Source organism: Neopsephotus bourkii, unplaced genomic scaffold, assembly GCF_033783945.1.
Source record: "Neopsephotus bourkii isolate Nb327-2 ecotype Australia unplaced genomic scaffold, CSIRO-AGI_Nbou_v1 NB_1638, whole genome shotgun sequence".
In the NCBI taxonomy this organism is placed as follows: domain Eukaryota; kingdom Metazoa; phylum Chordata; class Aves; order Psittaciformes; family Psittacidae; genus Neopsephotus; species Neopsephotus bourkii.
This window is the reverse complement of record NW_026902113.1, coordinates 4,605,060-4,893,417: the sequence shown is the minus strand read 5'-3', so window position 1 is coordinate 4,893,417 and position 288,358 is coordinate 4,605,060. Positions and strand designations below refer to the sequence as shown.

The 288,358-nt window shown below is 39.8% G+C and overlaps 1 protein-coding gene across 1 annotated transcript; it reads left to right on the top strand.

Annotated features, from left to right (window-relative positions):
- The first annotated feature begins 59,136 nt into the window (after positions 1-59,136).
- Positions 59,137-202,533, top strand: GUCY1A2 (guanylate cyclase 1 soluble subunit alpha 2). The gene is made up of 8 exons (XM_061374456.1): positions 59,137-59,622; positions 74,069-74,130; positions 78,622-78,743; positions 93,004-93,722; positions 140,031-140,516; positions 158,058-158,201; positions 192,086-192,240; positions 201,602-202,533. The coding sequence occupies exons 1-8, from the start codon at positions 59,350-59,352 to the stop codon at positions 201,807-201,809; spliced, it is 2,169 nt and encodes a 722-aa protein (XP_061230440.1). The 5' UTR covers positions 59,137-59,349; the 3' UTR covers positions 201,810-202,533.
- The last annotated feature ends 85,825 nt before the right edge of the window (positions 202,534-288,358 follow it).

Here is a 288,358-nt window from a genome sequence, read left to right as displayed (position 1 = left end):
GTTAAATTTTAAGGCTACACTGGGGAAGAATTATTCACATCATCACAAAAACTGACCTTTTATGCTTCCCTCTTGTGCCATGCGTAACCTAGCTTCATACTGGTGTGTGAATAGAAACATTCCAGAGCTGTTCCAAGTAATGTTCAGAAAACAGAATACTGCCTCCTCATCACGTACTCTCTTGTGTATTTATCACCAACTTAATAATCAAATAGGTATGTTTTTTGCTATCTGAATACTGATGGAATACCTCCATCTGGGCTTCCTTTGGTGGTCCACTTTTCAAACATGGCTCATATACAGAAAAGGTGGGTCTGTCATTTAGAACCTTGACCTGAACAGGTCTCAGGTATTTATTTCAATCGGGGTGGAGTAATCAAAACTTTCAACTGAAGTAAAAATGTAAAAGCACCACCGACATATGCTGGAACTGATGTGGCTGAATCTGCACACAGCTGGAAAGTGTGAGTAGCTACATCTGCATGACTTCAAGAAAGTCACTGTGTGTCCCTGACACATCTGGGAGTCAGTAACACATTGCCAAAGAACTGACAGACACTTCTTTGAGATTACAATGGGGCCAGTGGCAAGACCAAGCAGGAATTATCCCTGCATCTATTGATAACGTGGCAATTTGGGGGCTGGAGTATGAGTAGGCTTGGGGAAGGCAAAGAGGAGTTTTCCACCCATCCATGCACATGTGGCACAGCTGCCAGGGAGGCCAACACAAGCAGCAGGTCTGTAACTTTTCAGAAGTGATATTTAAAAGCCGATTCTATTGAATAAGACTGAATCAGATTCAGAGCAAACCCTGAGCTGCCCCAGTGAAACAAGCTTTGAGACTGCTTCTAGAAAGCTGATCTTTGAAATCTTAGCTTTTATAGCTGCACTGCTCCTGCTGCATGAGGAAAATAAAGATTCCATTCATCACAGGTGTGTTCTGAAGCTTAAGTTACTAGATTTTGTGAGGCACAGAGGATGCTTTAGCTAGAAATGATTATTAACGCTTTACATGATGGAGATGTGCACCATGCAGCTCATGCTCAATCTGTCACAGTTATCTTTGCTAGTCCTTCAAGCCAACCCTAATTAACTAGCATGTTTGCCAGTGAGGAAACAACTCAAAACATCTATTTTAGAATTTTCTGAGTATAATTATTTGGAAACGTTGTAATAGAATGTAAGCAGGAGAAAATATTAAGCTATGGGTCATGGAAATTAAAACAGCAGGGCTTTGGAGAGGTAATTCACGAAGGACTGAATTCTGGCTTGCATCCTCCTCCACAACACTGAGCCTGTGGGCAAGCCCCTATCCTACTGGACTACATATCTACAGTATTGTGATTAAATCCTAACTTTTTTCTGAGAAGTTGTTGCATAGTTTGTACCTGCCTGGTTGTACCATGGTTTGTACCTGTACCTGTACCTCTTTCTCTGCAGAAATGGAGCCTACCCAAGGTAGTCTGGGCTCTAGTAAGCGGTGTTAGAAACTTGCCCTGGCAGGAAGTGGGGGTATAAAGTACCTCTCTGTCTCAGTGGAACCTGGGGAGCACGAATGAGCTGTCTGGAAGTTCAGACCAGATGTTTAAGACCCACCCATGCTTCTCCTGAACAGATAATGTGTAACCTTTCTTAGAGACTTTTGCTTGTGGTGCATATTTCCTGTGATTTCTATATTCTGGCAGAACAAAACTCGGTAAACCTCAGTCACTGCACAGCACATCACAACACAGACTGACTCTGTGCAGCTTGCTAAGGTGGCTTCTGCAACAGTTCAGCTAGCTGGATGATGTTAGGCTGCACTAACAACTGGGCCTCTCCAGCACAAAATAACCATTTCTGTTTGATCCCTCAAAAGCAGTTCAATGGCAGTAATGGAGCAGTGGCAGTTTGGTGCATTATTTGAAGAATGTAAACTACCACAATGGACATCAGTGGCCCCATCAGTGGCTGCTTAGAAAACAAGTGAAAGTGCTGCCAGAAAACTTGCATGATCTTATTAACTTCATCTGTGGAAAGGAATGTTTCTGAAGGTACATGACAGTATGAGAAGTTCGGCCACTGCAGGAGTCTTTTCAGGATCAGACCCTGGCCTGAGATATCTCCTTTGTATTCCTGCTGTTCTCTTTTCTCAGGGGGAGAAAACAGCTGTTTTGTGAATAACTTAGTGCATTGACAAAAACCATATGTGTCTGGCTTTGTTGAAACCCAGAAAGAGTCGCTCATGCCCTAAAGGACAATGTCTCTCAATGCTACCAAAAGTATTTTAAGCCATTGCACTTTTTCAAATAGTAGTAGTAGATTAAAAAATTAATCCCGCAATCTGATGCTGTATCTGGATTGCCTTTCAATCCTTGCTCCAGTGCTGTTTTCATATCAGTGAACTTTTTGTGGTGAGATAACCAAAAGTAATTTAGAAAGCAACTTTCCTTCTCAGCTTTTGCCAATATTGTGGTTATCAAATAAGACCCGCTCTGCTATTTCTAGTTTACTGCTATAGCATCCGCAGCGTCACTGGGAGTGCTGTCAATGGGAAAACATGACATAAATTCTAAAAGTTTATTTGAACTTTTTTTTTTTTTCTGAAAAGACAAAAATAAATGATGACTGCTGCCTGCTACAGAGTTTGTGCTTCACTGCAACAGCAGCTTCTGTGTGCTTCCTGGGAAGAGCAGTGTTGAGGGGACAAAGCGCTTCTTAATTTCAAAGGAGACTTTCATCTCAGGAATAGCAGTAACTAAGTGAAGAAAATACCACTTCTATTTCTAGGTGTTTGCAAACAAACAGCTGGGAACACCTCAGTGTTTTATGAAAAAAACCCATAACTGTGTATCTTCTCCAGGTGTCACACTGCAGTCAGTGAAGTTACACATGTATAAAATAGGGGGTAAGTGAGAAAGACATAAACTTATGAAATCATTACTGTATGATCTACCTGACAAAAAACGTCCTTTCAAGTCTAGCCAAATGACTGCAACTTTCCAAGTGAGATTGTCACGCCTATGCTATGGTGTTAAGTAGTTACCCAGCAGTACCTGCTGAGTCTCACTTCTATTAATTAGAGGTGTAAGAAATCCAGTGGTGTCCTCCCAGACTTTAAAACCCAGCTGGAAGTTTATCAATGAGTTCTCTTGGAGGTGGCTCACCTTGAATGAGATACAGTGTCACACTCTTGCTTGTTAAACAGGCTTTTATATAAGTGTTACGGTTTCCATAGAAACATAACTAAATCTTTCCTCCAGCATAATCCCAAAAGCTTTCACAGACCTGGAAAATACGTGGTGCATAATCAAATCATTTTTTATGCTGACAAAAAGAATGCCACAGTTGTCACCCAGACAAGTTTCTCACGTGGGGCAAAACAAGTTTAAATCTGACATCACAGAATTGCCTTGCAGCATTCAAATATTTTCCGGAATCCTATTTCCCTGTGGGCTGGTTTTAGTTGGGATAGAGTTAATTTTCTGTATTTTAAATCTTATGTAGCAAGGCAGTTTGACTGAACCTTGAGATCCTGAGCCATTTGTCATAAAGTCTTCCCATCCTCCTTATACTTCTGTATGTTTTTCATTGAGTCCCTGCAAAGTAGTTAACTAATTTGTCACGAGAAGGTTTCAGCTGCAGAGTTCATACCCAATAGAGTTTTCACAGATCATCTGCAAATATGTAAGGCCAATAAATGGGGAAGTTGATGTTGTCTGCAGAAGCATGTAGTAACCGTGTCATTGCTAGTCTGGGGGGTTATGGTATTTCCACTTTTGAGCAGGAACACTGCTTTGGCTGGGTGCTCAGGCCTGGTAGATGTCAATGACAAGAAGACATGAGCATCTTTTTATTTGAAAACAGACTTCTTTTATTAAGTGCAGTGAGAAGAGCATTTAACTCAGACAGGATTAGCCTGTACTTTTTAGAATGTCCATGAGGAGCCTAACTATGAGACTGTTTCCATTACTGCTATCTCCCTAGAGCAGTGCCTAGGGAAGACTAATTGTTTTTTATAGAATTATAGAGTCAGCTAGGTTGTAAAAGACCTCCAAGATCATTAAGTACAACCATTACCCCAGGAAAGTCAAGACCACCACGAACCATGTCACTGAGGGCTTCATCATGTTGGCAATTCTTGATATAATAAGTACAGTTAGTTTTGTGTAAGGTATAATGGAAGCCACATGAGGTAGTTGCTGTTTCACAGGAGCTGCACTTCAGGTGGGCACTAGGGTTCCATTGCTGGCTGGGTGTGCCATGCAAGGAGGATGTGGGGTCTTTCAAGAAAGGACGCTTTGGATTGCAATGAGAAACAGGGTGTGAACATGGCACTCACCTAATAAAACCTACTCTCCTCAGTCAATGGAAAGATCATAGAATCATAGAATATTTTGGGTTGGAAAGGACCTTAAGATCATCTAGTTTCAACACCCCTGCCATGGGCAAAGACACCTCACTCTAAACCATGTCACCCAGGGCTCTGTTCAACCTGGCCTTGAACACCATCAGTGATGGAGCATTCACAACTTCTTTGGGCAACCCATTCCAGTGCCTCATCACCCTCACAGTAAAGAACTTCTTCCTTATATCCAATCTAAACTTTCCCTGTTTAAGTGTTAACCCATTACCCCTTGTCCTATCACTATAGTCCCTAATGAAGAGTTCATCCCCAGCATCCCTATATGCCCCCTTCAGATACTGGAAGGCTGCTATGAGGTCTCCACGCAGCCTTCTCTTCTCCAGGCTGAACAGCCCCAACTTTTTCACCCTATGATCATACAGGAGGTGCTCCAGGCCTCTGATCATCCTCATGGCCCTCCTCTGGACTTGTTCCAACAGTTCCATGTCCTTTTTATGTTGAGGACGCCAGAACTGTACACAATACTCCAAGTGAGGTCTCACGAGAGCAGAGTAAAGGGGCAGGATCACCTCCTTTGACCTGCTGGTCACACTCCTTTTGATGCAGCCCAGGATACGGTTGGCTTTCTGGGATGCAAGCGCATACTGAAGCCAGCTCATGTTCATTTTCTCCTGGACCAACACCCCGAAGTCCTTCTCCACAGGGCTGCTCTGAATCTCTTCTCTGCCCAACCTGTAGCTGTGCCTGGGATTGCTCCTACCTCGGTGTAGGACCTTGCACTTGTCATGGTTAAACTTCATGGGGTTGGCATCAGCCCACCTCACAAGCGTGTCAAGGTCCCTCTGGATGGCATTCCTTCCCTCCAGCGTATCAACCGAACCACACAGCTTGGTGTAATCGGCAAACTAGCTGAGGGCGCACTCAATCCCACTGTCCATGTCAGCGATGAAGATGTTGAACAAGACTGGTCCTAACACCAATCCCTGAGGGACACCACTCGTTACTGGTCTCCAGCTGGACATTGAGCCATTGACAACAACTCTTTGTGTGTGGACATCCAGCCAGTTCTTTATTCACCAAGTGGTCCATCCATCAAATTGATGTCTCTGCAATTTAGATACAAAAGGTGACTTGTCTGTTTATAGTGAGACCTCACAATGGTCTTCAAGTGCCATGAAAATCTTAGAGTGCAAATAACCCTTTATCATGATGACTGAACTGTTACCTGCCATCAGAAAACTTGCTCTTCTGCTTATTTGTACTTATGAAAAGCAAAACCCCTTGTATTTTACCTCAACTTTACCTTGTTTAGCTTTCTTCTACTACTTGTTGTCTCGAGGCTCTGGCTAACTCTTGCTTCTGAGACTATGTATATCCTTTTCTATGTATATTGTTACCTTGTAGGTATACACAGTCTGTTATTATTGTTCCTTTTATTGCCAATAGCAATTTAACTCCTTCAAGTAGCTCTGATTTATTACTCTGGATGTAAAGCCATAAGAACTATGTGGAACTGATTTCTCTTGACTTTGAGTTGTAAAAATAGTTACAATATTTTAAACATTACTTTAAGCAACCCTAAAATTCAAAAATTCTGTAATACCTATCAGTTGCCAATACCTATCAATACCAATCCAGAGGAGCTGGAAGTATGATCTTGTGAATTCAGAATATTTTCCCAATCTGAATGAACTGGCTCATAAAAGCTGAGCCTGGAAGTAAGCATTTCCTTCTGGAAAGATGGAGAGGGTCCTTTTGAGCACCCAGCCCAGTGGTTCTTAGAAAACACAGGGAAGGGAAGGAGCTAAGACTAGTAGGTTGTTTTACACTGAAATGCCTAAAATACCTTTACCTTCAGTCTTATTTCTTAAAATGAGCATTTCTTATTCTGAATGAGGAACCATAGAATCATAGAATGGTTTGGGTTGGAAAGGACCTTAAGATCATCTATTTCCCTTGCTATAGGCAGGGTTGCCTCACACTAGACCATGTCACCCAAGGCTCTGTTGAACCTGGCCTTGTACACTGCCAGGAACGGAGCATTTATCACCTGCTTGGGCAACCTGTTCCAGTGCCTCACCACCCTCATAGTAAATAATTTTTCCCTTATATCTATCCTGAACGTCCCCTGTTTAAGTTTGAATAATCTGTAGTTAATAATTACAAAGCTTCTGGATTACTTGTAAGGCTAAAGGAGGAAACATTTGGATGTCACTGCAACTGATATGCTCTGGCAAAATAAAGTGATGCTGCAGACAGTAACTGTGGGATGTCACCCCCATGTCAGCAGCCATCATCTCAAGAAAACATGTCCCAGACATGAAACAGCTCAAGAGCTTCACTATTTTAATCCCCATTATCTAACCCAGAATTCACATGCATAACCAAAGGAGTTTGTGTTCTCTGTGAATATCTTGTTGAGGCAGGAGGAAGGAGATGGTCATGCATGCAGACTACAAGTTGTAAATCTATCTGATTGGTATAATCTGTTTATGTGTCACACATGACATTCAGGTGCAATAAAATCATAGATTTCTGTTAAAGAGAGAGAGACAAATGTCTATTGTGGTTGTAAAGACATAGAAAGTGTTACCTAACTCTCAGGCTGCCTATCAAAATCATCTAACAACTCTGAGGGGTATGGCTGACCCATCTCATTGGTTTCATGTTCATTACATGAAAGTATTGTTTTAAAGGTCAGCCTGAGAATTCAATACCAGCAATTAATTACCTTAATGCCAGTCACGCTACTCGATAGGGACGAAGGGGAGCAGGAGTGAAGAACAAAGGGAATTAGGTCTGGGCAATAATACAGAGTTTTGCCATTAGAACTGGCTTTTGACGGCAGGCAGTAGGCATTTTTGCCTACCAGTGCCAGAAGCTGAAAACTGCCATTAATGTATTTAAGCCAATTAGCTTAGTGATGCTAGCCCTCTGTCAGACAGACTCCCTTCCTTGTCCCCACCCCATGCCTGCCTGGGTGCAGAAATCACTCTCTGTCAAAGACAACCCTTAGGTGCTGTCTTCCAAGCATGTGATAGTCAGAAGTTCTGCAAACTGACATGTGGGCATGCCTAGAGCACCCACACAGTTCTGCCTCCATTGTATTTCTGTTGGTGAAAGGTAGGCATATGAATGTTTCCAAGCACCTGAGTCAAAGTCATTAGCCTTGATCACATAACAAGTCAAAGCAGAAACTGACGTACTCCAAGGTCCATGCTGGTATTATTACATCAAAGTATTCCATTACCTTGCAACCTATGGCAGCTTTCCAGCATATTTTTTTTATGTAAAATTCCCATTGATGTCTTGGCAAAGAACAAAAAGAATCTGCTTCCTTTTCTCTGTGGTCAACAGAGTGAAGAGTTAGGCTCCTTAGAAACCAAGTCATTCATTAATTAATTGCAGAGGAAACAGTGGAAAAAAATATAGCCACATAAATCTCCATAGCAAGAAGAAAGAAATGTGTTTTCCATATTTAATACAGCTGTAGGTGAGCTATCAATCACTCTTTTCCTTGATATAATAAATACGAATACATTACCTGCCTCCAGTTGAAGGAATAACCATGAAAGGAAAATAGGCAAACACCAACAGACACCATCAAGTATCTGGCCTGTGTTTAAAATTCTCTTTATACAAAAATAAAATGAAGTTGCAAAATAAGAATTAAAATTGCCTCAGTCCTACTGACAGGACAAAGAAGTTCACAAGGGTGAAGTACTCATAGAAAAACATTGTCCCATAATGTGTGTGATGAGTCAACCTCCACTGCACAATGGCAGCTTGAAGCCTGTTGAGATCATGTTCAGAGCATTTAATTTATGTGGCTATTCAAAATGTCAATGACAATTAGAAATCCTGACATTACATCAGAATTTGACAAATATCTCACCCAGACAAAGCAGTATTTTGGCACGGGCACTGAACTGGCATACATATGCCAAAGCTGCTGCTTTGTGCTAGAAGTGGAGCAGGTCCTAGTTGAGCTTGGGTCTGATTTAGCCCAACTAGCTGTAGACATATCAAAATATCCCAGCAGTCAATATTCCTTCTTGGCACAGGCTGGAGAGCCAAGTGTCTGCCCAGCTTTGGAGGCAGGCGGAGGGGAAACATGTCTGAGGTGTCTTGAGCTTCTCAAGTGATTTTTGTCACTTCTGGTGAGCTTCCTGCTGCTGTGGCTTTGCTCCTAGTAGCACTGGGCTTCCCTAATATGAAGCTAACCTGGCTCCAACTTCATAAGTTACAGGTATCTTGAAGAAACCATTATAGATGCTCCCACTGTGAGAAACCATCATGATCTCTAATAGCCTAGAGTCAATACAGGAAACCATGGACCAGTGATGGGAGTGAGTTCATTTGTTTGATGGTATCCAGCAAATTGGTGGAAGAAATTGCGGCCTAAAAGCTGAATCCTTCGGAAGGCAAACCAGGCAACTATAATTTAAACTCCCTTGTTACCCATGTTTTTTCCCAAGGAGAGCCTAAGTTCTTTTCACATCGGTATTTGTAACATGCAATCTGCATTATAATTGTCCTTTGAGGGACTAAGCTTCAAGAGATGAATAAAGAACAGTAGTACAATGATGTAATTTATATAGTATATTACATAATAGTACATAGTACATCATACAGTATGATGCACAATATATATATATCTCACATAGAAACATAACAAGTGTCCTGTTTCCATTAGCCCTGGAAGCTGTGTCCTTGATTTCAACACTGGGAGTGATCCTGCAGGAGCAGGAGCAAACTGATATTGATAAAGACAGTCAGGCTCTGTGCTGCTCCTAGAGACATGCAACAGGCTGGTGAGACTGCGCTGCCTGCCAGCATCCTCTCTGAACACAGCTAAGTGCCGGCCACAGCCAGGGACTGTGACTGCTTTGTGAGATGTCTGATAAAAAGTATGTCTCAGGGGCACGGCCTTATGAACCTTTACCTCAGTTTCTGCTACACAGCATTAAATAAGAGGAGCCACTGTCGTGTGGAATACATATTCAAATTAAACAAGGAACAGAACAAGAACAGAAAGTTCAGCAGAAATAAAGTGCTTCTCTAGCATCACTGCAAGAACATGCCACCTCCTCGGATGTGAAAGAAAGGAAGGAAAAAGCATCAACAAACTTCATGTGCAGCACTTAAATCCTTGCTGAAGACCAGAGGCATGCAGGCTGAGATGCCAATGCCACTGACTCCTGAGTTTTTGAGCTACCTCCTGAGAAAAAGCTATTAATCAGAGTAAGCTGTAGTTTAGATCTCATCCTTCAGCTGACCTAAATGGCCAAAGCTGACTGACACTTATCTCATCTGGAGGTGAGGCACTGCCACCAGCTCTCCCATCACAGGACTTTCAAGATCTGGTGAGAGGTGCTGGTCAGGACCTTCAGAAGTGAAAAGGGAAATTCTTGATCCACCTTAGAAAGGAAAATTACTGTCCCAACTGCAGAGATTGAAATAGCAGTACTTTCCAGCTTCCTTAAAACCCCCTAGACACTGGGGCGCACATATCAAGTACTTCCAGAGTGCTAAGGATGTGTTCTTTCCTTCTCTTTAGCAATGACAAGCACAAAGAAACCCAGTCTCTATGTATATTAAAGGAAAAGGGCCTCTAGAAGTTAAACATCTTGTGAAAGGCATGTTCAGAGCTCTATACAGGCAGCCTATATGACTATTTACCATGTTGTGGCTTGAAGTGAATATTGCTTTTATGACCAACTTTTGATTTGTCATCAAGTGCCTTTCTCTAACTACCTGTGAGACAAGTGCTAGCTTTGGATTAAAGCTTAGTTTGGGGAAGATTTGAAGCTTGGATACTTTCTCTGGACATCTATTCAGCAGACCCCTCGAGTTCTTTCTGTCAATCACCATCAGGGCACCAAGTCCTGTGCCAAACTCAGCAGAGCTTTTCTATAACATTTTTCTCCTGTAGATGCTGAAAATCACCTCCAGGTGATCTACAAAAGAAACACTGCTAACTGTATTCCCAGTCCTTTTAAGCACTCACAGAAAAGGAATCATTTGCCCATAGCTGGAGTTTGAGATATGCTATCCGTTGGCCCACTCACCCTGTACCCTCTTTACTATCCCTCAGAGCCCTGAGTCACAAGACGATTGCTGTGTGCCATTAGTCACCATATGGAGCACAGGGGCTGTAAGATACATGTGTATTCACCAAGGTACTGCAAAGGCAAAAAGTCTCCAAACTTTCTGCATGCAATTGCAGGAAAGAAGAATGTCTTGCTGGGAAGGAGGAAAAAACCTCCTGAAAATCAACCTTATCTGCAGGCGCATCTTTGTGATGTGTTGATTCTGCCAGGTTGCTGCCTCCACCCCACGCACTGGTATTTTGAAGACAGGAGCATTGGATCCCTTATGCTGGCAGCTGTGATTCATTTGTCAGCAGTGACTCTGACTGCCGGAGCACAGTTGTGACCTATGAGCTGCCTTGTCAATGTGTGAAGTCTGGCTGTTTAAATTGACAGGAGAGAAGCAGCAAGTATCTTCCAGCAACTTCCCAGCCCACAGTGAGACTCCTCTCTATTTTCCTTCCAGCTGGGGATAGGGGATCCTGAAAGAGGATGTACAAATGCTGTGAACAAACAGAGCATGCTTCAAAATCCCTGCCTTGTCTTGAATCAGTTTGCTTTGGTTTATCTGAGAGCATGAAGCACAAAACCGGCACTGACGATTTACATGGCACATAACCCTTGCAAGCAGCGATCCTGCCAGGCTCACTAGTTCAACAATACCAAAGAAGAATTGTAACAATTTCTTCTGAATATTGGCTACAAGCATGATTTATATGACTGGTAGCTGCAGGGTTATTTCCATGTGTCTATATTTAGAGGATTGTTAAATTCTGTCCCATCCAAAAGCCAGTCTTAGTATGTGCGAGCATCTCTTCTCAGGAAATATGCTCCCTTAGGTGCTATTTCTTTTGTATTTTAGTTGGGTTTATCATATTAGGTGAAAACAAACAACAGCTTTTTATTTCTCTTTGTGTATCCACATGCCCTTTACATGGTGTCTGAGTGATGCAGGAGTCTGGGCTGTGCTGTCCCCACCCCACTAAGAAGCTCCAGCGCTACTAATGTACAGTCACAACAAGAAGACATAATAAAATAGAACATATGGAGGACGGAGCTGTGTGCCCAGGGTGAAACATGAAAGCAAACAGGGTATTAACTGATGAAAACATCAGTTCAATTCAGCAGCTCTTCTGATTAGTGGTGACATGCTGCAGATCGTTGTCACTGCCTGGCTACCAACACAGAGCTCCTTTGCAGAAGGGTGATGGTGTGAAATAAGCCTGTAAGATATGACTGGAGCAAAAAAGTTGAAGGAATGGAAATTGTATGGAAATGCCTGATTCGGACATGATCGGGCCTGATTGGCACTAAGCAAGGATTTTATAGACTATGGTCTATGCCTATCTCTTCAAAATGCACTGTGGCTTACCTCTCATCTGCATGCAGAGTGCTCTGCTCTGTGATGCACTTCACAGCCCTTTCTCCCTTTAATGAAGACCCAGCTTCCCTTCTGGTCATTCTAGCTGAAAACGCTACCAAGGGAGAGCTGCGTTGACACTCGATATGTGTTGTCAGTCTTCACTGAATGTACAACCATGCCCGTGCCCCTCTTGCTCTTCCAGCAAACTCTGACTGCTGCACCTTGCTGCTGCCCTGCAAGGAGACTCCTCTCTTGCCCCACTGCCATGTCATCCACCTGCAGGGCTGTCACTCTTCACCTTTGCTCTTTTGTGCAACCTGCTCTATTCAGACCTCCCTGTACACTGAGGCCAACAGGAAAAGCCCTGCTATCGATCAGACATCAAGGCCCCATATCAGAGATGAATATGTGGAGCAATCAAAATATTCTATGATGCTCTGCCTGTATTTTACATCTCTGCTTCTCAGTCATGGGTATTTTACTAGCCATTACCCTGTCCACAGATTGAAATAGCATGTACTTACATGTGGACTCTAACAGCTCAATGTTTAATTTCTCCTATTAAGCAAATGTCATCATCTTGTTTTAAGCTAAGTTTAGCTCAAAAAAAAAAAGTTAACTGCATGTACATAGCAAACTCTTATATAGTATTTCGGGGATCTGTAATATCCTGTCTGCAGCATGGAGGTTAAACAGTGTTCATGGAGAATATGTGCATTAAATGGATGAAGTACCAACTTACTGGCAGGCTGCAAGGAACAGCAGGGAATGGGGCATGGTCACGGTGTGGGCTGTGCCTGGTGGGATGCTCCGTGGATCCGTGCTGCACCCAGTATGCCACAATGTTTTTGCCAGTGTTCTCAAAGCAAGTCTAAAACCTCTCGTAATAGAAAAGTTGCAGATGATGCTGGTGCAATATCAGGCACAGCTAAGAGCTGTGCAGCCATTCAGAGAAATCTGGAGAGTGATTTACCTTGTCCTGTGCAGGACTGGCCTTTCGAGGCTGGCCAAAAGTACAGCCAGCCCACATGGCTGAGGTAGCTGTGGATGCTTGGAGCATCTTGGGAAGGACTGGGGAGTATTCGCTGTGTGGGGAGTCCTGTCTGCCTCCTGGATGGTGAAGTGTGCAGAAAGGCAGTGTCATGTAGATGATGCTGAGCAGGCGGATGACTTGGGCTCTTCACACAAGGTCCCACTGAGAAAAAACCTTTGCTGAGATGCAATGGGAGCAGAGAGGATCTGCAGGCAACCAGCATTTAACTATTAGGGTTGTCCATGAAGAAAAGAAGGGAGATGAGTGGTGCATTCGAGTACTGGTCAGCTGATCAGGGCCAAGGTTTTCACACCAAACCCACAGGAAAGGGGACTGTGCCCTAGAACGAAGGAACTTGAGAAGAGGTTATGGTGAGCATGGATGCAGGGTCAGCCCTATCTGACACTGAGAAAAAAGGCATTTTCTGTGAGCCTGAAGAAGGGGCTTAACAAGTAAGACTGGGTCGATGATTTTCTCTCCGTATGCATGGCATTGGGAGACCACACTGAGGACCTGGGAATGGTTCAGGGAAAGAATTCAGGTGATTAGAAGCATCTGAGCCAGGCTCTCCTTCTTTCCTTTGAGTCACTGGATGTGCTTTTGGGGAGTGACACATTGCATCCTAATGTGGGCTTTATAAAAGTAGAAAGGCTGCTGAAGACACAGAAAAGACCCACAAAAAGGGCATAATATTTAGAGTAAACACTGAAATTGATGAGCTTCAAAGGTTTTGGTATGTTCATACTACTGGAAATAAAAATGAAACATCATAGGGTCATAGAATGGTTAGGGTTGGAAAGGACCTTAAGATCATCTGGTTCCAACCCCCCTGCCATGGGCAGAGACAACTCCCATGATATGAGATTGCTTAAGGCCCTCTCCAAACTGGCATTCATCATCTGATAATGACCTGGAGGAAGAAAATATCCTGAAAAGACAGGAAGAAAATGTCAGTTAGCGAATGGTTCATTAAGCTCAGGGCAGAGGAAGGCATAATGAGACCCAGTGGCTGGATGCAGAAGATGGAAAATCTGAGTGAATCAAAATGAGGTGCTAATATGAACTTGGCATGGGTAGCTGTTGGAGTAGGCAGTCAGGGAAGAGGCAGGCTCCCCGCAACAGGACACTTCTGTCTGGTCAAGCAGAGATTGTTAGGCTTAAGGATGAAGAATATCATGTAGTAGCTGTGACACCTGTGGAGAGGTGAAGGAACCTGCTGTTCCCTAAGGGGCTTAAACTCTCTGAGTCAGTGACCAAAAGGATTAGGATCTCATTTTGTCTTGCAGCAGTGATTGATTGTTTTTTGAAACTCTCTAATTTAGACATATGAATCAAGAGAGGGACATTAAAAAAGGCTGGAAAGATACACTGCCTGTCACTGCACTGAGCTGGACCCCTACAGGAGTTACAGAAATGCAAATTCTAGTCATTAAGTTAAATGAGCCCTACTGAGGTGTCAATAGACAGACGGGTCTGGCTTTTCAGCAGGGAAACTTGCTGTCAGAGCTGCCATTTTCCAGTAAAAATCACCATCGTGTGCCTTTTACAAAGACTCACCCACCAAATACCTGCTCGTATCAAGAAATGGTTTGAGCGGCAGATGAAGAAAATAGGGCAGACTGATCAGAGGTAAACAGCTATTCTCTGGGACATGAATACAAAATGTTTTTAGCATGCAGCTGATGCAAATGATGTTGGCATTCTGTAGAGTAAAGCTAAGTTTTCTGCTTATTTTATAGAGAAAATCAACCAAGGATTTTGGGTGACCCAAGCCACAAGGTCAGAAAATAAACTGCCAGTGTTGTCTATTGGTATGGATGCCAAGAAGCACTCTGCTCATCAGTTACACAGAGAGTGAATGATTTCACATGATAATGCCCTCTCTCCATCAGTGTCCTACGAACGGAGTCACAACAGCATCTTGCAGTCTTGCTTGGATGCTTTCAATTGTGTAAGAATCATGGGAGAAATCTGCACTAAATCCTCACTCTTGGCATGTGGAAGTGTTTTTTAACAAAGACCCCAAACTACCTTTTAGTACAGCAGGCAGTGGTGATGCAGGATTTTGGTATTGAATCTTATTTCCAAGTGGGTTTGTGTCAATTTGAAAGAATGTTTTAAGACAGAACAGTTCTGCAGTAATTACAGCTACAGCAGCTTAATTTACAAACTCCTGTAATATCTGTTGACACATGCTAATAGTGGTATTTAATCATGTTTCTGATATAAGAGTTCTACTGCTTTGGTACACTTGGTGCCTTTCACTGCTAATTTTATCCTAACCACCCTTCCTTTTTCAAAGATTCAATGGAAAAGTTTCCCTGAGCCTTGACTGTCTGGAAATGCACCATCATTCTCTTGGGAGAGTGAAATGTTAGTCTCAAAAGCTTTCTATTTTCCAATGACTTTGTGCTTTGGGAAATGCTGAATAAATTTATTGTAGGAAATGCTTTGAGAAGGGAAGGGAAGCTGAAGGGAAGCGGAGGGGAAGGGAAGCTGAAGGGAAGCCAATTGAATTGACAACACTCAGGAACTAAGACTGCTCGTGAAATACTGAGCCATGGCTACTCAAAGTCCCTGTCCACATTGATCCGGAAGGGAACTGGTCATTCTTAGGTATCCTTGAGAATCCAGGCTTGAAAGTCTAATTTGGGAAGCAAAAAAATTAGAACTCAGACTTCCTTTTGCATCGCAGTTTTCCCAGGGGAGAACCATCAGATGCAGTTTTGAAAGTAACAAAGGGCAGGCAGATCTCCATAAGTTAACCACATCTGTTACTGATGCTGTAGTTATCCAGCACATTCTTCAAAGTGTCTATCAATTCCCCCCTAAATAGATCAAATTAAAATCTCTACAACTTCAGCCCTAATATGTTGATTTTAATAAACCAATTACCATCATCACATACAGCTGCTGTCCCTCCTGCAAGCAACAATCCTTTTACCAAGAGGAGTAATTAGGCAAAGTATACATGTCCTTGCTGCCTATGATGAAAATATTAGCTAGCCCAGAGCATGCACAGAGCAGTGCTGTGTCCATGGATGATACTGGGGCTCACATTGGTGAGCCTGATGTTCAGGTGGATTTGGCTCCCCAGGATGCACAGGGAGTCCCAGGCCCAGGAGAGAGGCAGGAGCAGGGATGAATGAGTGGATGTGCGGCACAGCACTGGGGTTCCTGATGCTTCCTGAGCCTGCTCCAGGCAAACCTGGCCCTAGTGCAGTGTTGAGGGTGAGCCTGGTGCAGATCTAAGTCCATACAGCTCTTGCTCCTGCACACATTGTCAGATGCAGGAGTCAGGGGTCAGGTCCCTACCCACACCCTTGGGCTGGAGCAGGGGTAGTGAAACCTTGCTGAGACTAATAGAACAATAAAGAAGAAATCATGTACCTCAGAAATTAACTGTATGGTCTGAAATAATTTGAATACAATTGAATTGCACTTGGAGCTTTCCCTCATATCCCTCACAAACCAGCTGTTAAATACTTTTTATGGGAACCTTTGGAAGACTTGATGGTATAAACCATTAAATCCAAATATTATAATGTATTTCCCCCCATGCCCAATATAAGCACCTTATTAATCACGGTGCACCCACTGTAAGCCATTTCTACCCTACTGTTTTTGTTCACTCCTCTAAATTATTGCAATCCATCTATTGCTTAAAGTTGCTGTAATGGATTGTAAGAAGTCCTCTGTGCAGCATGCTGAGTGAGTGATCAGAAGAATTGGATTTTTTCCTGCCTTTTCAACATTTTCATGCATTATCTTTCGTGACTCATGTGCTTCATTTTTTTCCAGGTGTGCTTCAGGGGAAAATGAAAATAACCCACCTCCAGCATATGCTCAGCCTCTCAGGAGAAACTGCAAGTTTTTGTTATTACTCTAAACAAGATTTTCTACTGTGGAAGATCCACTTAGGGCTGTTCCTGTTCCCTGTATCCTCTGGGCAGGAAATCTCTTCTCAGAGTATTAATGGCTTGCTATTTTTTCCCTATGGAAAAACAACAAACAAACAAACAAACAAACAAACAAAGGACCATCATCAACAATGATGTTCATAAACTAAGTTCAATTACCAGAGGAAATACATTGATTTTCATGTGAAAATTTCTCTATATATTAATATATAAATATATAGAATTCCATTCCTGTCAGCATAGCCATTTGCAGATCTGCATTAAGCAATGAATTTCAATGCCAGTGATGTAAAGGTGTCAGTCAGCATCTCTATTGCTTCTGGGTCTGATGGTAATAGATTGGCTAAGAAATCTGGACACGTTCATTTTGCCAAGGGATTGTGTGCTGCTGGAGGTAATGCACATCGGATAACATGTCACACTCTGAGAAGTGCAGAGGCGTCAAGCCAAATTCTGGGCTGTTTATATTCTCCTTTACCAATCAGGATGTCAGGATGGGGACTGAATACATAAATACTGGAATAGGATTTGTCGCATGACAGAAGCTCTTGGAGAAAAGAAATAGGTTAGACATTTTGCCTTATTCTGTCCCAGAGAAAACTGATTTTCTGTGTTCACAGATTAAATGAAATAACTATGTTTGGATGTGGAATAGTAGATTTCAGGAAAAATGTGCTTCAAACATCACATGCTGAGGGTTGTAAGGAGGAAAGCACTAAACAGCAGCCTGCTGTGTTTTGTGCTGCACAGGTTCTTGAATGTTCATAACAGCCCTGTGAAACTCTGCAAGTGTTTTAGGAACAACTGTCTCCAATTAGCTCTAGCTCTGGGCTCCCATTTGAAAGCTGGTTTCAGGTCAGTGGTAACTTGCCTGAACAAGGAGCGAGGAGAAAAAAAATCTCTGCTGGTGAATAGGTGAGAGCCAGAGACATCACTGTGATTTCATTGCAGCTGTGAAGGCACAAATGGAACAGAGGGAGGACTGGTGGGATGTGATTTGGGGTTTACCTGTGGACAGCATGAGTAGCAGTGAGAAGATGCACCAGCTTTACCTTTCAATCTTTTTGCCCATCATGATTTGACTAATATACTTTATTTAAATACTTTAAATATATTTTGCATTCATTTCTCAAATAACCAGAAGACATATGGTGCTAATGAGAACTAGGGAAGGTTTGTTTTTTTAATGAACAAGAACAGCTGGAAAGCAGAACGTAAAATTAAAAATGGAGGGAAAAACTGAGCCCAGGGGGATAGATGCAGTTATAAATCACAGCAGAATTCCTCAGCTCTCTCCTCTGATGAGAAGAATCAGGTGGAGCGGGACACCGGTGACCTTGAACCAAGTACGTGACAGCCTGTTGCATGAGGTGAAAAACAAATGACTGTCTGGTACAGTCGACCTTGTAAATGCAGTCCACGGCAGAAGAGATGCTCTGCCCTGTCCCCACGCAGGCAGCCTCACTGGCAGCCACCAATCCAGCTGCCCAAACCTCCCTCACCTCACTGTCCTTCAGTCGGGAGGGAAGCCTGAGACACCCACGTGGGTGCAATCTGCGGGGGGGCAGGTGAGCCTGGACCAGCAGCAACACATTGAAAACGAATGCATTCAGAAAGGGGAGAAAGCTGCTCCAGTACCTCCAGGAGTAAATTTGCCATTTCTGAGCGGTGCTGCATTGCTGCGAGGGTTTGTGGCAGATGCTCACAGCTTTCTTTGAATGAAAAACACTTTATTTTCTGCTATTTAAGCATGTCATCCTAACCAACACAGAATTCTAAGGGAGCATTCCTAGGGTTCACTGACTGAGAGGCTGGAAAAACAGCCGTTTTCCTAACACAAGCTCCCATTCTGCCCAGTAACACAAAGGTTTTGCTGAACTACAATGCTATTTTTTAAATCAAGCCTGTTTTTCCTAATCACTTGAGGCAAGCCAGAGCCCAGCTAACAATGTAAGTGCTAACTTAGCTTCACCATGAAATACATACTTTTCAAAACTGCTGTGAAGCAATCTGCCCCTTCCATTCAACAGAACCTGTTTGCAGTGCATTAAAGCCTGTTCCTGCTAGTAACCTCCTGCTCATAATTACTGTCAGCCTGCAGCTGGAGTACCCCATACACCTTCTTAGACAGCATCCAAGTCAGGACTGAGGTTGCTATGGGCATTACGCATCTTGTGATTCAGGGACCCCCAGGTTTTCAGGGGTCCTGAGCACCTTCAGCTGCATTGGCTCCGTGGCTGTGGTTGTCCCTGTGCTCTCTGCCAGGAAAACATTTTATTCATAGATGCAGCTAAATGTTAAGGCAAGTCAGTTTGTCTTGTGGTCTCTGCACGTCTGACCATAAAAGATAGAAGTTATCTGGCCTAGTTTTAGATATTTATATGTGAGTCAGTCCGTAGGTTTCTCCTACAGTCCAAGGGCAGAAAAAGGATGTGTAACTTGTTTCTTCCTGATACAGACATGGTACTTGTTAGTAGCTTTAGAAACCTTTCCCTACTGTGGCCTATGACAAAGGACAATCCTACCCTCTGTATGCTTATTGGAGTACCCTTTAATTCCAGTTACTGTGGGGCAGAAATACAATTGCAGTCCCACTTCTCTGCCCCCATTGGCAGGCTAAGGACATCATGGGGCTCTCAGAAGAGAGTGTTGGTCCTTTAGGCACTATGAATGGAGGAAAGAAGAGGCACGGCCTTGTGATCCTTTATGTGGCTCCAGTTTGCATCCACTGAGACCCACTTTATGATGTAAACCAAAGTGCAGGAAAAGGGGCAACTGCAGCGTGTGTTCTTGGTTGGAAATGAAACACTGGTGTGGACACACGTTAAGAGCATTTAATGAGCTGCAGCATGAGCACTACCCATTGCTGGTTTCTATGGCACTATTGATCTCACAGTTATGCTGAGAGATAATGATGATTTACACAACACAAAAGCAGCCTCTTTTCCAAAAAGCGTCTTCTTTGGCAAATTCCCAATCCCTCTAACTTTGTCCATTTCATCTGTTAACTTCCAAACAGATGCTGCAATAACGTGACCTCTCTGAGCAGGAGTCTGTGCCATGTCTTTTTCTCCTCCAACAGTGGAGGCATCTTTCACTCCTCTGAGTTTTACTGAAGGTTGCTTTTTGTTATTAATGAGTAAAATGCACATTGTTATAGCTACCAGGGCAGCAGACCAGTAATTGTAGCAAAGGATTATGATTTCTTTACAAGGTGAGATCATAAAAATCTGGCTATATGGGAGAAAGCCCTTGTTTGAACATAGTATTTTCACCGGCATCAGAGAGAATCCTCATAGCTGAATGACAGTAATTGACTTTTCAGTGAAATATAAAAAAATCTTTCTAGATGAGCTGGATGAATAATGGGAGTGCTCAAGCCCTCTAAGGACACTCTTTGCTGTCTTGCGGGATTGGGCTCCTTTTGCATCTGGAAAAAATGAAAAGATCACAGTGGGCGATGATTGCTGCTGCTCATAGTGGCAAAGAATGAGTGCAGCGGTGTTGGGTTTTGCCCCCTGCATGGTAACAACCTTTCTAGGAACAAAGAGATGCTGTGTTCCATGGAATTTAATGGAAAAGGCAGGGGGTGTGAAACTTCCAGGCATAGCTGAAGATACTGGGTTCAGAAGGAAACTATTCTAAATCTATTCGCTTCTTATGTCAACCTGGAAAGGCTTTGATGGACGTAAGCATCAAGCAGACTGCGGTAGCCCAGCTCTGTGCCTAGAAAGTGCTCTCCTGCTGTGTGCTCAGCACCAGCAGTCTGCTCAGGAAAACACTGCTTGTGCTGTGAGATTCCCACTAGCCCATTGTGGGGGATGCAGATTTTGAAGATCTGGCTAAAGCAGCTCTATCTTATTCATTTCCCAATGATGCTTATAGTGATGTTTTTTGCTACATACTGTGCCAAGAGAAAAAGGTCTCTTGGTGTGCCTGAATGTTGCACAGTGTACCACAACATGGTGCTTCCCCTGCCTCTCCCAAAACCCCCATCTATCTCTCAGCAGAGACAAAGACGCTGAAGTAAAAGGAGTGTTTACAGTGATGTTATTCAAATGAGCAACATACAAATAAAATCATATTTAAGATTGCCTTTGCTTCTCAATAAATTTCTCCAGGCAAAATTACCCACAATGGTACTTAAGCCTCCTTTGGGGGTCCATAGCTGTTGGCAGTGTTTTCTTTCCTGCTTGCTACATTTCAAGGAGAAAAAGTGTTCCTTACTGTACTATCATAGCCCACAAACCTGCCAAGGCTCAGATGTGAGATACCTGTCATAAGAAAAATCAGGAGGAGGAAGAAACCTGAAAAATGGCAAAAAAACCCAAAGCCGCGTAAAGGGAGATATTTGCAATTATACAAGGTTCATCCCTCCGATTTAAATGTTTCCATAACTTGTTACAAAATTCTGCATTTGAATCAAGAATAAAATTTCACTGTATTGAACAGTTGCTGGATAATGTGTTTGTGAGGAACAAAAATATTCTAGGACCAAAAATCAATACTCAGAGTGGATTGAAAAGCTCAAGCTATGGGTGAGCATATGGAGGCTGCTATGAAGAACATAGCACTTTGAAATTCACCCAGATCAGTAGAAATGGAAACTAATTTTCGACTAACACCTTTTCTGAGGTCATTATTTAGAACCTTTAAGTTATGTTTAGAACCTTTTAAGTTAATATGACCTCTCTTTCTAATTTCAAGAGGACAAATGCTTCTATTTTCTATTTAGAGGGTGTTTGTCACTGGGGCAAAAAGCAGTCTTAGCTATTAGACTGGAAAAAAAGCACCCTAGCCACAGAAATAGAAAAAGTTCCTCCAAGGTAGCACAATTGCTCAGCCATGCATTGTAGAACAGCATCAAGTGTAGTCAAACTTACATGAGCTTATGTGAGTACAGGGTTTGGTCTGCTTTGTCTGAGGGTCAAAGACATGAATGAGAGGTGCCAGGTGTCACAAAGCACCATCAGGAGAGAGTTTGTCTGGTTTGCTTTTGTATCGACTTCGTTGTGCAGGATGCAGAAAAGGTTTTCAGTCTCACTACCTGGGTGAAGGGCAGCACAGCCATCAAATAGAGGTAACCAATTTGGTTTATTATAGGATAGGAAGGCAGGAGAATAATATTGACAAAAGAGGTTTTAAGGAAATGAAATTATTCCAGAAAAGCTTTGCTTTTCCTAATTAAAAACCCAAGGGCTGCTGAGCAGGGACTTACTTCAGTCACACTCATTGCTCCAGAGCAGTCAGTGGTCAAACTCTGCAAAGACAAAAAACCCATCACTAAACTCACACTGTGGATTTGATGACAGTTGCAGTCTGTCAGCCACTGATAGTTTCAGCTTATGCTGGAGCCAGGGGACTTTAACTAAGTCCATCTGGGAGCTGATAAGTAGTGAGCAGGTCTGTCTTTGCATCCTTTTTGTCCTGCTGCAGCATGATTAATTTACCCCCTAAATAACATATTCTGCTCAGAACATCAGATGGAAAGTGTTGGTTGGGAGCAAATCCTTAGACCTGCAGCTCATCTGTGCTATTGCCCGGGCAAGTCAGAAGTGCCAGAAACAGCAGAATTCCAGCTGTGACTCAGATGGTGATGCTTTAGAAGGAAACCCACTGCAGGAGGGCTGGCCAGCTGTCAGCCCCTATGACCTGCAGGACACTGGGAATGGGAAGAGTGAAAGGTCCCTCTCTGAGCTGTTCAGCTGCAACAGGAAGATGTCCATGCCAGGTACAGCTGAGCTCACAGGCAGTGGGTAAGGTCACTGGTACATCCTGGTCTGACATGAGTGACCATGCCATTAGCTGTTGTGAGGCACATCTACTGCAGAGCACATAAAACACATGAGATTGTTTGTACAAGACCTCGCCAGTGTGTTTTCCTTCTCTGTGGAGGCTCAAGTTGGTACTTTCATATTCAATGAGAGATTTCTGCATATTGGATCACTTGGTTTCTCTCTGTGTAGATGAGTACAAACATAGTAAACTCTCTTTGCATGTCCCATTCAGGAGAATACCATAACCAGATATTTCCAGGATCTGTAAAGATTTAGAGATAGTGGTTGCTATTTCTCTTTGCCTGCTGAGAAGCTGCTTACATTTCCATAGGGCTCTCATTGCCTCGAGCTTAACCTAACCATGAGAGCAGGCAGCCTGTTCTGTAGCTGTTGGTTGAGCCTTTTCCTAAGTCTTTCTCATTTACTTTTGCACAGAGGAGCTTCAAATCTCTTTAAGCTCAGTTTACCTGCAACAGATGAGAAGTGGCCCGTACCCCTTGTGCTTTACTGGCTGAGATGAAGTCCTGCACACACAATGAAATCCAATGGTCTGTGCTGCCCGAGAGACCTCCCCAGCTGACTGACAGCTCTCCCATCCTCCTCGTGCGCTCCCAGCTGGAGGTTACACTGCAGCAACCACAGCAGAATCCCCTAGCATAGCACAACCTGCACAGGAGGAGGCTAATACCAGGTGGCTGCATTAGTTCCCTGAGCACACAGGAAAAATACCTCCCTTTCTTTGCAAGCTGACTGTATGTGCCGTAGATTTTATCCATCATATTCTTGTCTGTATTATCTGCATTAAGCTAGTACAGCGTGGGATGAAAATGTGCCCCTGAGACTAAGCATGTACGTAACTTTAACTACCAGCTGCCAACACGGATGCAAAGTTATCTTTTCAAACTACGTTTTAAACCCTGTGGATAGTGACATTAAGTAGCTATCTTGTATGCAATGCAGGCATTACATTTGTGTTAGTGTGTTGACACATCATTATATTTCTCAACAAGGCAAATTAGAGTAATGATATGAAGTTTTGTCTTGAGAGCCTGAGGATTTTTTATGGTTCTGGAAACCAGCATAAAGACAGACTGTAAAATGGGGTGTAAATATTATAATGACGAGCTATTTCTTCCTGCTTACTGTGAAGCAACAGACGTCACTGCTAGAAGCCAGCATATCCCATATGGATTGCTTGAATTATATTTTAGTGACTGCTGCATGTATTGATTGTTGTTAGTTTGTAAGAACCGAAGAAAATGTTACAAATACTCAAAGGAAAACATATATTTCTTACACGGCAGCCATGGCTAACCATTTCCCTCCAAAGTGGGCTCCTTTGTGCTGCTTTTGCTGGGAAGACACCCATGTGGGATACTGCTTTTCTATCGTTTGTTTTCTTTTTTCTGCCACCAGTTTTGATGTCACTGTTCACACGTGCAATAATAAATCTTGGAACACTTGTTTCAGGGTCTAGCTGCTGCATAGTACCCTGTGCCTGTAAGGATGGATTCCCGTGTCCTTCAGATTGCTTTGGCAGTGTGTTGTTGCCAGAGTCATTGTGGTACAGCCCCAAGAGGCAGTGGTATCATTTTCTCTGTGATATCACAGCCTTTATCAAGAAAGTGGCTAGGATCGACAAGGACTGCAGCTGCCACACCGCTACCCTTTTCAGGCACCAATTCTCCCTGCTAGTGCTGTTGTCAGCACACCTTTTCTGATTAGCCAGCAGGTATCCTCACTGACCATAACACATCCCACAGAAAGGACATTTCCACATGAAAGCTGAATAAGCAAATGTAGATCTTAATATTCCCTGTGCAAACACCTGCTTGGTTTTCCTCCTTGTTTTCAAAGAGGTATATTCAAACACAGAAATAATCAGGGCTGGGCCTCCTGAGCTCTCCTCGTTCACTGTGTCATGAACATTTGTAGTTTCAGTGTTTATGTTTAAGCTTCCAGGGTGATAGACACTGGCCTCTGCTTGGACTGCACCTCACATCCCACTCAGGGGAAGGGCATCCCTGCACTCTGATTTTCATACCAACAAAGCCTGACTTCAACAGCAGGGCACAATGCTGTGTGCTGTTTGCTGTGTGCTGTTTGCTCACAAAGGAAGCCAGTGGGGGTTATCTTCTTAGGTACATTTAATAACATATGCACTTAACAGTTGTTGCTGTTCAATAAATACTACTGATGAGTATGACCTTCTGCATACTGCAGGACATATCACCCTGATTTGCACCCAGCAGTTTGCATTTGATCACAGTAAGATTTAACATTTTGCCACAAATAATGTTAAAAAAAAACCATCTTCATGTGAAACTACAAAGGGGGAGAGAACCGTTTTCCTGGGTCATTTGTTCTGTTGGTTAGCCACCTTTGCTCTGATAATTGTACGCCTTATTTCTCATTGAAATGCATCTGAAATCAGTATCTAGCTGCTGCAACACATTCTTTTCTGTGCAAGATGAAGATATGTAGTACTGAAGATCCCTGCAGTTAGGTCACCCTCAAGCCTCCTCTTTGATACAGGAACCACACTGAGTGCTCTAAGCTTTGTGAAGTATTCTCCCTAGCCCTCAAGTTATTTTAATTAATATTTTTTTTTAAATGTCTTATTATTTGTCAGATCCTTGAGTTGAGCAAATAATTCCAGTAGTAATTTCTTCAAACAGGAGTGATATGAGCTGCCAGCTGCTGCCTGCTTCTCTGTGCTGCTGCTGCCGCCATCCCCAGCAAGACCACCCTGCTCTCAAGCTTGTGCTCTTTGACTCCTCATTCCTTGTGTTTCAGAAACTGTGAAGCTGCATCTCTTGCTGCTAGATACAGAGCTTGATGCTTGACTGTTCCCAACATTAAATTTGGTATTCCACTTGCTGATAGTTTAATGTGAAACCAGGTAAGCATCTCAAGAATAAGATCTTGAAATCCAGGTTTCTCTCTGTATCCTATTCCCTCTTCAATGCACTGCAAGGGCTCCTCATTGTTAATTTACCTTTAGATTCTTCAAATCTGTCCAGGCAATCAAGAGGGTTGAAAAAATCATCAAGAGGAATGGAAAAGTGATGTGGCAGCCCTGATGTCATCCCAGGGTTTGGGTACTCTGTTGGCAAGAGAGCTCGCATTTGTGTCTCCCCCTCCCTCGGTAATTGCTCTGACCACCAGTCTTTTCTATCACCTTCAGCTTAAAACCAGGGAATGAGGCAGTCCTGTATCCAGCAGAAAGGTGACAACTGGGGAGCAGAAGTCTGTTTTGGAGGGTGCATCTCAGGCTCCCTTAGGCACCCCAGTAGAGAGGCAACAGAGTTAAATTTATTTCAGACTAGACCATAGCCCTTGCAAAAGAGACAAGGAGTATTGTAGGTGCTTTCCTCTCTTCCTTATTCCCTGCTGAGGAGTTTCAAGAGGTCAGTCCAGGTTTGTATCCCTGAGCCAGGTGGCCAGAGGTTCTTTAAGCCTTCTCATGCAGCTGAAATCAAGATCCCCAGTTTAACACCAAGTTCCTCCTGTAAAACAGATCTGGCAGTGTTTCCCCACCCAGAGGAATGTTGTAAAGGATTTGAGATGTGCGAACAGCATGCCAGCTATGCTTCTTAAACAGCATTTGCTTTGTATGTAGAGACCCTTTCAGCAACAATATTAAATTTTACTTAACCCCTCCAAAAATAGTAAGTATATTCTCACTTAATACAATTATTAGTGATAATAAATCCTTAATTAATGGTAATTATAATTGCCAACCTAACACTAAATTCTTCTCTTGTGTTCAACTGTGTAACTCTGGGGAGTAAAATGGTAGTTTAGAACTGTGAATGAACAAAATTTGTCCCATGGTTATTTAATCTTGGGTTTGAAATGTCTTTTTTGATCTTTTATTAGGTCATTTCTTTGAGAGACAGGCAACTGCTCCAGAGATGAAAATAGAAGAACACAAGTGAACAAATGGTCAATGGCACGCAGGATTCAACTGTTCTTGCATGAAAGTATTGTGTCTATTGTGCACACTGGCATGTCTCATAAACACCTTTGGATAGAACTGCTAAGGCAGATCACAGCAAAGCCTGACAGCTGAACCATTTGTGTTGTGTGCTTTTTGCTTAAAAATCTGGAACTGTAGAATTAGATTGCCTAACGCAACAGCTCTGAAGTTTAAGGATGCTGGACTGTGTTTTAGGAAAAATGAAACAAAGAGAATGCAGAGCAGATTTTTAGATTATACAACGTAAATGCAGCAGGTTTCAGCTGTGGATGTGAATTTTTTCTCCTAATGACCAGCTACTAAAAGACTTTCAACAGGAAGAACTTTCCTTTGAGTGCCAGCCTACATTTGATTTGTTTGCCCTTACAGTTCTATGAAAATTACTTTTTAATCTAGACAGTTAAGATCAATACATGAAACACTCATTCCCTGTCTCTCTTTGAAAAGTGTTTTCTAGTACTGTGCACATTTCTGACTCACCCAAGGTCTTCTCAATGAAAAGTTAAAAGGAGTCTGTATTGAATTAATTAGAAGCATCCTGTGATGTGTACCCTAGAACTGTGGTGTACACTGGGGATGGTTATCAAAACCAGGTGAATATGGTAGGTGAGTGTGTGTCTGTTGTAAATGAGATCACTTGTAAGGATTTGACTGGCCTGAATGAAGAAGTTATTTTATTTCAGGCACTGCAGGTTTTGTACAAGAAACCTTTCAGGTTCTTTCCATCACAGTTAAATGAAGTGTGTTGTCTGTACAGCTGTATTATCCTCTTTGGAAACTGCAAAAAAATAAATATTCGTGAGCACTTCCTTTACCTTTCAAGCAGTAAAATTGGACATTTAATGACCTGTAGAAAATAGCCCATGACAAGAAAACAGCCACTGACACCTGAAGTTTCTATGAACTCTTCTAACAGTAAAGCAGAACAGAAGGTTACAGGTTTTATTTTGCATGTCTTATAATTCCAGAATGTTTATCTCACCATTTATGGGCTATCTGGCTCTTCAGAACTAAATAAAAGTCAAAGTTATTCCAAGTAAAAAGATATTGCCTTCAGCATCCCTTTTCTTTCTCCAGTAAAAACCTTTAGTGAAAAATTCTCATTTGCAGCAGAAGACAATATTTTTGTTTACTACTTGTCATCCAGAAGAGAAATGCTTCAGCCTGTTCCTGCAGAAAGCCGGAAGAGTATATAAGGGTCACTGGATGGATATCAGTATTTCTGCCATGTTAGTTAGACCTGCCTTGGAGGAACTTTGACCTGACCTACTGTGGAAGTTCTTGTATTTTTATTTAATATAAAGCTGCATTGAACAGAACAATAACTGTGGGGGGTTTTATTGTAGTTCTGCAGATTATGTCCAAGCTGTTATGTCTTTATACCCTTCCATGAAATAGAAATAAGAAGTTGCAGAATCATACCTTGAAAGAACATATCTGCATATGTCCTTTGTATATTGTATGAAAATAAGAAAATCTATTTTTGAACAAGAATATTTACTTTTTGTATCCATTAGTCATTATTAATTGCTCTCCTCCCCTTGTGTCATGCAGAGAGCACAGCTGGCATCACCTGCCCTATATGGTCAGCCAGAGTCCAAAAATCCACTGGGACGCATTACAGATGATCAGCCAGTTAAAAATTACTCAGGAGTAATGGATTATAGGGATTGCTTTGCAAAACTGCTAACTGAGATAAGGGCTAGATTCATTAGGAACATTTACTTATTGGTGTTGAAAAATCAGCTGGGTTTTTTGCATTTTAAAATCATTGTGCCCGGGGAAATCTTCCTCAGCTGCTGCATTTGGGTCACAGCAGACTGGATCCATATTTTTAGTTTTTCCTCATTTTATTGGACTGTGGCTCACCTGCTCCTTTTGGCTTCTCTGCCCAGACTACGCTTTTTGCCTTTCTCCTTCTCATGAGATGAGGGTTTGCAGCCCAGCAGCCCCAGACACCTGTATGGAAGCCATCTCTTCAGATTGCCAGAAGTTTAAATGTACTTTTTTTCCCAAGAGATTGCACCATGAGCAGTCTGAATTTACAGTTTTCTCTCCAGGGACAGCTGCATAAGAACAAACTATGCCCAAGCTTTGTAAGCTCTTTCAAACAAACAGCCCCACGTTTAACTCAAAGTTGTGCAGATTGAGACTGAGTTGTGAAACACCTGTACACAATTCAATGCCCCATTTCCCTCCTTGTTCACGAGTCCTCTAGGAAAGACAATGCATTTCTGCACATGGTTTATTCTTCAAGTCACACATGTGTCTTTTGTAGCCCATCTCCTCCCTCCTGAGCTTCCACAGTGAAAATGACCTAATTTCTTCAGAAGTGGACCCCTCAGCTCTTCTCTCCTGCTCGAGCTTCCTTGGTGACTTGAAGCTCCTCTCAGTTACCATTTGCTGCAGACTCCTTTAATTTCTCTGTCAAGTGACCAGCTCCCTAACAGAACAGTCAGTGAGTACTTAGTGAAAAGCCAACCCTTAGCAAATTGTACCCTGAGCTATAGCCTGTTCATTTGTCTAAGGAAATGCCCCTTAAATGGGCAGTCTCCAAAGTTCACTGGCCCTTCCCTGCTGGTCCTAGCTAAATGCCAGCACTTCTCCTGCATTTGCCTCTGTGTGAAGTGCCCCATGGAGACCACACAGCATCCCCTGAAAATCCAACAATGTAATATGACAAAAATTAAGGAAATTCTTCAGTTTTGGTAACCTTAGTGCTGTGTGTGTAGACTCTTCATGTGCTTCAGGCAGCTGATTGAGACAGAGTCCTTTGAGAATGGTTGGAGCATCGGTTTCTTTAATGCTTGGTCTTTCTAAGGAGAACAGCAGCAGTTTTCAATTTTCAATCTCTGTGACAGTTCTCAGTCAAATCAGTGTGAATATGTTTTGACTTCTCCTAAATCTGCCTTTACTTCTCGAGTGGACACATGCCAAGAGCAGCTCAGGCTGCGTTTGATACAACATCTTTTTCTGTTTATTTACCTGTAACAGGGCCAGCTGTTCTAACATCCTTGATTTGCACATGACTGCCAACCATTACTCTGCAAAAGGAAATGTCTGGCCAAATGACACTCTTGCACCTTCCCACTGGAGAGCTTGGTTATAAAATATCTACTTGCATAGTATATACCAGGTTAATGTGTCTGAATTTGCTTAAAAATCCTGACAAAATAACAGTTTCTTTTACTAAACAGGCATAATTCTTCCATGGTTCAGCCCCATTCTTAGGCAAGCAGCTAAATAAATAAATAAATAAATTAGGAAAATGCGTGGAAAAGCGAGCAGCATGGGAATAGGTGACATTCCCCGGCAATCTTAGCTTTTTCATACCACACAGACTTTCTTGCCTTTTTTTCCCAAGTCAACTGCCGGAACTATTTCAGACAGATGCCCCAGTAACCTTTGATATTCCCTATAGATCTTTCCTGTCATAGCGAAACCAAAATCAATACTCAAAGAAATCAGAAAACTTCTTCTCTGCAAAAGCTTCTTTCTTGATCTTCTCCAAGGGAATAGAGTATAAGTATCTATTCCAGATATAACAAAGAGCAGCGACTGTGACTTGAAGATACCAGAAAAAAGAAACTTATTTTCTGTACCACCTAATTTTTTTTCTATATCTGTATATTTATAAATCTTCTTTTGTTAGTATCTGCACAATGTAAAAAGTGAATGAAAGGGCTATAATCCGTATCTCATTCTTGTCATATTCAGCTCTGAGAAAAATGTGAGAGATTATGGTTCACCCAATAAGAAATGAGCAAGAGGCTTGGACTCCCTTGGATGTCTGCCAGTGGCTACCAGCTGATTCACTTTGGAAAATTCATTTGTATAAACAAGTCCCTTCTTTCAGCAAGTATTTGAGACTACTGATACCCACAAAGTCAGGACCTCATCCATGCACCTCTTCCGAAGGATGGTCTCTTGTGTGGCACTGTAGCCAATGCTGTGTGGAAGCATTTGTTCATAGTGCCACCTACAGAATCAACACTTCTACTTGATGATAAGTCAAGTCAGGTGCTGGAAAAGGGGTGAGTTCAAGTTTAGCTTTATTTGCTCTTTACTTTCACACTGCACACCACATCCTGGAGTTAGTTCTCATTGTGTGTTGGAGAAGTACCAGGTACCTGTCTCAAGGACATTTGCCAACTTCTAGCGTCAAGAATCTACAAAGCCCTAGGAAAATTAATTGAGTGTCAAAAAGATGATTAATTAAAACCAAATGTGGGTGGAGTCATGGCACGCAAGCATTTGAGAGTCCCTGTTCTATCAAATGTTAGATTTGGGGAACATTTTAAGGTGATTATGGAAGCTCTAGCAATGAATGAAGCGGGGTATGATTTCTTTCCCCCTAGAGAACAGTATTGAGTAGGAAATTATTTAAAACAGGCAAAATAGAGTACATGCTATCAGTCTGACTGTCAGTCTGTTCAGTTTGGGGAATCTTACTGGTCCCTAAGGAAAGAGAAATCACAGTCCTTGACTCACACTGTGCTGGTAAAGGGTGGTGTGTTTGAATTACTGGGAGCTTGTGTTGCATTGGGTACATAGCAGAGAGAAGGATAAGCTCTCTTAATTAGTATCACACTTTCTGGAGTAGGTACTGGTACAAGCTGGGTTGAAAATTTCCAAAATAGAAAACAAGGAACAGGGAGATATAACTTTCTTACCCCCTCTGCGAGTAGCTGCAAGCTACATTTCTACTGGATTAACAATTCTAGCACCTTTTACATGTGATCTTTGTAATAATAAAGGCTGAGATCAGTTCCTTTGGGTTGAACTGCTTGGCTTAATATATGACATAAGTGTAAAATCAGAACAGAGTTAGGAAAGGTTAAATTAAAAATACCCTCTTATTGCTATAAAACATGGTGAAGTTGTATATCTTCTCTCATGTTTGGCCTTTTACTTTTTGATGCTCTTTAAATTTATAGTAGCATACGGACAGAAGATGATAAATGGGACACAGATATTGAAAAATTGAAATGTTGCTTGTCAGGCTGCATAATATGAGCAGCCATTCAGATGGTGGAAGTGATTCCACAATTATATGTACTTTCTGATACTTCTAGCTCTACACTTTTTCTTTCATGCCTCTTTCTGAGATACTGTCGAGCCATGATACTTGCTGTACATTTATATCTATTTCTGTTGAAGGAAAACATCTGACTGCCTGGTAGTAAGGTCTGTGGAGTCTGCTTTTGACTCAGCATGAAAACATGATCTTTCATCCAGCAGAGTGGCACCTTTCTTTTAATGGAGCTTTCTTTAAGAAAAAGCACTGCAAAAAGAGTTTCAAAAGAGCCTTTTCATACTAAAAGTGTGTTCTAAAGTACATAAATGGTCTCAGTTTTGTCTTGCCTAACAGTGTGGCATTATACTGTCTGAAATGTCACCCAAATACTTTACATGTTTGAAACTTATCAGTCATCTTGTTCTCATTACTACAGGCAAACTCTCATTACTACAGGCAAATACTCTTAAGCAGTGTATTTTCTTCCTGATGGTATATGGGATAGATCAGAGAGAAGCTGCTTAAGTATCCTGTTTTGATTTTGGATTATAACTTTTTCTTGGCTTCTTAGCATGTAATCTGACAATTGTAAAGAAAGAGAGATCTAAATGTTGTATTTTTCTTGGCAACCCGTATAATAGATGGAATTCATCTATCAGAGGTTCACTTCTACAGGACAGGAGTCTGCAACTAAGTCTGAGGTATAGATTGACTTTACTGTCAAGGGAGAAGAATGGCCACCAATTTTGTACAGTTTAAGTGTGACTGAGCACAATAGATGTCTAGCACCATTGGAAATACCCTAAGCAAACCTTCTTGGCCTCCACTTGACAGTTCAGCAGGATGTGTGCTCCACAGGACCTACAATACATGTGCCAGCCTATCCTGAGACATCTGCAATGGTAGTAGGCATCTATGTTTAGGCCTTTATCTTATTTGATTATAGGGAGAGCATGATGTTTAGAAACAGATGTCTTGTGTGAGGGAAGTCTTTAGTGTGACCATCTTGACTTCTGTAAGAAGTCCAAACACATGGACCTTCTCTCTTATCATTTCAGTGACTGTTTAAAATGCCAGTCCTTTCTCCTGATTATCTCTATTTGCTAGACTTGGTAAGCCTTGATACTGAAATCTCCCAGTCATTTCATTGAGTTGGAGCCTGTTGTATAAAGTGTGCTGAGGGGAAATATGAGCTGTGTTGGGTTGTAGACAGGTAGCAAAGTGGAACAGCTTATCAAAGTGATATGGAAAGGTAGTTGGAAGAGCCGCGGAAGCCAACTTTATTCCTATCAAAAAGTGGTAGAGACCGAACTGCTATGGGCTAGAGGAGAGTAAGTCAAGCCAAGTGCCTAAGTAAACTTGAATCTAAACATGAGTATAGCAATGGCACAGGCATAGAAGTGATATAGAAAATCCTTAGCTTGACTTCCCTAAGACTCTTGGTTTATCAAGATTTTCAGGCCATGTTTCAGATCATAGATCATAGAATAGTTAGGGTTGGAAAGGACCTTAAGATCATCTAGTTCCAACCCCGCTGCCATGGGCAGTTACACCTCAGACTAAACCATGCCACCCAAGGCTCTGTCCAGCCTGGCCTTGAACACAACCAGGGATGGAGCATTCACAACTTCCCTGGGCAACCCATTCCAGCGCCTCACCACCCTTACAGTAAAGAACTTCCTCCTTATATCCAATCAAAACTTCCCCTGTTTAAATTATAACCCATTACTCCTTGTCCTATCACTACAGACCCTAATGAAGAATCTATCATGTCTATGAAGATCATCAGAATTACATCCTATATAAAATTCAGCAGCAATCACTATTTCTTTCTGGATCTATGAATAGCTTTCACTTAAGCCATTACTTTATGCATAGATCTATTGCTCATGGTGGGGGAGGCAGAAAGGATATGCCTGAGAGGGATCCAATCTGCGTTTTCCCCTTTACAGGTGATTGCTCCAACTACCAGACTACAAGCTCAGTTACGAAAATTACTTTCCATTGTTCCCTGCAGATGTGTACCTCTCTATAGGAGAGCACTGAACCTTAATTGGATCAAAATCTTAGAGTATGAAAATAAGGATGATTTTATTGCTAAATAGTTGCATCATTAACACAGAGAGAAGTCTTGAGTTGTTTTTTATTGCACTAAAGCATGTTTGAGCAATTTACCCAGTAACTGGGTATTTGTTACTATTTACACATAACTGGGTAAATGTATAATTACGTAATATAAACTAAAAATTCCCTGGTGCAAAGATCAACGCTCACATCCGTCCAGTCTTAGATTAAATATTATGAAGTCTTGGAGTCATGGATATAACATATAGAAATGAAATTTAAACATACATCATGTAAGAACAGAGTGCCCTGATAAGACAGGATGGCCATGGCTTTGAGTGAGGAAACCTGAGCTCAAGACTCCTTTGTGTTTGAGCCAGAACACAGGTGCAGTGTAGGTCACCCACATCCTTAAGAAATGTTTTCGATGTCAGAACTGGGAGTGGATTTTTCTCATGTGTCCTGGTGAAGGTGTTCCAATTCACGTCAGTGCTTTAGTGTTTCTGGGGCCAGAGAACAAGCCGGAATATCCAACTCACTAAACTTCATAGATAGGGCACTCAGATAGTGGGAAAGGGAATAATAACTTGTGTTCACCCTGTGTTCTAAGGCATCTATCTATGTACAATTTAGAACATCCTGTAACATCTGTGGTTGAAGATCCCATAACATCTGTCTTCAGAACGCTGATTCTCACTGCAGCTGTTTCTTACAATTCATGAAGGAAGAATTCCGGTGTTAATCTCAGCCAACAAAAAAGAATTGGATCAGTTATGTGTGGAATTTACATAATTATATGCCAAACTTCCCATGTATTCTAAATTCCAAAGGTCCTGAAATGTGAGGGTGTTTTTGAAAGGGATTATAAAAGGAATTTTGCCACCCACCTCCAATTTCTCACTTCCCCTCCCCCCCCCCCAAAGGTATTAAATCTCAAATAGTGTTCAGTTACTTACACGCTCCTGGAAATCTGAAATGTTTAATTTAAAAAATGCCATTTCCCAAATATAGACATTTTCAAAACATTTTCCCTCTTTTGCAGCAAAAAAATGCATGCAGAGGGAGGGGAATGTGAAGAAAATTCCACCCAACCCTCAGTTTGCACATAATTCTATGTTGATGAAACCACAAAACTGCAGTTTTGCTAAGTAGTCTACTTACAGCTCTCCTCCTTTCCACCCCTCCCCCCAAAGAAAAGAATTGCACAAGTTTATAATGTTAGAAGATTATAATCAGAAATGACAAAATAATGACATGACTTGAATTTAGTGCTGAACAGGTTACTCTTACTTGTCTTCTAGCTTTCTTTTGTGAGTTTATTTACAAAGAGCTTGTCTTTGCCAAGACAGAGTTGACCAATGGTTCTTTAGATCCCATAAGAGCAGCCCCAGCAGTTAAGCTAATGGAGAATTTTCATTATCTCTCTTTCAAAATACCATTGTGAGGAGCACTGGGGAAATGACTATTAATCATTTGTCAGTAGCAGCAGCAACAGATTATTTTTTTTTCCCAGGCATTTAACCATATGAGGACAAGAACACCAAAGTACAAAACATCACCTGGATAGACTGCTCAGTCTTTTCTATTGTTTCTCACACAAATGTGTTTTATGTTACTGCTCTGACAGAGTGGAATTTGCTTTGTGCATTCATTGGTTGTGTCTGTGCCTATGAGGAAGGTGGGTTAGGAGTGAGGAGTGAGGAGTGTCAATGCTGGAATGAGTATGGTGCCTGGGGAACATTAGTCTTACCAGCAGAAGGGGTCGCATGACCTCTGCTTTACAGGGGAAGGCAGGAGGAGACAAGAAAGATGTCTGGAGGACAATATGAATTAATTGCTTGGGACACCTTTGGCCTAAGCAGAGGAACAAGTACCCTCCAAAGAAAAGGATGAAAAAGAGGCAATTTTGATATCAGAGGAACGCAGTGATAAAGCCTGATGTTAACGTGTTAACTCTTAGTAAATGCAATAGAAGCTGTGTGGAAAGCAACCATTCCTCACTATCCCTCATAGTAAGGAATTGCTTCCTAACATCTAATCTAAATCTACCCTCTTTCAGTTTAAAGCCATTCCCCCTTGCCCTGTCACCACATGCCTTTGTAAAAGGTTCCTCTCCAGATTTCTTGTAGGCCCCATTTAGATATTGGAGGAAGCTCTTTATTGTGAGGGTGCTGAGGCACTGGCACAGGTTGCCCAGAGAAGCTGTGACTGCCCCATCCCTGGCAGTGTTCAAGGCCAGGTTGGATGGGGCTTGAAGCAACCTGCTCTAGTGGAAGGTGTCCATGGCAGGGAAGGGTGGAATTTAATGATCTTTAAGGTCCTTTCCAACTGAAACCATTCTATGATTCTGTGGTTTTCTACATGTAGGTTAGCAACTGATTTTACTAGCAGCCCTTCTCTTATTTCACAGGGATGCTCTTCTGCTCATGTTCCCTCGAGGGCCTGCAGAGCTCTAGGCATCTGTGTAGAATATTTCTGAGTGGGATGCAACACCTCTCATGTTTCCTGAGCAGCAGCACTGTGACACAGTTAGAAAAAATATTGCTCTAAGGAAAGCTAAGAGGTCATCTTCTCCAGCCTCCATCCCCAATGCATGTCTAGCTGTTCCTAAACGCCGACTGGCTGCTGGGCTTCCAACCTACCCTTAAAAATCTTTCCTGATGGGAGACCCTGGAATCTCTGTAGACAGCCTATTCCATTGCACAACTTGAGTTAGGTATTTCTTGCCTTGCTTGAGCAACAGGGTCTATCCGTCTGCCCCACATACAGTGGAACAGCCCTCCGTGCAGTCACCCAGCCCTGGATCTCCAGCCATAGCTCCCTGACAAGCCATTGCTTTGTGACACAGGAATGTAAGTAAGTCTTTTAAAATGACACTTAAAAGTGTTCTAATCTTCCTCTCTGAACAAATGAGTATTCCAAATGAATTGCTTAGCTGTCGTGATCACTGTCACCTCATTCAAGCACAGGTGAAGGGATAACTAAGGAAAGTGTAAGGCAAGAATTTATGCAGGTTAGAACATATTTTTACCCTAATGTATTCATGAACTCGATGTGATTTCCAGCCTGTGAGTATCTGCTCACATTGGGTCACACTGACACTGTTATTAACCGTGGTGCTGTTGTTTCTGCATTTGCATGGGAACAATCTGCAGGTACAAGAACACTCCCATGGGCTGAACTACCCTTGTTGCAGACCTGACTAATGCAGGGCTTGTTGGTGATTACAGAGTGTTAACCTTTTTCCTTTTCTCAGCTGCTTATTGTTCTTAAGCTTGATTGTTATAGCAAACCATTCACTTACCCTAAATTGCCAGTATACCCATTTATATGCAGACATCATAAATCACATTTTACAGTATTTTATTAGTCAAAATATGATTAATTAGGTTTGCGTTCTTTTATGTCTCAGTAATTTAAATACTTATGAACTAAAATCTAAATAATTATAGGCTTCTCAGCATACTTTTAAGAAAGATCTATCAAGTATAAGCTTGAATTTTCAATGGCTCATTTTGCACGCTGGAAAGAAGGAAACAAAAGATATTAAAAATATTTTGTACTGGAAGTTTAGAATTAAAAAGAGAGACCTAGAATTCTGATTGCTAATTAAGTTTCACATTTAACACAAATAAAACATGCAGGGTTGTAAGAAAGTTTGACAAAAAGTCTACAGAGATTTGTACTTTTTATGCTATAATTATATTGGTATTTTTATATTATAGTTATTATCTTGCCAATAACCATGACAAGAAACCACTATTAAATCCTCTGAAGTTGATAGCAGTTGCATATGTACGTCTGTGTGTGTGTGTGTAAAAATGTGAAGCGTTGTGAAAATATTGAACCAATTTCTGATTTCGTATGGTCCCAAATCCTGCAACCACGCAAGTGTAGCTCCTGCAGCACAAGTTTCACCTTGTCTCTGTGAACAACTCAGTAGAGGTCAACTTAAGAACTTCACTCAAGTTATGCATGACTACTCCCAGTTTGCAGGACTTCCACTGAAGTCATCTGCCAAGAGCAGGCAGGCTAATTATTAGTTTCAAATCCAAAGTCTGATACAGATACTGCATGCAGTACTGTAAGGATGTTGGCTTGGCTTACAGCCCTCCACTCACCAACGGCAAGCCATGTGTCTCCTGAGAGATTCTACAGAATTGCTCTTGGCTGCAGGAAAAGAACAAGAGAGAATGAGGCTGGCAGAGCAGTCTAATGCTGCTTATCGTTCCTTGCTTGCTTCACCCTACAGGTGAAGTGTGGGGACTGCAGAAACAGCCTTGTCATAACCTAGCTGGTTCCCACAGGGGTTTTCCAAGGTTAATTATATTCAGCTGAGGTGATAACTGAGTCTGGTGTATCCTGTGCGTTTCTCTTCAACATTCTCCATCATTCTTGTTATTGCTGATTTTTATTAGTGCAGAAATTTTTAATTTACTAAAGAGAATAAATCTGATTCTGGCACAAGGCATGTCACCATTTCTTAGAATGGACTAACAGCAATTCTTAACAAATACACTTGTATTTTCCTACAAAGACCATTTTCCTATTCACGTTTAGATGGCAGTATTAAAGTTCTTACTAGGAGCATCATCATGAATTTACAAAGATGCAATGACATGACTTAGGAATGAGGAATACTTTAACTGCATTAGTTGGATAGTGTTGATCAATTATTTGAACTGAAGTTAAAGGCTAATGGGAGTCAGGAGATTAATTTGGAAATGGTCTATGTATTCTATTTCCATGAACCTTTATGCTTCCAAAGTGTGAATAAACATAGACTAATCGAGAGGGAAGACAACTCTTTATGATGTTGTATTAGCATTCTGCTTTCAGAATGAGGCTCCCATAGGGTAGTGTATGCAAACCTGGTGGGATTTAGTTGAAGAGTTTGTGCATTCAGGTCAAATCATGTTTCATTTGTGGAAGATCTTCCACAGTAGCAAGCTTCATTTACTAAAATTGCAGGAGGGACTCCCACTTTGCCAAGCCGCTCTATCAATCTCTGATGAAGAAGCCAGCCAAGCTCTGCTGGCCTTTCTGGACCTCAGGAGAGTAGGGAAGGCCTGTAGTGAGGAGCCAATCAGAGCTGAAGGAACAAAATAGCTATTGAACTGCTGCTGTTGAATTTAAACTATAACTTATTGGCAGCTGAGTCTCTATAAGTAATGCACAAAGAAAGTAAGACAATATAGTGTAGAACAGTAATATTTCAGTTCTTTCAGTAACGAGGGTCTGCCCATTACAGCCTGCACTTACTTTTATTCCCACTTTGCAAACAAAATCAAAGAAATCAGAGAATAGTTAGGGTTGGAAAGGACCCCAAGATCATCAAGTTCCAACCCCCCTGCCATGGGCAGGGACACCTTGCTCTAAACCATATCACCCAAGGCTCTGTCCAATCTGGCCTTGAACACTGCCAGGGATGGAGCATTCACAACTTCCCTGGGCAACCCGTTCCAGTGCCTCACCACCCTAAGAGGAAAGAATTTCCTCCTTATATCCAATCTAAACTTCCCCTGTTTAAGTTTTAACCCATTACCCCTTGTCCTACCACTACAGTCCCTAATGAAGAGTCCCTCCCCAGCATCCCTATAGGCCTCCTTCAGATGCTGGAAGGCTGCTATCTCTTCTCCAGCCTGAAGCCTTCTCTTCTCCAGCCTGAACAGCCCCAACTTTCTCAGCCGATCTTCATATGGGAGGTGCTCCAGTCCCCTGATCATCCTCGTGGCCCTCCTCTGGACTTGTTCCAACAGTTCCATGTCCTTTTTATGTTGAGGACACCAGAACTGCACACAATACTCCAAGTGAGGTCTCACAAGAGCAGAGTAGAGGAGCAGGATCACCTCCTTTGACCTGCTGGTCACACTCCTTTTGATGTAGCCCAGGATGGTTGGCTTTCTGGGCTGTTGGTGTGGTTGTTTTTTGGGGGTTTGGTTGTTTTTTGTTGGGTGGTGGGTGGTGGTTGGGGGGTTGTGTGTTTGGGTGTTGGGGTTGGTTTTGTGTTGTGTTTTTTGGTGTTTGTGGTTTTTGGATTGTGATTCCGTTCCTTAAACATAGACAATTTAGACAACTTCAGGTATCAGAAACACCCATATGATGCTGTCAGGTTCACCTTACCCTTGTAACAAGGAGTAGTGCACAGATAACTTTGACTCAAAAAAAGCAGGTCTTGTCTGGTTGTTGGGTAAGGCTTTGCACCAGCTCTGGCCCTACTGCTGCTTATAATTATAGGCATAGGACATGCCAGCCTGCCTAAGAATGAAAGTCATCCTTTACCCCCAGAGCATTTAGTTGTCCTGACACAGGACAGGAGCTCCAGGGGTTTTGTGTAGCCCTCATGAGCACAAAAGCTATATTTTTGCACAAAGCCCATTTCCATGAACTCACGCATAATGTTCAAAGTTTGTTCTACCATGCTGTCTTCATGCATGCCTCTTACAAGTCTCCATATATTCCTAGCATGTGGCCATTCCCGGCTCTTACATCAGCATTACAAGTAACTTTGTGCCTGTAAGGGACTCATCTAAACATGCTGATCAGATATAATACATTTAAAGTATCAGCACAACTTGACCAGAAGGTTGACTAAAGCCCTGAAGGGTGATAGAGAAGGCAGCATTTTGGCATAGACTGTGTATTACAGTTAGCCACAGAATCTAAAAAAGTAATAGTGTGAGCAGAAGGACAGAGGAAGGCTAACTTATAAATTGGTGGTGACTAGTAATTCATGAGCCCTAGAGCTCCCATTGCCTTGGTCAGGGCACCAGGAAAGTCTCCCTCCTCTGCCAAACTGCTTTTATCATGACATCTTTGTGCCCTTTCCATTTCCTGTCTGTCAAAAGATAGCCACTGCATTCAGAGGTTATTGGGAGACATAGGGAGGTTCACACTCTCACGCAGGCAGTGCAATAGTATATGACATACCTTACTTGAAAATCAGGCTAACAAAGTGCTATTGCTGTAACAAGCAAAGCTCTCAGATGGGTTTCCAGAGGTAAGATTCTAGTCGATGACTGCTTCTTCCTTACTGCTTGAATGATTTTGGCAGCATGGTCTGTTTCCCAAGTTGAGAGATGGCTGGGCAGCTCATTGCTCTCAATGTGTTTTGCTATGGACTGCTACCTGCCTTCTATTAAGATTTACTTGGAAGGAGAGACTAGCCCCCACATCACCTCTGCTCACTCTTCCATCTATTTCAAACACAGCTCAGGGCATGAACTCTTGAGGTGTTGGGACTTTTGGTCTCAGGAAGCCCAGACAAAATTCTCTCTTGGCCAAGTAATGTGCTCGGAAACAATTTTCCTGTTTTTGCAGAAGTAGCAAACAGCAAATCAGGGTGTAAGACATTTTTCAGTCATATATAACTAGCAGCTGGTAGATATTTTCACTTGGAAATCCACAGGATCTGCCTTCTAGTCTGATTTAATTAATCCTCTTGAAGATCCATAATCCGTGTGGGCAGGTAACATTCTATTGCACCACCAGTATGGACTGTGCTTTCTTCACTCTCTCTAAGCACCTCCTGTCCCAAGACTTGTTTTATAAAATGCTGTTGCAGGCTGAATTAACTGCAGAGCAGTTTCCTCACTGGTACCAGAGCTCATGTCAGCCACAGCCCTGTATTCTTTTGTGAGGCTTCTCCTTCAGCAGAGGAAGTGTCCCCCTTACAATCCATGTTTTGTTGATGTGTCAGCACAAAAGTCAGATACCAACAGATGTTTGGGTACTTAAAACACCTAGAGACAAGAGAAAGGTGCCATTCTAGAGGCTAGTCCATGGCTGTGGCTCCATAAAAAAGAGGGGAGTGCTGGGGTTTGGGTGCCTGGTGCCATTCTGACACTCACAAAAGACATTTTCCATCTGTCTTCTGGAGGGATCTTTGACAAAGCCATTAGCAGAAGAAGGGCGCTGGCATTACTTTGTTTTGCTGAGGTTGTCAGTACTTTTGGTGACGTGGGGGCTTTCCATCCTCCCTGCAGCCTGTGGCAGGCAGAGCCCTCTTTCCTCCCTGGCACCAGACTCTCTGCTCTGGTAAGCAGCAGAGAAGAGCCTGGGGTGATGACAAGAGGGTAGGGGAGCGACAGCAGGATTTTGGGCAGGAAGCAGCAGCGTCTCACTGCAGGGGGAGTCTGAGGTGGGAAGAGAGGGCAGGTGTGAGAGGAACAGCAAATGATCACAGAGGAGCCTGGGGGGATCTGACTGTTAAGAGGAGGGAAAAGCAAACAGCTGGAAGGTAAAACCAAGGTGGAGAGAACATTTCATGTTTTTGCTCAGGGAAGAATTCCCCCAGCACAAACTGGAACAAGTGCAATGAGGAGCATCTCATGCTCGGTGGCCAGCAGGGCTGAGCCAGCCTGCGGCAGGGCAGTGACCCCCAGCTGGCTGGCCCCATTTGGTCTCATACACTGTCAAACGGTATTTTAATGTTCAGAGCAAGCCAGTGGATAGTTAAAGGTTACCTGGGGGCTTTTCACACTCAGCTGTATGCACCACATGGTGAAGAGCTCTGCCTTCACCTGGCATACCCTTTCTCAGAAAACGTGGCATCAGCCTAAATGCATGGTTGTGAGCTGCAGGATGTCTCCTTCAATATTAACATCTCCCTCAATATTGTACGTTTGCCCTTAGATCATTGCCAGGGTAGTTTGCTGGTTGCTGGTGGTGGCCGGTTGGCTGTGTTTTAGTAAATCCATGACAAAAAAACAGATACAGGTGAAAGCTGCCATGCAAAAAGCAGCCAAGCACAAAAGGGGGAAAAGCCGCATCTCCTCCCAGCGGCAAGGAGCTTCACTGTTACTCATTGCACTGCTGATGGGCTCACAGCTCTCTGCTGACTTTTAACTGCTGCCAGCGAAAGCCAGATCAATCTGTTTTAGGTGTTTGTTTCATTGTTGGTATTCTGTGCTCTGTCAGTTACAAAGGCAGGGGACGCTCACCCAGGGACAAACAGATGATGGCAATTTATGGGGTGCCAGATGGGGCTGTGTGAGGCAGTACAGAATGGAACTGCCTAACTAGAAAGGCAAATATCACAGTATCCACATTTTCCATGCAATTGCAGTCTGTCAGATCTCTGTCAGCCGCAGATATCCACAAGCATGACATCACTTGCATTTTGGAGCACTTCTCTGCCCAAAGAGGTAGCAAATACATGAGCATTTCTTGAAGACCAGCATGTGTTATCTGCCTGACTAAGGCATGGGGGAAAACGCAGCAGGTTTTGGGTACATGTGAAGAATACCTCCTATTTCCTCACGGAAACCTCAGCTGACTAGGACAAATTAAATTTCTGCCTCTGTTTCAGGACTTTATGAAGTTAAAAATAACCATTTTTACAACATCTACAAACTTCACCAAAACATTTTTAGTTTTTTGCACCATAATCCTACAGTGTAAAAGTCAATCTGATTTCCTTCTAACATAGATGTAATAGGTTTAGTTTGCTCTTAACACTGGTATTGTACAAGAGCAAGCCTACTGTTATAGAGGGACTGCCCCCATTGACACTTGTGGAAAGGTGAAACATCTATGCACAAGGGGTTGGAGTTAATGGGCTGCTGTCATCTAAATCCTGCAAAAGTCATATCCTTTTAGTATGTCCCAGTGCTGAAGACATAACCTGCCTGGTAAGGACCAGTTCTCAAGATCTTCCACCACTATGACTGCATGGCATGACCATTCTGTGCATGACCTCACTGCATCTTACACAAGAAGCTCTCCAACCCAGGAAGACGACAGAACATGTGGTGGCTCCAATACAACCATAGAAGCAGGTCTGGTCCTAGCACATTTGAGTTGTAGCTGGGAATTCCATTAAGTGGGAAACGTATTTATTAATATGGATATTCTGCCATTTGCCCTGGTTGTCCTTGAAGGAACTTGCACTGTGCCCTATGATGCTGGAATGACGGTCTAAACAAACCCTGAGTACCTTTCTGTCTTTCTCGTGTCAGTGACTCATTTGGAAAATGGCATTATAATTCATTAGTTACTTTAATAAGATCTGAAGTTTAGGCTTCTTGGTTTGGTTTTAACTAGCCTGTGATACTCACAGCTCTATCTGAAGCTCTAAGATTGATCTTGGAACCTTAAATGGAAAGACATGATACACAGGTGCAGAATATTTACTTATTCTAATTCCTTTTTCATACACACTGCAGAAAACTCAGGTTTTAAACCTGTTACTGGATTATGGGAGGAGAAAAGAAAACCTGTGGCTCCCTCCCTGTCATGTCCCTCCCCTCTTTGCTTCTCTGTGGCTCTTCAGTTATAACACAAAATCACTCCATTGCTCAGCCTTCATGCTCCCAACACTCCTGTGATGAGATTCATTTTGCAAACAGGCTTATCATCTCTGTCATTGCTTTATTTTCCCCAGCTCAGTTTATATACATGGAGTCTGATCCAGAAGACCTTTCAAATCCATGGGAATCTTTGCTTTGGATGCATGTATGATTGAGCTTTTATATGAGGTGACCCAGAATATAATGAATTTAGAGCAGAAAAGATTTTGTGTCATGTGCTTACGTCATCCTAAGTGTAATTGTACAATAAAATACCAAGGAAATAAAGCCTTTTTGGGACTTTACCTGGCACGATGGTGGGAATTACAATAGATATCCTAAAAGAAAATTATAGGAAAACCCCCCAGGAAATTATATTTCCCCTTTCCAGTTCACTTGAAACTCTGAAATTAAAAGTATTGCTGTCTATCAGAAGCTGTATTTTCACTTCTGATTCTTCCCTGACACTGGTTTGGAAACTAAGACCTCTCTTTCCTACTGAGGAATAGTATTCCTGTTTCCTAGGGATTCTTACTCTCTTTTTCTGCTCCTCCTGCCACGCATTTCCATCCATTTAATTTTACACAGTTTATCATGTAGCCAAATACTCCCATAGTCACCTGTTGTCCTCTTGCTCACAAACCCTGTCTTGTTTTGTCTGCAAGTATTCCCTTGTTCCCACTAACATGAAGGCTGTTGAAGAACTGTGACTTGCTTCTTTGGCTGTTTCTTTTTCTGCAGCTCCCCCATGTGCGGGGAAGTAGCTGGCAGGAAGGTTAATGTGAGCCAAGGAAAATGGCTGTTGCCCGACACAGCACCTCCTCTCAGCTGCTTGCATCTACCTGCACTGAAGAAAGGGAAAGAGGCATGCTTTTTTCCCTCTTTTTGCCTGCTGGTCCTTTGCTTGTATCCTTACTTGATATTACCTGATATATGCTCTGTCACTAGGATGAAACAGTAAATGGCTCTTTGTCAGCTTAGGGGAAAACTTAGCAAGAGCATCGCCACATCAGAGAGCATTGTGGGGACACCTGGGAGAAGAGTAGGAGGATGGGACACCTTTGCCAGGCTGTGGTGGAGGTCACAGGTCTGGGGGCTATCCCAGCCTCAGCTGGCTGTCCCCAGTATCCCCAGTGCATGCATCACAGTGGGAGTCTGGCCAAGCACAGCTCCTGGTAATTCTCCATCCTCATTCCCACCTGCCCTGGGCAGGTGCCAGGAGCAGCAGCACCAACATGATGTGGATGTCTCAGGCTCCCTGGAAGCTCCTTTTTGCTGCAAGAAGGAACTTGTGCTGTGTCCTATCAGAGCACATGAAATCAGCAGAAGACAGCAGAAAAGCTTCTGGCAACTGGCTGTGGCATGCTGACCTTTCCAAAACAACCTGTGTGGACACCAGGCTGCAAGGCTGAATGGTAATATTTTGCTTCAGAGATTCTGATTGCCACCATATGTTATCTAATGACAAAGCAGCTTCAAAACTGTTATTGATCTGCTTCAAATGATGTGCAGTATTGTCCTTACCAAGTGGCAGTAGTTGGACACAACTTCCCCTTTCCCAGTAATTGCTAGAACAGCAGAAAACAGCAGGGCTATTGTTATTGTTAATGTACTTAATGGGAGTAGGAGCACCCCAGCAGCCTTCCCTTTCATATTGCTCATCAGTCTCTCTGTTTGAGTGTCACTGTCAAAATGCAGCATCTACCAATGGTCAAATGTTTGGTTTTCTTACAAAATGTCAGTATTTCCATCCACAGAGAGATTTTAAATATGTGTGCCCCAAATCTTATCCTCTCTTAATACCGACCATAATATTTCCCTGTGTGTTTGTAGTGCTTACATTATGCTAACCATATGTGAACTACGGAGGCTTGGCTACTTATATTTGCATTGATCTAAAACATCTTCTCAGGCATTATGCTATTTTTTAGATTCTAATTTAGTATCTGACTGCAGTAAATATAATTTTTTATTACCTAATAAATATTCTTAATGCTATTTATTTGGTGGAGGGCATGAGTCTGTGACCTGCAATAAAAATCCACAAAGGAACTTCCACTGTCCTGAGAAGGCTGCATGTAAAGATAAAGATCTTGTCTTTGCATAGTGGTTGTAGGTAGGATCATTTCATCCAGTTACAGCCATCTCTGGTATATGCATATACAATGAAAGGAGTCACCCTAGGTCTCTTTTCGAGTTGATCAAGAGATGTAAGTATTTTCAAGAAGTGATTCACTTGACCTATTTGTAGCCATCTATTTCAGGATTACATGATCCCCTTCCCCCAGAAGTGCCTATTTCTGTGCGTTCACTATAAAGAGCAGGGAAGCTACCAGCGGAAGGGTAAATGCCTACATTGAAGGCTTTTGCTTTTGGCCAAATGAGTCAGTGGATGTTTAGATGTTTACCTGTTACTGGCTCAGACCATTACATTATAGTGTGTGGGTCTGGGACACAAGGATGCTCACATCAAGGACTGCTGTTCTTGCGCATTTCATCTCTGCCTTTCATCTCTTCATTTTCTGTTTCTCTTTTCTCTTTCCCATAGGTGTATGCCTCTTCCTTTTCTCTGCAGCAATTTCTAGTATTCTTTTATTTACTGAAATTTTGTTCAACGAAATAATTAATACAAGTCCTTAAAATATTACTGAGACTTTAAAGGCAGTATGCCAGTAGGAGTAATGGAAAGTGGGGGAGTTCATAACTCTTGTAACTCCAGTGTTGGCTAGGCCTGAAGGTTATCTTCACAGCCAGGAGAGATGGAAATATGCATTGTAAAATAAAAGCTTAACCTGTTCAGAACCTGAATGAGTCCTGTACATTACACTAAATGTGATGTATGTTCACATAAATGTATCCCAGGGAAGAGCTGCTTGGTGTGTTTGCTCAATAAAGTCAATATTGTCAATTGTAGAACATCACATTTTACTCCAGTGTTTTTACAGTTGCTATAGTCTGGGTATCTTCATTTCCCTGATGACTGATGAGGTTACATCCTGGCTTTGCCAAAACACATAGGAGTTGACTCTGGACCTAGATTTTAGTTGCTCCCCGCTTAGAGGGACATATGCTTTTAAATGTTATGAGTATGGGTCACATTATGTCTTGTGTTGTCCTTTTCCTGTCTACTGAGGGCTCTAGTCTATGTACTAAATATGACAGGGCAAAGGAGACAGCAGAGGGAAGAGTATTTAGTGGAAATGTATTTCATAGATGTGAGTGTGGCAGGGTGTGCCACAGCTGGGCCTCGCCCTCCCCCAGCCAACACAGGTCACAGTATCACAGTATCACAGTATGTTAGAGATTGGAAGGGACCTCAAAAGATCATCTAGTCCAATCCCCCTGCCGGAGCAGGAACACCTAAATAAGGTTACACAGGAACGTGTCCAGGCGGGTTTTGAATGTCTCCAGAGAAGGAGACTCCACAACCTCCCTGGGCAGCCTGTTCCAGTGTTCCGTCACCCTCACTGAGAAGGTTTCTTCTCAAGTTTAAGTGGAACCTCTTGTGTTCCAGTTTGTACCCATTTCCCCTTGTCCTATCATTGTTTGCCACTGAGAAGAGCCTGGCTCCATCCTCGTGACACTCCCCCTTTATATATTTATATACACTAATAAGGTCACCCCTCAGTCTCCTCCAAACTATAGAGACCCAGCTCCCTCAGTCTTTCCTCATAAGGGAGATGCTCCACTCCCTTAATCATCTTAGTTGCCCTGCGCTGGACTCTCTCCAGCAGGTCCCTGTCCTTCTTAAACTGAGGGGCCCAGAACTGGACACAATATTCCAGATGAGGTCTCACCAGGGCAGAGTAGAGGGGAAGGAGGACCTCTCTCGACCTACTAACCACCCCCCTTCTAATACACCCCAGGATGCCATTGGCCTTCTTGGCCACAAGGGCACAGTGTCAGCTCATGGTCACCCTGTCGTCCACCAGGACCCCCAGGTCCCTCTCCCCTACACTGCTCTCTAACAGGTCGTTCCCCAACCTATACTGGAACCTGGGGTTGTTCCTGCCCAGATGCAGGACTCTACACTTTCCCTTGTTATATTTCATCAAGTTATTCCCCGCCCAACTCTCCAGCCTGTCCAGGTCTCTCTGGATGGCAGCACAGCCTTCTGGCGTGTCGGCCACTCCTCCCAGCTTAGTGTCATCAGCAAACTTGCTGATAGTACACTCAATTCCCTCATCTAAATCGTTGATGAATATATTAAATAATAGTGGTCCCAGTACCGACCCTTGAGGCACTCCACTAGATACAGGCCTCCAACTAGACTCCGCCCCATAGACTACAAAGAGATTGGTCAAGCATGACTTCCCCTTGGTGAAGCCATGTTGACTGCCCCTCATAACCCTCTTATCCTTGATATGCCTTAAGATGGCACCAAGGATAAGGTGTTCCATCACTTTCCCAGGAATGGAGGTGAGGCTGACCGGTCTGTCCTCCTTCTTGCCCTTCCCATTTTACTTATATAGTTTTCAATCTCTTCTCAGAAAGAAGGGTGAGGTCTGAAAAGAAGATGTCTTTCTCTGTTGAAATCAGTAATATTATCATTATTGGATCATATACAGACATGAAGGCTGTGGGTTTCACACTGATGTGCAGCCCTCCTAGGAGAGCCATACTATGTACAGGGTTTGAAATCTTCTGAGAGCCACAAAGTGCAGAATAGCTGATGAGCAGGAATGGGGAGGGATCCTGATGTTTTCCCTACCTCCCCTAGAGCTGCAGTGGTATCTCTCCTTTCTCTCCGCTGCACCAAGCCTGGCAGTGTGAACCATAGAGCAGGACATCTGAGGCTGCAGCACCTGTAAGGGCGCTGGGTGGGTAGCTGGAAGGTGCTGGGTGCTGTGGTAGTCATGGGTGGGTCTGCATCCCAGGAGGATAAAGCAGGAACACCCCTACCTCTCCTGAGACCTGGCTCCAAACTGTATCCCCAGCCCTGGGCTGTGATGCTGAGCTGAGCAGTGGTGCTCCCTGATACTGCAGGAGTGGGATCTCCTTTATCCACCAACTTTACTTCTCCAGGACTGAAGATGAATATTGCTGCCTCTGACTTTTCCTTGCAAGAATTGTGGCCTGTTGCTCTTCTCATTTCCACCAAGATTATGAAAACCTCCATAGCATTAAAATGTTTATCACCTCATCTTTTAAAATCCTGTTTCTTTCATGTTAATGGTTCAGCTGTTCCCAGTAGAGCCTGGCTTTCCTTCTTTTAGTCATCTTTATTTTCTTACCCAGAAAAAACACACTCCAACCTCATAAATTCCAGTCCTCTAAAATAATGAAATTCTATTATTAGTGTTGTCTTCAATATAGATTCTTATGCATGCACTATGCACATTGCTCTCCCATCAACAGCCTTAAAATAATCCAAAAGATTTCAGAAGAAGAAATGAAGAACACAAATCTTGTGGCCCTTTCTAAGTCAACTTCTCATTTTAAGTGAAAGAAATTAAGGAGAATCTAAGAGTTGCAATGCTCGTCGAAGTTTACTGTGTTCTAGTTCTTTCCCAGAATTTGCTAGCAAAGTTAAGTTTTATACTGGTAGATTTCTTGATGTGGAATTACAAACAGCTACTCATCTTCTGGTTGGGCCCATAAAAGATGATGGGCTGTTTACAGGAAGTAGGGATTTCCTTGGTGTAGCTTCTTGTTTCATGTAAAGTCAGAATCTGGCATCTTCCAATAAAATACAGAAGACATGAGAAGTTCACTCAAGACTGGCAAGTTTTAATTGGCAGAACTTTCTCCTTTGATAAGTTTTATATCTATAGTTACCTCTCCATTTCTAACATGACCCTTGTAACATTAAATCTATCTCTCTGCTTTGTCTCTAACACCTGTATTTATATTCCACCAAAGCTGAAACTATTCAGTACAGAGACCCCTCACAAGACCCTACACATTATTTGAAACCCAATTAACCTGAAAATTTATATATATCTCAAGTGTTCAAATGATGATGAAATTGCTTTGCTTGATAATAATAGGTACGATTGCCTTACTAATAGGAGAATAATAGCTTTTGCTTTTATTTTATATATCTGTACACTTATACAGGTCTGCTTGAATAGAAATGTTATTGTTTCCGATAGTTAATGACCTATATGTTGATTTTCTTTTTATAAATAAGGGAGAGCAGAACAGAACAGGAAAGGATGGACAGGGAGGAAGCTACCGTAGACAGTAGCACAGTGCTTCTGTTATATATTTCTGGATTTCTTTTAAAAAGTTGTTTATTTAGGCACTTGTGGGTTATACTAGTTTTAGAACAACTCAGATTCTTGATTTTCACATAATTTGAAATAAAATCAGTGTTTCTTATTTGTGTCTCTCTAATTTGTCTGAATATGGTTTCACATATTTCTCTTTCATTTTCAAATCTTGTATGCATTAAGCCATTTTAACTTTATTGTGGTAAGGAAAATTACTCTGCTTTACGATGAACTGCATAGGTGAACTCTGTAATGCCATGAACTCCTTCCTACTTTTCACCTGCAAAGAGTTCAAGGTGCTTCTCAGAATCTGGGGATGTATGGTAGTAGGGATGTTTTCAGTGTTAACCTGTTTCTTTCTGCTGGAATGCATTTTCACGCATTTGATTTGTATCCAACCAACAAACAAATTCTTTTTTAACATTTTTGACACCTTGTTCATTTTTAATCATGTAAAGCATTAAACTATTGTGAGTGGATGGAAAGTATGACATTATTTGAAGATGACCCACTTGAATGAAGGGAAAATAGTTTGAGTTGATAGAGCAGGCATGCATTTCAATTCATGGTAAAAGCAGGGCATGGTATTTTGCAGGAACTTTGTACTGTGCATGGGTTACTACTAAAAGTAGTTCAACTGTATGAGCACTTTCACCTCTTTGAAATCAAATTATCATTGCTTTACAGAACGTATTTTTCACTTCTGTGGTTTAGCTTTTGCTAAATGAAGAATTAAGTGAAAAACTCACTTTATAAAATTCTTTACTAGTGACCTGAACTGCAATGTTCACTTCCTTTGCAAACCAGGCTTCACCAATGCAGTAACAGCTTAGATCTACCTTGTCTTTGAAGAGAAACATTACCAAAGTATGGTTTACCTACCAGCTTGTGTTAAATACCATTCTCTTAAGGCTTAGTTCTATTGTTTCAGGCTCTTAATGGTACTTTCCTGTAAAAATACTTTGCATATCTGTTTTATTTATCTAGAGACCAGTTTTCAAAACATAATTCCTTTAACAGCAAATGTTTTTGGTATCTAGAATTCATTTTTGCGTTGCTACAGCAGTTGAATTCCTACTACAGCAGTATGTACCTTTCCTGTGGATTTTCTTGTAAAGGATTTTGAGACTGATTCACCCAGGGCCTGAATCACAGAAGTCCTGAGGAATTCCTGTAAGGTGACAAGCTTCTCAGCCAGTAATAGTAGGGACAAAGCCTACTGGATTTGGCCCATAGTGCTTTTAAGTCCACCATGAAAATGCAGTTGTTTGTTCAAGCTTATTCACTTACAGACATTTGTTCTGTAGTTGCCTGCAAATAGCCTTGAGAAGTTTGGAATGAAACATGCCACAAAAGTGAAATATTAATGTTACAGCAAACACACTGCAGCCCCCTCCAGATACGTGTTTCCCTCACAGTAACCTGCCTTTGCTGGACATGAAAGTGCACCTGAGTATTTCAAAAAGAAAAGGATTGTGCTTTTTCTCCTTATATATTCATTTTTTTTGTATGTTGTCTCCTCCCACTCTCCTTCAACAGAACTTTGTACACAGGGGCCAACTCAAATTCTGAAGCTGAAATTACATACATGTATTTATATTTGTTTGTTTGTTTCTAGTTGCATTACCATTATAAAATATACTTATTTAAACACTACCAGTGCAAGCTTTCCCATTAGCATTCATGCTACTCTCTGCACAGATATATTCCTCTGGGAACCAATGATCTGTTTTGCAAAGAACACAAGAAACCTTGGAATGTGAAACAGTAGTAATAAGTAACATCAGCAAGAGTGACAGTGCTCTCAGTAGCACAAGTGCTCATATTTGAAATTTGTATTCCTTCACCAAAACAAAATGACAAGAACCAAGTGACAGAAAAAATTTTCCTTTATTTGCCTATAGCCTTGTAATAAGGAGCCAAGAGAAAGTAAAGAATGAGGTAAAAAGAGCAGTGAAGTTTTCAAGGACTAAAGACGCAATAGAAGAATGGAAGAAACAGAAAAGTGGGTTCTGAACTGATGCTAAAAATTAAAGTCACAATTTTTTGCAACTCTTGTAAAAATTTCTCTAGAATATTAGAATTCTTTTTACACAAGTAGCCACAACATCAGTGAGTTAAATAGCTGAACATCGGGGGAGGTTCCCGAACACTACTAAATACTTAAAACTGCTATGCGTTATTAAGCAGAGACAGACTGAAGTTCACTTGAAGGTATAACTAGTGAAAGGGGCCAGGAGAGTCATACTAGCATTGTAGGAGCTATGTACATTTTCCTGCTTTCAGAAATTGGTTTTGCAACAAGATCATTTGCCATCTTTGGGTGAAATAGAGTAGTTTTTATTACAATTGATTTTATCTAGAAGCTCGATAGAATCTTTCATTTGGACAGCATTTTGGCTGACTCTGTGTTCTATGAATAATATCCTGTAGGTAGATATTGTAGATATTTTTTATCTGCTCAAGTACTATCTTAATGGTTTCTTATTATCTTCATCCACAGGTATGAGCATGTTCTCTCTCTCTCTTGTTTCTGATACTATATATAAGTAAAACCTCTTTATTCCTTTTAGTGCTTCATGGGAGCAAGTCATTGTAGACAATTTATTAACCAGTTCATCCATTATGGGATGCAAAGAAGCTTCTAAAAGAAAGTGTTCTCACTCATTATATGATATGAGGTCTCACTTTTAAACAAGTCTGGGTAAACTACTGTGGGATTTCCTGTCATTAAGAATAAAAAAAAATAAAAAGGTAATCAGAGAAGATGTCAGTGTGAGTTAATCTTAGGACAGTTGGCAAAAGTACATTAATGACAATGATTTAAATTCTGAAGTTTTTAAATTGGAAAACATTGGGTAGAAGGTGTCAATTTGTGAAGAGATGAACTGTCGTAAAAGTATATTTGTGGAAAAGACCAGCTTGCTCAGATAACGCTGAAGAAGATGCAGTACTACATCTACTACTACTACTACACACACTAGTTCGGCCTCCTTTGGTAGAACCTGCTATCACACTCCCAGATAGGTCCTGAATGAGCTGGTTGAAAAACCCTCCTCATACAATCTCTGCTGCAGGCTGGTCATCTCCCAGATGCTGTGCTGCACTGCTTGCCTTGCAAACTACTCTTCCATAAGGTCAGGTGCAAACCTGGTAAAAACCTGGTCAGTACTTCATGACTACCCTAGTTTTCCCCAGACTTATCTGCTAACTCCTTTTTTTTAGGTGCTGCTCTATGATTTCCCGGCCCATTCCCAGCCTAGTGAACACCACAAGGCTGCCTAGAAACCATTGTACACTATGTGAGAGACCACCAAGTAGAATTTTTACAAGCAAGCCAGAACACAGGGACATGAGGAGCATCCTGCCTCATGGGCATCAGATCTGCTTTCTCTTGGGGCAAGAGGCAGTCCTAGAAGCCATTTCAGAGATATAAGGGTCCTGGTTTAACTCAGCCTCCTGTGCAGGACATAAGATGCTCTTAAAGTCCTTGCCATCTTGGATTCTCGTGATGTATAAAAAGTGCAGGGAGCTCCTACAGGAGTCTAGAGAAAACAGAGAATGCTTGAAAGAATATTTACTTGAATCTGTATGTAGCTACCAGTGTATTTTCTTCGGATTAACCTTATTGGTGACATCAATATCCTTGCAGAAACTGCTCATAGACAGGACGTCTATCTAGGATATATATGGTTGCTAGAGTGAAAACAAAGTAGCTTCTGTAGAGAACTGTTCTTCTATAAACAGTGGCTTGACTGAGTTGTGAAGAGTGCTGTGGTGTGGTAGATCTAGATCATATAGGATGCCCATCAGCATCTTTTTGTTTTGGTTTTAAATGGATTTGGGTGAGGTTTCTAAGTAGCTGAGGAAGACCTCATGGGATCTTTTGAGGTCCCTTCCAATCTCTAACATACTGTGATACTGTGATACTGTGACCTCTGTTACCTGAGGCCTCCATCACCTGCTGCCCTCAGTGTAAAATACTCAGGACACAGAACAAATGCTCATCAAGAAAAGGTTCAATTTACCTCACCCAGTGCTGAATTCAGTAAATCTGCCTCTCTGTACAAGTGCAATGGAAACAAGAAGGTTTGAGTGTGGTGCTATATTATTTCCTTTTACAGTTTAATTTTTAAATCTGAGTGTTTAGCCAGCTGTGTGTTCTTTCTAGACAATTAATTGAAGCTGTGTGCAGTCAGAAGTTCTCGTGAGATTTGCAGTCTCAAACTGGCCTAATCATCTGAGTCAAAGCACTGGTATTTGGGCATTTTTTATTTATTCTTTTTTTCATTCCCTCAGCAAAGCTTCCTCCACCTTTGTTTGTTTGTTTGTTTGTGAAATAGTGATGTCAATGCAACATATCTCCTTCCACAGCCTTGACATCTCATTTCAATTGTTCTTTGAGAAGCTGATACAGTGAAATCCCTGGAATTATGAATGGATCTGATGCTGGCCATTCATGTTTTAAGCCAATTGATTCTGAATAAAGCTGTCTTGAACTTATATTAGGCAACAAGGAATTCTTGATGCTGCTATTGATCTGCTATGTAATGTGAGACTCGTGGTATCAGTCACCACTGCTTTGCTTTTCTCATCCACAAGAACCAAACTTTAAAAGTGTGCTGAGGGTTGCAAATTAAGGAGATTTTTTGAGCATTAAGACCCAGATTCTGCTGCCTTCATTAAGTAATATCTTGCAGTGCAAAATAGATTCATTACTCCTCCAGTAATACACCGTGCAACGTGATGGACTCAAACATAACCTGATTACTGGCACATCAACGCCGGGCAATGTGAATCTACTGCATCTTGCACATAAACTTTATGTCTGAGCAGATGAAACACAAAATTGATCTGCTCCTTAAGCCAATCATAATTCAACAAAACATTAATGACAAATGGCAGAATGCCCCAGCCATCCTTCCAGACAATACTCCAGATGGAAGTCATTGGATAAAGAACAGGAATGTTTGGCAGAATGAGAAAAAAGAATAAATTTGCTACACTTCACTCTTTTTGCCTGACTGCAATAAAGTAATTGTAATAGAATGTTGTCACAGGATAATGGTCTCCTGCTGCTTTAGAAAAGCTTTGCAAAACAGATGTTTACTTTCTCTGTGGGAGACATTGATCCCGGGACAACAATCTTTTCTATTAAAGGAAAATTAAGTACTTATAGGTTCAGCAGTACTATAAAAAGATAATTATAAAAAGCCATGCCATGTAATAGGTGAAATAATATCAAATATATATGTGATGTATGAGATATATGCAACTAATTCCTAAGAGGGATTAATTCAAATAGTTTCTTCTAGCAGCTCTGAGACTAACATTTTCTCAACACATGCAGACAGGGCAATGCAGTGCACTATGATGAAGTTGTTTTTGTTATTTTAATCTTCCAAGGCTCTATGAACTGCAGAGAAACAGCATTTGTAAATAAAAGTAATAACATAATAATATAATGATGGCAAGTAAAGACCATGCATTTTCTGTCTGAACTCAGTATTGTGAGTTTTGCTTACAAGCGCCAAGACAAAGTTTTGGAAACAGATAAAAATGCATAAAATCGTAGAATCATAGAATCATAGAATAGTTAGGGTTGGAAAGGATCTCAAGATCATCTAGTTCCAACCCCCCTGCCATGGGCAGGGACACCTCACACTAAACCATATCACCCAAGGCTCTGTCCAACCCAGCCTTGAACACTGCCAGGAATGGAGCATTTCACAACCTCCCTGGGTAACCCATTCCAGTACCTCACCACCTTGAGAGTAAAGAACTTCCTCCTTATATCCAATCTAAACTTCCCCTGTGTGTTTCAAAGTAATTTTCTTAGAAGAGCAGTTATGCATTAAAGATGGTAAAAAAATTCAAAGTATGCATATACATGCACACATTGCATTCTGTTTTAATGACTGAAAGGTTACATAGGCACTATTTTGGTGAACCTTATACATTTTGCAGACACTTCTATTCATCCAGTAATGTGCCAACTAAAAAATAGTGCTGATGAAACATATATGAAAGAACATTTGTTGTCTTATGTGCTGTAACTGCCTATGTCTATGTGCTGTCAAAATCATTTGACTGTCAGATGAAGCAGCCAACCCTCTGTGGTATTTAGCTTTCGCCAAGGCTGTATCTAGATCAGGGGGAACAAAATCAGAATAATTAACCAGGATCTGAATGACTTGTTGGCTCACGAGACTGGCCTCCAGACCTGCATCATCTTGGATCTTCTCCTGTCCATTCCTATTTAGCTCAAGACATCTTGTGCAGGTGTTTGTTACTTTTACAGCTAATGCCTTTATCCATTTCTGTGTATTCTGTATCATGAATCCCAAACACAGTTGCAGTATGCAAACTACTTACATCTTTGTAACCAGATCAGGCAGGTATCACGCTTGCTTCCACAAGTTTTAAAGATCATAGCTGAACCTAATAGCCAGTGAATAGTGACACTGTGCCTGGGTTTACTCAAAGTGGTGCTTCAGCTGAGGCAATAGAAGACTTGAACCTTCAATCGGGTTTTTTTACTCTGCATGGTGAACTTCAGCATCTACATGCTGAAGGATAATGTCTTTTACATTCTTGAAAAGAGTTAGTTTGCTATGAGTGCATTCAGTTATAATGATTCTGACCCAAGAAACAGTCACTGAGGCAAAGAACTTACCTTCCTATTTCAGGTGTATACATTACAGACACAAGATGAATACGGCCATGGGGGCATGAATTTTTAATGATGCAGGGGTGACTCAAGAGTTCTGTCAAACGTTAATGATGACTTGCATTGGAAAGTGCTACTTTAAGATAAAGAGGAAACTGAAGACATAAAAAGTGTCGGTTTTGTCATCTCGAAACCATTTTTCTCTAGTGCTGAATAAAATGCAAATATGCCCACAGGCGAGTTGCTTACCCTACAGCTGAAGTACTGCACATGGAACCAGTTGACACTTTGGTAGTTTAGCAGTTTAGACTTATAAATATGTATTTGCATTTTCAGTGCTAAGCTATGTAGCTCTTACCCAGTTGTCGCTGTCACTGCATCAGCAAGGAAACCAGTTGAAGTCGCTTCACTGAGGACTGTACGATATGATCAATGAGAAGGGCGTTTAATGGAAACTGAAGTGTGTAAAGAGAGATAATAACACAGAGTACCTGTGATAGGGAAAGTGTTCAACACCAAAGGACACCTTCCAGACCCCTTAATTCCTGAATCCCCTCAATAGGAGGAGCTTGGCTGAAGAGCAGGCAGGGGCTTATGGCACAGGTCTCAAAGAAACTGTTAAAATGATTTCTTCAGAGGGAAGAAGATGAAGACAGAGTAACTGTCTCATCTCTCTGCACTCAGGCACTGACGAATACTGTTTATTCCCTAAAAGAGGAAAGACAGAGGAAGGCATTAGATCTGGAAGCTCATGTGTGAATTAACTTTCAGGTGAAGTCATGGCTGGTTCCTGTCTTAGAGCTGCTGAGGGCATCACCAGGACTGCAGAAAGAAAATCTCTGTATCCAGGCATAATATTTACTAAAGCAACAGAAGGTAGTATGGACCACGCTGGCTTTGTTATACATCTTTTCAAGCCAAAGGCTTCAAGTCCTAGAAAGTATGGCAAGATGAAAGGAGAGTCATTGCTTATCTTACTCCATATATATTTCTATAAGAAAAAAAGAAAAAGAAAAAAAAAATATAGAAACTGGGTGAGCCAAGAGAAACAAGGACGGCAACATTGAAAGCAATACCCTGGCAAAGGGATGTTGTGCCCTTGTTAAAACCAGCATGCTTATCTGCAGACCTGTGTCCCTTCTTGAAAGGAGACATGTTTCTAGGGTCGCACTCAGAAGCTTCTTCCTACCTGCGCAAATCTTCCCAGTCTCTCCAGTGGGTTCTTGTTTAGACATTTAACAGGATAAGGTTGTAAAACATAATACAGGGGATAGGTACAGTAAAAGCTATCTTAAAATTGCTGCCCTTTAAAATAAGTTTTGTTTGAACAACGGTAATGGCAAGCTGTCTTCCCTGAAGGTAGGACAAACCACTACAGCTATAATCATGTTTCCTGGCAGCCTTTCTGCTGAGAAAGGACTATGTGGGTTTCCATTATTGCCATGAAACTCCCCAGGTGTCTTTAAACTGCCTCCATTGGTAGGGAATGTTGGGAAGGAGACACCTCGCATTGTCTTCAAGGGTGCCATCCTGTATCCAAGCTCCTCTGCTGTGTGTCCTCTACCCACATCCTTTCTCTTTCTGCAAGGCTGTAGCACAGGGCTGCTACAGCAGAAGGAAATCAGTTTCCTCTTTTCCTTTTTGGACATGACCCGCATGTCCATGTTTCTCTCTCGGACATGACTTCGTGGGAGCAGTGCTATCACAAAGATAAGAACTTTTGCCTCTGAAAACCGATGGCAGCATCATGACTTCCCTGCTTTTAAAACCATTTTTTTCCTAAGGTTAAGCTTCCGAACGCCAGTCGGGAAAGTTCGCTGGCGGCAACAACTGCCCGGGAAACGAGCACCGGCTTCTCCCGGCGTCAGGCTCAGGGAGCTGTCCAGCACCCAGCGGGACGGGCGGCGGCCGCGCTCAGCCGAAGCCGGGGCGGCCGTACCTCGAGGACCCCCGGGTGCCCCAGCACTGCGCGGGCAGCACCGCTCCCCGCGGAGCCGTGAGGGGATATCTGTCCTCTTCCCCGCTCCCCTTCCCCTGGCTCCAAAGCTCAACGAGAGGAGCGCAGCGCCCTGCCCTCCCTCCCCGCAGCCGGCTTCGGCCGTCGGCCTTCCCGGGCGGTGCTGCCGGGGGCCGCTTCCCCCCCGGCGCCGGGGAGCGGAGCTCGGAGGCGGCTGCGGGCCGCGGCGAGCGGGGCTGAGCGTGGCAGGCGGCGAGCGGGGCGGGGGCAGGCGGAGGGAGGAGGAGGAGGGGGAAAGGGCTCCGAACAACACGTGATTCCCGCGGAGCAGTGAGGGAGCCGGGGGAGGGGAAGCGAGGGCGGGCGGCAGAGGCAGAGGAGGGCAGCAGCCGCCGCCGCCGCTTTAAATCCTCCCGGCGCGGCGCCGCGCAGCACCCACTGCTCTCCCGGCCCGGCGCGGCGAAGCGCGGAGCCGGGCAGCGGCGCGGGCTGTGCCTCCCGCCCAGGGGCACCCGCGGCCATGCGAGGCGGCCGTCCCTGCGGCCGCAGGGCTCGGAGCTGCCCTCCGCGGCTGCCCGCCGCCCCGCGCTGAGCAGAGCCGCCGTCGCCGCCGCCCCGCGGCACCATGTCCCGGCGCAAGATCTCCTCGGAGTCCTTCAGCTCGCTGGGCTCGGACTGCCCGGAGACCAGCCCTGAGGAGGAGGGCGAGTGTCCCCTGTCCCGCCTCTGCTGGAACGGCAGCCGCAGCCCCCCCGGCCACCCCGACACCCCCTTCGCCGCTACCGCCGCCGCCGCCGCCGCCGCCGCGGCCAGCGCCGGAGCCCGCCGCGCTCTTCGCCGGCGGCGGGTCAACCTGGACTCGCTGGGCGAGAGCATCCGCCGGCTAACGGCCCCCGCGGTGAGTGCCCCGCGCCAGGCTCCGTCCCGGTCCCCCGTGCTGCCGGCGGCAGCTCCGGGGGTCGGGTGTGCGTCGGGGCAGAGGCGGCGGTGCCCGCGCCCTCCTGCCGGCCGGCCCCGCAAACCTGCGGGAGTGACGATCTCGGCAGCCCGGTGCTGGAAATCGGGTCGGGAGGCACAAATACGCGCGCTGCCGGTTTAGCTGGGTTTGTGGTTTCCGCCGAGTCTCTAAATTACAGCCGTAAAATCATGAAGTGCTTATTTCTATCTGGCGCTAGCAACGTTTTAATATAAAAAGTTGCATCTCTGTGATACATGGCATGCACGTTCTTCCTTCAGCGTAGGGGAGATGTCAACTTCTTGCATTGGGAGGGTTTTTCTGTATTCAGTAGGGGAGATAAAAAAGTTTCGACTTTGTGTTCAGAAATATTTCAGCAACAGATTTCTCTGTGCCTGCCAGATGTGCTGACATTCTGAGAGATCAGTGTATCCACAATGTAGTTTGAAATCTGTGACTTAACGCTTATCTGGGTAGCTACACCTGTATTTGAGAATCAGTGAAGCATTGCGTATGCTGAAAGAAGTGAATTTGGATAGGACCCGTAATGTACGCTTGTATCACTCTGTGACTGAAATGAGTGGCTCAGGAGTTCTGCTAGATTAATGTAAAACAGGAGGTCCTTCTCCAGCCTTTCTGTTATGACTGTGCTACACCTGTGTAAATGCTTCTATGATCATCACTACATTTTCCTCATAAAGTTTCAGCTGCACCTGAATGTTTCTTTGGTCTCTGAGATATTTTAATGTGTTTAGGTGTAAAACATTAATGGCAACAAGTAGTCTTGATCTGTAAACCAGTTGCTATTGTGGCATTGGATCATTATTGTCCAGCTTTGGAAATTAAGAGTCTCCTCACTATCAGCTGTCACCTTGCTTTGGTTTTAAGGCTTTCTTTTTTAGGGTGTTTCTTGACCTGTTTGGGTGGGAGTAGACAAGCTGCTTAATGAGAGAAGTTAGCAGAGCATTACATAGCTAATGGTAATCCAGCTTCAGTGAGGACTTTTCTTTCCCATTGATTTTTTCCCTTGCCACTGGGAATCTGGTCTTGTAATGCTAGTATTAATAGATGATATCTCAGGTGACCCGTCTTGTTTTAGTACAAAAGAAAAAAAAAGAAGCTATTTAATTTTATAATAATGCAACAGTATAATTAGAGCATGTGTTACCCAAAATATTAGAATTATTCTGAAGTAGCTCAGTGCAGTATTTTTAGATAACCTGAGTATTTGTATTTTCTCAGCTTTGACTGTTACCACCTGTATTAAGTTGCTATAAAAGACAACCACAGTTTTCCAGCTATGATGGATCGTTGAATGTGTTTTCAAAATAAGCATGCTCTGAATTAAAAGGAAAACTTTGGTAGATCTTCCAGTCCTCTTTCTTCCCTGCTATCAGAGAAATCTCATTTAAGAATGCAAAAATTTCATCCAGCCTGGTTTTGATATCCCAAACAACAGCTTCCATGGTTTCCTTGGGAGCTAATTATAGCAATCCTTATTGCTGAACAACTGTGTTCTTTTTAAATTTTAATGTGATACATATTGCTTAAAATTTCCCTTTTTATCTTGGCATCCTAACTGGTGCTTCACTCTCATCTTACACATTTTGGCATAAATTAATGTGATTAAGTCTAAAAGTCATGTTGTCACAGTCCTGGTACACAAAGAGAATCAGTCTGCTGTCTTTTCATTTTTCACTCTGATAAATCACAGCTCAGGTGCATTATTATTTTGGTGCATCTTTTCTTTACTAAGAATCTGTTCTGTGATACGGAATAGATGCCTTCTTGCAACAAGTCAAGTTACCATATGTCTAGTGCTTTGATATTTTTTGCATATCTGCTAATAAAAAATCAGAAATAACTTTAATCAGAAGTAAAAAAAAAAAAGAAATACTTTGCCTATAAAATTAGTGTCAAATGGGACTCATTTCCATTATTTGTAAAATTGAAAGGCAAGCCTGAAGGTTGCATTGACATGTTGCTTCTGAACAAAAAGCTCTAATTATATCTTCATTCTATGATGCTATAGATATGGGTCTTCAGTAACTATATCAACATGCATATATGTACATAGGAGTGTGTGTGAATGTATATACTACCTATATTGCCTGCAATGGCTTGATGTTTTCCTTTCCAGCAGGAATGCAGCAGCCATTTGTCCCCACCCCAGTGCTGAACACTTTCAAAGTTGAAGGATGCTACAGGTTCTTTAGCCTTAATTTTGTGCTTTCTTTCAGCAACAGCTAGGATTGAAATACTGACGAAAATACTTTTTGTGTGTTTTCACCAAGGAAAATTTCTGTGTGTGTTTAACACTTACCATGGCATGCAGACAGGTCTCTAGGCTGGTGGTGTTTCAGTGTGGCAGTATCAGGGGCTAACAAGATCTGCTCTAGGGATGTGGGGAGTCGTGAACTGAGCAGAAGGAGCACCCAAAGTGTGAAGGAACTGAGCAAGAGAGGCGGCCATGGGGCCGAATGGCAAGAAAGCTGTGCAAGCAGGCTAGGCCTGATGAGTGGTAGTGCACAAATGTGTATGAAAATATTAATATCTTCAGCACGATGCATTCAGGAGTTAGTACAACTGTACTAATCATCAATGGAAAGTAATTCTGTAGAGTAATATGCAGTAATGCAGTATTTGAGGTGTCGTATGCTAAAACAGTGAAAAAAAGTTACTGCATTTTGTATTTTGCACAAATATTACTTTTTCTGGAACTGTGGACAAAACCTGAAAAGTGAACCTTGCTGTGTTGCAGCACTGAATCCAACCCCTTCTGCTTACTTGCAGAGAACAGCTTCTAGCACTTTCCAGCACACATGATTTTCCAACTTACTTCTTAAATACCTTGTTATATTAGAGGATGTTAGGTCCTGATCCTCAATCAGCACAGGGTAATTTTATTTTCCTGTGGGTTTGTAAATGTTCCCTGGTGTTGCCTGAATGATTGAAGGTTGGACACTGTTCATCTGGAGCTTGCTTAGCCCAAACCTTCTCTTTCTTAACAGCTGGAACCAGAAGGCTAGTTCCTATAGGGCTCAACTCCCACGAAAATAGCCCCATATTTTGCGGAAAAGCATGTGGTGATGGGGAGTGTGAGCAGATCTCCACATGTACCCTACCGCTGGCATTTGTGTTTGCTGGGGAGGGTCAGGGAAGCAGGGTGTGCTGGGCTGGGAGGCAGAGCAGCAGTGATGCAAGAAGAGAGGCAACTGTCGGTCACAGCCACACCCAACAAACTAACCATGTGTATGCTGAACGTCACATCAAGCTGCTGCCCTGTTGCCCCCTCAAGTACCATTTTGCTGAATAAGCAAGAGCACTGGTAGCAGGAGGGTTGAGGGTCTCCCAGCAGCAGGGCATAGCCAGGTGCTGCAGTCCAAAGGGTGAGGGACACTGTGCCAAGCCATGGTGTGCTCGGCATCTGAGTGTGAAGATGATGTTTTGTGGCACCAGACTTAGTTACTCAGTGCCATAATGCTGGCATTGCACACACTCAGCTCTTGTGACTCCTTTAGCTCACAAGATCACAATGGTGCTCCATGCTTATTGCCCATGTGTGGCTCTGACTTCTCACAGCCCTTCATCCCTGTGATGTTCCCACAAAGCTGAGCCTGTAAGTGCATAGGCAGCTCCTATCCACTCTAACATGTTCCTAAATCGTGTTCCTGATTGGGCACAGATGTCCCTTCTGTCCTCCTTCATCTGAAAGACCATCAAAGAGTCTTTGGTTATGTTCTCAATCAAATGAATCTGGAGCTAGATCCTGCTGCTGTCAAAATAAACAGGTGCTCTTCTCACTGGGCTGGGTTTAGTGTTTTTGAAGGTAAATACTAAAATAATTATATGTACATCACAAGCAAATTTAATGATAAATTTTTCTTTTAATTCTAGCTTTGTTATTGTGTTCCACTTTAAAGGATGAATTTTACACCCACAGTGATAGAAATTTTGATTAATTATAACTAAAGATGATGACAGTATATGCTGTTCATTATCAGCATATTTTTTCTGCCTTTAAGAGCTCCACTGTATAGGAATGATATCCTGGCATCGATGGCCACAGTTTTACTCTTTAGTGTCTTGCAGCAATTTTCACATTTGCTCCAGTTCTATCTTGACTTGTATCCAATACCAGGCTGAAAATAGAATCAAAATTAGGGAAAAAAAGAAAAAAAAGTCACTGATTTGAACAGTCAAATATTCTGCTCCCATCTAAGGGGCAGGGACTACCCTGAAGGAGCTGCAAGTGACTGGGCATGCATTCAGAGGAGATTGCGTCCCCCTGAGCGCTGTACTGATCATTCTGGAAAGAGAATTACAACATCACACAGCATTAAACTGACTTACATTTCTGTTTGATTTTCTGAATGGCCTATGTAGCTCATTGCTTGAACTAGAAGCATTAAGTGAATGTTGCTTCTAATATACTTTTCTGTTCATTCAGAATTATTCCTGCTATTTTTTAAAGGCCCAGTTGGAGACAAATTAAAGGAAGAACATTTTTTTTCCTGTTTAATTTACAAAGCTGCTACTGGCTGCCACCAAATAGTTTGAATTTAAGAACTGTCTTATTGAACAGGAACCTTTTTCCTGACAGTGGAAGAAAAGCGAACCTGAAGACAGTCGCTTATGTTAGCATGTAGGCTATTATTTATGTCACAGGACTGCTGTAACTTTGAATTGTTTAATTGCAAGTGAATTCTCCAGTGAGCCCTGGTGCAATTTTGGCAGAGAAGTTGCAATATAGCAGCTCAAATTGAACTTGGCTCTATCATAAACCTCTACCACTTACTCTTGAGGGATAACTACTCTTTTTAGTAGCGATAACAAATTGTTGCCACTAGCAGGAGAAATAACAAATTGATTTTACATGAGATTTTGTAAACATTTTCCACAAGTATTCTGAGCTCCGTATGACTCACATCAACCCATCAGGTATATCTCAGTTCTACTATTGTAGGAATAACTTCCGGCTATCTTGCTGATAAAGTATAATAAAATCAGACTTTTGCTGAGTATCTTTCAACTTAACAGAGAGAAAAACATTTATACACAAGGTCACACAAGCAGTCCACAGCCAGTCAATCTGCTGTTTCATACCTTGGAACAGAGCTGTTTAAGGTGTCTTAAACAGCAACATTCTGGAAAATGTTATCAATATGAGCACCATGGTGGGCTTTGTTTGTCTTGTTTGATAGTTTGACATCTCATTTAACCTCAGCAAATGAAATATTAAGCAAATGAGTTAAGCTGCATCCAACAGCCTGCAGCCATTGTATTTACTCTGATGAAGTTTTATTTAGCGTGAGTTTATTTGACATTTAGTGCTTAGAACAAATAGTAGAGAAAGATGTTGTAAAGTAGGAGGGAATGTTATAATCATCAGTATATGCCCTAATAGCAGCGTGCAGTCATGGCTGCATCACTGTGAGAGTGAATGTCTTTGATTTGCAGATGCTTGAGCAAAGACAAGTTTCCACTTCGCAGCGGTCCAGTATACTCTTGGGGAAACTGTAATGTTAACACAGAGGAAATTCCTCTCTTTACTTCTAGCTCTTGTGCTAATGTTAAAGGCTGTTATAAAATGCTTTGAGTAAACAAAATTGTTCCATCTCATATCCAAATTCTTTCTAGACACGTCTGCTTGCTAACTCTCAAACTGTAAGTTTCAAAATGAAGATTAAAAAATCTGTGGTTTGACTATAGGTCTCAAGGGATAAGCAACTTTGCAGCTCTGCATATGAAATTAGGTTCAGTCATACTGAGAAAATTGGTTATTTTCTACCCCAGAAGAATAAATTCCTTGAGAAGGACTGATGTGTAAAGCCTTTCATTTCCTATCTGTCTGCTAGAGTAGCACCGATGATTTTATGTAGTAGATGCGAGTTGCATCAAAACATGAACAGGTAGTGTTAGCAATAGATCATCTATTATATTCTCACATACTGAATAGATTCTTTCTGCAGCACAGACAATATCTTCTATCCATTTTAGACATGGTGAAATTCAAAGATGAATAAAGTGATCTCAGCCAGTATTATAATGGATAGCACCCTAGATATTTATCCGTCGCTGTCAACAAGTTAGACTAGATGCTGTAATAGTCAATTTCTATCCATAATGTCTGATTCTTGTAATTGAAAGGCAGCTGGGAATGCAGGAGTTACAATTTCTAATTATTATTCAGTTCTGCTTTATTTCTTCAGTGTTTGCATTGTTCTAGCCATAGAATAATATGGGATAAAATTCTTAGTTTTAATGTTATTTAATAAGGCATTTTCTGTGATGTGCGCAAGTATGTACTCTGAGGAGTACCCCAGTTTACTTAAACTGAGGAGCAAAATGGTTTCAGGTTTAGGTGGTGCTGAGCTCAGGTCCCTTGTCTGGACGTGTCTGGATCATTGTGAGCTGTTGCAAGGCAGCCTGTTTTGCCTCCAGCTGTCAGACATCCCGCTTTGGATCCCCAAACAGTCCGCTCCTGGGGATTCTGCATCTTCTGCATCTCACCCAAATCTGGCACTAGTCATGGTCTGCAAGCAGTTGGTGCTTTTATCTAAAGCACAAACTTCTGGAATCAGGAAGCTGGTTTATATGAAGAAAAACACATTTTTAGCTTATACAGTTACAGAGAAAAAAGGGACTGCACCCTAAAGGTTCAGAAACTAGAGAGTAAAAATATTTCTTTTCCTGATATTATCAAAAGCACTATCAAACCCCAAAACAGTTTTTTTAGAAGATTTTTTTAATTTTCATTTTATTATGTTGGGGGTCTGCCTCTGCATTTCTGATTTATGTCTGTGCCTTTTCATACCATTCTTCAGCTATTGGGAAGGGGACAGGGAGGGATCCTGGCTGTGCAGGATCTGAAGGACCTGCTAGGGAGCCTTCTTTCTTTCTCCATCATCAGAAAATTCTCAGATGCCAAAGGAGCCTTCTTTTCTTTTCAGTTTTTCTTTTCCCCAGTTGTATCAATTTCAGTGCTTATCTCCCCACTCCTGGCATTTGGGAATGTGATAACTCTTTGCCTTCAGCTGGAGGCTTTGTTTACAGCCATTAACACCATTATTTTGGTGACCAGAAGGACAGGGGAAGAATAATTTTCCACTGCTTTCATGATCATGGGGTAAATATTAAAAACCCCCAGACTGGATGTGAAAATGACTATTTTTGCCAGTTATCTCTTCTGGATGAGCCAGGTGCACACCTACTCATGTGTGCTTAGAGATCTGTAATCACCTGTGCAGGAAGACTTGACTAAAATTGGTTCTGCAATATGGGAAAAGTAATGTTACTCATTAGTGAATGATCACCAGCAGTGAAGCTGGCAATTAAAGTCTTGCACATCTGCTGAGTTAGTGATTGAACACTACAGATTTGAAGCATGTAAAACTTCCAGCACTGAAGTGCTGTTTTGGCTGATGTCTGTGTTAATGTGTGTCTGCCATATGCAGTAGTGTGGGTTCTTCTAGGAAGGACTTTGCTGCTCCCCAGGGCACAAGAGTCTAGAGGAGCCCCCTGACCCAACGGACTTCCGCAAAGAAATTGCGAAAGAAGCAAAGTGGTTTCTTGCTGAGCCTATTACGCTCTTCAGTGCTTCAACTTCCATGTTTAACATTTTAAGCATTCGATTTTTCATGACCCTGACTGCTGAAGCACTTCTGAGGCTCAGCTAGGAGCCACTTAGCTTTCCTTGAAGGTCTCTGAAGCCTTGTTAGGGTTAAGGAGAAGCTGTCCCTGTACCTGGCTGCTCTCTTGGCTCAGACCTTCCTGTTCTGTACAGTCCCCTTGTTTTCTAATTCTATTTGGTTATCTTAGGATGCAGAAGGAACGGGATGGAAAATTTGAAACTGCATTTATGTAAATCTAGACTGAGTCATCTAAGGCACTGTGTGCTGGTCTGCCACCTCTGGATGGGGTTTGTCTGTCTTAAACATTTAAAAGTTGTCTAAGTCCAAAGCAATCACTCACCATATTTTCTAGACAGAAGAAAGAAACGGGTATTTCTAAAGACTGAGTCTTCAGACATCTATTAGATACCAACCGTAGGATGAAATGAATCACTTTGGGTGCCTACAGTTGGGCAGATGAGCCCTACCATTTATTTCTGAAGGAGTTGCAATCAAATGAAAGACATTTCCGAAGCAACAGAGAATGGCTAGGGAATAGGCTTAAATCTTTGTCCTTTGAGAAGATTGGAAAGCTTACTTTTGATTGCTTTAGGAAAGACATTTAAAACAAAAGACGCAGTTAAAGTGGAAGTCCCCTTCTCTTTGTCTATAAAACTGGCAGCAATGAAGTTAAAAGTTGGGAAAATTAAACTAAAAAACCCCAAAACTAAACCCCCTAAAATCCCCCCAGTTGTACATAGTGTTTAAACTGGAATCCATTTTAAAAGGAAGTTGTCTGAATTTAAAAAAAAAAAAAAAAAAAGAAAGAATATTTTAAGTTCATTTGGACAAGTATCTTCATAAGGATTTTCTCCAATTAGTCATAAAAGTGCTTTTGAAGAGCTATTATTCCTCTAGTTTCAGGATCTCTAGATGAGTTTTGCACTACTGGAGAACAGAGTGAGATCTAACAAGAAGGGCAGATTTCTCCATGAGTGCATCCTGCAAATAGCAGTGGCTGGTAGAATAACAGTCACTGCCATGGCAGGGCTGCAACGGTCAGGGATGTTGCCTGCTGGTGTGCAACAACAGCGTGCTCTGATAACAGCATTGAGGTGCCACGTGGAAGAGCTGTGGTAGACGGTGAGCAGGTTGTACACATCAGGGAGGGTGGACAGGTCTTTCCAGAGGCCTTGCAGAGCCAAGAACCTGAGCCCCATGTTGAAAGGAAATAGAGATAACCCTTGAGGGTGAAGGATATAAAGTTCTGAGATGGAGAAGGCTGGAAGTTTGTTACTTCTGACAACACAACTAAGCCCCCTTTTCCACCAGTGGTTCACCAGTTACACTACCCTGGAAATAAGTGGGAGACGTGACCTCCCTTGAGATGAGGCATCAGAGCCATCTAAGCCTCAACCCTTAGAGGCTTCAAGAAAAGGAGGGTGGTAGGTATCAGAAGCTTTCTCCTAAAGAGCCAGAGGCACTCATTCACCAGCCTGACTTGCTGCCTCAGGAGGTTCGTTGCTTGCCAAGAGCTCAGACATTGCGTTGCGAAGAAGCTGCCAAAGCTTGTTTGTCTCTTGAGACTACGACCCCTGCTGCTCACGCATTATGGGCACCAGTGATACAGCCAGGGGAGACCTTGAGATAACTGGCTCAGTGGATGGAGGGATGCTGTCTACCATGACTCTAGAAAAGTCTGTCATGGTCACCCATAGTGTCATTAGAGCCAGACTGGTGAGATATGGCCTGCTTAGGGTGGTGTGTAGGATATTGACTAGACCTGATGGCTCATAAGGTGGCCATCAGTCACAAAGTTGAATTAGCAACTAGTTACCTCTGCATATGCCTCAGGGATTGTTACGGGTGCCAGCAGCCAGGATGGTCAGGGAATGGAGCACCTGACATCTGAGGAGAGGCTGGGGGTGCTGTGTCTGTTCAGCTTTTAAGAGAATACAGTTTTTGGGGGTATCTTAATGTAATGTGCACCCACCTAATCAGGGTGTGTAGATAAGATGGAGCCAGACTTTTCACAGGGGTGCAAAATTACATTGAGCAGGAAAGACCTCCAGAAGTTCCATGAAACCTGTATGATTCATTGATTTGGTGATGTGTTACTATTTATTATGACACATTAGGATTAACTATGGCATAATGTCTGGCTTCTGAATTAATTCAGGGAAGTCCTACAGCCTCTGCCATGCAAGAGATCAGTCTGGATATCTCCAGTGTTCCCTTCTACCTTGTATATCATCATTGCAGATGGAGTTTGGGTATGATTTGGTGTAGCAATTCTTGGATTAATTTACAGTTAACTATAGCAATACTGGCATGTCACAATTTGATTTGCCCTTACAAACATTGAGCTGATGTGACTATTCCTTTTGTAATGCATACCAAATACTACTAAATCATTATAGAATCATAGAATGGTTAGGGTTGGAAAGGACCCTAAGATCATCGAGTTCCAATCCCCCTGCCATGGAAAGGGACACATCACACTAAACCATACCACCCAAGGCCTCGTCCAACCTGGACTTGAACACTGCCAGGGATGGAGCATTCACAACCTCCTTGGGCAACCTATTCCAGTGCCTCACCACCCTAACAGGAAAGAATTTCCTCCTTATATCCAATCTAAACTTCCCCTGTTTAAGTTTTAACCCATTACCCCTTGTCCTATCACTATAGTCCCTAATGAAGAGTCCCTCCCCAGCATCCCTATAGGCCCCCTTCAGATACTGGAAGGCTGCTATGAGGTCTCCACGCAGCCTTCTCCAGGCTGAACAGCACCAACTTTCTCAGCCTATCTTCATATGGGAGGTGCTCCAGTCCCCTGATCATTCTCGTGGCCCTCCTCTGGACTTGTTCCAACAGATCCATGTCCTTTTTATGTTGAGGACACCAGAACTGCACACAGTACTCCAAGTGAGGTCTCACAAGAGCAGAGTAAAGGGCCAGGATCACCTCCTTTGACCTGCTGGTCGTACTCCTTTTGATGCAGCCCAGGATACGGTTGGCTTTCTGGGCTGCAAGCACACACTGCTGGCTCATGTTCATTTTCTCATCAACCAATACCCCCAAATCCTTCTCCGCAGGGCTGCTCTGAATAATCAAAATGAATTGGTAACATTTACTAGTTTAGGCAACAGTTGCTATTTTCTATTTATATTAAGTCTTTCATTTTAAGTGGTCATGAAGCTTTAAAACCTCTCCAGTAAATAAGTGCCGCTGGGTACCTGTATAGCGCATTTATATAGCAGTGGGGAAAGTTGTTGTAAGCTATCTTTTAGCTCCCTGAACAGCAGAAATATTCTTCTTGGAAAGGTGGTGTGTTTCATGCTACTAGGAAAAGATTTAGCTGTTTTCCTCCATCCAGTCTTGCCCCTGGATGAAGAAAAGAGGTGGAAGTGTTTTCTTGCTCACCTTCTCTCTCATGGGCAATGCATAGTCAGTAATGGGAGAAGTAGTACAGCAAACTACTCTTGTATGCACCTATGAGCAGGTGCCATGTCTTCTGTCTCGGTTTTGGTCAGTCATGGCCATAGTTACAGAATTACATCTACAGCAAAATGACATTCACCACAGATGAAATACAGCAAACTGGAAAGGTGAGCGCAGTGGCTTTTGAACTGTGCAGTGACATGCCGTCATAATTCTTGTCAGAAGTGAAGAAAGACTTTGTGACTCCTCAGGTCAGTTTTCATACTGGCTGTGAGCACATTGCATAGAGCTCTGTTTATGACCAGTGTTTTAATCATAAATCCTATTTTTTGTCTGCACTTCATTTCTAAGATTTGATAGGAGATAGTAGTGAAAAGGGGTATGAGTTCATGGGGTAATATTGCCTCAAAACAGCTAGGCAGCTGATTTGGCTTTCAGAAGAGGGAGCTAGCATGGAGTATTTTTATGCTTTCATTCAGCACTGCACCAGAAGGGAGGTCTACTGATGATGTAAGCTCAGGGTTTGGGTTGCTTTTATGGTCAAATCCTGAGGTAATCAAAATGATTATTCCCTGGGTAAGGAGTGCAACATCTGTGTGTCAGGCAAAGACAGTCCTTGGAAGATTTCTCAGGTATTGTAAGCTCCAAAACTCCTGAGAAGATAAAAAGCTATTTATTTACTCTCTGCTGTGGTAGCAGGTATTGCTGCCTTCCATACTCATGCTGTAAAGGGAGAGCCAGAAGGGAGATTTAATTTAACAATCAAACATTTCTACCATTACCTATTTCATGTCAGAGGAGTTGCTGGTGAAGTACTAATGTCTTGTGTGTAGAGAGTGGGGCTGAGGAAAATGCTGTATGGAGATGGGAGATGGCAGCTTTATGGACCTCTTTGCTTAATGCCATTTGGATTTCCTTCATTGCTAGTGAGGGAAAAGGCATCTTTTCTGTATGTGAAGGCTGGATTTTTCTGCCTGCTGAGAACAGGAAAGCTGCTGAATCTCTTTTAGTAGCCCATCAGGCATAAGGACTTTTAACCGGCTGAATCACTGAGAAGGGAGATAGACATGATGGTTTCAGTCATATGGTGTTTCCACTGTGTTTTCCAAGAGGATGTGTAACTTTCAATGCCTTGTGCACATGAAACTTAGCTCCCACAGGGAAGAGAAGTATTTATCTGATACAGAATTAGAAAAAAGCCCAGAATTAGAAAAACCCAGAATTAGAAAAAACCTCTTTCTTATATTTTTATTCATATAGTTATAGAATGGTTTGGGTTGGAAGGGGCCTTTAACGTCCATCTAATCCTAGTCCCTTGCCACAGACAGGGACACTTTCCACTAGCACATGTTGCTCAAAGCCCGGTCCAGCCTGGCCTTGAACACTGCTGGGGATGGAGCAGCCACAGCTTCTCTGGGCACCCTGTGCCAGTGCCTCACCACCCTCATAGTGAAAAATTCCTTTCTTATATCTAGTCTAAATCTACACTCTTTTAGTTTAGAACCACTACCCCTTTTCCTGTCATTACAGGCCATGATTAAGAAGGGCCTAAACTTTTTCTTGGAGTCCCCTCATGCACTTGTTAAATGCATGCCTTTCTACACGTTTGAATTCAAAAGGGGAGACATGTTCTTATAGTTTGGTATTAAAAAGAAATGTTTACTATTGTACAAACCTAGTGCAGCCTACTGTACACGTCTTCATTCCTGCTGTCATCAAAATATCCTGCAAACTCAGAAGGAAGAGTAGGTAGAAAGCTCACCTCCTGAACTACACACTTTTGTACAGAATTTGTATAGCACTAAGCAAAATCTGAGACTGTCAGAGATGATTGCAGTTTTAGAATTAAATTCCTCTAGTCTATTTCAGGGACATTTTGGATATTACTTTCCAAAACAATTAGAAGTCCTTTCCAAAAAGTAGGGAAGTACCAAATATCTCTAATATTTGAGTGTCTGCTGCTGCAGGCCTGATCAAAATATCCCTGTGAGCCTCTGATACAAAAGGAAAGCTTATAAATTCCGGTTGTGTACCTTTGTCTAAACTCTGGCACCAGAACAAAATGGACATGTGAAAAATCTTGGATATTGTACAGACTAGTCTTTTTGAGAGAATGATGTTTCTGCCATAAGTGACTTGGAAAATTCAAAATAGAATTACATGGATTTCCCATTTGCTTTATTTACCCAGAGATCTCGCATGCATTAATTCAAAACAATAAGTATAGCCTTGGCAGTAGTAGGAAGGAAAATAAAATAAAATAAAATAAAATAAAATATTACTGGAAAGTCAGAGCTTGTCAGGAATGTAAGCCAAAATAAATCACATCTTTATAATATTCTGTCCTGGTTTTGGCTGGGATAGAGTTAATTTTCTTCCTAGTAGCTGGTGCAGTGCTGTGTTTTGGCTTTAGTCTGAGTTTATTTGTTTTAGTTTTTGCTAAATAATGCTTATCTGGGTCAAGGACTTTTCAGTCTCATGCTCTGCCAATGAGGTGGGGCACGGGAAGCCAAGAGGGAACAGAGACAGGACACCTGACCCAAACTAACCAAAGGAGTATTCCATACCACAGCATGTCATGCCTGGTATATAAACTGGGAGGGTCACCTGGAAGGGCCAGATCACTGCTTGGGTCAGGCTGGGTATCAGTCAGTGGGTGGTGAGCAATTGTGGTTGCTGTGCCTCACTTGTGTTTATTGGGGTTTATTCCTCTCTGGTTTTGTTATCTTTCTTTTAATAATAATTATAATAATATTTTATTTAATTTGTGAAACTGTTCTGATCTCTACCCATGGGTTTTACCTTTTTCTGATTCTCCTCCCCATCCCACAAAGGGGTACAGGGGCTGAGCGCATCACTGCATGGTACTTAGTTGCTGGCTGGGGTTAAACCATGACATATTCTTTAGTACAAAATGCTCTAGGGAGCATACAAAGTTTAAAAACCAAATGCCTTTTCCTGGTGATAATTTCATCACAAAATAATAGCATTTTCTTGAAGACTATTTAAAAATAATTCTTTCTAATAACTGAGATAATTGGTGGGTGATCGGTTTTGAGAGCTAATAGTGAAGCAGCTCCTTTGTTACACACAACTAGTCTTGTAAGCACTATTAATTATGTCACATTGCAAAATTCATTCTATTTAAATGGTGAAGTAACATACAAGGAATTAAAAATAGTTCATTTGGAAATGAATATGGTTGTGGTGGGCCTCTGGCAGGTAGAAGATGGAAGAGGAGTAAAACTGTAGAAAAACAGTGTGCTAAAATATCTGTTAATTAAACTGTACTATACTTCCCTAATCTTACAATTTGTCTTATTCTTCCATAGCCCCAGACCATTCGGCAAACTCTTCAAAGGACACTGCAGTATTTTGAGCATCAAGTTATTGGGTAAGTGTTAATGTGAAGTAATGCAAGGTGTGTGGTAATGTTTCGCTCTGTACTTCCCAAGTCACAGCCTTGCGTGCCAAGCTTTCTACTTTTTCTCCCAGATTCTCAGAGCATCAGAGCTCAATGTTTCTTATATGAGGAAAATAGGGAATCTTTTTTGTAAAAGTATAAGATCTATACCGATTTGCTTTTCACAGAGCTGGCTGAGAATGTTGTTTATTCCATGACTTGAGGATCCAAATCAGTGCTTGTCGTACACATACACTGTTAAATACTTCCAGGTTTTTGCAGAAACAGGGCTTAAAGCCACCTCCTAAGAGTTCATTTAGAAAATTAATAGATGACTGAGGAATAAGAAGGTAATAGCAACTAACAGCATGAAAACCTTACAGATTAAAATAATCTCCTTTCAACCTTTTCCTTACCTGCACAATATTGTACTGCCACAGATAACTTGCTTTTCCTAACAGACGGAATAGAATGGCTGTATGTCTGTAGCCATTCAATGACTGTGCCGTATGACAGATGAATGCTGTCCTCTGAATTTAATTACACAGATGTAAGGTTTTGTGGTTTGTTTGTTTTTTGGTTTATTTTCAAGCTACAGTGAGGGTCTTTTTAGCATTTATGACACAGTTTCAGATCTCAGTGCACCGGAGGGAGTTGTCAATTCTGGTTTCTCAATGTTTGGTTAAAATTCTCAGGGAGCCCTAGCTTGGAGGTGATACCTGCAATATTAGTAGCCTGGTGGCACCTGGGGGCAGCGAGGGAGCCCTCTTGGCAGGTAGCTGTGACAGGAGAAGGCAGGGGGAGAAGCCTTCTGGCTGCTAATGTTTTCAGTTGCTGAAGAAATTGCTTCAAGTGTCACATTCGGATACTTCAGAGGATGATGCAGTGCCTTGAGGGAAGCATGTGTGCAATTACAGTGCGGCTTTTTATTTATGGCCACATGTAGCTCAGATGTACTTTTTTTAAATGGACAAACTTTAAAACTGGGGCACTGAAAACCTAGAATTCCTGTGATTTACAGTACACTAAGTTTTGTGAACATCAGTATGAGCTGGTTAAATTAGTATCTGTCTCTAGCGGATGTCCTATATAATAAGATGAAAAAAGCTTTTGGGTTGATATAAAAGCATTCCTGACTCCTGCCCTGAGTGGTGCAGGGGGATGGGGCTTGTGGTCAATCCGTAAGAACTGGTCTCTGCTGCTCCAACCTCATGCTGTTATAGAATAGAATAGTTAGGGTTGGAAAGGACCTTAAGATAATCTGGTTCTACCCCCCTGCCATGGGCAGGGACACTTCACACTAAACCATGTCACCCAAGGCTCTGTCCAACCTGGCCTTGAACACTGCCAGGGATGGAGCATTTACAACTTCTTTGAGCAACCTGTTCCAGTGCCTCACGATACTTACTGTAGAGAACTCTAGGCCCCTGATCATCCTCGTGGCCCTCCTCTGGACTTGTTCCAACAGTTCCATGTCCTTTTTATGTTGAGGACACCAGAACTGCACACAATACTCTAACTGAGGTCTCATGAAAACAGAGTAGAGGGGCAGGATCACCTCCTTCGACCTGCTGGTCACGCTCCTTTCAATGCAGCCCAGGATACGGTTGGCTTTCTGGGCTGTGAGTGCACATCGAAGCTGGCTCATGTTCATCAACCAACACCCCCAAGTCCTTCTCCGCAGGGCTGCTCTGAATCTCTTCTCTGCCCAGCCTGTAGCTGTGCCTGGGATTGCTCTGACCCAGGTGTAGGACCTTGCACTTGGCATGGTTAAACTTCATGAGGCTGGTATCAGTCCACCTCACAAGCGTGTCAAGGTCCCTCTGGATGGCATTCCTTCCCTCCAGCGTATCAACCGAATCACACAGCTTGGTGTCATCGGCAAACTTGCTGAGGGCGCACTCAATCCCACTGTCCATGTCAGCGATGAAGATGTTAAGACCGGTCCCAACACCAATCCCTGAGGGACACCACTCGTTACTGGTCTCCAGCCAGACACTGAGCCATTGACCACAACTCTTTGTGTGCGGCCATCCAGACAGTCCTTTATCCACTGACTGGTCCACCTATGAGATTGATATTTCTCCAACTTAGAAACAAAACTGCTGTTCCCCTGCTCCAGCACAGTCTTTTCAAAGTCTGTAGCTTCCTTCAGGGCACATCCACCTGCTCCACCGTGGATCTCTATGTGCTGCAGCGGCACAGCCTACCTCACCATGGGCTACACCATGGGCTGCAGAGGAATCTCTGCTCGAACGCCCAGAGCACCTCCTCCTCTCCCTCTGCACTGACCAGAGTGTCTGCAGGGATGTTTCTTTCTCACCTCACACCTCCATGAAGTGTTTTGCCCTGTCTTCATTTCCCCAGAGGCAGCGGCTGGCACTGGCTGTGCTCAGCATGGGGCAGCCCACAGGTTTCCTCACAGCAGCCCCTGCAGCCACTCTGCCAGCAGCTGGGCACTGACACCTGGTAACACATAAGTGTTCATCAGATCTGTCCTGGTCAAGATGTAACCATAGAATCATAGAATCATGGGATTTCTTAGCTTGAAAAGGTCTTTGGTATCATTGAGTCCAATTGTTAATCCAGTACTGCCAAGTCCACCACTAAACCATGTCCCAATGTGCCACATCTACACATCTTTTGAATACCTTCAGGGATGGTGACTCAACCACTTCCCTGGGAAGCCTGTTCCAGTGCTTGGCAACCCTTTCAGGGAAGAAATTTTTCCTAATATCTGATCTAAATTTTCCCTGGTGAACTTGAGGGCATTTCCTCTCATCCTATCACTTGTTACTTGGGAGAAGAGGGAGAAGAGACTGACCCCCACCTTGCTACAGCCTCCTTCCAGGTAGTTGTAGAAAGCTCAGCTGTTCCTCATGACATTTGTTCTCCATACCCTTCATCAGCTTCACTTCCCTTCTCTGGACCCACTCCAGCACCTGAATGTCTTCCTTGTAGTGAGGGACCCAGAACTGAACACAAGATTTGAGGTGTGGCGAGGATGCTGTTGGCCTTCACTTGGGCACAAGCTGGCTCATGTTCTTTCAGCTGTTGACCAACACCGCCAGGTCCTTTTCCTCTGGGCAGCTTTTCATCCACTCTTCCCCAGGCCTGTAGCATTGCATGGTCAATTGTTGTGACCCAAGTGCAGGACACAGCACTGAGGCTTGTAGAACCTCCAGATCAGAGGAGAGGAGTGGCTGTGGTGTTATTCATGGAGGTGGTGACACTGGCTGGTGGTGGGGTTGGATGATGACTTTGGGCTCTGGACCAGTTTGGACAGTGTGTCAGGTATGTGGTCTGGCATCACTGGGGACTTGGAAAGCAGAGCTGATCGTGCAGCTTACTGCAGAGTGCACGAGCTCTTACCACTGGGTATTCCGTGTCTAATATGAGCCCACTCTTCCCAGTATACATTAACCCCCGTGGAGAACCATTTTCCCTGTTGGGGGTAATGTGCTGTTCAGCTCTGAAGCCTTTCTAGTCCTTTTCCACAGGTGCTGGCAACCCAGGTGCTGAGACACCAGACATTAACCAGATGAAGAGTAAAATCCTTAAAACTTCTATTCATGATTTAGGAAGTATAAACAAAGTATGAAAGAATAACAAAAATGTTAATAAAATACTTATTAGTCAAGCTTTTCTCTGTGTAATGAGGTAAATCGATTGTATATCTTGCCTAGTGCATTATCACTCTGGTGCAATATTTTCTTCACTTGTATTCCCTCTTCTCTCCTTATTATCATCTCATAAAGCAGGTGATAATGATAACTAAACATAGTTTCAGCTTCTGTTTTGTTTCTGTTGAATTAAGGAAAAACAATCCAGCAAAACCAAGTAAAATATAATAATTTAGATGGCAGCTGCTTTCTTGCTGATTGGACCATTGCTCTGTACCTTTCATCAGTGGTGGGATTCTTTTTAACTTTTTCTCAAGCAGGCTATAACACAAACTTTATTCTTGATAGCAGATTGAGTTGCAGCTTGACATCCTTAATTCTGCTGAGATCTTTTCAGAACTTCATTCATGGAGAAAGCTAAGTTTTATACTTGAAGTGCTAATCTAATGTGGTGTGGAGGATTTATTATTCTTATTAGATACTCACCACTGCCTCACAAACACTTTGCTTAGAGTTTACTGTACAACTTTGTTACACACAAAACCCCAGTCAGAACGATATATACAGGACAGACATGTATAATGCCCTTCCCTCATATGTCAGCCCTTTGGCACTTTCTGTTCTAATGTATTCATTTGCATTACAGATGATATTCCAGATTCTAGTATAATACTTGAAGTACCCAGGCTACTAATGCAGTGTCATCTATGTGTGATAATGCATGAACGGAAGGGAGGAAAGGGAGGAGGAGAGAAAAGAAGCTAAAGTTATCCTTTACCACTGCTTCTGAAAGACATTTGTTGACCTTACATTTGTATAAGGAGACACTATAACTTTTTAACTTTTTTTTTTTCACTAGTTACAGGGATGCAGAGAAGAACTTTCACAATATATCAAACAGATGCTCCTATACAGACTGCTCCGGCAATGAAGAAACTGAAGATGTCTCAGGAATTCTCCAGTGTACAGCAAATGTACTTGGTATGTGCTCTTTTGAGGGACTTTGTTTCCTTTAGCTGAAAGGAAAGTTTAATGACCATCCTAATGAACCAAGGAATTCTTGCTCCAACAAATGTAATTTAGGATGTAGGCAGCTACATAACTGTGCAGTGTTACTACATTTGTTTATATGTATTTTGTGCCTTTGAGACATTCTGGCCTGATACTGCAGTGGAGATCTATTGTGCAATACCCAGTGATTAGAAAAGTTTCAAAGACTTTGAGTCCAAATATACTTGCATCTGTGACAGACTTGCATCTGTGCAGGCCTTGGTCTTGGAGTTATCTGAAGTGGTTTTATAGGGGTTCTGCAGAACCAGAGATACTCTTATCATCTAAGCTTTACTGCTTTTCAGTCAAACTTGTGTTGCTGATACAAATCTACCAAAAAAAGACAAGCAAATAAATAAAAATGCATAGCTTGACACTGAGAACTTAATTTTTGATTGGGGTTGTTTTAAGTATTTCACTTCTATGAAACTGATCATATACTTTGGTTTAGAGTAAACTTTACACACTGAACTTTAACCAGGGGGCGATTGTCTATACTTTACAGGGAACTATGAGGAGAAAAAGCAGTAACTGCTTTTTTTCAAATGGGTAATTCCTGATTTCTTTGTGATAATCATTTGCAGAGTAGCAAAGCTGATGTTACACAGCTCTACTTCCAGGACTGTAACAATTGACAGTAAGTCTTTAAGTGAGGTCTAAGGTATGAAGTGTTCTCATATATTAATTGTATGCAATTATGCCTTTGTGCTAACAGGAAAGTCATACTAACATGGACATGTGGGTTGAGGTATGTTTACCAGTATTACTTGTGTTTCGGCTCAGGCTTGAGGTCAGGTAACCACAGCTCAACTGCTTGCAGCACAGCGGCTGAGCTAGCATAGATGTGTGCCCGCTGCTGTCTGGTGTCCCCTGTGGAGCACTGTCATTTGCTGTCTGCTGCTTTCAAGGAGTTTGCAAATTAAGAGTTGTTCCAGTTGTTTCTCTGTGGGAAAGGCCCTGAGTGTCCTGGTGGCTAGCAAATGGGACATGAGTCAGAGGTGAGTCCTGGTAGCAAAGGTGGCAATAGCAGCCTGGGCTATGTGGACAGTGGCAGAGATACAGTTTGAAGGGATTCATTATCCCCCTCTGCTCAGTACTTGATAGACCACATCTAGATTACTGAGTCTGATATTGGGAGCCCAAAACCCATAGAGAAGTTGATAAACCAGAGGAAGTTTGTTTGAGACCATCAAGCTGTTAGGGACTAATGTACCTGCCCTGTGAGGAGAGGCTGGAGGAGCTGGGCTTGTTCAGCTTGGAGCAAAAATGGTTTTGAAAGGATCTACCAGCAGTCCCCAGTGCCTGTGGGGAAGTCCTCAAGGAGAGAGAGCAGCCCTAAGCTGAAACAGCAGACATTCAGGTGGGGTCTTTTTTCCCATCAGGGAAGTCAGGGAGAGGCACAGTTTGCCCAGAGAAGCAACCTCTGCGTGGTCTCTGTCCTTGGAGGTTTCAAACCCCGACTGGGTAAAGCCATGAACAACCTGGCCTGAACGACCAGGCAACTCAACTTGAAAGCCTCTCTGATTTTGGCCCAGCTAACACGAAGCAGCTGTTCATACCACAGTGACATTTTTTGCTAATTGAGTACTAGGCTTTTCTTTCTAAACTTTTATACAGCACTTAAAACACTTGGGGCTGTATTTTTTGTAATGTTAAAACCCTCTTTGCTCTTCCATTTGAGGTTTTGGTAGGCTGCTGAAGTCGGGGTGGATGGCATGAAATATGGCATTCTGCTTCAATAAAGGTTTCCTTTCAGCTGGTAATATACAATACAAGCATGATAATTTTATGGGATTATGCAGTTAGAGAGACTTTCTTCAACAGGAGGCACGACTCTGATATCAGATGTTGTATGGTAATTAAAGGTATGATTTACCTTTCATGTCAGGGGAATATGGTAAGGTGATATTCTTCGGTCTGGACCATTGTATCCTGCTGACTTCAAAATCCTTCTGGAGGTATATGCATTGCATGTCTGTCTTTTCTGTCTTGTACTGTTAAACAGACTTGGCACGCTCTGTGAAACAGCTAACACGTTCTACTTGAGAGATCACTGTGTTTCACTGACATTCAAAATGCCTTGGGTTTTTCTTTTGGTGTCAGGTGCTGTGTTCTGCAAGATGCTAGGTGCTGTCAGGGAGGTTCTGACTGCCTTTAGCTGCAGCTGGGAAGAGACGGTACTTGGCACATTTGGTCATGGAGAGAATTTAGAACAAATTAAATTGTAAATACACCCAATATTAGTTGCCATATTTTTTGTTTGCATTTTAAAATAATTGAATGATAATGCTCAGAAAAAAATGCTATGATTGATAAGGGAGGACTCATGAAAGCAAAGACTTTTCATGTTATCATTTGCATATTAATATTATTACAAAAATTCAATTATTCAGTACCTATTTCACCATGATACAAAATATGTGTCCTAGAGTTATGAATATTTTTTTCATCTTCAGACTGCTTTTAAATCAATGTGTTAGTCTTGGCCCTATAGCATGGCTGACTAATGTACAGACTGCTTTTTTCAGTGTTATCCATGCAGTGCATGTGTGTCAGGCAGACCAGACCATTGGGATCACAGTGTAGGGATAACGTCTGGAGGATAGTGTCTTGGGGAATTTTTAAAGTCAACTTTGCTGAAAATAAGTTTGCAGAGACTTACTCTTGGGAAAGCTTACCTTTTCAATACGAAATTTTGGTTCATAGCAAAAAGTAGGTAAAATCAATGTGACCAAAATACTGAGACAATTTAAAAGCAGTACTTTTTTCCTTCTCCTTATCTGGGAAAAAAGCACACAGGAATGAGCAGTAAAACCAGCTTCTTAATTTTAATGGCACCTCCTGTCACAACAGGTAAATGATTAATGGAGGCTGTGTAATTAATTCTCCCATACACAGCTATTTTTCTGGTTGTATAAGAGTTAGTGGGAGCTGCTTCTATGCAAAAGGATGTAACCAGTCGGCTGTGTACCCAGAGCAATTGGCACTGCTAAGACAGGAGACAAGAATGAATCTGACTGTGATGGAGGCTAGAGAAACTGTTGAACCAAATCTGGCTCTCAGGTTTATTTATATGAATGGTACCAAGGACTTGCTGTCTGGGGCTGGAAGAAAGTCTTTTCTTAAAGGTGATTGGAAGCAACTTCCTGCTCTCTTACCTTAGATAATGCCAACATGATTTACCTCTCCTGACCCTCTAACTGACTCTAAAATAGTCATTTGCATTCCTTATTCATCTGAAGACAGCAAATGCTGAGATCATTAGTAAGCTTGGAAAATTGTGAGCAGATGCTTCACCGCATGGTTCTGGTGCTTACACTGCTCACAGGAAAGTGCTGACTGCAAGCTGTATGCTCAGCTCAATGCATGTGTTTTATCATGTATGAATACTGGAATTTTCCTCCTGTCAAATCGTCACTAAAGTGTGACACTGTCTTCCTGAAGTGGGAGGACCTGATTCCCTTGTCTCCTTGCTGAGTTGTTCTGCTGAGTTGCTCCTGCTACAAGTCTAGACACCAGCAGAACTCTTCCTGCTTTGATTCACTGTGATTAAGGGAGCCACGTCCATCATGTTCACCTGCTGTAAACCATGTCTGATACCAGATCAATAACACAGCTTTCCTTTGCAGTGACAGCTTCTGGGGCTGGAATATTTAATTTAACTTTGTATCCTTTCCATTATATAGTCCAGACAGCTTTATGATGGACTCAGTTTTCTTGGTGCATACACACTTTTACAATGTCTTTCATAAGCTTATAGAATAATAGAGCTATGGGATTTTTTTAGTTTGGAAAGGATCTTTAAGATCATTGAGTCCAGCTGTTGATCCAGCAGTGCCAAGTCCACCACTAAACCATGTTCCAAAGTGTCACATCTACACATCTTTTGAATGCCTCCAGGGATGGGTACTCAACCACTTCCCTGGGAAGCCTGTTCCAGTGCTTCCAATGCTTCCCCTTTCAGACAAGAAATTTTTCCTAATATGCAATCTAAATTTTCCCTGGTGAACTTGAGGGCGTTTCTTCTCATCCTGTCGCTTGCTACTTGGGAGAAAAGACTGAACCCCCACCTTGCAACAAATTCCTTTTAAGTAGTTTTACAGAGTGATAAGGTCCTTCTAAGCCTCCTTTTCTCCAGGCAAAACAACCCTGGTTCCCTCAGCTGTCCCTCATCACACCTGTGCTTCAGACCCTTTATCAGCTTCATTGCCCTTCTTTGGACCCGCTGAAGCACTTCAGTATCTTTCTTGGAGTGAGGAGCCCAGAACTGAACACAGTATTCCAAGTGTGGCCTCACCAGTGCCAAGTACAGGGGGACGATCACTTCCCTCGTCCTATCATCCAAAGGAAAAGCACATGAAATTATACTGAAGTTGAAAAAAAGAGAAATCTGTTTCTACAGGGAGTCTTTATGAAGTTCCTAGTTGGAAATAAAGTATTTCAAAGACTAAATGCTGGCTGTTTTTATCCTGTTGGTACATATACTGCTTTTAGCTGGCTCACTAAGCTGTGTTCAGAGCAGATTGTTGGTGTTAGTTTGGTCTGAATTTAGATATAATGATAAAAAAAAAAATCCGATGATGAAGTATATTATTTTGATGACTACCATATTTCTCCAAATAACTATAAATTTATAATGAGGTATGTTAGAGAGAAAGATAGTATCTGAAGAGACTTCTTATTTGACCTTGGAAAGTTTTTATTCTTTCTGTGCCTCAATTTCCTATCTGCATAATGGAGATAACTTTTTTTTTTGGTTGTTAATCTTTTAAAACATGTCAGTTGTATTCAGATTTTAACCTTCTCAAAGGGAAGGTGTTTTTGTACCATTTGTACATTCAGCATTTTGAGCAATGGCAGGAAAATCCTGTTTGGGACTGCTTTTGTCCCCATATTTTGAAATTATTTGACTTCAAGTAATAATAGACTTAATTACAGGTAGTCAGAATATAGGAGAAAACTTCCAGTTAGCTGCACGTTAAAACTTTGGCAAGAGGAAAATAAGAATGCAAACTTTTTCTGTTAGTAATTCCTACTGTAAGGAATTTATTTTGTGATGTAAAGCCTTCATGACCTGTCTCCTGCTTATCTTTTGGTCAGATATTCCAAGCAGGTCTGTGCTACTGAGCTTTATGAAGCAATCTGTTCTTTCATCTGCCATTGCTTCAAGTGCCCAGTTTCCATTTTTCAAACCCACTGATACTTCTGATATATGAAATTTTGCTTCTCCCATCCCAAATGCACAAACTAGATAAAAACTCTACAGCCTTCACTTCCCCTCCTCCAAACCTTCTTTTAAAACACAGCACACAATTAATGTGTCCTTTATGGACATGAAGTATTTTTCACACTCTTATTTCAATCCTTCACAGAAAAAGAGAAAGGGAGTTTCATGAAGGGAGTTACCTGTTTTCCTTTGCATGGAACCAGTATTTCCTTTGGAGCCTTTTTGCATCTTGATAAGGAACTCTATGATCTGTTATAACTTTACCAATAAAACTAATGAAAAGTCGCCTAAATTCATAAATGTCTATAAAAAAAATCTGTTATGTAAAACTTGCAAAGCAGAGATAGGTGCTTGTACATAACCTTGGACCATATGGAAGAAATGTTGTCTTTGAAAGCTTACTTGTATATTAGACTACAATATCTAAATTGCATGTACTGCAGCACCATGCTATATATACTGCATAAATAATGCTTACAAAACGTTGGGCACACAGCCCAAAGTTGCAAATGCACTTATACCAAATAGTTGTTTCAACAAGGAGGAGAAATAATTGCACCTATCTGACTTTCCATTGCTTAAGATATGGAGAAACATTCTCTTTCATTTTTTATTCAAGAAATTAACTTGTACAACAAAATTCTTTTTCATCTGTGATATCGGGTCCTAAAATCTTACTACACTTATCTGGTTTTCCTTAAAAATGCACAACATGCATCAGTGGCTAAGTCAGCTCTGCCTGGTGCTCAGATGTATTGTAAGAAATTTTTCTGTTAGGCTTTCTTAACTTACAGGTTAATAATAGTGCTAGTCCTCTTGATTTTGCTTCTGAGACTGGTGTGAGGACTTTGCTTCTTTGTCATTTCTAAGTGAATGTCTTTCCATTTGGAGGATGATATGGCACAGTAGCTAGGATTCCTGAATATCCCGGTAAAAAGTTATGTGGAATCCCAGCCTAGAGCCCTGTCCTGTCAGGGAGATCGATCATGTCTCTGGATTCAGCCTCCCCAGGACACTGAGGAGAAGGTGGAATCCATCACTGGTGTAGAGGTTTAGAGACCTCTTAATCTGGGTGACATTAGCTTGTCACCAGCAAAGAAGTTATGTGCTATAGGCTACTTCATATAGAGCAAAGTAATTCATGCCTAAATGTATCTTGCAGGGCTGTTCCACAACTGTATGTCATGAAAGTAAGAAAATCTCAGCTTCTACTCATGTTGTATAGTTAAAAAGGAACAAATTTGCGATCATTCTAGTAAGGATTAAATAGTAATACCACATCACTGATGAGAAATACTACAATTTAAGAGGCAGGATATATGTTGAAAAGGAGAAGCCAGGACAGATCTTAGACTACAATGAGATTAGACCAGGTGATACAACTGAAAAAGATGGACAAGGGTTTGGAACTCTGACTGTTCAGCAAGTGTCTGAAACTCTATATAAATGCTTATATATTGAAGGTATGTAAATTACTATCACTTTCCTTTTCCTTTAAGCTAAGAACTGCAGATAGTCATTAGGACGCAACTAATTTAGGATACATGGCCTGATTTATAATTAAAGTTGTTGGTTTACAAATGGCATAAAAGGAAATGTTACATGGCCCAGAGGACTTGCAATACTAATGGAATTTAATAATACTTGAAACTCTATCCTGGGGAGTCTAAGCTATACACACAGGACTCCTATTATTTAGCAGATGTTACAGTGCACTGACAATGTAAGAGTAATCTAAACAAAAATAACATAATTCATGTGATTTGAAATCTAAATTAGAATAGGACAAATGTTTATACCAAGTGGCCTTTGACATCCACTCTTCTCATATTGGAGCTATTTACTGCTAGAAAGCAAATGAGCTACCAGTAGATAGTCACCAGTTTGAAGTTACAATGTGCAATAACATCTTGTAGAAGTCTATTTATAAAGCAGTAGACATTCTGGTCATGATTCATTGACTAAATGTAGGTGTTTGCCATTATTTTAGGTGCTGTGAGGTATCTCGTGTGGCCTCTGTCAAACCTTCACAAATGTGTAGGTCTCCCTTGTGTCCCATATCTTGGCAAATGTAGCTATCTGTTAGTCCTTTTGTAGATGTCTTGGATGCCTTACAAAGACTCAAGTAGGATTAGATTTTTATATTTATCTGAATTGAGCCCTTTATATATGTCAGGAATTACGAGAGATGATATCGCAGTTCATGGGAAAGTTTTTTAAATTTCACTGCAATTTTATTCTTTCTGGAAAGTGAAGTTCTGCCCCCTATGTCAATTCAAAGACATATATGCTTATTTTAATACAAAAGCAAATGGAAAAACTCTGCTCTTATTGCTGTTTGATCTCTAGAGTGAACATGAAGCAAAATGGGTCTGCCTTATTTTTAAGAATCATCAACCTAGTTATTGCAGTTTTCATTTAATAAACCCTATGCAAAACGAAGAAGTGAGTTTCCAGAAATGTGATGTGCAACATAAAATGATGGTAGTCTTGCTTCAGACAGCTTGGCTTTGCCTGAAGAACTGGATGCTATTGAAAGGGGCGTGTGTGTGTGTGTGTGAAAGAACATTGCCTTTTCTTAATATCTCAGCTGAGTTTCCTGTGTCAGCAGTTTGGAATAGAATCTTTTACATGTATGCTGAGCACAAGTGATCAGGTCCTCACGAAGAGGTGGTAATTACAATGGTATTTCCAAGCATCATTTGTTACAGCAGACCCGCACTTTAACAAGGAAAGAAAAGACCTCGTTATAATTGGATAAAACAAGTACTATAGGTGAACAAGCGTGAGGAATTCTTTTTAACAGCAATTCTCATGTTTATTATATGAAATCTTGAAATATATGGAGGCCCTGTATGGCACTATAGGAGAGGCGTAGTACAAATTTTACAGTTGTGTCAAAACCATATGTAAAGGTATAAAATAATGTTATTGTAAGTATATAAAAAAAACTGAAAAGAGTAATACAAAAATACTATCTATATTCCCAGGTTGCTATAAATTCACCATCATAATGAAGTAAGATCCAAGTCTTTTACACGGTAATTAGATACTGGTACTAGGCTCACTTACAAACCAAATGATTTACCTAATGTACCTTCAACATTAGGCTGTGCACATCAAAACCTTTTTTATTGAGAGAATAAACATTGCTTTCCCTACCATCTTAAACTATGCTTTGGAACTCTGAACCACCACCTGTCTTTCTGTTCAAAAGGCTGTGTAAGGAAAAGAGCTATTTCACGCCAGAAATCTGATAATCCAGAAATGTTTAAGAGATATTTGCTATAATTGAAGATGGCAAATTCTGCTTCCGTCCACAGTGTGAGTTCTGGAATTGCATATTGAATTGTCTCATCCCCTTAATGTTTGACATTTACAGATACTTAATGGTATCCCAGAAAAAAAGGTATTTTTCTATGCCAAAGGAATCAGATGCTGACCACGCTGCAATCATCTCCTCCATGATTTACTAGAAGGAAGAATTGGATAGCTCGTAACTGATTCTGCGTGCTCTGCAAGTTAATGGTTTACTTTGACGTTTTTATCACATATTTTAATCTTCTGTTTGTTTCTGAAGAGCCTGTGAATTATGATTTTCTTTATGGGAACAAATTCCTATCTAATTTGTCCACTTAGTAATGTACAAAATTCTTAGAAAACTGTATTAGTTCCTTGACATTTTGTGGGGGATTCGCAGTTTACAGGAACTGCTGAAAAGATGAAGGCAGACCTTTTACTAACATGTTATTACAGAATGAAGTCATCTATTTCTGCTCCAGTTCAGTGAAATACTCAATTTGAGCCTATGCTTAAAGACTTTGGTAATTTTGGATCTGGCTCATAAGTATAGGATCTCTTCTCTAAATGTCATTGGTACACATTTTCAGAGAATAATAACAGTCCTTACATAGCACTTTTGTCATAGATTCCAAAGTGCTTTGTAGTGGAAGCCCATAGCAATATTTTCATTCTGTGGTTGCTTTGCCTTATGTCCTTCCACAATGTGCATATTTAATTTCTATCCAGTATGGGCTACAATAAAACCAGCATTGTAGAAAAAAGCAAAAAAAAAATAAACTACTATGGAAAACTCCCAAACTTATTAGAGCTAAGACATGTGATTTGTTCTCTCAAAGGGGTTGATTAAGTGGTAGGAATACAGTAGATCACTTTCCAAGAAGAAAGCAAATTAAGACTGATGAATTTTTAGACTATCATTCATTATATTAGTAAAAAGTCAGTAAATAAGAGAAGCTCAAAATAACAAGTTACTTCACTTGGGCAACAGCAAAGAGTGTTGGGATAAATTTTGGTTTATTTAGTGTTGCTACTGTTTAATGAAGTGTCTTGGTGAAACTAGGGGCCTATAAGGATGCTGGAGAGGGACTATTCATTAGGGACTATAGTGATAGGACAAGGGGTAATGGGTTAAAACTTAAACAGGGGAAGTTTAGATTTGATATAAGGAAGAAGTTCTTTACTGTGAGGGTGGTGAGGCACTGGAGTGGATTGTCCAGGGAGGTTGTGAATGCTCCATCCCTGGTGGTGTTCAAGGCCAGGTTGGACAGAGCCTTGGGTGATATGGTTTAATGTGAAGTGTCCATGCCCATGGCAAGGGGGTTAGAACTAGATGATCTTAAGGTCCTGTCCAACCCTAACTATTCTATGACTCTGTGAACTAAGGAGGACCTTTTCCTACTTACTGACTGCAAGTTAGCGCCCATTAGGAAGCCTGTCTATGGCTATTGAGGTCACATGTGAGGCTATATAGGAGCACAGTGGCCTCTGCATTTGAAAGTTTGGGGCACACATACAGATCTCAAATGCTATTTTTTTTAATGGGCAACTGAATGAAAATTTTGATTACGTGTCCACAGTGGGAAAAAAGAGAATGGAAATTCCAGCTTTTCAGAAAGGAATAGCAGATCATTGATTTGATGACTAAAAATGGACTTAAATTTTCAGTGAATTTGAATTATTTGGAATTATTGGAATTATTCAGTTGGAATTATTCCACTGCAAAATCAAAATAACAAAAAAAAGAAGTATGACTCAGGGAAAGAGACAAGATTTAAATGATTAGACTGTTTATATATGTGTGTTACCTGAAGGCTATAAGAAGATTATTTTGAAGATGTTATTGGTCATTTCCTCAAAAGAAAAAACCCAAAGGAAATACTGAATATCTTGGAATTTGAAATCATACTGAATGTAATTTTTAACGATAGTAAATAGCCCATGGAGGTCTCCAGATGTAGTAAAGTATGCACGGCAGAGACAATGAATTCTGGGAATTTTTGTAGCAAGCAGGTTTTTCCACATGTGGTAAAACTGTCTCCTGATCTGGCACTTCCATCCATTTCAGCGAATAAGCCAAGCATTTACTGTAGCAGGTAGTGAGAAGCTTTCTCAAACCCATGTATTTCCTTGATTTTCCGTCAGATTTTACAGTTTTTCTAAAGCATCTGATGCTAGTCACTGTTGAGACAAGATTTCAGAGCATCTTGAACAGCAATGTAATGCAGTCTGACATTTTCTCTCCCTGTGATGATGATAGTCATTTCTGTTGTCTCTTGAAAGCTAAACAGATATAAGCATAGAGAAAGGGGCATAGAGAAACTCCAGGGAAGATATTAAAAAGATTGGGATCATTTATGTGGCAGTAAATGAAAAAGTTATGATGAAATATATAGAACTAGTGTTAGATAAACATATGATCCTGTTCATCATTTCTTGAAATAGGAAAGGCAGGAATAAGACAGCTAAAATACAGATTAAGTATTTTGTGCAAATTCGGACATGCACGTCACTGAAAGCAAATGCTTTGTAGAAGTACCAAAAAATTGTGTGATAAAGATTTTTGATTTAAAGAAAACCCATTATGCTTCAAGCGGAAATTGACATCTTGTTGATGAAGGTTAGAAAGAAACTTCCCTGATAGGTATGTTATACTTGTTTTAGAAAGTTGTTTCAGTTTGCTTGATTTTATCATTGTCTCATGGTGTCTATTATTAGAGAGAAAATTCTCAGCTAAGATGGACCAGCAGTTTGTTCAAGCATACCCATTTTTATATTCTGAGCTAATCTGATTTTCTGTTTGTACTGTGTAAACTCAATGCAAAGCTAAAATGTTTTAAAAAGTAGTGGGATGTCCGTGAGCCAGCTCATTGACCTGAATTTTGTAGTATAATTCATGTTGCTTGGAGTCAGTGTGTTGTGTCCACGTCGAAGAGCCAGTCCTCCAGGGTGGATAGCGAGACCTATCTAAGATAATCACAAAACCTTAGGCTGAATACTGAGATACAGCTCTTGTTACTGATAGTGAGACAATACTTACATATGTAGCACCAAAGTGCACAAGTGATCAGTTCTGTATACTCTATTTTCAGTTAGTGGCTCCAGGTCAACTGACTGCTTTACTGTAACTTTATAATACACTTTAAAGACAGCTTGTCTATGCTATCATTTTGGGCAGCTTTGTGGGGAGTTATGTAGTTCTATAACAGTATTTGGTCATTTCTATGAACAGCCCAGGTATTTCTGACACTGTCCAGTTCCTGTACTTTCAGGGCCTCTGCAATCTTACAGCCTTGGGTGCCCTTTGTAGACTGCTCACTTTTTCACACAGGCCTCTAAAGTTACTCACAGTTCCCTCTATGGAACAATAAGATTTAAAAGTATGCATATGTGTTTTTGTACACATACAAATATGATAATTTCTTGCCTCCTTGCTATTAATATCCAACTACGACTATTGTCTTAGTTGGACAATGGTTATGGGTATGGGTTAGAATTTGATTCTTTCTGGGCTATACTGAGTATTTTTATGGAAGATATTACAATTCTATGTTATGTAGACATAGAGGTAATGAGTCAGGAATTGGCACACTGTCCTCTGAGTCAGGGTATTAGGGGGCATTGTGTACCAGTGGTACTTTCTTTTGGCTTAACCGCAGATCTGACCATCTGTGGTCATAAAAGATCCTGGGAATATTTTTGTAATAACCTAGTTTGGTGCCCAAATTTGATTATGAGTAATGGCATTTGAATGAACTTTCCCAAATTATAACTATTACTTCTTTTATAAAACATGCTTTGTCATGTTGTCATGTTTTGCTGTTTATAGATGTAATTTTATGCATTTTAATCTGCTATTAATCATATTCAAGGTCCAAACAAAACTATCATTGCAGATTGCGAAGCTGTGGAACGCTCAGATTCCTTTTAAATATTGATTATTATAACCATGCCTGTGTGCACTGGCAGATCAGATGCTGCCTTGAGATGATCAAAGGTTATTGTCTGTGGGCAACAGATGCATGACTTCTTCTGTCCCTTGTTATACCTTTTGGGCATGAAAGTCACTAATCACACTGTTCTAAATTTGAGAGTGTAGAAGCAATCTAAACAAACAATAAGAAGTTCAGTGATACACTGAAATGTTATCAGTGTTACAAAGCACGCTGAATACATATTAATACATATTACTTTATTTTAAATACCTGTTGTGCACTTAGGAAATGAAATCGCCTTTGTGTCTGTTAGAATTAAAGATAAATTTTAAGGTGTTTGACTATATGACTGAACTGCGATTTGATTTGATTTCAATAAACTGAAGGAACTGTGTTGTAAATTCCTGTATTAATTTCATTTGAACAATCTTGCTGGATATTTGTAATTCACAAATTCACATACAGCTGATTCATTATTTTTTTTTATTACAGCTGAGAACAATGCAAACATATCTGAATAATTTTATAATTCTACTATGTGATATATGGGTTATATATAGATGAAAATTACCACAGCATGTCTTTCCTAAATAAGACAGAAGAAAACATTTAACAGCAATCTCAAAATTATTTTTTCTAAGTTGTTAATTTTTATGGTTATCCTTAAAATGGTAAATAACAAACTGGATCAGGATTTGATACACACTTGTATCCAAGGGTTTTATCACTGATATTTTTTCATCCCTTCAGCAGCACAAACCTTATCACCTGTGTAAATCAAAGCTTTTGAATTTCTGTGATGGGGTCTCGAAGTGCATTGTGAGATATCACAGAGCTGTCCCATCTGCTAGCGGTGTAGGTTGCTCTAAGAGGCAGGGATTTTTTTAAAGATGGGTGAGTGTAAAAACCTAAAATGGAAAGGCTTTGCTCTTTTACAGACAACAAAAGAGTAATTATTCTTTTGTATCTTCTGACAGTGCCCAATATCTGTAATGAGGAAAGTATTTTGTTTAAAAAAAAACCACACCAAAACCCAAACCCACACACCACCCACCTCCCCCAGCTATGAAATTGTCATCTGACTGCAAAGCTTTACATTGCTTATTGAAAGCCAAAGGATGCAGTTTCAGTAGCTTGTTCTTCGGGCTGGGGACAGCTGGATCTTTCACAAACACAGTGAACAGAGGGGCTGTAAAAGTGAAGCCTCGTTTGTGGCTAGGTTAACAGTTCAAGGGATGCCCCCCTTTTCACACAGTGGACTGTATGTGGCATGCAAAAGTCAGGGGAATTGTAATGCATCTTGTCTTTCAGCAGGGAAAGGGAGACAGACTAGTGTAAATCCCACAAGTAGTCACCTAGGACAGCAAACTGAAAGCATGAGTACTTCAAATAACAGGCAAAAATGGCTTCCTAGGGTTAATCCCAACCACCAGAGAAAACAGAAGTCCTATGGGTAGGTATCCAGTAAAGTGACTCTCACTGACTTAATAGAATACTGTGCAAACAGAGTGCAAAGGAAAAATGTCCCATTCCTGGAAATGTTCAAGGCCAGATTGGACAAGGCTCTGAGAAACCTGGTCTAGTGGAAGGTGTCCCTGCCCATGGATCTAAAAATCTAGGTGATTTTTAAGGTTCCTTCTAACCCAAACCATTCTACAACTCTATGATTCTATGAAAATGTCGTACAGTAGCAATACTATGTTGTTAATGTCAGTGTCTCGTCCTATAGGTTTGAAGTTTGAGGAAATGCAAGAAAAGTTTGGGGAGGAATTCTTCAATATCTGCTTTGATGAGAATGAAAGAGTTCTTCGAGCTGTAGGTGGAACCCTTCAAGATTTCTTCAATGGCTTTGATGCTTTGCTGGAGCACATTAGAACTTCATTTGGAAGACAGGCCACACTGGAATCCCCTTCTTTCCTATGCAAAGAGCTCCCTGAAGGCAATCTCATGCTTCATTACTTTCACCCACATCAGATTGTGGGATTTGCAATGACAGGAATGATAAAGGCAGCAGCAAAGAAGATATACCACTTGGAAGTTGAAGTAGAACAGGTCACAAATGATAAGTTGTGTTCAGAGGGGACGAACACAGGTAACTGCAGTTGTCTGACTTTCCTGATCAAAGAACATGAAAATGCAAATATCACAAAAGCATTTCCACCGGGAACTTCCCGTTCTCCCTTAGACCTGAGGATTAGCATCAGCACCTTTTGCAGAGCTTTCCCCTTTCACCTGATGTTTGATCCAAACATGCTGGTTCTCCAGCTTGGAGAAGGTCTTAGGAAGCAGCTCAGATGCGACACTCATAAAACTCTGAAATTCCAAGACTGCTTTGACATAGTTTCTCCTAAAATCAGTGCCACATTTGAACGAGTTCTCCTAAGATTATCTACTCCATTTGTCATTCGGACCAAACTTGAGGATTCTGGCTCTGAAAATAAAGATAAGGTAAGAACACTGATTTGTAAGGGGATGTGTGTATATGTGTGCAATAGGAGATGGTTATTTACTCAGAGGGAAGCAAGTCCTATGTACTCTGGAAAGCTCACTTATGCCTTGCAAACAGGGGTTAAGTGGTATTACCCAGCCAAGTGAATATTTTCCTAAATTATTTATAAGCTTTACCGGTGATGTAGCAATCGTGACATTGCCATTCAGAAAATTCTGCTCTGTGGATCTGAATAATGCTTAAATCAAAAAGGTGAGGAATTTTACAAAATGTCCATATCTAATCATTAATTTCACTTCAGCTATATTACGATATAAAAATAAGTTATTAAGCCATTTAATAGGAAATAGGTTTCAGTATGTTTTCTGAAAGACTCTCACAGCAGGATTCACGTTGCCACTTTATTATAGCCTACTTCCCTATTTCAGAATGCTGCTTTCCTCTGTGTTTCTTATCTCTCACCCTGCACTCAAGGGAACCAGAGCTATAAGTGGCACCAAGTATCGCTTATGCCAGTTTCAGTGCTTTCCAGTCACTTAAATAGGCACTTGTCCTCCTATACTGCCTCTTCCCTCAGTGTTTTAGAAAAGACCTACCTTAACTAGTGATCCCTATGTTGAGTTCAGTGCATACCAGGTGTGTTGGGTGTGAACATGTCTTCTAGAGTGGACCTTTACAAAGGGTGGATGGAGTTTGTCTCATTGCATATCCTTGAAATATGGGGAGGCTTCTTGGTGTGAAGCATTTTGAGGCAGGTAATTCTCCCTCTCTACTTTGCGCTTGTGAGACTTGGAGTACTGTGTACAGCGTACAGCTCTGGGGCCCCCAGTGTAAAAGGACAAATCCAGAGGAGGATCATAAGGATGCTTAGAAGGCTGGAGCACCTCAACTATGTAGACAGGCTGAGAGAGTTTGTCCTGGAGAAGAGAAAACTCCAGGGAGACCTTAGAGCATCTTCCAGTACCTAAAGGGGCCTATGAGAAATCTGGAGAGGGACTTTTTACATGCGTGTGTAGTGATAGGACAAGGGGGAATGGCTTTAAACTGAAAGAGGGTAGGTTCAGATTAGATATTAGGAAGAAGCTCTTTACTGTGAGGGTGGTGAGAGGCTGGCACAGGTTGCCCAAAGAAATTGTGGCTGCCCCATCCCTGGAAGTGCTTAAAGCCAGGTTGGATGGGGCTTTGAGCAACCTGCTCTCATGGAAGGTGTCCCTAGCCATGGCAGGGGGCTTGGAACTACATGATCTTTAAGGTGTCTTCCAACCCAAATCATCCCATGATTCTATGATGATTCAAAATATAGCCATTTCTGACAGCAGCAATATTTTCATCTCCTAATTGGGCACTGCTCTTTGGCACCACTAAACTTGTTTCTGCTGCATTTTCCCCTGGAAATGGCATGTTCCCCCAAAAGAAGCAAACTACTGCTTCTCATTTTGTATGAACTGGTGGAATTCAACCTATTTAAAACCAAGGGGACTTTATTTTTCAGAATCTGTCCTCAAAGTCACCCTAGTCTTTAATTATGAAAAGGAAATGTTATGTGAAAAGTTTGGAGGTGTTTACTCTCAGCTACCTTTCAGCACAATCATTCCTCCATAAAAGAGGCTAGTGCCATGCTTCTTCCTCCCTCGAAGCTTGCCCATCCATCTTGAGCACCTTCCTTGTCCTGGGGTAGATGCACAGCCCTTTGACCATATTCTGCTCTGTATGAATCTGCTGTAAATCACTCTGAAGAGAAAGGTTTTGTGGGGAGGTTTTCTTATCTAATTACAAGTTAAACAAACAAAACATTCTCTTACCTGGGCAGGTTTCATATGCTTGTGGCTTGCTCTTAGGAGGGGTGGCAGGGGGCAGAGCTTGCTAGAGGCAAGTTTTACATCCAGCTTGGGAAGCAACTCCAATTTCAGAAGCCTGTTCTGTAGCATCAGTCTGTGCAGCTCTGAGTGCATCCTTGTGTTATTGCTGTGGTTTGTATCATGTGTCATTACAGTACGTAATGGTTCGTATCAGTGGTGGCCCTATATCACCCTCACATGGGAGAATGACCCTGTCTTTCCTGAAGTCAGACCCTGAACAAGTATCAGCACTAGCACTGTAGTAGCAATTTAGAATTTCTTGATAAGCAGATAAAAGGGAATGGAAGTAAAGGAAATACTTTGTCTGCCAGCAGTTAGAAGAAAAATTGTCTTGAACAGTAGGGTGTAAATGAGAGAGAAAAGGGTGATGGTGAGGTACAGAGGACCTGAGGTAAATGTTCTGCTGCAGGCACAGGAATTCATTTGGGAATATTAATTTAGCTGAAGAGGTATTTTTTCTGACTCACCCTTTTTATAAGCACTTTCTGAAGTTAATGAGTAGTTAAACAAAGCTTTGTGAGTAATTAAATGGAGCTCAGCATGTGATGAATTTTGCTAGATATTTCCTTTTTTTTTTTTCCTAAGACGAAAGGTTGCACAGATTCAGAGGTTGTGGTTGTCTTGCTTACATAGATTTTGAGAGGAGCAACATGGCAATACTGTTATGTCATACTCAAGTCCTTAATATCTCTTGGATTAAAAAAACAGATTGAGCCTTGGGAACTGCATGCTGTATTATTTTCCCAGGACTCATGTCACTCATGTAGCTCATTTTTTAATTCTGTTTTATTTGCCAGCACTTGTTTACAAGTAGAATAGGCAGGTAGGTCAGTGGCTGTAAGTATAACCCTACTTAAAAGTCAGCAGTAACTGACTTCGGTATTTCCATGTGTCTCTGTCACACACCTCTATTCAGAGGTGTCACACACCTCTATATGTCACACTATAAATAGAGGTGTGTGACAGAGAAACTTGGAATTGCATCCAGTTTAAAACTATTTATCTTTATTTTTGAAAGCAAATTCTCACTCTGCAATAACCTCAACACTTTTCAGACTTGCTTGCTTTAAATGGCAGCTGAAGGGATGCAACCCAGACAACTCTGCTGCAGTTCTGAAGCTGTTTCAGTATCTCAGTGGTTTGTCAAGAAATAAAAGACGTTTTAAAAGGCGTTGAAAAGAACAGAGGACCTTTCAGCCTCTCTTCAAAGCACTTTTATCTTCAATGCGTAAATTAGATCATGTTTCAGGCTTGCAGTGAGAAAGAATAACAAAACAGTTTTCATTTAGTCTTGACACCAGCTGTGTGTTTAGATGAGAGTAAGTCACAAATCATGTTATTACCTTAACTCAGCACCCAGAAGCAAATTATAAAAACTATCCGTCCTGACTTTCAGGGTGATCAGTGCTTTTCACATTTATGCACAGGCTCCCTGGTGTGCTTTGATTTACTGGGATTTGAATCACTGGAGTAAATGACTTGGCTTTATAACACTTTTCTAAATTTCTGAGGTAAGGCCTATGAGGACTGGGTGATAGGTGGCAGTTCCTGCAAATATGCATGTACACGTCCGTGAAAGCACAGCTTCATGTGTCAATGAACAAATATCACAGCAAAGTTTTTCTTAATGTTGAAATGTCACCTTGGAGCTTTGAGCATTTACAGGATCCCATTATTGTAGGGGCCAAACAGGCAAAAGAACTCCCTACCCAAAGAACACGGACTCTGTAGTTTTAATCCCAGTTTTCAACACTATCTGTACTCCTGCATCATAATTCTAATGTTTTCATATTTACTTGGCTGATATTTCAGTCTCCATTATGCAACGGACATGTGGACAATGCAAGAATTTATTCTGCAAAATAGTAAGCAATAATTGAATACATTTAATAGATAAGCAGTCTCACTGATGTTACCTGAATTTATCAGAAGTTTGCAACTAAACACACCTGTAAGTCTGTGGAGAATAAGAAACAAATTGTGCAAACTAATCCAGAATAAAGCAGGAGGTGATGGTTTGCTTCCAGCTTTTCTTTCCTCCCTCCTTCTGTCCTCCCATTTTATTTTCTGCATTGATCAAGTCATCCACACTGATTCTTTGGTTTTTTTCTTGATTATTCTGCACGTTCAAAGTTGTCTATGTGCACAATTATGACTGTCTTTAGATCAGGTTTCCTGGTATGCATACAGCTCTTCAGATGCATAAAAGCTGAATATGATCTGCCTTTGAGATTTCCAGTTTTTTCCATGAAGCTGAATTCTTGTTATTGTTTGTTGTTTACAGTATGATACCACTCAGATGCTGAGTATTAGGCCCTGTTGCTCTAGTTCTACAAACATTCTGTTGTTTTTCACATTTCACACTGATTTTTATTCAGGGCTATTTTTGTGTTTAACTGGAGAGCTTCAATTGCATGCAATCAGATTTTCCAAATAACAGTATTTTTTGACTATATTAGTGAAGAAGGCCACCTGTGACATGATGTAAATGCTTGCCTCCTTGAGAGTACAGAAAGATGGCTAGAGCCGCTTTACTTTTTAGATTAGGAAGACAAGGACTGACCCTCCTGGTTTTCCTTCCCTGGCTAATGTCCTCCTCAAGTGCCACTCCTGCACTATCAGTGCTAGGCAGATCTAGAGGAGACAGGGCTGCTCTTACAGGGACCCCGTGTGTCCCCAGGGCACAGATTGACAGATAGAGCCCTGCCAGCACTGGCTTGTGGTACCTTTCTGAAACTGTGACTTAGCAGTAAGCGAGAAAGTTGAAAATGAATTATGAAAGAAATTATTTGGTTCCCTGCCATATACTCTGCAGCTGTATTTTCCTTGTACTACCACTCTCCTGCTCAGACTAACAGCCCTTTTCCACCTTTGAAATAAATCAGTTTTTATGAGGGTGTTTACTGGCCTTTGACTTACTGTTAGCTCTGTGAACTCTTTAATTTGGAGAACTTGTCTAAGAATAAAGCTGGCACCTAAAACTGCATTACTGAGGGTGGCCAGATCTTTTCTGCTGGGATGTATTCTCTCTGAACATGCCGTTTTATCAAACCCACAAATTCTGCAGTAGTTTGGCAAAATGGTTCTGGAAAATAATTTACTTTTATTGTGTTAAACAGTTTTGTTCAATAATTTTAGATACAAAATACTTTTTTTTTAGGAAAAAAGTTTTGATTATAGGCTATAATGTAACGTATAAATATGAAACACTGAGTTTGACGAAAAGAATCTTCTGAAAATTTTATATTGTAAGAAGTTCCAAACACAACATATAATGCAGATTTTCAAGAAACACCAACTCTGTAACGATAAAATATCCAGCAAAATGGTAGTGTCAGCTTTTTATAGCTCTCCTGGTTGTACGTGCTGAGCCAGTGCCTCGTCACTGGGTAAGAGAATTTTGTAGTAGATGAGCTAGACAGCACCAGCAGGAATTTGTCCCAGTGTATGATTTAGATAAATGCAAAATAAGTAAAATTAAACCAGTGCAGAGCCAATATTAAACCCAACTATATCTGGAAAGTTAGATTCTGAAGTGTATAGATAGAAGCATAGTAAATGGCAGTATTTTTTTTAAATGATGAGTAATAAACAACTGTTCATTTTACAATGCAGGCTGATTCAGTGGAAGCTGGTGGGAATTTCCTCTGTTCATTTCCATTGTTTTTATGGTGCATTTATTCCTGTAGTTCCTCTTCCATGGTACGAGGAAGTGCCATCTCTGGGTTAAGTATTTCCTTTCAGTAACTCAACTGTGTTTTTGGCATGCATGATCAGATCAGAAGTCCATCCAGTCCAGCATGCTGGCTCTGACAGTGTCCAACAGACAATGCTTAAGAAACAAGATAAGATAAAGTTAAGCCTTTAGTGCTCTTTTCTGTAATATACCCTCCCAACTTTTACCTCTTCCAAAATGAAAGCACATCCTCTTGCAGTGGCATGCAGGATGTGGCACCTGGTAGTCGCATCCAGGACTACTCCTCCATAATTTTCTCTAGCACCTCTTGAACCAGGGAAAGTTGGCTTCTGTGGCATCCTGTGGACATGAGGTCTAGTGTTTACTAGAACATGTGAATATGAGAACTCTCTGCTTTGTGGCTGCTTGCAGCCAGGTCTGTGGGGTCATAGGGTGCAGGGTAGAGCAGCTGATGAGGAAGCGTGCTTACCCTTTGCTTCAGCAAAGGACTTTCCCATTGTGTTTGTTAACCACTGGAAATTAAAAAGTGCATAAAAATGACACTTGTTAAAATCCAGCAGGTACATTGTCTCCTTTTCTGTATTGAGAGTCTATTCTGTATCTGTTACATTTATTTTTATTTTGGACCAACTGTATGAAACGAGCAGCCCTGGTGCTGGCAGACTAATTTAAAACCCACCACGCACATTCCTGAAGTGCTTTGCTTTTGCTCTGTAACTGTGTTTTTAGTCCTTTTCTAATAAAATTCAAATGAAGTGGCGTGAAAGTCATTCTAGCATGAGGGACATCTGTCACTTATGATCAAGGAATTCTAATTTTCCCCAGAGCTGAGTTACTCACAGTCAGTCAGCCTTTGACACTAAACTCCCATTGCTTTGCAGACTCCTGGAGCTCTCAAAATAAGTGTTTCTTCTGCTTCCGCTAATGCTAATTATCTACCCTTTGCTTGTCAAAAATGTGTTTGGACTTTGATGGTTTTCAAGATGAATTGGTCTGGCTGGCTTGACTGCTTCTAGAGGCTGTGATGGGTTATAAGAAACAATAGATGACATGACTTTCTTATCTCAGTAACGGTTGTGCTTCACAGAACTTTAGTAACACTGAGAAAGTGGCCCAGAATTTTTAATATTTCTTCTTTAAGACAGGCCAATGAAAATGCCATTTTTAAAATGTTTGCAATGATAGGGCTGAGAAGTGTAACCGTCTAAAGATAAAACACTTTCTTCTCTTTTCCATTATCTGAAAACCAAAGAAGCAGTTTGGAAATTATTTTGTTAAGTGGCTATTAATACAATTTGACTCTGTGCTGAACTCTCCCCTCTTATGATTTATATTTTTTTTTTATGATAAGGAAGCTGCTTGCACATGAAAATGTTCAACTTTCTCTATTGGATTTAAAGCTTTTGAGTGAGTTTCTAAATTATGTCACAACCAGAACAAAACAGTACATTTTGTTAATTTTTACATTACAGGCACATCTTAGTTTGATTTTCAGGGAAGCATTTTTTCCTACCTCTCTCTTCAAGTGACTAAATTAAGTACTGGTTATTCAAAATACATTTTTATCCTTTTCCCTGTTTGCTTATGTGAGATCTTGATGACCATGCTTTTCATGGCATCACAGTCCTATAGTCTGACTAGGCATGATGTGAATAAAAGCCATTTTTCTTGGGATGGTTGAATTCAAGTAGTTTGTCTTATTTGTTGTTATTTTTAACATGCCTTTTATAACTGTATATATTCACATTCTCTTCATCTGAAACTATTCATGATACATTTCCTTTTAAAAAGTATAACAACCCCTTCGTATCATTATGATTAAATAAAGTGAAATGAGTTAACCCATAAAATAATATTTATATTATTTGTTCCTGTCACTAACCTTTGGCTTTTGTAAGTGCGGATTTAGAATAAGTATCTGTAAAGAAAAATAGATGTTGTTTTTCCACAGATGTGGGACACGCATTTAAGATAATCATAGCACATAATTTTTGTCCTGTATTTGTTCAGAACAGAATAAACTTGTTCCTGTTTGCAGATTGCAAATGAGTAATAAACATCTTGTACTTTGACACCTCAGAAAGAGGTAAACATTCTAAAACTAAGTCCTAGATGAAGAAACATTTAAATATTATTTTGAACATTTTGACCAATGTAGTTTCCATCTGCCTTGTGAGTTTTATATATTTTACACCCTTGTTACTCTATTTCCTTCTTTCTAAGAACTGTAATTGATCTTGCTCACACTGGACAGCAGCTTTTTCTTTAGTGATTCTCTTCTCTAGGACTACTGTCAGAGCAGGTCTGTGCAACTGTGCTGTGAACATATAGTTTGATCTGTCTAAATAAGGATTTTAGCTACTAATTGCTATGTCTTTTTGACAGCATCTTCCTAAGAATACTGCAGATTCTTTAGTGAATTGCTGTTGTGACTGGAGTTGGTAGGGTCTATTATGTCACATCTCAGTACTTCAGTCTAGTACTTCACTCCTCAATTGTTGAACAAGTAGCTTGAAAAATAACTGTTCTGTTGAAAATACAGGTGTAGAGAACCCTCCTTCAGACAGTACAGATAACATCATTGAAGTGTTTAAAAGAGATGGCTAACATTGACATGTTACAAAGAGAACTGCTTCTGAAAATTCATAAAATACAAGCTTAAAACCTAAAACTTTTGTGGGGAATGCCCAGTGAATTCTAAATTAATGATATTCTAAATGTTGATCTTAAAAGCAAAAGAGTTATTGCCTTTGTTTTTTTGTGGGTTTTTTTTGTAAAACCCTCAGTATTTTCTGCTCCGAGGCATCCAGCAGAGGGAATGTTTGAAAGGGTTAACAGAGCATGGGGATTATTCTCAGCTGTGCTTGCTGTAGCTCCTTAGCAGTGAGGACTTTTGGATGACTCCCCTGTGAAAGTCATTTCTGCCTTCATGGACACTGCACCTGGTAAAAGTCGGGCAAAAGGAACGAAGAGACTCCCTGTTCCCAAAGTTCTCTTATGCCAATAAAGGAGAGCTACCAATAAAAGAACAGAAAAGGCTATGTTTATTTCAAGTCCATTGAAACCCAAGGGGAAAAATAGCAGTGCTTGGCAAATATTAAAAAAGATACTTCATATTCAAAATTTTTTAATTCCTAAGCTTCATTGAACTTTATTTATTTTTTTAATTTGAAATGGAAAATATGCAATAAAAATGCTGTCTACAGCAATGATGTGAGTCCTGTGCAGATAGGCAGTGTTGTTTAATTTTCAAGTGGAAGATCATACCATTAAAAGGGCATCGAAATTTCTCACTCGTCTCAGTGGACTGCTGATTCAGTCTATTTCCTCTTTGCTCAGGAAGGTTTCAAATTCAGTTATTGGATAACTTCTGAGTCTTGAACGTGCAGTTTCTGGCATTTGTTCCTGGGAATATGGGATAAAATAGCTGAGAAAATTTTCTGTCAGCAAAAATGCATAAACATCTGAGAGGTCTGCTAAGTATGTTCAGCAGCATTAGGGGTCCTGAAAAGCTTTTAGACCCATTTTGGGTGATGGGGAACTCCACAGAGAATTCCAGGGACATGGGAATAACACTGACAAATCCATGACAGTATTTAAAAATAACTGACTTATTTGCTCTCATTCTGTTTTTCCCATGGTGTCATATAATCATACATGGGCTTACTCAATGTGTTGAGCACACCAGGGTACTATACTGGGCTAGCAGGACTTGAAGGACTGTCCTAGCAGCCCACTGCTTGTATTGTCCAGAAATTCTAGGGTTTTTTACTAGCATATTCTGTGATACAACTGTAACAATTAAAAAGCATTCACTTTGTGAGCATTGGTGTAGTCAGATGTGGGAGTATAAAAGCCAAGAGAAGTGCCAGCAGATGTGATCTTCTGACCCCTAACTGATAACATAAATCGAGTTACAGTTCTAAATTAAGGATATCATCCTGATACTGTGGGATGAAATCCTGGTGGGTTATCATCCCAAACCCTGGTGCCTTTGCTCAGGATAAATAAGATGCTAATTCTTGACTTGCCTCACCAGTTAGCATCAACCTAGTTTCAAGAGGTTTACTTTGAGAGAAGGTGCTTATTTTGAGTAAGGAGTGCAAAATAAACTCTGATTTGACATTAAACGCAGTATTTGGTGACTGCTCCTACAAATGTCTTGAGCATGAAACTCTTTTGGTAACAGAAGCTGTCCATATGGCATGTTCAGGGAATTAAATTTTTATTTCTAAATAGGAGTCGTTAACTTCGTCAACAGTATTGCTGTATTTTTTTTTTAGTTTAAGAGAGACACAATTATAAGTTATTATCTTTGGGTTTTTTCTTTTTAGAAAAAAAAGATTAGTTTACCATTCAACAAATTGTGACTCAAAGAATTGTATAATCTTTATCTTTCTGCATGTGTTAATTTGACTGACATTTTAAGACTCATTTCTATAATAACTGTAGAAGTAGAGATTGTAGCATTCATTATGGGAAATGTCCACAAAATTACTAGTGAATTAATAACAAGAAATGACTAACATGTTGTTTCCCACCTATGTCAAAGTACACCTGTACAAAATTACTAGCTGAAACAACTGATTGACCACCTACCCAAGTGTTTATTTCTGGGTTTGTTTTCAACTACAAATGGCTATTTGTAGGCCAAACCCTAGGCTCCTTTCACTAGCAGATCTTACAATGGAGTTGTTGGATGTTGGTCTGGGTAACTGCTGGGTAAGGATATAAATAAATTCTATATGAAACCAAGGAGATTTTGCTCAAGAAATGACTTAAATAAGAGGATAGGACAGATCTAAGATTTTGTCTTAAGATGTTTTAGTCAAAATTGAGATCTTTAAATGAATGTTAATATCATCTAATGCAGGCGTAGCTTTACAAAATCATAATATGCAGGGAATTAACTTGCAGCCTGCCAAAAGAAGCAACACCCAAGTGGCATGTCTGAGATCATGAAGGTTTGATCTGTTGGCTTTTTTGTGGCACAGATAAAAATGTTCTTTATGAAATACCCTGCCACCAAAGCTCTTGATATTGAATCTTCACTCAAAGAAGATGCCTGTATGTTGAATTTTGTATTCTAATTCCTTTCTTCCCTAACCATCTCACCTTGCTGCCTGTGCTGCAGCCAAGCAGTGCTGGTTCTCATCCACAGTTACAGAAGTCCATTATACTTCATAGCACCGTTTTCCCATCACAGTACTATATTTATTCTTAAAAAATTGAAAAATGAATAAAATGTTTGTTTGTGGACTTTTGTCCTATTTTGTATCCAGTACCTGATACCTTTTCTAAGTCTGCAGTGAAACACCATTAAATCAGTTGTGGCATTCTCCGGGAGTTGATCAGTTAGCCTCTGACAAACTGTGTGCTGGAAACAGTATCTGAGATAAGGTTTTTGGTTTGAAACTGCAGTCTGAATGTAGGATCCTTAATGTGAATGCAAGTGGACGTGATCTTGGCAGAGGCCCAAATAGTCCTCCAGCTAAAGTTCCCTAGGTATCTTTTCTGTTTGCCTTTAATATTTATACTTACGCATTACCCAAAAGGGTCTATAGTTCATGTCTGTATGCAGATATGAAGGGTGACATAGTCTCCAGATAGGATTCCTCAGAATCTAAGCAGATAGGCACTGTGTAGGAAAAAAAGAACATCTTGGTATGTCATGATATATGTTCAGTTTGCAATTTAAGCCCAATTTGCTAGGATCCTGTGTATAAAATATCCATTTATCATTAAATTTGTTACATATGCTCTGTTACTCTGTTATCTTGTTTTAATGAATGTCGCTGTCCTTACTTTCCAAGTAATTTTTACCTGATTTTGTCCATGAGAGAAACTCCCAGAACTTATACTTGAGCCATCTTGCATCCTGGTGCTTACCTGAAGGAGCCTATAAGACATAGGTCCTCTGGGCTTGTGGTTTAATTTCTTCAGCAAGGATGTGACAGAAATGCATGGAATGTATTTTCTTGAGAAAGAAATAAGAATTTCTCCAGAGAAGGATTTTCTTTTTGGTATCACTTATGACTACTGGATGCTTTTGAATAAAATATGCTGGGACATGTTCCTCTCTCTGTGTTTGACCACCTTCTAATCCCTTTGTCTATAATCTCCTTCAGTTTGTTTGCATTTCGTGAGCAGTTTGAAGTGGGGAAAGTCCTCCTTCCCTCTCTGTGGCCAATCTGTTTCTCCTGGAACAAAGCACAGTTGTGGTAATTCAGGGTCTTCAGGTTCTTGCCTGGTGAGCCCACAACCCTCAACCCTTTAGCTGTGTTAGCCCTGGTATTTGGAAACCATTGTGGCAGTGAGCATGCAAATTAATGGATACACCACTGCAAATGTTTAGCCCCATGAATAGTTTTCACAGTGGCTGACACTCAGGAGGCCTCTTTAAACAGATGCATGGCTGTTTTCCTAGTTAGGGTCCTTTTCTGAAAGGAGACTTTATTGTCACGCTTTCCTGGCTATGCAATATTCTGATTAATGTCAGAAATAGGTAACTGCCAGATTAGAGATGGCCTTATGCTTTCAAGTGTTAATTGCTTTCTATGGTGCATTATACAGCAAACAGTAGTGGCTGCTGTTCAGACAGAGCTTTTGCACATGACTGGGGAAGCAGAAGGATTACGTGTAAAGGAAAAACAGATCCCATTTCCTAGCAAGCTGAAGGGTTACTAACATTTTTAAGGTATCTGCGTGTATGAATTGTGGCTGCTGGAGTGAAAATTGTACAGATGATCCATAGCTGATAACATGTTATGGAATTAAAAACAAAAGAGATAGTTTCTGATCCCTGCCTAGATTAAAAAGCATGAGGCTTACTTGTTTGAAAGGAATGCTGTATGAATCATAAAAAAAATGCCTTGGGAGTTTAAGCTTAGCAGATCTTCCCCTGTGTAATTCTTCCAGCATTTATATTTGTAGGTAGTAATCTACCTAAAGGCTGTCTGGAGGTTTCCCAGTTTAGTTAGAGAAAATGAACAGGAATAAGGCATTCTGCTGAGCAAGACTGACATCCCACAGCATATTATAAAGGACTTGAGTAAACCTGTCTTCTCTTTAGCAGAAGTAGGACTGAGAAATGAGTTTAATTTGTAGGTTTATTCCCTTTGAAGAAATGTACCAGTAAGGGATATTTGTCAATCTGCTACTGCAGATCTGTGAGAAGAACCTAATAAATATAACTCTGTTCTTGTTCATGAAAGTGATCTAGATTTAAAATAGCTTCTCCCAGAGGACAGGGGAAGGATTGTTTTAAACTGGGATCAGAAAAATCCTGAAAAGTTTACCTGAGTGCCCTAGTTACTGGGACCCATTTACTGCTAATACGTTTGTTACAAATGTGTTTTTCTAAAACACTGTGATTTGGGAAAAGCTAAAATGCAATAGGAAACAAATGAGTTCTTATGTAGACAAATGAGAGGCTGCGATAGCCAGACAGAATATTTGCTGCGCTTGCACGAGAGCTTGGTACACAGATGTTTAGCTAACACTGATCTTCTTTTCAAGAGAAGTCCTCTCTCCACTAAATTCATCAGCATTTGGGCAAATAGCTATAAAAGAGGCATATTTTAGACAAGGTGAAAAAACCCAAAACGGTATTCCATTGAGTAGCCTATTGCTGGAATTACAGAAGCACCATCTTGTATAACTAAAATCAAATTCTAATTCACAAAGTCTGGTTTTCTGTTATCTTGCATTTTGTTTAAGAGAGAACGAACGAGTTATGTGGTAGCCTTTCTTGTCTTCTTTGCACAGGAGTCTGAAAAGAAGAGGTGAAGAAATGTCTTTTTACTTGTGCAACGTAATGCTGTTGATAACCCACCAATGTACTTACTTTTAAGCATGCTAGTTTGCTTGATTTTTTTTTTAATTTCTCATTGAAGCGTTTTCATTTTCTACTTCAAAGATCTCCGCAGAGTAAATATATTAATACAGTCATCAGAATTTCCCAACTTCTGAATTAATTAATAATATTAATAATATAACATTTTAAAATGGTCTCTTAATTGATCTAAAATATGTCATGTGGCCCTGTTGGCTTTTAGAAAAGTGTAATATCTATAATCATTATATGATGCTCTTTAGGTAATCATAATGTGTACATCACGACATAGCTCACCTTCTGTAAATATTCTAATAAGACATGGACATACTGCACTCTGGACAGTGATACCATGTATCTAATTATTTCCATATACTTATACTATTAGGAAAAGCACTGATAAATGAAAAATAAACATAGCTTTTAGGAGTTCACATTGCAAGCGTGTGTAGTGTACCTGTGTCCTGTTTGGCATTTGCAAGATTTTACTTTTGAAGTGTCTACCTGCCAGTGTCAAATGAAAGGTTCCTTTCCTTGAATCCATCTTGCTGAATTAAACCTTATTTTGTGTACATTTAAAACATGAAGATCAATTTGCGATACACTGCATTAGAAGTGTTCTTTAGATGAAAGAAGATTTTACCTCCCAGTAATTTAGACTTTTGTCCAGGCAAGTAAGCCTTGGAGGAAGCACCCTTGAAGTGTCAAATTGCACTGGAAGTTCCATTGTTACCTGGGAAATGAGACTGGTTTGTAATGCTGTTATTATTGGCTGCCAAATTTCTTTAATGTTTGTGGGAGTTAGTTTTAATTAGAGATTTTAAATGTTTTCTTCTCTGATATTTTTGGAAATACGAGTGTCTTGAGTCATATAAATTCCATGTAGCATGTGATTTTCTTGTAAAGTTCAAAGTCTTCATAGAATGATGCATAAATCATTAAGAGGCTGTATATATTAGACACTGTTCAGTACTGAGTAGAGCTGTTCTAATGCTATCTTGAAATCTAAAGCAAGGTATTAACAGATGTTTGTTGTATGAAGAGCAAGTCCTGAATCCTTTATATACTTCTCAGTGGCAATCCTGCCATCTTCTGAACAAGAAGAGCTTTAGCCCTTTGGACTCACTCATGAAGCTCAGCACCCACGTTCCTCTGGGTGATCCTTGTTCTGTAAGGTGTTAAGTATGATGAGTTGTTAACATTTCAGTGATACTTCTGTCGGTATGGCTACAGACACCTGCTAGTGTACCACAAATTAGAAAGCCAAGGCTATTGAATGTGAAATGTTTTTGCTTCTTTGTGACCACATTACAGGTCTGCCAAAAGCTGCTGTACTGTGTTATATATATTTGAAGTTTCACTGACTCTAAGTAAAGCATTTATGGACACTGTAAGTAGGAAGGGTACAAGAAAATGTTTTTTTTTTTAAGTTTTTTTCATATAACTTGATAACTGGAGTGAAGTTATAACATTTGACATTTTATGTGTTTTGTCAGTTATGATGTGACTATCCAAGTATTATTTGTTTATTAATGGACTCTTTCACAGGGAAGATAAGCTATAGTAATAAATATGTTGCTGGGGTTCAAGCAAGTTGATGTGTTTGGCCATTTCAGATATCCAATAAGTACAAAATGTTTTCTTTGCTTTGGTATGAAATTGTTGGCTAAATACAACATCACATGGTAAGCCATGCTATGTGTTGACATAAGGCCAAGCCATCAGTCCTGATATGATTTTCACAGTCCAAACCATTTATAGTTTTTTCTTGGGTGCAGTCAACAAAGGCTTTGAACTGAATCCTTCTGCTGGGACAGTAGAAAGCCCTTCCAATAAAAACCTTTAAGAATATCTAAGACAATATTATAAGATTAAACCCAGTAAGATCTATTTATTTATTTTAATCTGTAAGGCAAATGAGTATCAGAGAAAACCCCACAACCTCTTGTAAGACAATGCTAGAACTAGAAAGCATAAGTGTAAATCAGTAGGACGTAGAGAAGCGTTTCAGCCAGCCAGACATGACAATGGCAGAATGCATTCTTAACTGTAAGCATAGCAGTGGCAGCTGTCCAGAGTCATTCCTTAGAGCTGAATTTGTAAAAAAACCAAAACCCAGTAAAAAACTAAATAAAATGTATCATAAAATTGTATCTAATGTTTCTGAAATCCAAAGAAGAAACGGCCTTTGTATTTTGAATTTGCAGGTTTGTCTGCAAGAGCAATCCTTTAAAACCAGAAATGACATCTGAAATCATGAAAAGCATAACAGTGTGCCATGCTGTGTTCTTGCTCTAAAGAGAGGCACTGAAAATGTGGAGGGGCACACATGTGCATCTCTTTTTGTCTCCTCTGACAATTTAGTTCATAATCCACTGTCTAGATTTACCATTTCTGCAGTATAAAAATATTACCTTAACCTATGCTTAGCTTGTCTGGATCTTGGATTTTTCTTAACTACTGTACTGTTCGATGGGGGTGAAGAAGATGAGGACACAGAAATAACTTTTCTCTTGGATTAAAGTAGCTCACCTTTCAGACTACACTGAGGATGCAAAGGGTGTCACTAATTCTAGGTCCTTGCAAGCTTTATAGGAAGGGACCTGCTGAGATACAACCCCCTCAGGTGGGTCTGTGGTGTTCTGACAGTGAAATTGAGTCTTAGAGGCACAAAACCATATTCTGTTTATAGCTATTACTTCATATAAGCTTATAGCACTTCATACTTATAGCACTTCATATAAGTATGAAGTGCTGGAACTGAAAACTCTTCTTTAATTCTTCATTCGAGTTAAATTGTTTTAATGAAATAAAGAATATTTGTGGATGGTAATTAATGACTGTGTGGAGCATGATCCAGTGCAGACAGAGTACAAAGAAACAAATGGAATTTAACATAAAACACTGACCTTCGTATTTGACAGAGAGAAAACCCTAAACTTAATATGGACTTTATATTCTTTGCAGCAGGACCATCTTTTTTCTCTGTTACATAGCACAACAAAGTACCAGTCTAATTAGCTGGTTTTCTGGGCACACTAAAGCTTTAAAACAATAAACTTAATGAACAAAACCACATCTCTGCCAGAATCAAAGGTTTCATCCATAGACTGTTCCTCAGAATTTTGATCCTCATACCAAAATTCATTAATACTAGCAACACAAATGTTTCTTGACTGCTGATATCAGTAAGCAGTTTCCTGGGGTGCTGGGTGAAGCAGCTGTTATTGAGCCTCATTGACTCTTACTGTCCATGAGGGTCATGCTACTCTGTCAAGGGCACCCATTCTGATTTCATTTTACCACACATACACCTGCATTTGAATCTATTTTCAGAAGAGTATTTATGACTCCCTGGTGCCACCATCTGCAGACCTATACAGCCTGGCAACATTTAAAAAATATCTTAGCTTTCCTGCTCATCCTTTCACATTTTCCGAGTACTACCTTGCTCTTAGTAATATCAGTTGACGCAGTTAGTATTTTCCATCTTTCTAGGAGGTAGAACACTCAGGACTCTTTCCATGGAAATCTTTATGATTTAAATTGTGTTTAATGTTTTAGTAATGCCACCATATTTCTCTTTTCTGGGGGAAAAAAAAAAGCTTTCAAAAAACCTCAGAACTAATAAAACTTCCTTTTCAAATCTGGAGATTTGGGTTACAGTCTCTCTTTAGCAAATTAGAGACTGATGGGACACATTAGAGACATTAGCTACTTTTCACATCATCTCTGTCTAGTAAAATAGGCATTAGTCCCATTTGTGCTTAACAAAGAAGTAAGTTTGAAAGAGTAAATTAGTTGCTCACAGCTATGAGGTAAGTAACATACCTAAAAGATTGTAGCACTGTGTTCAGTTCATTTCTTCATGCTTTTGGCTATATTCAACTATTTTAGTACTTTTATGTAGTCTTCCTATTACACCAATCTGTAATATACTTCTTCCCTACTGTTCTAGGTATTTTCTGTTTCCCATGTCCTCTTCTTTAACAATTCTGTTTCCTCAGTACTTCTAACTTTGCTAAAATTAATTTTTCATTTTGTGTTGACTGTTTTTCATTATAATCCCAGTAACAGCACATATTTTTAGGACCCTAAAGAGTCCAATTTCCAGTGATTGCAGGCAACTTTTTCATAACATGATCAAGTGCTGTTTTAAATCGGTTAGATTTTATTTTGCCTCCAGTTCTCTTATTTGCAAGACTTTCACAATACTTTACTCCCCTGATGTTTGGAGACATTCTCTAATTTCCTGTTTAAACATATTTTGTTGCTAGCCTGTGCACATTTATTGTTGTGCAGAGAGTATTGAAGGTATTCCTGAATCACAGTAATCTAGGTCCTGATGGGAACTCTCTTATGAGATATGAAATATGAATGGCCATACCCTAGGCAGATGAAGATTTCATTAATGTAAAAGACTGACTGACATATGAGACCAATGGGAGTGATCAGGTTTTTTCCCCTCTTCTGTTTAATCATAGCTTAGCCTTTACTGGTTTTATATCACAACCCATTAAGCCTGTTCAAAGTTCAAAGCTTTGAGATGATGCAAGCGAAAGCTAAGATTCACTGCGTGTGTTTGCCTTTCTAGGTGCTTTGCTTTAAGTGTGTGACTGATTTTGTTGTTTCTTTGGTTGCTGCTGCTGTGCTATTTAAAAGCCATCTTCCATGCACAGTTTGGTTGGTATTTGTTTGTTTGTTTTTTGTTGCTAGGAATTAGCTTAAACATTTTGCCCTAACATTTTAAGTCTATGAGATTCAGGATAACTCAGAACCAGTAAAGTTTGATTTGGTATGCTGTATGTATGTGCTGAAAATTCCAGACTGGATTTGTGATGTAATTAGCCACAATATTTAAGGATCTGAATAGATGCATTGTCAGACCCAAATAATAATAAAAATTAATCTTTGTGAGCAAAACTAATTCCATACAAAACAATTTCTATGCAACTAATTCCATACAATCGCAATTACAATCTCAAGAACATTTTTTTTATTTTATATTGAGTTTATACCAGAATAACTGCTCACTTCAGAGCAGTTATTCTGGTTTAGATAAAAGGTACATAATACTGAGATCAAGCCTTTAATATAGGTCCTACTGCTGTCTCCAAAAATATTGCTGACTGAAAGTCACGTAACTTTTGTTTTGATGTTTCCAAGGAAACACAGCTTGCTTCCTCTGCCAGTTGGTTTCACCATGTGTGGAAGATATGTATTTTTTCTCACTGTGTAGTCCTCTGGATTGCTTTAAAATTTCCTTCTGTGATGACTGCATATTTCACTCTGCATCTGCAGTGTCTTTGCATTGAATTGAACCACGCTTTCTTTCTTATCTTGATTTACCCATGTATCATGCACCAGACGGATTCAGCTGGCTTCCAGTCATGGTACTTTGTAGCTGATTGTACATTTCAGGAGTTTGTTACTGGCTTTGTTTTGGTGGGATTTTTTTCACTGAATGTTTCTATCACTCAGGCTCTTCTACTCCTACACACTTCTGCAAAATGGTTCCTATGGTGACACTGCTAAATACCTTTCCATGTGCCTTGCATTGCCCCCTGTCATCTTTGCCTTCAGAAGAAAAGGTGGCATCATGACATCCCATCCACACTGCTTTTATAATGTTAAACCAACATTTTACAGCATATATTTGTTTTACAGAGCATTTTCAGTACATTTCTTACTTATTGAGGATCTTTAGCAGTATGCATGAATTTTCAGTTCTTACTCACTTTCTATTGCACTGCCCATGTTTCTTCTTCTTCTCTGTAGAGCTTGCTTTCATAACTGCTCTCTGCCTGCAGCACCTGACATCCCTAATGCAAAGGGCACCCTCCTGAAGATGGCCATGCTCTTGACTTTTAAAGTGCTTTCAAGGCTTTATTACAATTTGAGTAAATGCCTTCCTGTTTGTGAGTGTTGCACTCATGCATATTTATATTACTTCAGAGACCATGGTAAAAAGGTACAAGGATCAGCTACATGGTGTCATCTATCAGCTTCAGGAAAATGCTTCCATAGGACTGCCAGTATTATTTATAGGGCATGCACTATGCCAACCTAACATTTCACCTGCATACTCTTTGGGAAGCGTAAAGTAGCTTGGACAGTTATATTGAGTGTCATACCTTAGAATAATTGCAAGGTAAAACATGTCCTGCAGCGCAGGTTGTGGCATGTCAGCTGCTTTTCTCATGGCAATATTTTACTATAGCCATTTCTATATATCTGACTTGGCTCCAAATCTATTATTTTTGAGACTCTATATGCATTTTAAAAGAGAGAATGAATATTCCTTCAGCTGGATAATAACATGTCAGTTTTGTCCACCTATGGATTGTTAAATACAAGTGTGCCATAGCTCTGTGAAGTGTTACAGGCTAGTTTGGTTTCTCACATGGAAAAGTTAATCTTTGATGTATTTATACCGATTTGAGATTTTCCATTTTCTTTTTATTTGTTCATTTCAATGCAAATATTCTGGCAGTATCTTTATCCAATTTTTGTACATGTCTACTACTGAAGATGTACTGTGGTTCTAACAGAATTGCACACGTAAATAATTATTCCTACTGACTCCTCTGTAACAGCTTTGGAATAGTTCAGGTGCAACACAGTTAACTTCTCAGTGAAGAATCTGTCTTGATTTGCAATTTAAAGGATTTTTTTTTCAGGGTTTTTTTGTATGTGTGTTTGTTGAAACTCAATACAGTAGATGAAATGTGGAGAAAAATCTTAATGTGCAGACTTTGCATTATAGAAATCAGTGATTAAATTCTGGTCTAGTTGGAAGAAGAGGCTCTGCATAAACACTGCTTCAGGGTTGAATTGCTAGTGGCTTTTGTAGATAATTGGAAAAGGTAATTTCCAAGCTCACTGCGTAATTTCCACTTTCACAATTAATGCAAAGTTGATATTTTTTATTATTTCTGTGGTTAGGGTGAGAATTTAGTACAGAAAAGCTCACTGTCTGTATGTAACATACTGAAAATCTCCAAAAATACAGGACTCTTGTCAAAATTCTCAAAGACTGTCATTTATTTGGTGCTTTCAGCTGGATCTTTGCTATAAAGTCTATTAACCTAATTTTGTTAAAAATTGAAGGCAAAATAGAAGTAACGTAGGTCCTTATTACATCTTCAGTAATATTCTTAATAGTTTTTAATTTTTAACTTTATATTGCTAGAAAGTCTTGCATACTTTTGCTTATAAAGGTTGTCATGCTTCTGGTATGGAGTGATTTTGTCAGTGACATGATAGAAATTTGAAAGCTAGAGCTTTGCATTGTTACCTACCAAAAATATGAATGATATTTGTATTTTGTAAGAACAGTAGCTTGCTGTTGAGGAAAACCAAGATGACATTGCTCCCTAAAAGTTAGAAATATGCCTAAAAATATCTCTTTAGGAAGAGGTAGATTTTATCTTATCTATATACTGGTAAAGCAGATTATGTTTTTACTGTGCCTCTTTATTCAGTCTTGAATAGTAGGTAATGATGACATAAGGTAAGCGATTTCAGTTCCTGTGTTTTCACCCAGCAGTGTGTGTAGAACCCAGGATCTGGAATTGCAGGATGTCTGTTCAGCCCTGAACTATAGCACACACAGGGCATGTATCTCCTTAAATATGTTAGCAGAAGGGTATCTGCATTTGTTAATTTGGTTGAGTTGACAGAATGACATAACCACATGCCTGATACAGATGCTAAGTTTCAAATTCACTGTCTTACACACAAAAATACTAGAAATCACCAGTGTAAGGGCTGTTATTTCCTGCTTTATTGGGATTGATTTGTTTTAACCATGAGGACTGTGGTTGGTTGGTTGGTTGGTTGGTTGGTTGGTTGGTTGGTTGGTTTTTTAAATGGCCCCAAACCATTTTGGTGTAAATTCTCTAATACCATGATAGCCTGAGGGAGACACTGGAAATGGAAAATTCCAGCCTGAATGGTTCAAATATGACAAAGTTATGAGCAATGGAAAATGAGCTCTGTTAATGGGAAATGTTTGTCACCTTTAGTAGGGAAAGAGGCTTGTAATATTGCTTATGATGCAGAAGGAACAGCTTTTAGTCACAGTGTTTTTTAACTTTCTCAGGATATGAAGGGTAATGTAACTGAAATACTCAGATGGTATTAGTTTATGGCAGTGAATGATTCTTTCCAGGTGTAATTAATAAAGTAGATTATGGCCTTTGCCATCTGCTTAAGTTATGTTTATGAGAAAAATGCTTTCCTCGCGGTGTAAGGACACGGATAACTGTGTGTTGACAGCTTGAGTTACTGACTACATTCATACTTAAAATTCCTCACTTAAAAAAAACCACAAGGCACTGGCAAACCAGCATAGATGTATATATGTGCTACATTCACTGGGATGCCTTAATTCTCTGAGGCTACTTAGTGAGCCCTATACCTGAGTCCACGGTGGCTTTGTCAGTGCTTCTGACATTAGTTTAAAACGTCTGTCTGGGATGGGAAAGATGGCTTAGAACATACTGGCTTAGTATGACTTAGATACTGAGGAGAAAGGAAGGCAAAAAAGCTGAGGCCAAATGTGATGACTCCATCCCTATGGCTCTCTTCCAGCAGCATTGCTGTTTTTAGGACAGGTGTAAGGTGGGCTAAGTCTGTTGGCTAATGCTAGGCAATGTTATGAGGTGCCTACTGTGAGGTGGGACGCACGTTCTTTGGGCCTTTCTGAATCATGCAGCTGTCACACAGGTCTTTGGTTGTGAGGTCTAGATTCATGACAGTCCTTTCCAATCTGAGATTCCTGAGATTCCTCTGCTACCAATGAGGGTAATGCCAAAGTTGCCATAAATCTGCCTTCTAACTACAAACAAGATGCCTGAAGATATCTGAGTTACTGGAATGTAAAGATTACCAGGCATTTTTATTTTCAGGTTGCATTACCCATTTTTCAGGGAAATATAATGGTCTGAAGAACAGCAAGAGGTGTATTTCTCTATCATTTGTCTGTACCATATGACTGACTGATTTAATCCAGTATCTTGTTTCTCTCTGTGCCTGGCAGAAAATAACTGGAGACAGTTAAGAGGTGGAATGCACACTAACATATTTGGTGGGGCATTTTTTTCTGACTTTCTATCTGATGTGAGGTGTGAAGGCTATCTTTCATGAATTAACTTTGTATGTCTTCATTATCCCTATAAAGGGACTAATTGGTTTATAACTCTTACTAAATCCTTTGCCTGAATGATTCTTTTCAGTAGTCGAACAGGGTTATTTTTTTCAGTTTTAAATAAAAAGCATATGCCCTCTCCTGCTTTTTATTCTCTTTCTTCGTGCACTGAATGTTGCCTTCCTCCTTCATTATGCAAGAGGATTATTAAACTTAAAAGCTCAATACCTTTAATGTCCCTATTGCAGATCTCCTTACTTTACAGCTGTTACAAGTTCTGCCATCGCAGTATCACTGTGGGTTTTTTGGTGGCTTTTTGTTTGTTTTGTTGTGGGTTTTTTTTCCAGATAAGTAAGGAAAACCCAAATGCAGTTCCCTTCAATTTCCTCATCTTAACAGCCCTCCTTTGAAAAACTGATCACTCTTCTCCATTCCTTCCCTTACCCTCCTTCTGAACTGACAAAATATTAGCCTATCCAGAAGTTATATTTCTTTATTATCTTCTTGTGAAAAACTTTACCAAGGGCTTTTTAAATGTTATACATGCTGTCACCTTTTGCCGACTGCTCCTTTCAAAAGGATTTAATTTTCTTTGGAAAAGCCATCCTATTTGCTTTCTATTATGCCTCTCAAGGTGTGCAATAATTCTGTCATCTCAGTCATTCCATCAGTCATTCCATCATGGATGAACTGGCTAGGACTGAGTAAAAGTTCTGCTTGCCTAGAATTCATATGGTCAGCATAAAGCTTTTTAGCTGACTGAGCTGGTAACAGGAAAGACAAAAAATAATGCAATATCTTTATTAACTCAGCTGAAAGTTGGTATCTTAAGAATGTACAGACTGAGGACTTTAGGATGCTGCTGGCTGTGGCTATTTAATTACCCATTTTTCTTTTTTAGTACCAGATGTTCTGACATATATTTCTCAGACTGTGCCTCTTTAATCAGAGCTTCTCAGCACTCCTTGTGTGAAGAAAATTACTACAAAGGCATCATCTCACCTCCCTGAAAATATCCTTACTCTCCTTGGTGAAGAGTTTTATATGTTTTACACCACATGCCAGTGTGGTAGACCTATGAATTCATTGCTCCTTCCACAAATAGAAGTGGGTGATTGGGAAAGCTGCCTGCCATCTGGTGTGGGCATAGCTGGCTTTTGGTTTGATGGTGGCAAGAATCCTTATCATGCCTGTGCTCATCTGAGTGTCCTGTGGGGATACAGCACATGTGGCTCACATGTAGCATGTGTTGAGAAAACTATCTGCTTCAAAAATGGCAATTCATGCATTTAGGAAAATGAACTATGTGGTGTGATTGTCTTTAGCAGCAGGGAACTGGGCAAAATTAAGTGGCAGATCCTTAATGACCTGTGACGCAAACTAATGAAAGGGACTGAAAAGTGCACATAACATGCCGTGAGCATTTTATATCCACTCTGACTTAGTGAAAGGCACGGTGGGAATTAGCCTGTCTTGGGTTAAGTCTGCATAACCATGCAAAGAAGCATATGGGACTCATGATGAATTATAACTTCTGTTCTAAAAATTTTTTTTTTAACTTTGATTACTGAAATATAAACCTGTATGTGATCTGGAAAAAATATTTTGCTATGTCTCAACATAATGCCTTGCTGAAGGGCTGGAACATTAAATACTGAATACCAGTTTCATAATGGACTTCATTATAATTCAGGAATTGCAGAAGTAGCTGGCTTTGAGGAGGTAATAGCAAGTACTTTTATTATTTGCAATGACAGAACATGGTATGTCAAACTGATATTGAGTTAAGGACCAAATCCTACATGATGTACGGCAATGCAACTGCATTTTGAGGACCAAAGTGATGTTTAACAGGATTTGTAATCATAAAGAGTGTCTGTGGTTTTGAAAATTCTACCTGTAGTCTCTGTTGTAAAACAAATAGAAATTGTTAATCACAGAAATAGATTGTTTTCTGAAGCAGTTACATATTTGTGGTAAACAGCACTTGATAATTGCAACTGACAGCATGATTATTTGACAAGCAGAAATGACGCAGGGCCTGATTCCCCGCTGCTGCAGATCACTCATGGACATTCAAACCTGTGTAAAGTGACGTTCAGTCTGTCAGAAGTGTGCTGCATTCATTTACCAATTGAATTAGATGACTGAGCTTCTAGGCAAGGAAGAATTGGGGTCATGACAATTTCATAGCTTTTTCCAAGCTGTTTCCAAGTATGCTGGCAGGTTGGCATAAAATTAAACTGGCATAACTCAGGAGCCCTAAATTGAATGCCAGAAAGGGTATGTCAGATAGATTGGCAGACATAAAATTAGCTCCCAGGATTATTCATGAATTTTACTTTATATAAATATTGGTTTAGAAACAGACCCAGGCATGAGCGAGTGCTGTATCTACAGTAGCATTGTGGAGTGCTAGGGACAGGTCTGGGTAGCAAAACAATAACTGTTGAGTACTCAGCACCTACATTATTTGCATTTCTGTTGGTTTTGCTGTGGACAGGATTTAGTCTGGTCCTGTGGCTGGCTGGCTGCCCTTTGGAATATGGAGTTGAGCAGGTAACTCCTGGAGAGCAGTCTGCTCTTAAAGGCTCCTCTGCCACACTTTGCTTCTGAAGTGTGATCCCAATCCAAATTACAGCACTATAATGCTGTCTCATCTGAATCTACTATTTTAATGACACAATTAAATGATTCAGTCATTCTGCACTTAATTATTGTGTGACGAGCCGTATAAACCTTTCATTCCTTTCTGTGCAGGCTCCAATATCAATGTGAAAGTTGTAGTAAGTTAGTTCAAATGAACTGTGATCTTTAAAGAAGTAGTAGTTGGTTTTGAATCCTGAAAATACCTTGTTGGAGTATCTGCAAATAGGAAAAATCTTAAATCTCAAGTATGTCACTGTTCTATCAGTCTGGCTACATTCTGAACATACAGGCTTTTCAATTACCTTCTTGAGACATGCACAGCTCCCCATGCAGCATACAGGAAAACAGGCATCCAGGGCTCTCTATTCAGTCGTCTATACCGTATCATGTGGTATGACCAAGATGCCCTAAAGCACAAGAGAAAGCTGGTCCTCACAAGAGAGATGGCAGGAGGTGTGGGAGTCCTGTGCTCTTTTGGAGCAGCAGTAGGAAGCAGAGAGTGGTACCACAGAGCACCTCAATTCTATTAATACTAGTGTGTCAATCAGTGAATTTAATACCTACATTTCATGTTTTGTGGCACCATGCTTATTAGATGTATAAATCCTTATTTGTGTGTAACCCTAAAATTCATACTATTAGCTATACTGAAGACACTGGTGCTCCACTATGAAATAAGATGGTGCACTTATTTCTTAGTGTAGTATAAAATAGCACTTTGTGATGATGGTCCATCATGCATTCAAATGAGTAGTTAGCAGGGATTTGTCCTATTAGTGACTGTTGAAGTGTCTGTTTTTCTTACTCCTTTTTCATCCTCTTTTGGTGACCATTAACTTATGTTTGGGTTTTTTGTTTGTTTTGTTGTTGTCATTTGTTTGTTAGTTTTTTAGGGAAATTTCTTCTCTTTGTTTTCTCTTCACTAAGTTACTAGTTTACTGTCTTACTTCTTCACAGTAGCATTGTGATATACCTTGGATATGCTTAAATGGTTCCCTGAAAAGGGATGAAATGTCACGAATGCACCAAAACTCAAGGGTTTGACCACAGATAATATTATTTCTTCTCCAAATATACAGTTGGTATGGAAAGGAGGTGTGTTGACTCTTTCATCAACCAGACAGATCAGAACATGTTTAAATTACTTCCTACAGAAAAGATAATACAATTTTTGTTATGAGTAACAAATGATAGGCTCCAATCACTAGTCAATCATTGTTATTAATGACAGAATCAAATAGTGCTGCATGTTTGGAAAGCATCAGCCTGGCATGTTTCATTATCTGTAAAGCGCAAATAGAACGAGACACTTATTTGCAGCATACTTCACTTCCACTTCCATTAGCATATCCTAATAACGGTGACATTTAAAAAATATATTTTTGCAATAACACCATCATGAAGCCATCTAGGCTTCATATGAATAACAGAGGTCATAATGGATACTTATTATTATCTGTGGGAATATCATATTTCTTTCAGAGGAGATAAACTGAAATACATTTGTTAAATGTACCATAAAAGCACTATTACCAGGGTTTTTAATTTTCCTGTTGTAACAGCCCAGTTTGATGAATTGCCTTGGTTAGCTCTGGAAAAATTAATATTCAGATTAGGTGGGATTCAAATATAAGAAGATGCTGACATGCTCAGGAGTCGTTACAGATTGATTCATATGTGGAATTAGCAGGTGTATCAGCTAGGAACAGGTATAATTTATTTATTTACCTCACATCTGGGATAATGATAACCAGCTCATTAGTGAGTTTAAAAAGAGTATATCATTGACAAGAACATGAAATGACCCAGATCTCCCTCTGTTGTATTGTGTATCCCACACATGTGGTATGTATCCTCAATTGTACACTCACGTGAGAGCAGAGCCAGAATCCAGAGTGAGTTCCCTCACATCCTGCAGTGTCCGTCATGGGATTAGGCTGGCTGCACACTCATGCAGGTAGTGAAGAGCCCCAGCCTGCTCTGAGCTGCTGAAGAGGACTAAAAACCCAGGCCTGAATCCCTCTCTTCTTGAATGTGACTGAGAGCAAACTTGGGAGAGATGCCTTGGCTCACAGGAGGAGGCGGCATACTGGGGTCCAAAATGAGACCTTCGTTCCTGTGAAGCAGCAAGAAACACAGACAGCAAGGTAGTCACTGGAAATGCCTCATCTTTCTGGAAACAAAGGCATAAATCAGGGCAGGAAGAGAAAAGGTGGAGCCTCATTAGGATTTAAAAAATAGAATCTGCTCCCAAAGACATGTCAGTTTAATATCTAATGTCCAGTGAGAGCTTGGGCCCACATCTGTTCTTCTCCCAAGTGTATTTACAGCTAGAGTACTGTGCAAAACACTGCATAACAACTGCCTCAGCAACCTTTTAAGATAGCGGAGTCTGTGAGTGAGGAATCGGTGCTGTGCATGACATCGGGTAGTTGAAGAGCGCTCACTCCGTGAGGCGCTGTAGGGACAGAGTCTGGGCTTTGGTGTTTTATTGCCTTCTGTTACATCTCAGGCAAGTGGCTGGCTGCTAATGGGCCCAGCTGGAGCACCTCTGGGGCATGTATGCAGGCACCTATAGTGTGTTTAGGACCTGCACGGGGATGCTCAGGGAGCTTCTGTGTCTGTAACTCCTGTGTGAGGCTTTTTTGGTTGCAGTCGAAGACTTGTGCCAAAAGGCTGCTGAAGTCCTGTCGTAGATGTCCAAATCCTTTCCTCCTTTCCAAATCCTCCAATCCTTGGAGCTGTCCCGTGGTTCTGTCTGAATGACCAGCAATAACAATTGAGGTAACAGAGATGATGGTTTTGTGTGGATCATTTCTCAAGCTATGTTTTTTGTGAAATGGAGAGAAAATGTATGCTGATGAAAACCAACTTCCTGGTTCAGTTCTGTAAATCAGTGACAACAGAACAACTAAGGGGCATTACAATAAAATCAGAATGTACTTTTTAATATAGTTCCTTCTTGCACTCTCTAATATAAATGTCAGGCTACTACAGACATTCTCCATGTTGTCATGCATTTTAACTCCCTAATTTGGCTATTCAATTTGAACTCCATATGCAACAGTCTCCTGTTTAATCCTATAAAACAGGATTTTTAAACCTCCTGGCTAATGGAATTGATGGCTTCAGCATTGTCCTGTGAGAAAAAGACATGCTACAGGCTGTGCCAAATTAACTTCATTTTTTTTAATTTAAGGGGCACACGCTGCTGGAGGAAGACTAGTATGAAATTGGACATAGTTGGATAACAGTAATGATATAATTCCTTATTTTTCTTTATTATGTCTCCTAGTTACAAATTTACCTTCAGAGTTCAGCCAAGAGGAAAAATATTGACAATATTAGAGTTTTATAGAAAGTGTATTTGTTATTTGCAGATCTTTTTCTTCTTTAGTCATTTTTTTAAAGAGACTTCAAGAAAATTAATAGTTCCTTTTCAGTGTCTGCAGAGATTATATTTTATAATTTTCCTTTGAAGATTTGTAATCTTTTAATAGATGTTTTTTTCCAGACAATGTGACAATAATTGCTAGATTATAAAAAGAGCGGTTTGATCGAGCTTGAGCACTGGCTTGATCCTATTTCCATTGAAGTTAGAGAGACTTCTTTAGTAGGAAGTGAGCTGGAATTTGCTTCATGATTGTTTCTTCTGCCAAATCCTCTTTCACTCATCCAAGACAGTGAAGAGTTCTGCTTTCAATCACAGTGCTGTAAATCTGGTCTAACTGCATTGACTCAATGTGCTTGTTTTTGTAGAGATCGGTATAAATGAGAGAAGGATTTATCCCAGTTGCATTCATGCCTCTTGTTAGTGAGGCAATGTACTATATAATTGGCTCTATTAATAAGAATTTCCCAGCATTAACTTCTTTTTCAGTATATGTATGGAAACAGATGGAATATATCTTAGACCTAATAGATATGAAAGGCACAGTATCTCAGAAAAAAATAGTTTCATTTGGCTGAGTTTTCAATCTTTTATCCTGAAATTTAAAAATAGCAACAAATGACATTTATTGCTATCCACTGCTTTTTTTTTTGTTGCCAGTTATAACTCTCCTGGACATCATGACAGCTGCCAGAATCATAACCGTTTGAAGGGTTTGATCCTAAAGTAAAAAGCTCAGAAGGTGCTGTTTATTATGCTGTTTATATATGCTCCAGGGGACTGGAGCATCTCTCTTAAGAGGAAAGGCTGAGAAAGCTGGGCTTGTTTAGCCTGGAGAAGAGACAGCTGAGAGGGAATCTTATCAGTGCATACAAATATTGTAAGAGCGGGTGTCAAGAGGATGGGGTCAGACTCTTTTCAGTGGAGCGTGGCAATAGGAAAAGGAGCAATGGACACAACCTTAAAAAAATGGAAGTTCAACCTGAATATGAGGAAGAACTTTTCCTTGAGAGTGACTGAGCACAGGAACAGGGTGCCCAAAGAGGTTGTGGAATCTTCTTCCTTGAAGATATTCAAGAGCCATCTGGATGTGATCATGTGCAGCCTGCTCTAGGTAAACCAGCTTTAGCAGGGATTTGGACTAGATTATCTCCAGAGGTCCCTTCCAACCCCAACCATTCCATGATTCTGTGATTTGTAGCACTCAAAAAGTGCTATAGATAGACAATCTAGAAACATGTAATTTGAATCAAGACAACTTGTGGATAATTAAAGTGAAGAATATGAAGATAACAAGTGAAAGAAAGGAAAATTCTGACAAAATTCACATACAGTTGCACTGAGGCTGGGATTTTAGCTTGAAAAAGTTGTAGCTTAGATAGTCATAAGAAAAGAGGAGACTTTTCTAAACAGAGGGGGTGTCAATATGAGATCTTGAAAGGACCCTTTATATTGTTTAACTTTGTGGAAAAATAATTTGAGTGGGTGCTGTGATAATCTAGGAGTTCTCAGGCAATCTGAGTTACTACATTTTAGAGCCAAAAATTTACTTGGCATGGATTTTTAATATGACCCTTGACATACTTATTTGTGCTGCAGTTCTTCCAAACAAGAAGGGACCATGCTTATACTGTGTGTAGAGATTTGGAATATATTCAAATAATAAAAGACAGAAAAAGATAATTTTGTTCTCGTAAATTCTGGTATGCGAAATAGCTAAAGGTGGCACTGATTTCTGTACTTGGCTCCTCTTTTATATTTTGGCAGATTTCTGTATGTATGTATTTAGCTGTTTCTCATTTATGTACACATGGTCCAAGAATTCATGCAACATAAATTAAACATGTATTTCCTGTCAGATACGTTATTTGTGAGGCAAGAATCATTGCACCTTGTTATTTAGTGATTATAGCACTTTCAGGAAGTTTAAATTATTAATCTTTACAAAAGGAATATAAAATTTAATTCTGATTTGAGCATGCCATTTCAAACCACCTTCGTTCTCATTAGGGTTCTGGTAATCTAATGTTAGATTCATTACCATCTAAAATTATTGCAATCTGCTGCCTTTTGTTTTGATTCAAAGTCCATAATTGTGCCACATGATGTCAGTAATTACTGAGACTGCTTTAGGAAGATACGCAAAGATACGGCAAGAAAAGATGATCAAGCCAAGTTTAGATTTGTTATGTGGTCGTACATGTGCGTCAGAAACTGCATTTTAGTAGTGTATCTGTTTACACTTGATATTGCACAAATTCCAGAAAAGGAGGAATTACGCTAGAATATTAGGAAAACAAACTAAATATAGTCTTAAATCATCCAGTATTGAAAGGAAAGGACTCCTAGCCACATGAAGATGAAGCTTCTATTGTGTTTAACAATTTTTTACTTCCATTTCTGTTAAAGATAATATATGCTCTTCTCTTCATAGAACCAGCTTTTCTTCCATGCAAACAGATTAAAACACCCAGAGCTGCTGAAAATTAATAAGTGTTACTGACTTCAAATAATGTTACAGGTTATATATATTGAAACATTATTCACTCTTTTGAAATAGTAATCCATTTTATTAATTTTATCTTCTCTTTGTAAATGAATAAGACAGTCTTTCTACCTGAAAGGAAGGATGGAGTGAATTTAATTTCTAATCTTTGTTTTCATACACCTTATTGTGAACATTTCACTAATGAAATGAGATTCTACAAGGAATATGAATGTGAAATACACATCCAGAATAGTTTATTGTAATAATGTAACATTACTTCAAAATGAGATCCATCATTAAAAAAATTGTATCTTTGAGGAAGCTTCAGTCTACTAATGGTACACTCTTCTTTTTATTTTTTTTTGTCATTGTAGTTCTTGTGACCACCTTTCTTTTGGAAGCTTTTGTTTTTCTGGAGGCAGATGAGACTTTTTTTGTAGAGTAAATAAAAACAGAATCACAGATTTTGTGTATTTTATTTTCTGATCCATCAAATTAAAGGACTTTCCATGTTCCATGACTGGAAGTAGAAAGAAGTTGAAGAATCCTGTAAAATGTCAGAGTTCTGAAATACATGTACATTTATGGGAGCACTTAAGATAAGATTAAAGAAAATCAAACTGAAACTTGGCAAAAAAATGCTTTTCCTTTTGGCTGTTTCATGAAGAAATGAAAATGCATCAAGTTTAGCGGCAATTAACGTAGTCCATTTGTGGAAGCAGCTACAAATCAAGTGTTTCTTTATTAGACTGCTGCACACTTGGAATAAGTTAGTTTACTGCAGTGGGCATTATTTTAAATTTGTACTACTGAAAATGAGAGCATGATGTTTCCTGAAATCACTAGCCAAAATTAAGAGGAAAGACAGAGTTTATTTAGGAAGAAGACAGAAAAAGAAGAAAAGATCATGTTAAAATCAAATGTCAAGAGCTTACAGTAAATAGATGAGGATTGTTACTCATATTTAGTCCTTAGTCTTATTTCATTAGGATGATGTGTTTATGATTACTGTGAATGATATGAAAGAAGGAAAACAGAATCATAGCAGGCTGGCGACGAGGGTGATGACTGAAGAGTGTTACAAAGGCAAGCTCCCTTTCCAGATTAAAGATGTTTTTGCCAGATGATGCAGACAACAGATTGTTGTTGATTACCAGTATAATGAGGGAGGAGTCATTTGGAAATTGGCTTCAGATCTTTTGGAGAATTCAGTAAGCGAAGAGATGAAACTAGATTCCCTGAAGGCATTAGGAATCCTGTAATCCCACTGATGAACAAAGGCTAACAACAGTAATCCCACTAAGAGTCCTCTAACTGGTTTTATAAGAATAGGAAAGCAACTAGCATCTAAATCAGAACCAGATTACAAAACACCAAAATTTAGCTGCATTGAAGCAAGGCTGAAAACCTTTTACAGCAAATCTGCTTAACTGGGAGAGAAGTTCTGGTTTTGCTGTCTCAGAGTTCCCAGTGTCACTTTGTCATTAGCATCCCATGGTAATTTTGGTTTTCTAGCTAGGTGATTCTGAAGTCCTGGTCTCTTCCTCTTCAACTCAAGCAGCAGTTTTTTAGACTTCCTCAAGATAACTTTCAGAAAAAAAATGCCAAACTGCAAATAAAAAAGCCAACAGAAACAAAATGAAAATAAAACCAAATGCCCCTCACCCCAACCACTTCTGCACCCCCTTCCCTCTCCCCCCCCCTTTGTATTCCAAGGTTGATGTATGAATAAGCATAGGAAAATCATTACTTCTATGTTAGGAATTTAGCCTGGCTCATCAGAAAGTGTGTAAAGGTGATACTGATTGCAAAACCACATAGAAGGTGACACCCCACCCCCCCACCCAATTTCCTCGCCTGTCCTTCCTGAAGAGTCTGTATCCTTCCATACCAACATTCCAGTCACAGGAGCTAGTTCACCACATCTTTGTAATGCCAATAAGATCATAGCCCTGCAGGTGTGCCCATGTTTTAACTCTGCTTGTTTATTCCCCATGCTATGTGCATTTGCATAGAGGCATTTCAATTAGACCCCTGATGAAGCCAATTTACTGGCTGGAGTGACTGGAATTCCTTTATGCTGCTCTGTTCTCATTGGTTCAAGTATCACAAAGAGAGAGCTTTAAAACATAAACCTAACTTCAATCTGATAGTATTGATATATCTGAAAATACAGGGGGTTTTGAGGGGTGGGTTTTTCAGTTTTTGATTGGTTTTGTTTTTAAATTTCTTATTGTGTGAATGTGAGACAAAACTCCTGACTTCAATAATTTACACACATGAAACTCAAACTTGATCAAGCTCTGCAGAATTTAGGGTTCTCTCGATCTGAAGTGAGCAAGACAGCTCTGGGCTTAACAGAAGCTGCTCTCTGCAAAGCTTTCACAGAATAAGCTTTGATTTAACGTTTCTGTTGACTTCAGTTGCTAGCTGCTTTTGTGAAATACAAGCATTTCTTAATGTTGTGAATGTATTTTATGTACGCTTGTAAATGTTCAAATAGTATATAATTTCATAACATAGAAAAGAAGCTGCAGTGGAGTTCTCTATAAAGTCAGCTGTTTAGCCATTTATTTCACCAGGTCAGTATTTTTATTCTAGGGATTTAAATATAATTGAAGTGCCTTGGTAATATGTGGTCATTTAAGATATATCGGTTGGGTTATTGTGTGTGAAATACAAAAGTGTTTTAGATTGACTGAGGGGCCATAAACCAAAGCAGAAAGGAGAGAAAGAGATTTCATTCTTCCATCTTTTCACAAGCCACCAGTACATCAAAATGGTTTTCGGTAAACAATGCCTTATTTTCTTGCCTGTTGAGCAAAGGGTGTTATTTCCTTTTACAAATGTGTGGGAAGAAATTGGGGAAAATGGCTAGTTACACTATTTGGCTATGACTGAGAAATACCAAATGTCATCAGAGAATTGTTTATGCCAGACTGTTTCCATTTATTATAATAAACCAACAAAAAGTATACTTGTAGTATATGTTGGTAGGTATAACCTAGAATCTTTTGTTTCCTCCAATAAAAGATGAATGTATTCTGATCATTTGAAAAAGAAGGTATATTTTTGTGACCCTCTGTCCTGGAGTGTAATGTCAGAAACAGCCTCCCCATTAACTTTATACAGCTTCAGATCAGGCCTTTCCATTTCTGCAGCTCAGCAGCATCCATCCCAGAGAGCCATGCATTTTTAATGCAGTTGGAAAACTTCTTTAAACAAAAGATAACATTGTCTTGTGAGAGAATTTTGTCTTAACACACAAATAGGTAGTTAACAGTCTGCTTTTCTGTGCCCTTTCCTCTTACCTGAAGCTGGGTAATCATCTTCATTTTCATTCATTTCCTCAGTGAATACAAGAATAGTTTATTCTTTTAAAGAAATCAACTGATCTGTGAATAATCCCATTGGTTTAAATTAAAGAGTGTTCCAGTGTGATTAATAACTGCTAAATTTTACTGTTCTTTTTGGGGGGGTGATTATTCTTCTGATGGGATACTGTGCAAGAACAGGTTATTTGGGAAAAGTGCTTATTTTTACTTATTTTAATGTTAAAAATAGATCATATGAACACACATGAGAAGCTGAAGTCCTCTATTCTGTACTCTCAGCAAATCAACCAGTGCAGTTTTGAGGGTTAACATTTTATTTCACGGATTCATCACCTTGATAATACGATAACATTTAATATTCTTTAAAGAGCTCTATATACTCAATACTTCGTTAAAAGATTATGAAAAATTAGATTCCGGAGGACACCATTTCTAGACAAAAATCTACCAATGTCTGGAATTGGTGCAAAATAACTGAAGACAACACTGTGTATTGATAGGCCCATAAGCCAGGGTCACAAGTCCTGCCAACAAATCTGCTCCAGTGTGGGCTCCCCTCTCCATGCAGTCACAAATCTTGCCATGAGCCTGCTCCAGCACGAGCTTCGCACAGGATCACAGCCTCCTTCAGGCTCCAGCATAGAGTCCTCCAAGGGCTGCAAGTGGAGATCTGCTCCACTGTGAGCAGCCTGCCTCACCATGGTCTGCACCATGGGCTGTCAGGAGATGAATCTCTGCTCCGGTGCCTGGAGCAACTCCTCCCCTCCTTCTTTACAGCAGAGTTGTTGCTCTCACATATTCTCACTCCTTTGGCTGCAGTTGCTGTTGCACAGCTTTTTACTCCCCCCTTCCTGGCTGTTACCCAGAGGCGCTACCACCATCCCTATGGGCTCATCGCTGGCCAGCGGTGGGTCCATCTGGGAGCCGGGTGGCATGGGCTTTATTGTACATAGGGAAGCTTCTAGCAGCTTCTCACAGAAGCCACTGCTGCAGCCCCTGCTACCAAAACCTTGCCACACAAACCCAATACAGATGTGGTGTCCGTTTCAAACAATGTCATGAGTGGGAGGCTCAGCAGCAGCCTGGTGTGTCTGGAAAACTTTTGCCAAAGACCCTTCCTGTTTAACCCATGCTGTGTAACTACTGCCTTTGCAAATACAGCACACAGCTTCCTATTTTGATCAGAAAGCACAGAGGACTGTTACTTGGGTTGAGTCACCTTTGTTGAGATGTGACCAGCAGGTCGAAGGAGGTGATCCTGCCCCTTTATTGTGCTGTCGTGAGACCTCACTTGGAGTATTGTGTACAGTTCAGGACATGGAACTGTTGGAACAAGTCCAGAGGAGGGCCACGAGGATGATCAGGGGACTGGAGCACCTCCTGTATGAGAAAGTTGGGGCTGTTGAGCCTGGAGAAGAGAAGGCTGTGTGGAGACCTCATAGCAGCCTTCCAGTATCTGAAGGGGGCCTATAGGGATGCTGGGGATGGACTCTTCATTAGGGACTGTAGTGGTAGGACAAGGGGTAATGGGTTAAAACTTAAACAGGGGAAGTTTAGATTGGATATAAGGAGGAAATTCTTTCCTGTTAGGGTGGTGAGGCACTGGAATAGGTTGTCCAGGGAGGTTGTGAATGCTCCATCCCTGGCAGTGTTCAAGGCCAGCTTGGACGAGGCCTTGGGTAATATGGTTTAGAGCGAGGTGTCCCTGCCCATGGCAGGAGGGTTGGAACTTGATGATCTTGAGGTCCTTTCCAACCCTAACTATTCTATGATTCTATGATTCTATGATATGAAATGAGGCTGTGAATGTAGAAGAGCAATCAATGCCCTGCTCTTGAAAGCGGCAGAAGGACTTCAGTTCCTGAAGGAATTCCTGTCTGATTTTTTCACAAACTTAGACTTAGAAGGATCATCTTATGTTTTTGGGTTTGTTTTTTTTCTGTGTTTTGTTTTTCCTTGTTTTTGTATATTTACAACAAAATACCCTAGGAACTGTTGAAAAACTTCACCAGTTAATAGTATAGGGAACTCAGCAGTCATGAATGGGAAGGAAAATGCTTCTGACTCTTCCAAAGGGACCAGACAAAGCATGAAATTTTGAAAGGCATCCAGATCTTTTTCTTAAAACCGATTTTTGAAACCAGAATTTTAGGTTTAAAAGCTTTAATACTCAAAGAATCATAGGAGTCAAAATGCTGAAAATTGGGAAGCCACCAAGTGGGAATTCACAGCTCCAAAGTAGCTGCAGGTCAGTCTTTGCAAAAATTAGGTGAAGTTGGTTTTGCTCATGTGTGTACAGGCAGAATTTCATTAGCTTCACTACATCTCTCAGCCTGTCATGGGTAAGCTGGGCCTGATCCAAAAGCAAGGTAGCTGTGTTAGCATCATGCTGTGCCTGAGCAAATATTGTCTGCTCCTCAGCAGGGTGCTTCAGCCAAGGCAGAGCACTGTGCTAGAGCAGTCCTGTGATTTCTGGGGCAGGGCTGGCTCATGGTCTGCCCATCCACAGCAAGTACAGAGGAGCTGTACAAACCTCCACTAAGGTATCCAAGGGCAGAAATCTGCAGTCTGAGTGGGCAGCTTCCTAAGCCTGATCAGTTTTACACTGACTACTTCCCATGTCCTTTTTTGCCATAACAGCTGGGCTTCTTGTTTGCATCCACACTCACGCTTTCCCCATCTCTCTCCAGGCTTTGTTAGACCATAGGCAGCAATGCTGTGCAGCAGAGATCTTGGGGACCACTTCATATTTCTATCTTCTTGCAACCTGGGTCACTGAAGCAGCTTGTTTTAAGTGTTGTCTTCAATCTGTGCTAGAATGATCAAGACAACAGACACCAGGTTTCAAAATATGTCCTTCCACCTTATTCTTCTAATTTCCTTTGCTATCATTTGAAGGAGAAAGTAATTAGTTGCAGTGAAGAAAATGGAAGCTGAACAGGTATTTTAATGCATATAGAAATGTGAATATTCACTACACATGGCTTTTCCCTCTCATACTCCATATGTTCCATTTATAATTAAGTTAAAGGCATTTTAATGATTTTTTTTTTTTTTGCTTTTCATTTCTTATAGATTGCAAAATGCATACATTGTGGAATTTGTTAAAAATGACGATCTTAACTACTAAACCAGACCAGTGCATTCTTCCCAAATTCAGGTGTTTAACATGGCCTGTAAGAGACTCCAGCTGAAGACTGTCTTTTACTTGTACATGTCAAATATGGTAGCAAAGAGAAAGTTATGGATGCAAGGTCTCCTAGTGCTGTAAGGTATTGTGTTGAGCATGCTGAAAGAAATTAAACCTTTTAAAGAAAAATGCAGGAAATTTAATTTTAAAGGCCTGGTAAAGTTCCCACTAATACCGGCTGGATATCTTTACAATTACTTCGGTGAGAGGTAGTATGGCTCTTTCTAATTATATCTAACTTAAGAATGATTGGACTGGGAAAAGAAATTTCTTCTCCTGGTGTTCTGAAAATTTATACTACACTAAGAGATCAGGATTGATTAATCTCAGGATCAAATTCTAATGATAGAGTCTTTTATCAAAGCTGCAAAAGAACTTGATATATGGGGTAATAAAGAGAAAAACAAAGCAAAAGTACCAACAAAGGACTCCACATCTAATCAGTTTCCTTGCTGTGGTGCTGGCAGGAATTTCGAGCAGATTTATATACTTAAGATGAGAGTTTGAGCCTGTAAGTCCTGAAGGACAAAAATGTCTTCAAGCTAGTTAGTGCCTGGGCTAAGTGATCTTTTAATCACAGGAATTTTAAGATACCTAGGTTGGTGATGAAATGTCACATTTCCTAATGACTGCTGTATATATCTGTTCTGCACAGATCAAAGGGGAAAGCTTCTGCTGCTGCTCTTTGCCTGGTGTTCTCCTGAATAAACCTACTCTCAGTTAACCCTTTTGTTACCTTTGGGTAAAAGCAGTTTTCACAAAGAAACTAACCTGGATCTGAGAAAGAAAAATATTTAAGAATAAATATCACAGAATGACAGAGTACTTTCTGCTAGCAGGTCATCTTGAGCAGCTGGGACAGACTGTGTTCAAGCTTTTGCTAGGAGCTGAATACTGCTAGTGGAAGGATTAGGTGCAAGATGGATCTGTGCATCTGCACAAATCTTGCGGTGAAAAAAGTAGGAGCTAATCCAAAAAGTAACACTGCTGTGGAAAATGGGAGTCTTCCGTGTACTGGCACATTCCTTTGTAATCTTGCTTGGTTGACATAGATGGAAATAAATAAAAATATCCTTAACAGTGTCTTTAACAAATGAACAAATTATCTTTGTCAATGATACAGTTTTTTTCAGGCATGAGATAACTGGAGATTTGATCCATCTGTTTTTAGCCAGATAGATTGTCTTGGTGATTTCACTCGTGTCATGATCCTGAGTGTTAAGTAAGTCGACAATGTTACAGTGCAAGCTCAGTAGAAAAGCGTGATTTGGTGTGGTTGTACAACATGCAGGAGAAAGGTGCCAAGGCCAAGTTCAGTGTAGTGTCTCTGGGGAAGTTTCAGACCTGGGTATTTTTTTTAGCCCTGGCATGACTGCACACAGATGCATCAAAAAACTCCGACCCCCCCCCCCCCCCCCAATGGAACAGGATGAATTTTCAGCTACAAGAAGGACTGGGCCCATCCTTTGGTGTCTTTCAATCAGCTGCTACTGTTGTTGCATAACTCAATTGTTCTTTTTTTCTTTTCTTTTCTGTTCAATTATTCAAATTAACAGAAAAATCTCTGATACTGGGTTTGAGTGATGTAAACAAAAAGTAAAAATAAAATTACATGGGTTTTTTAAACTACAAAATGTCATAACTTAAAGGCAATCTTAAATTATTGTTACTAATTTAAATAAGACATACCATAAAAATATGTCCATGCAAATGCTTTGACTTTTTGTAAACTTTGGTCTAGTGGAATAAGATAAATATTACCTTACTTTGGGTGCTGGTCATTGTTCTGTTCTGTAAGGTAATTCCCCAAACCAGGGACATGGTTTCAAAGCAACATTTGAGCAGACAAAGGTACTTAATGATGGTACTTTATTTTCTATTCAGAAGTGGAGTTTTCTGTTTGTAGTTTGGCATGTTCAGAGCTGTCTTTGTAAAGGCTGTGCCCAGGCTGTGTAGGGACCAACCTGGGCATCAGTAAAGCCAGTGTTGAGCCAGACATCTAGCTGGCGGCTGGGCTGTGGTACAAACCCTTCAATCTGCTTTTGGGCAGGAGCTGTGGGTTCTTCACTTTCTCTCCAGGAATCAAGAGCTGAAACCATGGTTTCATTTTTTCATAGATTCTTTCTTCCCTGTGCTCCCACCCAACCAAAAGCAAAATGTGTTGCTTTGAGGCTCATAACTGTGTTAGAGGATTTACAGGATTTTCTTTTAACTAAGTACATTGTAACAGTTGTGCACAGAAGAAACCTTTGGAAGCCAAGGAATAACTGTTATAAATGATATTATAAATGATAATGCATATGAATGTTCCTAAAATATAAGCAGGTACAGAAAGAGACATGAAAAGTGGTTTTTTTTTAGGGACTATGCCTATTATTTTGGCATAATTATTTCGGCATAATTATTTCAGGTAACTTAATTGCTAACAATTAACAAGCATGATTTTTACCTCTGTGAAGTTGGCAATCTGAATGTGCATTTGTGTCACCTTTCACCTCGCTGCCTTGTCAGGCTAATGGAGATTTGCTTGAAGCAGAGAACCAACTTTTCAGAAAGCTTTACTGACTTTCTCAAATGTTACATTCTTGTTTTCTCATTCCTCATTCCTTTTTAAAAATGGAAATTAAAATGCAATAAAAATAATCAATTTCTTTTTCCCAGGAAAGACTTAAAATAAGCAGTGGTAAACATACATTCTCTGTAAACGTAATGTAATTATCTTCCATTTGTTCACAAACACAAAAAGAATATTAAATATGGAAAGTTTCCCTTACACTTTCATTTGTTGTAATCGAACTGTGGGTTTGATGACATTTTGCATTTTGCTTTGGTTGAAATGAAAATTGATACAAGTGTGTGGCTTGGGGACCTCCTTTTTGGAGCATGTTTATTGCTACCACCATTCTGACAGCTCGTGTCACACAGCAGGAACTGGCTTCTGGTTTTCAGGAGTTTTTAAAATAAGGCTCTTGGCTGAATGAAAGTTATGTGACAGAATGGTGAAATATCCCCTAAGCTGGAATGTCCGCAGGATCTGCAGCTTCTCAGAGCTGTCCATTTTAAACTTTTGTCAAGAATACAAATCTCACAGAGAAGTTGCATGAGGCCCCTGTAGGTTTTTTTTAAACCCTGATGCTGTAAATTTGTAACTCGGTGCTGCTGGAGTAGCTGTACATCTGCATAGGGTATCCTGGCTTTTAATAAAGCAGCAGTGAACTGTATTATCAATACCTAAAAATCTACACTAATATAAATGTGTGTGACCTGAAAGCAGTCTTAAGGGATTAAATAGATTTTGCAGTGAAAGGAAAATCAGACAACCATAGAGTATCTTGAGTTGAAAGGGGTCCATAAGGAACACTGAGTCCAAATCCCTGCTTCTCACAGCACTACCCGAAACTAAACCATGTGACTAAAAGCGTCATCCAGACAGTTGCGAGAGCTGGATATCAGTCCCACATCAGTATTGCTGAGACAGGGGCTGACATGGGGTCCTGGGCCATGGGCAGGGTGCAGGGAGCCCTGTGGGGCCGGCAAGGACAGTCAGGACAATAGTGCCTTCAGGACCCTGACAGATCATTTTTAAGTATATGAAGGTTATTATTAATGGAAAAAAATTCCAATGTAATCTCAGTGTATTGATGTTAAAAGAGGTTTTGAAATGATCTTGGAAACACCAGCAAGTTTCTTCCTCTTGTTTTAGCAACTATCTTCTGTACCTCCATGACATGCAGCCTGGCACCAGCACCTCTGCCCATCTGCCATGTTGAGTTAATACACTCCTCTGCTTTGGAGCATCCATGAAGGACATGACTCAGGCACACGTAGGGTAGAGTTATGACTCTTTGCTACCTTGTGAAGACAGAGGTTCCTTCCAAGAAATCATTTTTCCCATTATTTTTATGCTTCAGGACTTATCTTGGACTTAATAAGGAGCAGTCTGGAGTACCATCTTAAAAGCAATTTCTGTGTCTTGAAGCAACAAAAGAGGAATTATAAATCATCATCATCTTTTCAGGTGTAACCACCTTTTCCTTTTGTTTGTCTAGTTGCTTCTTTTTTGTTTGTCCTTTGCTTCTTCCCAGTGCACATTTACTTACAGATGGCTGCATGCTTTGATTTGACATGCATACCTATGCTTCATGTGAAGAAGGTCCTATCTAACCTTTGTTTGCTTTTAATATGTCACACTCTTAACTCTTTTGATATCAAGAAATCACTTTGGAGGTCCAAGCTTAAAACCAAAGTATTTTAATGATTCTGTCATTATAATTCCCTCTTTCATGTTATAGAATATGAAAATATTCCTGGTGGGTTCCCTGCAATATTCATGCTGACATTCTATGCTTATGAAGTATACAGAAAATGTTAAATTTGGTCTCTTTGGTCTGGAAACTGTTGCATATTATGTAACACCCCAGGGTTTTCTATAAATAACCAGAAATTTGTAACAGTCACTTTGCTACTGTGTGTAATAGTGTTCTTTTGACAATGCATTGAACTGTAAATCCAAACTTGCAAGCAAATGCTCTGAGTTATACTTCGCAAGAACCTGAGCGCATTCTGAGTTTTGTTGAGCAAATGATGACTAGTTTATTCAGTTGCAGTAGGCATTGACTGAAAATATATTTTTTAATTTTTGTGGAGATGATCTATATTTCTCAGTTTTTTCAATAAAGCATAGGTGTAATGGAAGCTGCTGTTTTGTTATGGTTTTTATAAACCTGTATTTGTACAAAGAAGTGTTGTCTTCCATCAGCTCAATAAATGAGGCTTTTGCCCATGCTTTTCCTTAGACTAGGCAGTGGAGTTGGTATTTGATTCATAAGCTTTTGATCCATACTTAATCCTAGGATGGCTTGCATCCAGAGCATGCAGAGCGGTGGATATTGTGTACCTAATGAAGTAGCTGTTGGTGTACGGCTCAGTAGGGGATTCTCTCGTGTTCTTAAACAGCAGCAATAGAGAATGTCAGTATTCCTTGGTGGGTCTCTGGAGAAAGAGGTTGAAGGGGCTCCTGAGAAGCAGGGCCCCTTCTGTTTGCTCCCTTTTCTTTGCAGTGGGTTTGCAGTGAAAGTAAAATTCTGTGGTAGGTTTTTTGGTTTTTTATCCTAGAGCAATTTAGGCTGCACCATCAGTTCACAGAAACAAAATCCCATAAATCAGGATGTTTGAAAATGTTCTCTTATACTACTGTAGATCAGGAAAACGTCCTCTGAAAACAGTGGAGTTGTTTTATTTGGTGAAAATATAATTAAAGAAAGAAGAAAGTAATAAATGTAGCAGCAATGAAATACAACTGGTTTTGGTCTTTCCCTGCTTATAAGAAAGATAGATTATATTATCTGGATTGCATGTATGCTTATTTTCCATGTGTAAAAGTCGAGCTCTGGGAAATTACTCAGAAGTGTGACTTGCTATGGCAAGCTTCAGGCAAATCTAATGTCCTGTTCCGTTTAGTTATACTTTAAGATACAGAGAAGGATCTAAGAGGCAAGAGTCCAAAGAAATTGATGGAGGTTATGCTGGATCCAAGTTGCAGATCGAAGTCCAAATAATCTCAGAAACTTCTTAGGAGAGGGCTTTTCAAAAGCTGAGAAGAGTTGTGCAGTCTTAGCTCTTCTATTGTCTCCCCAGGAAACCTGATGCAACTTTGCTTCTGCTGTCCACTTTCCTGATTTGGCAACTTGAAGAGGCTGTTCTGAAACACTCCTCAGTCATCAAGACTGAGCAGGACATCAGAATCAGTAAAGTAACGTGAAAGGTGTGATAGGCAGCATCAACAATTCCTGTTGAGCAGAGGAAATGATAATAATATTCAGCAGATAAAGCCAAAATGGCACTGAACCTTTGACACTTTCGGAGATTAAGGAGTTACATAGGAAGAATATCATTTAAAAAAAAAAAAAAAGAAGCCTCAACATGTGTTGTGGGGTGGTCAATACTGTTGTTCCTGCTGTGCTGAAAGGCCAGATAAGCACTCAGAGTTGATAATTTGCCTGAAGCAGAATGGAGGACTCCAGAGTGCCTCTTTAATGCGTTATTCACTCAATCAGTGCTTCCTGAGAAGAATCCACCCGGGGAGGGCTGGCACAATATATTCACATGGACAGAGATCACATCAAAGAGTTTAACACCTCAAATTGCCAAAGGCAAAGCAGGAGCACAGAGGGATGCATTAATTTCCTTCTAGTCTCACAGCAGGTTAACAGAAGAAACGTGGCTCCGAGCCAGGTGCCATGCCTTGCTGACAAGCAGCATACCCCCCCCCCGGTCAGGCTGACTCTCTGCCCCTGAGCTGACACCCTATTTTCACCTAGAGGTGGAAGAGAGAAGTGATAATATGAGATACATTTACTTTGCACAGCAGTGAGGTTCTAGGAACAGAAAACAAAAACTGTCGGCGAAAGAGGAACAAAATAAGAAGAGAATTTAGAAATGCCATACCATGTATTCCACATTTGGCAATTTGTACTTCGGAAATATAACAATTTCTAATGTGGCCTTTGGAGCTGTGAGGCTGCATGCATGAAGAAAGCATTGCCCTTACGTACTGCCCATTTAGGTAGCTGACCAGCGTTCTTATGGAGATGGTTCTCCCGGAACAAAGCTGAGGAAATAAGGCTTAGAAATTTATATATTAGTATGTGGGCAGGAACATAAATTAGAAAGATTGACAATTTTCTTTGCTTTCATTGACTTTCATTTGCTGTGTTCCCAGGCTGACATCTGAAGCTACATCTGTTGAGTTGCTAGTGGAATCGGGTATAGAGGCAGAGGGGCATGGGGACAGGATAAGCTAAGTCCCCGCATTGACAGTAGGATCTGCAATGATAGCCTAGTATCTGATGTAAAAAAGCCTTAATAGGAACAGGAGCTTCCCAGCATCCCAAACATGGAAGGAACCATGTAGGGGTGGTTGTCAGCTCAGCAGGAACATCCAGACCTCTGGATGCTTAAATCACATCATAATTACAGACACCTCTGGATTCTCTGATTAAGGTTTTCTTATTTTGCTTGGAAGGATTATAGATGGAAGGAGGATTAAATGATAAAGTGAATCATTGTGAGAGTGAGGGAATGCCTACATGGTGAAAGAAAGGGTAACTGCAGGAGACTTTTTTATATCAGTGGATTGTGTGGAATGGGAAAATACAGGTTGAAGGCATTACGGTGCCTAACACTGCTCTTGCACGCACAAAGCTTGTGCATTGTGCCTGGTTTCACTATGAGATCCTTGGGGTAAGGGCTGTGGGTGTTTTAGATCACCTAGCACAGGATTGCACTGATCTTTGTGCCGTCCTGGAATGAAAACATTAACAATGATTGTTTTTCATGGCAGAGACTACAGCAGGCTGAATTTACAAAGTTTATCTGATTTAATTATCTTCTGCTTAAACAAAACATGTTCATCTTAGTTTTCTGTTTCTTTGTGGGTTTTGTGTGGGTTTTGGTTAGTTTTTTGTTTGTTTGGGTTTGTTTGTTTGTTTGTTGGTTTGTTTTGTTTTGTTTTGTTTTGTTTTTGTTTTTTTTTTTTAATACAATATTCAAGTGAGAAATATTCCTTTGCAGTATTTGACATTTTTGTGTAACTGAAATGAATAGAAATCAGAATGCATGTAGCCCCAAATATCAGATACATCATTACAATTGGTTTTTGACTGTTTGTTTCAGTCTGATGATTTTGTGCTTGATTACCATCATGGAGCAAGGGAGAACAAGCCAGGGCCTCAGTGGTATCAACCACTGAACAGCTCTCAAGCCATTTAAAAGGCAAATGGAAGATCTATTAACCAGCATGATGAACCACCTGCTACTCCTTTCCTACTGTTCTTTCTTCTGTTCTGCAGATACAGATTTCATGAATCTCTATCACCAAGAAGTCTGCAGACTCTAGCAGAATGTCAGCCTTCAACCCTGCTGCATGTATGAGAAAGCAAATAGGAAACAGGAGAACTGATAAACTTTTTCCATGCCATTCACACTTACCTTAAAGATCATCCAGTTCCAACCCCATTGCCATGGGCAGAGACACCTTCCACTAGACCAGGTTTCTCCGAGCCCTGTCCAACCTGGCCTTGAACACTGCCAGGGATGGGGCAGCCACAGCTTCTGTGGGCAACCTGTGCCAGTGCCTCACCACTCTCACAGAGGAAGTAAAAAGCCTCTTCCTAATCTTTACTCTAAATCTACACTCTGTCCTATCCTGTTTGGCCACATTTAAATTAGTAGTTGTTTTGTTGAAAAAGAATGGAAGCTATTCCACCGTTTCACTAACCTGTGGTCATAGTTATAATTTACCTTTAATTTTGTGCGTTTTCGTAATTTATAGTTAAGTTAAATAGAATGAGCTACTCTGGAATTTGCTTTTAAGGCTAGTTACATTCCAGGGGCAAATTTTAGAAGCATTATTTAGACACCATTATGAGAATTACCTGTTCCTGTGATTACTTCTTTATTTTACTGGGTTGAAATAGAAACCAGCATCTGATTTGAGAATACTTTTGTGTCAGTATAGGCTGTTTTCTGACACCTTGGTGAGTAGACTATGCAAGTCTCATTGCTTGAACATGTGCATGTAAGAGTCTTCTGTATAAAAGGCTACAATTTACATTTATAATTTTAGCTGAAGATGAAGGATGGGAAAAGTGGAATGGAGATACACTTCTATCAGCTTATTTTTCCTTTTCTCATCTCTGCTTTTGATTTTCAGGTGATGGAAATTAAAGGACAAATGATTCATGTGCCAGAATCAAATTCAATTCTGTTTCTGGGTTCCCCCTGTGTGGACAAGCTGGATGAACTGATGGGCCGAGGCCTCCATCTTTCGGATATACCTATCCATGATGCTACTCGTGATGTCATATTGGTTGGGGAGCAAGCAAAGGCCCAGGATGGCTTGAAAAAAAGAATGGATAAGCTGAAGGCAACACTAGAATGCACACATCAAGCCCTGGAAGAGGAGAAGAAGAAAACAGTAGATCTCCTAATTTCTATTTTCCCTGAAGAAGTGGCTCAGCAGCTGTGGCAGGGGCAGCAGGTTCAGGCCAGGAAGTTTGATGATGTTACCATGCTCTTCTCGGACATTGTTGGCTTCACAGCCATCTGCGCACAGTGCACGCCCATGCAGGTCATCAGCATGCTGAACGAGCTCTACACGCGGTTTGACCATCAGTGTGGATTCCTGGACATCTACAAGGTAATAGCTCAAGTCCTAAGTTAGCAATATCTAACTGAAACTAAAGGGGGAAAAAAACACACCCCAGTAGCTATCTTTCTAAGTCATGGACCTTCTCTGTAAAACCTTGAAGGCAATGTTTTTGTTTTGTGTGAAAAAAATAAATCTGAAATCACATAATGAAAATCAAATACTTTGATGCTGAGCTGTCATCATGGTTCCTCCATATATACCTCATATTCCTATCTTTCTATAGGCATTCCTTCTGTATTATAGCCTAGTTTCCTTTAGGTGACACATCAGCCACAATGTCCTATGGATGATGAAGTGCACAGTGATTATCCTAGCAGAAGCTGCAGCTCCTGGATGATGCTCAAATGCATTCTGTTTCAGCTGATAGTTGAATGGTTTAGTGTTTGGGTAGGTATCTTTTATCTGAAAGAATTCAAATTTTCTATAAAAAGCAAAACATTCACTAAAAATAAAATGCTATGAGGTTTACATTTACACTGAAAAACTGAAGAGGACAGCTAATGTCCATTCATAGTAAATGGAACAAGTGGGACATGGCACTGAGTGTCATGCTCCTTTACTACCCTCAGAAAAGGAGATGTTGCAAGGGTTGGTTCTGTTAACAACCTCATCACCTTCACTTCTCTTCGATGGATTTGGTGTCCATTATGTGTGGGCAGGTAGAATTTAATAAATGCAGTTAAGATATTATCTGTGTAACTATCCTGTGAAATCTACAGAGAATATATTTTGTATATGGAATACCTTTATTTTTTGTATGGAAAAGCAAAGCAAATTTCCTTTTATAACTGAATACGCCAAAGGAGAAAAATGTAGTTGTAAAATTATATATTGACTTCATTTTGTGTCTGATGCTTGCAAAACAAATCACCAGTTTTCAAGCCATTTCAAATACTATTTGTTGATAGGCTATAGAGAAAAGGTTTATCTTTACATTTTAGCCTCTACTACACTTCAAAAAGCACCCAAAAACATTGATTACCTACTTAACAAACAACTGTAAAGTTTCAACACATACCACAGATAGAACTGAACATGGTGTAGATACACGTTGGTAGGACAGTATAGCAAAGTAAAAGATCTAGCTGTATATAAGTTTTATGCTCCTGGGCTAGTGGTTTGTTTTACTAATGTTCAGAAGTAAAAGGCCATGTTGGGAGAGGACTGCAATGGAAGGTACTAACCCTTGTTTGAAAATTTTATCAGTGATATAGTCAGAAAAGATTGGAAGTTTGATCTCAGTTTGTATCGATGCGATGTTGCTTCACTTGATCTCAGTCCAGCTGTGAGAACAGGACTTGAGGAAATTCTGATCCACAGTCAAGAGTGATATCTGGTGACCCTGTTTCACATGCTGTATCCGGTACATGGGTGTAGTTAGTATTTTCCCAGATGAATAATTTTAGTCATCTTTTTTGAGGCATTCAGGACATTCTTTGTTGAAAACCATGGTTGCATGGGAATAGGAAATAAAGTATGTAAAACTCTATGACCTGTTTGGAAGAAAGGTTGGTTGAGTCCTGTGAGAACACTAACAAGGAATATTTATACATAGGTCAGGAATATTATACCATTCAGGCTGTGACCTTTTGCCTTTCACCTAGCTTTGCGCTGCTTTAGATGATAAAAAGATGTTAACTGTATTGAAGTACTATCCTGACCTGTGAAATAAGATAATGGCTGCTGAGATGGAATAGTGTAAGATCTATGCATTCAGAAAATGAATAAATACTCCAGAAAGTTAAGACCCCCATGTAAGTCTATGAGCAGAAGAATAAACAAAACCTAATTTTGTATGGAAGGATTTCTTACACCTCTAACACCTTTTCTCCACTGTTACTACCTTAATATAGCCAGTTATTTTCCAGATCCTTTTATCCTGGGTTTTCCTCCACCTCCCTACTCCCACATGTCCCCTCGGCCTCCCTACACATCCCCTGCTTCTCTCCACAGCCCACTCGTGAGCAAGGCAGTGTGCACTCTGGCTATTTTGGAGCTTGTGTATATTTTTTTCTCTACCCAGATCTCTTTTTTCGTATTTTTTTTTAAGCAGAAGTCTAAAAAAGCTGCTGTGGGGTTGAGTGAAAATGACTCAGTTGAACATTACAGAAAGACAAAACTCAGGCAATGAACCCTTTTTCTTTTCCTTAGAGAATCAGACTTAAAATGACAATTCTTTTGAAAAAGCATTTGCACTTTTAAAACAAAAATAGCTTGTGTGTTTATATCTTTTTCATTTGTTTCATATGGTATTCTGGAAGGTAAGTGTATTGCTAGGACTGATCACCACCACCACAACTGTAATTTTAGAAGTTATTGTCAGGCAGTGAATTTTAGATACGTAGTCAGCAGGATTTGTACCCACAGCCTGCCTCTAAGATATACTCCTGTAACCAGGCTACAGAAATTCATCATGTGATCTATATACACATCAAAACAGATTAGTTTTCAAATTCTCTTGGTTTTAAGCAATGCAGCAAGAATTATTTGGCGAGTACTTCTGAATACAAAATTCACCATTTTGTAAACAGAAAATTCAGCAAAATTCATTAAATAAATCCTATGCTGTAAATTATTCACCCAGCTTTACTGTTAACAGCGTTTTGAATTCAGAACCTCAGTGCTTCTAATCTTGGACTCAGACAATGGATGTATTTTCAATTGTCTCGTACTATTCATTCAGGGATGTTTACAGAGAAGTATGGCACAGAAAGAAGAGCAAAGATCCTTGCATTTAACAAGTCAGACGCAGAGGGCAAACATAATGAGCTGTTGGATACAGAATAAGAAATTCTTGGAGGGCTGAAGGGGAATGAATTAGACTTTGAAAATCTTGGAAAGGAAAGTAAATAGCTGTAACTGATGAAGTAGAGAAAGGATGACCAACAGATGAATGCATAGGTAAGAACGATACATGGAGATAATGGGCTCAGAAAAGGAACTTCATAGCAACATTTTGAATGGATATCAAAGATGACACATCACATTTGTCCAGGCTGAGGTAGAACATTGCTATAAATGATATGCATGATGATATGAGCCTGGTGACAGTGTGAGCAATTTGGAAGAATCTGTGTTTTGGAAAATGAAACTTTGGAAAAAATTTGCTTACATATAGCCTTGATGAAAAACAAGAGGGAAATCTTGGGGTAATCACAGCAGGGAGGGGATGTGAGAGAAATCAGACCTGGCAGTGCATTTGGAAACTGGTGCTGCTGACTATCTGAGTTAATTGTATTTGGCTTGGAATTGGGGAATGGGAGGAAAGATGCTATTTAGCAGGGAGTGCAAATCAGAGTAATGCAGGGGACATGCTTGGTAAGATAGTGTCTGCAGACATGCAAATAGAAACATGGATTCCAGGAGCGAAGTAATGGGAGAGAGAGGTCAGTAAATTTTGAAAGCAATTGTTTTGCATAAAATAAATACTGTTTGGCCTGATTATTTGTCTTTCTTTGGACCTGTTTTTCTGTGTATGTGAGTTCCTGTTTGTGAGCCAAGTGCTGCAAAACGATGCTTCAGCTAAAGCATCTTTTTATCAAATAAGCTATTTAGATATGCTGCAGCCATGGCTGCTAACACTTAAAAATTAACCATGCAGATTGAAATCTTCCCTGCTTAAGATTCCTGCAGCTTCTGTTTCTCCTTCCCAGTAATATGTCTTTGACATAGAAACATTTTAAATATTTTTTCTTACTGAATCCTTTTGCCTATGTAGGCCTGCTTTGTTAGCTCTTTCCCCCTCACTTTCCTTTCTGAAACAACCCAGTTTTCCTCCATCACCCTTTCACTACTGCATGGAGTGAAGGCAGCATGTACTTTTTTTGGCAGCTGTTCTTTTGGCCACGCATGCAGTAGCTGGGTGACTGTATGTGGGCTGGTTAACGTCAAGCCACATAGGGCAGAACCAGGATCCCTTGTGTAGGTGTTAGTTTCTTTGTCCTTTCTCTGGACAGAGCAGCATTTGTCCTTGAAGACATTTGCACATTTTCTCATAACAGTAAACTTCACTTTCTGTGAAGTGCTGAGTTCCGCTTTCCATGTCTAAGCAGATAGTCCTCAATGTTTTTGTTAAGGAACTGCCAAAATGTCTTTGCCATGCATCTTTGTTGTCAACATTTTAATTGAAAATTTATTGAATAGTTTTTGAATAAGACAACATAATTCTGCAGGTTAATTTTATGGTTATAATTAACAAACTTGTTACATGAAATTCTTCTTTCTTTCTTTTGTTTTCATTATATCACTAAATTGATACTCCCTGAGTGGTGCCGCACACATGCTTTGAAGTCCTTTACCAGCTTCCTTGGAGTTCTCTTTGGCTATTATTGCTGGCAGCATTATTTCACTTACTTTACACTGAACGATATTTTACTTTTCCTGAATGATACAGCTAGCCTGTCGGATCTTCTTTTTCTGATTTTATACACCTAACTCTGGCTACAGCCTTATTTTTTGCTTGCTTTAGAAACCTGAGATTAAAAAAAGGTGGGAAGTCTGGACTGCTCTGCAATCACTGCAGACTGATACCAGTTCTGAAAAACACTGTTTATACTGGGCTTGTGATATAATGTTTTCAGGAACCTAATTTTAAATTCACATTTTCTAAAAATACTAGTTTACATTTTTACACTGGTAGTTGAGGTTTCAGAAATCAGTATAATTCTACAGAAAATACCAGTACTTTGTCAGTGCTATGACTATCCCTCCTTGAGAACTGATATTTGTACATATTCATATATATGTTCTTTAGCTTACTATCAGTGCTATAATGACTAAGAATTACTGCAATTAGAGGAGTCATGAGCTTCAGGCTATTCTGAGTGTTTTCAGGCTGTATGTTTTATCAGTTAAAAACCACAGTCTTCAAGTTTTCATGTAAAATCGATCGCCACTATTTTTATCTTCTTTCCATCACTTTTGCAGTTTTAACCTTCTAAATTCAGTGCAGCTACATAAACATTATGAGAAGCTTTCAGATTCTTTTAACTTCAGCTTAGGCATCTGTAAGATTATTATGAAGGTTATTATGAAATGCAATTAAAATATGTAAACAATTCTGGTACTCTTATATGAGCAGTATGATGCACATAAAATACCATAATATGCCTGATTTAAGATGAACAGGTGTTTTAGGGACTAGGTGTTGCTTCTTCCTGTTAATTTAAAGTCAGTGGGTTTTGAATGTGTAATAGAATAAAATGGGCAATAGGAGCTTGCTTTCTCCCGGGTGCCACCAGCCTGGTAGAACTGGCCTTCAGCATGCTGTTCTTTTGAAGTCCCACCATAGAGGGCTCCTGAATCTTCCTCCTTTTCTTGCTCTGAGCAGGCTATAACACTGACTTTCTCCTTAACCTCTCCGGCTGTGTGTGGACTTGCTGACATGAAGGTGTGTTGCACTGCAGTATGAAGTTGGGGGAATGCTGGGGCACCTATCTTTTGGGGGAATGCTGGGGCACCTATCTTTTGGGGAAACTCAGAAGTACTTTTGGGTTAAGCTAAAAGAATAAAAGCCAGCCAAACAAACAAAACCCACCACAGATTCCTTGGATTTGCCCTGCAGGTCTGCTGTATCGCCACCCAAGAGCTCCAGGATATTTTAAGACTTCCCATTACTTTAAGCACTCATTTTTCTGCAGCCTTTTGGAGGATTTGCACTTTTTGTCTTTAGTGAGATGTGCAAATGAAGCCAACAGACACGCAGGGTCCAGAAGAGTTATTATTTTCTTTATATGCATACAGACCTGTACAAAGCACTAAAACATCTGTGCGTGTTCCCCTGCTTTAGGTAATTCATCACTCAGGAATCCTCTAAAGAGTATAGGACTTCTGCTTCTGTATATAATTTTTTCCTCAGGAATATCATGCTTGTATCTATTTCTTTCTCTCTTTCTCTTTTGTCTTTCTCCTTGCACTTTTCTCTTACCTGAAGAGCACACATTTGTTTAAAGTATCTCTCTCCATTTCCCTCAATCTGCCTGGGAGGCCTAGAGCCTATTAACCAATTTGTAGGTCCTGGAAGTGCTTCCCAAGTCCTCAGTTATATGTTGGCTATATCTTGTCTTTGTATTCGAACAGGACCATGAAGGGGATCCTCCTCTGGGACTTCCCGCTGCATATTGAGGAGCAAGCCCAGGCATAGCGGCTGGATGGGAGCAATGGCTAACAGCATGCCCTGTTGCAGTACACACATCTCCCCCATGCTATGTTTTATAAAACCCACCATTAATACTTAAATCCTTTGTTTTCTTGGGTCAAGTTTTGTACATTCTAAATTTTAGTATCTCTAAGGGACTGGGGAAAATTGATCTTACTTTCCATCAGCCTAAGCTATTTCCATCTAAACAGTCCAGTACTGTGTCAGATCTAGCACAACTGTGGCAGCATATGGCTGTCCTTCATATACCTGAGGATGCCAAGATGCAGCATTTTTTCTCACTCATTCAAATAGCGTTCATGACTGCACCTTAATTTCTTATGTGATATAAATAAACATGAAGGATACTTAGGTAAGTTAAGAGAAAATAGCCAACATATGAATTTCAAGATAGATATATTAAAACTTATGTAACCTTGAGGAAGATGTTGTTCAATAGGTCTTTTCATAGCGGGTATACCTATATCAAATTGAGACCAATCTTACATCTGGAGAAGGGCAGTCACATTAAACTGAAACATGTGTCTTACGTTATGCATATTTAATATTTGCTTATTTTGTTAAACAGTTCTTTGCTTGGCTTTGCAACTAACTCACACAAGGAAGAATGCCAGTCAGGACATTTTCTGTTCATCAGCCACATTTGGTGTGATTTTTCCAATTTCATACTTCCTTACGGCACAGAGAAATCATTTATTCACCGTGACTTTTGTATTCTGTGACTAGAAACAAACCTGATGTTGACATCATGTGAACTGTAAGTCTTATAACATGTCGCTATTTGAATTAGTAAAAACCCCTTTTAAAATACTAGATAATAATTCTGTGCAGTAAGTAGCATTTGTCTCTGTTCATTTCATAAAGGAAAAATCACTGACATTATTACAGCATACATGAAAGGGTTCTTCCATATACTGGATACTCAAAGGTTTGTGCTTAAGACTAAGTAGGTGCTACAGAAAGAGTTTGAATATAGGTCTTCCTGCAAAATCCTCTTGAATTTGCCAGTATATAGCATCATTAAACTCACTAAAAATAAAATGCCCTGAGGCCTAGTGAGAGCAATTGCTGCATAATTAGGCTCTTGGGAAAGGGGCTGAGGTTTATAGTAAGACATTCCTTCTGAAAAAATAGTTTTACCACATAAACAGATTTCTGAACTTCATAGGTGGACACTTGGAATCCATTCCTGCTCAAACGGGAGGGATTTTCTATACACTGGACTATTTCCAAAAGCAGAATGCAGTGTCATAAAAGCATTGCAGAGTTACCTTGAAACTCAGGCTTACGATTTCACTGCTTAGGAGTTAATTTTGAAAAGCTGAGACACAGAAGCTAAGAGAATCAAATAGTGTGGTAGAAATGGAATGAGATTTTTTGATCCATTTGAAGATAGCCTTATTCTCAATTTATATCTGGAAAACTTTTATACCTTTAAAAACCAGGAGGTTTTTTTAAGGTATCCCAGAGATTTTTGGAATCTGTAATTAATATTGTATCCAAGTAGAATTAATTTCAGCAAAAAGTGCAAGTAATTTAATCTGACAGATGTTAAGCTTTAAAGTGTTGCACAATTCAACTATTTCAAAGCTTTTCTGCCAAATCTGTGCAGTGGAAAAACATACAGAATACTTCAAAATGCAAACAGAAGTAAGCTTCAATTTCTATTCATACAACATACCCCCCCCCCCAAAAAAAAAACAAAACAACCCAAACCACAGATGTTTATTAATTTGAAAAAAGTCAGTATTCCCTGTTTGTTACATAGACAAATGTAGATCTGGAAGTTACTTCAGGGTCAAGTATACTTAGGCTGTGCTCAGAGGAGGCTTTTCTGAACTGTACCTACTGCCTCCAGAGAAAGGACACACACACTTCATCTCTCAGTGGAATAACTTACCTAGTTTCTATCCAGCATGTTTCTTTGACATTTCTCTCCTTAGAATGTGTGTTTTAGGTTATGTGACTTGTTCAAGTCTTTCTAACATAAGCCGCCCAAAATAGTTCACGTCTGCTCTCCCTCCTCTCAGTGATTAATAACATTCCTGACCCGCATGCCAAAATATGCATGCCAAGATACAGGATTTTTTGAGCTAAACAGAATCCTGCTGTTGTGCTGACAAACAGTATCTTAGCACTAGCAGTCAACACACTCGTTCAATCTTTTTTTTTTGTATGGGGTTACTTAATGTGAGCAGGAACATGCACTCTGTAGTGCACTTCCAAAATCACAGGGTCTGCCATCCATAAGAAGGTAACAGCTCACTTGGAGTCTTCTGAGAGTTTCACAAACTAAGCCTTCCCAGTCTGTGGCTTCCAGTTCCAGGTGCATTCCCATCCTGAATCCTGGCTTCATTCTGGGATGAGACTTAAGAAACCACCTCCTTAAATATTCATATGCTCCATGGAAATGAAACCTAGGTGTACAAGAAGCTAAGATATGCTTTCTAAGTCCAGGTTGACTATATGGATGGCACTTGTTCCAAGAGACAGCTGGGGACATAGCCTGACTTTGTTGCTTAAGAAACTATTTCCAGGTCTTCAGAGCAAAATTAATAAGCTAGAAGACATTGATTTTCTTGTTAATGTAATCATAAGAATCACTTAAACTTCATATTCTCCAATAAATGGTGTTCTGAACCTGGATTAATCTCTAAGAGTGGAAAGGAAACTGTCATATGGAGTGTAGAAAGGCTCATCTGTCCATCTAAAAATTAATTTTCCAGAAAGACTCTTTGATTTCCCAAAACTTGCACTGTCCTACTTCTAAAATTTACCTGCCTCAGTGAACTTCCATATTCAGTCTGCCTTATGTCTCTTCACATGGTTTTGTTCATTCTTTCTCTCCTGCTGTTCTGGGACAGAGGTGAAACAATGCTATTTATAACATAGAAGTAGTCATCTAGACTATTCTCACAGTCAGCAGAGGTAAGTATGGTTTTATAGGGTAAGTGTTAATCATTTTTAGACTGAGATTCATCTTTTCCTGAAGGAGATGCTTAGCATAGGTCAGATGACTGCTAGAGTTCATTACATTTCACGGATTATGTAAAGAATTAAGAGTGAATAATTCATATTCAGATTACTTTATTAGAGATATCTCTGGTTAGGTGATCTGAAACTCACCCGTGTAGTCTACATCTTAATAACTTGCAGCCTATATGGTTGAAATATTTCTTCTTTCCTGCTTGTGCCATCTAGTTCTCGCATCCTTTAGTTTTAGTTATTTAATCACATTACAGTTTTATGCCATGTTATGTTTTTTAACGCAGAGTGCATTTTGGTTGAGTAAAATAAAGTTTCTTTGCATTTTAATTTCTCTCATAATATCAGCATCAACCCAAGTTATTTCTTTCCTAATTTCATTGCTTTTTGTTATAATGGAAAGTAGAGTAACTCCCATCACCACAGAACAGGAGTATTGTGCTGTCTCTCAGTAGGGTTCCTTAGAATACTTTACTGATTAATTCAAAGCTTGACTTCCCATGACTTTTGCAAATGGATATGATGATGGTGGTCAAAAAAACTATGTATTACTCCCTTCCATTGAAATAATCAATAACATGTAGGATTGACTGTAAGACGCAATGGAGTATTCAAGGGTCCTCAACATTACTGCTGATTCTATTCACTTTTAGCTAAGAAGAGGAATATTAACAGCATTTCATCAACCATGGAAACTGAGGTGGTAATTTTACTGATGATCACTGGAGAACAATAAAGAAAAGCTGACATTCTGGCAGATACTAATCTGCTAGATAATCACCAAGGAAACTGTAGTGTTGCAGCCCCAAACAACGCAACTCTGTGACTCAACTGAGCAGTAAAGTTATCTATAATAAAATACAAAGAAAAAAAGATATCAGTATAGCTAATAGCAAATAGTTAAAGTCTGGATTATAGCAGAAACTGCTGTAGCTAGTGCATTATAATGGTCTGTGTTTGACAGTATTGAGCATGGATACTTGAAGAAGTAAAAAGCCCCATGAGCTAGTTATGAAATGTCAGGTACATGTAGCAGACTTTGTTTTAGCATTGTCATTTTGAGATTTATGCCCTAAAATACAAGGATTATGTTCTTTATCACTGTATTTGATGAAGCACCTATTAAAATCCTTGCTGTCTGCAGAAAGGTTTGATTATTCTTTAAAAACTTGGAAAGTTCTTTTTATCTGAGACCTTATGGTCAGTAAATTTCACAGGCTTCCCTCTTTCCTAACCCATAAGGATTATGGATTAAGAGCCCACATTGTCATCTCAAAGACCTCCCACAGTCACTGGAGCTGCTCTTAGGTTCCCCTGAAGCCGTCTCTGCTTGTCCAGAAGCTGAACAAGCCCAGGCTCCCCCAGCCTCTTTTCACAGAGCAGGTGCTTCAGCTCCCACCATCTTTATGGCCCTCCACAGGGCTGGATCCAGTTTATTGATCTCTGTCTTGTACTGAGGGGCCCTAAACTGGGTGCAATGTCTAGGTGTCATCTAATGAATGCATTTAATGAATGAATAACCACTTTCCCCAGTCTCTGTTCATACAGCCCAGGCTATCATTGGCCATCTTTGCTCTGAGGATGTGCTGCTGGCCCAAGTGCTCATCAGAACCCCCGGGGTCTTTCCCACAGAGCTGCTCCTCAGAAGCTGGCCCCAGGCTGTATCAGTTCCAGGGAAATTCCTTCCCAGGGGGAAGACTTTGCACATATCCCTGTTGAATTTCTTAGGTTTCCTGCTGGCCAGCTTATCCCTCCTGTTTATGTCCCTTAGGATGGCAAACAGACTGTCCCACCCAGTGTGGTATCAACTGCGGGCTTGATCAGAGTGCAAATAATGTTATTATCAGGAAAAGAAGCATAGATTTTATTAGAAAAGAGAGGCATACTTACTCAGTTGAATTCCAGATAGTTTCCTTGCATACTGTATTTTGAAAGGTGCTAACCAATCAGTTCAGATTGCATGCACCTGGAACAGTGTCTTGTATTTGTGGGGAAAAGGGGAAACATGCATTGGCAACAGGTGAAAGGAGAGGTAGGTATTTTAAGGTGGAGAATAATGTTCTTTGTGGGGAAAAAACCTACACCCAAACCAGAAAAATAGTTTTCTCAGTGGGAAAAGTTTAAGGAAGAAGACCACTGAAGTGTGATAGCTAAGTTCTTTTCTCTACTGCTTATTTCTATTTTTTTATCAGTCTCAAGCTTTTTAAGAGGAAACTCGTATCACTGCAACTGCTGTTTGTTATTATTTCAGTTTTATAAAATTAAATTTTATAGACTATCTCTCAGCACTAACAGAGTTTCAGGCTATTGGCAGATTCCTCAGAAGTGATAAGAAGCAGTCTAGTAATAAGCTTCTCTTCAGCTAAATATAGCATATACACTTTGTATACTGTGGCTGTAAACAGGGTGTGGAGCAAAAAGAAACAGTTTAATACTCCAAATTTTCCTGCCAACTTCAAAATATAATGATTATGAACCAGTACTTACTTTGGAAATAGATGTTTCTGGTGATTATAATAACAGAAACATTTCAGACCACAAGCAGGATTTGATGCATGTCAAAAATCAACTGAATTTGAAGAAATATCTGTTGCTCTATAAAAGAAGGATAAGGAATCAAGACATGGCTGAAGAATATCTGGGTTTAGTTATTCTATGTGAAGTCTGTGTGTATGATATAGGCAATCTATACATGCTAATAGAATAAACCAAATAAACTTTAGACAGCATAATGTCTTTCCTCATACATGTACCACTGAAAGGTTTTCTTTTCTAAAGGAAAAGCATCCTTGAGCAAAGGATGGTTATGCAATACTTACGTATTTACTTTCCGAAGTAATCCTGCATTCACTTTTATATCATCAGGGTACACAGGACTGTCATGTAGTTCTTCATCCAGAACTGCACTGTAATTTTTCTTTTCCTGTGCCTTGTGAGGAAAAAAAAAAAAAAAAACAAAGAAAAATCTGGTCATTATTATATATATATATATATATATAGGTGCTGAATGATGAATGTCCCTTGAATGGGTTTGGCTTGAGAAGGGCTCCATTAGCAGTTAGTTTTATCTGAATGGGACAGCCAACTCAAACTAAAATCACTAGTGCAACCTGTATTAAGGGCTCTTATTTATGTATGACAATATTCTAATGGTATTTATTTCTATAGTGAAGACAATACAATTTTTTATTGCCAATCTATTTATTTTACAAAAAAGCATTTAGCAGTCCATAGAAACAGTGGCATAGAATATTTTAGGGTGAATAGCTACTAAATATTATAATCCTTAGGAGTAAGATAATAAACACCTATGCACTGCCGTGAGAATTTTGGAGATGGGAACAAGAGTACACAAGTAGCCTTCAGAGGAAGGGGAAGAATCTACAAGGGTGTTAAGGGTGGATTTTCTCCCTGAAGGAAGACATAAATTTCTGAATTTTTAAACCCTTTGGAGTCTTTTTTTTATGTATTTAGTTTTGATCATAAGCAAAGAATCCTTCTTGAGATGGGTATACTTTAACCCATTAAAAAAGGAGCAACCCATAAATTAAACACATTTATGGCTGTTATGTGGAAAAAAAAAAAGAAAAAGAAAGTAATAGTAATGAGTATTCCACTGTAACAGTTATAACACAAATTATGTATCAGGCTTTTACAGCAAACCTGATGAAAGAGACAGGGCTAAAACTAGAGCCAGTTCTCCTTCCAGCTACTTCTTTCAGTGGATGTAATGTTTCTTATTGCAGTAGGAATTTCAGGTTAGAATTGCCACAAGAGTGACCCCCATGGTTACATTTTTTTATGTTTATTTCCAAGTTGTGCTTTGAAAAAGTTGCTAGCAAGATTCCTGAGACTTCTAGGATTCCTGAACTTTTTCAACAAAAATCTTTAAATTTGCCATTGCAGGTTTCACTTACAAAATGGTGTTTCCCCATGTCTGTGCAGCCCTGAGAAATGAAGTGTGACACTTCAGTTCCTTCATTACTTCTAGAGGTTCATATACATAATGACTGGTGCATATTCATGCATTCACAAGGAAGAGTAAAGAAGCAGTGATGTTATTTTGATACACCACATTTTCTCTTCTAAACTGTCACTGAGTCAACACCCTGACTTTGTACCCGGAGCACATCACTGAACTACAACTTCCAGTTTCTCAGTTAAGTAACACAGCACAACACAGTTTAGCTACTGGTAATTAGAAGAGACCTCTTGGAGCTGCCCAGGGGAAAGTTTATTAACCTCTGTTTTCTATACACATTGGAAATGGAGAAATTGCATTCTGACTACCAGATTCATCTGAAAATTATATTCCAACTAAAACTGGTATAAAATAAGAATGTGTCTATAATACAATAACTTTAGATTTAAAATTCTATAATAAGTACTGTTCATGTCTAAAAGAGACGTATAGTATCTACTGAGGAATAACACAAAATGACTTCTCAAAAGTAGAAGATACTATTGTTTGCTTCCTGCTGCAAGTCTTAAGCCTTGTCACTTTACAGTATTCAGCAGCATCAGGATGTCTACCAAGAAGCTTTTTCTGATTTGTAGAGTACACACAACTACTTCAATTGATTATGAATCTTAATATTTGATTTGTTGAAGGCCTGACTGAAAATCTTTCGGGCATTTCCAATGGCTTTACCTGGTTTTATAGAAGGCTTTAGAGAAGGCCTTTCTATAGCAGTGTAAGTAACTGCATTGTTACCTGACTTGTTTTTTAATGAAGAATAAAACTTATATCCTACATTTTTCAATAGATTATTCTAATTTTGAAATCTAAGTTCATCCTCACTTCTGTTCAACTGTGCAAGTATTAATTCCCAATTAACAAAAGCTCCAGTGAACCTGGACATGGTAAATCAGCAAAAGGGAATGAAAAGTAGGTAAGAATATATCAGGCTATCAGTGAATGGCTAGAAATATTAATAGCAGTAAGAAATGATAATTTAACTAGAACAAAAAAGTACTAAAACTTAGTAAACTTAAAACTGTCAATGGTATACAAAAATTGTTGAAATATTCCAAACAATATATAGTTTTTTAAAAAAAGCAGGATAATGTTTTCCAGCCTTAGTGCAAAATACATTTTCCTGCATAGGTATCTAGGAAGGATATAAAAATCAAATATATCACTAATAATGCACTATAATAGTCACATTGCAATGTCAAACCCTCAGAATTTAGTTTATCACATGGTAGAGATTTCCTCTGGAGTTTCATTGCTGCCTATCATCATCTTAAAGAGCATCAAACAGATCTGACAGCTGCTATTTTTAGCCACCTTGGTTAGTATGTTCTTTTTCTCTTAATTCTGTTGACATTTACTTGACTATTTATGGAGTAAGTTGCTCTCTGGTGCACAGAGGGATTCCAGGATCTACCCAGAAGATAGTTGGGCGTGAGCTATCATCAGTGCTCTGTTTTTGTGGTCCAGTTCTTGCTCCTAAGCCAAGGAGCATGCACATCTGACTCACTGACAGGCCAAGCCTGAAATCCTAAAGTGCAATGAAAATCTATATTGCTCTCATTGCTCTTTCTATTTTAATGCCCTAATATAACCTCATGAAGTTCAACAAGGCCAAGTGCAAGGTCATGCACCCAGTTAGTGTAATCCCAAAATTAATATAGATTGGGGTATAACGGGTTAAGAGTAGCCCTGCAGAGAAGGACTTGCGGATATTGGTAAACATGAGCTGGCAACGTGCACTTGCAGCCCAGAAAGCCAACCATATTCTGGACTGCATCAAAAGATGTATGGCCAGCAGGTTAAGGGAGGTGATTCTCCCCCTGTACTCTGGGACCCCACTTGGAATGATGCTTCCAGCTCTTGGGTCTGAAGTACAAGAAAGGTGTGGACCTGATAGAGTATGTCCAGAAGAGAGCCACAGCCCTGATCAGCAGGATGGAGCACCTCTCTTATGAGGGAATGCTTAGGGTTGGTATTGTTAAACCTGGAGAAGAGAAGGCTTCAGGAAGAACTTATTGTGACCTTCCAATATATAAAGTGGGCTTATAAGAAGAGCGAAGAGGGAGACCCCAAAAAGCAGTTGTGGAAAAAATTGGAAAATTTGTCAAATCTAATTTTAAAGGAGGATATTCAGCATAGAATTTTCAGCTTAAATGCTTAGTTGGGAAAAATCTTAGTAATGGCTGAAAACAGGGCCACAGAATAATAAACCATTGGACAGCCTTATCAGTTGTCTTCACACCCAGTTTCAGCTACCAGGTTGGTCTCAACTGTCCTAACCATTCCCCTGGTTTCCAGTATTACTGTCAGAGGAACTTCATGGGGACAAGCACTTTAAAGTCATGAGGCAGCTTAGGTCCAATTTTTCTGGCAGTACACAGATACGTACAATGAAACTTCAATCATGTTACTCATTCAGTGCATGCAGTTTAGCTGTTAAATTATTTTACACAGCTATGGAAATTTCCAAATGGGAACAAGCTAAGAGGACGAGTTGTTTCACGTTAACATTTCAGGAACATGATATGGACCCAGGTCTGTACTTGCTTACAGTGGTGTAATACAACTATCTCTAGTGGAAAAGTTATTCTGAAATTAAATCATTCAACATTTGTATTTAATTTTTGTATTTCACATCATAGATTCAGCTCTTTTTGTAGTAACTGCTTTATTTCTATTCAAACTGGTTATATTTGTCCACAACCTTTAAGAATGACAGTGGATTTCCAGTACTCTTCCTTCTGATTTAGGGATATGTTTAGCATCTATTTCTTAGCCATCCAGAGTGTTTTTTTAACTTCTGATACTTTTCTCATTATGCCCGTGTGTTTACTTCCCTAGTTCTACATTTTTCACCAGCCATTGCAATGTATTTGCCCATCCACTTGTCTTTGGAAAGACAACCTCCTAAACTGCAGGGAGTTGGCAACTCTACTTCTTGTGGACAGAGATCCTGAGATATGGCATGTATAAAACAGGTGGCAGGCAGCAGTATTGATTGCTCCTATATGTTTTTTCTATATACAAGTACTATGAGAAGCTTCCAAAAGTGATGAGGGAGTGCTAACAGCTGTCTCAGCTCTCAGCTCTTGAGAAACCCTCAGCTTCTTATATATATCCTCCTGCACAGTCAGCAGGAAAGGATAAGGTGCCAAACTTGGCAATGGACTTGTAGCAGGTTCTATATATTTGATGATGGGAAATATTTGCTCATACTGCTGTTCTAGATTCATGCTCTGGATTACATTTACCTGTAATGCTTAGTTTTTGAGATACTATTTCCAGTTCTCGAAACTAATCTGAGAAGAGCTCTATCTACTAATATAAGTAGAATCCCTGCAGAAAGAAGAAGAAGCTGTATTTGTTCCCTGAACAACTCCTTCCTTTCTTTTCACGCAAGTCTTTGCTGAAGCCTTTACTGGCATTCCTATAGCGTTGTGGGCAGGGTGAAAGCCAGATTAGCTGCACAGCTAAACTGGAATGAATCTGCGAGGACTGGGTCTTCTTGGGCATGTGTTAACGGACTGTGTGCAGAACATGTTGCAACTGTGTGGGCAAGCAGAGTGCAAAACAATGCTGATAATAAAGCTGCAGAACTTGAGGGCTTCAGTATTTCTCAGGCTGACTTTAACCAGATCCAGTGGGCTTCTGTAATTTCTTTTGCTTTCACTTGCTCCTGAGGGACAGCTTTCTTCAAAGGAAATAAAGGATAAGAGAGAGATAAGGCCTGTCTGAAAAGACCAGAGGGATCATACTGCTGAACTTGATGCCTGAAGGTAGGAAATTCAGTCAGGTAGCCTGCGTAGTAGAGAGAGGTCACAATTCTTATTTGAAAATAACAGAGACAGGTACAGCCAAAAGTATGTAGCAGTAGCATCTATTTATTTGAAAATTATCCCTATACCAGGAAAAGCTACCTGCTAATGAGAAGTTATAGACTCTTCACTGGTTTTTATGGTGATGTTTTGCTTTTTCTAATTCTCTTCCTGATATATTTTTCAAGCAAAGCAAATAATAATTATGAATTATAATCATGTGGTGCTATTCTAACCCAACAGCAAAATCAGCCAGGATGGTGTCAAAGCTGTAAGCAGTTTCTCATTTAGGAAAACAGAGTTTTCTGTGTTACTGCTATGGGAAAATGTTGTCATCTCTCAGCTGATGGCATACACTGTTCTAGATGTAATGATCTTCCTTGGTTATAATGGTGATGAACCACTATGCAATCACATGTCAGGTTTTGACTACACCTGTTTGCAAACTCAGGTAATTATGCTCCGTTGTCTAATTGCTTATTTTATGGATGTTTTGCTCACACATTTTAAGCAATGATATTTGATTGCAGATAAGTAATCATAGGGTTTTCTTCTTATTATCATACTTGAACATTTGATTTGTCTGATTACTGCAGGTGGAAACAATAGGTGATGCGTACTGTGTTGCAGCAGGGCTTCATAAGAAAAGCCTTAGTCACGCTAAAGCCATTGCCCTCATGGCACTGAAGATGATGGAGCTTTCAGAAGAGGTTCTTACTCCGGATGGGAGCCCTATTAAGGTAACAGCTTTTCTCTTTAATCTTAGGTAGTCAGAGGTACATAGACCTGATTAATTCTGTCATGTTCTGTCAGCTGAAATTTGTTTACTGATAGGAGAATTTAAAATTGTATCAATATATCACAGTCTTTTCTTATGGGCATATATTTCACTGGTGCCCATCAACAATCATGTAAGATATGCCTTACTTTAGTAAGCACAGTGGACCACACAGACTAGCTGTCACCTTGTCAAATGTGTTGAATGCCTGTTTGTGGCTGGAGGGTATTAAATGCACTCCCGATGCTCTGCCTCCAATTCAGTTTAGTAGGAGAAGACAATTCACATGATCCATGACTGTCTCATGCTACAAGCCAAAATACAGCATGCAATGCCAATAGGGAAATTCAGTTTGGAAGTCGCCTCCTGATCTGAACTTCAGTACTAGGGTAGGGGCACTCAGAGTTTTGTGGCTCTAAGGGACCACATGCCTCTTTTCTGAATACTTATTGACCTGTATAAAAGAACAAACAATGTGTAGACTGGGTTCTTTTTCTCAGTTGTAATGTGCTTCCTTCCCATGCTACTCCAGCTCCTTCTCCTAATCTGGTATAGGAGATAGCAGGAAGTGGAAAACAACATGTCCGTTTGTACCATTTTAAAGTTACACTGGTGTTTTGCTTTTCTTAATCTTATATCAACTTTGCAGCCTCTAGTATTTGAAATTGGTATTGTTTAGGTCGGAGGTGGAGATTCAGCATGGAAGAAGAACCATGGAGATACATATGTGCCTTTCTTTTTCAAGGGTTAGGTTACACATTGTTTTCATTAAGTGTACTCCTATTTGTGGTTAAATTGTTTTCCCCTTTTGTTTTCAAGGAAAATGTGGGTATTATGTAGAACAATTATTCAACACTGTCTAAAGCCTGTAACAAAAGCCATATGAGAATGGATGAGAAGGCTGGACAGATTTCCCATGGGATGATTTACACCATAGTTCAAATGCACTTTGTAAACTGATATTCCTCATGTCTGCTAAAAAAATGAGGATGGTGCTGATTTGTTTTCTTTTTTTTTTTTTCTTTTTCTCCAAATACTGAAAGACTGTTTTGAAGGTTTAAAACTTGACAGAAAGAAGGTAATTTTTTTAAATATGTGTTCAGGGATGTTGCTATGCTGCTCTTTGAGCAATCAAATTCCGCATTCAAACTCTTTCTATTAGTTAGGTCGTATCTTGAACTATATTCCTTGAACTCTTTATGTATGGTGAATTAAGAAATATTTAATCCAAATGAATTGTTCTGCCCAGAAGGGAAAATGTGGATGCAAGGCAACCAAGCTAGAAATTCCATGAAGTATAGTATGGAAGCACAATATTTGAATGCAAATATATTGAGTTCTGTGTGAAATATTTTTATTTTATACATCAGTGCTGCTGCTGATATATTTTTTTAATGTCAACATAAAATACTTGCTTGATTATTGAAAAATGTCCACATATTCAAAAGAATAGCTTACTGAAAAATGTCTGGGACTATGGATCTTGAAGAAACTTTTTTTAAAGCTTCATGTGGACACTCAGCAAGCACAGAATAAGCGTTAAAAGACAAATGTCTGAAGATACAGAGGGCATAGTATTTTCAAGCTGGTATGAATTTAATCCTATTAAAATAGATTTTCTAGATTGCTTGATGATTTCTCTGTTTCTTTTGGTGTCTATAGCTGATTAATACATTCAAGCTACACTGTCACATTCTGGGAGAGCTGTCTTCCAGATCTTCTCCATCTTTTCACTTCCTTTTGAGTGATTGCTGCAAATACAGGGAAATTTTGAAGGTGTATGCTTTAATCTGAGAGTCACAGTTTGTGACTGTTTTCATTACCACCTGTAACCTTTTCAGAAAATTTCTCCTGATTTCAGTGGCTGCATAAGAAACCCTATAAAAACAGACAATAAGGACAGTGCAAAGGAAAAATGCTTGCAGAGAATAAAATGCCAAAAAAAAAATATCAAAAAGTACTAATAAACTCCTTTCAAAATTCAGAAGAAAAAGGTTAGTTCATCATACTTAAGCTGAAAGTAGAGGTACTGAGAAGCTCCTCAGTGTGTGTTAGGTGTTCTGTCTTAAATTTTAGGTGCAGTAGATTTCAGGACAAGGGATGGTGATATCGTAGACTGTTGTTGTTACTTTTGTACCTAGACTGGTGAATTGTGTTTAAAAGTTTGTCTTTCACAGCAGCATCTTGATTTGATTTAAAATCTATTAAGTCTAGTATTCCTCTCTCATGTATGTCTGCCCAGTAAAACAATTGAAATAAGGACTTTTGGAGAAGTCTGCTTCAATTTGTCCTAGTTTAGGTGTCTACTCTAGGATGAGATGAATCACGCCCTAAAAATGTGTTTTCTCAGTTGTCTGTAAGGCAAGTTTATGGACTTAGCCTAAATGTGGATGTCTACAGCGTAAGCTTCTACACTTTGTCAGATGAGTCCTCCTACAAATGGCAAAGAATGCATAGCTTTTCTTAGTGGTTATGTCAATGATCATCACAGTTCAAAACATATGCATTATTTCTAAATTGAGGTGGCATGACTTTACCTCAGATCTCAGTGATCCCTATTTTTGCTAGCTGCCAGGTTTTCACTTAAAAAACCGTGAAGATGCCCATTGTGCTATAGATTCCCGTTAACAAATGTTCGGTGTGTATAAGAATGTCGCAAAGCTGTGTCAGTTCAGATTGGTGTTCAAGTGTTTGGGCAATGCTCTTAGATACATGATTTAACTTTTGGGTTGCCTTATATGAAGTCAGGAGTTTGACTTGGTTCTGTAAACTGCCTGAAGTTTAAGAAACCCCTGAGTATGTATAACAGTTACTATGGACTCAGCTCATAACCAATAGTAGGAAACTTACTGTCCAACACATTTTGCAATTAAAGCTTTCTATTAAAATATTTAAATTTTCATTAGCATTAGATGCAAAATACACAATGTAGACTATAAGACATTTATAAGTGGCCTGACTTCTAAATAGTCAATGAAATTGTACTATAATGTGGTTACTTTGGGCTGGTCCTGTTGATATGGATGACAAAACAAGCATGGTGTTTTGACTATATTTTGACCTTAATTCTTATCTGTGATTCATGTTAAACAAGCAGAAGTCGTATTTCCTGAGTCCTTGCTGAATGGGTTGAATATAGAATGCTGACACAGCTTTTGTTCTGTTGTACTGAAAGACCTACATCAGTATTGGAATATTTGAAAAGAAGTTGAAATCAGAGGGCAGTTTTCCTCATGCCCAAGATTTGGTATCTTTGACAGCATTCATGAGCTTCTGTGACTAAATTCCAGCTTTATTCTTCAGGATAGTCTAGTAGCTATTTTGAAAAGTAAGAAAATTACTTCAGTAAATTTGATGCAATTTTTCAAAACATAATTCCTGAAAATAAGGGACTTTCTGACATCAGGACTGAAAAAGTGGGTTCTGTTTTCTACTCATTCTCTCCCAGACTGGCTGATAAGCCCTGATTAAATACAAAGAAATGATTATCAGCCATTTTATGCAGTACATGACACCACAGTTATTTGAAGTTTGATTTCTGTTATTAGGCTGATAGCTACAGCACAGTGATTCTGTTTCTGATTGTGTTTTCTAGTATGAGGCAAACATGCTGAACTCTCCTTAGTGTTTGCAGGTGATATCTTTTCCAGAGGCGTATCTCTTGTTTAAGCTCTCTGAGGTCAGCACTGGAAACCACGAGGTCAGTTTTATTCCCTAGGTTTTCGAGGTGTGACTGATTCAGTGCATGTTTAAGAGACTCATTACTTAGGGGGAACGTTTTTTTAAACAATGTCATAATGAATCTGGGTTTTCCTGGTTGCAGACTTGAGCCCTAAGGAAACCTAACTGCAAATATGAAATTTAGTGTTTTGTGTTTGATGATTGTTCAATTAGATGTATCTGGCTTTATGATTATGGTTTATGGAATATATGTGTTTTCTAAATTGCTTCAGATTTAGGATAGTATTTAGGATATATTTTGTTCTCATCTCAGGACTAAATTCACCAGAATGCAGTTATTTACTTTTTGTAGTTATGGATGTGTTCATCCCTGTGATAGCAGTGTATGTCTTATTAAATGACACTTGGTGACTCAAAAAGCTCGGGAAAAAACTTAAATGAACAAACTAAAAAATACCGTATCACACAACCAGGAATTTAGGTTAAGATTTTCACCTATCAAGTGCATTTGCAGATGATCAAATTAAGGTTTTTATCTAGGTACAGAGTTTTTTTGAAAGCGTTCATTAACAATCACAAAAATACCTTGTTTGTACAACCATGTGCACCTGATGGAAAATCTGCTCCTTAGAGCCATGCTTCTGCAACCAGTAAAGAGTGATGGACCTCAGGATGGCAACAAGGTGTATGAAGCAGCTCTGGTTTATATCTAGGTGATACTCCTGAGTCAGAGCTCACGGTGTGCTGTTGAGGGCACCATGGTCTGCAGCTGACATGTACTCAGTCATTTGACACTTCCAGCAGAGCCAAAGGCAGTGGAAAAGCACAAGTACAATGGAGACCAAAACTACACTCCTTGTACTTGTGTGAATAGCCTGCAATTTGCAAGGTGCTGAAAAAATGTTGTTTTGCAGAAAGTGAGCTATGGTATATAGCAGCCTCCGCAAATTCTATCATCAGTCTGCTCTTTTCAAAAGAAATATTTGTAACAGATAATGGGCTGATCATTTTTCTGTGAGTGATGGAGAAATCTTCAGTTCTCTGTAGGAATGTTTTAAAACTCATTTCTATTTGAGGCAAAATCCTATTACTTTGGCATGAGCTAAGGCCTTAGTACAAAGGAAGGGCTTGTGACTCATCAGTGCAAATAGAATTGGATGTACATTTATATTTATTATGTACATTTATATATATAGCAGCCTTCCAGTATCTGAAGGGACCTACAGGGATGCTGAAGAGGGAGTCTTCACTGGGGACTGTAGCAATAGAACAAGGCATAATGGGTTCAAACTTAAACAGGGGAGATTTAAGTTAGATATAAGGAAGAAATTATTTACTGTGAGGGTGGTGAGATATTGTCACAGGTTGCCTGAGGAAGTTGTGAATGCTCCATCCCTGGCATTGTTCAAGGCCAGGTTGGGTGGGGTTTTGAGCAACCTGGTCCAGTGGAAGGTGTCCCTGCCCATGGCAGGGGGTTGGAACTGGATGAGCTTTAAGATGCCTTCCAACCCAAAGCATTCCAGGATTCTATGACTATATTTTCAGTGAAACACTCTTTAGTCCAGAGGCGCTCGTTTGGTAGAGGTTCTGTACAAATAATTGTACATACTGCCTTATGGATGTGGTTTGAAAATATTGGTTTATGATTACCTCCTACATTTAAGTGAGTGTTACTTGAATTTAGGATATGCTTCCAATTTTACTACATTTTTTTAGGTAAAGCGGTGGTACATTAATTTTAATAGCAAGAGATAACACTGTAAGAAGAATTCCCCAGAGCTTTCAACTAATTCAACTTTAGAGAAAAAGGTCAAAATGTAGATTGCATTTGATGTGCTAAAACCCTCAGGATATTGTTGCAAGCATCACTTTTTATCATGCTTCAAATCTTGTCTAATTAATGTGCAGTGTATATCAGAAAGAAACAGAAAGGCTTCTTTTTCAGTTTATTGTTAAAAGGGCTGTGCTGGCAGAACATACCTGGTTTTGACTAATGAGATTTCCCAAGAGGTTGTTCTTTAAGATTATCTGCTTACTTTTATAGTTCATGAAGGTGCCCTAATAGTTGTGAAGTGATACAGGGTTGGGAATACACAGGAGAGAAGTAAACAGTTTACATGAAGCTGCTGAAATTAACTACAGTTATGTAGGTTTGTTGGGTAAAGGCGATCCTGTCCAAAACATAATGATTGAGCCCTACCACAGTAATTCAAAGCATGTTTAAAATATGTTCCTCTGCATCAGAAAAATGTCCTGTGTCTTTTAAATGATTATGTTACAATGACATTAAAATTAGGCCTGTAAACACTGTAATCAAAAACTCAAGCAAATACATACCCTCACCTTTCTTTTTGCTCACCTAATAATGACTAAGTCATGAAATAATATAAACAGTAGTTCAGAGAATATCTAGGTGATATACATTCAGTTAATTTATTCTCAGCTGAGTTAGATGGGACCTTGTCAAGTCCTTGGCTGTATGCCTGCAAGGCATATAGTGTGGTCCTTGGCTCAATTATTTCTTTATTATCAACATAGAGTGCTTGATGCACTTGCAGCTTCTAACTTTCAAATATGCATTGCTAAACTTATTTCATTATTGGATTATAAGATGCACTCAAACAGTGTAGTCTGATATTAATGCTATCAACACAAGAGCCGGTCTTCATCTATCAGCTAGAGGAAGAACAGCATGGTAGAGGGACCACTTCCTGTGAGGGATTAACCTCATCTAATTTCAAACACTGGCAGTGTGAACAGCTACATCTAAAGCTGTTACTGTAGCTCCCTCTTTAAATCTAGAGCGTCAAGCTATTTTAGTCTGTATTCATCTGACATGCTCTCAGTGTCTACTTTATAATGCAATATTTGAATGAATATTTGCCAGATAAGTCCTACCTCAGGGGTGAACAGGCTAATAAGCTCTCAGATGGATGATCCTACTGGAAGGAGCTGAACTAAAATACAGGTTCAAATCTTTGTTCAGTTGCAGCCTTTTCATTTTTATTTTAGATGTGATCCAGACTTTCTATGCTTCAACTTCCCACATATAAGTGATAAATAATGTTTTACAAATAGAACCTTTTCTGTAGCATGTCTCAGCTGTGTGACTTTACAGCCATGCAGCTGAATTAGTTTCAGTTTGTGTTGTCTAGTTAAATAACTGCACTCTTGATGACTGCAACAATGAAAGCCCGACTTTAATAAACATCTAAACTCTGCTTGCCAAGTGGTAAATTTCAATAAGCATGGACTCTGCCTCATGAGTAAGGGTACAGAAGAGACAAAAGGGCTCTGTGGATTGTAATGGCTCATGTCCACAATGAGAGTGACACACTTCTGTAAGTAACATGAAAACAGCTGATGAATTTTAGTGCATGTAGCATCTTCTGCCAACTCATTAAGTATTTCCCTTTGCATTACAGTAATGTGGCACTTGGGACCAGAATACAAGTAGAATGAATGTGCCCAAATTTGCTTGAATATATGGGTTTTTTTAGTTTTGAAATGAAGGGGCCATTTCCAAACATACAGTGAGGAAGAATGGTTTAGTGAGTGTTGTCTCTGTAATCCTCATCAGTGTTTCTTGCCTTGCTTCTAATTCAGATTGCGGTGTGTTGGTTTTATAACAATTTAGTGGTCCTCACAAATGTACATCTTTATGTAAGCAGTAAAAGGTTGTCTGCTTTGTTTTAAATTGTGAAAGGCTGACTCCTGATGCAGTCCTGTGTGAAAAGCTGCTGCGTTACTGCAATGCTCCTTGCTCCACTTGTAGTCTCCTAGCAACTTTGCCTTGTACTTAATGTCTCCATCAGACTCTGGAATGTATATAATATTGTATTTCAGGCTGAATAACTTCAAATTAGAAATTTCCTGGTGTTAAAAGATGGCGAACAGTTCCACAAAACACAATAATAGAATTTTTACTAAAAATTGCCAACAAACCAGTGCAAGAGTTCTTAGTTTCATTGGCAACATTAGGGCAGCACAAGGTCTTCAGAGGGCATTCAAAGCATTCAGAGCTGCATGTCTCAGAAGGAAGTTTGGTACATTTTCTTGAAAGCACGCCTGGGAGGTGGTGAGCTAAAGTCAGCCTTGGTGATGGCTTCCTGGACGTGAGGAGAGTTCATACCTCAGTTCAGCCCAGTGCCTTTGAAAATGGATTTGTGTAAAGCATTCGACACTGTCGCACACGACATCCTTGTCTCTAAATTGGAGAGACATCAATTTGATGGATGGACCACTCGGTGGATAAATAACTGGCTGGATGGCCGCACACAAAGACTTGTGGTCAAAGGCTCAATGTCCAGCTGGAGACCAGTAACGAGTGGTGTCCCTCAGGGATTGGTGTTGGGACCGGTCTTGTTTAACATCTTCGTCGCTGATATGGACAGTGGGATTGAGTGCGCCCTCAGCAAGTTTGCTGATAACACCAAGCTGTGTGGTTTGGTTGATACACTGGAGGGAAGGAATGCCATCCAGAGGGACCTTGACACGCTTGTGAGGTGGGCTGATGCCAACCTCATGAAGTTTAACCATGTCAAGTGCAAGGTCCTACACCTGGGTCGGAGCAATCCCAGACACAGCTACAGGCTGGCCAGAGAAGAGATTCAGAGCAGCCCTGCGGAGAAGGACGTGGGGGTGTTGGTTGATGAGAAAATGAACATGAGCCAGCTTCAGTGTGCGCTTGCAGCCCAGAAAGCCAACCGTATCCAGGGCTGCATCAAAAGGAGTGTGACCAGCAGGTCGAAGGAGGTGATCCTGCCCCTTTATTCTGCTCTCGTGAGACCTCACTTGGAGTATTGTGTGCAGTTCTGGTGTCCTCAACATAAAAAGGACATGGAACTGTTGGAACAAGTCCAGAGGAGGGCCACGAGAATGATCAGGGGACTGGAGCACCTCATGTATGAAGATAGGCTGAGAAAGTTGGGGCTGTTGAGCCTGGAGAAGAGGAGGCTGTGTGGAGACCTCATAGCAGCCTTCCAGTATCTGAAGGGGGCCTATAGGGATCCTGGGGATGGACTCTTCATTAGGGACTGTAGTGATAGGACAAGGGGTAACGGGTTAAAACTTACACAGGGGAAGTTTAGATTGGGTATAAGGAGAAAATTCTTTCCTGTTAGGGTGGTAAGGCACTGGAATAGGTTGCCCAAGGAGGTTGTGAATGCTCCCTGGCAGTGTTCAAGGCCAGGTTGGACAAGGCCTTGTGTGATATGTTTTAGTGTGATGTGTCCCTGCCCATGGCAGGGGGGTTGGAACTTGATGATCTTAAGTTCCTTTCCAACCCTAACTATTCTATGATTCTATAAAATGCAAAATGAGAGGAGCTGATCTGTATTGCAAGGCATTTGGAAAACTGCAGGGTTTTTTAGGCTACCCTAAGTGAAAATTCACTTTCTTCAGCCCTCCAGTCATTTTACTCAAGTGCTTCCTTTTGTGTGATTTCAAAAATTAGCAATTGCTTTAAAAAGACAAAACCACACCCATGATTCTCAACTTCTGTTCTTTTGAAAGAACTTTTTCTTATCCAGTTATATGTTACACCCACTGTATGACAGTGTTGCTGTGTTTGTGCTAAAATAACAAGGGTAAGTGGGGTTTAATATGACCAGTGGGTGCACAACCACAGCTTTGTGTAAGAGGCTGGTCTGAAAATTTAGATTGATATTTATTCTGAAAACAGGGAGGTTTCCCAAAGGATTGGTTGCTCTTTCAGGTAACGTGCATTTCTTGGTTTAGTCAGGTATAGTCTGCAGTAGATGATAAAGGTAGATTTTCACAGTTAACAGCTACAACATAACAGCCTGTTGTGCACACTATTGCAGGGTAGGGGCATGATATCAAGACTGGCTGCCCACTGTAAGCCCCAACTTGAATTAATTAGAAGACTATGAAGATATTTTTCTAACTGCTGGCAGGAAGAGACCTGAAAGACAAGCAGAGAACTAATTAATAATCTGAGGACCACTGAGAAGTAGTTTTGTATTTGGAGCTGGCCATTCTCCTCTCATGCTGTGCTTTCTCTGACATAATTGTCCTGCAAGTAAGAAGCACAAGCACCTTTCTATCTGTACTTGTCTCTACGGCAAAGATAAAGCATGTTTGTAGAAACCAGGGTAGTTACCCAGGGCATCCTGTGGACTTTTCTACTGTTTATAGTTCATAGTAACTATTACAGGATCACAACTCTTAGTGACTCTGTAATTCAGTCATATGGCCTGTTCCCTAAGGCAGACATAACCTGTCTATGATGATAGCACCTAGCTTGTAACTTTGTACTAATGCCTTCCAGTAAGCACATACTTTATTTTCCTTCTTCAGGTGATATATATACATGCACAGGGAAAAGTTGCAAGGGTTTTAAGATCTTGATTTCCTACATGGGACTTGTGGCCACAGGATGTGCAGCTGGATTGTGGGGTTAGGTTTAAGGTCATGGTGTGACATGTCTCCCTAGTCTGATTCTCACGATTCAGCAGTTGTTCCAGACACAAATGCCTCCAAGTAATACTCCAGATGTCTGACTAGTAGTAGAGCTGATTGGGAATTTTCCATGGAAAGTGCTTTATGGCTGTGAACACTGAATGTTCAAACCCAAAAACTTCCATAGAAATGTCTTGCCACATTGTCATCAAGCAAATTTACCAGATTTTGGTAAATTTCTGATCAAAGAAAAACCTGCACCAGAATAGTTAATATATTAGTTGCTAGGGCAGCCACCTAGGAAAAAAACCAAACCAAAAACCTTGAGTAAAAGTGTTGAAGCTGTGTCCTTTATGAAAGCCAAAACAAAACAAAGGCAAAACAAACCCCCCCAAAAACCCAACAAAACAAACCAAGAAAACAAAACAAACCCACCAAACCCTTCATTCTTAATTATCTAGGATGGAAGATATTCTCTGATACTGTTTTGCCTCAGGGCTTATGTTGGGGCACTTTGTGCAGCTGCCAAAACTTCACATTCTGGTTCTGACTGTTCCAGTCACCGGAGAGCTTCCATGCTGAAGCTGAAATTTTCTGTTGTTGTTGTTAAACTTGACTCTGCATTCAGACAAAAAGAAAGCAGTAATAACAAGAGCAATGGCAATGCAGCTCACCTGGTGAATAAATAATTAAGCCTGTGGTGTACACAGTAGTTCCAGGAGGTTGACGTTGTTACCTCTTTTACAAAGGGAACAATGGACAAAAATCCTTAGAAAGTGAGGATTGCCATGTGTATAATGATGTTATGTATTTATATAAAAAGGACATAAAGCCATATATTTTAAAGTTATCCATGAACGTTTAAAGAATTAGGCTAGGGAACCCAAGGTAGCTGAGTGACGAACATTTCTCCTAAGTGTTTTCTTCTTCCCTCAATGTGCCTTCCTGTCATATGAAAATTAGAAGTCAGGTTTCTTCTGTCAACTACAAGACTATTTTTTCATATCTCCTGAGATAGGGAAGAGATGGAAAATATTAACCAAAAAATCAATAAAAATAGTGATATGAGATAATACACTAAACAAGGACTCACAGAAGTTAAGCAGTAATACACTGATAAACAAGAACAGATTTTGCATTAAAATAGTGCTTTATTGGCTTTTATGCAGTCTGATCACATAAGCATGAACAGAATATGCTGCTATGCTTGAATTGCCACCTCGCTGAGTTAATCGGCACAGGTGATCCCAGAAGCCTCTGAGTGGGATTTAGAAGGAAAAATGCCTTGCACTTTGCAGCTGTAGATGTGGTTGCTACCTGAGCATCTGTTTCCAGCTGCTGAGATGCTGTCAGACAGCTGCTGCCCTGTGCTGCATTGCTACAACATCTGCCTCCCCCTTCAGTGACCAAGCTGTCTGCACCTGCCTTTTAGTCTGCTTGCTTTGAAATTGAGGAAGCCTCTTCTGTCCAGTGCTAGTGACATTTTATTACTGTCATCTCAGTTATGGACAGTCTTTTCTAAACTGGGCAATATGTTTATTTCAGAACCACCATTACGTCAGACCTGTCCCTTCATTTTCTTTCTTTCACTTCCAGGAGTCCAAACAGTTAAATCTCCTAATCCAAACATTTTACTTTATCTGGGAGCATGATTACTCCATAAATTGCAGTTTTTGGCAGCAAATAAGGCAAATCTGCCTCCTCCTTTAATCTGACTTTTCCCTACAAGAAAGAAATGGGGGTATGCATTCAGGAGCCCTCCAGTGTGGAGGGGGGTTGGAACTAGATGATCTTAAGGTCCTTTCCAACCCTAACTATTCTATGATTCTATGTTCCTTCTGGATAATGCAGCTGGGGCCCTTATGTCCTTGGTGACAGTGCTAGCAGAGCTCCCTTTTCTTTCACTCTGATGCAGGCTTGAGAAAGATTGAGGAAAGGGCTTATTGCCATCTCCTCCTTCTCCCCTCTCCCTTTTTTTTCTGCATGAATAGTTTTAGGTAAGGTGCAGTGGAAATGAAAAAAACAGCAAATAAAAAAACCCAGATCTGAGCTGCATGCACTTTTTTATATTGCATGCCTTGTGTTACACCTTGAAATGGCATAGCTCTCCTCTCTGTGACCTGTTAGTTATGTTGTCCCTTTAATATAATTTTGCTGGGTGGATTGTGCTTACTTGAGGAAAGAGGTGCCTTGGCACAAAAGCTTTTTTATTTTCCAAGGAAGAGACCTCAGTAGTCCTTGTCTTATCTGATGCTGGATTGCAAACAGAGTCTTGCACAGAATTCGAGAAGAGTTGCCTATGGGCTGTCTCATGGAGAACAGCGTCTTACTCAGCCCTGCTGGGTAATCTTGTAGATACATTAACCTTTATGCAGATCTGGCTTCACACTCTGGCATCCACAGTTATGGGATTTTTAGAAGCGGCTGCCAGCATCTCTGCAAAAGTAAGAAGAAAGTATACTTGTTAATGGCAATTCTCTACTTTTCTTCCCCATTTCTTCCAACATGCACACTTCTGAGAAGAAAAGTCAAAGTCTGCAGTTTTAAGTATCACTTTAAAAACTCTATCACATAACTGTTGTAATTATTCTATGCTAAACAGTGAGTCATTACACTGTGCTATATTTGAGTGAACAGTTAGATGGGGGGTGGATGCTGGAAGATTATACTTGGCCTTCTGTTTGACGCTGACAAGTTCAGCAACATTGTTCAACTGTTTCAGAATAGTTTCATTCCCTGAGGAAGAATGCATTTCCTGTCATAAATAAATCCATAAACTAAATGTTTAGTGGTATTTCAGCTTCCTTTCATATGACACATCATAGAGTATTTGGGAAAAAAATGCCAATGCTTCAGAGGAACTTGGGACAGCCTTTTGTATTCAATGTCTCCCTTAAATTTAAACCAGGGTAAAAGTCATTCAGCAATGGGAACTCTACCACATCCCTGGGGAGGTTGTTCCAGTGATTGATTGATCTCAGTGTAAAAAAAAATTCTTTCTTATATCAACATGAAACCTTGCTCAGTGCAAATGGTACCTGTTGCCCCTTGTCGTCTCCATGTGTCTCCTTGTGGAGAGGGAACCTCTGTCCTTTTTGTAGCTACCCTTTAAATACTGGAATACTGTGGTAAGGTCCCACCAAGCTTTTTCTTCTCCAGGGAGAAGAAATCTTAATTCCTTCAGCCTTTCCTCACAGGGCAGGTTCTCCAACCCCTTGATGATCTTCGTGGGTCTCCTTCAGACACTCTCCATTTTGCCCATGTCTTTCTCGGAAAGTGGGGACTAGAACAGTACTCCAGGCATGGCCTGACAAGCACTGAGTAGAGTGGCATGATAACCTCTCTTATCTCTGATAGCGATGCCCCTGCAGATGCAGCTCAGCATTGGATTTGCCTTTGTTGCTGCAGTGGCATGTTGCTGACCCCTGCACAGCTAGTTGTCCAATGGGACCCCAGCCAGCAAGGCTGCTCCCCAGACACACAGATCCTAGACTGCACCAGGCTCTTTAGCTATTCTGACCAAGGTAATTTGATGATATATTTGTATTTTTAATATTTGATGGTCATCTGGGAGACACAACATCTTCTTTACAAAAGAGTACATTTTCAGTTGTCTGGGAAAGTCATAACACCTCTTACATTAATTTTAATGGAAAGTGAGTAATGAAATCCTTAATGTGCCTTAAAAAAAAAAGAAGTCTTTTCTGTCAGTTTTGTGTAGTATACTTGTTTTTCTTTCTGTGACAACTTACTTTGTAGTAGGTCCATTTGTGCTGCATTTTGAAAATGGATGGCAAAAAAAGTAATAAAAACCTTTACCAGAAGAAAAAAACAACCTAAAAATAAGAAGATTTTTAGTTACAAATAAGTTCTGAAGTTCTTTGGGAAAGGAAGTAACTGCTGTACTACTGCTATTACTGCAGGGTGGGTGGTCCTGCAGGGTGGTCCCACTCTGTAGCCACAAGCCACAAACAACGCTTTGCAGAATTAGAGTTACCATTTCTGCTGGAATCATCAATGTGATTTACGCAAAAGAAGCAAACTGTTACTAAACCTTACCTTAAAGTAGTCTGTTCTAATTTTTTTGACTAATCTATATCAGCTCCAATGACAAATATGTAGGGTACCATTCCTTGTGTATTCGCCTCTGTGTTCCAGGGGTATGTCTGCTTTCAGGGCCACAGTACTGGGTTAGATGGTCTTTTGGTGTGATACGATACAGTTGTTCTTACATTCTTGTCTAATTTATTGCCTGTTTGAGTCACAGACGTTTGCAGTTAAATGTCAGACTTCTTTTTCTGAGGGAATGGCACATTTAATAGCTAGGATTGCTCAGATAACAACAATAAAGAGAGTGCAAAAATTCTGTCTGCTATGGCTGAGGTCATCGTATTTATTTCAGCCCGGTTACCCTACAACATTTTATAGAAGAGAATCGTAAAATCATAGAATTGGTAGGTTTGGGAAAAAACTTTAAGATCTCCAGCCATTAACCCAGCACTGCGAAATCCACAATTAAACTGTGTCCTCATGGTTTGCTTATGCACTGCCATTTCTTCCTCAATGGGCTCGGAGGGAGCTTGTGAAATTGTTAGTTATAAACATATTGAGGAGACTAGAACATCCTTCTTCTGCTCTCAGACCTGTCATTATTTCTGAGCATTTGCTGAATGATTTTTAGCCCTTTTTCTCTTCCTCAATTATTGCCATTTGTTGTGTTGTGTGCATTGGTTACCTAAATTATGTGACATTCTTGCTCCCTGGACAGAAAAAAAGCTTTTAATGCATGAGAATGAATGGCAAATAACTAAATAATAAAGCCTACACTTTTTCATACATGAAGACTATTGTTTACAGGAGATGAGGTTAATTTTGCAATGATCTGTTTCCCATTGAACACAGAAAGTTTTTTGGTCTGACTGTTCATGACTAGAAAGAAATGAACAACCATTCAGAATCAAAATGATTGTTTGCAAATGTATCTTTTGCAGAGCAGAGAAAGATTATTCTTGTAGTACAATTGTCTCTCCAGTTATGTCTACACAAACTTATGGAACCACATTCTACAAATTGCAGTCTCTAAGGCAATGCAGAATTTCCAGTGTAGTTTTCCATGAGGCTGACCGTTTCATCCTGGACAGTGGAAGTATATTGCTCAACTTACCTGATTTAGAAATGTGTGTCAGGTATACCCCGCTTTTTGCTGTTTTTTTGTAAGTAGAACCGTCTGAGATTTCTTTTTTCTTTGTTTTTGGTGAAATGTTTTGCACATATTAAACCAAAACTTCTTGTGAAATACATTAGTTTTAATGACCTTTTAGTAGGACAAAATGTTCTATGGTTTAGGATGGCATTTCTGAAAAGATAAAAAGGCATTAAGAGCAGCCAGTGGTTAAGTGTAGTATAGAAAACCCTGCTTAGTCTCTGTAGCTTACATTAGACAAAGGTAAACGTCCCACACTCCAGGTGAGTGAGTACCATTAAGCCCAGAATAGCACAGTGGCTGTTCTTGAGCCTTTCATCCTTTTCTCATTTCATATTTTCAAAGATCTCAGTTTTGTTTCACAGAAAAGATGCTTAAAACCTGCAGTGTATACAAACCTGAATGTTTTTCGTGCTAACACAAGCATCACCATGCACAGCCCACATAACAGTAATATTAAAATGAAACCTAAGCTTTACACAAGGTTTTGCAAGAAGAGCCAAAAAGTTCTTTTAAAGAAGCTATAAATTGAGAAATAAATGCAGTTTTTAGACCTTTGTCTACATTTAGTAGACCCTCCCCCTCAGTTACTTTATAAATGCCTCTGGAGCTATGACCAAATTGCAACAGATGACTACTTTTAGTTTGGTCTTCTGAAGAAAGGAAAACAACATGGAACCCTGACAGCTTCCTAAAAGTTCTCCGTATCCTTCCTTTCTCCTTTGCTAAAAAAGAAAAGAAGAAAAAAAAAGCTAATGCAAATAAATTAGTAGAAGTGATTGTACACCTTTAAACAGCAAATCTGTGTGCCTAAGAACCAAACAGCAGATTTACAAGCCCTAAAATTTGTGGAAACTTCCATGAGAGAGGGCTGTAATGTCAGTTTTTCTGCTGCTTCCTTTCCAAGAACACCAGAAAAAAAGCAACTCTTTAACAGGACTTGTGATTTCCTCAGCAGGATGCAGGGGTTATGCAGATGTGAATATAATTTATTTTGCTATCTAGATAAAGCATTCATTTTAATTAAATTCTGCTTGCAAACATTCCTAAGTCCATCTCTGTATGAGTCCTGCAGAGTAATGACAATGTTTGGAATAACGCCCTTACATTCTGATGCAACTGCTTCCTGAGCGTACTGCTGATTTAATGGGATAGGGCTCCAAAATGAGAACGTGACTCATGTATTCTGTCATTACTTTGGAGTAACAGAAGATGATACCATTATAGTCCAGTGCTGTCACAGAAATTATAGTTCTCCCATGTTTGCTGCGACACATCTGGAAATCTTAATTGTGCATGAAAACCTGATAGACACCTTTGTTGCTGGTATATCTCACTATCAAAACTTAATTTACACTGGTCCCCTCTCTCCACATCCCTCCTCTCCCATTCCTTTGTTTTTTCTTTTATTGGAATTTCATTTTTAAGGCATTTTCTAGAAGTAAGATTCTCATTTACTCCATGTGATTATGCCCAGGCATGTTGGTTGTAGTCTTTAGGATTTGACAGTGACAGCATTTAAAATCCCCTTGGACTAATATGGATAAACAGCATTGTCAACCTTCCCAAAAATGCCCTGAAAGAGGCCTGTAGTTTATCTTGTATCATGCTGTTAACTGCTATAACCCTCTATTGCCTTCCCTATTCTTCTAACTGTTCTTCTTAAACCCACACATCCTAACCATCCCACAGCATACTGCCCACTCACCAGCTTGCATTGCCCTTTGCAGTCCTACCTTGCCTTTGATCCAAATCCTTTTTCAGGCAGAGTTTGGGTCAGTGAGGGTTCATTAAAAAGGCTGAAACACTATTTTCTGTGCAATCCAGACCTTCTGCAGTGTGCTGTCAGGTATTGTCAACATAGGGTAAACTGGGTGGAAATCCAGTCAGCCAAAAGATGGGCTTTGATGGTACCTTCTGTTTCAGACTCTATTGGACTGAGCTGATGTCAAAGGCACCACTTGTGACTTCCACAGAAATTCCACGTATCAAAACTTTTAGAAATCATTTTTTGGGGTGGTTTCCAGATGTCTCCAGGCTAAGCAGAACTTGTTCTGTTCCAATGAAAAATATTTCAAAATCTACTGTATGCCAATTTTCTAATGAATTAATTTGCTCAAATAAGCTCAAGGATTTGTAGAGGAGAACAGAAATTCCTGCTGCTGAGACAGAGGACAGTTTTATCATCACCTTGATCTTATAGTTAGGAAGGCAGACAAAGGGAAAAGGAGCTGCAGTCAAGTAAGCTGTCATTAATTAGTGCTGAGGGTTACAACAAAAGCCTCTCTTCAGTCCAACTGAATCTTTGAGGAATCTACCCACTGCATAGATCTGAAAAATCTAGCAAAGAAAGAAGACCAGAAATATGCTGGCAGTTAGGGGAGAGGCAAATACGGGAGTTATCTGCATCAGGTTCACACCAGTTAGTTCAAGCAGCCATAACAGTCTAGTGGGGGCATCAGAGGACATGGGGCTGAGCATCTTTTACCTCAGAAAACCCAGTGTCACAATTGGCTGGAAGCAAGGAAAGCTGGAAAGGTATCGTTCTGTACTTGTCATGTTCTGATAATTTTTCATAGGTGTTGACAACTGCTATGGCTTGAGTCAAGACAGTAGTTATTATGGCCCCTTGGGCTTGCCCTATAGCAGTGCTGCGCTTCTGTGGCTGCATTGGGTCAGATCTGGACAAGCTTGTCTTAACATAGCTTGGAGTCTATATGCCTCACTGAGACTTACAGTGCAGGTAATAGCTTTAAAGATCCTTCAAATAGAAAAATAGCCTTTCTTCATTTGACAAGTTTAGAGATACAAAGAACTTCCATTTACTTGGCAACATTTCCTTATGATTAATATGAAAGTGAACTCTGTTGACAGGTTCTTCACATGTAGGCATATCTTTTAAAAAAATCCACATGTTTTTTGAGGTACACTGTTCTGTGATTTAGACAGATATTAATTAAATGCATGTTTTAACAAAGATTTGCTTCCCTTTGCTCAAATTTGCTTAAGTTCAGCTATGTGAATTTGCTGATGTGAAGAATTCCCATGATTATTTATATAGAAAATAATGAATTGACTTCAGAGAAGAGGAAAGGAGTATTCATTACTCTTCCCACATTTTTAAAATGGGGAATGGTATCTGTGGAACATGTAGTCAGGGCATTTTTCATCTTTCCCATAGGGTTTATTAGAAGTGCATTAAGATTCTTGGAATTTGCTTACAAACCAAGATAAATTTCTAAGTAAGACTAAACAAAGAAAAATTGTGGTGAGATATCAGACACAGTCCACTGTAGTAGCTGCTTTATAATGAGCCTTGAGACATACCATAATGCAGTCTATTGTTGCAAGTACCTTTTGTTCATGCACTGCCTACCTCTTATGAAGTAATTGGAGTTTAAAGTGCTACAGCTTTGAAATGTGTGAAAGCCAAGACCTTAATATGGGAAGCTTCTGGGTTTAAACAATTTTGCAATGAAAAACTTAAATGTGTTTTGACTAATTTCATTCAAGGCTCAGCTACAACATTTTTATGTAAGTGAATCTCTTAATTTTATGGGCCTTACCACTCTAATTAAAGATGTCATTGTTTTATTTTACATTTCAGTTCTGAGCATTTTTAATACAGCCGTAACATTTTTACTTAGTAATGAATTTATTGTTACAAAATATCAGTCGCTGATTAGAATTTTAGAAAGTAATTTTGGTTGGCTTGGGTGGCTGATGTTAGGTAATTAGTTTTGCTCTCTTGCGCCTGTAACTGATGATCTACTAGATGTGCCTGCTCATCAAGTAGATCAGTGCAACAGAAAAGGATCAGTGGATTGATGGAGTTTGTGCTGAGCCCCTTGCATCTACACTTAATGCATTCTGAGGCTTTCACTTGGACTGATTTTGAATGCTTCCACCATATGTGACCCGAAAGACCAAATGTTGATATGGATCTTGTTATGCTGATAAGAGTCTGCCTTGACTTTGGTGTACATCTTGAGCACAGCTACTTCTTTAATTTCCTCAGACAGGGGTCTAGCTCATGCAGACCAAACCCACTTTTTAAAGTGAAGCAATGTAGAATAAGTAGGGACAACTGGGGCATGTGCTTCAAAATTGCACTGTTTCTGAACCCACTGTAGGACATGGCTTCTTCTTACTTTGGATCACTTTTAGTGAAATGATCCTTTTTCTCATCCTCATGGAGGCTGAATGTACAACTGCCAAAGTATTTCCTGTGAAAGGGTTTATTTTGATAGTTATGCACAGGAAACTTTGCTGTGATCATCTGTGATGAGGAACAGACCAATTCCAAAATAAAATGACTAGTTATGATTGCAGTATATTAACAGAACTGACAGTCACAGTCCTAAGGGATGACTATCTAAAAAAATCAAATTACTTTTCTCCCTGTGAAGATTGCACTGATTTGCTACGCATGGTGTACTTGATACCGCAAAGTATGTTGTTAGACATAGATCATTGTGACTTTATGAAAAAAAAGTTAAAAATACAAGTTTATTTTGTAAGTAAAATTGATTCAACATAATTGCTGTGCTCTTAATTTTTCACCTGTAGCAACTAGGTTAATTTTATACCCTATACTCTGATATGAAGTTTTTTGACAAAACAGGGCTCTGATTCCATGACACAAAAGATGTTTTCCGGAAATGCAGGTTTCAAGAACTCTAATGACAGCTTGCTTGATGTGCAGTGGATGCCACATGAGTTCTAGCATTTAACAACCTTTGATTATTTCTCCCACCTGCTATTATCATAGAAATAGATATTCAGTATTGGACACAACTCTCTAGGTCAGTGACTTTTCAATTACTTTTGAGTGTTGCTTGTAGCAGGTGCAGAGTACAACTTCATTTGTATAGATTTGTTCAAGGAGATAAGGCAGATTCTCAAAGCTCTTTTGGATGTCTTCTCAAAATGCTAAAATCCAGTTCAGCTCAAGTTTATTTTCTAAAATTCTAAAGAAAATAAGAACCAAGTTTTACTTAATTTAGACTCATAGAATCATAAAGTAGTTAGGGTTGGAAAGGACCTTAAGATCATCTAGTTCCAACTCCCCCAAGGCTTTGTCCAACCTGGCCTTGAACACCACCAGGGATGTAGCATTTGCAACCTCCCTGGGCAACTCATTCCAGTGCTTCACCACCCTCACAGTAAAGAATTTCTTCCTTATATCCAATCTAAACTTCCCCTGTTTAAGTTTTAATCCATTACCCCTTGTCCTATCACTACAGTCCCTACTGAAGAGTCCCTCCTCAGCATCCTTATAGGTCCCCTAAATTTAATACAGAAGTTTAAAGTTCTGTTTCTTTAGGTGGTTTCAGAACTTCAAAAATATTTCACCTATCCCATGTGTTATTAAGGGTAACAGGAAGGCAGACATTTTGGCAGTCGTTGGAAACCCTCAAATGTATCACCACTTTCTAATTAGTTATTCTTAAATGCAGTATGATGTTAGACTTAAAAAAGGCCTACATGTATTAATGCATCCTCTCCACCTTTCTGTCAACATCCTTATAATATATTTTCAAGTGTTTTACTAGTGCTTTAAAGAAAAGACTTTCTTGATGGAACTTAGCACCTTGCCTCAGGAGTCTGTCGCGGACATAAGTATAGCCTGTTTAGGCCTAGGGAAGCTGGATGTTCGCCTGTGTCTTTATTTCCACTTCATGATTTCTAGTTGTGTTTCCATCTGCTGTATCTCCCTCTTTGACAACTAGCAGATATTCGTAGATGATTATCATGTTCTCCCTATTGAGTAATATTTAGCCAAGCGGTGAGTATTTGCACTGTTTTTTTTATTTTCTCCCTTAAACAAACCCTCTCAAGGTTCTGAACGTATCATTTATCTTTTCAGAAATCATTCCTGTTGATAGTACCTAGATTTTAACTTAATATTCTTGGTGCAGTTGAAATAGAATTCTGTAAGAAAGAATGACTTAGACTGTTATATGATGTTCATAGCCCCAGGTTGCATTTTTTTTCCTTTTCATGTGACCAGATTGTATGCTAACTCAAGTTCATTTTGGTCTTTATTCAGGAGACCTTGCATAGAATTTTCCATTTTTTTTTTCTCTTGAAATCATGTATTTTTAGTTTGGAGTGTATTTCTAGATGTATTCAGTTTGTGTGATGAGTTAACTTGAAATGTCTGTTGTTTATTGCAGCTGTTGTTTATTGCAGTCTGTTATTTATTGCAGCTCATTAAAAAGCACAGTAAATAAAATTCAGTATATATTTTTTTTTTTATTTACTAGGTACAAGTACAGGTGAAATGAAGTTCAGGAATATTTAATCTACTTTATTCAATTTATCCCTTAATTTCATTTCAAGTTAAATGCAAATAAAAATTTTTAAATTGACATGATTTAAATCTTCAGAAAACCACAGCCAGAGTTTGTAATGGTGTCTAATGATTTCTTGCTCTCCAGCTGCTTTCCCTTGACTTATTAAGGCTGCAAGTTAGACTTTGAAACAATTATATCAAGAATATTATTGTTTTTCCTCTATAGATAATCATAGATATATGTAGCTTTCCAGTGAATTTTCTCTTGTTTACTGATTTTAAAAGAACTATAGTTTTATTAGTAAGGTTTGTAGCTAATTTGTTTGTTTTTTTCTTGGGTGCACGTTCTCCACAGATGACCTGCTAAATAAATGCCATCTTAGAAAAAAGTCCGTATTAGTATCATAAATTTTAATGTTCATTTTAAAAAGCCCATTAATGTAAAGATCCCTCTCCCCTTACCATTTTTCTTTAGTTTCTCTACAGTGGGGAAAACACTTTATTTCAGGTGCTTCAAATGGTTGCTCCTTCTTTCTTCTTTTGTCACATGGACTTGATCATGTATCATCTGATAAAATTTGAATTAATTTTTAAAGGTAAATATGTGGGTGGTTTTGTTAGCAATTTAAGGGAAAAAGATTGTTGAGTTTGTTGTTCTTTTTATTTGTGAGGAGAAGAATTTGTGTATTTTACTCCTGGTTTTCAGTTACACCAATTACATATGTGACATGTATCTAGGATATGAAAAATATAGTGCACCAGAGAATAGAGGGACTCTCTCCATGAAAATGCATTTCTGAGGAAAGGAGTAAAGAATCAGACTAAAATGTAAAGGACTTGTGAGCTCCTGTAAGAAAAGGTTGAACCAAGAGAGACAGCTTTAGGTGAAGAAGTTGACAGGACAAGTTCCAAGTAAAGCACAACTGGACAAGAACAACAGCAGGAAAGAGGCAAGTAATGATAATGCTGGATAAGCAAAATCCAGGGCTAGGCATCTGTGTCTTTCAGCTACCAAATCCAACCAATTAACAGTATTAAAGGTTGGCTGGGCAGCAGCGACAATCAAGTTATAGATATGCCATACTGTCATCAGCTAGTTCATCCAAAGCTAAATTAGTGTTTAATTTGTCTAGTGATTTTCAAACGAACATGCAAGGATAATGGAGGCTTAAAGTCTCTTTCTTTTTTGGTCTTTCTCACTCACAGAAATAAAAGCAGAAGTATGCTTTCATTTCTATGTGTATATGCTTGTGGATTATAGAAAAATAAATTAGTTGGTAAAAGCTTGTGAAGATGGGCAAAGGAATCTCAGCTAAGCCTGTTAGCATGTTAGAATGTTTGTGGTTGTAAAATGCATATATATATTAAAGGAATTAAAATATATTTTATATTTGCAATTTTTTACAAAATGCACAAGTTAAAAACAGATGTATCTCTTCCCATGCTTTATTCTTTACCAATATGTCTCTGGGAGGGGGATGACTGGGAGACACAGAAGCAGAGATCACTGAATGAAGTGAAAGAAAGCAGATAGACTCAACATCGTACTCTTTCCTTCCCACAGGTTTCACCTTCATCTGAGAGCAATTTGTCTTCATCTGTTTGGATTTTGTCATATTCTTGACATCATCAGGTCTTCATTTGCTAATTGCTTGGAAAAAAAGTTTGAAATCTTTCTAGTCAGGAAAACACTGAAACATTCAAGTTCATCTTAAATATTCTTCTTAAAATTGCAATGCAGTTAATTTTGTCGGAAGGAGTTGAAACAAACAGTAAAATACTATCTCATTTGCGTTCATGGCACATCTGACATGCAATAATGATTAGATACTCCTTGCAGTTTGGCAGCTTAAATCTAGGAAAATAAAATGTTACATTTTATGTGAGTTACAGGTGATTTTTTCATTAGCTTTCTTATTTACAAATCTCTTTTTTAATCTGTTTTTTTTTTTGGTGAAGGCAACAGAGCTGTACAGAATACTCTGAGTTCTGATGCTAGCTTTTGGTATACTTGTTTTGTGGTGTCAAGAAAGTTTGACTTGCTGAAGTGCTGGCTATACATGAATCATGAAAGTCTGTTAATGCTTTGCTAAAATCCTCAGTTCTAACAATTAAAAAATGGTGCAAAACAGCACCCTTCCTCTTCATGCTCATTTACTTTGTTGTATGAAGTAGGTTTTCTCTACTCATCAGATTTGGTTGTCTGAAAGACTTCCAATTTCACTGAGGAGGAAATTCACTTTCCCTGTATATATCTGAAGCTCTGTGACAGTGAAGTACAAAGGCCAGTTAGGAGTGTCAATAAACCCATTCCCAATTATAGCCAAGCTGAAGTCTTCTTACACTCTTGCTTATAGGATTCATACAATCACAGTGTCTTTTCTCTTTGTATGAAATTGCCATTGCCTACTAGCTTGCTCTAGACTTGTGGAGATTTACTCCAGAGGAGGGTGAATTCTATAAAAATTATTGTCATCACCTAGCTCTTATATAGTCTTACATTAAGTCTATAGAAATTGAAATTCTTAAAAATGAAGTGATGAACAAACAAATGAACATGGCATCATCATTGTTTTAGAGATGAGTGAGATGTATAAGGATGGTCTAATACTGTGAGCTGTTCAAATTTTGGAACATACATCGTATAAATTATCTGCACACCCATCTGTCGTATGGAAACTTTCTGTAATTTACAATCTAATTTGTCCTTTAGTTAGGCTAAGCATTAGGAAGAGTGCTAGTGGTCATGTTGGACTTTCAGTATTCAAATCTCTATGATGGGAGTAGTGCCCTAGCTTTCTTCACAAGGAAGCAAACTATTTTTTACCTATCATAAATTGCAACACTAACTGGTTTTTATGCACAGATTGTGATGTTTCTAGCCTTTTATCTTTCCATGTGGTCATTCCTTATTTACTATATTTCAAAAGGGGATCCATGTTGCTCCGGAAGGGGGATTGGACTAGATGATCTTTTGAGGTCCCTTCCAATCTCTAACATACTGTGTGTGATACTGTGTGTGACTTGTTTTTGGCATTTGTCTATATTTAATTGGATATATTGATGGTTAGAATGAGAAATGTGATAGGAAATAGTCTCTCCACTTCTTCAAACTTATGAACAGGCCTATTTACAAAATCTGGCCCATTGTTTTGTCATGTCTACTGTGCCCATATGAAGGAGGTGGATTAATCCATTTTTCATCTTGATTATGTTTGCCTTGGTGTTGATTGCAAGAAGCTGGGGCATCCAGTAGCAACTACACACTTAAAATGTATCTCCTCTGTTCAAAAAGTATTAAGCATTTTGCAGTGGTAAAGACTTAAATGACATAGTCAACAATTTAGGTCTCATCAGTGTATAAAGATATGTACAGATGTATCATTATTGTATATAGGCTAGATAAGGTTGCTTCTAATAGTAAGACTGTAAAATTCTTGTATGTCAATGGTTTCTGTAGATATTAAAGCTGTTAGGCAGCAGATCCTTGTTGATTAGTGCCAAGCTTTTCTCAAAGCAAAGCAACAGGCATTTCATCTATATATAAAAGCATGTACTATGATCAAAAGATGAATTATGACTTTTCGATCAGAATGTCATTTCATTTTACAGTTTCAAGGCTTGCAGGCTAGATTCAAAGATCATTATGTTAAAATACCTGAAGAAATTTCTGCTATTCTACAAATAGAATGATCTTCTGACAAGGTCCTATTCATCAGCACCTGTTTCTTTGATAATTTACGCATTCTTTTTAGGCCAAGAAGGTAAAAGCTTGTCAACTTTGCCAGTCTGATGGTTGGATTAATCTCACCTATCTTTAGCTGTCTGTGCATGACGTGTTGAGGCTAAACTTACCATTAAATGTCCCGCTCTCTTTCACCAGTAGGGTTGGACACCTTTGGTAGTGACTGATCCAGCATTTCCTAGGTGCAGATTTTGGAATGTGAATAATTGCAGCCTGACGTTATTTACCTTCTTGGTTTAGAAGAGTCTAGAAATCTAACAGCTCTAATGAGCTGCTTAACTTATGGGTGGTTGAAATTAGGTGAAATCTACCTTAAATGACTAAATTAGCAATCACATTTGAAACTGTTTCTTAGGGTTAAAACCCTTGTGACCAACTTATTTTTTAGATCCGGCTTTTCTGTTCTCTTAAATATTTTGAGCATGTGTCATTTACCCTTGTTAAAGTATCACCCAATCCATTCAGTATATGTCATATGATGGCATTGTGAGACAAAGATGTCCTCCTACACTAAGGATCAAACAGAACTTTGTGATGGTTTTTTTCTTTTTTGTGTGTCAGTGGAGAGGAGGCTGGGAAAAATCCTCCACTGCTATGTGGGTTTGCTTGAATGATTAGCTCTTTTTAAAGTACCTGAACACACAGATTCACACAGTAATTAAACCCCTGCTTTGGAAATGGTTATTCAAAGAAAACAATAAAAAATGGTTTTGATTAAATGCTGCATCAGCAACAAAATGCAGCATTTTAATGGTGAGAGAACAGCAGCTTATGAAGAAGTACATTAACATTAATATTAACATTAACATTAACATTAATATCCCTTCTCTGGAATCTTAGAGGAATGGTACAGGGTTTATTCTTCTATTCAGCAACTCTAGAAATTCCTGTTTACATGGTTTATACCCCCCCACCCCCAGTAAAACACTTCAAGTTAGACATTTTCTCACAAATGACACCCATTCTAACCTAGACCCTGAGCAGTGCCAAAGTGAATTCATGTGATGCCTCAGGGCAGAATTCGGCTCACAAAACCTGGCCCCATTATAAATTGGATTGAAAACTAGTCTGAATCTTTGTTTTTCATTTTTACTTCATCTAATTCTATCTCCTTTTGCTGATGAAGACTCACAGAGGTATAAAATCACAGAATCACAGAATAAAAGAATTTGCAAGATACCTTTGGAGGTCATCTAATCCAACCACTATTCAAATCAGAACTAACTTAGATCAGAGTGGAAGACCTGAAATGGAAAGAGAAAAGGAATTTCAGCCTTCAAGTTTGAGACTTCTTTATGTAGAAATGCTTTGTAGCACCTTGTTCCACATTCAGGAGAGGTGACTGTATGCCAAGGCTATAGTCCAGGGATGCACAGGGATGCACATGTGCAATGTTCATCACATTGGTTATGATTTAATTGTATGTCTTTTATACAAATCACATGATTGCTTTACCCAATAGCTATTTATTTATTTGTCTGTCATGAGGAGTTCAATGTTTGTTAGTTTATTACTGTATTTCTCATTGACCTTGTATAGTTTGCTGAGTGTTTTACATCAGGCAGGGTGAATAATTCTAAGTTTATGAGTAAGAAATCTAGGAAATTCTCATAAAAAAAAAAAAAAGCTAAATGTTCATTTCTCAGAATGTTGTTCAAATATGGGGGAAATATATCCTGTAGTTTAGTTCTATAGAACACCTTGTGAAATTCAAAGTGATCTATATTTTCCTCTGAGCAGGTCTGTTCCTTGGCAACAATTCTGTAGTGAGCTGTACTGTCATATGTCCCCTTCCAGAAAGACACTGTGATATTTATAAATCTATCTAAGAATACAGATAACCCCCACACTAAAGCATATGTCAGGGCAAAGCTGTCAGTCCTGTCTACTTGCAGTTCTTTGAAGGAGCAGAAAGGCACATTGACTCACCAGCGTGTGGCCCTGATTTCAGACCTCTGAGCTCTGTAGAATCTATTTTACATTAATAAATTTTACAAATAAATGCCCAAGTGTTGTGTATGCTGAGATTTAGAGATAGCACCTCTGTAGAAGCTGCTACAAAGTATTAGAGCAGATAACATTGTACAGAATTTGGTGCATTCTCTTTGAAAGGATCTGGCAGGGTGTCATGGACTGGCAGCCATGAGAGGTGACTTTTTCCTTTCTGAAGGACATTGCAAGGGCAGAAGGGAGAAGGCCTTTATTGAGACACAGACCATCATGGGTATGTTAGGGCAGAAACTGAGGAGTGCTTAATTTATTTGAGAAATGGTAGTGTAGATATCCGTGTATGTTATTGAAACTGATGTCAAAAGTCCTGATCCAGCAGAATATTTCCTATTGTATTTCAGCGTTTTGCTAGGGCATCCATGTGTCTGGAAGTATTTTCATACACCTACTACTTCATGTCAGCCCTGCGCTCTGGTATCAGCTCAGCACAAAGACTTGACCTTCTGCCAGTCAGTCATGTTATTAAGGCTTGGAAAGCTCCAGGCTGGCTGAGTGGGGCATTACTTCTGCCCATGATGGTTTTCCAGACTGTGTCGCCTAATTCCCAGCCTTCCAACACTTCTTCAGCTCACATCTGTGTAAAGCAGGCACGTCTGTGATCATGAATTTTGAGTCCTTATGGATGCTATTAACCTGTGAAGCAATCAGACTTCTTTTTCTAGCATGGGATTATTTTTTTCAGAGTCTGAGAACTGTTTACTAAGGTCCTTCTCTCTGTGTGTGCAGTGTGAAGTATGTGTACAGCTACCACTCCCATGAAATATTATGATAGCTTATATTTCAGGAGGAGGCGTGAATGTCAAACACCTTTCCTCTACAAAAAGGATTTCTTTTGGCTCAGGAAATCCCTGAACTAAAAATTACTAGTGGCAGAAATAATTTCGAAAATGAGCATGTATTTTTGCCCTGTGCTTACCAGAACACAGGTTACACATAGCTTAAGTTTGAATTGGAATGTGTGCTTGCATGTTGGAACATCAGCTACTCTTTACTGGAAGACAAAAAGAGAGGTACCCACAGACTCCTTTCTCCAACTCTGCCTTTCAATACTGTCCACAAAGAACCTTTCAGCTCAGAAACCAGTCTTCACTGTCATGTACTTTTCCAGTTCTTCATGCTGTCACCTATCAGGAAAGATGTATCTGATGAGTCCTTTCTCTGAATTAAACAGGCTATGCTTTTAAAAATCAGTTTGTAAGCCCTTGAACAAGATTGCAGATACTTTTGCACAGCATCATATACATAAGAAGCTTGAACAGTAATTAAAAAGCAGCTAATTCTCCTTTCAGGAATCATTACAGCTTGAAACATCGTCTTATGGTCTAACTAATAAAGGAAAATTTTTAAGTCTTGCAATGCAGTATCTCAGTTTTGACTGAAGGGAAACACGAGGTTTAATGTGTTCTGTTAGCTACCAACATGCAGACATATTTTGGTCAAAAATCAAAGATTTGAGGAGATTTTATGAAATTTTCTTGAAGAGACAAGTACTACGTCTCAGACTGCAGAATGGTGTCTTGCCACTTGCATTTTTATGTCAAAGCTTTTTCCTTGAAAATTATGTGGGGAAATGAGAGGGAAAGGAGAATGCATTTTTCAACAGGGTTTCAAAAGAAAAAAAGCTTAAGAGCTTTGAAGATAAAGCAAACTACTGGATCTGCTTATTGTGAACATAGTGGTTAACAGAAAAAACTGTTGAGGAATAAATTAGCAAAGATGAAATTTACTTCAGGCATGCCACTTTGCTCCTTTATTTTTCATAAAATACTTCCGTGTCTTCACCATACAGTGAGTGTAGATGGGTTGTGAGTTTTCAGTGTTGCATTTCACTTGGATTAGGCTTTATTTTGATGGAAGAATGTTGGCTTCAGTATTGTGGCTAAGAAGCCATTGGGGCTATTGGAAGTGATGGAAATTGCACAGCAAAAACAAACCCCAGCACTTTTACTTATAAAAATTAAAAATCATGCTTTGGCAATAAGGTAAAGGGGTTACAAACAACTCTTCTAAGATTCAGTACATCAGAAAAACAGAACAGAGCATTCTGACTTTCCTGTTTTAGCCCAGCCTGGACTATAGTTCTCACTGATACTGCTTCTGGCATGTTTCCCCATCAGAGGATGACCATAGCTCCAGTGCTCCTTATCTTTCCCTATGAACCTTCTTTATCTATTACTATTATACAAAAACACTATCCTTCATGTCACTCAGGTTTTAGCCATTTCTGCTCCCTGAGCCTTATCCTATAGGCAATATCCAAATACTGCTACATATTCTTTAAAATTTTTGGAAGCTTCTTTTCCTTTCCACATGGCTATGTCTTTCCTCTTAGCCTCCATTCATCAATGCAGGCTGTTTTTCTTTTATGCTTCTGACACATCAGCTTTTCTCCACCTTACTATTACTGCAGCTGCTGCAAAGACAAAATTAATTAATCTCTATTCTCCCTGTCATTTTCCACTCTAAATCTTTCTATTGCAGCCAATTCAAGTTCTTCCTCTTTATCTAAAGGCCTTTCATTCATGTGGCTTCATGTTTCATTTCCCATTGTGACTTTTGATATTCTGCTCTAGAAATGTCATTTGCCTTTGTCCATCTCTTCACTGTTCCGTAAATATAGGATTTGTATTGTCCATCTTGTGTTTTCTGGGTTTACTTGTTTTAGGTTTGATTGGTTGGTTGGTTGTTATTTTTGTCATGGCAGTCTTGTCTTTGTGATAGTTTCCAAAGAGCTGTCTTTCCATTTGCATGCATAATGTCTCTGAACTTTACATCTCAGTTGTATGCTGCCCTTTTATATTTTGCCAAATAACTAAGGGCAGATGAAGGAGCCATTGCCACAGATTAAGAGCATAAATTTTATTAAAACTGCTCAATTTAAGATAATACACGCATAAAGTGTTACACATATTTAAAGGGAATAAATGAATAAATATAGTTATTATGGACAAAGAATGCACCCTAGTGTTCCACCTAATTCGCATTTCATATGTTATTAATAATCTTTAATAATCTTTAATTACTAATCTAAACTAATAAACTTTTCTGTGAAAGCACTGATAAGGGCTGCATATACAACAGAGCTTGGGAACTGTAAGTGTACATGTATAACTGTTATTATCGTTCTAAGTCTAGGCATATTTTCTTTTGCTGCAAAGTAAATATGAGAGATTGATGTATCCCAGTGTCTTGGTAGTAATTTTATCACATATTTTCTCACTTCATAAAAAAGGCCTTAAACTGTTATCACAACACTTTTCAACTCAGTGAGGAAAAAGCCAGAATAATTTACCTGCAGATGAAGTAAAATCTTGAAAAGACATTTTTATGAAAAGCATATTTCCCTAAAAGGTTATACACAAGCAATATAATGGTTACTCTCAGTATAAGAAAACATACTGTAGAATACTTCATGGCAATAGCACCACTGTTGCAGGCTTTTTTCTTTTAGCGAACCATATAATGAAGCAGAAGTAAGGCCTTATTGCAAGCCATTTGTGGTGTTATTTTGTCTTGTATAAGGCATTTATCGCTATGGTTTAATGAGAAAACCACATCAGCTTTCTTGCACCCAGTGAAAACTTCAGGTTTTGACACCCTCATTGGCTGCTGTATGTGGTACTTAATTCAACCTGTGTTTGTGAGAACATCTGCATTTCTGATTGCAGAAGAATGATTTTTAAAATAGTCAAAAAACCTACATAACACAAAATGCTCTGTACTCAGCCAAACCAAGGGTTTTCTTAAATCTTTTTAGATACACACTATATTAAATAGAAAAGCTGTCTCATTCCTACTGAAAGTCACTCAGTTCACAAATGACCTAATGTATGTAGATGGTTGGACTTGATGGTCTTAAAGGTCTTTTCCAAACTAGTTAATTCTATGATTCTAGGTACTCCTGAATGAAATTTTCAGTATCCATTTATTTTTGCTCCTAGCCTCAGTTTTTTCGATAGCAGCTGGCATGGCTTTAGCTTCATTCACCTAAACTTGCAAAGGCAAATACTTTCTGTTAGGGTGGTAAATCAGATTGCATTTTTTTTTAGCAAGTCTGACAGTGTAATGCCTTGGTTTCTTTGGCACATCCTAAAAAGTATTAACCACAAAGGCCATTTCCCCAGTGTCTTCTTAAGAAAATCATGAGAAAAGGTCTTGAAAGTATTTACTGTGTGAGTGCGGTTTGGGTTCTTCAAGAGATCCTAAACTTTTGCTACAGAGAATTTGGAAAAACACATGGATTCAGAAATCCTTGGGAAGTCCTCTGTCACTGAAACAATAAATGATAAAAAACTATGCAGACACAAAAAAGCACTTCAGGAATGAAAGCAGAAAAACAAGCAACTACTTTACTTTTCACCACATATATGGCAAAAATAGATTTTATTTTCATAGTATGGTTTTTGGTAGCAGATTTTCCTTCCACTCTAATGTATAGTGTCATTTCCACAGCAAAACATAGCTAGTGCTTTTTCTTATAGTTTCAATCAGGCCTTCACATGTGGTTGAATGTACCTTAGAAGAGGTCACAAGTGATTTTTTAATGATTCCTAAATAAATGTGCAGTAGTAGTGGAACAGATAGGTAGTATTAACTCTGTTCTTAAAATTGTGTGCAAAATAACTGATTGTTCTCCAGTCTCTCAAAACCAAGGCATTGTCAATAAGTTCTTTATTATTTATGAAAAGCTTTTCTGTGAGCAAGACCTTCTGTTTGTAATCTTTTGCTGAGGGCAGGTACTGACCTCACTAATACCCAGAAGGCTGCTTGATCACTTCTTGACTGCAGGAACACCTTTTTCACTGGCAATGAACAATAGAGTTTAAATGTACATTGTAGCAAAAGCAGGAAATCTTCATGCCCCAAAACCTGACCATAATAATGTAGGTGTGATGAGTTTGCACAGATGTTCAAAGCCAAAGCAAGTTCGTGAGTTCTTCTCAGTCTGATAGGGTAGAGTATATGAAGGATTTCAGTAGCTGCCTTCCAAATTGTAGTAAAGGTTTGAAAGTTCAATTAAATTCAAGTGTTATTTATTCACAAATTAAAACAGAAAACATAATACAGTCCTAGTCTGTAATTAACAGCATTTTTTTAAAGATTTTATGTTACCTGTGAGAACGTTGTAAGTAGTATTGCACTGAACGCAGAACATGTTCTTAGGTTGCACATGGGCTTAGCATATAGCAGATATAACGCTATACCCATTGTGACATAGAGGAACAAAATGAAAAGGGTGCTTAGCTTCATGGTAGAAACCTTGAACACATGGGAGTAAATCTATTCAGTGGCATGATGTGCGGTCCCACATGTTTATAGGACTTTATGCACACCAAGGTTATCAAATGCTGGCATTTGTCTTAGCATAAAAAATAAAATAAAAAAAAATTGTATTAGAGTAAGTATGTATTGTGTTATTAAAAAATGGGGTTTGAAAGACAAAAGCACAGTGCAATAACTGTGAATTATGTCAAATGGCAATATTGAGTATAGTATTAGTTGAATCACTCATTAATACCCCTTCAGACCCTCTGTTTTAGTAGCTGCTATTTATTTTCTTTACATTATTTCATATTTTGCAGCAGTCCAGTTGCTATGAGTTAGAATATCCTCGAAAGGTATAAATATTTTACTTTCATTTTTCAATGTTAGAAAATTAACGAGAAAAGATGACTTCCTATTTGTAAAAATTATTTTCTTGGCAAACACAATTGGTTGCTAAAATGTGTGCAGAATAAATCTGCTTATTCACTCTGAAAGAAAATGGGTTGCTGACTCCAAACTTTACACATCTATGTAATTGCTACATCTCAGACAGTTACAGCAGATAATTGCTAAATCGTCTCATTTGGTTTTTGTTTGGTTGGTTGTTTTTTTTTTTATTTTATTTGCTGGGATCTATTCCTCCTTATTTTGAGGTAAATTCAATTATTTCATTAATTAGTGCCTTAATCTTCAGCATCTTTACCCCATTGCATTATCTCAGCCTGACAAAGTGAGAAAGACACTAGACCTTGAGTAATTTGAAAGAAAAAAAAGTATGAAGAAGATAAAAATGCCATATTCATTAACTCTATTTTGCTATTCTTTCTGCCATTTTGAGAAAATTTGAGTCTTTAAAGCCTGTGTTAGAAGAAGTGGCAAAAATTCCCCCCTATAATGTATCTATTTCTGTAATTTGATGGCTGATATTGCAGTAACTCTTGGTGATCCTATCCTATTCTGTTTATGATCCCTGTTTTGTTTGTCTTCAGCAAAGAAGACAATAGTTTTACTGAAAAGATAACCATCTTTTGTTCTTCTTTTAACTGCATATGATTTAAGCTAGAGGAATGGGAGAGCATGTTTTCTTCCCCTTCACTCTTTCTTCTTTGGTTTATTATTTCTTTGAAAGGGTTGCTGTGACTGGCTAGTCAATAAGTGCTAATGACATTACCCTGAGCAGCACAAGAGAAACAGACTGACATGCTTCTCATGTTTTTCCAGATGAGGATAGGCATTCACTCAGGATCAGTGCTGGCTGGTGTCGTTGGTGTAAGAATGCCACGTTACTGTCTCTTTGGGAACAATGTCACCCTTGCAAGCAAGTTCGAGTCAGGAAGTCACCCACGCCGCATCAATGTCAGTCCAACCACATACCAGTAAGTCCTCTTAGCCTTTACATACTCTTTTATTTCAACCTGCTTTGAGTTACATCTTGTAACTCGCTCTGTCCTCATCACATAGAAAGTTATCAGAGCACCAGGACAACTGGAAAGAGGTGTTGCATGGGGCTGTCAGTCTTTAGTTTGTAGGTTTGCATCAGAATGCACAAAGGTGTCAGGCAGTGCAGGCAAGAAAACATAACAGGAAGGCCAACCATTCCTGCCTAAAATAACATGTAACAGAAAGAAATGGGAGATGTCTCCTAAGGCACCATAATTTTATGCACTATTACAGCTTTAGCCTAATGATTTGAGTTCCACTTGCTAGGCACATTTCATGGAAGGAAGCATATTCCCATTGGCTCAGAAGAAAGTCTTTAATTTACCAGTGAAGCCAAGCTTTCAGAGTTTTTATGCATTCTTGAAAACAAAATTTCTGATGTAGCACTGTAAAGAGACACTTGATAGAAGCATGTTTTTAATGTAGGAAAAAAGACTGAAAATGGCAAAGCACCAGCCCTAGAACTTTGAAGAAATTATGCAAATAGAGACAAGGCTTGATTAAATCTGGTTATGAGGAGCACCTCCTAAATAAAAAGAGGTGTTCCTTATTGTTCAAATTTGACAGCTTGACTATTAGAATTTCTGCTGCTTGCATTGTTACTGATTTACTCACTTTTTTGGCAGGAGATCTCAATCTTACTCTTTTTTCCAGTGTTCTGTATCTGAAGTAATTTTCTGATGTGTGGTTTTGTTCAGGTGTCGGGACTGTTTCTCTGTTAATCTGCATGCAATTGCTCAGACAGTACCTTTTTTCCTTTTTTTTTTTTTCTTATACAGAACTGTGAATCTCGGTATTCATTTTATCCCCATACCTATCTATGTAAATTAAAGTTTAAAATGGAATTTCTTCATCCAAGAATGGAAGTGCCTGATATGCTAAAATATAAATGAGACAGAAGTTAAAGTTAAAAGTAATTCAAATTAGTGAATAAAATTACATTCTTCTGAAAAGGCCATTCACTTGATATCAGATTTACAGAAAGGAGCAAGTATAGCTAATTAAAGAAGAGGCAGAAAATCTGAATTATGAAGTGGGCAGAAACATATTCACACAATCGTCTGTTATTGTGTGGGAGAAACACAGACCCAGCACAGTGTTAGGCATGTTGAGGGAGGTAATTCTCCCCTTCTACTCTGCTCTTGTGACACCACCTGTAGTCCTGCATCCAGCTAAGGGGGCCCCAGTGTAAGAATCATAGAATAGTTAGGGCTGGAAAGGACCTTAAGATCATCAAGTTCCAACCCCCTTGCCATGGGCAGGGACACCTCACAGTAAACCGTGTCCAACCTGGCCTTGAACACTGACAGGGGTGGAGCATTTATCATTTCTTTGGGAAACCTGTTCCAGTGCCTCGCCACCCTCACAGTAAAGAATTTCCTCCTTATATCCAATCTAAACTTCCCCTGTTTAAGTTTTAACCCATTACCTCTTGTCCTGTCACTACAGTCCCTAATGAAGATTCCATCCCCAGTGTCCTTATAGGCCCCCTAAGGATGTGGGGCTGTTGAAGTGAGTCCAAAGAGGCCATGAAGGTGATCCAAGGGCTGGAGCACTCTCCTTTGGGGACAGGCTGAGAGAGTTGGGCTTGATCAGCCTGGAGAAGAGACGGCTTTGGGGAGACCTTAGAGCAGCTTCCAATGCCTAAAGGGGCCTACAAGAAATCCTGAGTGGGACATTTTATGAGAGCATGTAGGGACAGGGCAATGGGGAATGGATTTAAATGGAAAGAGAGTAGTTTAGATTAGATATAAGGAAGAAATCCTTCACTATGAGGGCACAGGTTGCCCAGAGAAGCTGTGGCTGCCCCATCCCTTGCAGTGTTCAAGGCCACGTTGGATGGAGCTTTGAGCAACCTGGTCTCAAGGAAGTTGTCCCTGCCCATAGCAGGGAGGTTGGAAGTGGATGATCTTTAAGGTCCCTTCCAACCCAAACCATTCTATGATTCTGTGAATGGCTAAAAGTAGTGATGAAAAGGCAAGGAACAAGTTTATTTTGCATGCTTCAGAATTTATGTAAGAAAATAAAATAAATGTGCATAGGGAGACTTAGAAAGGGTATTTCAAACCATAGCTCCTGGCATGGTTGTAAGCATAAGGACAGGGAATAAGTCAGGAAATGACACTGCTGACATGCTGACATAGTGGTCAGGAGAGACTGCAATTACAAAACGCTCTATTGTGCAGTATTATTCAGGGCTTCTGAAGGTGATCTAGGGGGTTTGAACATCATGTACTACCTAAATAAAGAAGGATCTCATGCATTTGTATATAACTTTGCTTAAATATAATTTGTAGGAGTGTATAATTTGCTTAGTATAAATAAAGTGATTCATTGCAAACTTAGATGTGTTTATAGTTGACCTTATATATATTTCATCAAATGCTTCTATTTGATCATACTGTGCTGCTGTGTACTCAGTTAATATTTTTATTATCTAAGAAGCGGTGTTTTCCAAAGTAGACAACTCTACAATCAGTATGAAAATGGCAGAATTTTCAATTACCTATTGGCATTTATCAATGTATGTTTGTGTCTACCATGCCCCCAATGCAAACTGTGATATAAAGTTTTGTGCTTACAAAGCATGCAGTTACTGGGAACACATCTAATACTTATCAGTATTTTCATTTTACAGTACAGATTATGCATTATAAACCATCATCAGCGTTCAAATTATAATGCCGCTTCAGAATGCCTGTTATAGATTTCAGACACTTCCCTGTGAGCCCATAATCAGCCTGTGTAAGAATCAGTCTAAAATTATAAATAGAAGATTTGGTGTTGCCTAGCAGCAGCAGTGAACCTGGGGCAGCCTTGCTCCAGTTACACCTGCCTGGGCAAAGCTCTGCGGTGTGAAACAGCACCTTCTACAGAGGTAGCCTTTGAAGCTGTTGAGGATAAGAGCTGACTTCGGTTCACAATATCTTGTTCTCTTGACTCAGACAGGTCTTTTGATTGAAGGATTACAGATCCCCAATTGCTTTGAATCACTGAGCATCGTAAAATGAAAGTTCTGGAGCAGCACTAGTAAAATTTCCACTGAAACATGTGGAAACTGGAGAGGAAGTGGAGGATCTCAGACTGGTCCCAGTTTAAACATGTGGCTGGGAAGGAATAACAGAAGAATAAAACATTCTTTGTTCCTTTAGCAAACTGGCAAATCCAGCTCAAGGTTTATTTAATTAATCTGAACTTAATAAAATTGCACTATTTTCCGTACTCAGGAAGTAAGGACAGTGAGATTCATGAGACTCTTCTTTAGCACAGAAGAGAGATTAAATATTTTAAAATTATTTATTTCAGCCTAAATAATGATTTTTATCAGATATTAATATAATGTACCTACATTCATCCTGTTTCCCTAATAGCATTACAACATAATGCCTTGGGATCTCTAAGCAGTTATCAAAAGCAGGTAAACATAATTGTTGCTGTTTGTCAAGTAACTGTATTTAAAATGAATTCTCTTCCTTCTTTCCGTCTCTGGTCTTTTCCAGCATGTATTTCTCTTGTGGAGAAGGTTCTTCTGGCATCAAGTGTTGGGTGCAGATATTTTCCATGATTACATTCTGGGCAATAAACGTGGGTCCTGAGCTTAGGCAACAATGAACAGCCTATGTCCTACATCCTTATGTGATTTAGGAGAGAAAGCAACCAAGCGTACCTTCATATTGAGCTGGGTGAAGTTACTGCTGGTTTATCTGCAAAAAATTGCCCCTCAGCTTTTAAAACTGATTAAAACCTGCAGAATTTTGAATAGGTTTTAAACTGTTATCACAGAATGTTGTATGGAAGAAGTTTTATTAAAGGTATTAAAAGTCACTGATTGACATCCACCATGCTCAGCTTCATTTGATATGCAATGCATTGCATTAAAAATGTCATACCTACTCCTTTCATAATCTTATTACAATTGATGTGTATGAAGAAAACCACCAATATATTAACTTCCATACTTTTAAAAAATATAAAGTGCAATCTGATATTAATTAGATTGAGACATAGTCAGGGTTTTATCAGTTTCCTGATCTTTTTGGTTTGTATTGAAACTGAGGGAAAAATTCAAAGCTACTAGATTTAGAAAGAAGTGCACTGATTTTTGGCATTACAATAGCACATTTGTACCTTTATACAGTGTATTTTATGAGCAGTCTGCCAATTTTTCTAATGAATGCCGTAATAATTATAACATGAATTCATATGGAAAGAAATGAGCTGCTATATGCTATCAAACCAGATGCCCAGCTGGTGAAGTGACCAATGCTTGTCACCACAGAGAAAAGGATCAGCACTCCATCAGGAGACAGAATGTGTATAACCCATCTGGGAAGCCATTCATTATATTTTCCTAATTTTACCAATTAATAGGTGTATGTGAACATGGTTAGCTACAGTTTTCACAGTTCTTTAAGAGTTAGGGTGGAAAGAAACTTTTTTCTGTTGATAGCTATCCCTGTGAAAGGTAATATTTATAGAATATTGACCTGGCCAGTTTGCTTTTCTTGGTGTACACTATAATTAGGAAGGCGGTGCGCATGCTCCTTTATTGAAGTTCATTGTATTTCTTTCAGAAATACTGTTCAAATTGTCTATAGAAAACAATTTTCCTGAAAGAAGTTTGCATTGAAGTTCTATTCTGAGTGGGTGCTTTTTAAACTCAGATTCAGCAAATTGCCAAATCCCATCATAACATGACTATTATTTAAGGTATGTGGAACTTCATTCTACAGAGCTTAAAATTTATATATGCAAACACAAAGCTGAATAAGTACTTAGCTGTTGTTAAAATCTTACTTGAATATAATGTTCATGTTACACAGTTTATTGAACCAGCAAATGCTGTAATTGTCATGTTACATATCTAATTAGATATGAACATGGTTTTGAAGTTTATTATATATAATGTATTTTATATACATATATGTGTATCAGTTTATGGCACTTAGGAACTGTGGTAGAAGGTACATGTTGTGGAGGGCTTGAGGAAGACAGAAGGGAGCAACCTGTGCAGGTGGAGATACCTCACTTCGTTCTGGGGAAGCTGATGCTCCTGAACTGCTCCTACAGTCAGGTGACAGCAAGTGGCAAGGTTGGCAAGCAAGAGGAGGACCCTGACTGAGGACAGGAAGCATCACCATGGGGATCAGTTGCTTCCTCCTTACTATCTGTGGATTCTGGAAAGATTTTGCCTGACTGCATGGCCTAAAGGTGGCCTTTAAAACAAACCTGGTGTTAAGGGCAAGAGAAAAGGCAGGCCCCTGAGCACTCCAAACTATGCACTGTGCTGGGCTTCTGCAGCTGGAGAAACCTGATGGCATTTGCAGTTTACAAGCACTAGTCACAGCAGTGGGGAGGAGGTTTCAAAGGTTTCTAGGCACTGTGCAGGCAACATGTTCTCTGAAGCCCTCATGGTGTAACTCCGGCTATCGGAGCATACTGAAGCTTGGTGAATACTTCCTCAGCACCGGTGCTAGAACTGAGTTAGCACATGTGGTAATCATTTATTCCTTCAGCAGTGAAAATACAGTTCTCAATCTGTATTGTCTTTTTTGTATTTCCAATGGAGTTGCTACTCCAGGATGCTAAGAAGCTGCTCCTCTTACTGTCATATTCCTCCCTTTAAACAGATCCAATTTGTGATTGCATCTTGTTTGGGAGAAGATGGAGCAAGTTATGCCACTTTCACAAAAGAATTCGCAAACCATTTGCAACCATCCTTCCTACTGAGTCTGAGAATATTTTTTATGTGTGAGTTTTAGTTAATCTTCACAGCACACAGTGATAAGTACAAAGTTCTGACGTCTCTGAGAGATGGAGAGATAAAGAGGTTTACTGCTTTCCAATGGGCATGGACAGAGCAAGAACCATGTGGAAAGCATGCATTCAGCACAGAGGTCCTTGCAATAAATTATTCTTCAGTAACAAGTCTTTGTTAGTCCATTTTCTGAATATAGGAACTCAGTGTTGTAGATGTGACTGTTTCTTGCCAAAATAGTTTGAAATAAAATTACCTATCATACCAGCCGTGCAAAAATGAGCTACAGCTTTTAAAAGCTTCTTCAAGATTCCCACTATGATCACAATTTTCACTCATGCACAGACCTCTTGACCTTGAAATGCTTCTTTTTTTCCACTAGAAAATAGCCACATTTTCTGTTTCTGTACTAACACTTTTTTTTTTTTTTTTTTAATGAGCAAACTGAAAATGATAAAAGCAGTGGGATAATTCTCAGATACCATTTATTTTTGTCTAAAAGCTCCAGTATTTCCAGCAGGGAAGGGACAGAACAAGAATTTAAACAGTTCTGGAAGATTTTGGCTTAGGAGGGAAGGTGTTAACAACAAATCAGCTTTAAGAAATTCTTCTTCTGAAACTTCAACAAAGAAGACAAGCTGAGGGCAGACGTGGTTCCAGGCAATTTATACGAATGCTTAGGTATCCCAATCCTCACAATTTAAGCACTGAATTGTAAATTGTATATCCAACCACTTGAGTGGAACATAGAATTTTGAGCCTTTGAATAACCTACTATAAGCATATCCTTTACAATAGAACTGATGCAGGAAATACAGCTGATATAAATTGCAGTATTTTCCAAATAGTTTTTATATGCATATTGCTGAACTGTGGAGGTTGTGTAACTACGACTTAAGCTCTACAACTATAGGACAATCTGGGGACATTATGTAGAGTTGAAGCTGCCATAAAATTTCCTCAAGGTAAAGGATAGATTATGATCTCAGACTTTCAAAACAGGTAATCCGACTTCATCACAACAAAGTATTCTGCTAATGGTCCACAGGGTGAGGCAAACAGAACTGGGTGCCACCACCCAGTAAAGCCTCCAGACCAGAAGGTTTTGTACTGGCTCTTCCCCTGAGCCAGAGGGGTGATAATAAAACTGTGCGGCTCAGCCTTGCCCTCACTGAGAATGTGCATTATTCATTCAGCTCCTTGGCAGAAGTATCTGTGGTTCTTTGTACCCATGAAAAGGATAACAAGAAACTTAGCAAGGGCTGTTGATCTGGGCCATGGCCATTCACTGCTACTCTCTTTTTTAACCTAATAATTGGTCTAAAATTAGGAAGGAAGGTACCTGCAGAAAATGTCCTCACTGCTATGCACTGAGGATTAGCAGATAACTTATTTCTGTAGCGTACACAAAGCATAAGAAATCTGAGCCATTACCTCTTTCTCAACCTAGGAAACCACATGTCAGGACCAATATATTTAAGGAATCTGAAGAACTTGTTCTTTAGGAGAGTGTTAACAGGAGGCCATTTTTGTCCTGATTAAAGTCCTTCTAATAGCAATATTACAAGAGACAGCAAATTATTTTTTTTCTTAAAACTATAAGCTAAACTTACTAGGATAGAGTATGATCATAAGTAGCTTCCATTAGCATTTGGTAAAGAAGGTTTCCTGTCATGCTTGGTTGGTAGCTTGTTATCCCGGTAAAGGTTGACTAGCCAATTTCTTATGGTATGAGGCTGATTCAAACAATATGTCTAATATAGGAATGTGGATTCTATCACAAGTCACAGTAGTGAAGGGATTTCCAAAGGAATAATTGCTTACTCACCCATCCCTCCCGGAGCATTTAATTGCAACCAACTTACAATTCACAAAACAAGTGAACATAAGACCTTTAGTTAATAACTTGCACTTTTGTTCCATGAGGAAAATAGCGTGAAATATCAACTAAACTCAGTGCCAGCCCTGAACTGAATCAAAGAATATATCTATATTTTACAGTTTCAGACTTGTGTAACTATCATTACAATTAGGTAATGTTAGGCTTTGAAAAGGAAACCATTGATTTTTAGCAAGGCCAGATGCTCCATAGCAAAGAGTCAGTTTGAAGAAGAATGACTACTGCAAAAGCTTACAGATTCACCTCAGAAAGTTGTAAAAGTTCAACTGTTGCTTGCAGAAAACTAATTTGGGAAGCGTCAAAGAGTTATTTCAGTTTATTAAGCCTGTAGTTTTAAAACTCAAAATATTTACTGCAAGTGTTGCAAAGAAGAAATAAGAGAAGCTTCTCTGTAGAGGCCTGTACAAACTCACGCAAATTAGAAAAGATTACAGTATTTTCATCATAAATAGATTATGACATTCAAACTGCATGCTAAACAAAGACTGCCACAGAAGTTCAAAGGCAGAAACATTGTTGGATTTGTAAGTAACATTATTTAAAGGCTGGGAAGAAAATGACTTTGTATTTCAAAGAGCTCACACAGATTGTCTCAGCCAAAACTTATGAAAAACATTCAGTAAAGTAGTGCCTTTAGATGTGCTGAGAATCCTGGAAAATTTGCCTGGCAACAGGATTCATTCATTCATTTACTTTCCAGAAGTAATCTTTTGAGACATTAAGTAAGCAACCTATTGCAAAATCCACTGAACCTAATAAAGACCTTCCCACTGATGTTTTTGGTCTTCAAATTGATTGAGAGAAAGAATAAATGTCTTGGGAGTGGAAAATAAGATGAATACTTTTGTATATCCAACTGTGCTCAGAATTTACCATTACCTAAAAACTGCTCTTTTCAATGCTGCAAGGGATTGAATATGCCTACTCAATTTACTGGAAACAAAAAGAAAATGTATAGACTTATTTTATTTATTTTACAATCCAGATCTAGCCAGACACTTCATTGCTTCATGGCTCCTGTGAACCTGTATCCCTTTTTGACCCCAGCCGGGAATCCCATATTAAACCCTTGGGTACCTCTGATGAATAGTGTCAGATTTGATTCTGGTTTTTACTGAAGCTGTATTTGCTGTGTTTGACACCAATTTATGAAATACAATACTACTGAGTACAAGAAGGTCACAAAATGACCACCTTGTGAGAGCTTCCAAGGACCATCACCTTCATCCCTTCTTTCCAGTAGGAGATGTGGTGATAGTCATCACCCTGAAATGTTAATTTCTGCACATCTACCCAAGACTGGTGTGTTTTAACTGAGCCAAATGCACATTATGGATAAAAATAATTATAAATTTGATTCCCTTTCTGATATACAACTTTCTGAATCCTGACACTGATTTTCAGAGAATGTGGTTATTTGGACCATATCCTTAGCTTATTGCAGTCAACAAAACTCCTTGAAGTTGGTGATGCAAGGTTACTATGTATCAGCCAAGGATCCTGTGCCTTTTTTGGGTGTAACATAATACTTTCAAGTAATTTTTTATTTAGGAATGCATAGGATCAGTCTCTTCCAGAGAGATGTTTCTTTACTGTGGTTTACAGGTTTTATGTCCTTTTGTCTTGTTTTTTTTTCCAGGCTTTTGAAAAAGGAAGAAAATTTTGTTTTCATCCCTCGTTCCCGTGAAGAGCTTCCAGAAAACTTTCCAAAGGAAATTCCTGGGATCTGTTACTTCCTCGAGGTCAGAAGTGGTCAGAAGCCTCCAAAACCCTCCATCTCATCTGCCAGAATGAGAAAGGTTTCTTACAACATTGGCACCATGTTCCTCCGGGAGACTAGCCTATGAGGCCTGCTGCAGATCAAAGACTTGTCAAAAAAGCACAAGCCCAGAACTGGGTCATGACAGGGGAGTTGGAGGTTCTTTCTGTTTCACTGCCATGCTCTGAACAAGCAGTGAAAGCTCCATGTAATGTCAGGCAATAATCATTTAAAAAGGTGGGTGATCATTGTCAGTAACAAAGTGGAGATAGGGAAAAAAAATTAAACAACATGCTTCCACTTCCAGAGGAATTTCTTTCATAAACTTCAGTCTGGCCCCTCTATGGCAAACAACAAACAAAACAGAGAAAAATCCCAGCTCTCAAATCAGAGGTTGGTTTTGTTTTGTGCAGAAAGGAAGATGGTTCTCTGTAGATTTGCACCAGCTAAGCAGAATTGAGAGTCAGTTCTGATTATGCATTCCTACATTTAATGTGTTCCTCAGTAAGGTAATGATGTTTTTTAACTTTATGAACAAACATTTCATACATATACTGTAAACGTGTTGTAACCTTCCTGTCAGGAGGAATTATAACTCAATACAAATATTGTAGTAATTTTACCTATTTTTATACATATTTCACTTTCTGGATTATTACATTCCACATACTGTAAGATGAGTGAACTTAGATAGCTTTCAGAAGAAGCTACTGTATATTTCATACATTCTACTTATCAAACCTTATTGTTATACAAGTGGGAAAAGTCATTTTTTGACTTTTTTTGGCAACAAAAATAACAATATTTTACAAAAAAAAAAAAACAAAACACACCATTTTGGTAAGTCTCTTTACCTGATTGTGCAAAAGCTTTAGGTGAGCATTGTCTTGCTTATATAAAATAATGTTCAGTATTTATTTGTCCTACAGTGCTGTATGTCCAGATATTCCAGGGCAATGCAAACGAAGTGTAGAAGGTCAATGTGTTGACAGACAGAGTTCTGCTCAGTGGAGCTTGTTTCCCATGAAATTATCAGCCAAATTGAATTTTGGTAAAAGTCCTGGACTTTTTAAAAAGCTGATCTTGTGAAAACTTATTCCGAGGAATTCCAGAAGACACTGGGAGCTCACTGGGTGCTGGTTTACCATATTTTTTTTTAATAGGACTTGTGTTCCTGTTAAAATAATAATTAAAAATCCCATCTCTTATTAATAATGCTCATCTGGAAATTTCCTCTATTACTGGATTGGCTGAAAGGTCCCCTACTTTATCTAATGTGGACCAAAAAAATTGTGAAAAGGGGAAGGCAGGACTTCCTCAGGTTTCACCCAAATGGAAGTTCAAGATTTAGATGAGTCCATATCAGTTAAAAAAAGAGGCCAATTCTTTGCTGTTAATTTTAATTAATACAGCTTTATTTTCTTCAATGAATTCATTGAAGAAACAAGATGTGGATCTGTCTCCTAATAGGCACATTTTCAGGCATTTTTTATTTCTTAGGTGTTCCTTTTCAAAGCTAATAGCAGCCAGGTTTCTTCTGCAGGCATTCTTCCTTACAGTCATTCTAAAGTGGGCCAATGTAGTTCTGCTGTTGCAGACTGTTGGTTGATACTTGTGCAGTGATTCCAAAGTGTCTTAGTTTTACATGGACCTGATCAAAGCTCACTGAAATCTAAGGTAAGACTTTGAACAGCACTAGGAGGCGTGAGATCTGCATTTATGTAATCCAGAACAGAAATTATAGTAGTCATAACTTGAGGCATCTTTTGAAAATAAGTAAATTAGTTGCACCACATGTCCAAATTATCCAATTATGCCTTTCTGTGGCGGGAATTACAGTGTTGTATTTCTTCCCTTTGAGCAGTAGCCCATTTCAGAGTGGAAACAAGTCAGAATGACACCGCTAGCCTGTGCAGAACATGTTTCAGGCTTCCTTTCCTTGAAGCCTTTCTGTATGAGAAAGCATTTTCTTGAACCTATACAGACCTCAGCATGTAGAGAACATATGAATGCATTATGTAGGGGTGGTGTTTTTCTTGCCTGAAGAGCGCAGATGCATGGGAATTAGCCTAGGAATGTACTTGAATGGAAATTCCCTTACTTTCTACAGGAACACTGATATTAAAGATTTCTTCCACTGATATTAGTGCATCTTTGGGTTTGGAGGAATTAATCTTTTATCTGCCTCGATAAACAACATATGCAACTCTACTGCCTATCTGAGAAATGACTTAACAAAAACTGAGCTTGTGTTTGCAGAATTTCCATCCAAACTACTGATCTGAGAATTTTCTATGTAGGATGACACATCCTATAGCCATTAGTTTGTATTTTCACAGGATGTAGCATGCATTTTTTTCCCTGGGAACATCAGTGAGACAATGCAAGAATCACAAATGGAACAAAGTTCATGTTTCACCACTGGAAGGGGAGCAACACATTTGTTTCTCTGATGTAGAATTTACACTCCTCTGTTTTTCTTCATGTATCTGCAAGTAGCAGCATCTGCTGTCTTGAGTTTCTGTACAAAACAAATCTACCCTCTCTGAAGATAGAGGAAGGAGATCTGCATATTACCTGTACAAGGCAAAGGAAGTATGATATGAGAATGCTACCTGCGGTCATCAGTCTCTTTGCTGCAAACTTTTTCTGTGCAGCTTCCCTCTGCTCCAGGCTCGCAGGGACTAGACACCATGGACTGACCACAGATGCAGACCCAGTGGCCAACTTCTCATACAGAAGTCATGATGCCTTAGTAAGCAGAGGCACCAGTCATTCCCTCTCTCTTCACCCCCCCCCCCAGCACTTTTTACAGATCATGTGTCAGATTTTTCCAGCTGCTTGAATTCCCTATCACACAGGCTCTTCTGTGATGCAGTGCCTAGAGGATAGGAACCCAGAGCAAGAAGGAAATAGTGATGGAAGTGATAGAGTGGTAGATAAATCTTGTTCTCCATCACTCTGGTAATATCTAGCATTCAAAGACAAAAGCATATGCATGGGAGAATTGCTGCCAGCAGGACTGTCGAAGTGTGGTTTTCTTGAAGGATCCCACAGGATATTTATTTCTTAATTCCAAAGAGATAATAGTCATTAACTGTGGTTGTGGTTTTGGCTTCACTACTCATTCCCACATCCAGTTTCAGAACCGAGTCTGTTTGGAAAGGCATTTTGGAGCCTGGAAACATGCCTCTGCAAATAGAAAGCTAAAGCCTTTAAAACCTTGGAAATCTTGTATGGAAATTGCATATTCCAAAAAAGAAATCTTTGTACTTGAGTCATTAGCCAGTCCTACTGCAGTTCATGTGCCATTTCACAATGCTGTCTCCTCCTGTGCATACAGTGTTCCCTATGAAGCCCAACAGCAGTATGAGGTGCATAACTACCTTTTATCTGTTTTCCATTAACGTCCCTCTTTAATTTTTTTCTTTATAAAGCAAGCAGTGCAGAACTATGATGTCGCATGCATTTAAGAGCATCAGCACTGCACTGAGGCTCAGACTCAATTGGTGCTAATCAATTTCACATTGTATATTTTTTCCACTGAATAGATCCTTCTTCCAGATGATTTAAAAATAAATGGTAAAAACCCAAACACCCAGAACCGCTGTGTTGAATTTCAAATGAGTATGAAACCTGCACCATTTGTTGGGGCAGGTTTAGCTGATGAATGGCTTTCAGATTCTTCAGCTGGCACTGACTGCATGAAAACTGTCCTGTCACAAAGTCTGTAATTCAAAAGCAGCATCATGAATTTTTGTCATTTTCTGGGTTTTCCTGTTCCAGTCCCTGGCCACTACCTCACCTCTGATGAGTGCTCAGAGCTCTCTGAGGAGAGCTAATTCGCTGTCCTAATGCAGTGTTGGAGCTTCTGGCTTCTGTTTGACGTTCTGGTTATCTTTTGCAAAATCAAACATGTAGTGTTGGAAATAGCAACATGCTAACGATAAAAGAAGCATAAAATAGGTTGTCAATCTCAGAAACATTTGGTTCCCTTCCTTCAATGGATAATACATTATCCACGGTGCTTTAGTTGTATTGAGGGTGCCAGTGACAGTAGAGGCTGTGGAAGGATTGAGGATTCTGAGTGTGCAGAAGACTTGTCAGACAGGAGCTGATTGTCCCCTGCTAGTGTTGCCTTCTATTTCCTGCTCTAGGTCAAGCTTCTGCTCTTCAAAAGACCTCCACTTTCCTGCCCTTAGCATCCTGTATTGACATAGACAGTAACTCCTGTTATTGTTCTTACTAGCATTTGTGTTTGACATGGGTGCTTATATCTAAAGAATAACAGGGATTAAAGGACTGATCTTTCTCGTTGCAGCACAGACAAAACTGTTTCAGTGACATGGCAGACACACGCATCCTTAGAGAAGAAGAAGACCATAATGCAAGTTGTCATTGGTGGGTTTGGGTGGAGAAGTCAGTAAAATAATAGACTGTGGCATGTTTTTTAACTTTCCTAAGCACTAGATCTATCTGTGCAGCTAGGAGTTACTCCTTAACCATGTTACTAATTTGCAATGCATGAACAGCCTTATAACAAAAATCTGTAAACTCTTTAACCTCATATACAGGATTGATCTTTTGTGGCTTTGCTGTTAATCGTGCAGGAAAGCAAGCAAAACAGTGAAGCTAGGAAATATAACATCTCAGTCACAAGTAACAGATCGCTCACCTCTGCAGACACTTGTTCCTGTGGCTTGGAAGGGTTCACCTCCAGCTATCTGTGGTCTGGGTTAGTATCACTGTGTCACTATAGCAACAAAATGGCCTCTGAAAAATGGCATGAGGTGTCTCAGTCTGCTTCCCTGCGGGATGGGGTTCACATTAGAGAGGCCAATACAGTCAGTGATGCAAAGTGGCAACTGCTGGCAGCCTTAACAAAAGGATCAAAGGAGGCAGATGTTAAACCAGCTGTTTGCTCCTGGGATTTTCGTTTCCAAGGCAGGGTGAGGCTGAATGTGTTTTATTTTGGACAAAAAAGGAATCATAGAATCATAGAATAGTTAGGGTTGGAAAGGACCTTAAGATCATCAAGTTCCAACCCCCCTGCCATGGGCAGGGACACCTCACACTAAACCATGTCACCCAAGACTGTCCAATCTGGCCTTGAACACTGCCAGGGGTGGAGCATTTATAACTTTGGGAAACCTGTTCCAGTGCCTCACCACCCTTACAGTAAAGAACCTCCTCCTTATATCTAACCTGAACTTCCCCTGTTTAAGTTTAAACCCATCCACCTTGTCCTATCACTACAGTCCCTAATGAAGAGTCCCTCCCCAGCATCCCTATATGCCCCCTTCAGATACTGGAAGGCTTGCTATGAGGTCTCCATGCAGCCTTCTCTTCTCCAGGCTGAACAGCCCCAACTTTCTCAGCCTGTCTTCAGCCTGCTTCAGCCCCCTGATCATCCATGTGGCCCTCCTTGCTGCTCCAACAGCTCCATGTCATTCTTAAGGATTTCAGAGAAACAAGTGTTTTCCCTGCTTTATGGCAAGCAGGGAGGCAGTGGAGTGAAAGGGGATCAAGAGGGACACACTGGTTGCCTCGGCTGCAGTTCTTGCTTCTGCCTTCTGTTCTCTGGCCCACTTTGGCTTAAGCATTCCAAGAACCAAGTTTCATCTGAAGACAGGGACAGGTAAGTGCTTCAGGCACTTGTCTCTTCTGCTCTAGACATAGCAAGAGGCTGCCTAAATCCCTGACTGTAACTTCCTCTGTGATCACAGATGGAAAGTTAGATTAGGGGAACAGAACTCAAGGATTAGATTAGATATTTATTTTTCAAGATGGCCAAGATAAATGAGATTGATCCCACTGAATTAAGTTCTTAACATCTCAAGTGCTGTGTCTCAAATCTTCTAGTCTTGCTGCTTTTCAGAGATTTGCATTGGTCAAAATAAGTTGAATCAAACTAAGTGGCACACGGATAGATAAGCATATTCCAAAATAAATAAAGGTTTTATAGAGTAGCCGTGGGGACTGTTGAGAACAGGGGCAGAGGCAGTTCTGGAAATCTCTTCCTTCTGGAAACCTCTTCCTTGTAACTCCTGGATGCCATTAGATCATTAGGATTTAGAAAAGCTTTTGAGCTTAGAGCTCCTAGCCCAGTTATGCAAAACCTGTGTGCCACCTTCACGTGAACTATATGCTGAAATGCTTACATAAACCTTGTTATCCTGTACCAAAGATGGTAATAAAATACATAAATTCTAAAGAGCAAAGAGATAGTTGCCAGGGTATCATTTAAATACATTTTTGTACTTTTGTGAATTTGTAAGCCCAAAATTAACTTTCCATTAGCAGGAAGTCTCACATTGAGCTGCTTGTTTTCTAGATAATTATTGCATACATTCCAATACTCATTAATGATGACTCTTGAAGCCATAAGTCATGCTAATCTATTCTGTGTAGATTGTTGTAAAACACCTATCACCTTAACAAACCACATTTTAGCAGAAAATTAAATGTCAGAATAAGACCCTGTCATGTTCCATCCTGTTCCCCATAGGGAGAAGAGTATGTCGTGGAATAATTTGATTTTGTGAGGTGTTATGTTTCTGTTAGTTTTCTAAAAATATGTGTTGCTACTAACTTAAATAATGAAGAGCAAAATTAGAACTGTAGATCAGAATTAGTAAAGATTTTTAGTTATAAGCAGAGTATTTTAAAGGCTGCCCACTAAGACTAGAAGCAGCAGTAGAAGTAGCATCCTAGAAACAGCAGTACCAGTAATGTATGTAAGATAAATAGGAGGCATAAAACAGGCAGATATATACAAAGGTTAACTTCTGCTTTATACTCAAGAGTAAATATATGGTAAAAGTAATTGATACTCAGTAATGAGGAATACTGTTTATGTTTAATCCATTTTGGCAATTGTTTATTACCAGTATACCTCTAAGAGATTGGGTTTTTCTTCCCTAATGGGACTGGAACATTCTACTAAATCAATATTAGAATTTCTGTAGTTATTGCAGAAGAATATGGTTATGGATAAATAATTATGGAGAGTTCTTTTAAAAATGAGCCATTGCTTGAAAGAAAACCATATGGAAAAAAGAAAGAGGTATGGAGAGCTATATTTATTTTAAAAGTTTATATGGCATTTCTGGCTTTTTGAAATCATTCTAAAACTGTACATTTAAAACTCACAGCTGCCTGGTTCAGTTATTTGTATTTGCTAAGAAGGAGGAGGTAGAATTTTCAAAATAAGAGGCATACTTCTCAATCCCGTTTTCTCTGCTTAAACACAACCTCTTTCTGAGGGTTGAACTTAACTTTGCAGAATGATCCTGAGGTTCTGCATGACTAAATAATTTTTGGAAGTGTGGGTTATAATGTTTATTACTTATATTCCCTTGTGTGGGCTTATGACTGAACGCCTCTAAGGATCTGCGTAGACACTTGTGCTATTGCATCATTGTTGCTTGTGATTGACCCAGGAGATGACAGTCTTGTTCAGAATGCATGGCTAAAGGTCTTGCCAAATCTTCACTAGTGAAGTCAGGCCTTTCTCATAGGAGAAGGAAAACTCCTGTCTTCAAACCCGGGCTGATGGAGCTTGTCTAGCCTCGCATGGTCTTCCATCAAAGAGAAGGACACTCTTACAAAACCTACGACCTGTGGACTTTGCTGTCACTGTCCTAGATAACTAGGCCGTGCCAGTTAAACCTCAGGTTTAAAGGGTGGGGCCAGTTCTGCGCAAGCTGCGCTTCACCTAAAAAATCCACTGTGCAGGCTGGAAGGGCTTACTCTCACTTGTCTGTACAGACGAGTGAGGGTCAAAATGGTAGGTGACAAGGTGCATGGGAAGCTGCAAGATCCAACATTGAATGCAGGCAGACCAGCGCATGGGTAGCTTGAGTTAGCTCAGGAGTCGAGAGTCGTGATCGGACACTTGCTGATTGCCTCAGCATCCTTCTTCCAGATTTACGTATCCCACTTGCCTTTGGTCATTGTGCTTGTAGTAAGCGTGGTTAAAGCCCTTCCCAAATCTTTGCTCGCGACATATTCCCTTGAAATGCTGTATGAAAGCGAATTCTAAATATCCATCCAGCAGCAAAGGTACGTTTTCACAGTGCTAGCCTGTGCTGGATGATGAAATGTGGAATCATATCTAAGTTGTGCAGGTTTTTACACCTTTTTTCCAAGGTGATGGTCCCAGATGCATTGCTGTGGAATAGGAATGAAACTCGGCTGCCTTTATAATGTTCTGGGTATCCTAAGTGAGAAAGCACTGTCCAGCTACCTCCATCCATATTAGGTGACCTACTGAGGGAGTGTCAAGTTGAGTCTAAGTTTTACTTTCTTTACATTACATCTCAAAGCCAAGTCCCACATGCTTGCCAGTGTTTAGGTGTGTAAGCATCCCTCTCCAGAGAGTTTTCACAGGTCCTGCAAGTATATAGGTAAGAAGCCAACAGAGAGAAAGCATCTGAAGAAAGTGAAGTATGTGTGAAGGAGAGAGCTGGTGTACACAGATATGCTGCTGATTCTCAGCTTTCGTATATTTAAAAGTTGGATGACCCAGAGAGTATTCTGGGTATGACGCAAAATGCAAGAAAGCTCTGTAGGTAATGTCATGAACTCTCAAGGCATTAGGATGAACTTTAGAATCCATAATGCTTAGAGTTTTAGTGGAATTGTGTGAGAATGCACTATTTTCAGAGGAGTGAAAGCTTTGTATATTAAATTAAATTTAAATGTCTAGTTATGGAGAAAATTCAGGAAGGGGGGAGAAAGTCTAAAAGTTTTAAATACAAAATGCAAAGAAGAATGTCACACTTTTTTATCATTTTACTTTTCTGGAATTTTGATACTCAATACAAAATTGGATGTGAAACAGTACAAGTGAGGCATGTTGCCAGCTGGTAGAAATTTGGAGGATAGTAAGAATGCCTTTTAAAAAGTATACAGGGATACAGCACTTAAATGTTAGCACTTTAAGAAAAAATGAATGTCTTCTGCTTTGTGAGTAAATATCGTTGAGAAATGCCTAAACTGAAAGAAATCTTAGACAACTGTTGTATAACAACAAAAAGATACTAAGTCTATGATACAACCTACAGTTCATACAGTCCTATATACGAGTTTTCGAAGCACATTCATCCAGCAGTTGTTTATAGTTAATTTCAGGGAGACCAGTATTGTACCAAGCACCTTCTGCAAAAAAATGCCAAACAGATCGTGTTAGGTAAGGCATAGGTTTAACTCTGCTGTTTTAGATTGTATGAAGAGATAAACTGCATCTCAAAGCAAGGCTTTAAATGCTCATCCTAATGTGTCTTCCTAATTAAAAGAATATTCCTTTCAACTAAAAGCTAACAATCTGTGATAGTTTCAAGCTCCCCACTTCTGATCTAAGATAATACTGCTGTGCTGCTCCTATAAGCTCCACCAAAAGCCATCTCACCATATCGGAGCCTATCTCACATTATTTACTGCTTCATTTCTTCTCAGTATAGTGGCCATTAGCAAGCTACATGAGGAGTCCATGCCTCTCAGGAATGGTTTTCTTAACACTGGCATGGTTGTTTTTCCTCTCCTCTTTCTTTTTTGTCTGAAATAGTGTATAGATTGGCCTCTGCAATCACTTGGGAAAGAGCAGGGTAACAGAAGGGTTGATGCTGGCTGAACATTCTCTCACTGTAATCACAGTAACTGCAGCTTCTGCCTGACCTGTCCTAAATTGTACATGTGTTGTTACTCACTTAGAGTACCCAGATTCTCCTACAGAATCTTGGGTTGGGCTCTGAACCAAAAAGGATGAGGGCAGCCACTCTGCTATACTGCACCCATTCTTCTCTGTTGTGTTTGCAATTGCCATTCTGATCCTCAGACATCTGTGGTGTTTTTCACCACAGTCGTGGTCAGGAAGGCCGTGGGAAAGTTCTTGGGGAGAAGCAATAGTATGCAATCTTTCCACACTGTGAACTGTCACTCTCCCCAGAGAAAAGGAATTAGAAACAATATTGTCCTCAAGAGCTGAGAAAACTTGCAGATTTTCCATATAGAGTAAACAGTTTCTATAATTACCAGGAAAACTAAATAGAGAGGCAAAGTTGTGCAGCAGGAGCACCCCGTCTCATACACACTGCTGTAATAAAGAAATACAAACCCTGAGGAATCACAGGCACATTATCCTCGCTTGCTTTAAAGGTCAGCTAAGAAGTTAATTTCTCAAATGGGCTCATAGCTCTGAGCCAACGTAACACTAGTTGTTTTTTCCAACAAATTGCAGTTAGAGAAACTGGATTAGTAGTTCATAGAGCTAAAATAGTCATTATGCACTTGACAGAGAAGGATGAATTCAGTAACATAGGTGAAGGTATATCAAAGTAACATAATATCTGGAGAAAAAGCAACAAAAAAATGCTCAACTCAAAGCAAGTTACCTGTAATATTACATTAAAAAATAATCTGAATCAGCAACTGGAAGAATGACAGGGTTTAGTCTTTGTTCTGTTTTATTTGCCTTCCAGATCCACCTTGCAGCTGTTGGTTAATTGACTGAATCAGTTTGGCTGCAGTTCTTTTCAAAGTCATGTACCTCTAGTTAGGCAGTGAATGCCATTATTTTAAAGCCATTATCTTAATACTGAAAAATAAGAGTCTTTGGCTTAACATTTTAATCTTTGCAAGTGGGGGAGTGGAGGGAGAGGGATAACTGCTAAACTTAATTCAACTGAAAAATAAAAACTAAACTCCCAAAGACCAAATCTAATAACAGAGCTACAGCAAAAAACAAGTTTTCAGACCTCAGAATATGTTTACTAAGAAGTGGGTAATTATTTTTCATTAGACCAAGCATCTGCATTTTAAATAATTCTCTCTTATGCCATCCTTTTATGGATTTGTATTACTACTTGCTTAGGCTTAAAAAAAAAAAAAAAAAGAAAACCACAGAACACTTCTTTATTCTTCAGTAACTTATTTTCCATAGCAGAGCAATTCCACTGTACTGTGTATGACTTTGAAGGAGCAGCACTCCACTGCAGATAGGGAGCCTCAGCCTGTGTGGTGAAAAGTTCTGCAAGCTGAAGATAGTAGTTGGATGCAGTTTATACTATGACTTAAGTAATTCTTTTTACTTTTATATTCAGAAACAGACCTATATATCACTCAGGAATAACCTTCATCATTTTCTTTAGAATTTCTTTCTATAGTATGTGACTTTTCTGTGCATCTTTCATAAAATCTCTGCATTTCAGATCTGAGGCATTGACAAGTGTAGGGTGTAAATAATAACTGTCAGCAAATCTAATCACTGTGAAAAATATTTGTAAATTATTTATGCTCATTGTCTTTCAGATATCTTATAGAGTTCATTTTTGCATATTCAGTTCTTGCAGAAGCCTTTGGTTATCGTTGTAAGAAAGGTCAACAGTAATCTTGATTTTGGGATTTAATTAGCAGCAATACCATTTGTCTGCCATTCACCACATACCATTATTACTACAGTGCTCATTTGTGAAATAGGAATGTCAGGGTAAGCAGCACTAGCAGTTATCTGCTTGGCACATCCTATGCATTATGTACACATTTCATGGCATACATCTATAGAACATAATATGACTGGTAAAATATGTAGGAAAATAGGAATAAAAAATACAAAATCTGTGGACACTGCTGTGTTTAATAGCTATCATGAGATATTATGGATATATTGTCACCTATTCTTGGGATTGCACTGAACCAAATCATGCATCTTTGGCATCCATCCTTGCTTCAGTGAGAGGTATGATCATCATTATCTCTTTAGTCACTACAACTCAGTTATATTAGAGCCCAGGGCTCCACTGCTAGGATTTACTTCATATCCTTCTTGATTTGATTTTAACCTTTCCCAGTTTACTAGAATTCTGCAATTCATCTTTGCAGGTTTCAGCAATATTTTGAAGAGGCTGTGTGTAGTCTGATTGTGCAATCCACTGGTGCAACACACAAACGTTAATCTGTTTCAGACCACCATCCCAGAGAGTCCAGCACATGTTTCACAGCCACACATAATGCCCTTATTTTCTATGCCACTTTGCTCTGCCCGTGTCCAACTTTAAAAAGCAACTGAATGTTACTAAAAATGTTCTGGTCATTTACATTTGTTTCAGTGGGATAAGTCCATTATTAGGAGAAACTTTTGCAAAACAAGCTAGTTTTATTGGCATGAACTTCAAAGCCTGAGCCTATCAAGTCATAGTTCAGTCTCTTCGCAAAGACTTTGTGGACAAATTGATCCTTGCATGCAGTATCTTGCCTAGAACTGGTAACAATTCTCCAGTTGTCTGTCATTGTGATCCTGACTCTTCCATCTAGTGGAAACCCCATGAAAGTCATGAAACCATGAATGGAAAATCTCATAGTGCTGATACTTTTTAAACACTTTCTTCCAGGAGCCTGTTGCAATTCTGAAATTGGTGATCTAACTGGCAATTTATTCAGATCGTCTTCATTTCCTCTGCAAAGAACTGTAGATGATTAATCTTTGATGCCTAAGTGTTGTATCTTTGGAGTTTTCCCTTTGATTTCAGTGTTGCCAATGTAAAAACTGAGGTCTAATTCCTGTCTAAGGTGGTGACAAAAGAGCTGCAATAATGGGATCAGACATACGTGAGGGTAAATGTTAGGTATGAGTAAAAAACACATATTATTGTAGGAAGATGGATGTTCGCCTGAGTTCATGCTGCTCAGTTTTAGCAGTGGCAATTTTTAGTAGGAATTATGAGCCTATATTGGTGGTCTGTCATTTATTGAGAGCTGAACAAAGGGTAGGAGCAGTTCAGTGCAGTGCAGTTTTAATTTCAGCGTTATGAATGCTGAGAATTCCTGAGTGTCTTGTTTCAAACTTCTCTGTTCTCAAGTTGGATAAAAATCTTTGCTATTCCTAAAATAATGAATATTGCCCACCTCAAAGCCTTTACTCCTGTGGAAGTGGACCAATCTATCTCCCCTGGGTGAAAATGCTGTTTGTGTAATTCTGTAGTACTCTTATGTGTCCTGTAAATCTTCTCTGGAGAGAATTGTACATTCTGCACTAAGTAATAAGATTACAATCTTGTATTATCCACAAAGAATGCTTAGTATTAAAATAATATCAGTTGCCATTAAATAATACTAGAACTCTGCAGGGTTTAGAGCACTACGATATTTGTGAACTGAAGCAGTTAATATAAAATTTCTTGCAGATACAAGGATAATTAATTTCCATTTTAGTAATTCACTGAAGAGGGAAGGTGGTGTGCCTAGATATTTCTGTGAGCATAATGGTTAAGAGATTAATTTTAGTGCTATGTAAATCTGAACATTATTTTAAAACATCAGCTTGCAATCTACTGAGAAGGGATGTTGCACGTTACAGTTTTACTGTGAGCTATCATGGACAGAACAGCTCAGCAAAGCATATAAACCAATGTCTTCCCACACTGAAACCAAGGGGGTAATTGCAAAATAAAGTCTGGTTACTTGTCCTAGCTATTCAGCAGAGGAATCCACCTGCCAACAGAAGCAAAGTCCGTACAAACTATCACCTGGTGCATTTTGATTTTTTTAATTGGGGATTCATTTGGCAGTCTTAGTGGTCTGGAAGTTGCAGTAAGTACCTCTGATTGAAAACTACTATTTCTGTTATAATTGCTTCCCCAAGCCAACTGAGCTTATTATTAACCAAAGACTGACTTACTTGAAAACAAACAGTAAAGTTTGTTTCTATTATTTATGTCTCTGACTGCGAGCAGTTGAAATGCATAATATGTGTAATAACCAGGCCTGTGTTGTGTCATTGAGCAAGTTATTCAAGGCTGCAGCACCAGTATCACGCAGCAGAATTCAGTATTAATCCCTCTATGGGAACAAGAGTCTATGTAATAAATTGATGTGCCATATGTGTAGGCCATGGGAAAATTGTGTGTGCAGTGAACTACATGCGGTCTTAAAAGCTTTTAATTGTACTGCTCTTCTTATAACAGAATGTGTGTCTTGATAGCTGTGACCCTATAAGCTTCTGGAAAAAAAAAATAATCTAAAGTTTATTCTTCTTGTTTTAAAATCACTGTTTTGTGAATTACTGTTTACATAGGCCTCCGTACAGCAAGGGGTCTTTCTCCATGTGTTGCTGGGAAATGTGAAAGCAGATGCCATCTGTAAATCTTGCAGGCTGGAAAGATCAGTGAAGCCCTTTACTGAATTTCCTCCTGCTAAGCTGCTTCCTCTTTTTAGCAAATGCAAACAGTGCCAATAGCCTGGACCACCTTCAGAAGAAATAAATCATGTGTTAAATGTCCTTGTTCTGTTCAGCTTTTATTGATACTTCTAAATTCTCCATTTCCGCCTCCTTTTGAGTAGATTTTGGTGATATGACTCTTGCAAAGTGTAACAGCAGTCAAATAGTTTGCCTGTTTTAAAGCCACTGAAGGCCTCAAACAAGAAGAAAAAACTTTACAAAACTCATGCAGGCATGCTGTTAAGAGGTAGCAGAAGGATAAACCCACCTTCTTAAGAGTAGTCCAAATTATCTTTTAACGGTGTGCCTGAACTGCTTTGTGACTTGACATCTTGCTTTCATCGTGCAACCTGCTCTAGTGGTGTTTGTTACAATGAGATCCTTTGAGTTTGTCCTTAAAAGATTTTACTTGTTTGTCACCATATTAGAAACATAAGGTACACTCTCTAAGAAAAGCAATATGCAATATACTCAGCATCTTCTATTTCAATGCCTCTAGTTTTAGTCTAGTATTCATATAAATGTTTATAATCAAAATACCGGTTTTATTGTTCTTCACAAGACCAAGAAAAGAAGTTTTGCCTTGTCTAAATACTAACAGTTGTCTAAATACTAACAGTAACATCTATATTCAACAAATAATCTTTGCTCATGCTTCTAGTTAGTGTGTGGTGGGATCCATCATACTCTGGTTCCCCATTAATGCATTTGAAAGGGAAAAATAATGAGATGTTTCAGTTCATGGCCTTTGTGCAGTACCTGATTCATAAAGATAAATATATCCAAAATATCATTTATGAGTTATTAGTGATCAGCAAAACAGCAAAACCTCTTTGAGGTTCAGCTGAGTTAGTTCTGAAGATCTTGCATTGCTTATTCAGTTTCACAAAGTTTCTTGAGTCATTGTAATAGACTTATTTAATGAAGCTTTTGCATAGACACTGGCACCAGCCTTCATCAAAAATTGTTCTATTTTTTGCTTCCTATTTTATCTGGAAGTCTACTTGTAATGAAGAAATTATCTGGATTAAAAATAATAATAACAGTCTTACAGATTCCCTTCAAAACAGTTCTCACTTTATTTGATAAAGTCCTCTGGTAGGTAGCTCACATTAATTAAATTTTGTCATATTATTAACACAATATTCAGAAAAAAATATTTCCTCAGAAAAATTCCACTGAAGAACATTTTGTTCCTGATTGTGTCGAGGATAACTCTACTTCAGAGCTAATTCACTGAAGAGGTGATAAAAAAAGACAGAATATGAAGACAAATTCAGAAATTTTACCCATGATAAAGATGTTTATTTGGTTTAAAAAAAGTTATAAATCAGGGAAGTAATTTAAGTTTTGGGTTTTTTTCTCAAACTGTGCTTATATATGTAACAGTTTCTCATAAAATACTTATTTCTTCCCTCACGTTATCTAACTTGAAACCAATACAACTTCAAAGAAAAAATGTTCCTGCTTTATTTCAATGGATTACTTAGTAAATACATTCCAGCTGGCAAGTCTGTCCAGACTTTCACTAATTTAGCTGCCACTGAGAGTCATTGATAGATCTTGGGCTTCTAAGCACTGCAATAACATGACATGAAATGTACCAGTTCAATTAAACTCCTGGGTGCTGAAGATACCATTCAGACAGTATTCATTACTCTAAATAAGATAAGATCAAAAGTTAGTTTAAGTCTGTGTCTTTGCATTATTTGAGTTCTCATATGTGAAGGCTGCATCTGGTAGCATGTTGCAGACTTGCTTTCCCATAAAGGAATAGCTCTTGTATCCTTTCATGATACCTTTGTTTGTCAGTCTGGAATATTTTAACACTCCTTCAGCCATGTTGGTAGCTTCAAGTGGGCTGCCCAATGTCTGGAAAACCTGGATAAAAAGCCACACTAAACATGTACAGAATAATTCTGTATTTCAGGTGAGAAAAGATTCCTATGGATATGTTGGGTTTACTGGTAGGCGCAGACCAGCTTTACAAGTGCACTGGACTCATCTCGTGCTGAAGAGTTGATGTGTGTAGGCACAACGTATGTTGACACATTGCTCAGCGATGCAGACACATGGTCATGCATTTCAGTCTGGCAGATTCTGAGGTAAACATGGAAGTTGCAGCATTTGGAATTTCAGATGTTAGCAGGAGTACATGATTTGCACCACCTACTCTCTCATGTCATGAAAACTACCTGGAGCGTAAGGAAAGAAGAAAAAAGAAAAAAGATAAATGAGGGTGATTGTAAGGTAGAGCTCATTTATCAAATTTAATGTTCTCTTAATCCTTCTTTGCCATTGTTATGTATGGAACTAGCACTGTTCAATTACAGTGGTCAACACTTATCATCTGTCTCGTAGGAGTTGTATCTGAATTTCCAGAGGTAAATTTAATTCTGAGTAGCTATAATTCTGCCATGGGGCAGGAGATTACTAATAACCATTGTTTAAAGATTTGTTGTTGAAATGGTCAATGTCCAAATACCCTGTTGGGACTTGGCAAGTAAAGTTCACTTTCCAGCAAGGTTTTGTGGTAGGAACTTTGAATGTTCTTGTGAATCAGGAATGATCAGTGGCACTCCTAAGCCTTCACAAAGTAGGCTTTTGCAACGCAGTCAAAACCTTGGTACTGCTATGCCAGAAACCCAGTGTTCTGAACAGTTACAGGCTTCCTACCTCTTGATAATGCTTGCAAAGTGGAACAGTGTGACTCCTATTATACCTAATAAGAGTCCTTGTTTGGGACAGAAGTCTTCAAAGAGCATTGAAACCATATCCTACACTCCCTGCTATACAAAAACATCTGTGGTCTGATTCTGCAAGAGTTCTATTTGCTGGGTAACGCTCAGTCTGTAAACAGAACCATAGTCTGGCACGTTGATGTGTAACAAGTAGGAAAAAGACAGCACTTTCCCCTGACCTGCGTTTGGATTTAAAGCTTAGTTACATGGGCCATCAGGCTGCGGTCCTGCGTGTGGTCTGTCGAACAGGTTATTTAAAGCGTGCAGGGGTCTCACACAAAGTGTGCATTGGGCAGGCCTTCTGCAAATGTGAGCAAAGGTGGTGGGACTGTGGCCATACCTCATCGGGTGCTTTTAGATGGGAGTCGCACACCCAGTATCTAATGCAGCATTTCAGATATCTAAGGACTTATTTTTCCACACATTCTACACACATTCCTACATATTTTATGAATCAGGTCTGTGATCAATGTTTTGAACAATTTGTTTGCTGCAGTTTCATGGGGTTACTATCTCTTCAGTTTGCAATGTAAATAATACTGTACATCTGCTATTTTATGAAGCAAATGCCATGTGAATTGCTTATTTTTTAAAAGTTATAGCTCTGTTATGGTTTATTTGCAATGCCATCTTACAGTATTGGTTTAATATACGATGTACCTGTATGGCATGAACTAAATTGCTTATATTTTACAATGTTAAATATTTTATTTTTGTTTTTTAAAATGACTACATCCACCCTCTGAAGTTTCATAAATGTTTCTTCAATAAGTGGCTCATTATGTCTGAAAATATTGCTTCCTCTCCAGTAGCACAGGCATAAGAACCAGTATTCCTGATCAAAATCACTGGATATATCATCTAGCAATTTCAGATTAGAAATATATGTACAAATATGTAAGCATTTATAGTTAATCAGAACATCTACTATATCTTCCTTGCTTTTCATGTAATGATACATTTTAATCATTTTGTATACTTTTTATTTGTAATTATTTGTGAGCCATACACAGTGTAAATAACATATTTCATTATACAAGATTTCTAGGTATTCAAGATTACAAAAAAGTTGAATTTGTATATGAAAAGAAATTGACAGTATATTGGAATGACATAAAATAAAGTGGTGATGATTATGTTCTGTTTATACTGTTCATTTCCAAATTGTCTGTTAAAGAAAAAACAGTTCATTTGCCCTTTAATGTCCAACCAGTTATTTCCAGTATATTTGAATCAATAAATCATGCAAAAGTCTATTAAAAGTCATGATGAGTCATTTAAATTTCCCCTTTTTCTGTGGACAACTTACCTGTGGACAACTGAATTAAACCATACTAAAAACCCGTTTAGCGAAACAGTCCAGAATGGCAATGAATTTCTTTGTGGAAAAGAGCCTTTTTTCACTCTTAGCTCTCAAATGTCAACTTATACCACAAATCCAAAAGTATTATTAAAAATAAATTAGTAAGATGTGTTAAAATGCTAGATGCTTAAATACATGTCGTCTATACATCCCTTGATTTGTAAGCTTTGGTTTTCATAGCTGCTGGCATGTAAGAACCTTACTAAAGCCTTTGTTCTTGATTCAACTTTTGGAGTTTTGAGGCAGAGCTTCTTAAATTTAACAGATTGTTGGAAAGAAAACATCTGCTTTCAATGATTCTATAATGGCCAGTTTCTTCCAGTGATTGTTCAGTTCTCGGTTCTGTAGAACAACAGAGCAGAACCAGATTTCAGTCCTGGAGAACAGACTTACAAAACGGATGACATTACAATGAAATCTCAATACTAGCTCATTGCTACCAACGCAAGAACAAAAGCAGCTGGCATGCTGTAATGTTGTCAGCCTTACAAATGCTGCTTGTGTTGCCCATTTTTTCATGGCTTCTTCATCTTTTCTATATCCCCAACTGAGAACATGACTCATTCTGCTCTGCCGTTTTTTTCAGAAGCCCATTAACTAGAATTGGTTGCAGTATTTTTCTGTGGAATGTGTTACTGGGAGAAAATGGAATTTCAATTAATTCAGAATGTTGGCAGGAGAGTTTGATTTCAGTACGGAATGTCCTTGCCTTTTAAGTGGCTAAAGCTAAACCCAAGCAAGATCTAGCTTATCCTAAAGTTTTGGGGATTTTTGGCCTTCCAACAACTGGCTTTGTCTGGTGAACGCTTTCCAAGAAGAGGTTGATATTTTGTCTATTCCTGTCTTCAAAAATATTCCAGAAGATTATCCCAGAATTTTTAGATGGAAATTTGAATAATTCTGGAATGTGATAGTCATTTCTGGACCACAATAGATTTGGGAATACTGTGTGTCAACCAGGAAATTGTGATAAAGACAATTCTTGGAGTCTCTGGAGCTGGGAGAGTTACTCTTCTATTAAAACAACACTACATTTTGAGATCTCACTTTGGCCAATAAAGCTTATTTATGTGACTGTATGGATGTAGGAATGCCTTCATCTTAGCACCCATATGCAGTTCAGATAATTCAAGCACAGAAAGATACAATAGGAATAAAAGAAGGTACATAGCAGGGCAACAATTATGAAAACTGTTGCATATCTTCCAGAAAATAAAAAGGCAAGAATTGCCAGATTTGAAATGACATTGCTATGATAATGATCTCTGAATACCATGGTAAAAGGGGATAGAAAATTGTTATTCTGTGTTTCTTACAATGGCAGGATTAAGGGCATGTAATGAAGTTACAGGCAGCAGATTAAAAACAAGTAATGCAAGAGAAAGTACATTCTTTTTCTATAGAGTGTGTAGTCAAATTGTGGTTCTCAGTGCCAACAGAACATTTCAGAGACTAAAATAGAAGCAATTAGAAAAGCTGATGGAGGGGAGATTTATCAGCTGATTTTAAACATGTTGAACTGCATGCTGTTGTCAGCTGAGGAAACCACCGATCCTTTGCTGCTGGAGTCTGAGAGAGTGTACCAGCCAGAGGTCTCAACACTTTTTTATGCTCTCCCCTGTGTAGCACTCCCTACGGATATTGTTGAAGATGAGGTGTTGGGATACATGGATCTTTCCAAAAAAGTTCTGGGTTTATAGGCTTGTATGGGAGACACTGGAAGGAGAGATTCCAGGTCAATCTGAAGGGGGAGGGAAGAATCAGGAGATAGTGTAATGCACTGGAAATAGGCCGGACATCAGAGTTGCTCAGGGGGGAAAAAGGTTGGCTGTCTTTTAGGAGCAAGCATACATGGTAAGGATTTTAGACTGAAAAGGATATTGGGCAGAGCAGGAAAGGCCATCTAGTGATTCTTCACCAGGGGATAAATCAAAAAAGTCGATTTCTGATGAAATGTCTCAGCACAAACAGGTTTCATCTTTCACAGAACTTTCCCCATTCCTAGGGAAAAAAAAGCACATGTGGACCAAGGAAATAAATGAAGACCCAGCAATGGGCCAAAATTGATGTTACGAGAAATGTTCGTGGGTCTTTCATCATCTTGATGGGGAAAACAGTCCCTTGTATTTTGACTCTACCTGAGTACCTGGAGCATAGGCATTGCAGGATTAAGTCTGTGATGTTGTCAGTGACAGCTTTAAGCAAAACATATTAAGTTTTCTAACATGCAATATTTCTCCTTTCAGTGCAGAGAAGAGAAAATTAGATAATAGTACTGAATAAAGCAGCTAGCTCTCTAGGTCTACACAGCCCAGTTATTTTCCCTACTCTGTATATGAACATACCACATACTTCAACTCTACTTTGCTAGCTTCCTAAGATGTAACCATGTGTGAGATGCACAAAGTGGAACAGAAACTGAAGTTGAGGACCATTTTGATTCCATGTTTTCAATCAAGACCTTAGTGCAGAGGTGAAGAAATGGAACCTGCTATTGACATAGAACTGGGAGTTATCAACACAGCAAGAGCCAAATGAAGTAAGGGAAGAATGGAGTGGTCTTCAGACCGCATAAAAGAGAAGTAGGATGAAAAGATAATGTGTGCCAGGATTAATTGCAGGTATGCCTGTAATAACTGGAAGCTCATAATTTAGAAATGACAGAAGAAGAAAGAAATGGAAGGGTACTGTCTGAGAAGTGTATGATTATAGCTACTAATGTCGTATGAAATAATCAAATGTAACCACAAGAGAGATGTTTGTGATAGGCACAGGGAAATATCAATGTCATTGCATAAGGTACTCATGGGATCAAATCTGGAATACTGTATGTAATTCTGATTATTTGTATTCAGGAAATTAGTGTATTCCTTGACTGACAGCAAGGTAAAGTCTAAGGAAAATATAATTATTTAATTAACCTGTTTCTTTTACAGTGGACTGTGCATAATTTAAAAAGCATATAAAAAAACATTTGAAGTGTGTCTGATGCGATAATATTTCTTTGAGCGATGAATATACCATCATCAAATTTTCAAAGTGCTCATACTGCTTGCTGCTCTGTTAGACTAAGGAGATAGAATGTGATGCAGATTAAGAATACAGCCAGGAGATGCAAAAGGCTGAGTTGCCATCTAGTGTATCTTTTGACAGATTCAGGTTGTGATTCTCTGTACCCTTTTCCTGTTTTATGTGATGCTAGAGTCACCAGGTGAAGGACCTTCAGCCACCTCCAGTACTTTTCTTAAAATGTGAGAATCATGCAATCATTTATGGTGGAAATGACTTAAGATCATTGAGTCCAACCATTAACCCAGTACTGCCAAGTCCACCATTAACCATGTCCCTAAGTGCCACATCTACACATTTTTTAAATGCCTCCAGGGATGGTGACTCCACCACTTCCCTGGGCAGCCTGTTCCAATGCTCAACAACTGTTTTGGTGAAGAATTTTTCCCTAATCTCTAATCTAAATCTCCCCTGGTGCAACTTGAGGCCACTCCCTCTTATTCTATCACATGTTACTTGGGAAAAGGGACCAACCTGCACCTCGTTCCATCCTCCTCTCAGGTATAGTGAGCCATAAGGTTTCCCCTGAGCCTACTTTTCTCCAGGCTGGACAACCCCTGTTCCCTCAGTCACTCCTCATGAGACTTGTGCCAAATCTTTCACCAGCTTCACTGCTCTTCTCTGGACACACTTCAGCGTCTCAATGTCTTGTAAGTGAGAGGCCCAGAACTGAACACAGGATTCAAGGTCTGGCCTCACCAGTGCCCAGTACAGGAGACAATCTCCTTCCTAGTCCTGCTGGCCACACTACTTCTGATACAAACCAGGATGCCATTGGCATTCTTGGCCACCTGGGCACAAGATGGGTCATGTTCATCTGGCTGTTGACCAACACCACCAAGTCCTTTTCCTCTGGGCAGCTTCCCAGCTCTACCACAAGCCTGTAGTGTTTCATGGAGCTGTTGTGCCCCAAATGTAGGACCTGGCACTTTGCCTTGTTGAACCTCACGCAATTGGTCTCAGCCCATTGATCCATCAATCCAACCTGTTTGGATACCTCTGCAGAGCCTTCCTACACTGAAGCAGATCAACATTCTGAACAGCTTCATGTTGTCTGTAAACTTACTAAGGGTGCACTTGATCCCCTCATCCAGATCATTAATAAAGGTATTAAACAGAACTGGCCCCAGTACTAAGCACTAGGGAAACACTTATGACTGGCCTCTGACTGGATTTAACTCCATTCCACCAACACTTTTTGGGTTTGGCCGTCCATCGGGGAATGAAAATTACATATCAGTATTTGTGCAAGGGGTGTTGATTCAATTTCCCAAATACAGGAATTTGAGATGCCTAGTTCACACCACTTGGCCTCTAGCTCAGTGGCTGATACACCTCTCTGGATCCTGGACCATATTCATTGATGCCACATCAATCTCTTAGATGCCATAAAATGACACTGTATTCAGACAACTGCATTAATTATGTCATGATGAGGTTATCACTGATTTCCAAGAAAAAAAAAAAAATCACATTATGTGAAGGGAAAACTAGCTACCCAGACTAATATCAGAATTCTTCATTTAATCAGCATACAAGATGACTTTTACTAAAGTTCATTCACAAATGATGAAATAAAGCTTTGAATATGGTCCAGAGAAATATTAAATGGAGTTTTAATAATATACTCAACATGGTAATATAATGAATTGAGGACTTGTATGAGCAAGTAAAACAGAACTATGAGTTGCTTTATTTCATTTGACCCTGAAAATGTTTCTTTAAGTCCATTAATATATGATTTGCATCTTTCCCTCCTCATTTCTGCTAATAGTAGTCCCTTGCTCTAGCTGTTATTTCTTGCATAACATGTTTCATTGTAATTACTTTCAAAAAATCAATATAATCCTGCAGTGCACAGATCTCAATAGACCACTTGCCCCATGGTGATGGTGAAAGAACAAATACTGCCTTTGAGTTGTCTGTCTGCAGCTGTCAGAGTCTATTATGCTGTGCATGACAATGGTGGTATTCAGACACCCTTGCAGCAATATGAGAGCATGAGTGCAAGCCTCTTCAGCCAAAAAGACTTTTGGTGATGTTATTGGCAATCTTTAATTCCCCATCACAGAGCCCTGTGATTGGCAGTGTGTCTGCTCAGCTCTGAGTTTCTTAAACCTTAGATAGTCCATCAGCAGCCTGTGTCAGGTAAGAAGTAGATATGTTGTCACACACCAGAGTCATTACAGGACTGGTCATACAGGTTGCTACTGATATTATTTATTTGTTCCAATACACCTATAAATACTTCTTCCCAGTTTTGGGACAGAATACTACATATCTCTTTCTTTCTTTTATTTTTGTTTCCTCTCAGGTATTTGCCTTGGGAAATGCTAAGCCTTATAATGAGTTATGACAAAGTGCTTAGCTTCATTTCTCACCTCTCTTTCCTGAGTGCCAGATGCATTTACAGTTTCTGACCTGTCCAGTTATTTCAGGTCTGAAGACAGCAATGTTAGAGAAGTTGATTTTCCATTTACATTACTAAGCACTCTGTTATCAGGATACCAACAAAACAACTTGTTCTAGATATCCCAGACTCTAATAATTCTTCCCCCAAATGGATTCAGAGCTTCTCCAGCTCTCTCACTAACACATATAAAAATGCTCAATGCCTTGGGAAAAAGCTCTGAAATCTAACACTGCTTCTTCTCCAACAATAGAAACATCACCATGTGAGGTGAGAGAACCCACTTTGGAGTCAGAGCCACATTTTCATCTCACATTAATACCTTTTCAGATTGCAGGCTGATATCCCCCTGCCATACTATGATTTGCCTCCTTCATTGCAAACTTGTGGTCAGCTGTCAGCATTTGTAAAGGATGTTTCATAAGAACTTCATATATTGCACCTGGCTATTATGATGGACAAGACTTCCCATTAAAATCCTTGACTATTTGTTCAAAACAGCAACTGTCCTGTTTTGGATGACATGAACGCTTGTATTTTTACATGTTGTGTAAAGCCTTTGTTTTCATAAGCATATTGCTTAACTGAGCTGTATTTTGCTCTTATTCTCTATTATTTCAACAGCATTTTTTCCAAGTGAAATATTCTTACAAGCAGTACATATACAGTAAGTTCCCCATAGAAGAGTTCTAGGTCTTCATTTATAAAACTCAAGTACTGAAGCCATAGGCTGTACAAATACCAAATATCTCAATTTCAAAGTACTTTAGAAAACACTGGGATAGCTGAAGTCTTTGAGAAGCCTACACAGTAAATTTTTGCTATTCAATGCAAACATGCAGACGTGTCAAATTTAAATTTGCATGTCTGTGTGTTGTATTACATACGAGGATTTATTGCTCATTATGTCTATGTACAAAGCAGTACGTGGCCGAGAAAAAAGAATAGTGCATTAAATGTATCATGGATCATGTTTCAAAGTCTAGTTGGACTTGTGCAAGGCACTGACACTGTTAATCATGACATCCTTGTGTCTAAAAGAGAGAGGCATGGATGTGACAATAGACCACTTGCTGCATAAGGAATTGGCTGGATGGTCACACTCAAGGAGTTGTGGTCAATGGCTCGATATCTAAGTGGAGACCAGTGATGAGTGGTGATCCTCAGGGCTCAGTATTTGGACTAGTGCTGTTTAACGTATTTGTCAGTGACACAAACAGCGGGATTGAGTGCACTGTCAGCATGTTTGACATGACACCAAGATGTGCAGCATGGGTGACATGCTAGGAGGAAGGATTGACTTCCAGAAGGACCCTGGTAGGCTCAAGATGCGGGCCAGTGCAAACCTCATGAAGTTCAAAAGGGCCAAGTGCAAGGTGCCACACATGGGTTGGGGCAATCCCAAGCACAAATACAGGCTGGGCAGAGAACAGATTGAGAGCAGTCCTAAGGAGAAGGACTTGGGGATATTGACTGACGAGAAGCTCAACATGACCCAACAGTGTGTGCTTGCAGCCCAGAAACCAACCGTGTGCTGGGTTGCATCAAAAACTGCACAACCAGCAAGTGGAGGGAAGTGATTCTCCCCCTCTAGTCTGCTCTTGTGACCCTACCTCCAGTTCTGCATTCAGCTCTGGGATCCTCAACATAAGAAGAACATGAGCCTGTTGGAGCAAGTCCAGAAGATTCTCAGAGGGCTGGAGCAGCTTTCCAATGGAGACAGGCTGAGAGAGCTGGGCTTGTTCGGACTGGAGAAGGCTCCAGGGAGGCATTAGAGCACCCTTCCGGTACCTAAATGGGTCTACAAGAAATCCAGACAGGGACTTTTTACAAGAGCGTGTAGTGACAGGGCAAGGGGGAATGGCTTTAAACTGACAGAGGGTAGATTTAAGTTAAATATTGAGAAGTTCTTTACTGTGAAAGTGGTGAGACATTGTAAGAGGTTGCCCAGAGAAGCTGTGGCTGTCCCATCTCTAGAGTGTTCAAGGCCGTGCTGGATGGGGCTTTGAGCAGCCTGATCTGTGAAAGGTGTCCTTGCCCAGGGCAGGGAGGTTGGAACTAGATGATCTTCGAGGTCCCTTCAGACCCAAATCATACTATGACTCTATGAACTCAAGCTAGAGTTCATGGTTCAAAGCTAGCTTCTAGAACTGAATCTGAGCTCAAACTGAAATGAGCACAAATCCATCTGAAATAGGTCTTGAAATAAATGGAAGATGGAAGGAGATGGAGTGTAAGTTAAGCTAGATATGTCTTCCTAAGGGCAAAGGAAGAGAGATGCTGCTGTTACCTTTAGAAAACTGTTCAGAAATCTATTACTTCTTGGTGCTGAGACTCTGTTTAAATCCTGAAAGAATAATATTGTAGCCCATTATACAAACATGCTGTTGAAAACCCATCAATAGCAGTAATAATAACCTTGAATTCCAGGATAAGTGGGGGTTTAAAATAAGATTGAGTATTGGAGACTATAGTTTAGAAGGAGAAAATAATTATCTCTTGATGTCGTTGCTGGCATTCAAGGAAAGAAGACAATTTTTTCTGCCAGTAAATAGATTATTGGCATAAAAGGGAAGGATTATTCTTCACTTTAGGCTCAAATTTATTTTATATTGTAATCAGGCAAAATTCTCACTATCTCAGAAAAAGCTATGAATTTTTCAGATACTCTGGAAAATCAAGACCTAATCAATTTTAATTGTATATAGCAGATCATTACCTGCAGGAAGTGTAATATAGATCATCTGTGACACTTGGCTGAGTATTTGCTGAATGCTTCAGTTCAAAAGGAGTTTGTGTAACTGTCAGTGGCATAACTCATCTGTGACACTGGAAGTGTGTGGTAAATCAATATCATCCTAATTACAGTTTCTTGAGGCAAATATACAGTAGTCAGGGAAGGATGGCATATTTAGCTTTAGTATAATTTATAAAAACTTAACTAGTTCATTGATAAATTCATTGTCTAAATCATTAGAAAAATCCACTAGAGATTTTCCCATACTGCTTATTTAACTAGGACATTCCTGGTGGAGACTTTGTAAGGGTTCTTTTGTCACTCGTGAGCCACCATGCTCTAAGCGTTAATATGGCAGAGACCCTGGTGACACTGATCAATATCCTCATCCCTGAGGACATTACAATTTCCTTGCAGAACAAAGCCTGCAAGAGAAAATGCCTGTTGGAGTTTTAAAATGGCCAGCTAATCACCAACTGCAACCTTTGATAGCAGCCACGTACGGTGTTCACCTGCTAATGAGTGGCTTCACTGCGCATTGCTATACATTTACATGGCAACGGCAGGCTGCTCTGTGGAGCATGGGGAAGGAGAAGGTGGTCAATAGTATGAGAAAGTGAGCGAACAGTGTTGACAAAGGTAAATGCTCTGTGGAATGTCAAAGCCAACAAAGTGGTTATAGCTTTGCCCCAGAGAGGGGCTAGGTAGCAGGTTGTGGCAGTGCCCACTCCTGCTCTCATCCCTCTGTGGCAGTGGCGGGCTGTGACTAGTGCTAGCTTCTCCATCAGGAAGAAACATCAGCTGGAGTTATCTGTTTATTCTGTATTTGTCTAGTTTAGGCCTCTTTACAGGTATTTTGAGGTGTGGAGCAGCCCCAGAAGAGAGAATTTATGATGCTCAAAGTGGGATAGTAGTAGTAACACCCAATTCATTTAAAAAATGAGTTTCGTACTTCCATTAAGAGAGTTTTAATTGACACAGCTGCAGTGATTTCCAGTGCATTGCTAAATGCTACATGAAGGGTGGTGAGACTGGTTACTGCTTCATATTCCCTTTCCATTTTGATGCCTCTGCCATTATATGGAAGATCATGTATCGCAGAAGTAAATCAGTATAGGCATGTGCTTGCATAAAACACTGATCTTTCTCTCAGACCTTATTCTGTTGCTGTACTGGGTCTGACTGAGATGGAGTTAATTTTCCCCATAGAGGCCCTTATAGCACTGTGCTTTGTACTGGTAGCTAGAAAGGTGTTGGTACCACACCAGCGCTTTGGCTACTGCTGAGCAGTGCTCAGACAGCATCAAGGCTGTCCCTCCAACATTCCCCATCACCAGTAGGCTGGGGGTGGGTGAGATCTTGGGAGGGGATGCAGGCAGGACAGCTGACTCAAACTGATCAAAGGGATATTCCACACTGTACGACAGCTAAGGAGAGGAGCATTTGCTGTCACAATGTTTGCTTTCCAGAGGAAGCTTTATGTGTACTGAAGTCGTGCTTCCCAGGGAGTGGCTGGACATTGCCTGCTGAGTGGAAGTAGAGACTAAATCTCGTGTTTTCCTTTGCTTCGAAGCACAACCTTTGATTTTGTTTAATTAAGCTGCCTTTATCTTGACCCAGGAGTTATTTCTTTCTCCTGTCCAGCTGAGGAGGGCAGTGACAGAGCAGCTTTGGTGGCAATCTGGTGTCAGGCCAAGATCAACCCACCACAGCTCGGTACATGGCATGTCTCTGGGCAGAGTACTTTCCACACAAACCTACAGGATGACTGAGAAAAGCTGTTCATATGTGCCTGCCCAGAGCGCCCAGCAGAGTCACAAGCCCCACAGGCCCCAGAGACCTGTTAGGGCTTTAGAAGGACCTTAAGGACGTTGCAACACATACCAGTAGGACAGGTGAGTAATGGAGGAAAAGCAGAGGCAATGTGATGGCTTGCTTGCTTGCTCCCAGGCAGCACTGTGCTGCACTGCTCCTTCTGGGTGCAAAAGGAGTCACTGAGAAAAAAAACAGATCTTTTCTTCCTGAAAACCACTTTTCACTCCACTTTCCTCCTCTCTAATAAATGGTTAATGCTACAGCATTTGTTTGATTAAAGAGGATTCAAGGAGCTATTACTCAGAGGTCACTGTGAAATACAGTGGTGGATTTCACTACCCATCTCACTGCCCAGTGAGAACTTCTCTGCCTTAATCATAGCAGTACCCTTGCTCTTTTCTTTCCTTATGTAAATAATGAATGCCATAAAAATGCATTCCTTCTTTAATTTGTGTGCCGCAATTTTCAATGTCACTCCATACAGTTAGGAACTTAATTCCTTAATTAGGCTCCAACATACTCAATTTTGAAAAATGTGGGATCTCACTCATAAATTAATAGACGAGTGAAATGACTCATTGATTGCACTTCAGGCATGCTTGTGAATGCCTCCACCCTCCCCACACACCTCAGTAGTTGTTATGGTGTAAATGGAGGAATAGACCTAGAAGAAAATGTTTTTTGAAGGGAAAATGTGGTGGAGAAATGCAATAAGAAGTAAATATTTACGTAAAGGCTAAGAAAACAAAAGAGTTGTGGAAAAAAAAGAATGAGGGATCCAGTTAACCAAGGTTAAAGTATACAGAACTGTTCAGAACTATTTTAATAGCATCTACTATAGGGGTTAGGAAAGCAACGGGTGACAGGGAGAAGTGCAGTCAGTGAGGAAAAGCCTGTTCCACGCTGAGACTAGCCCATTGTCACATCAGCCTGAGAAAAAGTAATGGGGAGGATGAAATAAAAACAGGGAAGGCTGCCCTCTTAGTGGAAGGAAATGTGCTCCTATCTTTTGTGTAGATTCATTCTTCTTTAATGCAGCTTCACTTGCCATTTCACACAGAAAAATGCAGTTCATAATTTAGCTCCCTTTTTTTAAATTCTTTTCTCTGCATGGTGCTGATTGGATTGAGCTGAATTTTCTTCAGATTTCTCTGAAGAGACTTCCACCAGATAGATACATTATTTTATTATTATTTAGATGTTGACTTCTTGATTATTTACTGAACAATCAGACCAAGAACATCCTTGATATCTTTTTTTAATGGCTTATGAGTGCCATATTTTAGTTTGACACATTTGGCGGCCATGTCTGTTACAAAGAAAGTTTGCCATATATAACTTGTTTTCACAGTGGTAAAACATAAAGGTTAATTTCTTGGCATACTCAGAGTCTGAAAGAAAAAGAGACACAGGGGAAGTACTTGGATGAAGTGAAAAAGAACTAGAGAATAAGATCCAAACAGATATGGCTTCTGCCAGTGAAAATTATAAGTGCCATATAGCACAAAACCCCACAGATAATTGAGCAATGAGGAGCAAACCACATCACTATGGGAAGAGAAAAAAAAGTAAAACAGAATTCCATCACAACTGGTTGCTTTCAAAATAGTATTGCAAGTCAGGAGGTGCCAAACAGGCTATTGATTTAAAGGCCTTGTATGTGATCTGGAGTTTGATGCAGCACTTCATGAAATCTTGTCCGAAGAGCTGAACTGTATAATGGGAAGATACCCTAAATAAAATAAGGTCCAGGACACAAATCCACTTGCTAACGTGTAACAAGAGGCATCACAGGTTTTGATGCCTTAGGAAACAGACTCATTTGTCCCTCTGGCATTGCCACTAGACCAGAAGGGAAGTTATCTGCTCTCGAAACATATCTGGGCTCTTTGTAATTCCTTACCCTGCCTGTTTACTGCCTGCTCTTTGCCAGGAGGCTGAGAAGCAGCCCTCCCTGGTGGGTGGCTTCAGCAGCAGGAGATGTGAACCCAGCCCCAAAACAGCACATGCTTTTACATCCTCATTGATTCTTGCCCCAGAGGAATACATATCACTTAGTCTGACCTTCATAACTGTAAAAAAACTCCCTTATCTAATATTTTTTTCATCAGGATCATATTTCTCTTCTCAGTAGAAAACCCCTTACAGCAAACTAGGCTTGGTTTAAAGCCATTGGCATGGAGCTCTGCAGGTTCAACTGCATTTTTCTAGAAAGCACAGACAGCCACAATAATCCCAAACCTGTAGTCCATCTGGCTAATTTCTGCACTGCCTAAACTGCAAGATGACACTGGATCTCTGAAAAAAGAAGTCAAAAATAAAATAAAAAAATGCAGCCAGTCTGTGGTCTCAACACAGGGAACAGCTCTTGGATCAGTCAAGTGTGAAACTGGAAAGTTTAATTGTCCTTCCTAGCAGGACCACAGTAAAGCCAGGCACAGCTGAACCTTGGTAGGGAAATGATGTTTCAGGCTTTTTATTGCAAGAAAACAAAATAATATATAATGGAATATTAAAACCATGCACCAGGTACTGCTACATGGACATGTTTTATGGCTTTCTCCAATATTATTTTGCTGTAATTCCTAAAATGACCATGACTGTATCAGCAGTGTGGGTGACTCCTGTGTTGGTGAGGTACAGCTGTTGCAGCGCACATTTGCTGCCACCATGGGCTCACAGGTAATAAACATTATTACCCCCATGGTACCAGCCAGTGCTTCTCCTCTCATAAATTATTTTGCAATAGCGTGACCTATCCTCATGTGGTGAGCTGTGCTGCTACTTCAGCATGGTATAAGCTGCACTGTATCAAAGCCACAGAACTGTTGAACACAGATCCTAGAAGATTTCAGCCATTTATTGAGCACCAAAGAAAGAATAATTTCGTACTACAGCTTCAAGAGGGCTGTTGGGGTTTTGTCTTGGTAAATTTGTGTGATTTTTTTCCCCACATCACATTGCATAGGCATGCTTATAGAATCTGATTTACACTTCTAGATTTATACATATATCTGATTTACACTTCCACCCCCTCTCCTGGGACAGTCTAGACGGCTTCACAAGATTGATAGACAGGAGAGTGTCTGAAAGGCTATGCTTTTCTGCCCAAAGATGCTTAGATGTTTAACGCCTTTTAGCAATAACCCTGAATCTGGGGGAGCAAACTCAGTTCCTGGAGATGGCATGAGCCCTTGAAAAACAGCACGGCATCAAATATACTCAGCTGGAAACCGAAGAGCATGGTCTTGCACACAACGTGTAATATGAGCAAGCTGTTAGGCAAATGTCAGGTTAGCTGATCTCTGGGAGCACAGCTGCTTTTTGTAGCATCCTTTCTTTCCTGCTTCCTACTATCACTTTTCTGCTTCAGACCCCTTTTCCCTAGTACCTCCCCAAAATATAATTTTCCAGACCTGAGGTGGGCAGATGTACCCTATATTCAGTCTGGGACAATGCCTGTTTTAGCGACATAACCCCTATTTCTAAAGGGAAGACAGCACATGTCTGACTCTTTATGTGATATTAAATCTTTGGAGAGACTGTAGAGCACCCTTGTTCATTCTCTGTGAGTGATCCTTCTCCTTTGAATCTCCTAACCATCTATCATCATCCATCACTGGATGTGCACCAGGGCTTGCTTGCCAGTGTCATGAGACACAGGGAAAGCTTGTCTTCCATGTCTGTATGTTGGCTGCTTTCCCAAAGGACTACTACTAGGCATCTTGGTAAGATCTGATCAGGAAGGTCTGCATGTAGCCTGTGATGTGTCTGACTGGGCACCAACTCCATACTGTGTGCAGACTTGACTCGTGAAAACATGCATCACACATACCCTTGAAGGACTTCTTAGAAGGGCCCTTTGCTTCAAACTGCCTGGTATTCATCACAGGATCTGTTCACAGTTTGTGCTTCTCTAACAAATTAAATTCTTTGTACTTTTCCTCTTATCTCTTTTGGGGTTTTATACACTTGATTTCAGCTTTGTGAGTCTCTTAACATTATTATTAAGAGTACGAGGCTTCCCAGCAGGCTGGAAAAAGGAAATCTCTGCTGGCATAAACAACCCAGGCCCCTTTATTTCAGCCTGTGAGGTTGCTGTCTGTGTGTTTCTTGGAGTGGTCTGTCTTTATTGTTTAAATTGATAAGCAAAATCCTAGTTCTTCAGAAATTACACAGGTGTGAAATTATGCATGAGCTATAGAACAAAAGAAACAAGGCAAATAAAAGTAGAGAGAAAAGAAGTAGTGATTTGCTATGCAGGGAAATAAACAGCACCTTATATTGTCATGAAAACTGTGAGGTATTTATTTGATTTTCCTTTGCATCACTAATTTAGTAGAGTGCATCTGACAGAAGACTCAAGTATTGATCTCAGTCTTTCCTTTGAAGTTCTGGTTACCAAATACATCCACTGTGGCAAAAGTTAAGAGATTTAACTGGTTAGTCTGATATAAAAATGAGATTGGAGTTTGCCCTGTAGTTATAACTGTGATAGCATGGATTTGCTTGCTTGCGTTTCCCAGTCACTCATTCCCTGGGGGTTCCAGGAACAACCCAGCCAGTCTCTGCATATATGAGACATGGGACTGTCTTGGTTCAATGAGCTGATGTGCAACAAAGTGCTAAGCTGAACTCCTACTGGCTTTGCTATGAAGCATTCGACCAATTTTGACAGCTGCTCTCCAGGGGGGATTCTGAACAGATCTGCAGATTCCCCCTGGGCAGCTGCTGCTGTGCATAGACCAACAGATAGACACAGCTGCTTCGCCTCAGCATGCTGAGTAACATCCCAGGTAGCGACTCAGGCCTTTCCAGAGATGCTCTGAGGTTGTTCTTGCATTATAATTGACCGAACTGTATATAAATGACACCTGAATGGTCAGTAGAAACTGGTTCTGCAGATGTTCACGTCTGGAATGGTCACAGAGGAAAGTCCTTTGTACACACTTAAGATAGGAAAAGCTTTTACATGGTTGAAGAAAATCAGTAGCAATAGATCTTGCTTGTGGGTGTGAACATGCAGGACCATAGCACAGCTGAATATAAAAAATCCCCATGGCTAGAGTTTGGAGTGTCTCACCTAATATAGCTGAAGATGCCACTGCAATGACTCTTGCAGACCCACATCACCAATCAGACAGCAGCCGATCAACCCATGTGAGAAATTCAATTTCCCTTGTGAGTTTTATACTATGTAGAGATCTCAGTAAACCAGTTTATCTAAAAAACTTTCTCTGTGTCTGCACCACTAAGGCAGAAGCCATAAAAAATAAATAAAGTCTTTATGGCAGAGCTCTAAAAATAACTGATATATTTGAGAGATGCAATAATAATGTTAAAATAGTTCATTTTAAAAGTATTAGTAAACAATAGTAGGCACTTTCCTTCCTCACAGGCTGACAAATGATTCTGTAGAGTTCTACAGGACAGACATAGTTCCCTACTAGGTCTAACTATTAATCATAGAATCACAGAATAGTTAGGATCGGAAAGGACCTTAAGATCATTTAGTTCTAACCCCCCTTCACGGGGTTGCCTCGCTCTAAACCATGTCACCCAAGGCTCTGTCCAACCTGGCCTTGAACACTGCCAGGGATGGCGCAGCCACAGCTTCTCTGGGCAGCCTGTGCCACTTTCTCACCAGCCTCACAGTAGCATACAGACACAGCATGGACAACAGGCTAAAAGTGAAACAGCTCTCCTGTTCAGACTGTCAGACTGGATATAAGGAGACATTTCGTCCCTGTGATGACAGTTAGTGGCCTGGGCTGCCCAGAGTGGTTGTGCAGTCTCTGTACTCAGAGGTTTTCAAGTCATAGAATCATAGAGTAGTTAGGGTTGGAAAGGACCTTAAGATCATCTAGTTCCAAACCTCCTGCCATGGGCAGGGACACCTCACACTAAACCATGCCACCCAAAGCTCTGTCACAGTATCACAGTATGCTAGAGATTGGAAGGGACCTCAAAAGATCATCTAGTACAATCCCCCTGCCGGAGCAGGAACACCTAGATAAGGTTACACAGGAACGTGTCCAGGCGGGTTTTAAATGTTTCCAGAGAAGGAGACTCCACAACCTCCCTGGGCAGCCTGTTCCAGTGTTCCGTCACCCTCACTGAGAAGAAGTTTCTTCTCAGGTTTAAGTGGAACCTCTTGTGTTCCAGTTTGTACCCATTGCCCCTTGTCCTATCATTGCCACTGAGAACAGCCTGGCTCCATCCTTTTGACACTCCCCCTGTATATATCTATATACACTAATAAGGTCACCCTCAGTATCCTCTTCTCCAAACTATATAGACCCAGATCCCTCAGTCTTTCCTCATAAGGGAGATGCGCCACTCCCTTAATCATCTTAGTTGCCCTGCGCTGGACTCTCTCCAGCAGGTCCCTGTCCTTGAACTGAGGGGCCCAGAACTGGACACAATATTCCAACCTGTCCAACCTGGACTTGAACAAAGCCAAGGATGGAGCTTTCACAACTTCCCTGGGCAACCCATTCCAGTGCCTCACCATCCTAAGAGGAAAGAACTTCTTTATATCCGATCTAAACTTTCCCTAAGTTTTAACCCATTACCCCTTGTCCTATCACTACAGTCCCTAATGAAGAGTCTATCCCCAGCGTCCCTATAGGCTCCCTTCAGATACTGGAAGGCTTGCTATGAGGTCTCCACGCAGCCTTTTCTTCTCCAGCCTGAACAGCCCCAACTTCTTCAGCATGTCTTCGTATGGGAGGTGCTCCAGTCCCCTGATCATCCTCATGGCCCTCCTCTGGACTTGTGCCAACAGTTCCATGTCCTTTTTATGTTAAGGACACCAGAGTTGCACACAATACTCCCAAGTTAGGTCTCACAAGAGCAGAGTAGAGGGGCAGGATCACCTCCTTCGACCTGCTGGTCACACTCCTTTTGATGCAGCCCAGGATATGTTTGGCTTTCTGGGTTGCAAGCACACACTGCCGGCTCATGTTCATTTTCTCATCGACCAGCACCCCCAAGTCCTTCTCCACAGGGCTGCTCTGAATCTCTTCTCTGCCCAACCTGTAGCTGTGCCTGGGATTGCTCTGACCCCAGTGCAGGACCTTGCACTTGTCATAGTTAAACTTCATGAGGTTGGCATCAGCCCACCTTACAAGCGTGTCAAGCACCACTTGTTACTGGTCTCCAGCCAGACATTGAGCCATTGACCACAACTCTTTGCTTGCTGCCATCCAACCAGTTCTTTATCCACCGAGTGGTCTACCTATCAAATGGATGTCTCTCCAATTTAGAGACAAGGATGTCATGTGGGACAGTGTCGAGCGCTTTGCACAAGTCCTACCCCTGTCCATCATTTCCATAGCCCCATCATAGAAGGCCACCAAAGTGGTCAGGCAGGATTTCCCCTTAGTGAAGCCATGCTTGTTGTCACCAAGCACCTTGTTGTCTCTCATGGGCCTAAGCATGCCTTCCAGGAGAATCTTCTCCAAGTCCCAACTGGATAAAGCCTTGAGCAGCCTGGTCTGACCTTAAAGCTAACCTGATGTGGGTAGGAGGTTGGACCAGAGACCCCTAATTTTCCTCCCTACCTGAATCACCTTGTGATCCTGTGATCCTCTAAGAAGTGTGGCTACTCTCTGCATGGCTGCTATCTGCCTTCAAGGAACCCTTTTTTAATTCCTTTACTTACAATCCTTTTCTTATATTCCCTTTACCATAATCTAGTGTTTCAGTGTTGTACCCATTTTGGTACTCAGATACATCTACTTGACAGGGCACTTGCTAAACTGGAGAGTGGTTAAGAGTGGGCTGAAACCTGAGTTTTATCAATACAGAGAAGGACTCCGCTCCTTGGTTGGGGCTTTTTTCACTTTGAGGATATACATAGAATTTTGTAGAGCTTGATGTTCATAGAGATACATTTACCTGGAGGAGGGGAATGACTCATCTCTGGATTTTGGAAATGGAAGTGATGACTGGATTGTTTTTTTGGAGATGGGCTTTTACACCATCTGCAATGCTGTCATGTTACTGTGAACAGACCTAAAATGCAATCCAAGCAACACTGCAAAATAGGCTTATGTGAGAAATTCTACTGACCGTACTATGGGAATCTTACTAATAGCAACAAGAAATATAATTCATATGAAAAACGAAGCCTGATACTGAGAACCTTCTACCTGTTGCTAGAAGTTACAAACTGGAGTTAGCCCTGAAAACCGAGGCTTTATATTCTTTCTGATATTTCTGCTGGCATTAATTCATCTAACCATTCAAATTTCATTCAACCTTGCAGAATCCTTGACCCCAGCTGCACCTCTATCAATGTATTTGCTCCACAGCCTAATTATCTGCTGTGGGGAATGGATTTTATCAGTTTTCATTTTGGCAGCTTTCAGTTTTGTTAGCATATCTTCTTGTTCTTGCATTGAAAGAGAAAGGAAACAGAAGTTCCCCATTTACCTTTCTTACCACATTTCCTTATTTAGTATAGCTATTTCTCATCTCCTTTTATTCATCTCCTTTCTAAAGGAAACAATTCCACTCTTTTCAATCTGTGTTCTTCTGTGCTCTTAATAATTATGCCCTTCTCTCAAGCCTTCAATAATTCTGTGCAATTTTTCTCAAAAAATGGTGGCTGATATTGTAGAACTAGCAACATAATTGCACTACTTTTGCTGTATTCTCCCCCATTGATTTTTTATGTAGCCTGACATATCATTTGGTTTTTTCCATCACTGTGATGCATTAAGTAGAGGTTCCAGTAATCTATCTGTAATGATATGCAGCTTCTTTTCCTTAGGTGATAAAACTAACAGACTTCTGATTCAACTGTTGGAGGAAAAGTAGTTTTATGGGTTTTTCTGTACATACCAACTTTACATTTCAGATGTCCAAATACTGTCTGTTCTGCAGTCTAAATTTTGTCTATTTTTATGTCATGAGTAGCCTAAATGACTTTATCATATTTCAGATTTTGTGAACAGATTTTGTAGGTAGAATTCTGCCAGTTCTTTTTTATTGTTCGTGTTTCATGATAATGCATGGAACAAGATAATAGACAATCACTCTCTTATGCATTTTTCTTATGCTTAGTGAGACTTCAGTTTTGTTTCCTTGTGCTGGGAATATTTTATTCCTCCTAAAGAAAGCAGACCTACCAAATTCCTGTTTTCTTCAGATTCACTCACAAATAATACAAGTCATAGATAGAGAAAGAAAAGGGATAAAGAAAAGAACTAAATGGATTTCCAGCTCAGTCCTTTGCATATTCAGTTTATCATGCAGAATACATTAATTCAGGACTTGTCTATAAAAGCATCTGTTCTCCATTCCTGTCCCCTCCTACCACACAGAAAACCAGCAAAGACCAAATTGAAGTTTGTAAAGCTTTTTAAAGTTTAGAATTTTACCTCTAGTGTAAATAAATATTCTGAAAACTGTTTTGGTAGTGAGCAGCCCATTCAAAGACATTGCCAGCACACTGGGACATTAATAATTTCAAAGTATAACTTACAAAGTGAAAAAAAAAAACCACAAACCAACATTTTTTTGTTGATATCTGTAGTTTACAAAAAAAATAAAAAAAAGAAACAAGAACTCACCTGCTAGTTGTGCAGATCTCCTGTTTTGTGTGCCCAGCAATACAGGAGAAGACTTAGTGAGACTTACATTTCTTCCTTCTTTCATTCCAAAATACTCATGGGAGAAGAAATACATGGCGGTGTGGCAGTGTATTGTTTTGATAATGGAACTAGCTCATTGCTGAAAGCAGGACAATGGCATCAGTGCAGCCTTCCTCTCAGACTGGGAAGCAGGACCATATAACAAAACATCATGCTGCCATGGCTCTACCATTCCCCATATCTAAATTTGTGTGTATAGGGATAACACCTAAAAGATACTGTGTGACATCACTGCGTATCACTGTAAAACTTGAGAACAGAAACTCTAGACTGGGGGAGTCTGGGTTCCCTTTGAACTCATACAGCATGTCCCAGACCTGCTGAAATAAGTACCATAGTGTCTCTTCTAGCAGGCACAGTGTAGCTAGTGTTCAGGAGAAAACATCCCTATGGTCCTCTCTACAGAAGGAGGCTTGAAGTAGATGTGGAGCTACAACGCTTTCCTGAAAACCTAGGCAATGTCATATGAAAGTTAGGTCTGAGAATCTCAGTGTAGAAAATTTTTCAAGCACCGTATTCAACTGTTTATACTTTCTGAGTTGTTGATCCGTGGTTCACAAGAAGCTCATCAGTGTGTCCTTAAGAGAAGGAGGGAATGAAAACACTTTTTAAAAAACAGCGGTTGCAGTTATAATAATTTTATATGTAGTACTATGCAGTATCTTAAGATCATAAAATTTCAGTTGTATATTCTTTTTTGAAGAAATGGTGGAAGGATTTTGAAATTACCCCATGGAGGTCCATGGTGAAGCTGATATCCACCTGCAGCACGTGGAGGATCCCATGTGGGAGCAGGGGATGTCTGAAGGAGGCTGTGACCACATGGAAAGCCCACGCTGGAGCAGGCTTCTGGCAGGACCTGTGGCCCCATGGAGAGAGGATCCCACACTGGTGCAGGTTTTCTGCAATACTGGGACCTTTCAGTAACTGACAAGAAATTAAATTAATTTTCCCAAATTCTGCTTGTTTGGCCTATGACAGTAATTGGTCTTTATTTTGACTCACCAGATTTTTTCATCTATTTTCTCTTTTTGTCCTGTTGAGGAGTGATAGAGCGGATGGGTGAGGGTCTGTCAGACAACCATGGTCAAGCCCACCACAGAGTCTCTGTAAAGTCAACAAACTTGACATCTACCAATCACATACTTGCCAATAGAGAATAGTTTTCACAATCTACATGATTTTCAGTTCACTCAGTGATTATATTCAAATGCAAATCTGCCATGCATAACCTCTTCCACAAAAAAAGAAGCATAATCTTCCATATATTATACTTTGCATCTGAGTGCCCTATGCCTGCTGCTAGGTATAACAGGCCTTTGTGTAGAGACATAAAAAGTTTCTAGTCATGGATATGTAGGAGGTAAGAGGGCTTTTCCTTTTTGTATGACTTTATATCTTTTCATATGTCATGTTCAGCTGTGCAATCATTTCTATTTTGAAGTTGTGTCTGTCCGAGAAGTTGCCAACCCACAAGAGTTTCAGATTCAGAGGGACTAGATGACTGGGCCCATTAGCCTGAAAGAAACTTAATTTTCAAGGCTCCAGGACATGAATCTCTTTGTCCTAAATGATAGAAAACTTTTCTGTTTGCTCAGCAGATGACTTGCTGCTGAAATTGGCTGCTACTAGCCTCACCTGATGATACTCAGGATTTTTAACACCTTCTAGAAGTACCTTTAAAGAACACCTTTTGCTTTCTTTTCGATCGCACTGTTCAGAAGCTCCAGACACTGAAGAGGTCAGGGATCTCAGAATGAGGTTGAGTGAGACAAGAAAGTATCTTTGCTGTGCCCTCATTTACATAGATCAGCTGACAGTTGAAAGCATACTTTCAATAGCAAATATTAAAACCTGACCATGGAAATCTGACCCTCCCATAAGGACAGAAGCTCCACCTCTTCTCCTTTAAAATGGTATGAACAAAAATTTGGGATACACATGTTTGGAAGTACTGACTTCCTCTATTACCCTTTTTGATCATGCTCATTTCTTCAGAGCTTCTTGAAAGCCACAAAGCAGCCTGGCAAAATCAATTTTCCACCAAGAGAAACTGACATTAGATTAGACCAGCTACAAAGAAGAGTGGCAAAGCAGAAGAAATAAAATCACAGAGCTCCATCTGAGAAAAAGGCAATGTGTGGCGTGAAGCGTAGACAGCTAGCAGAACAAAAAGGGCATTCTGACTGAAAACAAAACCTGTAAGGCATGTAGAACCTGTGATTGCTGCTGAAGCAGCTATGTTATACTGGTACTGAAATAGGGAGATAAAAAAAAAGCAATAAAAGAGCCAAGGCTGATGGCAGTAAGCAGTGAACAGGAAAATCACTTTCTGAGCTATAAGCTGCTGAGGAAAAAGTGAAATCAAGTCCAGGGAAAGAAGGAAAGAGTTTAGATTAGCTTCCTAGAAAATGTTTCTTTCTAAGCAAAATGTTAGCAGTGGAGAAGATCTATGAACTGCCCTACAGTGGCTGTTTGTATTGATAAACCTGGTCTATAGTTTTTGTTGGTTTGGAAACTAACAGTATTTTTTTCTTTTGTACGTGTTGTATAAATTAGATTCCAGCTTCTGAGCTATGCATAAAAAAATCTGTTTAATATCATAACTTGTTCTGAGAAGAAAAAGCCTTCTGACCTATAGCAAGAGGGAGAGTAGTGGAATGTATAAAAATGACAGGGATGAAACCTTGAGATAAATGTGACGCTTTTCACATAACTGAATTTGACTCTTCGTCCCCTCTATGTATACTTATCCTGTAGAGAAACTTTAAAACCATAGAAAACTTATTTTCCACTTAACAATGCACATTATATAGAGATTCATTTTGCTGCACAGACACATCCGTCACTCTCAGGAATAATTTATGTTTCTATACTAGAGCCCAAAAGTCACTCTGACTGTGCTGGAAAATATTTGGGGATATTTAAAGTAGAGATGACTTTAGCTAGTGAAGAATGTAGAAGCTCTACAAAATTTTTCTATTTGGAGGAGAAATCTGGCTTTAGATCTCTACATACTAGGTTTCCAGCGTGCCTACACTTATGACCATCTGTTGGGTGGCACTGTGCCCATTCTCAGGCACATAATAAAAGTTTCCAGGAGGAACAAGTACCAGCCAAAGTGGAGCTGACAAGGATAGCCTTCACATCAGAAGACAGCCCTTACAACAAGCTGTGTTGATTAGCACTATACACTTCTGGAAGACGGTGTCTCTTTGATCAACCAAGACTCTCTTCGATGGGCCAGAGGAAGAGGCTGACAGGAGACACTAGTAGGCACCTCCCCCAAATGCCTTCTGACCATGTCTTCTGAACTAGCTTCTCATTGGTGCCCTACCATGCTCTTGTTTCTCTTGGGTATCTTGAAAACAGCAGGGAAATTGATGAAACCCTCTTTTTATGGAAGAAAGTTGCAGCCCCCTTTCTTGTAGCTCTTTGTTCTTCAGCTACTTCTAAGTTCCTCCTAAGACTCCCTACCAAACAAGCAGCCTACAGGAATGTTTGCAGCATGGATAAAAAGGTACTATTTTGTACATATGGAAAGATAATCTGATTCCATAAAACTTGGAAAGAAGAACTAATGAGTCACACCTTAGGAATCTTTTGAATTGGCTACCAGTAATGGAGCTGCCTCCTACATTGCACAGGAGACATGAGTTGCACACTTCTGAGGCTGCTTGGCTGAGAGTTTTTCGGGAAGGAAGTGCCAGCTCACCAGACCCCAAGGTTACCCCAGCATAATGTATGTGGATTGTTTCGAAAATGTCAGGCTCCATGTTGTGGAAATGACATTGGAAGACATAGATGAAGCTACATCAGCTTTTCTTTAATAATGAAGTGTCACTGATTTGTTTACTTAATATTTGCTCTGAAGTTTTACTTTAGCTTAAGCTGAGTGATGACATTGACCTTACCTAGACTGGAAAAGCTGTGGGGAAATAAATATTAAAATATATATGTAACAAGAGTAAGCTTTTTTATGGCTATGTGTTTTTTTATGACAAGAAAGTTATGAATTCGGTAAAAAACTGGAAATGACAACACTAAAAGGTTTGTCTTTCTGAAGATAAGATGAAGAAATCTGCCAATAGCTCAGTAACATGAAGCTTGGGCAATACCCATTTAGGTTTAGATGTTGATGTCTCCTAAGTGCTTACCCTTGGTGATTTGAAACTTATGCATCTGCTGAGCTGGGAGAACCTTTTTCCTTTGATTCCTAGGATTTTCTTGTTGAGTCCTGTTTAAAAATGATGTGAAAAGAGTTTCCTTAATTTTATGAGCTCATCCACTATTGGGAGAACAAAGAAGACAGGCACATAAAAAGAGACACAGTAAAATACCCTTTGAACTGATATTTTTGTAGCAACATTTATGCCTTCAATGCAGTTGTGCTTCATAGGGATTTTTTTTAAAAGTATTTCCTCTAACTTTCAAAATAAGGTATCTTTAGATCCAGAAGTATTGGTCAGGAGGTCCAAATGTTTCTGATTCTCTCTTATTTGCAACAAGAACACAGGAAATAAAAGTACTTTCAAGGAGCAATTTCTTTAACTCTGACGTGGCAAACCATAGACTCCAATAGCCTGATTTGTTTATGAGCAGAGGGATTTCTGCAGTCATATTGACTATCAAACTTTTGCTATGCAAGCTGAACCTAGATCTCACAGTCCTATCGTTAAAATCAAACCCCCTAAATAAATTATTGTTCCACTCCAGAGTTGCTACAAGGCTGAGTTTAAAAAGCTTATTCAAAGTATAAAAGTGTCATAGTTTTTTCTTAATTTTAACTATCAATGAAATCTTGTTTCCCAGCTGAATGTCTGCTTCATTTATCTACCTACCTACCTGCCTATCTGCCTACCTGCCTACCTCTACCTTCTCTTTCTGAAAACATGCTAGAAATAATTTTCTGAAACTTCTTAATGTACCTGTTTGAACAAGGAAGCAAACAGTATTCTGGGTAGTGAAAACAACCTGACAAAATTCAGCTTGGTATGCAAAGAGGTCCTTTCCCTCATATAATATTATTCAGTTTGACATGACTGCAGTTATGTCACAGCTGTGATGGTACCACTGCCTTGTTAGTTTATTCTTATGCCTGCTTGACATACAGTGACAAAAGTCTGATGACCAGAATGCAATGAAGCTGGGCCTGACTCAAATAGCATCTAGCTTGTGATGAACCAGGAAAAAGACTTACCTTAGGTCCTTGTTTTTTCACACCACTCGTAAATACTGAGAGCCCCCCATACTCATATATTCTATTTTTTGACAAATTAGTATTCTTGATTGCTCACACCTGACTAACATGCAATGCCTATTGGAGCACTAACCATTTTAGGGAGAAAGGAGGAAAAAAACAACCACAAGCTGCCAGAACTAACAGTGCAGTTATGAATTTATAATTTAAATGATGAAAGGCATCAAAAAGGAATTTTCAATTATTAACTAATTGTTTCAGCTAGAAAAATAATTATAGCAATTTATTAAAGGTTACTTTAAAGCAGAGATTACTTTAAAAATTTTCCAGTTGACTCAGAGGAACAGGAAAGAAATTTACAGCGGTCTTTGCATTACAATTAAGGAAGATACTTCACTGCATAGCAAGCAGTTCTGAGTTGCTTTACTAGCTTTTCTGAAGTAATATATAGCTGGACTGTCATTGTGTGTGTTTTTTTGTGTCTTGTTTACATGTATGCCTTTGCTGAGCTCTAATCAAACTATGCTGTCAGTCATACCTGTAGCTAATTAACAAAATCATGGCAGTTATTAGCATTTTACGTATTGAAAGCTTCATACAGGGTCCTGGTTACGGGAGACATAAAAAAATGGATACAATTGGTGAAAAAAAATAATTAATCAAAATCCTCACAGAATAATGATTTTTCATTGCCAAGTCTGATAATAGCCTTGGATCTAAAACAGTCTTTCACTGTTTACTTTCACTTTCCCTTTCTCCTTTTGTCAAAGGTCCTTACTGTTAGTCATGGTCATAATGGATTGGAGGTGTGATTTTTTTTAATTTGGTTTTGAAATTCTAAGATTAAAATTCGTGTTTTTGTTGTTTGTGTTTTGTTGCTTTGTTTTTTTTCTAAATGATGAACTGAGCAATGTTCTCATTCACTTCTGTATTTAGGGGTAAGATTCAGGTAACGGTTCAGACATCTGCAGATATGTGCCAGTCCAGCGGGGGGCCATATTAGAAAAGCTGTTAAAACAACTTAGTATATTCCAGTTCTGCCACATACAAGGGCTTCTCTCTAATTATAATGAGAACACTGCTATTAACACCATTAACCTCCAAGCCAGGCATCTAAGCTCCCATCATAATCAAGGGAGATTTAATCAAGTCAGCCAACAGAATATAGAGAGCTATTTACCTGACCAAATGTAGGTGTTTGCTGTTAAAGGAGACAAATTGCTCTCCAGAGCCTGTATCCTTACTGGTCAGGTCTCCACTGGCTACCATAAAAAGCTAAATTTCTGGTTCGTACAGATACCCAAATTTAGGTACCTAAACCTTTAGGTAAATCTCCTGAATTTGGTAATCATCTGCAATGTGTTTGACATTTACTTATGCAATAGACATGCTGACATAAATTATTATAAAAAGCACTTTTCCCTGCAGTATACACCATTTTTTTCCAGAGCATAGTGTCCTGGGTTCAGCAGTAGCAGTCATTTTTCTCCTTCTTAGTAGCTGGTGCAGTGCTGTGGTTTTTACTTTTGGCCTGGGAACAGCGCTGATAACACCGACGTTTTTAGTTACTGCTCAGTAATGTTTAGTCTGACCAAGGACTTTGTGAGCCTGATGCTCTGCCAGGGAGGAGGGGAAGCCATGAGGAAGCAGAGACAGGACACCTGACCCAAACTAGCCAAAGAGGTATTCCATACCACAGCACGTCATGCCCAGGATGTAACTGGGAGTTGCCCAGAAGGGCACTCACTGCTTGGTTGGGCTCAGTCGGTGAGTGGTATCGTATTCTCTTCCCTTGTTATTTCCCTTACCATTATTATTATTGGTGGTAGCAGTAGTGATTTGTGTTGTACATTGGTTGCTGGACTGTTCTTATCTCAACCCATGGGAGTTATATTCTTTCGATTCTCCTCCCCATCCCTTCGGGAGCAGGGGGGGAAGGAAGAAAGGGGGGAGTGAGTGAGTGAGACTGCGTGGCTGACAGAGTTTAAACCACGACACAATAGGTAAAGGATTTTGGTAACATCAGAGAGTCCTGCTTTCAGACAGCTATCACCTACATAAACCTACATAAACCGGAGCTGTAAGCATACATGCAAAACTGAAGAGTCAACAAAAAAAGAGGGATCAGATCCTAGATATTTCTTTCATACTTGCAAAATCCATTGTTTCTTTGCACTTGCATTTCTGCGAACATTTATGGAACTGTCCTGCTTTGTCTCTGTTCTTCCCCTGGATCTCTTCTTCACCAGGTGAATAAATTGTGACTTCAATTGCCCTTTTATTATTTTCATTCTTTTTGAGTTTCAGTTGTAAAGCATTCAGACACTTTTTCTGTTTTCTTTTTTAACCTGATTCTTACTGGTCTGTTTTTTGGTCACTTTTTGTCCCATCTACCCACAGGGATCACTTTGCTTCTCCCATAAAAGAGAAGCATATCAGTTTTAATGTCAACAGCTATTTCCTGAAGGTGAACTTTGCTTACAGATTTAACTCTTCTTTTCAGATCTGTGATGCAACAAAATTTTATTTTTTTTTAGAAAAATAGAAATTTCCACTGTGTTTTTAGAAGCAAAATCTGCACTGTTGTCTGAAAGAGTTGAGGCTGTTCAGCCTACAGAAGAGAAGGCTGAGTGGAAACCTTATAGCAGTCTTCCAGTATCTGAAGGGGGCATATAAGGATCCCAGAAAGGGACTCTTCATTAGGGACTGTAGTGACAGGACAAGGGGTAATGGTTTAAAACTTAAACAGGGGAAGTTTAGATTGGATATAAGGAAGAAGTTCTTTACTGTAAGGGTGGTGAGGCACTGGAATAGGTTGCCCAAGGAAGCTGTGAATGCTCCATCCCTGGCAGTGTGCAAGGCAGGGCTAGACAGAGCCTTCGGTGGCATGGTTTAGTGCGAGGTGTTCCTGCCCATGGCAGGGGGATTGAAACTTGATGATCTTAAGGTCCTTTCCAACCCTGACCGCACCCAGAGAAGACCACAAAGCTGGTGAAGGACTAGGAGCATAAGACATGAGGAGCAGTTGAGGGAACTGGGATTGTTCAGCCTGGAGAAAAGGAGGCTGAAGGGATACCTTATCACTTTCTGAACTACCTGAAAGGAGGTTGTAGTGAGGTGCCGGTTGGTCTCTTTTCCCAAGAGTGATAGGACAAGAGGAAATGGCCTCAAGTTGCACCAGGAGAGATTTAGATTATATAGTAGGATTTTTTTTTTCATTGAAACGGTTATGAAGCGTTGGAAGAGGCTGCCTAAGGAAGTGGTGGAGTCACCATCCTTTGAGGTATTTAAAAAAATGTGTAAATGCGGTGATTAGAGACATGGTAATGCTAAGAAAAATTTTGGACCTGATGATCTTAAAAGTATTGCAAACCCAAGTAATTCTGTGATTCTATACTATCTGCAGAAAAGCTGTACATTTTTTTCTGGGCTGCCACCTTTTATTTTCAACTCTTTGTTGCAGCACTTTTTATTTATTGGATTGCAGTGTAATTGCTCCTCACTGGCAAAGTGAAATCTGAAAGTATAATCATCCTGCTGACATTTCTTTTTTGGCAGTTTATTAAATAATGATGTGAAATATTGCTAATATGGTGCAACATGTCTATTACAGTTAAGGACACTTAAATACATGACAGCAGAAAGAAAAAGAATAAGTGCAACCTTGTAAAACTCTGAAGAACACTGTAATGGATATTATTGTTCAAATGCCTGAAAAAGCACACTTACATATCTGCAGAAATAACAGTCAAATATGCTATTGGACTTACACTGAAACACTGGAATATTTTCCTAGGAATTACATGAGTATGTGATCAGATTTATGTATTTATTTTCCAAAGAGCTCAACAAACCTGATCAGACATGACTGGATTGCTAAGTCCCTAGGAAATAAGGAATGCCTGAGTTCAGTTTCTTGCTTAGCTGCATGTAACTACTGGGAAGAATGGCAGCAGCCCTGTGTTCTTCTCTAGCAGGAGGAATAGATGTTGAAGGGTGTGACATTATGTTGGCCATGAAGCTAGATTTAGCTCCTCTTCAGCCGTCTTGGATGCAGTGTCTCCAAGGTGAAAGTAAGCTCTATACAAATGAAAAAAAATTGAAATTTAAAGAAACAAAGAGGGAAGCACTGTTAAGGTAACAAAATTGCCTAATTTGTTAAGCATCACAAATGTACAGAATACTTTTCTGAAGGCAGTGATATACTCCCTGTTTTATAAGGGGAAATCTGCTTTCAACCTTTGTTCATACAAGTAGACTTCTTCATCTGAGTATGCCCTCTTGAATCAGTGCAGCTTTTACCAACACTGAACAGCGCTGGATTTAGATTTGACATCTGCAAGCAGAGGTGGCAGTCAAGAGAAGGTGAAAACTTTATTGTGGCCTCAGTCTGGTGCTGGACTTCAGAGTGTGATCACTCTGAAGTTCAGTTTCTCTGAAAGTCCAGTCCAGACACCAGGGTTTCATGTGTCAGCACCAGACAAATTAGGATATCAAAGATAACTGGACTTCAGAGTGTGATCACTCTGAAGCCCAGTGCCAGACTGAGGCCACAATAAAGTTTTTGCTTAACATTACACACACACCAGAGAAAAGTTTCATGCCTCGCTGTGTCCTTATGACCAAGGATGTTACCACATTCTTAGCTAAAACAGCCTTAGTTAACACAGCCTTAGTTATCTTGGTGACTGGTTCAGCTTTAACTCAGCTAAATTCTTTATTACAAAATATTTCAGATCCAGCCTTTCCTGATTATGTCACAACCATCTCTTCCCAAAACTGATAGAAAAATTGGTAGTCCTTTTAGTAGGGAAATGAAATAAATGACCAATAGACCATGTTTTTTATAAGATGTCTTTTGAAGCTTTTTTTTAGCTACTCTTTGCAAGTCTGGAGAGCACTTATAGTCTGCTCATTCTAAATGTAAGAGGCTGAAGGGAACTTGTGTCATTCTGCCAGATGTTATCTGTGAGATAGTATTTCAGCCATTAACCCAGAGGGAGTCCATATAGTTGCTTGGACACGATACTATGCTATCATTTGAGATAACAGTAAGAACTTGATATAAAGGAGCTGTCAGGTTTGTCCCCTCCAAAGTGAATATGAACTGAAAGCAACACCTTAATCTGCTACCTTACTCCTTCTTATTGCAATTTAAATATGTGCACATCAGTCATACTGTTAAAGTAGAGGTTGCTCTTCTGTACGGCTTTTCTTTCCATCTCTCATCCATATAGTATCTCTAACTGACTCTGTGGCAGAAAACAAATTTGAATGTAATGGAATAACACATTTTATGCTATAGGTACTTCCCATGCATCAGCACTAGAAGAACAGACATGGACTGAGATAGATGATGCACTAACATAGGTCAGGTTTAAAGGGTAGAGTGACATGGGTTATAGTGTGGTAGAACTCCATTACAGGCTGCCTGAACAAGAAGTAGCTGGGCCCTCATATTTGCAGGCTCTGGTCCTCATGGAGGGCTTTAAACACCCCTTTATTTGCTGGAGGGAGAATACAGCAGGGAATAGACAATCCAGGAAGTTGTTGGACAGCATTTATGACAACATCCTGACACAGGTGGTAGAGAATCTAACAAGAGGAGATGGGCCATCTGCTTATAAACAAGGCAGAGCGGGTCAGGAATATGAAGGTCAGAGGTAGCCTTGGCTTCAGTTAGTGTGAGTGGTAGAGTTCAGGATTCCAAGATGAAGAAACAAAGTAAATAGCAGGTATCACAACTCTGGCCTTAAGGAGAGAAGACTTTGGCCTGTTTGGGGGTCTTTTTGGAAGCCCATTGGTATATGACCCTGGGGAGAAGACAGCCCTGAACAGCTGGTTGATTTTCAAAGATTCTCTTCTCCAAGGTCAAGTTTGATTTACCCCAACGTGTACAAAGTCAAGCAAAGACAGCAGTGGGACCGTGTGCATGAACAGAGATCTCTTGACAAAACCCAAACACAAAAAAGAAAGCATGAAATATGTGGAAGTAGGAAGAAGTGATGCAGAAGGGTCATAAAGACACAGTCCAAAAGTGCACAGACAAGGTTAGGAAAGCCCAAGCCCACCTGGACAGCAAATGATATTGTCTACCTGGAATTGTGCAGAGCATTTGACAATGTCCTGTACAACACCCTTGACTCTAAACTAGAAAGGCATGGGTGTGATGGATGGACAACTCAGTGGATAAAAAAATAGTCTGGATGGTTGCACTCAAAGAGTTTCATTAAATGACTCTATGTCCAATGCTTCGTGGGATACAAGGGGTTGGTATTGGGAGGTCACTGTCTAACATGTTTGCCAACAACATGCTGAGAGATTGAGTGCACCCTCAGCATGCTTGCTGATGACACCAAGCTGCGTGGCATGGGTGACACATTAGAGGGAAGGATTGATGAAGCACTTTTCCCTGTTGTCTGATGAAAAGCATGGGGATTACACCAGGGTTTCATGTGTCAGCACCAGACAAATTAATTCAAGAAAGAATTTTGATCCCAAATCAGGTTGCTTTCATTGCATTACAGTTGCAGATGTGAGTGTCAGGAGTAGTCTGGATTTGCCAGTTCTTTCAAAAACTAATTCATTTGAGAAATTTGCTGGTCACAGATTTCAGAACCTAAATGTAAATACCCACCCTTTTTATTTTGGCCATAGACTAGGTTCCTACTTATGGCTAATTCTCCTTTCTCTCTTACAGTATTTTGAAGCATATGGCTGAAGTTATTCCGCATCTTGCTGCATGTGTCATCCAAGCAACTCTGACACTTAAAATGTTAATTAGATGGTAGTCTTCTAATTGACAAGTAGGAATATGACATTGTGAAACTCCTGGTTTCTTAGATGCTGCTAAGTATATGCAAAGTATTGTGATTTGATGGGAATTTCAATTTGCCATAACCATGATTTGCATGAGAAATTGTAAACAGATGGGTCACCTTGTGATAACTAGGAATGAAATGACAAATGGGGGAGTTATTCCACTTTTATAGTGCTATTACTGAGAGCAGAAACTGACTACTAGGGCATTTTCTGTCAGGCTGAAGCCTGTCCAATTGCATTTCAGTTCCTATCTGTATGAGGTACTGTGTGGATTAATGTGGAGCTACAGAAATTCACTTTTCTTATATTATGCCTTATATCCTTGCCCACCTTCTCCTTCTGCAGTATCCCCAGTTTATCTATATTCCCTGACTACCTGTGATACCATCTAGTTTATCACATGCCCAGTATCTCTTTTGTTCACCTTATACCCATGTCATTCCCTTACCACTGTGTTTACCCTCTGCTTTCCATTTTCAAGGCAAGAAACTATCATGTCCTGTAGCTAAATAGGAATTACAAGTGCACTGACTGGCCATAGCATAACAAAGCAAAGAAACAAAGCAGAATAGATACATACTTTTAATCCTAGCTATTGGAAATTGTTCTTTTCAATCCAGAGTATTTTTTTATTTGAGTGTCATGGTTATTAGATTTTTTTCATTTTTGACTTTGTGTGGTTCTATGGAGGAGAAATTATCATTCATAAGATTCATGTTATCTGAATTATATTTTTAAAGTAATCTGTCTGTGACACTCCATAACCAGTGGAAAGGAGGATATTTGAAAGAAGATTCATTTTATTCTGTGGTAGGTCAAATGCATCTTACATTGATGCTCAACTCTCACAGAGTAAAATTAGCTACAAAGAATCCCATAAAATAAGACTAAAGATAATTCAACCTGATTTTTGTATCTGAACATAAGAAAAAACTTTTTTACCCCAAGGGAGATCAAACAGTGGAATAGCCTTTCCAGAGAGGCTCTGGAGTTTCCATCCCAGGACACCTTCAAGTGTGACGGCACATAGCCCTGAGCAACCTGCCCTAAGAGGCCTTATTTTGAGCAGGGTTGTTGGACTAGATCATCGCTAGGTGGGACTTTCAATTTCAACCATTCTGACATTCTACGATTCTTATTTATTTTGCTATAAAATATGTGTCTAAGAAAATGGATAATAGTGACTGGTTCACCTGTACCTTGTAATGCTTCTTTCGAACTCATTACCTATTTTTCTGCCAGGCAGTGAAAAATCTATACAATTTGTATGCATGAACTAACATCATACAAGTTGATTGTCTTGAGAAGATGATGTTTACTGATGATCTCTTAAGTGTTCTCAGAGCTAACAGGAACTGTGTGCAGTGGAGCATGCAACAACCTTGCAGCAGACTTTTAAATATATTGTTAAAGCTGAAGTACTCAATGTTTTCTTTGCCTAAGTTTTTCCAAAGCTTACTGTGTAGAGTTTCAGAGAGGAGAATGATCAGTAGCAGATGAAGCCTCAGCCAGGGAATGCTTGCAAGGACTTCATTCACATGGGTCCATTTCATTCAGTAGGCTGAATCCCAGGGTGTTGAGAGAGATGATAAAGTCCTTGCAAGGCTGCTCTCTATCAACTTTGAAAGATCATGGAGATGGGAGAAGGTTTCCCAGTGACAAGAGGAAGGCAGATGTTGCACTTATGTGCAGAACAGGCCAACAGATCAGTCTCAGGAACTACAGGTTGGTCTGCCTCACTTCAGTCCATGAGAAAATCATAGAATAAGCCCTCCTGGGGGACATTGCTGAGCACATGGAGAACAAGGAGATAACTGGGAACAGTCAGCATGGATTTGCCAAGGTTAAACCATGCCTAACCCATATGAGTACCTTCTACAATAAAATGATTCCATGTTCAGTGGGTAGCTATGAAAATACAAGACCACAGCCTACTCTGCCAGCAGTAATAAAACTGAGATTTTGATTATTTGTTTGGACAAATGTCAACTGAAATAAGGATGAGGCTGCTGAAGAGCTTGTTGTCTATTAGGAGTCACTCTTTGGAGCACATCTGTATTTCATTACAGAATCTCTATCTGCACTATGACCTGAGGCAATCTGGCAAAGATATACCATGTCCTTTTTTTTTTTTTTTCAAATAGGAACTTTCTGAGTTCTTTTGTGCTTACTTCTAAGTATGCTGCTATAGCTTGAATACCAACATTTTTATTGCAGGTCATAGAAAGCCCTGAACTTCAAGATGATTATCAGTCAGTGCTAGGAGCAACCTAGCAGATTTGCTTCTCTGCCTATATCTTCATGACATGCCCGCAAAGAGTGGGCTTTCACCCTTCCAGGTCAAAGACTCAGAAGCAGAGACAAAAAGTCTCTACTCATCCTCTCTCTTCTTCCTCCTCATATAAATAGCATACCTAATAACCTGCACCTAGATAAATTACTTATCCACATTTTCCATTCTCTGTTAAGTCTTGAGATGTACATATACACTAAACAGTTTCAAGATCTATTCCTTCAGGGAAACAGACAGAATGGAATAACATTTTTATACTTTTTTCATAAGCAGATTGGATTGACTTGCATGTAATGTAGCTTGAAACCTTTCTCTAACTCTCAAATGAGAGCACTGAATTAGCCCACTGATCTTTACTCATCACATTAAATCCATGTGTTCATTGAAGCTGGACTGACTAATTTGTTTTTAATTCAATTTTATTCCTCTCCTAGATCTTTCTACAAGATCTATTATTCCATTTTAATTTTAATATTATTTCTAGTGGGACTTAATACAAAATAATTTATTCTGAAATTAAAACCTGTGCAGCAAAATTCTTTACTAGTGTAACTCTTTCATTGGCAATGGATTCATTTGGTCCTACTTTAAAAACCCTTCCATTACTCTGCTATTCATTTTACATATATACATATGTATATCTGAAACGCTATGAAAAGAAAATAAAACCCAATACCACACCAACAATTAGATCAATGTAAAAAAGCAACCAAAGAATTAACAGCTGAAGAACAGTGCAATTATCCAAAATGGCAAAAGAATAAAAGCTCCACACCCACCATGAAGTCCCATCATGATTTTTTCATCTGTAGCCCATAAGCCTAGTTATACAATACTGCCATTATTAGTAAGGGGCCTCAGAGTTTGTACTGAGTTGGCAAGGCTTTGTCTGAACTTCACTTGCCTAGAGCTTTGTTTTCAGTTAATCACAGCAGCAATTTTTCTAGTCATGTCTGACTTGGTTTTATGTTGCTTACCTGTATATGGTGCAACTCTCATTTCTATATAAATAGTAGTACCAAGTAGGCATTCTGAGTAGAACGAAATCTTTATGATTATAATTTAATAATGTGGTGTGGAGACATTCCAGTCTGTCAGATAGCACAAAACTGGAAAAATGGGTTTTCAGATGGCATAGAGAGGATTGCAAGAATGAGATTCTAAGAGATGGAGTACAAGCTTTGCACTAGAGACACCATGGCTGACACCATGCAATGGAGTCTGTCACCAACTGTTATTTAAAGAATTGCAGATGTAAATCTGGACAAAACTGAATTTAGGGGTAACAAAGAGCAAGAACCTTCCATACGTAAAATGCAATATATACAGTAAATTTACACATAACATGGCATTGTAGATCAATGAAGAAAAAATGTCTGTAGGTGGGATAAAAATCATATGAAAATGACCCCAAGTAAATACTAGAGTGAATAAAGAGAAAACATCACTACTCCTCTTCCCCAACAGACTGGAGCTGACGCGTGGGTGAGAGGAGCAGTCATAGCATGACCATAGCACCAGGAAAAGGGGTGCTGTATACACACATGGAAATATGTGGGCAACAATTGCAACTGCATTTTTATAGTCACTGAGATTTTTTTTTTCTTGTACAGTAATATTCCTTTCTTAAAAAAAGTTAGAAGTTATCTTTTTTGTTGGAACTTGCAGCTTATCTCCTCACTAGTTTATATTCAGACAGAACAGCTCATCTAAACTTTCATCTGCAAAAGTAGGAGACTCAATTCAGTGGTCCCTGAAGTCTAATCTAGTTCATTGTTCTTCTTTGTTTAATTTAACATAATGTTATGAAAAGAGCTAAGTGATGATGATTCATATCACTCAAAGTCTTTTGTGTAGATAGTGAGCTTTAGTCAAACTCATTTAACAAAATCTCAGTATGGTGGTACTGTGGGCTCTGAGGCAAACCACAGGAAACATAAAAGGTGGCCTCCCTCAGCCTTAATGTCTGCGTTTGAGTTACAAATGTTTAATTATTGCTTTAATACTGGTTTTAACCATTAACATTAAAGAGAAGTATATAACTCTAAATGAATTGGTTTGAATAAGGAGATAACTTCAATGCTACCACTGCACTGCCTTTGGGAACACAGGTCAGACAGAACGTAGCCCATATCTAGCATGCTCCCACATACAGGCCCATGAATCCTTGGTAACTAAATCACCAATCACTCCCTTACCAAAGTAGATAAAGATCAATCTGTTTACAAATCCCAGGTAACCTGTGGCACACACCTCTAGGACCACATGAGAAAGGACTCTGGATTGTCGTGTTTGCCTGACAACCATGTAATAATGCAAATTTTCTGTCCCCAGTGCAGCTGAACACACCTCTGGACTTCAGCCTAGGCTGCACTGAGAGCACAAATGTGCCTGCGTCACTGATTTTTCCTGTAGCTGAACAGTAACAATTCAGATCATGATATCTGCTGTGGGTTGTCAGGAATAGCCTTCACCTTCTAGTTTCTTTGCTTTGATTTCAGGAAAGAAGATCAGAGGTCTTGGGGGACACTTCTGGATACACTTGCTCATTTACATTTCTTTGTTGCTTATGTCAGTTTTGCAGTAAAAATGATCTTGGGAAAACACTCTCATCTTTGTTAGGATGGAGGCAACTTTGTACTTTCAAGCTGCAGAAATGAGAATGATTTTGTGTGTGAGAGTGGGATATAAGGAGGGATGAAATCCAGCATATTTCTAATGAATGAAGATGCTTCAGAACTGAAACTGTTGTGAGATAATACAGAAGCTGCATTTAGCATTTCTGTAAATCTGCAGATATACTCTGTGCCACTGAGAGATGGGACTCGGCAATGTGAAGAAGCATGATTTCCTAGAGGGAATGGACTACTGCAGAATGTGACATCTGTGCTGTTTCAACTCATTTATGCAGATCTTCCCACCTTCTGCCCAACATTTATCTATTTATTCATCTATCTGACATTATCACCTGCCAGCACTATAGGTAGCAGGACTGTCAGTATGGCTTTTTCCTCTGGTGTCTTAATGCAGTAGATCTTGTTTGTGTAGTGCAGTAGTCCTTGTTCAACAGTCCTAGCTACCACTAAAATTAGAAATAGCCATGTAATATTTATAATAGGAGTTAGGAATCTTGAATAGTGGTAGTATTTTATTTTGGCCAGCCACTGGACTACACATGCCATGACAAATTAGGATGTGGTGGTACAGAAATTCAGATGGGATTAAAAAGACACAGAGGCTGCGAACATCTGTTAGACCAGTATATAAACCACAAAGGCTATGGCTGTTTGTTGTTTGTTTGGTTTTCTTTCCCACTGCTGTTGAACACAGGTTAAGATATAGAATTATATTTTACATACAATGAATTCATCATGTGAATCATTCTTCCCTCCTGGATCACACTGTAATAAGTATGCCAGGCAGGTCTGCTGTAGGAAATAAATTACTATTTCCTTATGCTGATTAACATGACCAGAGCTGAGGGATCTGCATGGATACGTAGAAGGTAGTTTGTGATATGTAGGAAGCTGGTATTGCAGGACCTATGTTTCTGTGAGGGTACAGCCCCAGGGCTCTGCTCAGAGGCATGTCTCTGACTGTGCTTGTCTCATTCCTGGACAAATGTCCTCTTGTCATTTGTAGATCATGACATTATTTAATACATTCATTGGTACCAAGGTCAGACTTCCATGTCTTTTTTTTAGAAGCCTGCAAGCTCTTGGCTTTGCATGCTCCTTTACTCCAGTTCAAAAACTAATTTGACTTTTCTAGTCCTCAGTTTTTCACGTAAACTCCTAAAAGCCTGCTTTCTTCTGTCTGGTATAGATGCTTCCATAAAAGAATCCAGGTCTTCAGCTAGAATGAGCTCATTTGTAGCTTACTAACAGAGCATGAAATGACTCTTTAAGTCTCCTTTCCCTGCATTTGTCTTGGAGAGAAATTCAAATGACTGAAAGCTAACCCATCATCTTCACTTACCACAGTTCAGGCAGAAACTTCAAGAGGTGGAACTTTAAAACAATGAACGCTTACTGTATTTTGAAACAGAAAGCTCCTTGCTGTCTAGGAGAGAAAAAAACACCCAACACAAAACCAAAATGAGATCTTCCAAGCTTCCTGCTCACAACTATTTCTGAGTGAGCTGAGGCTAAAAGAGTGGGTCAAAAGAGGTGTCTAATCTCTTGGTAGAGCCTTGTGATTCACTCCACAAATCAGACTTTGAATGCACCCAGAAAAGATTATCATTATGTGATGGTGGTATTTTTTATTTTTTTTTTCAGTTCTTCTCTTGGCATTGAAAGGCCATTGTACAGACATCTGGCAACTAAAGCTGTATTATAAAGCTACACTTAATCAATATGATAGGAGGCAGATGGTTTCATTAGAAACTTCAAAGCAAATTTTAGAGCAATTTCTCCCCACTCCGGTACAGTCAGTGCAACATTCAGCACCTGCTGGCTGGGAAACTCTAATTGTGGGCACCTGAACTTACTAGGCATGATCAGAAATAAAAACAAAGATGAACCAAATTTTCTTCAGTCAACACGCTCATGCATGAAGGGACCCCAGACATTACCTCACAGCTCCTCTAATCTCCAGTTCTCTGATGTTCTCCAGTGCAACAGCTCCCTGACTGAAGGGATGACAAACTCCTCCACAGTGGAAAAAGTTTCTGGTCAGAATTATGTGTTTGGTCATCTACTTCCCTCAAGTCAAAAGGAATTTAAATGCAGTAGAAGTTTTATCACCTTCTCTCCATATATGTATTTAAAACATTAAAGGAAGCTTATCTAACAGCATTTCAGCAAGGATGTGAAGTCAAGTTAGACAATCAAACCTCTGTCAGCACCTTTACAGGTAAAATAAAAATCATTTGGACTTCAAGAAGCTTTTAATGAAACCTGGGATTCCAAAATTGCCCATAGAGCCTGGATATAAAATATGTTGTGTTTTTTTTCTGATTGTTTGGAGGAAAAAATTTGGAAGCATAGCCACTACATGGATTTTATATTAACGTGTCTGTAGGCACAGTAGCAAACTCCTCAGACATGAATTAGTACAATAGCAGAAAATGATGCTTGCAATGATGTTTGATAAGGTCAATAAATGCTGCATATGTAAAAGCCATGAGGTATGCTTGCAATCTAAATAAGACCAACAAGGAAATTTTCCTATTGAAATTCCTTGCACAATGCTGCATTTTGATTGATAAAATTACATCCGAAACAAAAAAGTTCTTAGGAAAGCCACTTGTAAAGTACTAACAACTTTCCTTCTTGAATGTTTACAGCTAAATATGATCATAGACATCCATTTTAGTTAAAACTTTTTAAATAACAAGAATTAAGTATGTATAATAATTTTATGCAATAAATATAATAATACTCAGACAAGATTTATTCTTTCCATTTTTAGGTGATTAAAAAGTGTAAACCTCTATGGTGTCAAGCTCTTCTATTTACATCCGACAAATCATCTGTATGACCTAGAACAAGAAATGAAGCCCACAGGTACAGCTGTTCCCTGTGTATAAAGTAAGCTTGCAACGAGATGTCTCTGCAGAAAAAGTATTTATAAATTCTGTAAAATTTTCATTCAGATTTTTTTTGGTGCTTTCCCTCAGGATTTCACTCTGCCAATCAGGATTTGTCAGAGTTCCACTGGATGAAACAAACACCCAATGATGCAGGCCTGAGGTACTGAGAGAAGCTAAACATGTGTGGTGAGATGGTAAAGATAGGATTATTTTTTTCCCTTTCAAAGCACAAACAAACTACTGGAAGCCCTGGGTGCTATATGCTGACAGCTGGGTATCTAAGTGATATATCCAAATGTGCACACATGTGGCTCTGAAATTTTAATTAATCTGCTCCAGAGAATGCTCTCATTTGGAAGATTCAGAGAACAAAAGACAAAGCTGTGGTGCAGATTTGGATTTGTTCAGTCTAATGTGACATCTAGAGCTCCCTCTGCTTTCCTTGCCTGCCCTTTTTGATTATTCTACACAGCGAGAAAGATGTTCAAATAGCTTTCACAGCAGTCCTGGTTAGCCTGGTGCTACTGAGCAATTGGGGTGAAAATTTGTCTCCGGTACAAATTCTTCAGAGCAAACCTACCTATACCAGCTAGTCCTGTTTTGATATATTTTTGAGAAAATTGAATTTTATTATTCTCTTTTGTACAGAAAAATATTATATGAGAAAGCAGAAATAAACCAGCATTTATTTTTTTAATAACATTAGAGAGTTACAATTGAATATAGAGGGGTCAGCGGTGGCAGTATGGAAGGAAATGATTAATAAAAAGTTTACTCCATAATTATATTTTTGTCTTCAAAAGAGAGTATGAAGAAAAGTTGCATGGCAAAAGGTCCAACTTAATGATGGCTACCTATTTCTGCATTAACAATCAAGTGATTGCGCAGGAGACAATTTTCTGGCTACATGTTGCTGTCTTTATTCAAGGATGTATACTCCGGCCATCTCTGAGATAACAGCCCACTTATCTTACTTTGCTCAATTCCTTTTCTTCACTTCCACCTTTTTGCTTCTCTAATATGCAATTTTTATCAAAACATATCTGACACTCTCTTGAACTAATTTACAGCAGTATAATTTACACCACTTCTGAATGTTGACCTTAACGTTGACAAGATAACAACCATTATTTTTATTTCCATCAAAGTCTGAAACAGGAATGAGGGATGTCCACAGAAAAGCACAAGCCTCTGGAGAAAAAAGGGTAATTTCCTGGGCTAGGTCTGCAGCAGGTCAGTTCTGTCTGTGGAAGAGTCACGTGTCCCACAGTGACAGTCAGATTGCACTTAGCTAAGAAATTGCATTGCACTATGAAAATCCTCAAGGACTACTTGGGGTAGTATTTATTTAAGGTCGAGTTCCCTGTTCTCACTCAGAGCAGCACCAGTGACATTAGCAGTGTTTGAATTCCTTCAGTAGACTGACATGGAACTGCTGCTGATATTTAACAACATGCCAAATACTGTGTGCAAAACATGGCTAATAGTTACTAACTGCACACTTGGGTAGCCCATCAAGCTAACTGTAGTGCTGTTAATATGCTGGTGTCAGTGGGAAATGTATACATGTCCACAAAGATGTGTCTTTTTAACCAATGTGTCTAAAGGCTGTGTTTGTCTTACAGTGATGGTGTTCCCAGTAATGCAAACAGCTGGGAGCTGGGAAATGATTCAGGTCATCTCAGATTCCAGTTAACCACCAGAGAACCATGCCTGAAAGGACCTAGTCAAAACTAGGGTAAGTCTTCAACATCAAGCTTATGCTCTTGGTTTTAAACTTTTCTTCCCCTTCCTGCCAAAAGGGGTATTCCTTCAAGCTCTTTAAGATTCTGAAAGTTGTCAAAAGCCAAGTAAAGGCTAGGAAGTCGTGCAACATAATGGGAACCATTTGGAATAAAAAACATATTTGATGACCCAAAATCTGTATCATCTTTGTGTTTCCAGAGCAGTTTCAACTGGACTACCTTGCTCTAGTCTGGCCATGTTGTTTGGGGCTCACCAATGGCACAGAGGCGGGCTCCTTTTCTGGTTTAGCCTTAGCTGAAAGAATCAGTCTGTGTGCTGTAAGATCACAAACCAAAGTGGGAACAAAAGGCTACTTGCTTCCAGACCACAGTCCTGATCCCAACTGCAGTGCTACTGTAGACATACTCAAAGTTAGATGGTATTTCAGAAGTGCTCTCTTGAAGTCTCCTACTTAGAGTAACCTAGAGGAGATTGATTTTCAGCAGTGAATTAGCTAACACGTTGGCATGATCAGACCACTTCAAAGCATTTCTGGTGAAAAAGTTAAATGTGGACTAAAATCATCAGTCACATATGACAGCCATGACTGCAAGCTAAGAGAAATGTAGATATAGGTGAGAAACAAGTCATTCCTCTTTTCCAGGGAAATATTGTTTACCAGCAATACTCTGTGCAGCTTTCTAGTCAGAGTAATATTCTTCAAGAGAACAAAGAGTACATTTTCAATTTTGTAATCCAATGCAAACTTCAAACATAAAAGAATCTTAAGAACAAACTCAAAACCTGTTAATTGTCAGATGCAAGAAAACTGAAGCTGCCTGAGCATAAAGTAAACGTCAGAAAAAAATCCTGTAACTGCCTGTAGTGAGGAACAGTTAATAAAATGGTCAATCCCTACAGGGAAAAGAAAGTACTGTACATTTCAGCTGGTTGATAGGCCACTCCTGATCCAAGAACCATCAGAAGTTCTTAAGAGGAATGTCCGATTTATTCTTCCGGTTACTGAGGTGCCATAACTACTGCCACTTACAGGGGTATAACTGTTGTGCTTTTGAATGCTTGGGTCAGAAGAAGTAGTGGTTTGGTGATGAAGAAGAAAGAGAAACAGGTACCAGCAGGGGAAGCATAACAGGAAGGATTTTCCCTGTTCTGCATCGCTGATATTTTTGCTGATGTCGTGGGCTGACCTTGGCTAGACATCAGGTGCCCATAAAGCCACTCTATCACTGCCCTCCTCAGCAGGACAGGAAGGGGGTGAAAATAAGATGGAAGAAAATGTTGTGGGTCAAGATAAAGGCAATTTAGTTAAGTAAAGCAAAAGTCATGCATGGGAGCGAAGGAAAACAAAAGATTTATTCATATCTTCCTATCAGCAGGCAATGCCCAGCCACTTCCAAGGAAGAAGGGCTTCAGTATGCATAGTGGTTGCTTTGGAAGACAAACATTGCAAGGACAAATGCCCCCCTCCTTTCTCTTAGCTTTTATTGCTGAGCAGGTGTCATACAGTGTGGACTATCCCTTTGATCAGTTTGAGTCAGCTGTCCTGCCTGCATCCCCTCCCAAGATCTCACCCACCCCCAGCCTATTGGTGATGGGGAATGTTGGAGGGACAGCCTTGATGCTGTCTGAGCACTGCTCAGCAGTAGCCAAAGCACTGTTGTGGTACCAACACCTTGTAGCTGCCAGTACAAAGCACAGTGCTATGAGGGCTGCTGTGGGGAAAAGTTGCCTCCATTTCAGTCAGACCCAGTACAGCAACAGAATAAGGTTTGAGAGAAAGATCAGTGTTTTATGCAAGCAAATGCCTATACTGATTTACTTCTGTGATACATGATTTTCCATATAATGCCCAGGAAGAGACATCAAAATGGAAAGGGAAGATGAAGCACTAACCATTCTCACCACACTTCATGTAGCATTTAGAAATGCACTGGAAACTACAGCAGCTGTGTCAATTAAAACTCTCTTAATGGAAGCCTGAATGCTAAGGCATAAGGGAAATCTGAGAGTTACCTAAAGAACATATATTTGTCCACCTTTTCTGAATGTTTATTAAAAAAGTATCGTAGAAATGGTATTTAATATTTTTTTCACTGATCTCCACCTCCATTAATTGCAAATACAAAACTCTTTTTCTTTTCAATTTGGCTTTGTCCTTTGCAGGATTTTAACATGAAAACAAAATGAACTGGGTATTATTCATCTTCCTTGATACAACTCTTATGAACACACTGGAGCTACGTAAGGAATCATTTTCTCTCCTTCTATCTTTTTCAAGATATATGTAACACTCTATTCTACTCATTCTATTCTATTCTGTTCTCCTCTACAAATCTCAGAGCAAAACTAATTCTCTGTTGTATTCACAAATGTGGAAACACAAGGTTGTACCATGCAGAGAAATCTCCATGCAATTCTGTCAGATATTTGAGATAAGACCATTTCAAGAAGATGTCGAAGGATCCTTTTTCTCTGACCTAACTCACAGACTTGGGAGGAAAATTGAATGGTGTAAACCAAGTACTTCAGAAACACCCCTTGGAAGATAGGTGCTGTAGCTCAAATACTGAGACAATTTCAATAACCCATTCACTTTTCTGTTTGCTGGGTTCACTCACCATCTGCTTGAACTACTTGGCTGAGCAGCTTTAGAAACCAGCTTGTTTCTCAGTTCAGGAGGAAAAAGTATCTTTTAAAGTTACCAGAGCAACCAGCTCTGGATTGCAAAATATTATTTTCGCAAGACAGAGAGTCCTTGTTTATTTCTTTCTATTTTTATAAAACAACAGATCTTCTAAGATGTGGAGCTATTTTTTCTCATTAATTATGTGTAATTTAAAATTTATTTTAATGAGCATAAAAAAGAAGACAAGAACAAAAGCAGAGTCCACAATATACAAACATACACTCTTTGGAAGGGGTACAAATGCCTATGTCTGCCTTGATCACCCCTCTCCTGCCTTACACTGTTTGAATATTGCTCTTTTCAGCCCCATACCTCTTCCCAGCTCATCACTTTTGCTGTGCAGCCCTCCACCAATGCACCCTGCCCTTCTCCCCCTGCTCCAGGTATTTCCTGGTCCCTCCACTATCTCAGGGTTCTCTTTCGCCATCCCAGAGCCACCTCTGAATGCCTCCCCACCTCCAACATGCTAAATCTTCCCCCTAGTCCTTTTCCTTCCCTTCTTCCAACAGCTGAAAACCTCAGTTTTACCCTCTTCCTATCTCACTCACATTAACCTGATTTGCTTTTGCTCCACAGCAGCTTTGCATCTGAGCTGATAATTAAAATTCACCTTCCAACTCATTTTTTACTTCCATTTCTTCTTAAGGTCTCTCTCAATTCATGATCCCATTCCTTCTTGTCCTCTGCTTCTCTTTCTATTCTCTCTAGTCTTCATGTGATAATCCTTTCTTTATTCCTCACAGCCTGTTTTTCTATTTCTTCTGTTAGCCTCCGCCTTAAAAAAGGAGACACCCTTCCCTTAAGTAGTATTCCTAGTAATCTCAGTGAGAAGGGGAGCCTTCAGATGTTTAGTCCATTAAATTCTCATGGAAAGAAGAAGAAATAAAGGAAATAAATGAATATGTATGCTGAAAAGATGTTCAGTTTGCATGTATTTTAAATCCACTTTGAATTATATTTCTGTTGAAAGGGAAAATGTATCATAAAACTGAGTGAGGTTTATAATGTCAGGATGTGTAAAAGTCTGGCACAAATTAACCATGTCTAAGTCTGGCTAGGATGCATGGTCATCTTTCCTAAAGCAGCATTTTGCAGTCTTGTGGTACATAAGCCATAGACAGTAAATGGGAGAGGACAGTTTACCTAAGGACTGCTTGCTTTTCCTTAAATATGCAAGAAGCTTTATATTGTTCTTCATGATACATGTTCTTTCCTTTTCAGAGTGTGTCAAAAACTGAACCAAAGTGGTGGCATAATGCCAGGTTTAGTGTGGTGGTGTCCCTCCCCATGGCAGGGGGGGTGGAACTGGATGATCTTAAGGTCCTTTCCAACCCTCACTATTCTATGATTCCATGATTTCCATCATCATCATCTTTCTTTCGCAGATATCCAGTCAATGAGTGCCCTTTAAATTTCAATATCACATTTTGACAAGAAAGTGCAGGGAAGGCATGTTTTGCAAGTGTTTCTTGCAAGCAAATGGTATAAAACAACGTTATATAGTTTTGCTCAGTGTTAGAAATGCTTTGTCAAAATACTTCTCTAGCCAGATCTAAGGTTTTATTTTAAGGTAACACTGAAATATTTAAGCAAATAAGTAGGCTGCTGTTCTAAGAAATACATTTTCTGTTCTGCAGAGCCATGCAACAGAATGAGTATTACTCATTATCCCTGATTTATTCATTGCAGTTAGTTATTAGGCAGTCCTATTGAATTTCCTAGCAGGTTGCCATTATATTTTAAAGGCATATGTGTGTTATACCAATCCTTAATTTATTGCTCTTTTACAATATAAAAGCCCTGTATGTTGTTGGTTAACAAAGCTGTAATCATGCAAAACTGTCATTTTATTGGCTTTCGTTGGAAGCCTTGTGAGTGACATCTTCAATGCAATGTTATCATTAATCTTATTAATGGATCGGACCAAACTAGCTTGGAACAGTCTTCTCAAATTTTAGGAGATGTCTTTCTTACTTCACTTCTATGAACAAAGATGTCTATAGCCCCACTGCTGTTTGAGGTTTTGTATATAAAATTGCTCTGCTGAAAACTTGATGAATAGCTGGGTATTCAGAGGTTTAAAACCCTTTTCTTGGTGTTTTGATGAATGAAATCTATATATGAGTTCTATCAAAATGACTTGATTTCCTACCATATTTCTTTTAATAAGCTACAGCTAAAAACAGCTGATCATGAATAACTTAAGAAAATGCAGTTCTCACTTAATCTCATTTAGATTATCCTTGGGATTTCCAAGGGCCAGAAAAGCAGATTAAAAATTGTTTTACAGATCATAGGAGGTATTGCTTATTAAAGACAGTATTAATTACTTCTCTGTTGATAAATTACTTCTGACACATGTAATTAAAGTAGAAGATTCAATCATTAACTTCAATCAGGGTGAAAGTACACTTAAAATGAGCAAATTGTAATGCACAAAGAGAAACAGACTAATGGTACACTGCATTTTTTTATATTTTAAAATACATTTTCCTGGAAAATATGATAAAAATATATATATATGGTTTTTCATACTTCTAAATCCATAAATCACAAAAACAGCATGAAAGGGGAAAAAAAGTGCTTGCAACATCGATTAAAAAATGTTTGGAGGAAGAAATGTTTGACCATATAATCATGGTATGGTACATATATGTAGTACACATCTATGATGTTTCATAGATGAAAACAGGCTGGTATCTGACACTGATAGTTACTGTATAAACATGAAGAAAAAGACAGTCTCTGACTCAGAGAAGGGTTTGTGACATTAATGACTGCATCACTGTGTGATTGCATTACACTGCAAGGAGAAAAGTGCTATACTTAGAGAAAGGCCAGTGCCTCTTAGCCTTGTTAAATGCTTTGCTAATGCCAAAAGACAGTGATTTTCAGTGAAATGACTGCTTTGGATTATCTTACACACTGACTAATCCTAGTGAAGTGGGTTCTACTTTGAAGTGGCTAGTAGGAAACAACTCTGTGTCCCTTTCAACCCAGATTTCAATGATGTTAACACATTTCTCTTGGATACTAGTTATCATCTGAATATTGTCCCATTGACTATTATCAGACTACTACAATTCAACCAGATGATTTTCAACCCACCCAACACTGTTTGTCCAATGCAAAATTACTGAGCTCTGAGATTATGTGTATAGTATTTCATATTTTATTATATCAAGTTCTAAATATCTCCAAGGATGGAAGCTCCATGGCCTCCCTTGGAAATCTGTGACTCATTTTCCCTTGTACCTAACTGAAATTTCTCTTGTCATGTGTTTCTGCTGTCTCTCCTCCTTCACGCTGTACCTTCCCATCAGGTGTTTTCCTATTAAATTAGGAATAGTACATATAAAAAGGGACTTATAAGAAAGATGGATACAGAATTTTTAAGACCACCTGCTGTGATGGGACATGGGGTAATAGTTTTAAAGTAAAAGAGGGAAGATTCAGATCAGATATAGAGAAGAATTTTTTTACAAAGAGGGTGGTGGAACACTGGAGCAAGTTGCCCAGAGAGGTGGTAAATGACCCATCCCTGGCAGTGTTCAAGGCCAGGTCACGTAGGACTCAGAGCAACCTGATGTATTTGAAAATGTCCCTGCCCATGACAACTGGGTTGGACTAGATGACCATTAAAGGTCCTTTCCAACTGAAACTATTCTGTGATTCTATGCTTAAGTGGAGAAAAGTTCCGACTGCAATGATGCTTTGAAGTATAAGCCTAAATATTTATAAAAGTCTCTGGAATAAGATAATACATTCAGAAAGCAAAAGCTGGAGCCTGGGCACTAAGGGGAGGAGAAAGTCAGTGGGAAAGCTGTTGAAAGATCTCCCATGGGCTGAGAGACAGAAGAAGCTCGAAACTGATTTAACTATCAGTGCTGCTAGCATTCTTGCCGAGAACTGGAACATCAGTGTGTGAAATGGCTGGCAAAGAGGTGAGGTCACCCAGGAACAACTAGTGTGATTACCTTGTGAAAGGAGGTCAGACCAGAGGGTCTGTGGTGGCTGGCTTGAGTCGTTGCTGCTCCCCAAGGGTTAACAATCCCAGCAGGTGAGTTCAGTGCTTGGGAAAAAAGCAATTGCTCAAGTTGCAGTCTCCATTGTCTATACGAATGCAGTTTGTGAGAGAAGTCTAACTTTTTAAAGCCAAAATGAGGTGAAATAAATGCAACCTACAAAGGTGAAGTACTTGTCAAAGATCATAGAGAAAACAGGAAATAAAAAGCAGCACATTAATTTAACATAGCCTATAATATAGAGGTGAATGTGTTACAGAGCTAAGTACAACTCTGGCTTCATTTACAGAAATGAAATTACACCCACTTACATTACAACTGATTATAGCTCCCACTGTCTAACTTAAACAAATCCCCAGGTCTCACATGCCTAATGCGTTCAAAGTTCAGAGTCACTCAGCCTTTCCTGACATTTGAAATAGCAATCTGAGGCTCCAATTCTTTCTGTCCTCTTCATACACAATGGCTAAATTCTAATTACATTTCTTATTCAAGCAGCAAGCATGTGACTTTGTTAAGCCTGAAGGATTTTTTCATCTTTTATCTCAAGAAGGGCATAAAGAGATCTCGAAAAAGCTTAAAACTTCTGATTAAAGATATCAGAAAAGTGTGTTCCTCAAATCTGTATCTCAGCCTCTTATTGGCACCATACATTTTATTCAGGTAGATCATTACTATATACCTGTTGCTACTCAGGCAGTTTGGAAGAGATGCATATTTAACTTGTGCCCACTGTAGGAGAGGATCTGGTTTGAGACCATCTTAAAAACCTGAACGTGCACAAGTCCAAGGGACCTGATGAAATCCCTCTGCGGGTCCTGAAGGAGCTGCAAATGAAGTTGCTAAGCCACTGGCCATCATATTTGAGAAATCATGGCAGTCAGGTGAAGTTCCCGATGACTGGAAAAAGGGAAATGTAACCCCCATTTTCAAGAAGGGGAAAATGGATGACCCGGACAATTACAGACCAGTCAGTCTCACCTCTGTGCCTGGCAAAATCTTGGAACAGATTCTCCTGCAAGGCATGCTAAGGCACATGAAAAACAAGGTGCTTGGTGACAGCCAGCATGGCTTCACTAAGGGGAAATCCTGCCTGACCAATTTGGTGGCCTTCTATGATGGGGCTACAGAACTGATGGACAAGGGTAGAGCAGTTGATGTCATCTACCTGGACTTGTGCAAAACGTTCGACACTGTCCCACACGACATCTTGTTGCTAAATTGGAGAGACATCAATTGGATGAATGGACCACTCAGTGGATAAAGAACTGGCTGGATGGCCGCACACAAAGACTTGTGGTCAACAGCTCAATATCCAGCTGGAGACCAGTAACGAGTGGTGTCCCTCAGGGATTGGTGTTGGGACCGGTCTTGTTCAACATCTTTGTCGCTGACATGGACAGTGGGATTGAGGGCATCCTCAGCAAGTTTGCCGATGACACCAAGCTGTGTGGTTCGACTGATACACTGGAGGGAAGGAATGCCATCCAGAGGAACCTTGACACGCTTGTGAGGTGGGCTGATACCGGCCTCATGAAGTTTAACCATGCCAAGTGCAAGGTCCTACCCCTGGGTCGGAGCAATCCCAGACACAGCTACAGGCTGGGCAGAGAAGAGATTCAGAGCAGCCCTGCAGAGAAGGAGTTGGGGGTGCTGGTCGATAAGAAAATGAACATGAGCCCGCAGTGTGCACCTGCAGCCCAGAAAGGCAGCCGTATCCTGGGCTGCATCAAAAGGAGTGTGAACAGCAGGTCAGAGGTGATCCTGCCCCTTTACTCTGCTCTTGTGAGACCTGACTTGGAGTATTGTGTGCAGTTCTGGTGTCCTCAACATAAAAAGGACATGGAACTGTTGAAACAAGTCCAGAGGAGGGCCACGAGGATGATCAGGGGACTGGAGCACCTCCCATATGAAGATAGGTTGAGAAAGTTGGGGCTGTTCAGCCTGGAGAAGAGAAGGCTGCGTGGAGACCTCATAGCAGCCTTCCAGTATCTGAAGGGGGCCTATAGGGATGCTGGGGATGGACTCTTCATTAGGGACTGTAGTGATAGGACAAGGGGTAACGTGTTCAAACTTAAACAGGAAGTTTAGATTGGATATAAGGAGGAAATTCTTTCCTGTTGGGGTGGTGAGGTGCTGGAATGGGTTGTCCAGGGAGGCTGTGAGTGCTCCATCCCTGTCAGTGTTCAAGGCCAGGTTGGACGAAGCCTTGGGTGATATGGTTTAGTGTGAGGTGTCCCTGCCCAATCCAGATGTGTTGGAACTAGATGATCTTAAGGTCCTTTCCAACCCTAACTATTCTATGATTCTATATAATTATTTTCATGAGAGAAATTAAAAACATTCTTAAAATTCTATAATTATTCTTATTAACAATGTTTCCTAGGCTAAATAGTAAGCATCTCTCCAGACGTGTAAGAAAACCACACAATAAGAATTCACTTTTATTTTGAGACTTTGTGATTGACACAAAATACATTTCCTCATATTGTTCTGAATTTGGTAGAATGCTGTGGAGTAAGAAACATGGATTAGGAAACCAACAAGGAAAACTAATGACTTTCAAAAACTACCTTTATGTTTATTTGCTCATTACTTCACCTGTTAGTGAAGACTAGTGGAATAATTGTGTCACAACATACAAAAGTTCATTTTTGCCTTGCTATTTATTTCAAACAGTGGAGAGTCATAGGATCACAGGATAACTTCCATCACAGGATATTTCAGGCTGGAAGGGACCTCAGGAGACCTCTAATTCAACCTCCTGCTCACAGCAGGGTCATATCTGAAGTCAGACCAGGTTTCTCAGGGCTTCATCCAGTGGAGGCTTGAAAACCTCCAAGGACAAGGAGTGCAAAACCTGTGCCTCTGCCTGTTGTCTTAGGAAAGAAGTTTTTCCTTATACCAAGGGTGAACCTCTCCTTGTTCAGTTAATGCTCATTGTCCCTTGTCCTTACAATGTACATGGCTGTGATGAACCCAGCTACATACTGTTGATGACCTCCACATAGGCACTGGTGGCTAATGTTCGGTTCCCCCAGAATCCATCTTTGCTGCAAGCTATGCAAGTCCAGCTGCCCCAGCCTCTTCTTAGAGGGTGACTGCCCCAGTCTTCATCAGTTTGCTGTTCTAGTATGAATATAAAAGGAAGAAAGACCTGAAGAAAAAAAACCCACTATTATTTTCTCTACCTTTTGTTACAGTATTGATCAGCCTGCCTATCCAGTTTTTTACACATCTGGTTACTCACTCAGCCTGACTCTGGTGGGTGAAAGTACAAAAAATCTTGGCAAAGACAAGGTGAAAGGCATCCTGTGTTCTCTCCTTCTTTGTAAATCCAGACATATTTTTGCAGGAGACAATCAGGTTGGTCAGACATGATCTGTCCTGGCAAACCCATGCTGACTGTTCCCAGTCATCTTCCTCTCCCATCTGTTCTCAGAAATATGCTCCAAGGGGACAGAAATTTGTGCTCAGGGGAAAATGCAGTTAGGGGATGCAAGGAGTCACACCTATCCTATATGCACTTCCAGTTTCGATCACACTTGGGGTTTGAGGCTTCCTGAGTCAAAATTGTATCTTTGTATTGATCAGCTTTAAGGTATGTTTTCCTGCAATAATGCCTCTAGCAGCATTTGCCAGCCTAATTAAACAGCTAGCATCTCCAACAACCTGTGACAGTGAGTGTCACACTTTAATTTCACACTCTGTGAAGATGTAGGGGTTGACAGATACAGATTGTTGGGGTTGACAGGCTTACCCTGATCATCAGTCTTCTCTTTCTATTAAGTGGAGAGGAGGTTCCTATCTAGGAGTAACGGACAGGGTTTGTTTGTTTTTTTCCAACAGACTAATATATTTTAAACTGCTTCCTTGGAAAAGTAAATAAAAATGTCAATTTTTGAGATGGAGAAAACATGGGAAAGAGTGGGAAGAAAACTTGTAAAGAATGAAAAGACAGCTCCTTCCTCTGCTCAGTCAGGGTTCATCAGCAAACTCAGGAATCATGATAACTTTTATTTTCATTTAGTTTCCCTTCAGAGTAGAAATACTTTATTATAATTATTTTACTTATACATACACTTTACCCAGGGAGAGGTCAGGGTTGGAAGTGCAGACTGAATGTCTGACTATGCACAATAAATGCAGTTACTGAGCAGATTCCATGAAATCCCTGAATCTCACTGTTAGATAATGTCTCTTACAGTAATTCAGATGCATCTTCTTTGCTGTAGGACACCTTTTTTCCAAGGACTTTACAAATCCTAAAGGTAACCTGCTGTGTTCAGCTGCTGTCACTCAATATGAGCTGTGTAGTTTGGTCATAACCGCTAAATACAAATACACAGTTATTAGGGCTAATACACGGACTTTCACTTGAGACAACAGCAGCTTTAGTTACATACCCTTAGACTGTGCTTTAGATCATAAACCACAGCCAATTTCTGTGTGTACATTACAAAAACTACTTAAATAACCATTATTTTATACACAGCTATCAACTTCATTTTTTCCCACTGTAGGAAAGTGGGACAGACTGAAGACAGTAATTTTTAATATTGCAATGGGTAGATGAGTGCTTTAACAGTTTTTTTGAATACATTTAGCTTTGTTTTCATCATGTCCTCTTTCAAGTTAGATCCCTCAAAAGCTGTCCCTAAAGGCAGGAGGCATCTTTTTTGATTTTGTACTTTACGGTGAAATATGTATTGCTGTTAAAATTAAAATACTCATCTAGACATTTAATGATAACATCTGTTCAGGCAGGTATGTGTTTATGTCTGTAATATGGCTGGGTTCATACATGTAAGTGAATACCTAAAGCAGTATTGTATTATTTTAAAAAAGAATTCTTCTTTCTATAGAACAAGGGTATGTTTATATGAGTATTTTAAAAATATTTAAGTAGAAAATATCCTGCTGTTGGTTTATTAGAAAAATCAGCAGCTAATCTTGAAACATCTCATCTGAAATATCTGGACAGGATCTGCTTGCAAACAAAAGGTTTTAATTTCTAATTATAGGCTGCAGCCAGATTTAGATTTTAAAACAAGATTTAAGGAAAATATTGCTGTTTAAGTAGACATCAGATACATTTTTAAGGTAGCAACTAGAAACTCAAATTACTGTATAATACATGGTTGTTTTATATAACATAAGAAGACAAAAGATGGTAGCATACTTGAGGAAAACTGCATGAATATAAACTAACTATGTCTCTTTAAGAAAAAAAAAACTGAGGAAAAAATCTTAAGGAACCTCGTGGCTGATGTACCAAATAAGTGACACCTGAAAGAGGTCATTGCCTGTAATTCAACACCCTTCAAGATACTTTTGTACATAAGTACTATTTTTTCTTGTATATTCTAAAATATCATTGGGCTATAGGAGACTGAAAAATGCTCATGACAGTGATGTTATGTTCCAATAGAACTTGGCAAAAAATACAATATCACAATACTATTGGTGTATAAAGAAAATACTTAACTGCACACTAGTGGAAGAAGATTACATTATAATTGAAATTGAGTACTAAGTTGAATGAATTCTCTATCCTTCTTTGAGTAGATAGGGATAATAAAATTGCAGTTGACTTCCTTGGGGACAGGATCAGACACTAACAGGCCAAGGATGATAAATCAAAACAATTTATCAGCAGCAGATGTTTGCAACAGATGATTGAATAAGCACTATGTTGATTTTTTATGAAATACCTTTTTTTCAAATGTATAACTTGTTAAGAAATTAAATCTGATTCATACAAATTCTAAAATGGTCTATATATTCATTACAGTGTGTAGAGGGCAATTTTACTCGCCAAAGTAACCTCTATAGCAATAATGTTATACAACAGTAACATTATATATATACTCATTCAAATTTAGAAAAAAGTTAATGCTGCTTCATGTAAGAAGAATGCAATAGGAACAGGGAAACAAAGTAGGAAGAGTCAAAAAAAAAAAAAACGTAAGCCCACTTTCCCTCTAGGGCTCTTTACTCACTCTACAAAGGCATTTAGGTACCTATTCCCTATGAAACTGGGGGAGTTTGGCTTCTAAAAATGGTGAAGCACCTACCTCTGTGGATATGTCTCCTGCACTCAGCTGGGTAGAGTGCTATATATAAAGCATAACACTGAAACATAATGGATGTTTTGACTGTTTCTGTCAACACACATGACAGTAACAACAGCACGGATCCCTATGGCTACTGTATACATGGCTGGGATTTCCCATCTAGATAGAAGCATGAAGCACACTGAGTACACAGCTGGAAAGCTTAATTTGTCCCGAAGGCACAAAACTACTCATTCAGCAGAAAAAATAAACCATGCATCTGCTACCTATCTACCAGACATCCTACCCAGATGCTCACCAGCAGTTCTGGATGGGCTGCAGGTATTCACACATCATGGGAAAGGTGTTCAGACCCTTCACTTCCTTCTTAATAAGCCTAGTAGCTTGTTGTGCATCTCAGTGACTTCCAAAACAAACACACACTATGGATGTTCTCCCTGTGCCCTCCCTTGGATTTTTGAAATATCAGTATTCCCTAGCCTATTCGGGGGGAAAATCAGTTTGCTCAGGCCAAACACATGCAAGGGAGAGTGCCAAACATCTAACAGCACATGTGGTCATTTAATGCGCTTGAGCCCAAGGACAGATGCTCTACACTTTATTTATATAGACATAGATTTACATAGACATAGCCAAAGATGCCATAAATCAGTTCAAATATGTCGTGGGCACAAGTTAATCAAATTAGTTGGGAAAGATCCCCTTTTTCAAAGTGTTAAACCTATTTAAGACCAGGACCTCAGAATACGTTATAAATTAAAATAAAAAACAGATTTATAATCTCTTCCTTAGATAAAGCAAACCACATATCAGTTTACTACTGCAGCAAATCTATGCTGAAAGCTGTGTATTCATGACTAAAAGAAAACATTAACAAAATTTAGTGCAAGAATAAGCTGTGCCTTTAAAAAAAATATAATAAATTACTGGGACAGGACAGCAGCCACTGTGGGGTGTTTTTCATCAATGGGACTTGAAAGCAACACAGGACAGCTTTCTAAATGCTGTCTGGGATAAATACAAGAGTTACTGGATAGAATTCTGAGTCACATAAAAGATCAGAGAATTCAGTGCTGACAATAAAGCCACCCCAACAAGGATGGTCAGGTCCACCTGGGTGCATACTTCAGGATTTCTCTCCCTAGAATTTTCCAGGTGAACAGATGACCAGTGATAAAATGCCTGCCCATGTGTAGATCCCTCATTTTGTGTTCTTGATGCAGAGCAGCCATTCTTCTGTGATTTTTGGACATTTTGATTTTTAGAACTACTGCTCCAGCTGAGCTATCTGATGTCTGAAATCCAGGAAAATGTATTGGAAATTCTGCAAGATGTACTGGACAAAGCAGCAGTAAAGAGTGGCTTGATGATAAATGATGCCATAGTTTTTCCTGCCTCCTGAGTGTTAATCAGTTGTCATGTCTTAGTTGGTAGCAGCTGGATTGCAACAATCGCTGATCTAGGGATTGCTGTTCAGCCAGATGTTTGCAATGTCCTTTGAGACCAACAGGCTGAAAAATGAAGTATAATCATCAGCTGTTATAAATAGCAATGGAATCAAAGTGGCTCACAGAGTCTGCATGGTATGCACAGCATTCACAGAAATCTGGCTTTTCATTTGCTATGAGAACAGCAGACCAAGTCTGAGAGTGATCCATGTCCCTCACAGCTCTTGTAACAGTCCAAGTACCCTGAAAACTGATGGGAATCTTTCCATTCACTTCAGAGAATGCTGGATAAGATCCAGATAGGGCAGGAGACGACTCTATCAGTTTTTCCTACTTAGTATCATCTTATGAAAGGGACGTGCCAGGAAGAGATAAACCATCTGAGTAATTTTCCATATCACTTTCAAGTAAACAGAGCTTACATGGTTACAGAGAAACTATGAGTTTACAATGTACAGCATTCCAGGAAAGAGTGGTAAGCTAATAAAGCAAATTAAATGAAATATTCCTGTGGCATATATGAGGACTGATTAAGTTTAAAAGGGCTTTGCACTTTGGATGGGAAAAACAAAAGCTTATGCTCTATCATCAGCACTCAACAGTCACAACATGAACACTTTAATGGTGACTGGTCCTCCTGTGGGAGTTGTTATGACTCCTATGTTCCCTTGATAAATTCTGTTCTCTGAGATGTTCCCAGGGTTTGTGTACGTTCTGCTTGTGGCTGCACTGATAGCAAAGTCACATTCCTCAACTCTAAACCCCCAGATTCGTTTGGCTTTGCACTGGAAAATCAAGGAAGAGGACATGACTTGACCTTTAGCATATAGCCTTCCTCTTATGAGAACATCTTTTCATTTTTATGCATGAGAAGTAAAGAGCTCTTTTCGGGAAGCACGTCTTGCACAACCAACATGACCAGCCTGACCAACTTTCTTTGGCTACACATGGGAAAGAGATGTCTGAATGACAGCATGCTGTGACCAGTGCTATCATGTCTTAAAATAGATGCTAGGTGTGTAATACTTGCTGAAATACAGATACCTTATTCTAACAGGGCAGTCTATAAACACAGCTCCCAGCCTGCCTAAGACATCACTGCTGCTTGTTTTCTCTAAAATTCTTCCACCAAACACACTCTGTAGCCTGAGCGTTGGGTGGCCATATCCTCCCTTTGAACCTCCTACACAGTTGATGCCCCTGAGAGAGGTATCTTCTCCACCTGATGATGCAGACAATGCCCTTTGACATAGAATCATAGAATAGTTAGGGTTGGAAAGGACATTAAGATCATCAAGTTCCAACCCCCTGCCATGGGCAGGGACACTTCACTCTAAACCATATCACCCAAGGCCTCGTCCAACCTAGCCTTGAACACTGCCAGGGATGGAGCATTCACAACCTCCCTCGACAACCTATTCCAGTGCCTCACCACCCTTACAGGAAAGAATTTCCTCCTTATATCCAATCTAAACTTCCCCTGTTTAAGTTTTAAGCCATTACCGCTTGTCCTACCACTACAGTCCCTAATGAAGAGTTCCTCCCCAGCATCTCTATAGGCCCCCTTCAGATACTGCAAGGGTGCTATGAAGTCTCCACACAGCCTTCTCTTCTCCAGGCTGAACAGCCCCAACTTTCTCAGCTGATCTTCATACAGGAGGTGCTCCAGTCCCCTGATCATTCTCGTGGCCCTCCTCTGGACTTGTTCCAACAGATCCATGTCCTTTTTATGTTGAGGACACAAGAACTGCACACAATACTCCAAGAGAGGTCTCACGAGAGCAGAATAAAGGGGCAGGATCACCTCCTTCGACCTGCTGGTCACAGTCCTTTTGATGAAGCCCAGGATATGTTCATGGCTTTTCAGGAGCCACTTGCTCTCCTATGCAGTTTTTGGGACACTTCTATACCCTGCTCTGCACAAGCTGCTGTATCTGTTAGCTAGGCAACTGTGTTTCTGAAAAGGTGAGCCCTCATGAATTTCAACAAAGGGAAATGTCAAGGACTGCACGTGGGGAAGAATAATCTCAGGCACCAGGGCAGGATGGTGCACTTTTTTATCTGAAACTACTATTATATTGAGGAATATTTCCTATTTAGAAGAAATATTTTCTTTTAAACAAGCAAAATGAAAAAAAATCCAAATAAATAAAAGGCATTTGCATAGCTGCTCATCACAGTACATAGGATGGTATAAAAAAACCCCAAATGTCACATCAACATTCCTAATGATATCAAGCTCCAAAAAGACATTCTCATTATAGCTCTGTGCCACAGATAACAAAGTGAGTCAGAAACTTGAATTACATCCAGAAATGAATGGGGAGAGGTAGGAGAGTGTGTAAATCAAAAATTAAGATAAGGGTTAGCTTTCTCCCATGAGCTCATTAAATTGGATCTTTTGGCTGCAGTTCTATGACAGCGACTTGACAACTGGGAAAGGGACAGTTTCAGTACATTTATCATCAGTATTGCCCTTAGGCTGTTAGATTCCTGGAGAAAGTAAGACCAGATCCCATTTTTCTAACAAACGTGTTTGATCCACTAGTTCAACCTCTCTTGAAATATATTCTATTTCTGTCAGTATCATGATTAGCACTTTCTTTTTCTTTCTTTTTTCTCGGTGGTTTGAGACAGCTGTAAACTCTGCTGAATGTGAGGTTGTCCCGAGGAGCCACTTGCAAGGCTTCTCTGAAACTCAGTCTACCAACCTCAATGCAAATGCCTGAGTAGCTAAGCGGCTTTTACTCTCTCTCAGCTTCAAATGGACACCTAGAAGTTTGCTGAAGCAGAAAGTTTGAAAAGTCACAACTAATCCTAAATGTTCCACTGTATTATTCTTACCAAAACAGTGTTTCATCCTAATGAGGTCTAGAATAATTAATTTAAAACAAAGTTACTCATAATGAAGGAACCAAAAGGATAATGGCAAATATAGCTACAAAGTACTGTGAAATTCAGCCCTACATTCTTATTATTGACCTTTCACATCTAATGGAAATCATCAATATGTTCTTATCACCAAGTGCAATTGTGTGGTGAACAAAAAGGATAGCAGATTTATATGGTACTGGTTAATGGCAAATGCCAAGTATTCAGGCTCTTTTCTCTCCTTATCTATCAATTAATTTCTTCATTAATTGGCCTATAGATTCTTGCATTTCCTGTCTTTTCACTTTTTGAAGAAACTTGTTACTCGCTTTGACCTTAAATGCTACAGCACTTCATCAGTGCTCCTCCTGTTCTCCACCAACAGATCATCTGCGTTTACAGCACTGACTGTGATTTCTCAAAGGTCACAGTAAGAAGCAGCGCATTCAGGAGTAACAAGACCGGCTGGCCAGTTAACCAAATGAGGGGACAATACCTTCTCCAAGATACCTTACAAATGTCATGAGACAACCTATTAAATTAATCATATTTAAAATGCTATGATGATTTGCTATGTTTCAACACAATTACACCTATGTTAAGTGACAGACAGCCTAGTCTTTGTGGACTTTTTTTGTACATACAGGTACAGTGTCAAGCACTGACAGTCCTTGATCTCCTACTAGGATGCTGGCCTACCACAATAAAAGGACTGTATGTTTTATGATTATTTAATCTCATAGCAACAGTAAAATAACACAGTTCTTGCTCAGAAGTACTTTGAATCTGGTCCATCCCTTCTTGACCATTTGGTTTTATTTTAGATTAAGATAGTAATGCTAGATGCAGCCTGATTTCTGATCTCCTTTTATTCTAGTGTTATATACCTGATGGCTTCCAAGATTACTAGCAAATATTTATGTGAGTCCATCTTCAAGAAGACAGTGACATATTATAAACACAACCTAATTTGACATCACAGGCAGGAATGTCTCAGGTGCTAGAATTAATTTTAAATCTAGACAGCTCTAGGCTTCACAGGCACCTCCAAACAGAGGCAAAAAAAACAAATTAGTGTGTCTCAGAAAGAGCTGGCAACAAACACTGAGCTGCTGTGTTATCTTGTGTGCACAACTTTACCAGAAGTAAAATTAATTTAGAGTATTGGCTGAATGTAATAAATACTCTGACCTTGGCATAAGAGGAGCATTTCAAGGAAAAATATCTGGAGGTCTGTTCACAGCTAGCTATAGCAGAATCACAGTCATGCTGGGATTCAGCTCATTTAACTTTCAGTGCCAGCCGTGCTGGCATGTGTGACAACACTATAAGCTTTTTGCACAGTTCATAGAGAGGAACTTGCACTTCTAGGACACAGGCTATCTCCATTCTCTTTTCAGATATCTACTTAAAGAAGAGACAAATTCAGCTCTGTCTTTCCCTGATCGTGCTCACTGGTTCTCTGGCAGGTGACACTGACAACTGGGTAAGCATATATTGCTAGCCCTAGGAGAAGAGAGCAGGATATCTCCTCTGAAGGAGGCAACTCCAATCAGAGCTTGGGTCCAACTGCCATTTGTTTTTTGCAAAATGACAGAGATGTGGCAGGTGACACACTGAACCACATATAAGAACTCAGGAAGCTAAGAGTGATTTCTGCGATTTAATGGGCAAAAGATGAAAAATACTTTAATTTTCAGATTATCTTCAAAGGAGAAGAAAACTTCCAATGCATTTCTTTTGTATCTGAAGAAGTACTAGTTTATTTTGGCCTAATCAAGGTAAGACTTTCAGAACTCTGCTAATGACCATTTCTGGGCAACGATGACTAGGAAGGATGTTCAGCTGTAACAAGCTCATAGAAGTCACTGAATATTTGAGCCACATTCACTGAAATCATAGATTACCTTTTCCATCAACCATTGAAAGCTATCAATAAATCTGCAGGAAAAAAATCAAACTCCAGATTATTCAGTGTAAATCTCTGCAGGTACTCAGATACTGGGAGATAAGTAAAGTTTCTAAAGTCTCTTTCTGAAGTTATTTTACTATATGTTCATTTTTTTTGTACAAGTGCTTGAGGCCTTTAGAGAAAAGAAAACCTTGTAGCTACCTCCTTACACATTTTATAATATCCAACATTACCATCATGGCTCCTGGAGAGAAACAAACAATTCAAGAGAACAATTCATTTTATGCGTATTAACTTGCTCAGCCACCCTACTGCAGTTACCTATCTTTTTCTGGAGTAGCCTTTTTTTAACTAAGATGGCTAACTAAGATGCTGAAGCAGATGAAGAGCAGTCTCACTTACCAGCTGTCCAACTTGAACACAACTGTCCATACCAGGCAAGCAAACACAGTGGGAGCTGTACCATAAATAATTAATTACCAATAATCTTAAATTAGGGGTACAATGTATAGAAAGCATTCTTGAAAATAATTTTAATTTCAATTTTCCAGTTATCACAGAATATGTTGGTTTTCTTTCTGAGCATGCTGAAGCATGTCACTTGAAATTAAGGCCAGTCTGTATTGAAACTGCAGTTGGCCCTCAGGACATTCTTTACTGGATATTGTATATTTCATTTCTGTGTGGGCTTTTATTCATTCATTCTCCAGGCTGGAAAACACTGTAATGATCTGCAGCCTTCTGTCTGGAAAAGCAGGTGAATGTATATTATGTTAGAAACTTCTGGTGGGGCTTCTCTTACATATACTATCACTGCACACCAACTAGGACAGAGTCTAAGATCGGGAAACTGTCTTCATGGCTAAATTATTTCACCTCTTAATTCATACACTAAGTCAAGGTAAAACAAATAAGAGCAACAGATTGCAAAAATTTCTGAATAACTTTCATGAGGCTAACTGACAAAATTCAGGAGCGAAGTATATCACATGCATATATCATTGCTTCAGATTGCGGGCTGGAACTAAAGTACTTAAAGTCCTTTCCAACCCTAACTATTCTATGATTCTATGATTGAGAGTAAAATTTTAGATAAGTGCATGGATGTTTGTCAACCCCACAAAGAAATATATCAAGGGAAAGCTGCCTTTAGCTAGTGCTAGCAGACACATAGTGCCAAGAAGTGTATAGTAAATAAAGCTGCCTTTAGCCAGTGCTAGCAGACACATAGTGCCAAGAAGTGTATAGTAAATAAAGCTGCCTTTAGCCAGTGCTAACATATACATAGTGCCAAGAAGTGTATAGTAAATAATGTCAAATAACAGAATACCAACAAATATACAAATGAAAGCAATAGAGAATGTGATGGAGATTTTTAATTTTTTTTTTTACAAAAAGTGGAAAGTAAAAACAATATTGAAAAATCCAAGAACAAATACTATGACACATGGAGTAGCCTCAGCAAATGCGATTCTAAAGCATGCCTGATATAAATGCTATTTATTAGCACTCTGTTGAGAAGGTACTTTCCCTATAAAGCCTTCCATGGGCTGTTCAATGTATAGATAGATTCATCAACATTCATTTAATAACTTGGCTAATGATGATGAGAGGCAATTGGCGACCCTAACAAAGCTACCCATCTCTTCAGTCTGCATTTCAAGCAAGCAGCTCAGACTGCTGCCAAAGGAATGTAGTTACAGATAATGGAAACCGACTGAAGTAACTAGGCAGAGCTATGGCTAAATAGCTTTTAAATGAGATTGGATGTGTGGGAGGGAGGAGATGTGATAGAGGTCATCTCAGTGAGAGTGCAGAGCAGAGTGGGGTGCAGAAATGAGCAGCTCTTGCAAGTTGAGAGAAAGAGTTGGAAAGATGTTTCTCCCTCACTGGTTAATTGGAGATTAACTGAAAGTGCCAGAGTTACTTTTGAAACACCATTCTGTCATTTTCCTCTCTCTTCCCTCCTTTCTACCCTATATGTGCTTTTACCTTCAGAAATAAAATCCATCATCCTTGCTCAATAGCAAAGTCTGTAGTGTTGAGCAACAAAACGCTCTCTGACTTACAGAAAAGAAAGGAGGTGGGATTGGGAAAGAAACCAATTTAAGAATGGGGGTAATGATTAGACATCTTACTGATGTTACTGTTTCGTGAACAGATAAGTCAACTTCTGGAACAATACTGCTAAAGTTTGGGCTTGTAGCCAACACATTAAACAGCAGCACAATTTAGTGAGCAGCTCTTATAAAACAAAACTGTGAGAGCAGTTACTGTCACAGTTTCCACTATTATTAAATCTCATCAGATTTTTAGCTGCAATTTGACTTGAAAGCAGAATTAGAGGTGGAAATGGTCTTAACCCTTCTCTTTCATTCAAAGTTAGATGTAATTTTGGTTCTTGCACCAAATGCTAGGGAATTTTCTGGTGCAATGCTTGCTACATTCCTGTTTTTGTATGGTCACAGAGTTTTCAGTGCTTCTCAGAACTTTAATACCTCATATAAGAGAAAGAAACTAATGTGGAATGTGTTTAGTTCTTAATTTTAAGCTTAAACTTGGCCTTTTACCTTTGCACTGCAGACCACATGAATTAGTCACAATAGGGCACAAGAAGCGTATGAACTGATATTTGGTCCAGAAGATGCATGCATTCAAGCTTGACTTTAAGTATCTGGACAGTAACCATGGAAGAACACTCCCAAATTTAGTCCATGATCAGGACCTCATAAGAAAAGGTGGTTTCTGAATGTCTGAAAGCACAGACAAATGTAACAGCATGGCAGATGACATACTTCCAATTGTACTGCTTGATAATGTGCAAATCTAGCCCATAGTATATATATTACATGGTAATAGATGATTTCAAATGCTAGAAGAAAAATGCCAGTGTGTCATTTTCAGGCAAATTGCTAGGGAGCAAGGCAGATTTCCTTGAAATGCAGAATCAGAACTCTTTGCTGAAAGGATTGAAGAGTTATTTTTATCTCCAGTATAGAGAAGCTAGATGTTTACTTTTCATTTTTTCTGTGCCATTTTTTCTCTAAAGGAATAAAAAACAACAAAACATAAACCTCTTCTGTCTGCATAACTTGAAAGGTAAAAACTATCATAGCAGCCTTCCAGTATCTGAAGGGACCTATAAGGGTGTTGGGGAGGGACTCTTCATTAGGGACTGTCGTGATAGGACAAGGGGTAACGGGTTCATACGTAAACGGGGGAGGTTTAGATTGGGTATAAGGAAGAAATTCTTTACTGTGAGGGTGGTGAGGCACTGGAATGGGTTGCCCAAGGAGGTTGTGAATGCTCCATCCCTGGCAGTGTTCAAGGCCAGGTTGGATGAGGCCTTGGGTGAGATGGTTTAGTGTGAGGTGTCCTTGCTCATGGCAGGGGGGTTGGACCTAGATGATCTTAAGGTCCTTTCCAAACCTAACTATTCTATGATTCTATTTAGTAGTTCAAATATCCCTACAAATTTCTCCTTTCTCTTAGCACTATCCTCTGGGATAAAACAAAGCTTTTTCCAGAAAAGTAGCCATTTCTCCTTTCTGTTTCATAGCCAGCATTTCTACTAGACCCTGTACAAGAATGAAATATTCCCATAACATTATTTTTAAAGTGGTGTAAGTTTTGATACAGCTTTCACAGCTTCAGCACAGAGAACCTGGCACAGAAATGGTCAGAGACTGAATGAAAATCTGGGGGAAAATCTGAAGCTCAGCAATGCCATCTTCTAGTTTGATAAACCCAAAGACTAAATAAATGATCCAGCAATTCATTCATCTTCTAGCTTACACCCATTTTAAACTTGTGTCTGCTACCTTGAAAGGCTAAGGCTTGTTTTTTTACAGAGAAGAGAAAACCAAAACTGTCACACAGCATGAGGATACCAGCATGAGGATACCAGCATGAGGATACCAGCATGAGGATACCAGCAGTCGCTACTTGCGTGAAAACGCATTGCCAGCTTTGAAAAATCAGGCCATTTTTGGTGTCCTGTCAGACCTTATCTGTAAAGCCTCCACAAGCTCCAAAATTTACCAGTTTTTCTGTCCCATCAAGAAACTTTGGCTGCTTCTTCCCCATTTATGCATGCTTGGGATGCTGAAACAAAGCTACTCAGGATGAAGTCACAGCTCCCCCTTCCACCCCTGCCTGCCATGGGCAATAACCAACACTTGCTACAGGAGAGAAAGAGGGAGCAAAATTAGTCAAGCCTCTTCTCCTGCTGCTGCTGTGGCAGCTTGCAAGAGTTGTGAGAAACCCAGTCATATTTGGGGCTCGTTTCTGTGTCTTAGGAAAAAGCCTCCTCTCCTGGCGTTTGTTGCTCCTCATTCAGCACACTAGAGACAGGTATTTAAAGTGACTGAGGTCAAATCAAACACGAAGACTGGACTTTCCCCCAGAAAAGTGTAACAAAATTGACCTCACGGAAGAAGGAGATAACTACATCTTGAAGTTTCTAGTTATGGGTACTGTGGATCTTCTTTAAACATTATATGCATAAGAAAGCATAAATAGGTGGCTGCAGAGAATATTTTAATCTGGGCAGAGCAGCAGTAGAGCAACTCTGTGGCAGAGCTGGTAACTGGAAAGGCAGCAGGAGACAGCTCAGTTTTATACCTATAGAATGCTTTCTGGAAATCAAAACAAAATGATGGGAAACTATAAAACATCCTTAAGATTAAGTTTCTTTGTGGGGTTGTTTAGGGTTTTTTTCCCACACAGTTTGTGTGTACAATACACTAGACCCTGGATTTTCCTGTTCCAGCTGTTCTGAACGTATTGCTAAACTGTGTGATGTTCCAATACACAAAGCAATAATAGGCTAACATTCCAGTTCAGTGGCTTTCATAGAGTTTTAGGAAGCATTTGAAGAACTCCAGAGAAACCAGTGCCCATTGTTACATCCCCCATGCAGTAGAGAACAATAGGGAACAAATAGGGATCAAACTATTTATAACGTGCTGGTGAAATATAGCAAACATTTCCTGATCCTGTGTGAAGAATCAATGAAACATTTCTTTGACCCAGAATGAAGTTCCTAATGAGAAAAAGTTCCAGAAAGAAAAAGGATACCTTCAGAGAGTTTAACAATGCAAGATCCCTTAATGGGGCCATGGTTGCCCCTCTGGGGAGTAGCATTTCCTTTATGAGGTATTAGACAAGATGTTTACAGCCTTTTCCTGTCAGCATCTGAAATTCTTACCTGCAAATGCAGATTCATTTAACACAAAAACTGTAAACAGTATTTATAACTGCATGTAGCAGAGCATCACCAGTATGAACACTCCTGTTTCTGGGTCTCCCATTGCCAAGAGAGGAAAAATCTTCCACTTGAAAATGGTAAGACAGAGTGACAACAAACCCCCTTAGTCTGTGTGTCCTGGGTTGAGCAGCAGCAGTCATTTTTTCTTCTCCTTAGTAGCTGGTGCAGTGCTGTGTTTTTGACTTTCGGCCAGGGAACAGCACTGATAACACCAATGTTTTTAGTTACTGTTCAAATGTTTAATCTGACCAAGGACTTTCTGAGCCTCATGCTCTGCCAGAGAGGAGGGAAGCCAGGAGGAAGCAGAGACAGGACACCTGACCCAAACTAGCCAAAGGGTTATTCCATACCACAGCACATCATGCCCAGGGTGTAAAATGGGGGCAGTTACCCGGAAGAGGTGATTCACTGCAGGGTTGGACTAGGTATCGGTATAGGTCAGCTGGTGGTATTGCATTCTCTTCCCTTGTTATTTCCCTTATCATTATTATTATTGGTGGTAGCAGCAGTGATTTGTGTTATACCTTAGTTACTGGACTGCTCTTATCTCAGCCCATGGGAGTTACATTCTTTCGATTCTCCTCCCCATCCCTCTGGGAGCGGGGGAAGGAAAGGGGGGGCTGGGAAGAGAGCCAAGACTGTGTGGGTCTGAGTTACTGACTGCACTTAAACTATGACACTGTGACAGGTTTCTCTTTAAGTCTCTTCCCTGGGACTCATAGTTCCCTGTTCATCCCCAGCATCTGTAAGTTGCTTTTAGCATGCAGCAGCTGCCAGCTCTCTTGAGTCTCTAAAGAGATTCCATTAAATAACCACTCTGCTACAGCCATGAAAATCATTTATTCTGATGCCTCAAAAAGTGTATTTGGAAACCATCGCTAGAACAAAAGCTTGACTGTTATCTAGCATAGAAAAAGTATCCCACAGGAGAGAGCAAACATTTATAGAAAATGAAGGCTTGACTATAGGAACATTTCTTCTTTTCCTCAAAACCTGCTCACTCTGCCCCTTCTGCAAAAACTTTATTCCTTGAACAAAACCCATACATTCCCTGTTTCCCACCCTCCTTCTTTGTCTGAGACTCAGTTTGCTGAGGTGTGGTAGGGATGCAGAATACTCTGAAATTTCTTCTCCTAGCTGACAGGGAAAGACAACAGAGTCTGTAATTCACACATAGCACAGCTGGAAAAGCGTTAGAAAGACCAGAATTCACTCAGCTCTGGCTTGTTGGTCCCTGCATTAAGAATGAGGTTGACAAAAAAGACCAAAAGTGGGATGCAGATAAGCAAGGCACCAGTGGAAGTGGTTGGGATGCCAGCAGAGCCCTATGTCTGAGCCCACAAATGAAGCCAGACTGGGGCCAGCATCTTGTTAGACCCTCATGAGAGGGGACTGTCTGATGTGAGACCTCTGCCTTGATTTGCTCTTTGGGAATTACACTAATTGTGAAGTTAGCCAGCTGCATGTGATATCCTGTCTGAGGAGGGTCAGAGTAGCTACATAAAAAATATTTTCATTTCTTTTCTTTAATCTAATTGGCAACCTAATGGTGTTTTGTCATGAGTCTGGGGCAATGTGGCTCATTGTGTGGGAGTCCAGACAGATATAATTCATGTTTTGTTTGGCCTGTGAGAGAAACCTTAGAAATTTGAGGAATTAATTCCCTTTTGAGAGGAAGAATAATTGGATTAAAGAGATAGTCATTAAGATAATCACTGCAGATCTGCTGCCCTTGGCTTTTCTGCACAATACCTTACAGAGCCTTCCTGCTTGTCAGCTTCTGAGAGCACTGGTCTTCAATTCCTGATCCTTCCCATCCTCTGCACAGAGAGACTCAGGGGTCAACAGTGCTCAACCTTGTCAGTGAATGGTTGTCCTTCAAAACCAAAGAAACACTCTATTTCGAAGTCTGGAAGGGTAACAGATGGGCTGAAAGATCTGATCCACAGTTTTAAAAAATAATGGTCCCTAAATCTCAGAATGTGGGTTTAGCTGTAGTACCCATATAAGATGTTCATTGATTAGTGTAACTGGTTGGGACTGGAAGTTTACATGTGACTGGGGGAGCAGAGAAAGAGTGAGATCTGGTAAAATCACTGATCTGGAAACAGAATGTGGGGCCCTTACTGAGCTGACGTAGCCGAGAGCTTCAAGAAGATGCTTGGTGCCAAAAGGCCTCCACCACTGCCCTCTCCAGCTGCCTCCATGAGTATGTACTGATCCCTCAAGCTGCTTTCTGCTCCCCCTTCCTGGATACAGGAAAGATGGGGAATGGCTTTTAAACACTTCAGATTTCAAACTCACTTTTTACCCCTCTGTCCTGAACTGTTCTGTCTGTGTCAGAGTGACAAACTTGTACCGAAATAAAATGAAGTAAAAAGAGCACTTACCAGCCCTCAGTACTTTGTGCTTTGAAGAAGAGGTGCCTTATTCAGCTAAGTGATTTACTTTGTGTTGCATCCTCCCACATTTGGCCACACTTTGCAGCTTTCAAAACCTGCATTATGTAACCACTCAGTTGATGTTGCCTATAGTTGATTGTTAAAATCCTCAGAAATTTTGTATGAATGGAGTACATACAGCAGAAGGCACAGAAATATCTACTGAAGAGATGGTGATAGGGAATAAAACTAGTCATGGTTTTGTGGTGCTGGGGAGAATGACATGGAGATTGCCTAAGCAAAGTAATGGGCACCTGGGAAATGGAGGAAGAAGTTGGATAAAATATCAAAAAGACAAA

Coding starts and splice junctions, on each gene's coding strand:
- GUCY1A2 (XM_061374456.1), top strand. CDS start 59,350: ATGTCCCGGCGCAAGATCTCCTCGGAGTCCTTCAGCTCGCTGGGCTCG. Junction 78,744..93,003: donor GTGTACAGCAAATGTACTTG/GTATGTGCTCTT, acceptor CTCGTCCTATAG/GTTTGAAGTTTGAGGAAATG. Junction 140,517..158,057: donor GATTCCTGGACATCTACAAG/GTAATAGCTCAA, acceptor TGATTACTGCAG/GTGGAAACAATAGGTGATGC.